At 44.4% G+C, this 288,358-nt stretch overlaps 6 protein-coding genes, 1 non-coding gene and 1 pseudogene across 16 annotated transcripts; 4 read left to right on the plus strand and 4 right to left on the minus strand.

Moving 5' to 3' along the window:
* The first annotated feature begins 555 nt into the window (after nt 1–555).
* Nucleotides 556–159,660, plus strand: PPFIBP2 (PPFIA binding protein 2). 10 transcript variants are annotated; one of them, XM_066250859.1, is made up of 28 exons: nt 556–735; nt 43,686–43,784; nt 58,372–58,586; nt 92,739–92,825; nt 98,506–98,619; nt 111,334–111,465; nt 121,998–122,180; nt 126,281–126,373; nt 132,776–132,887; nt 135,461–135,522; nt 137,060–137,135; nt 138,249–138,352; nt 140,171–140,238; nt 142,138–142,195; nt 143,129–143,170; nt 145,960–146,098; nt 147,264–147,296; nt 147,705–147,846; nt 148,494–148,622; nt 150,455–150,605; nt 150,885–150,996; nt 151,248–151,336; nt 151,862–151,984; nt 153,182–153,307; nt 154,008–154,196; nt 155,302–155,472; nt 158,033–158,098; nt 159,255–159,660. In XM_066250859.1, exons 1-28 carry the CDS (start codon nt 660–662, stop codon nt 159,324–159,326), a joined length of 3,063 nt encoding a protein of 1,020 aa, XP_066106956.1. In that variant the 5' UTR covers nt 556–659; the 3' UTR covers nt 159,327–159,660. The 10 variants fall into 10 exon arrangements, with proteins under 10 accessions (XP_066106956.1, XP_066106959.1, XP_066106957.1 ...); XM_066250861.1 differs by lacking the exon at nt 556–735 and adding an exon at nt 30,330–30,421; XM_066250863.1 differs by lacking the exon at nt 556–735 and adding an exon at nt 30,430–30,566.
* Nucleotides 10,896–10,971, minus strand: TRNAI-GAU (transfer RNA isoleucine (anticodon GAU)). Its single transcript has one exon. It is a non-coding gene; the product is annotated as a tRNA-Ile (tRNA).
* Nucleotides 23,323–24,721, plus strand: LOC136318492 (heterogeneous nuclear ribonucleoprotein H3 pseudogene; annotated as a pseudogene).
* Nucleotides 159,661–162,669: 3,009 nt separating the features above from the next.
* On the minus strand, nt 162,670–171,621 carry CYB5R2 (cytochrome b5 reductase 2). The gene is made up of 9 exons (XM_066253825.1): nt 171,488–171,621; nt 170,167–170,310; nt 169,853–169,925; nt 167,291–167,397; nt 166,895–167,024; nt 166,225–166,308; nt 165,453–165,538; nt 163,824–163,923; nt 162,670–162,958 (listed from the first exon to the last, which is right to left on the minus strand). The coding sequence occupies exons 2-9, from the start codon at nt 170,242–170,244 to the stop codon at nt 162,786–162,788; spliced, it is 831 nt and encodes a 276-aa protein (XP_066109922.1). The 5' UTR covers nt 170,245–170,310; nt 171,488–171,621; the 3' UTR covers nt 162,670–162,785.
* Nucleotides 171,622–179,855: 8,234 nt separating this feature from the next.
* OVCH2 (ovochymase 2) lies at nt 179,856–197,918 on the minus strand. Its single transcript, XM_066253826.1, has 14 exons — nt 197,783–197,918; nt 195,675–195,784; nt 193,045–193,136; nt 190,240–190,412; nt 189,806–189,901; nt 189,120–189,271; nt 188,320–188,517; nt 187,156–187,171; nt 184,643–184,733; nt 184,399–184,523; nt 183,556–183,696; nt 183,079–183,209; nt 180,883–180,976; nt 179,856–180,022 (listed from the first exon to the last, which is right to left on the minus strand). The coding sequence occupies exons 1-14, from the start codon at nt 197,868–197,870 to the stop codon at nt 179,856–179,858; spliced, it is 1,674 nt and encodes a 557-aa protein (XP_066109923.1). The 5' UTR covers nt 197,871–197,918.
* A 36,243-nt stretch (nt 197,919–234,161) lies between these two features.
* Nucleotides 234,162–235,148, plus strand: LOC136320664 (olfactory receptor 5P1-like). Its single transcript, XM_066253827.1, has one exon. The coding sequence runs from the start codon at nt 234,182–234,184 to the stop codon at nt 235,112–235,114; it is 933 nt and encodes a 310-aa protein (XP_066109924.1). The 5' UTR covers nt 234,162–234,181; the 3' UTR covers nt 235,115–235,148.
* Nucleotides 235,149–243,981: 8,833 nt separating this feature from the next.
* On the minus strand, nt 243,982–244,950 carry LOC136320665 (olfactory receptor 10J4-like). The gene has a single exon (XM_066253828.1). The coding sequence runs from the start codon at nt 244,948–244,950 to the stop codon at nt 243,982–243,984; it is 969 nt and encodes a 322-aa protein (XP_066109925.1).
* Nucleotides 244,951–275,286: 30,336 nt separating this feature from the next.
* On the plus strand, nt 275,287–276,234 carry LOC136320666 (olfactory receptor 5P1-like). The gene has a single exon (XM_066253829.1). It carries the CDS (start codon nt 275,302–275,304, stop codon nt 276,232–276,234), a length of 933 nt encoding a protein of 310 aa, XP_066109926.1. The 5' UTR covers nt 275,287–275,301.
* Nucleotides 276,235–288,358: the final 12,124 nt, after the last annotated feature.

Consider the following 288,358-nt stretch of genomic DNA (forward strand, 5'->3'; position numbering starts at 1 on the left):
ATCAGAGGCATGGAATGAGGCTTCCCTCTGGCCAGCTTCAATTTGGACAGAATCGCATCCGTCTGGTAGTTCGGACACCCAAAGTGTTGTTGCGACGGGTGTGCTTCTAATCGATTTTTCCACAGCTTATTTTTGTAGTTCACGATACAAATTCCCTTTCTGCTTCTCGGTTTTCATTCCCTTCCGCTGGGGAATGGTGCTGAAAGGCCAGGGGACCGAGAGCTAGAAACCGCCCGGCGGCTTCCGCGGGGCGGGAAGGGTGCGAGTTGGGGAGGTGACCGGAGCGGGGCGGGGCTGCAGAGAGGGGCGTGGTCCTAGGAAAGGCGGGGCTTGGGAACAGGAGCTGGTGTAGGGGCGGATCCTGGGCGAGGCAGACCAGGGCTAAGGCAGGTTCGAAGGGGCGGAGTTGTCAAGGCCGGTCCCCGAGGAACCGGAACCAGTGGCGGACAGGTCCCTGCAGGTTGCAACGGTGCAAGAGAGGGTGGGGGAGTGGCAAAGGGGCGGTCCCAGGGGAAGGAAGGCGGGGGGAGCGGGCGCTCCGGGACGAGCCTCCGGTGGGTCCCCGCCTCCGTCACGTGGGCTCCTGACCCGACCGCTGCCGGTCCGTTCGCTGGTTGTCGGTCAGTTGGTCGGTGGGTCAGTGGACTGCAACTCGGCTCATGTTCGGAGGTGGGAGGGACACGGGAGCGGCCTTCACACCTGAGCCACCCGGAGAGGAGCCCCATACCCACCCAGGTCAGTGGGCTCTCCCCAAACCCCTAGGCCCGCTGCGCGGTCCAGTCTGAGAGCTCTCCTCAGGGGCATTGCCTGGGACTCGGAGAGCCCCTAGATCCTATAACCACTGGGGAGTACAGGTCAGTGACAGTACAGGTCCCAGACACGAGGACGGGAACCCTTTCCCCTTCCCTGGCTGGAAGACTGGGAGGAGAGTATAACTTATAGATTTGCTCTGTATCTTCACCCAATTTTTCTCGGGATCTACTGACAGTCTGCGCCCCTATAGATGCTAGAATATCCCTGGAAGTACACTGGGCTGTCGATCACTTCAGTTCTGTGTGGTATGTCAGAGCTCTGCTCTGTGAGCTGGAGCAGTAGTGTAATCTAGAGAGACCAAGGTGATTGGGAAGTTTGAGGTCTGTTTGCCCAAGTAAATCTCTGTTCGACAGAGCGTGTGTCCAGACGCAATGCCTTGGCTGAGGCCAACTCTATACTTACTATAGCATAATTGCAAAAACGCAACATGCTTTTGAAACTCTCAGGGAACTGTCTCCAAGCAGACTGCAGAAAGGGGGTGAATCCTTTTTTTATTATTGATTTTTAAGAGAGAGGAAGGGGGGGGGGAGAAAGAAAGAGAAATACCGACCTGCCGCTTCATCCAGGCATGCATTCATTGGTTGCCTCTTGCATGTGCTGTGAACAGGGAATTGAACTGGCAACCTTGGTGCGTGAGGGCAATGCACTTAACCAATTTAGGTACCAGCCAGTGCTGAGGTCGTCTATTTGAAAGTCGGCTCCTCTCCCTCATGACATCCCGACCCCAGATCCCACAGTTTTTTCTCAGATAAAAATAAAATTGTATTTCTAAAGACCAGAACTTTCAAAGTTTGGGTAGGATTGAAATAGTCATTCTAGCTAAGTGTTTAATCCCCTGCCCACACCCACCTCAAAAATCCAGAATATTGTATTTTTGCATTTACAGCAGCTGGGTATTTGGTATAGATCTATCTTCCTTTCTAATTTTGGTCTACTTCTGTCTTTCTCTTCTTTCTCTTTCCTCTCCCACTTCCTTAATTGATTATAATACAAATCTGAAGTGTTTCAAAATGTCATGTTGCATTTTGTGAAGTTAAATGCCCAACTACAAAACGGTGGTTGGCTGAAAACATAATTAATTCATTTTATGTCTTTGATTATTAATTATATATGGAAAACTTGCCTGACTGATGGTGGTACAGTGAATGGAGCATCGACCTGGGATACTGAGGTCCCAGGTTCAAAACCCCAAGGCTGCCAACTTGAGCATGTGCTCATCCGGTTTGAGCATGGGTTCATCTGACTTGAGCATGGGCTCATCTGGTTTGAGCAAGGGCTCATCCAGTTTGAGCATGGGTTGCCAGCTTGAATGTGGGATCATGGACATAATCCCATGGTCTCTGGCTTGAGCCCAAGGTCACTGGCTTGAGCAAGGAGTCACTGGCTGGCCTAAGCCCCCCAGTCAAGGCACATATGAGAAGCTATCAATGAACAACAAAAGTGCCACAACTTCTCACCTCTCTCCTTTCCTGTCTTTGTCTCTGTCTCTCTCTCTCAAAAAATAAAAATAAAAAAATAAAAATCTATCTATCTATGTATGGAAAACATATAATGTTATTTGTGTTATTTGATTTAGAGAGATTGTGTGTTTCTCTTTTGGGCGTAAGAGAGGCAGCCCATTTGTATTCTGCTTAAATTCATGTTTAAATGATTTTGAAATAGGTGATAATTTAACACATTATTATTATTACTTTGAGATTTGATGGTGTGCCGGTTACCTGCTTATTGCTACTGGGGAGACAGACAGTATCATGGTCTCTTCTATAATGGGGCAGCTACAGCAGGTGTTCCAACTTTAAGACTAAGCAGAATGAGATAGATGCCAAGAGATGTGGGAATTCCTGTCTTTCATCTGAGCTGAGAAAATCTGGGTTAATTTAAGAAGAGGGTGACATATATGTAATGGACCTCAAAGAATATCTCTTGAGTTTCTCCAGGCAAGTGGTGGGTATGTGTGCCCTGGGCTGTGAGAGATGTGTAGCAGGCAAGCACCAGCTTGCCCTGACAAATGGCATGTTGTCTGGCTGGACCCCTATGGTGAGTGGTAGATAATAGAATTGACAAGGATGCAAAACATGGTCCCAGCAGGCGATGAAGGCCAGGTGCAGAAGTCTGGGCTTTGTCTGAAAGCATGGAAGCCAAAAATAGGTGTGAAGCAGGGGAAAGATGGATATTTCTGTGGCCTTAAGAAGCCTAAACCCTCCCAACTTTCAAACCCCTAGTCTGATGTGGAGTAAAATCCAGTAAATATTGCAGGATAAATACAGGGGGTCCTCGGGTCACAACATAGTTCCATTCCTACGACAACGATGTAACCCATATTTTAGTGTAAGTCGAAACACACACCCTAGCCCAGGGGTAGTCAATCTATTTATATCTATCTCCCACTTTTGTATCTCTGTTAGTAGTAAAATTTTCTAACCGTCCACTGGTTCCACAGTAATGGTGATTTATAAAGTAGGGAAGTAACTTTACTTTATAAAATTTATAAAGCAGAGTTACAGCAAGTTAAAGCATATAATAATAACTACTTACCAAGTACTTTATGTAGAATTTTTGCTGTTTGGCAGAATAAATCTTTATAAAACAACTTACTATAGTTAAATCTATCTTTTTATTTATACTTTGTTTGCTCCGCTACTGCCCACCGTGAAAGCTGGAACGCCCACTAGTGGGTGTTAGGGACCAGGTTGACTAACTACCACTGCCCTGGCCTGACACAAATGGCATACTTGCACTTTTAACAATCCAAAATGGTATAAGTTAGCATAATGGGAGACGCCAACTCCCTCACTCATATGCCGCATTACTGTGTATTCTGCCACGCACAACCAAACTATTAATATGATAGTTCGCCCACACAGTCTATAAGTAGGACGCTAATGGCATAAGTTGAAACACTCAAGTCTCAATTTTTTAAAGTTTTTAAGGAAGTGTTGTAAACTTGAAACATCCTAACCTGAGGACACCCTGTAGTCAGGTAACACTTTAGATCAGTGCTTCTCAACTTTAACAAACTTAAGAATCATCTGGGGATCTTGTTCAAAGGCAGCTGCTGATCATTAAATGGTCAAGGGTGAGACCAGACATTCTGCATTTCTAACCTGTTCCTGGGTTGTGTGATCCCTTCACTATCTATAAGAAGGAGTTAGAGCAATAATTTGCCAACTTGGCTATGCCTCAGAATCGCCTGCAAAGCTTTTAAATTACTAAATTCAGATTAAGTAGGTTTGGGATGTTTCCCCAAGTCATTCTGGTGAAGGCTGTCATGGACCCTCGGCAGTGTTGTGGGACGCAGTGACCAGAGGGCAAGGACACTGGGGTGGAGAGCCCAACTAGGACCCTGGAATGTCACTCAGGATAGATGTAATGAGGCCTTATATCGGATCTGAGAGGGTTGGACACTGAAGCAGGAAAGACTCTAGAAAGACATAATCTATAGGACAGGGCTAGGGAGTGGACCAGGTTGGTCTTTTGACTGACAGCACAGGTTAAGTAAGGAAGATAGAATGATTCTGAGAGAATCCAGCTTTGGAAGAGAAATGTCTTGAATTTAGGACTAAGGTATAACATTTTGGGCAATGAAGTTATTTCTTACCTGGCCATCAGAAATTTTTTCCTGAAATACAAATTTATTCATGACACCCCTGCTTAAAATCCTTTGCTGGATTCCCTATTGCAAAATACGAGAAGGAAGAGTTAAAATGAACACACTTAACGTGGAATTTAAGTATTTATTAAGCTCCCAGACTGTGCACCTCCATTCAAGAGGTGACACTCAGGAAAAAGAAATAGAAGATGTGACACTGTCACCACTTGGTGGGCACAACTAAGCTGAAACTTTGGCAGCTAGTATGTGTTTCCCTGAGTCACTGTTTTCCCTGCTTCCTCCTTCTTCAGAGCAGTTCCACTTTATGTTTCCCGGCATCATTCTTTGGTTTCAGCACTGATGGCCCCTCTTTGTGTCAGTTTTCATGGGCTCCACAGGTAGTCTCAGAAAGGTGGGTGTGTCCTTCGTAGATTCTGAAAGGCAGGTCTTCTTCGACCTTGTGGATTGTCAGGTGGTCCATTCTTATCTCTCATGCACCAGGTAAAGAATCTTCTGGGAGGTGCTGTCCTAGAGCATCTGTTTAGCCTGAGACTCAGATTGCCCCAAGGACTTTTGAGTTCCTGGCAGCTGCTAACTCTCAGCTTTGTCTTCAGGAAATTTATGATATCTGTTTAGTGCTTCTAGATATTTCTTACTTGGGTGCCCCTTGGTAATTCTTTTATTTATTTATTTATTTATTTATTTATTTATTTACAGGGACAGAGAGAGGTACAGATAGGAACAGACAGACAGGAATGGAGAGAGATGAGAAGCATCAATCATCAGTTTTTCGTTGCGACACCTTAGTTGTTCATTGATTGCTTTCTCATATGTGCCTTGACTGTGGGCCTTCAGCAGACTGAGGAACCCCTTGCTGGAGCCAGCGACCTTGGGTCCAAGCTGGTGAGCTTTGCTCAAACCAGATGAGCCCGCACTCAAGCTAGCGACCTTGGGGTCTCGAATCTGGATCTTCCGCATCTCAGTCCGATGCTCTATCCACTGTGCTACCGCCTGGTCAGGCCTTTGGTAATTCTTACTTTCACTTCTCTCTCTGTCACACAGTTATGCACACTGACAATCAACTGAGCATTTATTGTGCCCGAAGCTTTTTTTTAAATTATTTTATTTTATTTATTCATTTTAGAGAGGAGAGAGAGAGGGAGAGAGAGAGAGAGGAGAGAGAGGAGAGAGAGAAGGGGGGGAGGAGCTGGAAGCATCAACTCCCATATGTGCCTTGACCAGGCAAGCCCAGAGTTTCGAATCGGCAACCTCAGCATTTCCAGGTCAACGCTTTATCCACTGCGCCACCACAGGTCAGGCGTGCCTGAAGCTTTAATCACCATGTTCTCTGTGTTATAGTAATCTTGACCTCTGTAACACATCTGTAGAGAGAAAGTAGACACAGTTGGCATAGGATTGCCTCTGTGAAAGGATCAAGTGCAACGTACTTGTAGGCATTCAAGACTCTGTGGAGGCTGGCAATAATTTAGTTCACCAGCTGCATCTCCACTGCTTCCCAAACTGAGTAGGTCAACAATTCCTATCCTTTGTGACTCTGACTTGGCATACACTATTTCCTCTTTCTGGAAGGCCCTTTGGTCTCTGCGAGATGAATGAACTCTTATTAATCCTTCAGGATGCAGATCAAACTCTGGAAACACCTCTCCATTCCCCACCCCCAAGTCATGTTTACTCTTCTCTCTAATACAGGGGTAGTCAACCTTTTTATACCTACCGCCCACTTTTGTATCTCTAACCGCCCACTGGTTCCACAGTAATGGTGATTTATAAAGTAGGGAAGTAACTTTACTTTATAAAATTTATAAAGCAGAGTTACAGCAAGTTAAAGCATATAATAATAATTACTTACCAAGTACTTTATGTAGGATTTTCACTAAGTTTGGCAGAATAAATCTTTATAAAAGAGAACTTACTATGGTTAAATCTATCTTTTTATTTATACTTTGGTTGCTCTACTACTGCCCACCATGAAAGCTGGAACGTCCACTAGTGGGTGATAGGGACCAGGTTGACTACCACTGCTCTAATATATATGTATAGCATTGAATACAGGTCTCTGTTGTGGTACTCAGGCACTTGATTTGCATATCTCTGTCTACACACCCTCATACTCTGAGCTGCTACCTGGCTGCATCAGCCCTTGTGTGTGGCCTACACGTGGCAGAAGTTCAGGAAGAGTGTGGCAGATAAGAGCCTTGAGCTAGCTGGTTTTGCTTTTTGCCTCAGTAAAAGGAGGAAAGGGACAGGTTATTTTGTGTAGGAGATGAGGAAGGAACAAGAGCAGTACCTGAAAGACTGAGACAAGCCCAACAGGGTTTGGCCCATATGGCTGGAGTCATGAGGTGGGGTGGGGAGGGACACGGGGAGAGGGAGGCTGTAGTCTTAGCCTGCAGAGAAATCACAGAAGGCCTTGAAAGTTGAATTAAAGAATTTAAATTTTATCCCCACGACATGACATCAAAGGTCTTTGAATGTGAGAAAGACATGGTGAACGCTGTGCTTGGAGAATGATTCAGGGTTGGGAAGGGCAGATTAGAGAGAGAGAGGAACTTCTGTGCAAGGCAATGTTGGACCAACCCATTGAAGTAGATGAGGACCTAAATCAAGGCCATGGCAGTGGGGATGGAGACGAGGAAACAGAAATGAGTAAGTTTGCCAAGAAATCCTGCAGGATTTGGTGACTGATTGGATTTGAGGGAGGGAGAAAAGAGTCAGATTGGACACTGACGTTTTGTGCTAGTTTTCTGGGAGAAGAATGAGGCAATTGTTAGCAGCATGAGAGCATGGAGGAGCATGGAAGGGGGAAGGAAAATGTGGGTCAAATAAGTTTGCAAATATGATGTATATGTTTGCTTGCTTATAGTTTGCATTGGGTGTGGGGGACAGGCTGTAAGCAGGCAGGGTCCTTATAGCCTGAGGCTTAGTTTTAAGACTAAGTCTTTCCCACCCTTTTGATACTAAGATCTTCTCAACACTAAGCTTTTCCCACACTCTTGACTGTTGCATGATGTGGGGTGGTGCACTCTTATGAGGAATCCCATTTATGCCTCAGATAAGTGGCTTTTTATCAGAGACTTTCTTATTTGTATACTGGCTTAAAGGCTTTAATTTCTACACTATAAAATAAGGGAGACCGGGGCAATCTCTCTCTCTCTCTCTCTCTCTCTCTCTCTCTCTCTCTCTCTTTCTCTCGGTTCCTGCTATTAGCATTGCATAGGAGACGCAGCCAAGATGGCAGAGTGCTGAAGGAGAAGCCAGTTTGTGCAGAGAGAAGGAGATGGGGAACAGAGGTGAATAAGGCTGGTGAGGTAGAAACCTTTGATTCTAGGAATACTCTGATAAGTCAGTGGCTTTGGGAGCCCTGAATGGAAAGGGAAGTGTTTTTCCACTGTGTATTTCTCGCCCGCTGGGTGCAAGCTAGTATTAAAGGTAATGGCCCACCAGTTCTTGACTCTGTTTTTTCATTATTGTCTGTCTGAATCAAATGCAAACCTGCATGGGCCCGGCAGCTGTGATGGTGGCTGTGGCTACTGGCCATGCAGAAAATGATGGTGGTTGATTCCCTTTGGAATCAGGAAGGAGCCATGGGTATTAGTATTTTTATGCAGAGAATGGTGAAGCCCAAAAGAAGACTCGGCAGCTGGAGGCAGAACCCAGGGCTCCTGGTCCTCTGGCCTGGGGCTCTTTCTTTTGGAGCACAGTGGATTTGGTCAGAGAGGAGTTGCCAGAAGGTCCAGATGGAGATTCCATTAGGCAATGAAAAATGGGAAAAAGATCAGGTTTGGGGTGAATTCAGCCTGCAGGACAGCTAAGGCAGGATTCTTACAGGTCAAGGACTCAGAGGCGAAGTGTCTGCTGGCAGCCAATGCCTACAGGGGTGTGAAGGCTGAGTCCTTTCTGTCCTGTGACCTCGTTGTATGTTGGCTGAGGGTGGGATGTTAATGCATGTGGGTGGGAAGTGGGGAGAGCTTTTATGATATCTGCACTCATTCTTGTTAGTCCTAGTGCAGGTGCCTGTCTGTGTATTAAATGGTTTTTCTGGGACTGCAACCACCAACCTGTCAGTTCTATGGAAAGATGTATTCAGGATCCAAACACCTTTTTTTATTTCTAGACAAACTTTAGGGACACATCCAGACATTCATGGGAAGTTGCCTGTGTTGTGTTGGAGTGGGGGTCATGGCGGGTGGCTGCCAATCTGGGGAAGGCAACCAACCCTGAGAACCTCCTCCAAGCGGGCCCTGTGTCTAGGGCCAATACCAGGGATCCAGATGGCTGAGGAGGGTTAAAGCTGTTGGAAGAGAGAGGACCTTATCTAGAATCTATGCTGCTGCCCAGAGACTGAATGGCCTAAGGCTAGATTTCCTCCTCTCCTTACCCTTCCTTTCCTCGCCTCTCTGCCCAGCCAGGCTCCTTACCCTCCAGCCTCCAAGGACGGGCCCTGCCTTTGCCATGGCACAGTGCTCACCTCGGTTTGATAGGGCAGAGCTGGATTAATGCACGTAAAACAGACACATGGTAATTGCCAAATAAGAAGGAAAACAAAGAATGCTGGGATTTGATGTTGAGGGAAAACTTCTCGAGGCTCTTGGCCCTTTTCACCTATGTAACTGGGTCTGGCAAGTTTCTTCTTCACCTTGTTTTGAGTTTTTATTTTTATTTTGGCTCTTTTTTATTTTTCCGAAGTGAGAAGCTGGGGGAGGCAGACAGACTCCTGCATGTGCTCAACTGGGATCCACCGGCATGCCCACCAGGGGCTGTTGCTCTGCCCATCTGGGGTGTTGCTCCGCTGCAACCAGAACCATTCTAGCACCTGAAGTGGAGGCTTTGCAGCCATCCTCAGCACCTGGGCCAACTGAGCTCCAGTGGAACCTTGGCTGTGGAGGGGAAGAGAGAGAGAGAGGAAGGAGAGGAGGAAGGGTGGAGAAGCAGATGGGTGCTTGTCCTCTGTGCCCTGGCTGGGAATTGAACCTGGGACTTCCACATACTGAGCCGATGCTCTACTGCTGAGCCAACTGGCCAGGGCTCTTTTTTTTTTTTTTTTTTTTTTTAACCGAGACCAGAATGTATGCATGAGCCCGCTCACCCATAGTAAAGTATCGGGAATAGCCATAGAGTGCCGATTTGAGATTGGGGTTGTCCGTGTCCCAGGAAGAACTTATGCAAAGGTGAGTGGTGGAGGGCCTACTAACAAATCTCCAAGAAGAGATTGTTAACACAGATGAAGATGGGGAACTGATCCCACTCTGGCCTCTCTCCCCAGCCTACAGCAGCTGTGATGTTCCTGAGTGGCTCTGATTTGGACACACAGGCACACGTTATTTTATTGAGCTTTGCTTTATTGTGCTTCACAGATGTTGTGTTTTTGAAGCCAGACCATTCACCAGTATTAAGCTTACAACTGGCTTTATTGTGATACTCACTTTATTGCAGTAGCCTGGAAGCAGACCTGCCCACATCTGTTTCTTTCTTGAGGACCGGCATAGAGGAGGAGGGGATCCTGATCTCAGGGCTGCTGTGCCTGCTTAGAGAATGCCAGGGCTTGCTGGCCGCTGGGAGTGTGTTTTGGTAGCATAGTCAGAACTCCTGCCCTGACTCCCGGGTAAAGACATAAATCTACAATGATTTGTGAGCATGGATGGAATGCACCAGTCAGATGGAGCTGGGCCTCTCCGCTGGGCAGGGACCACTCTGGCCTGGAGAACCACTCCTCTGACTGTACTGGAGTATCCCAAGAGGTCTTAGCAAACTTCTCCCACCTACTTCTGGCAGAAAGGCCCAGAGAGCCTGGCAAGGAGGAACTCCTTGGGTTGAGAGAGAGAGAGAGAAAGAGAGAGAGAGGGAAAGTTATGTGGGAGGCAGGAGGTCTATTGTAGGGAGTAAGCCATAGCTCATTCTAGGAAGACTGAAAATGGGTTACCTTTATTCTCTTCATTCGTAGCAACTCTTTCCTCTTCAGGGGCAAATTTCCTCCCCACAACACAGGACCTCATTTTCCCTGAATCAAAGAGGTGTTCACTTGAATAGCTCTCCATGGTGGACTGCTTCGTGGAGACCAGAAGAGGTGTAGACAGGCACCTCAGAGGGAGGGATGGAGTGGAACTTCGGCTTTAAGGGATTCTACAAAGGCCTTGCCTCATAAATAGTGCCATTCCCAGTTTATAGGAGGGAAACAGGTGTCAGAGAAGTAAAATGATTTTTTTATTTTTTTATTTTTCTGAAGTTGGGAATGGGGAGGCAGTCAGACAGACTCCCGCATGCACCTGACCGGGATCCACCCGGCATGCCCACCAGGGGACATCGCTCTGTTGCAACCAGACCCATTCTAGCACCTGAGGCAGAGGCCATGGAGCCATCCTCAGCACCCGGGCCAACTTTGCTTCAATGGAGCCTTGGCTGCAGGAGGGGAAGAGAGAGACAGAGAGGAAGGAGAGGGGGAGGGGTGGAGAAGCAGATGGGTGCTTCTCCTGTGTGCCCTGGCCGGGAATCGAACCTGGGACTCCTGCACATCAGGCTGATGCTCTACCACTGAGCCATCCAGCCAGGGCTGTAAAATGATTTTTTAAGGTCCCAGAATATTAGACTTAATTTATTACCCAATTAGGGACACTTTTGAGAGTGAAAGGACGTGGACATATGCTGAATTGGATGGGATCCTGGGATGACAGGAATGTCCCAGGCACACCGGGATGTGTGTTATCAAACTCCAAATTCAATAAGGCACCAGGATAGGTAAGGGTGGGAGGGATCGTGGAGAATGGATTGCAATAGGGGGAGGGGAGAAGTTAGAATTTGAATTTGGTTGGGAAAGACAGATTCTTCTAATTCACTAATTTATTAAAGCAAAGAAATAGTTCTTGCCTCTGACATCTGACCTTGACTAGATGTCATGAAGCAGTTTTATTGCATAAGCTCTTCCTGCGACCAGCCAAGACATCTGGTTCTTCGATGCAAGGCTGCTCACCTGGTAACAATAACCAGCCTATGCGTCCATCTAGGTTTTTGCTGTGCTGGCTCACTGGAACTGCACACTGCCTCAGGCTGGGGTTATTGTCCTGCTTCTGCAGTTGAGGAAACTGACTCCTCCTTCCCCCTCTCCCTGGTCCCCCATCCAGCATGGCAGGCAGCAGGTGTTCTCTGCCATGAGGACTTGGTTTCCCTAATCTCTCAGGACCCTGGGAGCTCTAGAGTGTGGACTTTGAATCTTACAGGCCTCCTTTTTTTTTTTTTTTGTATTTTTTCTGAAGTGAGAAGTGGAGAGGCAGAGAGACAGACTCCCGTATGCGCCCGACATGCCGACTAGGGGGCGATGCTCTGCCCAGCTGGGGCATTGCTCTGCTGCGGCCAGAGCCATTAGTGCCTGAGGCGGAGGCCATAGAGCTGTCCTCAGGTTCTAAGTGCCCGGGCCAACTTTGCTGCAATGGAGCCTTGGCTGCGGGAGGGGAAGAGAGAGATAAAGAGAAAGAAAAGGGGTGGAGGGTAGAGAAGCAGATGGATGCTTCTCAGTGTGCCATGACTGGGAATCGAACCTGGGACTTCTATACACTGGGCTGACGCTCTACCACTGAGCCAACTGGCCAGGGCCAGGCCTCCATTTAAATCCCAGTTCTACACAGACTTGCTGTTGCTACTTTAAGCAAGTCTTCACCTCTCTGATCTTTAAGTTCCTCATCTGTTCAATGAGAACAGGCCTATTTTATTGTAAAGATTAAGTGAGATGATGCACAGAAAATGTTGGCTTCAGTGCTCAGCATATCGTAAGTGGTCAATAAATGGTATTGTTATTGTTACCATCCTCTTCTCAGGAAGCCTAGGTAACATGCTTTGTCAAGAGGAATGATTTATAGCATCCAGATATGAGATTGCACTGTAATTCAGGGGGATGTAGTATTCTTTGGGCTTCCAGGTGTGACAAGAGGACAGCCATGATGGAGGTGTGCAGCAAGTCTAAGAGGCAGAAGTATGTGCAGGGTGGGGGACAGCCTGGTTCCAGCTGGCTGGTCAGCAAAGTTCAGGACAAGGGCAGCAAACAGAGCTCAGAGCCCCAACCAACCTGATGAGACGTGGCAGGGGTAAGTGCAAAGTCCTGCCTTTAGGCTCTGAAATCATCTGTGTGAGTATCCTACTGACCATACGGAAAACCCACGTGAACTGTTTAAGCCTGGCTGCATTACTAGAAGTCCTGGGTTTAGCCCTTGCTAGGGGATGACCCCTCTTTTCCTGCACTGCCCAAGACTGGCCACTTCTGGACGTAGTATCTGGGACAGCACATTTTGAGAGCAGGTAGAGGAGGGACCTTACATGCTGTAAAACTATAGTCCCTGGTCTGTGAGCTTTGGTAGGACCTGGGGTTGGACAGGAAGACAACAGGCTGTGAATGCAATGTTCAGGAGGGTGGAGGAGCTACCGTGTTCTATGTTGCTCAGAGGGCAGGGCTGAGGGTCCAGGGTGGTGATGGTAAAGGGAATTAAAGAAGAGGTAGCTTTCAGTAAGAAATTCCAAATAACTCAAGCTTATCTCTAGGGTCGGGCAGCTGTCAGAGCATGTATTGGAGTCCACCTGAAGAGGGTGTGTCCAGGCAGTATTGACTAGAGAGGAGTTTGTGAAATAACGGGGGAGGCACCGTTTGCTGAATAGTTACAGGTCTAACTGAAAGTGCTGTGGGCTTTGGGGGGATAATTGGTGGCTTCTAAGCAGTGATGACTTGGCAGCTGCTGTAGGGAGGGGTGAGGTGGGGGCTGAGGAAGGGCAGCCTTAAAGCTGTGCAGAAACTTCTCCGTGTCAACTCACAGGCTGAATGAAGTCCCACGCAGTAATGGGGTCGGGAGAGAGGGAAGGCTCTGAGGAAATGCCTTTGTAGGCTGAAGCTGAAGCTATGATCCCAAAGAAGTGATTGTGTCATGTGTGTTCTCTGCTGATACCCACCTTGTCCCAAGCACCTGACTGGGGCATGAAGTCTCGTATAGACTCATGGGCCACCTCTTGAAGATTGTGAGAACACAGCATCCTGGCACACAAAGAACTAAGGCCCGTATAGTCCAGGGCACCAGACTCACAGCATCCAAGACACTGGGAATTCTGACTGTCCGCAGTCTGGGCCAAAGAGCAAGCTTGCCGCCCCGAGGGGAGGTGGGGACGGGCTGTGGGCAGCAGGGTTTATTCGCAGAGGCTGAGGTTTTGGGTGGGGTGCATGGAGGGAGGATGAAGAGTGCTGTGGTTAAGCAATGTGGATGTCTGATGGGCACGCTAACCTGGCATGGGTGGCAGGAAAGGAGCCTGGTAAGGCAGTGGGAAGGGAAGCCATGGAAGCCCCAAAGTCAGAACTGGCCCACTGGATCTTGGGAAATACCCACCCTTTTAGGAGCAGATGTAGAGCATAATTCTCAAGTACTCCAGGGTCAGTCGATTTGTGACTGCTTTTATTATTTCAGTCACCAAGTGATTTTTGACTATTCTCTCTGCTAAATACTGTGATGGTGGGAACATGAGATGAATGAAACATGTCCTCTGCCTGGAGAAAATTTAAGGAAAGTACCTCTTACTCAAAATAGGCAGTAATAACTGCAGAGAAAATGCAGTGACCATTCTCAGAAAGGAGAGGTCGGGGCACCCGGCTTGCTGAGAGGTGGTATTTGCTACATATATTGAAGGAAAGATAGGGACCAGCGGCATCCTTTCTATGGGGATGAAGGGTGTTTCTAGCAGCGAGAGCAGCAATGCACAAAGAGAGGCCTAGGGATGGTAAATTATGGGGCCTAGAGGAAATAGCCAGTGGTTTGGTTTGGCTGGAACTGAGGAGTAAGTGAGGTTAAATGGGGAGCCAGGGATTGAAGTTATTATCCGTTAAGTACCCACCATGCATCAAGCATTGAGCGCAGAGTCATCTGTGCTCACTTCCTACAGGAGCCTTTCAAGGCTTTACCTGAAAAGGGAACAGACTTAGGATAAGTGACTTCCCCATGGTTCCTTATTTGGAGATTGGCTGAAAGAAGATTTTTGCACAGTGTCCCAGGTTCTTTCCACCCTTCCTTGCCACCACGTGAGAGTTCAGATTATTTAGTTTTCAGTTTTATGTGAAGATCAGCTCTTCATGTTGAGACAGGATGATGGTCTGTGTGCATGTGTCAGATGGTATTAACCTTTGAGAAACATTTGGTGGGCCTGGCCAGACTGTTATGATGCAGACCCAGCCCTGATAAATATATGTATATGCACACATACGCATATTTAGGAAGTGAATCTGGAGCACAGTAGGAAGTTGTATTGGTGTTTATGGCGTCGTAGAAACTGTTCCTCCCTGAGTACTATAGGCAGTTGCTGATTTCCTGGCTGAATTCCTCTATTTTCTCTCCCACTCAAGAAAGTATATTAGAATGGGACAAGATAATCTGGAATCGTCTCTAATTTATACAAAAAGATTCTTGGCTTTAGCTACTTTATCATACATAACAAGTTATAACTGATTTCATCTGTTAGGGACCCCAGGGTGTCAGCTGTGGAGGAATGGTAGGCAAGGTGGTGCTCTGCAGTGGGTGGAAGGGTGGGGTGAGGGATGAAAGTCACAGAAACCTGGGCAGTGACCCAGGTGGGGCGGTGGGGGTGGAGAGGAGCAGTCGGCACTGATTCGTAAGCATTTGCCAGGATCCGGCCCATGCAGGGGTGTGGCGTGGGTGCTGGGACACCTGTGTGAAAGGACAGCCTTGTTTCCACAGTGACATGTCCAGGCTCTGAGCAAGTGGGTGCTGGTGGTGTCTGCCTGCTAAAGTTGGGGTCCTTTCTTATTCTGTGTCCTGAGGGCCAGCCAGTCCTCACTATTGAACAGGGCCCCATCCTCTGTCCAGCCTGGCCTCCCTCCTGCAGCTCAACCCGGATCCATCCCTGGTACCTACATCTTGCTTCTATCCTCAGGGTGGACCTGAGCTCCTTCAGGTTTCCTAATGGGAAAGTTTTTCTCAGTCCAGAGGGAACACTTAAGACTATCTAGGGAAGCTGGGGGCCACATAGGCAGTATTTGGACTGCAGTGACTCAGGATCTCATGTGCACAGGGGACTTCAGGTGGGACGAAACTCTCTCTCCATGGCCTGCCTACTCATCATGAGCACTGTGAAAACTTAAGAGCTATTCCAGAGTCACAAATCCAGTCCTCAAATATCATGATTAATTATATTTGAGAGAGAATTTTAAATGAACCTAGTGACAGTTGAACGAAGAATGGCATTCGTGAGAAGAATCCCATAGACCACAAGATACACATCTCATGGCATCTCTGTTACACACCATGTAGAAATTCATGTAATCCCAGGAGTGCTCACCCGTTTGACTGTGGGGGTTCTGTAGGAATGTCATGTCCAGGAAGAGCAATGGTGGGGCCTCTCTGAGTCACAAGTACAACTTGGCTGTCATCTCTCAAGACCACCTCTGAGTTAAAGGGGCTTCCCCAGTCCAGTGCGGGGGCTGGAATCCCCTGCTTCCAGGCCAAAGCCTTTCCCAAATGTCAGGATCTGGTCCTTCCTCTCCCCAACCCTGGAGCCTGGCTTCAGCTTCACCACATTCCTCTCCCAGCTGCGACTTCTCTGCCCGGTCCCTGCCCTCAGAAGGCCCTTGATCATCATAAACTCTGTTCACTGTCCCTAAGCCAGGTGCTTGGTAAGACCGGAGGAACGACGGAGGAAGGGGCTGTAAGAGCCTGGTGGCCAAGCCTTCCTGTCCGACACTGAGAGACAGAAAGCTCAGAGCAGGTTCACTGTGCTTCTCCCCCCAGATCCACCTAAATGGGGGTTGGCTGCAAGAGATTTGGCAACTTCTCAAAATCATACCTCTCCCCCCCCCAATCTCAATATTTAGGCCTTGATAAGCAGTCTTGGTTTGGGCTAAATCCATCTCCTGGAATAGTGCAGTTAGGGACACGTTCTCCACCAGAGGGGAGGCTGGCTGTTGCGTATTTACTGGCCAGGCGCTGAGCGGGTCATTTCCTCCATCCTCTCTCCTGACCCTCTGACCAGCCCTGTGCAAGGCAGATGTCATATCTCCATTACATAGTAACTTGAGAGGTTAATATGTATCACTCAAGGTCAAACACTAACCCAGCTTCAAGTAGCAGAGCCAGGTTGTAAACCCACGTCGGCCTGACTCCAAAGCTTGGACTCTCTGCTGCCTCCCGCTCAGAGGACTCTCTGCTGCCTCCCGCTCAGAGGACTCTCTACTGCCTCCTGCTCAGAGGAGTGGGAGAGGAGTCGCAGAGGGGTTGCACCAGACTGGGTGTGTGGACTCTGGGACCAGTACTGCCTCCCGCTCAGAGGAGTGGGAGAGGAGTCGCAGAGGGGTTGCACCAGACTGGGTGTGGGGACTCTGGGGTCTCTACTGCCTCCCGCTCAGAGGACTCTCTGCTGCCTCCCGCTCAGAGGACTCTCTGCTGCCTCCCGCTCAGAGGAGTGGGAGAGGAGTCGCAGAGGGGTTGCACCAGACTGGGTGTGGGGACTCTGGGGTCTCTACTGCCTCCCGCTCAGAGGACTCTCTGCTGCCTCCCGCTCAGAGGAGTGGGAGAGGAGTCGCAGAGGGGTTGCACCAGACTGGGTGTGGGGACTCTGGGACCAGTACTGCCTCCCCTCTCTGGCCCTTGGAATCACACAGGCTTCTCTCCCTTTCACTTTGAGTCTGAGGAACTCTTGGGGTTTCTGCTATGGGAAAATCATGGCCCAGCTTTAGGGATGAAAAGGGTGAGAAAAGGGAGAAGGACTCCCGGGAGATTTTGCAGGGGCCTTCCCTCCCCTGGGGTCAGACTGGCAGACTTTGAGGAGCAGACCTCTTGGGACACAGAGAGGGGAAGCCCAGAGCAGTGTGGTCCTCCTTCTCCTTGATGGGTAGGAGTTGTACAAGTGGGGCACTCCTGGGTCACTTTTCCTGGAAAAGTCCCTGAACCACTTTAGACCTAAGTGCTCTCAGGGGAGGGAAGTGATCCCAGAGGCAAGTGTCTTAGGACTGGAGAGCTGAGGTAGGGACCCCGCCCTGCCTCACCCTGCCCCTCCCCCCAGCTACTCTGGAATTGTTGTCTTGGCTTGAAGAAGAGATAGCTGGGCCCAGGGCTCTTGACTCGGGAATGCAGCTTGACAGCTGGTCAGGTTGCGGGGTCTTGGTGTTTCCTCCCTGTAGCATGCCTAAGTCTGGCGTCCCAGGCACAACTGCCTCAGAGCTGACTTACAAAGAAAATGAAGCACTCTTAGGAATTGTCCTTACCTGAGTGTTGTTGCAGTTATGAAGATGTGAAACATCTGAGAGTGAAGGGCACCAGTGGATGAGAACAGAGGGCCATGGCTCTGGAGAGGGGTTCTACCTTTTTCCCATAGTCTCGCCTGCTGTGCATTCAAGATCAGACAGGGCATGTGTTAGTTTTCCTGGGAATGCTGTAACAAAGTTCCACAGTCTGGGTGGATTAAACACAATTCTGGAGGCTAGAAGTCCACAATCAAGGTGTTGACAGAGTTCAGTTTTTTTGTTTGTTGTTTTATTCTTTTCCAAGTGTGAGGAGTGCAGGTAGAGACAGACTCTCTCATACTCCCTGACCAGGGTCCACCTGGCAAGCCCTGTCTGTGGCCGATGCTCTGCCCATCTGGGGCTGTGCTTGCAACTGAGCTATTTTTAGTGCTTGAGGTGGAGGCTCCATGGAGCCATCCTCAGCACCTGGGGCTGATGCACTTGAATTAATGGAGCCATGGCTGTGGAAGGGGAAGAGAAAGAGAGAGAGAGAAGTGGGAGGAGTGGAGAAACAGATAGTCTCTCCTGTGTACCATGACTGGGAATCGAACCCAGGACATCCACATGCCAGGCCGATGCTCTACCACTGAGCCAAGTGGCCAGGGCCAGGTTGGTTCTTTTTCTAAGGTTCCTCTCCTTGTCATCTTTCTACATAGCCATCTATTCCGTGTCTTCACATGGTCTTCCGTCTATATCAGGGGTCGGGAACCTATGGCTCACGAGCCAGATGTGGCTCTTTTGATGGCTGCATCTGGCTCACAGACAAATCTTTAATAAAAAAAATAATAACATTAAAAATATAAAACATTCTGCCTGACCGGGCGGTGGCACAGTGGATAGAGCATTGGACTGGGATGCGGAAGACCCAGGTTTGAGACCCCGAGATCACCAGCTTGACCACGGGCTCATCTGGTTTGAGCTCACCAGGTTGGACCCAAGGTTGCTGGCTTGTGCAAAGGGTTACTCGGTCTGCTGAAGGCCACGGTCAAGGCACGTATGAGAAGGCAATCAATGAACAATTAAGGTGTTGCAACGAGCAACGAAAAACTAATGATTGATGCTTCTCATCTCTCCGTTCCTGTCTGTCTGTCCCTGTCTATCTCTCTCTCTGTAAACAAACAAACAAACAAAAATATATATATAAAACATTCTCACGTATCACAATCCATTCATTTCCTACCGCTCATGTTCATGGTTACGGGTGGCTGGAGCCAATCACAGCTGTCCTCCAGGACAACACCAAATTTTTATTGGATAATGCATAATGTACACGGGTCATTGTATGGCTCTCACAGAATTACATTTTAAAATATGTGGCGTTCATGGCTCTCTTAGCCAAAAAGATTCCCGACCTCTGCTCTGTACCCATCTGTGTCCTTATAAGGATACTAGTCATATTGGATTAGGGCCCACCCTATGACCTCATTTTAACTTGATTACCTCTTTAAATTTCTTCTTTCTAAATACAGTCGTATTTACTGTATGTACTGGGGGTTAAGATTCAATCATACAAACTTGGGGAAAGGGGACATAATTTAGCCCAGAGGTTGGGAACCTATGGCTCACGAGCCAGATGTGGCTCTTTTGATGGCTGCACCTGGCTCGCAGACAAATCTTTAATAAAAAAAATAATAACGTTAAAATATAAAACATTCTCATGTATTACAACCCATTCATTTCCTACCACTCATGTTCATGGTTGCGGGTGGCTGGAGCCAGTCACAGCTGTCTTCCGGGACAACACCAAATTTTTATTGGATAATGCGTAACATACACGGGTCGTTATATGGCTCTCGCAGAATTATATTTTAAAATATGTGGCGTTCATGGCTCTCTCAGCCAAAAAGGTTCCCGACCCCAGATTTAGCCCATAATAGGATATTGTCAAAATCCTCCTTGGTCTGACCAGGTGGTGGTACAGTGGATAGAGCATTGGACTGGGATGCGGAGGACCCAGGTTCAAAACCCTGAGGTTGCTGGCTTGAGCACAGGCTCATCTGGCTTGAGCACGGGATCATAGATGTGACCCTATGGTCACTAGCTTGAACCCAAAGGTCACTGGCTTGAAGCCCAAGGTCACTGGTTTGAGCCCAAGGTTGCTGGCTTGAGCAAGGGACCACTCGCTCTTCTGTAGCCCCCCAGTCAAGACACATATGAGAAAGCAATCAGTGAACAACTAAGGTGCTGCAAAGAAGAATTGATGCTTCTCATCTCCCTCTCCCTTCCTGTCTGTCCCTCTTTCTGACTCTGTCAAAAAAAGAAAAAAAATCCTCCTTGGACAAGGCCCAGTCTTATATGAGGGATGGAGAGGTACTCACTGCTGGTCCTGCTGAGGGACCGGTCGAGGAAAGGGGACCCAGCCCAGCCAGGGGAGGAAGCCTAATTGGCTTGCCCAAAGGCTCAGCACAGGAACGGCCAGCCAGAGCTGTTCCCCTGTTCTGGGATCTCTGGCAGCAGTGGGTTCTGTGTGCATCTTCATCTGGCTCCCATGTGTTCCTCGGCCCTCCAGTGAAGACAGGGCTGCTAATACCCTGCTAACAGCATCCAGCCCAGACCTGCAGAGGAAGCCCCTCCTCCTCTAACCAGGAGGAGCAAGGCTGCTGTTTCCAGTGCAAACGGCCTGTCTTTAAGGAAATTCTTTGGTCTCCTACTGGTTTAAACTTTTCTTTTTAATGCAAAATAAAAAGTATTGCACTGATTCCAAATTAAAATGTTTAACAAATGCTGAAATGGATGTTCAAAATAGAGAACAAATTTTGATTAATTCAATTAGTATTTGCCTAGAGCCTGCCAAGTTCCAGGGCCTGTGCTCCTCCGCAGGCAGCTTGGGAGGCTTGTAGGGGGTAGCTGGCTGCAGGCTAAGGCTGTGCAGGAGACCTCTGCGCAGTCTAGATGGTAGAGAAAACTTGCCAATCCAGATCTTTTTTGTTGTTGTTGTTGCTTAGCATTCTAAAATAATAGAATTAGGAGAAATGCCTGGTTTTATCATCTGTTAAGGGAAGTTACATTCTCTTCTGTTAGTCCTTTGGGAGTATAACTGCTTTCATCTGTTATGTCTCTTGCCAGGCCCAAGCTGGGCCAAGTTCCTCCTATAGTAGAGCCACCTTTACCTCTGAATGTCAGGCTGCAAAGACAGAGGCCTCAGGTATAGAGACGGTGAGACTGGAGAGGCAGCTGTGGACAACTCCCCACCCTGATTTTGGGAAGTGATCATCTCCCTCTCTCTCATGCCTCTTCTCCCTTTTCTCGCCACTCAGATACACACACCTTTAACATTTTGTGTCAGCCATCGTTCACCATGTGCCCACCTGTATTGTTGCTGGGCTCTGAGGATAGAAAGGTGAGCCACACATACTCCTCGCTCTCAAGCTTCTTAATTTAGAAGGGGAGACAGACATTAGGAATCATATAGAGAGTGCTGTAAACAAGATGATAAAGGTGGGGTACCAAGCATAGCAGGAGCAAAGTGGAGGCATCCGGCACCTCCAGGCATGGTGGGTAGGGTGTCAGGAGAGGTTTCTTGGGGTTGGTGCATTTGGAGAAGCCTTAGAAAGGGTGGGAATCGAAGGTATAGAGAAAAGCATCTCAAACAGAGGAAATAGAGAAAACAGGACCATCTTTCTGGATTTGGGGATTAGGAAGTGGCCCATTGTGACTGGACCTGAGCGTAGGGTGAGACATGCAGCCGGGAAGGTGGATTTTATTGGAGAAGTTTGATGGCTAAGCTACAGAATGCAGCTTTGTTCCTGAAACAGTGGGGAGCCATGGAAAGTTTGGGAGCAAAGGAATAATGTCATCAGCTTTATGGAACATATCCTGTCTGCACTGGGAAAGAGATGGGTCAAAAAAGGGTCAGCTAGAAGTAAGAAGCCGAGAAGAGGCAGCTTTGACAATCCAGGTGAGAGAGGATGAGGGCCTAAGGATGGTGAGATGAGAGTTTGGTGAGATGTTAAGACCTTCAGGGAGTCTGAATGGCACTGTTGAAAGGACACCATGTGAGTCATCAGGAATTTATTGATAGGTTCAAATCTCAGTTTTGCTGGTCCCTAGCAAGGAAAGGTGAGATCTTGTGCCTCCCTCAGGAAAATCCCAGCTCCCTAAGTGGTGTGTGTGTTTAATCTAAATTCAAGCATACACAGAAGTAGAAGGAATGTGTAATGAATCCTTACCCGTCACCCAGCTTCAACAAAGACCCCTGGCTGGTTATATTTTGTAGGTAGTAGTTTTTTCAGATGAAACTTTTTGGAAATATTCAAGTTGAGGTCACATTTGCAGCATTTCTCTGAATCTGTCTTCAAGCTGAGGCAGTGAAATGACTCGTCCATTTGTTCCTCTGCATGTGTGTGTGAGTGTGTTCTCTGCTGTGAGAATGAGAATGCCAGTAGCTTTTTTTGAAGGGACTGATGAAACAGGCAGCCAGCAGGTTCCAGTCATCGGGGAAGGTTCTCTCTGCCATGCGGCAGGTGGGTGTGCACAGAGCAAAGGACAGAGGAAAACGCTGCCTCGGAGGGTGGTTTGCAGGATTAGATGCCCTCTTTATCTATTCCTTGAAGGGTGCTTGTGGCCCGGGGGACTGACTCATGCTGACCAAACTGACAAAGTTGATCTGTAACCCAGACACCAGTGATCTAATTCACTTTGGCAGGCATTGTCTAGTGACCACAGCACAAATGCCTGCCTTCCCAGACCACCTTCCTGGCATTACCCTACCTGGGAAAGTGAATTATAGGGTCATGTGTAGGTTGCTGGGGAGCCGGGCTGCCAGACAGGCGCCATGTGGGTGGCACAGCCATCACTCAGGATGCCGTGGGCCATCCTTCCTAGTGATCCGTACCCGACCCCCAGGAGAGTCCTTACTGGTCACCAGCATGCCACACAGAGCAACACTGACCAGTTCGTCTGTGGGCAACGTCACTTCATCTTCTACTGGGAGTGACACAAGTTGGGTGAGGAATTTAGTAATTATTTTTACCACTTAAATATCCTCTGAGTTTGGTACCGATTGAAAAATAAGACTGGGAGTCAGACAGGTAGAGACCATGATATCTTCTCTCGAACTAATAAAGGCGATCAAGACTGTGGCCAGTAGGGTTCCCAACACATCCCTTTGCTGAGTTAGCATACCTACCTATATCAGGGACCTGGATGAGGGCAAGCTTTCTCCTTCAGGAAGCTCTGAAAAAAGAGAGGGAAGGATGGGGCTGGGCTGGCCACACAGGCTCAGCTCCTTCTCTCATTTCCACCAATCAGATACTTAGTGGCTTCCAGGTGAGGAAGTCCTGGGAAGAGAGAATGTCAGTGTCCGCCCATTGGATATCGCAGTGGCACCGCGAAACAAATTAAATGAAGGTGTGAGCACGTGTTGAGGGTCTCAGCAGAGGTTCTTTTGGGCAGTTTGGGATGGGGACACTCTCATAGGGGAAGGAGAATCATCTGGGCCTTGAAGAATTAGTTTGATGGACAGAAACAGAGAAGAGACCTTTAGCTTGAAGGACAACATGATGAGGGAACAGCAATGAGAAGATACTAACCTGTGGATGGAGTGTTAGAAACTCAGAAGCATATGGTTGGAGGTAGCCAGGCTTGGTGAGGAAGGGCTGTGTAGTGGTTAAGAACATAGCCTTGGAGTCAGACAGCCTAGAGTCTCTTTGCTGCGCAGCTCCCTTAGCGGTTGCCTCCGGCCGGAGACGGTTGGAAGGACCGTTGTGGGGGAGCACTGCACGAGGCAAGCGACTTCTTCCTTCGATCCGGACCCAGCGAGCACCGGACTCGCCGCTGCTGACGCTCGACAGGCATTTAAATCAAACAGTATTGAGATGGATTGGGTTATGAAACATAATGGTCCAAATGACGCTAGTGATGGGACAGTACGACTTCGTGGACTACCATTTGGTTGCAGCAAAGAGGAAATAGTTCAGTTCTTTCAAGGGTTGGAAATCGTGCCAAATGGAATAGCATTGACGATGGACTACCAGGGGAGAAGCACAGGGGAGGCCTTCGTGCAGTTTGCTTCAAAGGAGATAGCAGAAAATGCTCTGGGGAAACACAAAGAAAGAATAGGGCACAGGTATATTGAGATCTTCAGAAATAGCAGGAATGAAATCAAAGGATTTTATGATCCACCAAGAAGATTGCTGGGCCAGCGACCAGGACCATATGATAGACCAATAGGAGGAAGAGGGGGTTATTATGGAGCTGGGCGTGGAAGTATGTATGACAGAATGCGACGAGGAGGTGATGGATATGATGGTGGTTATGGAGGTTTTGATGACTATGGTGGCTATAATAATTATGGCTATGGAAATGATGGCTTTGATAACAGAATGAGAGATGGAAGAGGTATGGGAGGACATGGCTATGGCGGAGCTGGTGATGCAAGTTCAGGTTTTCATGGTGGTCATTTTGTACATATGAGAGGATTGCCTTTTTGTGCTACTGAAAATGACATTGCTAATTTCTTCTCACCACTAAATCCAATACGAGTGCACATTGATATTGGAGCTGATGGCAGAGCAACAGGAGAAGCAGATGTAGAGTTTGTGACACATGAAGATGCAGTAGCTGCCATGTCTAAAGATAAAAATAACATGCAACATCGATACATTGAACTCTTCTTGAATTCCACTCCTGGAGGTAGCTCTGGAATGGGAGGCTCTGGAATGGGAGGCTACGGCAGAGATGAAATGGATAATCAGGGCGGTTATGGATCTGTTGGAAGAATGGGAATGGGGAACAATTACAGCGGAGGATATGGGACTCCTGATGGCCTGGGTGGTTATGGTCGTGGTGGTGGAGGCAGTGGAGGTTACTATGGGCAAGGTGGCATGAGTGGAGGTGGATGGCGTGGAATGTATTAAGAGTTTAACCACCAACATAATAGTCCTGACAACAGCATCTGGTCTACTAGACTTTCTTACAGATTTAATTTCTTTTGTATTTTAAGAACTTTATAATGACTGAAGGAATGTGTTTTCAAAATATAATTTGGTAAAGCAACAGATTGTGATGGGAAAAATCTGTTTTCTGTAGGTTTTATTTGTTGCATACTTTGACTTAAAAAATAAATTTTTTATATTCAGACAGCCTAGGTTCAAATCCCGTTTCTACTTCTTCCTGATTGTGTGATTTGACTAAGTTGCTTAACATCCCCAAGCTTCAGTTTCCTTGGCTGTGAAATCTGGATAATAAAAGTTATGAGTATTGACATATGAAATACATATAAACATCTGACTCAAGAAAGAGTGCTTGCCTGACCAGCCGGTGGCACAGTGGGTAGAACGTCAGTCTAGGATGCGGAGGACCCAGGTTCGAAACCCTGAGGTCGCCGGCTTGAGCATGGGGTCGCTGGCTTGAGTGTGGGATCATAGACATGACCCCGTGGTTGCTGCTGACTTGAGCCCAAAGGTCACTGGCTTGAGCCCAAGGTCACTGGCTTGAGCAAGGGGTAACTTGCTCTGCTATAGCCCCTCAGTCAAGGCACATATGAGAAAGCAATCAATGAACAACTAAGATGCCACAGTGAAGAATTGATGCTTCTCATTTCTCTCCCTTTCTTTCTTTCTGTCCCTCTCTCTATTTCTGTCTCAAAAGAGAGAGAGAGAGAGAGAGAGAGAGAGAGAGAGTACTAAATAAATGGCAGCTATTATTATTACCATCATGAGTCCTGGAAAATTTGGGGTCAGCTAAGAAATGCCTTGAATGACAAATCATAAGTTTGGACTGTTATGGGGGAGGCAAGGTATTGCTCAGATAAGATGAGGCCCTTGATGGCTAGGTTCTGAATACCTGACCACGGGCAGGGTCAGCTGGAGTGGAAAGGGTAAGATAGAGAAGAGAATCCTTGCCGGGAGGTGAGGGGAGGGGCCGTGGGATGCAGGGTACAGTTCAAAGAGGCGTAGGAGCTACCAAGTGAGGGCAGGACCGTGCTGGGAGTTTCTGAGAATGTCAATCCTCAGGTGCTGCTAGGAAGTAGTCAGTAAGCCGAGGAGTATTGGGATATTTCAGTCTGGAGCTCACAAAAGCAGTCTGGTTTTATAAGTCATGAACATGGAGATGAAATATGGATTGTCCATGGAGCGACTATAGAAGGTAAAAAGAAGAGACTGAGCACAGCATTCTCCACGGGACAGTGAGGAGAAGCTGACATAGGACATTTTGTGAAGGAGGAGCATCTGGAAGAACCCAGGGAGCACTCTGTCCCAAATGCCAAAGAAGGAGACTGTCTTGGGGCTCTGAGCACTGATGAGATGCCAGGGAGAGCAATCCCAGCTGACACCGACTGATCGCTGGTTTCAGTGCTTTACTTGTAGTAATGCATTTGCCTTCATCACCACCACTGCGCGAGGTACTTTTATTCTGCTCATCTGCTATGAGTGAGGCAGCTGAGGCCCAGAGGGTAAGTGTCTTGCCCTAGGACACATTGAGAGTGATGTCAGAAGTGGGGTTCTAACCCAGGCAGTCTGAGCCTCCGGCTTGAGCTTGAAGCCCACCCTAGACTGCCTGTCAAGGAGTAAGAACCAGAGTAGCTCGGGAGATGAGAGAGCAGCAGTAGTGCACGTGGGTGGGAGTCTCAGCGCACTGAATGGCAGGGAGGATGGAAGGTGCAACGTGAAGTGATAGCTGGGGGTGTAGGGTCGAAGGAAGGGTTTTAGGATACTGAGGCTTTCATATTCGTGGGTTGAGAGGAAGGAGCAGGAGAGAGGAGAGATGCAGATTCAGCTTAGAGAGGGAGAAAATGAGAGGTTAGATCTCAGCGATGAGAGATTAGGGGATCAGAGAGCAGGAGGAAATTTGGGGTGGAGAAAGAGGGAATTGCGGGATTCTGTTTCTCACCAAAGAAAGATACACAGTAGTTTGCCGAGGAGGAGGCTGATAAGAAGGAAACATGAGATTAAAAGTCTAGGTACACGTTGTCAGATGGAGCTCTATGCATTGTTAAGCATCCTGGAGCAGAAGGAAGAGGACACCTGAGCTTGCCTCCCCAGGCAGGGGGGAGTCAGGGCAGTGTGGCCAGAGAGGCAGAGTGAGCTGGGGAGCAGTTCAGTGAGAGCGGGAGGTGGTTGGAGAGAAGTGGGCAGAGTTTCAGGGGCTGATCGTGCACGCTCACTTCTGATGTGCACAGGGCTGACAGGGCCTGCAGTAGAGAGGCCCCATCCTCGCTGTCCAGATGAGGGGGAGATGAAAGAGAAGTGTGGGAGGGTGCGGCAGGGTTCCTCAGGTAGGCAGGGGGAGAGGACAGGCTGCCATTCACCTGCTTAGACTCAGAAGGGGAGTTCTGAGAGGCCTGCATCTCCTCAGAGAAGGATACTTCCCTTGGGGCCTTGTATCCTTCTACATTATTGCTGGAGAAGAATGGCAGCTTCCAGGCAGCTCCTTTCAATGGTTCCCTTTTGCCCAAAGGATAAAAGTCAAGTTTTAAAGAAATATATTTTATTTATTTTTATTTATTTTTTTAATGTATTTTTCCAAAGTTGGAAACGGGGAGGCAGTCAGACAGACTCCCGCATGTGCCTGGCCGGGATCCACCTGGCATGCCCACCAGGGGGCGATGCTCTGCCCATCTTGGGGCATTGTTCTGTTGCGACCAGAGCCATTCTAGCATCTGAGGCAGAGGCCATGGAGCCATCCTCAGCGCCCGGGCCAACTTTGCTCCAATGGAACCTTGGCTGCAGGAGGGGAAGAGAGAGACAGAGAGGAAGGAGAGGGGGAGGGGTGAAGAAGCAGATGGGCGCTTCTCCTGTGTGCCCTGGCCGGGAATCAAACTCAGGACTCCTGCACGCCAGGCTGACACTCCACCACTGAGCCAACCAGCCAGAGCTAAAAGTCAAGTTTGAAGGGTGAGCTGAGGTGAGGGACCCTTCACAAGCTGGTCCCAGCTTCATTTGTTGCCATTCTTTCCCAGGCCTCTGAGCACATAGAGCTGTATGCACAACCCCTCCCCACCAAAACTTTTTCATGCCTTGGGATATGCTCTTTGCTCCTCTTGCAATGCATTTCTGCCTGCTGTCAATCTGGAGAAATTTCACTTGCTCCATGAAGCCTTCCAGGATTGTCCACATTGCACTATCACTTCTTCCACCTGCTGCCCTGCCCTAAGCACACTGAGCTTCATTCTTTTGGGCATGCACATCATGCTGGGGCGTAGCCATGTGTGTGTCTTTCTCCCTTAGGTTCCCCATGGCACTCTGATGCTTGAAACCCATAGTCGTCCCCTAGAACGATGAGGAGGTGAGCCTTATTATCCACCAAATGATCAGCAAATGGTTGATTTTTGAAACTCAACTTGTCTTTGAAACTAGCTTCTATGTGATGTTTTTTGCATGTAACTTGCCCATTGAGCTAGTGACATTGTAGAAATGACATTTGCAGCTAACAGCCATCTAAACTTAATTTTAGAGATGATGAAAATTTCATGAAAATTATGTTTTTCTTCTCACAAAGAAATAAAATAACATGACTGCTTTAAAATCAGATCATTAGTTAATTTATGAATTTCTAGTCTATATTGGAAAAAGCCAAAGTTTGTTGGCTTTGGCTCATGGTTCCCAGATAGAGGTCCAAATTTACATGCAACCTTCATGTTCTAATTGACATAGATGAGAGATGAAAGGTTTTTGGCCCTTGGTAGATAAATAAGTTAGTCTTAACATTCATTTTTCCCCCCTCATAGTATCTACTAGCACAGGTTTTTACAGGTCATAGGGGGCAAATAGTATTTGTTAAATGGATAAACAAATCTAAAAAATAATAATAGATTGATGTTTGTGGGCCCTTCACTTTCATGACATTTCTTTTCTATTCTGTATCTCTTATTTTCAAGTAAAATACTGTCTTGTAACAGAGGCAAAGGGGATTGGTGTGGGCAGAATCCCTAGGAAGGTAAGATACACAGGAAGCATCAGGAAATCCCTGGGCCTCAGGTGTTTTGAGCTCTGTTTGGTTCGAACATGGAAACCAGCTTCCCTGCCACACAGTTCTCAGTGCTCTGGGCAAGTCTGTAGGGTGAGTTAGTGTAGGGGATAGCAAGCAGGGACTTAGGTGACAGACTGGACTCCAACGGAGGACTTTCAGCAGTTTGTGACCTAATCAGTGTCTTAAATCTTTGTCTTGCTGCCTCTGGCATTTCCACTTAAAACCAAGTGCAGCTTTTCCTGGCCAGACAACTTGGTTGGTTAGAGCAGTGGTCCCCAACCCCCGGGCCGCGGACCGGTACCGGTCCGTGGGACATTTGTACCAGTCCGCAGAGAAAGAATAAATAACTTACACTATTTCTGTTTTATTTATATTTAAGTCTGAACGATGTTTTATTTTTAAAAAATGACCAGATTCCTTTTGTTACATCCGCCTAAGACTCACTCTTGACGCTTGTCTCGGTCGGTCACGTGATACATTTATTTATCCCACCCTAAAGGCCGGTCTGTGAAAATATTTTCTGACATTAAACTGGTCCCTGGCCCCAAAAAGGTTGGGGACCACTGGGCTAGAGCATCACCCTGAAGTGCAGAGGTTGCCAGTTCAATCTTCCGTCTAGGCACATATAGGAACAAATAGATGTTTCTCTCTCTCTCTCTCTCCCCCCCCCCCTCTCTCTTTCCCCTTTTCTCTCTTTTGCTAAAATCAATAAATAAGTTTAAAAAAAAGAAAAGAAAACCAAGCCCAGCTTCTGCCACGTGTTACTGCTCCTTCCCCAGCTTCATTTGGGGCTTATTGTTAATGTCCTTGCAGGATCACCAGGAAGAGTCAATGAGATAATGAGGACAGAGTCCTCACAGGGGCTGCTGCTGCTGGAGACAGGAAACCCTCTGTGACCCTCCAGAGCAGGCGCTCTTACCAACAGGTGCAGAGCACACACACACCGACTAACTTGCTGTCATTTGATAGACTGTGGACAGCTGAGGGGCCAGGGCCGGCCACCAGGTCCAAGCTGAATCTTCGAGTGTGTGAGGTGTTTACTGTCTGTTCCTGGTATTTCACATCCCAGCATCAAAGAGGACAATCTCGCTGATGTTTACTAATTTTTCTGAGACCTAATTTTTCTGAGACTCTCAGAAGGAAAGGAAAGAACCTTCCAATCCCAAGTTCTCTAAGTGACCACTGTGAGCCCTACCGCTGTGAGGATGCAGGTGTATCTGTCGTAAACTCAGTGGTAAGGGAAAAATTGTGGGGGGTTTGGTGATGCTCTGGACACTGTCTGGCTCCCTATCTTACTCTTCCAGAAGGCACGGATTCCCATCGTTCAGCCTCGTCTCCCACCCCTCTCCTTGCCAGGGCACCTGCAACTTTTGTCTTTTGAGATTGTCCCAACCATTCCTCAGCAGGCCTGATTTAAGGCCCAGGCCCATGGCCTTGGTCACTGAGATTGTTGTGGCCCCTTAACCACAGTAAACCCCTGAATGAGGGAAAAGGGCCAGGTTGGGGGTAGAATGTCAAGAGCTAGTCAGAGGAAGGAGAAGCAAGTGTTTAGAAATATTAAGCAAAGACACTGAGGGAAACTCCACGCCAGCTCTTCAGTATTCCTCAAGCCCAGGTCCGATGCGCTGTGTGGGTGTAAGCCCTGGCACCGTGTCCTGGCCGGACCCCATGCTCCTCCTTGTGGGTTGGGCTTGGGGTATCTCATGCTCATGGCTTTGGGGTGGCGTTTCTCTCAAGAGGCTTGCCATTTCAAGTAGGAAGCAGGATGTCCCTCCTGCTCCTGAGTCTGAGGGACAGCTAAGCTGGGAGGAGGTCTGGCCTCATGGCGCCCGGAGGTGAGGTGTCTGGGCCTGGTGCTGCTATTCCTTGCATTCTTTAGCTGTAGGCCCAAGTCCCCTCTGTTACTGCATGTCGGTGGAAGAGCTGTTTGGGATCTGCTTAAAGGGCTGTGGTTTGGTGAGAAGGGACTGAACCATTTGGGTAAGTGCCTAAGTGGAAGCGTCTGCATTTGGACATGCCATAGGAAGCTGGTGGAGGAGCAGTGACATGTGACAGGAGCTGGGCTGGGTTTTAAATGGAAGGGCCAGAAAGCAGCCAGTGGGTTTGGGAGAGCTGGGCTCCAGCACAAATGTTCTTAGGGATCTTTGGCTGTCGCCCAACAGGGAGTGGCTGGGAATGCCCAGTGCACACACTCATTAACCTGCTACAGCAGGAAAAAGGTGCTAAGCAAGAAATATTCCATTTGTCCCCTGCCGCCACCCGGTGCTGCCAGACTGCACCTAGGCTCAAGGACTTGCATCAGCTCTGACGAATCTTGGCCCCCATTGGTGTGAGCATAACTGGCTGACAATTCAGGACCATCTGATCTGGGATGTTTGGGTGGGAATGAGAGGCTTGGTGTGTGAAAAACATTTTCAAAGCTGAAAGCTCTAAACAAATGTTTATTATTAGGAGTCACTGATACCGTGATTCGATGGGGACGAGTTAAGCGTGCTTGTCCACCTTTAGCCGCATTCCTTTCTTTTCTCCCATGCAGTTTTTCTTAGGCTACTTAAGCGTCTATTCACAGACAAAAGAAATTAAGGCTCTCCCTCTTCGCTTTTATTAGGCTCGGAGAGTCACTAAAAGCATTCAGCAATTCTGATAGCAGCTTTCTCAGCATCCTGGTCCCTCTGCCCTGCCCTGACCCCCTTTTGTCATGACTGGATGTCTCTGTGTTTGGCTCCTCTGTCCTGGTGGAAAGTTAATACCTGTGGCCTTGTCCTTTGGTTCTGACACAAAGTGTGTGTCTGTAGGCCCTGCCATTGCTCTGAGGCCAGGCATGCCGCTTTTCTTCACTGTCATGCCCTTCCCTGTGAAGACAAAGACCTCAGGACTGGACAGGACCTCAGTTAGCTTCAGGGCTCCAGGTGCAGCCTGTGGCCCTGGGCAGACTTGCCCTTCCACCCCTGAGAGTCTCTCAGCTTCCAATGTAGACCAGTGAGTCTTTCTTTTTTCCCTGTGGAATGGGAGTGTCTATCCTCTATTACCTGTACCACTGTATTTTGGAAGCAGAGGATGTTTGAGGAACTTGTCCAAAGGCGTAGCCCTGATGGAAAGAACATGGGTCCAAATACAGGCCTGATTACCGGGTGCACAGTCTGGACTATCTCAGGGGTCCTTAACCTCCTCTTGGGGTGATAGGAAGCTGGTGAGAAGTTGTGCAAATGCTGGGTACCCTGATGAGATTTGTTAAATAGACCCGTCCTCCTGGCAGTAGTGTGGAAGATGAGAGGTGTGTGGTTTTTTCTTTTTTGGGGGGGGGGGCGGTGAGGCTGCAGACAAGAAAACCAGTCTGGGAGCCATTGCAATCATTCTGATGGGAAATGCTGTGGCCTGAAGCAGGGCAGGTGAAGATGAGGGGACAGCTCTGAGAGGGGGTGATGAAGGAGACTTTTTAGACATGGTGACCAACTGGATGTGGCTGAGAGAAGGGAAGGCCAGAGATGACTTCTAGGTTTCTGGCTTGGTGACTGTGCTGGCATCACTGAGGTGGGATGGGACCACCATCTGCTGGGTAAGACTACCCAGTGGGGCCCACTGAGCATGAGGACGTGGAGGAGGACATGGGGACACCTGCTGCCATTTTTCCTTTCCCAGTCTCCATTGTCTTCCAGGCCTCCTTAGTTTCCCACTGATCATGAATGGTCTGGTTTTACAAATTCAGTAAATCTATAGAAGTTCCTTCAGCGTTCACAGAATGGGGAATGTCCTCAGGGGCCCAGAGGCATGGAAGGCTCACAGGGGAGATGGCTGTGCCCAGTTTCTTCCATCCCTCTCCTGTGAGGTTAAAGAGATGAGGAGGTCACAATTAGGTGGGCGGGATCAAACAGGGTTTCTTGGAAGAACTGGCTTGAGTAGATGGGGATTTAGCCAGGAAAGCTGCTGACCGGGCATAAAGCAGGAAAGCAAGTGGTGCAGTCAATCAGCTAACAATTAGAATCTGTCCCCTGAAGATGAGATGTTTGGAAGGATAGGAGCGGTTCTCCAAGGGGCGTGATGGAAGTTAAACTTTCAACCAAGGAGTTTGCATCCATGTGGTAAAAGGCATGAATTCTGCCGGGAAACTCTCTAAGCAGAAGAGTGAGTAACCAGTTAGGAGCTATTCTTGCATTTGTTCAGCCATTGTTCTGATCATTTAGGTCAGTTTCAGAATCAGGTGGAGACCTAGGTCAGAATATGAAGGTCACACCCTCTGCTACTACAATGAGGCTGGGTGTCTGTGCTTGTCATTCTGATAAACACCGAAGTCTAAGGACCACTGAGTTAGGTGGATCTTGACTGCAGGGAGAATGGAGAGGCTGCTTGGAGGCTAGGATGAAGTAATGCGAGCACAGGTGAGGTGCAGGGCGGATGAGATCACCACCGCGGGAGTGTGGAGAGAGGACGGTCTCTGGTCTGGCTCAGCAGCACCTGGCTCCCTGCTTGCATCCTCCACGCTGCACCCCTCATGGAGTGTCTAGGGCACCCCTTTCTCAGTCCGGCTGCTGTCAAGTCTCCCTGGTTGCTGCTTCTCCTGATGGCTGCACGTCCGAGTGTTCCAGAGAGTTTGGGACCTTTTCCTTTTCTTCTTATTTCTTTCTTTATTTTTTGTCTGCACTACTTACGTTACTTTGTGCAGTTGTTTTAAATACCATCTTTACACAAACAGCTCTCAAATAGTTATCTGCAGCCCAGACCTCTCTCTCTCAATATCAGACTCGGATTTCTAAATGCCTTCTCAGAGTATCTTCCTAAGTGTCCTTAGGCATCTTAAACATTTACAAAACCAGTCTCCTGATTTCATATCACCCACACACACACACACACACACACATGTTGTGGCTTCTGCCATCTTCCCGCTCTCTTAGAGGGTGAAGGTGAAAACCTTGTTGTCATGTTTGACTCCTCTCTTGCCCCTGTCCAGTCTATCAGTATATCTTACAGGATTTGTCCTCAACATACATCAAGGATTAGAATGTTTATCACCGTCATTCTGGTCCAATCTATCTCTTGCCTGGTTTTCCTGTATTCACTGCTACAACACCCCTGATCTCTACCCTCAGTTCATTTTCCAAGCAACAGCCAAAGTGTTCCTTTTATTTTCATTTCTTTAATTGTTTTTTATTGTGTAAAATTGGTATAACATTATTTATATTTCAGATGTACAACATCATAATTCAGTATTTGTATAGATCACATAGTGATCACCACTGTAGATCTAGTTGCCATCCATCACCTGGAATTGACCCCCTTTCCCCCATTTCGCCCTCGCCTAACCCCTTTATACTCTGGCAACCACCAATCCTCCGTATCTTGGAGTTTGTTTTGTCTGTGGGTTTTGTTCATTAAATTCCACCTATATGTAAAAACATATGGAATTTGTCTTTCTGTCTGACTTATTTCACTCAGAATAATACCCTGAAGGTCTATCCATGCTGTTGCAAATGGCAACAGTATGTATGTGTATATATATATTTATATATACATACCACATCTTTTCTTTTGCATTATTTGTGTGTGTGTGTGTGTGTGTGTGTGTGCAAGAGAGTGAGAAGAGGGTGAGAGGGAAGGAGAGAGAAACAGAGACAGTAAGGGAAAGAGATGAGAAACATCAACCAGTAGTTGTGTCGCTTTAGTTGTTTATTGATTGCTTCTCATATGTGCCTTGATGGGGTGGGGTGGGGCTCCAGCAGAGTCAGTGACCCCTTGCTCAAGCCAGTGACCTTAGGCTTCAAGCCAGTGACTTTTAGGCTCAAGCCAGTGACCATGGGATCATTTCAGTGATCCCATGCTCAAGCTGGTGAGCCTGTGCTCAAGCCGGATGAGCTCGTGCTCAAGCCTGTGACCTTGGGACTCTATCCACTGTGCCACTCACTACCAGTCAGCTCTCCACCACACCATCTTTATCCACTCCTCCAGCAATGGGCACATAGGTTGTTTCCACACAAAGTGTTCCTTTTAAAAGGTAAGTTAGATTCTTCTGTACTCAAAACCTTCCACTGGGTTCCTGTCTGAGAGGCAAAGTGGAAGGACAGGAAGAGGAACAGTGTGCATCGTCAGGCAAGTTGCCTAATTTGTTTGCTCATCTGTAAAAGGAGCAGAATGATTCCTGAGTGGGTGTGGGGATTAAGTGAGATAATGTTGGACAAAGTCTTAGCAAGTAACTAGCAGATACCTGCCCAAGAAGAGAAAAGAACACACATTAATTGACTCTCTACTCTGTGTCAGACATATCACACATATCTTTTTTAATCCTCTTTTTATTGCTTTTATTTTTATCACTATATATCTACACATTTTAAAGTCAAGTAATTACATATGATTTGTTGAAACAGCTCTCTTCCCCACATATCCATCCTCATTGCTTTTCCTTATATGTTGCCACTTAAAATTCTCTCTCTTTTTTATCTATATCAGTAAAAAAATACTTGTTCTACGACTTTATAATTTCTTTTCAATTGTCTTTATTTGGTGACTTCAAAGTTCCCACTCTAAATGATGAGGAACGAGCTCTTCTTCCAATCAGACCCTCATTACTCACGAGTTCTTTCTCACCCGGGCCCCTCCCCCCATTCTGCCAGTGTGGTTTCTGTTAGATCAGTGGTGGTGTTTCATTGTACGGAATACAGTTACTTGTACTTTTTGTGTCATGAAGCTATTTTTGGCATTTGCTTGGTTTTCTATTTTCTTATTATTGAACTAAACATATTCTTTACCCGTTAGATAAGTTTTTTAATATATTCGGATGCATTTGGTGTCCTGTGAATTTTATATTACTGATGAAATCTCTCCCAGAGCTTTTGGAAGCACCCTCTAGGCTGGTCATCCTTTTACAATCACTGCAGAGCCGTGGCCCTGGTGTCCCTCTATGTCTCCTATCACATCTGCCATGTCCTTGTGGGCTTATGTCTTTCAAAATAAATTGCCCTACTGTTGTTTCAGTGGGTAGCTAAATTAGATGTTTTGCTTTGATCTGCTATATTTACCTGAGATCTATCTTGTTTATTTTTGGTCATAACAGTGAGGTTGGCTTATACTGGTTTTATAGATAATAAGACAATTGAGGTTCAGAGGATTAACTAACTTGTCTGAAGACCTAAAGCCATCAGCAGCAGAGCCCAGATTTTAACTCAAGCCTGTCTGACTATAAAGTTATTATTGATTGACAAGGGATGTGATTTATTATAGAATTTACTGCCACTGATTTCCTTTGTGTGCCTTCCTCTATGTCTCCTCCTCCTCCTCCTCTTCCTCCCCCCACCTCCTCCTCCTCCTCCTCCTCTTCCTCCCCCTACCTCCTCTTCCTCCTCCTTCTCTTTCTCCCCCCACCTCCTCCTCCTCCTCCTTCTCTTTCTCCCCCCACCTCCTCCTCCTCCTCCTCTTCTTCCCCCCACCTCCTCTTCCTCCTCCTCCTCTTCCTCCCCCACCTTCTCCTCCTCCTCCTCTTCCTCCTTCTCTTCTCTTTTTTATGCTTTAATGGTTTCTTGCTCTGCTATCCCAAAGAGATAAGTTTTCTGTATTGTTTTAGAGGCTGTGTGGGTCAAATAAGTTTGCAAATATGATGTATATGTTTGCTCGCTTATAGTTTGCATTGGGTGTGGGGGACAGGCTGTAAGCAGTCAAGGTCCTTCCTTATAGCCTAAGACTTAAGTTTTAAGACTAGGCTTTTCTCACCCTTTTTAATACTAAGATCTTCTCAACATTAAGCTTTTCCCCACACCCTTGACTGTTGCATGATGTGGGGTGGTGCACTCTTATGAGGAATCCCATTATGCCTCAGATAAGTGACTGTATCAGAGACTTCCTTATTTGTATATTGGATTAAAGGTTTTGATTTCTACACTATAAAATGGGGCAGACTGGGGGCTCATGCTCTCTCTCGGTTCCAAGATGGTGGAGTTGTGAAGGAGAAGCCAGTTTGTGCAGAGTTTGTGCAGGGAGAAGGAGATGGGGAACAGAGGTGAATAAAGCTGGTGAGGTAGAAACCTTTGATTCCAGGAATACTCTGATAAGTCAGTGGCTTTGGGAGCCCTGAATGGAAAGGGAAGTGTTTTCCCCACTGTGTGTATTTCTCGCCCGCCAGTGCAAGCTAGGATTAAATGTAATGGCCAACCAGTTCTTGACTCTGTTGTTTCATTACTGTCTGTCCGAATCAAATGTGAACCTACATGGGCCAGGTGGCTGTGATGGTGGCCGTGTCAACTGGCCTTACAGGCTGTCTCTCAAGTTTAGGGATATAGAGCAAGAGGTATTCTTATTTCTTAAAATAACATTTTAAGAGCAGCTGGGGTTTATAAGTGACCTGTAAATTATAAGGAAAAGACTTCGGTTTATTGTGACATGGTGACACGTTATCATCTGTTGGCCATCCAGGGAAGGGAGAGGCAGGAGATGTTTGGTAGTGGTGGGCTCTTGGCTGAGAGTTCCTTCCCCAGGCCTTGTCTTCTACTTGGGGACCTTGGCCCTCACCTGGATGCAGCTGCCAAGGAGTCAGAACCCAGCTCTGGTACAGGTGGCCCTGGAGGAGTGGGTACCGGGGGCTCTAGGTCTGTTACTGATTCCTTCCTCCATCCAGGAGAGCGTGAGCATCTTGCAACCTAAGTAGTTTATAAAATGAGATAGAAGCCTGCAATTCAGTATGAGTGGTATATGTTGGGGTTTACTTGTGCAAGACTTACCTGAAGCCATGGTTCCTGCACACTTCTGGTTCACCTTGGCTGAACTCAAAAGTAGTTAATTCAGTATCCAAATCGCTGCTTGCCTCAGAGCACACCAGATGATGGGCAGCGAATTGTGGCTCACTCTTTAAATTCCAGAATACATAGAGATCCTGCATCCTAGTCAACTTTAAGGGGTCAAAATGACCTTTGTGTGGAGCAGTTCATGTGGCCTTGACATCTGTCCCCAGGCCCTGTCATTCTAAAACATGGCTGTTCCTTCTTCATTGGCTGGTCCTACAGCTATTTTCTCTCTAGCTGGTAGCAGAGGAGGAAAGTCCCTGTATTAGGGGGAGCCCCAGCTTCAGACACAGGGAGGAAGATGAGAGCATCTGGAGAGGCCTGTGGGTGAAGGGAAGGATGAATGACAAATGAACTACATTTTTTCTTGGGCAATATATTTTTTTCTTTTTTGAAAGACAGAGAGCATCAACTTGTTGTTTCACCTAGTTGATTACTTCTCATGAATGCCCTGGTCAGGGCTTGAACCAGCGACCTCAGAGGTTGAGTCAGCACTCTGAGGGTCAAGGTATTGACCCTGGGATCAATGTGGCAACCTTGGGATCAGTGGCCTTTGGCTCCAGCCCTGTGACCTCAGTGCTCTGGGACAGCATTCTATCCATTGTGCCACCAGTCAGGGTGGCAATATTTTTCTTTGCATAGGAAGCCTGACACCCTGGCCAGATAGCTCGATTGGTTAGAGTATCATCCCTAAGCACAGAGATTGCGGATTTGATCCCTGGTCAGGGCACATAGAGGAACAGTTCTATGTCCCTGTCTCTCTCTTACTCTCTCCCTTCCTCTCTCTAAAACCAATAAAACAAACAAACAAATAATAATAAAAAAATAAGGTCTGCCTGCCAGTTGTGTAGGTAAATTGGTTAGAGCATCTTCCCAATATGCCAAAGTTTCAGTTTTGATCCCTGGTCAGACCACATACAAGAATCGACCAATGGCCTGATGAGGTGGTGGCGCAGTGGATAGAGCGTCGGACTGGGATGCGGAGGACCCAGGTTCGAGACCCTGAGGTTGCCAGCTTGAGCACCGGCTCATCTGGTTTGAGCAAGACTCACCAGCTTGAGCCCAAGGTCGTTGTCTCGAGCAAGGGGTCACTCAGTCAGCTGTAGCTCCCCCGATCAAGGCACGTATGAGAAAGCAATCAATGAACAACTTAGGAGCCACAATGAAGAATTGATACTTCTTATCTCTCTCCCTTCCTGTCTTTCTGTCCCTATCTGACTCTCTCTGTCTCTGTTGCAAAAAAAAGTCAACCAATGAATTCATAAATAAGTGGAACAACAAATCAATGTTTTTCTCCCTCTCTCTTCCTCTCTCCCTTTCCCTCCTCCCTCTCTCTTTAAAGTCAATAAATAAATTTAATGGCCCTGGCTGGCTAGCTCAGCAGTAGAGCGTCTGCCCAGAGTGTGGAAGTCCCAGGTTCGATTCCTGGTCAGGGCACACAAGAGAAGCACCATCTGCTTCTCCACCCTTCCCCCTCTCCTTTCTTTCTATCTCTCTCTTCCCCTCTCACAGTCAAGGCTCCATTGGAGCAAAGTTGGCCCGGGTGCTGAGGATGACTTCATGTCCTTCTCCTGAGGTGCTAGAATGACTCCAGTTGCAATGGAAAATGCCCCAGATAGGCAGAGCAGCACACCCTGGTGGGCATGCCCGGTGGATTCCAGTTGGGCACATGCAGGATTCTGTCTCTCTGCTTCCTCACTTCTCACTTAAGAAAAATACAAATTAATTAATTAATTAATTTTAAAAAATAAAGAAGAAGAAGCAGCCTACTCATCAGGGTCAAATGCAGGGCTCTGATAATAGTCCAAAATAGTCTAGGTGTCCAGGGAGAAGGAAAACACTGTCAGCCAATATAATAACGGTCACTGTACTGAGTATTTTAAGAGCAATGTCCTCTTCTGCCTGCTCCTCTTCTTCTAGGGCTGGTGGGGAGCCTCTCCTTAAGAGTCCACAGGGCAGTGTCTACCTTTCTGTCTTCCACTTCATGTCAGTCCCTGGGCGGCTGCCACAGCTTTCCCTCACTGGTAGAGAACATGATTTCAATTCTACTTGCCACCACCTCCTTGAAGGTTGCCCTGATTGTCTTGTCCCTTTGCAGTGTGCTCTGATCTAGCTCTTTCCCTGCCCCTTTGGGTTATTGCCTCTTCCGAATGCGCTCTCTGGGCTCTTGGCCACGCTTTTCTCCAGGAGCTCGTATGGTTTGGCGCTTCCTGTACTTAAGCCCCAGGTCTGTGGTGAACCTGGGGTCCCAAGAGAGGTGATATATCTCTGTGGGGAAGAACAAACACAAGACATCAGACACGAGATGTTACCAGACGACACATTTGCCTCTGAGACCCCACGTTTCTGGAGGGCAAGGATTGTACCATCGTGCATTACTTATGGGAGCTCAACCCTGGACAGTGTGAGGGAAGGCAGGGGCCATAGTTGCCAGGTGGAAATGGTGGGTGGCTCGTGGCTTCCCTGTTCCAATAAAAGTGTCCGTGTTCACAGATGCATGCTAGAGGCATCACTCCCATTGCATGTTTTTCCCTTCAAATGTCTCTCCTGTACCCGACTGACCTCCTGGGCACCCTGTGACCGAAGCTGGCAGGGCCCGTTCTTACCCGGGTGTCCTGCTGTTACCTCAGACTGAGCTCTTCGGGGTCCCCACTCCTCAGTGCTCCCAGTCTCGCTAGCCCCAGGCTCCTGCAATGTGAATATGATACACCCTGACTCATGTTTCGCTTCATGCCAGCTCCCACGGGTCCACCCAGTCTGCTATTTGTCAGGAACAAAGTCACCACTGGGCGGAGGGCCCAAGGGTAATTTCTTTTGGCCCTTCTGTTGCTGGGGGATGTGGCCTGGGCCCTCTGCGCTTAGTTCCTTCTAACTGCTCCCCACTTTTCATACTGGTAATAAGGCCCCAGATACTAAACTATGAGACCTTTATTTTAAGAAAATGTTATGTTTACACAGTTACTTGATTTGTTGCTCAGTGTATCCAGACCCCTGAAGTAGTGGGTGTGATTCCCAAGCTCCTCTCATTAACTGCCCTTGTCATGCGTATGTGAATCCCCTGGAAGTTTTTGACTCATCTGGAGCAACTGAATGCTCTGTATAATCTTGTCCATCATTCTGACATTTGCCAACTAACATCCTGCCTTTACATGCTTCACCTTTTACGCATGACATCCTCTGCCTGGAATCACATTCTTCCCTTATCTTCTGAGAAAGCTCCTACTCATCCTTCAAGACCCAGGAAAACTGCATACCTGTCTCTTTCAGTGTGCTTCACACTGTGTCACAATCATCTGTTCATAGCTTTTTCCTCTGCTCTAGACCATGTGGCCCATGAGGACAGAGACTCAGTCTGATCTATCAGTATCTCCCTGTGCCCAGCACAGCGGGGTTCAGGGAATGTTGGCTGCATGGATTCATCCATTTATTCACAAGTATTTACCCATAAACTTCCTTGTGCCAGGCATTCTGCTAGGCACGGAACACATAAGAGTGAACAAGGTAGGTAGGTCCCCCTGCCTCCATGGAGAGGGTTAGCAAGGCCAGTTAGCAAGGAAACAAACATCTGGTCAAGAGGCTTTATAATTGTGCTTTCAAGGGGCGTCCTTAGATGGAAGTGTGCAAGGGAAAGCCTCTCGAGTTACTTTGTAGCTAAAACCTGAAGGATGAGAATGAACCACGGCTCAGATGGCCGAGAAAGCGAGGGATGACAGGTGTAGACTTGGACGAGAGACTGAAGCGGGAAGAGCAATCCTGCTGCACCTCTTTGGAAGATCACAGGAAGGAGTTTGGAGTTTTTCCTGGGAGCAGAGGGAAGTCCCAGAGGGAAGAATTTCAGACTTTTACTATCTTAGGTGAACAGGTATGCTTTACTATCTTAGGCCGAACAGGTGTGTTGAACATTGCCCTGCTTCTGCTGCATCCCTTTCCCTGCTGCCTCTCCTTCCATCCTCACCCCCAGATGTGTACACTGTACTTGCTCTGTAGCCATCTGGGCTGCTATACTTACCTTGAACCAGCTCTGGTCCATGCTGTAGCCTTGGCTCCTGCTGCGGCGCTGAGGTGCCAGGGAGGCTCCACTCCCCCTGCAAGCTCCTGTTCTCATTTCCCTGAGCCTTGTACTTCCAGAACTGCCCAGGCGCCGTGTGAGTTTCTGAACCATCCTTGGCCTTTACACGTATGAATCACTGTCCCCCCCTCCACATGCATGGGTGCGTATCTCTCTTTGCCATGCATGTTTTCCCCAAAGGAACTAGACTCATTTTTTTTTTTTTTTTTTTGTATTTTTCTGAAGCTGGAAACGGGGAGAGATAGTCAGACAGACTCCCACATGCGCCCGACCGGAATCCACCCGGCACGCCCAGCAGGGGGCGACGCTCTGCCCAGCAGGGGGCGACGCTCTGCCCCTCCGGGGCGTCGCTCTGTTGTGACCAGAGCCACTCTAGCGCCTGGGGCAGAGGCCAAGGAGCCATCCCCAGCACCCAGGCCATCTTTGCTCCAATGGAGCCTCGGCTGCGGGAGGGGAAGAGAGAGACAGAGAGGAAGGAGAGGGGGAGGGGTGGAGAAGCAGACGGGTGCTTCTCCTGTGTACCCTGGCCGGGAATCGAACCCGGGACTTCAGCACGCCAGGCCGATGCTCTACCGCTGAGCCAACCAGCCAGGGCCTAGACTCTTTTTTTTTACAGAGACAGAGAGAGGTATAGATAGGAACAGATAGACAGGAACTGAGAGAGATGAGAAGCATCAATCATCAGTTTTTCATTGCAACACCTTAGTTGTTCATTGATTGCTTTCTCATATGTGCCTTGACCGTGGGCCTTCAGCAGACTGAGTGACCCCTTGCTCGAGCCAGTGACTGTGGGTCCAAGCTGGTGAGCTTTGCTCAAACCAGATGAGCCCGTGCTCAAGCTGGCGACCTCGGGGTCTCAAACCTGGGTCCTCTGCATCCCAGTCCGACGCTCTATCCACTGCACCGCCACCTGGTCAAGCAGGAACCAGACTCTTGAGGCTTTCTGGGTTCACCCTCCCTGAGTTTAGTTTAAAGTCTTTCATCCACTGAACTATCCTGGCACAAATACATCCTGAGGTTATCTCCTCACTTTAAAACAAAACAAAACCCAGCTAACGTATATTGAGCCCTTACTATGTACAAGGGATTGTACTAAGCATTTCCTGTGAAATGTTAATTCTTCATTTAATTGTGACACCAACCTGTGATTAGGTGATGTTATTACCCCATTTTACAAGTCAGAATACCGAGGCTCAGTGATCACGCAGTAAATGGCAGAGCTGGGTTCAAACTCTGGCTATTTCACTGTGCTGACTGGTATAGCCCAGCATGGTTCTTTGTGCTTTTACCATTCTTATCCAGACAATCTCCAAAGCCACTTTTCTGTGGCTGCTCACTTTCCTCTCTTTACTCCAAAGCTCCAACATCACAGCAGAGACCCTCAGGCCCTTTTGTTTCCTGAACTGCACCCTTCTTGGGTATGGGAGCCATGCCTCTGTTCTCCAAAGCACCTGTGCCCATTGGGCACACACATAGGTTTTGCTGAATGAGCAAGAAACAACTCCTGCCTCCAATTTACAGACATGAGTCTCCTCTTAGGATTACAAATGTGCCACCCAGAAAGTGGGGGGACGCATTAGGAGGGAGACCCAGCATTAGGGGAGTGCCTGGACCACGTATCCTTGGAGAAGTTCTCCAGCCCTGAAAAGATGGGATTCTTCATCTTGAATGGTGCTGGGTAGAGTAGAACCAAAAACTGTAAGAGACAGTGCGCCTGACTCCTGGGCCAGTGCTCTCCCCACAGCAGTGCACCCACAGCCTTCCTAGGCGGGGCACCCTGGGCCATCCAGAAAGGGGAAGGGGCTGTCGAGGCCGCTCAGCCTGGATCACAGGTACCTAAGGAAAGTGTTGCAAGTGTGGGACAAATGCAGATACAAGACAGCTAAATGCCTGCCGAAACCCATTGCTGCAGGACACGTCCTGACAGTCCTCACTGGCTGGCGGGGCGTTCCTTAACGGTGGTTGGAGCTTCTGGAGCCTGGGAAGATAATGATGGTGAACAGTGGCAATCACTGTCTTGTTGCTACAGGTGACTCTGGAAAGCCCTAGTGGTTTTGCATTATAGAAGCAAATTGGGACCATGTACTAAAGATTTGGGGAAAAAGAGCTGTCATGTCAGCAAAAAGGGGCCATAGAGATGGCAGAAACCATGGGTCAGCTAACTGGATTCTCATGAGTGCTCTGTTTGGCCAGAGAATAAGAGGGCTTTGCGATCTGTGTGCGTGTGTGGAATTTTGTAATTATTCCTTTGTTCTATATTTGTATTTTCAGTAAGAGAAGGAGGAGCCCAAGCAGGGAGAGGAGTCATGGCTACTGATGCTAGTCACGCGCTGGAAGCTGCCCTGGAGCAGATGGACGGGATCATTGCAGGTACAGGCAGGAGCCCTAATGGCTGACAGCCCACCCTCCACACCCAAGGAGCTCTGTCCTCTCGTTTCACTTTCCTTTTCGGCACAGAGAGAAGCCCTCACTAGATTTATTTTATTTTATTTTATTTTATTTTATTTTATTTTATTATTCACGCCATCTTTTTGAAGAATATAAACTTCTAGAACTCTGCTATCTGGTATGAGTTTAGATCTCGAGATGGGGCAGATGTGCCTTATGTTAGCATGCATGTAACCATGTCACAGCGTGGGTCCTGGCTGTGAGGTGGTTTGGATGCCACAAGATTGATTTTATTGTACATTCTTCAGGGCACATCATGGCTTCTCACAGTCGAGTTGAAACTCAAAGTCTAGCCACCTAACGCAGGTGTCAGCTCACCTCTCCAGCTGGTCTCCTGTGCCTTGGGGAGTCAGGAGGCACTTTTGTATTGTCTCACCTCATCACCCAGAGAATATTCTTTATGCCATAGTGTTTTTTATCCATCACAACAGTTTGGCCTTGTGTTTGCATTAGCCAGTTAGGAACATTCTCTAAAAAAAGATTCAGCAAAACTGGTTAGGAAAGGGCCATGGTGGGTTGTTCAGGCCGATTAGCTCCTTGATGGTGGCAACTGAGCCAATATTAATTGGAAAAACTTGTTGGAACAAATCTTCCCAAAGAGCCCAGGGCTTCTTTCTGTCCTTACCTGAAGCAGGTCAGTGGCCTTGTCTGCTGTCTGGGTGTGCTTCTCTGGGGCTCTGCTCCTCACTGTGTGGAGCTGTGGCTGGAGGAGGAAGGCTTGGGCTGTGTGGCTGGAGCCCAGGATGCGTACAGGTACCTGACACTGTCCCCTCAGGCGTGTGCTTTTCCTTCTGTTCTGCAGAGACACAGCTGACTCGCTGAGGGTTCTGGGTATTTGCACGTGGGATGGGGGAGGCTGTGTGAAGCTTATTTCTGTTACTGGTGGCATTGTAACATGTGCTAGCTGTCACCTGTCAGGCACTCAATTTCTCAGGGAATACAGGAGCCAGAGAAAGGCCGTGACTAATGTCCTGCTTTCCAGCTCCATAGATTGGGATGTCCTGTTCTAGGTTAGGGCCCCTGAAACCCTATTGAGAGGACACAGTCAAGAGTGTGGATTTCCTAGCAAACTTTCCAGAGTCTTATCTGGAGGTTCATGTGCATTGGGATCAGAGCCGAGGGTCAGACTTTCAGACTGCCTTGGGCTGTCAGCACCGCTGAGCCCTCAGCCAGGGAGCAAGGAGCAGACTCTGAGCGCCCTGACAGAGCACGGGGCTCCTGGTCAGCTGCAAGAGACGAATAAAACACCTTCTGAGGAAGGCAGCCTGTATGGGGCAGTCTCTCCTTCTGCCTCTTAACTCACCACACAGGCATTTCTAAAACCAAGGCTCTGGAAAAATTCCCTCTGTTTCCTAGAGGATTGCATGACTGTACCCTCAGGGCAGTGCTTTGGTCCAGGACCTGTAGGTGGGGACCTGGGCTGGGTATGCAGGGAGTGGCCCTGGGTGAGGTGTGGAGCCTGGGAGACCCCTCCTGCTCTCCCAGCACAGCCTGCTCCCTCCTCCATCCATTTCCTCATTTCTACATCCTGGCAGCTTCTTTCTTGAAGAGCTTCCTGGGCCACTCTGTCAGGCATAGGAGTGAGTTTGGTAGAGCGACAATGTAAGACCGTCTTTGCAGATTAGTCAGGAAGAGCAGCTGTCCTTCAGGTAAGGACAGAAAGAAGCCCTGGGCCCTTTGGGAAGATTTGTTTCAACAAGTTTTTCCAACTAATATTGGCTCAGTTGCCACCATCAAGGAGCTAATCGGCTGAACAACTCACCATGGCCCTTTCCTAACCAGTTTTGCTGAATCTTTTTTTAGAGAATGTTCCTAGTTTTGCCTACTTCAAATCCTAACACTACAAATCCTACAAGTAACTAGTATGATGTGTGCCTCAGTTTCCTCATATTTAAAATAGGAATAATAATAGTACCCACCATAAAGGGTTGCTGTGCTTACAAATGTAAGGTGCTTAGAACAGTGCCCGGCATGTAGTAAGCACTATAAAATCTTAGCTCTTGATAAATTTTTGAGACAAAAAAATATTTGTTCTGTGAAGTCTTCTCCAGAGACACAGTAGAGTTCTTATTTATTCAGATCCTTATTTGACGCATTGGAGTTTTGAGATTTTCATTGTATAGGGCTTGCTTTTGCCTCAGTAGGCTCACCCAGATTAATCTACAAGATTAATGCATAGTCTTCCGAGTGGTCTTTGCTCTGTTCTTGCCTTCTTCTAGACTGTCACCTACAGTGTAATCCTTAAAGCATAGAACTCTTAATGGCTTCTCATTTCAGGGTAAGTCTAAAGTCCATGTCAGAACCAGCAGTGCCCTATGAGATTTGGTCTTAGGTTGCCTTTCCAGCTGCTTCTCCTACCACTCTCCGTCTGGCTTGTCTCACGTTAGCCCCGAGCACTGGCTGCCTCTGCGTCTGCCGTCCTCTCTGTTGGAATGCTATCTCCCAGGTGCACTCAGATCAGATACCTGCTGAAATATCACCATATCAGAGAGGCCTCCCAGCCCTCTCAAATATAGCGCCCTGTGCTCCTGTCCTGTTGATACTTCCTGGTACACTCATCACCACCTGCTCTATTATCTTCACTTTTGTCTCTTTGTGTGTTATCTGCCTCCTGCACCAGAATGTAAGTTCAATCAGGACAGAGGTTTTGCTGCATCTCCAGTGTCTTGATTGGTCTGGAGCACATAAACATTTGTCACATGTATGTTTTATTTATTTTTGTGACTAAGCTCTCCTTTCATTGGTTAGAAGGCAGTTAGTGGTTTCTGTATATATTCTCTGTCTGGCTGCATACGGAACTTCATTTATTATTTTCTCTACTAGTGCCTTTGTTTGGCTGATTCTTTTGGAATAACAAATCACTAATCCTTTTGAAGACTCAGTGTTTGGCACATCCTGTAAACCATCTCTTAAGTAGTAATTGGCTCGTGCAGTGTTTCATGGGCACTGTTTGACAGATAATTCAACACTGAGGTTATTAGTGAGTGTCTGGAGGGCATATTCTATGCCATTTGTGATTGAAAGAATGTTAATTATTGAATGACTCTGCACTGGACACTTTGCCTCAAGATTGTTAATATCACCCTCATTTTCAAGATGGTTGGTCTGAACAGGATCAAAGAGCTTCATAATTTTTATGGTTGTTAATGTAGACTACAGAGTTACATAGTTGGGGATTGAATCCCAGCTCAGCCACTTACTCTGGCTGTGAGATCTTTGGGCAAACTGCTTAGTTTTTCTGAGCTTCAGTTTTCTTATATATAAAAGTGGTGATAATAGTACCTATATTATATTATTGGGACAATTAAATTAATGCAAATAAGGCACTTAGTGCTCAATTGATGTACGTTACTACTTATTTTGTTGATATTCGTATTGATATTGTTTTTACCACCCAAGGTGTATGGCCAGGGGTCACCATCGTGGCCATTCACATGCAGGTTCTCATTGAATTTGGGCAGACAATAAAGAAATGACGGAGTCAGAGGATAGTGGGCCATTCTGTTTATTGGTGTTTCACCAAGACCAGTGTATGGCCAGCAGCCACGGCCTCCGTCACAGCCGCCTGGCCCGTGCAGGTTTAGGTTTGCATTTAATTCAGATCTATCATAAAGAAACAGTGGAGCCAAAAACTGGTGAGCCATTTTCCTTTATTCTAGACTCACACTCAGCAAGTCAGTAAAAACTCACAGCGGGAAAACAATTCCCTTTCCATTCAGGGCTCCCAAAGCCACTGACTCATCTGAGTTTTCCTAGAATCAAAGGCTTCTACCTCACCAGACTTATTCACCTCTGTTCCCCATCTCCTTCTCCTGCACAAACTAGCTTCTCCTTCACCATTCTGCCATTTTGGTTGCCTCCTCCACGCGGCCTCTCTGCCCTGCTACAACATGGTCTTCTCAAAATGACCTACTAGCTCCTCCTTTTAAAACTTTTCCCTGGGACAACTCCTTCCTCCAGCACACATTAGCATAACCAAGAAAGGCAATTAGCTGTATCACGTGAGGGCATCACCATGTGAGAGCACCACCACATGAGAGCAGCAGCCATCTTTAACAGAGTGGGCATAAAATAACTTATCTGCCCAACAACCGGCAAGTCACAAGAAAAGCCAAGAGAAAAGCAGAAAACCTGCTTCTGCTTTTCCCATGGAGGGCAAGGGATCAGGGAGGACAGGAAAAGAAATCCTCCCCCACCTCTCAGTGGTGGGAGCAGAATCTCCCTTCCAGTAAACATTAGCATAACAATGGCCCTTCCCATGCAGGAAAGTAATTAGCCCTTTCACCTGGGCAGCGACCATTTTTAACAATAGAAGTGTGCAAAACCAGAAAATACAGATTTTACAAACTTAGTTGCCAACACAAGGTCACAGTGCTAGGAAGTTGCAGAACTAAGATTGGAATTCAGGCCTATCGGAGTCTCTTCTGGGATACTTTTATTCCTGTGTTAGTTTTATGATGGTGTGCAGTAGGGCCCCAGGGGCTCTGTGGGGCTGTCTATAGGAGAAAAGAGTTAATTTGGAACAAAGTCCAGTTCTGGTTTTGTTCCCAGTCCCTTAGCTAAATACAATGACTTTGCTCTCATCTCTCTCTTACACATTAGACTGTCCAGTATGGGTTGCTTTGCTTAAGGGTGGCACAGTTAAAAGAAAGCTTCATACTGTGGCTTTACATCATGATACCATAGATCCTGAAGAAATGGCATTTTTGTGTAAACATTTGTTTTTTTTAAAGGTCTTATTTTTTATTTTAGAGAGAGGATAGAGAGAGAGAAAGGTGGTGGGAGGAGCAAGAAGGATCAACTTGTAATAGTTGCTTTTCATATGTGCCTTGACCCAGCAAACCCAGGGTTTTGAACCAGTGACCTCAGCATTCCAGCTTGTCGCTTTATCCAGTGTGCCACCACAACTCAGGCTTGTGTGAACATTTAAATCCTCTGTTTCTTAAGAAAATTATTTTTAAGTGAGAAGCAAGGAGGCAGAGAGACAGGCTCCTGCATGTGCCCCAATCAGGAACCTCCCAGCAAGCCCCCTACGGGGCAATGCTCTACACATCTGGGGCCGTTGCTCTGTTGCTCAGCAACTGAGCTATTTTAGCACCTGAGATGAGGCCATAGAGCCATCCTTAGTGCCCAGGGCCAAATTGTCCAACAGAGCCAGGCCTGCAGGAGAGGAAAAAGAGAGATAGAGAGAGAGAAGGGAGAGGGGGAGGGGTGCAGAAGCAGATGGTCGCTTCTCCCATGTGCCCTGACCATGAATTGAACCTGAGACATCCAGATGTTGGGCCAACACTCTACCACTGAGCCAACTGGCCAGGGCTTAAATCCTCCTTTCTTTATTTCAATTCTGATTAATTTGAAGTCAAATGATATCAAGTCGTGCCAACACTACCAAAACACCATTGCTTTTGCATCTGTTAAAGTACTCAGATGAGTAGCCAAAGACTGTGTGCTCTTTATGAAAACACAGTTACCACTTATTTCAATGGAAGAAAATTTTATAGTCTTCATACCAATCCCAAATAGCAAACATTTATGCAAAAACAACATGGATTCCTACTAAAACAGACACAATTTCTTCAATAATGATTATTAATAATATAACATTATATAACAAGGAATTTCCCTTTATAAATTAGTCTATGGTATAATAGGCTACTGTTTACTTTCCAAAACTCTTTCTAGAAAGAGCACTTAAGGCATTTAATACCAAAAATAGTGTTCCCCTCCTCCAATCAATGCAGACAGTGCAGGAGATTATCAGTCCCATAAACAACAAGGCCAGGGATATTCTAGGAGGGCATCCTGATGCTCAAGTGCCACGTATGCCTGTCCTGAGCCATAGTGTGATGACCCTCATTTCAAGGCACTCACAACTTCCAGGGGTGTGTGAAAGAGAAATGCCTTGTATGCAGAGAGAGGACCATTAAGTGAAACAATCTGTAAAGCGGAATTCTTGAAACCTAAATTGGCATCATGGGCGTGACTGCTTGATCAGAACACAGGAATTTTATGACTGAAAATTGGGAAGAGGTATCTGTTAAAGACTCCAGAATTCTTGTCAAAATGATTTGTTTCTAGTACAGAAGAAGACTTGTTGCATCTGTTTTATTTTGCCTTTTGATCTGGTCTTCCTCCCGATTAATTAGTCCCTGTGATTTACCTGCAAATAAGACTGTAATTACAGTACTGACAGTTGAAATTGAACTTTTTATTGCTTAATTATATTCCTTTGGATGGCCCAGAGCAACTGTCACATATGCTAATTTTGCACATGTAAAATTTTGCTAATTTTACTTTGTGGGCTAACAGGTTCAGTGGCTGCTCGGTGAGGCCACTTCTGTAATAGGACCAGAGAACCCCATGGTGAGGACACAGAGGGCCACTATTCCTCTTCACTCTGGCAAAAGGTTACTCATGCGACCATTTGCAAGCTGTACCCATCAATGAGGAATAGTTAAAAGGAGTCTGTTTTATGACAGTTATAAAAGAGTTTATGCTGATTGGGCCTTTCTGCCAATTATGGTTAGTGTCTGGGTTGGAGTTATTTTGTTTGTTTTCTTGTTTGTTTGTTCTCTCGAAGATTTGAAGATTGAGGGTAGGATTAAGACTGAGATTATTTACCTTGGCCCATAAAGATTTTAGTTGTGGTGTTCAAGGCCACGCGGTGAGTCCATGCTCAGAACTGGTAATGGGTCTTGTCTGTGTCCTCTCTGAGGGGGTTCAGCAAACAGCAATCATCAGTAGCAGAGTTGCCTGATTCTTGTTCAGGATTCAGAGTGAGAGTGTTCTGCTTGGACTTTGACCTGAAGAGAGTGAGAGTGGAAATTTGGAGGTGTCTAGTGGGTTCAGAAGTCAAAGACCACCCTTTGTGTAAAGAGGTTGAAACGGCCCACCGTGGCAAGCACTCAACAGCCATCATTCTCTTTTTTCTCATTGATTACTGAGGGTATTTTCCTTTTGCATCCTGGTGTTGTGAAGAGGTTCCCCCATCGAGTTCTCTTCTTTGCTCAAGCCCTCTGCTTTTTCTCCTGTCCCCCTTAAGTGGCCCATTCAAGCCTAGGCATTAGGACATCAGGGAATTGGAGGGTGGCTTACAGGGCAAACACCAGCTCAAGCGCTCTTGTCTCTGATGTTCTGAGCCCTGAAGTTTTCCCTCAGCTTAGTTGCTTTAAAAAGTGTGTGTGTGGGGCGGGGGGAGGGCTCTGGTCAGGTGGCTTAGTAGATAAAAAGTCGACCGGGCACCTCAGAGGTCATGATTTGACCCCCAGTCAGGGCACACACGTGAAGCAATCAATGAGTGCACAACTAAGTGAAACGACGAGTTGATGCTCTTCTCTTCCTCGCTCCCTCCCCATTCTCTTTCCTTCTCTTTCTTTCTTTCTCTCTCTCTCTCTCTCTCTCAAATCAATGGGAAAAAAATATGTGTGTTTCTGCATCTTTGGAGCGTTTTCTCTGTACAACTCTGCAGCATCTGCCTTCTCTATTGCTGCTATAATGCTGTCCCTTTCCTTGGTTTATGGCCCCCTTTCTCCATCTTCAAAGCCAACAAGGCAGGCCTAGTGCTCCCCTCTCATCTCTGACCCAATCTTCTGCCTCCATTTTCTGATTTAAGAGCTCATGTGATTAATAACCCAGGATAATCTCCTTGGCTCATGACTCTTAATCACATCTGTAAAATCCCTTTTGCCATGTAAAGAAACACATGTATAGGTTCCAGGGATGAGGTGATGGACAGCTTTGGGGAGGCCATTATTCTGTCTAGCACAGAATCAGTAAATATTCCCTTTATTCCTCTTTTAATTTTAAACCAATTAAGGAATTGACAGAGAGAAAAGGGAGACCAAAATATCAGCTTTATCGTTAATTTTCCTGGTAGAAAGGAAAGTTAGCTCGACCTAAAGCCACAATTAGGATCCTGAAAACCATCCATCCCACACACAGACACCCCCCCCCCCCCAAACGGAACTTAATCCCAACCTATAGACTTGCATCTTGCTGAGCTGAAGTTGGTCTCAGAAGGCTTCCCTGAAGATAATGCTAGCATCCAGGGACAGGGGACTTTGGAGAAAATTCCTTCTTTCAGCTCTCTCAGAAGAGTCATTCCTCCTTTGAGGAAAGATTGAATGAAGGGAGGCAGAGGAAAAGCCAAAAATGTGGTAGTGAAAACCACCCTCCCTTCCCCCAGAAATGTGGAAACAGGACTAAGGTCTCCTTTATAGCAGTTCCTGATTTTTGTTGAGACTTCCTATATGGCCTTGTCTATGGTCAATTTTGAAAAAATATTTTATATGTGTGTAATGCCGGTAACTGAGGCGAGGCAGGTCCACATTGGATTCGGGCAGAAGGTAGAGAAACTGGAGCCAGGAAGCATTGGGACATTCCCATTTAATAAAGTCTTGCAATAGTGAATGAGCAAACAGGCAGGGGAAACCTCTTCTTAACACAACAGGTGAACAAACAGCAAAACAACCCCTCACAGTGGTGGACAGGCAATATACAATCCGCTATCTGCCTGAGTCAAACCACCTTACATAGGCTATACACACATGGCCCTGCCATGTGCTCACACACTAATCATGCAAAGTACAAGCGAGCAAGCCTAACACAGCTGTTTTCCCAACATTACACCCCTTTAGGGTTGCTCGCTTCACAATCTACATGACAGGTATCTTTTGCAGTGGTCCCTGTGCGAGGAGTGAGCTACATTACACAAACAATCAGAGCCTCCAGCAACAGCACAAGTTATACAATAATTACAAATGTGCCCTTCACAATGCCTCCCTGAGCACTCTGCCCAGAGAGTTAACTGAAGGCCCACCTCCAGCCCCCTACCACATATGGGTGGGAGGGCCTGTATAGTGTAGGGCTATGTCCATTGAAACACTTTATGCCCATAAAGTGTCCTTGGTGTTTCTCTGCAACTGGATGGGAGCAGCTTCCCGGTGCAGAGGGCCTCTGCAGGTGCTGTGCCCCCCCATCAAAGTGTCTTATACTACTGTCCACAAGCTGCATGTCCATCCAGCAAGGGAGCCAGTGCTGCCCTTTGGTCACAGTCCAAGAGTCCAATACACTGCTCAATGATCAGTTCACTATAGACAGCCCAGTTTTCTGTGCAAATCACTAAGGTAAAGGTGCATTACAGGCAGCTAGCCACACAGCTCTTGATTAGCGGATCTCAGTGCCTTTCCACAGTGCTCTGTCCATTGCCACAAGCCCCATCCAGCCCCTCAGAGGTCCAAGCTCACAGGGCCTGGCAGGGTCAAGCATGCTCAAGGCTTGTGCTGCCTTGACTGTTCTCTTTGTTGCTGCTGCTACTGCAACACAGCACCTATTATCTTTAAATCCAACACCTGCTACACTTTAGAAGGGAACCAGTGGATTGCCGGTATCACTTGGGGCCTCCGGCCCCTGCCCACCCCCGTTAGACGGGTCTCTTGGCCTTCCCCCTATTCAAACTGGGACGATGGATCTTGGGGATCCTCCTGTTCCACAGCTGTCTCCAACAAGTAATCTTGCAACTATGCAACCTGATAGCAAGCCATTTTCTTGGCACCTGCTAGGGCCACCCACTGTCTCTGCTTTTTCAGTAGCTAGAGCCTCTGTTGTGGCTTAAGCTGCCGCCAAAGCTCTAAGAGGACTTCATTAGATAGACCTGCCATCTAAATTCTCCCTATCTGCCCTGGCTGCAATCAAATTTACCCACATCTGGGTTCAAGTAACCTTTACAGGCCTGTTTCTCTTGTTAGTTGGGGGTGGTAGGAGGGAGGTGCAGCACAGGCAGCAGCCTGCTCAGCCTTATGGTCCTGTCTGTCTCTAGCTCCCCCAAATCTACTGTCTGTGTAGCTGTGCTGATGGGCTGCCCCACACAGGGGCCCAAGATAGCCACTAGTGACCCAAAAAGGGCTGATGGGGTGCTATAGAGAATAAAGTCCCTCATCCCTGCTGTAAACACTTCCTTATCTGGCCCACGGGAACCTCGAGTTGAAAGGAGCATTCTTCATACCTAGTTCCCAAAGGACCTGAGACAGCTCATTATAGGATTTCTACCAACTCACTGCCCCTGGCAAGTCTCCAGCATCCTGCCAGACTGTATAAATGGCAGTCATCGCCCATTCTAATAGGATATAGTTTCTGGGTTGTCATGGAAGTTCTGAAAACACTGCCTAAGGAAGAAATGTGTGGTAACAGTGGCCATTTTCTCCATTTCTGTTCTGGAGAGCATGATGCCATTCACCCTTATGTCCCACAACCTCAGCAACCAGGCTGCCAGGGGCTTGGTGGGTTTCTGTCTGAATTTTACCCCCAACTCTATCAGCTCTGTCTAGGTGTAGGGCCAGACCACAGAGTGCTCCACTACCTGCAGAGGGGGTTGTGCCTGCTCCTGAGGGACTCTTGGCTGCTGGGTTTTAACCTTCTGGGCAAACACTGGCTGGGCTCTGAGTCTGTGGACGGCAGTTTCATCCTGAATCTCCTCCTCAGAGGAGTTGGAAACAACTACAACCACTGACTCAGAGTCATTCCACTGGTATGGATGCAGCTCCATCTTCAGCACCTGCTTCGGCTCCTGCAGCTGCTGACTTGGCCTGAAGCTGAAGCTCAAGCTCTTGAACCCACAGTTGTTTCTCTAACAACTGTTGCTGCCAACGTTTGGTTTCTAGGGCAAACTGGAGCTCACAAACCTGTAATTCCTTTTCCAGCAACTGTTCCAGTTCCAGGTGCCACTGATGCTCAGCCTGCATTGCACACTGGAGTTCTTGAGCTCAGTTAGTCTCCTTCTGTAGCAACTGTTGCAGTTCATGCCACTGTCAGCCCTCAGTCTGCAGCTCGTCCTGGAGCTTTTGACCTCAGGCAGCCTCTTGCACAGAGCTTTTGGTTTCTTCTCACAAGGCTGTACAAAACATCCAGCCTATGGCCCCCAAAAGGACAGCCATGGGAAACAACTACTCCTCTACCCCACCCTTCAAGGGTGTCAGCAACTCCATACCGATCTGACCCAAACCTGCCCACTATGTCAGATGTAATGCTGGTGGCTGAGGCCATGCAGATCCACATTGGATTCTGGCAGACAGAGAAATTTCAGAGCCAGAAAGCATTGGGCCATTACCATTGAATAAAGTCTCACATCAGTGGATGAGCAACAGACAGGCAAAAACTGCTTCTCAGGCAAACAGAAAAATGGCCCCTCACAGTGGTGGTAGGCAATCTGCAATCTGCCACTCACCCTGAGGGCAAGCACCTGCAGCCTTACATAGACTATACACACATGGTGCTATCATGTGCTCACACACTAATCAGGCAAAGTACAAGTGAGCAAGCCTATTACAGCTGTTTTCCCAACAATGTGCTTGAATGTAATGTACCACCTCTTGATGTTTGGGACATAGCTTGCTATTTGTCCTTTGTTGTTCTGATATATAACTCCTTTATTTTTAATTTTCTTTTTGGGTCTGCTTGATCTGTCATTTTTCAAGGGAGAAATGGTTACAATGTAATGCCAGTGGCCGAGGCCAGGCAGGTCCACATTGGATTTGGGCAGATTGTAGAGAAACTGTGGAGCTGGAAAGACATTTAATAAAGTCTCACAATGGCGATGAGCACACAGGCAGAGGAAATCCTCTTTTCTGGCACACAAACAGCAAGAATGGCCCCTCACAGTGGCAAGCAGGCAGTCTGCCATCCACAATCTCCCATCTCTCTCGAGGACAAGCACCCATAACCTTATATAGGCCATACACATGTGGCGCTGCTACGCACCCACACACCAATCAGGCAAAGCACTTACAGCTGGTAACCCTGCAAGCAAGCCTGACGCAGTTGCCCCACTAATCTGTTATCTTTTTCTACAGACTGTGGAATTCGATTTTGTAAAATTGTGTTTAGGATTTGTATATCTAAGTTCACCAGTGAGAAGGTCTATCTTTTCCCTTTGTGGTACTCAGGGCTGCTAAGTTGCACAGTTCCAGAGGCCTCACTCACGCTCTGGCCTACCAGTTGTACTGGCAGGCGCTCCTTATTGAGTGAACTGGGAGCAATTCTTCCTTTTTAATACTGAACAACATAGTAAGAGTAGGATTATTCACTTCTTGAAGACTTGATAGATAGGTATTTCTTCTATAGAAAAAATTTAAAATTATGGTTCAGTTTTTTTGTAGGACTATTAAGATGATTTTAAATTTTATTTTCATCATTTTATTCAGTGACTGTGTGTGTTTGGCAGAATGCTGCTTTTATTTATTTATTTATGTATGTATTTATTTTTATGTGAGAGGTGGGGAGGCAGAGACAAATTCCCTCATGTACTCTGACTGGGATCCACCCAGCAAGCCCACTAGGGGGTGATGTTCTTCCCATCTGGGGCTGTTGCTCCATTGCTTAGGAACAGAGCCATTTTAGCATCTGAGGATGGCCATGGAGCCATCCTTAGCGCCCGGGGCCATCTTGTTCAAACTGCTTGAGCCATGGCTGCAGAAGGGAGAGAGAGAGAGAGAGAAGAATGAAAGATGGAGAAGCAGATGATCACTTCTCCTGTGTGCCCTGACCAGGAATCAAACCTGAGACTTCCATATACCAGGCCAATGTTCAACTGCTGAGCCAACTGGCCAGGACTGCGGAAGGCGTTTTTAACAGCCTGATCAACATGCCTACTCCATTGTATGGGATAGTTTTATCTTTGAATACATTATATTTCAATCATTCAGTGACATAATTTTTGTATGTCTCTCTTGATAGCATCAAAGAACTGTATTTCTTTTACTCCATTATTCAAAGTTTTTGCATTTAAGTAAGTGATCTTAATGCATTTATAATTATTACAATTACTGGTATAGGGCATGTGTGTGCTCTCTTTTATGTTGTCCAAGACAACATTCATTAACAGACTGATAGAAAGTGAATGAAAATCTCAGTCTTCTCACCTACTTCTGGCCTGAGTCATCTTACATTTATAAAAGGATGCAGTCATGGTGTGTGTGTGTGTGTTTGGTATGTATTGAAGTGTGTCCAGGCTGTAAAGGGATTACTCAGCAATTGTGTGGAGATCTTGCTTGTGGGGGTCTTGCTCTGCTTCTGTCCATTTTCTTGCCTGACGTTTGGCAGGGCCCTCCGAGTCAAGTCTAAATTGAGTTTGAAGGAGCCAGAGAGGGCTGAGCACACACTGGGGTGTGGCTAATCAGGCTGTTTCCTAGCTCCCAGAGCCACAGACTTGTTTATAGGTTGTGATCCATGAGTCCCTCTATCCTGCACTTTCAGAAAGCAAACCGGCAATCAAACGGTAATTGTTTCCTTCTGTGTGCATTTCTCATTCCAGAGCCTGCCGTGGTGAGTAGGAGGTTGGCTCTCAGACGAATAAAGGGACCTGGAATTAGACGTCAGGCCTTCAATGTAACCGTAGATGTGGTGGCCCTACAGCCCATATTTTCCAGTAGAGGCCTGACTTCGGATATTTTATCCTGTTGGCCTTATAAACAATCCAAAATGCCATCATCTAAGCCATCTTTTCTAAAGCATTTCTTACTGCTGCAAGAAGCACAGAAATACTTTATTAGACTGTGTTGCCCCAGTTTTGGTTTGAAAAACATATTACTGTACTTAAGCAAAAAAGACTGTTTTTTGTTTAAATGGTGGGGTATATAGCAAGGCAAAATTAGTCCGATTTGGGGCATATCAAATTAGAAAGAGCTGACCCAATATTTCAGATTTCTGAGGAAGTCTAAGTATTCTCCTCCTTAGCTCTTCATCCAAGCACATGTGTAAGACATTCAGTCTGATTCCCCTTCAACATTTACAGGGAAGGGCACAGTGCTAGGAGCTTGGCTAATTATGACAGGGACTCTGCCCTCAGAGACTTCACTGCCCATAACGAGGAGATGAGATGCGGGTGGACATACAAGGTAATTAATACAGGCTAACGTGTATGTCAGCGGATATAGAGTTCTCCCAATTGGGTAGATCCAGAAAATCGCCCAGTTTACTAAACATTCGCCAGAACTGACACAGCATCAATTCCACTGCGTACTATTGAGCAGAGCAAGTCACAAGGCCAGCCCAGAGCCAGAAACCACCACAGATGAAAGGACTAGAATGGCATACAAGGATGGGAGGAATATTTGGTGGTCATATGTGCAGACAGTCTACCCAACTAAAAGAAACCTAGCTGATTAATCTAAGAGCTGAAGAACGGCCTCTCGCTGTTTTTAGCTAGCATGTGTTTGGTCAGTGGTGAGGGCTGGCTGTGTTTTCCCAGTTGTGTAATGGTGTGAGATTCCATATGCGAGCCCCACTGGGCACAGGCCCCAACCTCCGACAGGTCTCTTCTTATCATGCCCAGCCCAGGATTGAAGACAGTGTTTGCAGAGGTTACTTTTGGAGAAATTCTGCTGAGACAGAACTTATCTTCTAGGCTTCTTATTTGTCCCTTCCACCTCTCCTTTCACTACCTTTGCACTTTACCAGTTCCCTGCCCATGGCGTCCACCCTTCTTACCAAGGTCCCTGCCTCTCTCTTGTTTTAGGCACGAAACCAGGTGTAGATATTAGTGACGGTACCTGTGAACCTGGACTGGCCTCCCCGGCCTCCTACAGGAACCCCTTCCCAGTACTCCATCTTGTTGAAGACCTGAGGCTGGCCCTGGAGACGCTAGTGCATCCTCAGGAGAGAGCAGTGCTCCTGAGCCAGATCCCAGGCCCCACAGCTGCCTACATAAAGGATTGGTTCGAGGAGAGCTTGGTGAGTAGGCCTGTGGCCTGTTTCGGGAACCACTGGGGAACATAACTGTGGAGTCCAGGGAATGCCACCATGGCCTGGGGATGTCAACTTCATCTGTGTCCTTCTGGTTTTTTCTTGCTTGCAGTCCAGCTTTAGTGAACTCCCATAGGGTGGTCCTTCCCAGGAGGAGGGTAGAACCCAGTCAAACAGCAAGCTACACAGTCAGCCTGCCTGTGCACTCCCCTCTCCTAAGAAAGGGAAACCCAGGGCCAAAGAAGAGCTAATGTGGATAATTTCCCCCAGGATTTCGTGGACCACTGTAATGTCAGTGGCCGAGGCCAGGCAGGTTCACATTGGATTTGGGCAGATGGTAGAGGAACTGCAGAGTCAAAGAGTACAGGGTTATTCCTGTTTATCAGAGTCTCACAACAACAGGCGAACACACAGGCAGGAGAAACCCGCTTCTCATAGCAGTGGGTGAGCAAAAATAAAATCACCACTTGTGGCAGCAGACAAGTGAACAGCCGAACGGCCCCTCACAGTGGCAGGCAAGCAATCTGCAAAAACTTCCCTGGGAGAGCACCTGTAGCCTTACATAGGCTATACACATATGGCTCTGCCATGTGTTCACACACTAATTATGCAAAGTGCAAGCGAGCAAGCCAAACACAGCTGTTTTCCCTACATTCCACCCCTCAATCTATGCAACAGGTAATCTTCTGCGATGGTCCCTGTGCGAAGAGTGAGGTACATTACATAAACAAAAACAGTACAGACTACAGCAAGCAAATTACAAAGGCACAAGCTATACCAAAAATGATGAAAAAACTGGTATGCCAGCCTGCTGCAAAAGATGCCCACCATTCTTGGGAGGGTGTCCCTGGTTTGGCATTCCAGTTTAGAGGTCTCCTCTGCCAGAGCATGCAGGACCAGGCTTACAATGTCTAGTAAGCTATGGACAAAAAGAGAGTTGTCAGCAGTACCAAGAGAGGCAAGTCTTTCCCTTCTGGTAGAATCCAGACCAGAGTTGTCTGCAGACAGCACAGTAGCAGGTACCAGAGGCCACTCCAGGTGGGCATACCAAACTTTATTGGCCTGTACACCAGGATCTGCTGGCCTATGTGCAACAAAATGGTAGAACTCATTACAGGCCATAGGGAACTTACAAAGGTGCCCTTCATAATGATGTTTCTCTGAGCACTTAAGGGATAATACACTTCTATCTTAGGCAGCCAGGTACCACCTTGACAGTTTTCTTAGCTGCTCTCGCTGCTTTTTATTGGCAGCTGCCTACAATGTGCAATCTTGCCACCATGCTGCTCAAGCACCAGCCATTTTCTTGGCAGTTGTCAGGGCTGCCCATTTCACCTGATTTTTTAAGGGCTAGAACCTCTGTTCTGGCTTAAGCTGCTGCCAAAGCTCTAGCAGGACTCTATTAGACCTGCCATCTAATTTCTATCTGCTCTGGCAGCAATCAAATCTACCATATCTATGTTTGGGTAACCTTTACAAGCCTGTTTCTCTTGTTAGTCAGTGTGGGAGCAGGGGCAGGGTGGGGGGGAGCAACACAGGCAGCAGCCTGCACAGCCTTATGGTTCTGTGCTGCCTCCACCTCCCCTAAATCTGCCACTGTGTGTAACAGTGTTGATGGGCTCAAGATAGCCACTAGTAACACAAACAGGGCTGATGCTACAGAGAATAAGGTCCCTCATCCCTGCTGTAAATACTTCCTCATCTGGCTCATGGGACCTTGGGTTGAAAGTAGAATTCCTCATACCTAGTTCCTGGAATGAAGAACTAGGAATCTAGAAATTCCTAGTTCCTGCAGCCCAGTATATGACTACCATCAACTTACTGCCCCTGGTAAGTCTCCAGCATTCTGACAGACTGTATGAATGGCAGCCATCACCCATTCTAAGAGGGGATGGTTTCCTGGGTTGTCATGGCAGTTCTGAAGATGCTGCCTCAAGGAGAAGTGTGGTAATGGCAGCCAATTTCTCCATCTCTGTTCTGGAGAGCATGATGCCATCCACCCTTATGTCCCACAACCACAGCAACCAGGCTGCTAGGGACTTGGTAGGTGTCTGCCTGAATTTCACCTCCACTCCATCAGCTTTGCCTGAGTGTGGGTCCAGACCACAGAGTGTTCAACTACTGGTGGAAGGGGTTGTGTCTACTCCTGAGGCACTTTCTGCTGCTGGGTTTTTACCTTCTTGGTGACTACCAGTCGGGCTTTGAGTCTGCCAATGGCAGTTTCAGCCTGAACCTTCTCCTCCTCAAAAGTCAGAAATGACTACCAACTGCTGACTCAGAGTCACTCCACTGGCACAGATGCAGCTCCATTTTCAGTGACCACTTTGGCTCTTGCCACTGCCAGATCTTGGCCTGAAGCTGGAACTCGAGCTCTTGAACTGGTAGTTGTTTCTTTAAAACTGCTGGTGCCAGCGTTATGCTTTAAGCGCAAACTGCAGCTCTTGAAACTGGTTAGTCTCCTTCTCCAGCAACTGTTGTAGTTCCTGCCACTGTCACGGCTCAGTCTGTAGCTCATCCTGGGGCTTTTGACCTCATGCAGTCTCTCATAGAGATTTTGGTCGCTGCTCGCAGGGCTGAAACCATCAGGAGAGCCATAGGGAACCATGTGCTGGAGAACAACAGTCACGCCTCTTTCCCACCCTCCAAAGGTGTCAGTAGCTCCAACTGACCTGATCCAAATCCTGCTGACTACACCAAATGTAATTCCAGTGGCTGAGGCCAGGCAGGTTCACACTGGATTTGGGCAGATGGTAGAGGAACTGTGGAGCTGGAAGGTGTTGGGCCATTCCTATTTATTAAGAATCTTGCAACAGCAGATGAGCAAACAGGCAGGGGAAAACCGCTTTTCATGACAGCAGGCAAAGAAACAGCATAATGGCCCTTCCCAGTGGCAGTCAGGCAATCTACAATCCACCCTGAGGGCAAATACCCATAATCACATGCTCACGCACTAATCATGCAAAGTGCAAGTGAGCAAGCCTAACAGCTCTCTTCCCAACAGTGTGTTATTCAATATTTTCGTTACATAGGCTGTCTGTCTGGTAATCTGTTAGTATCTATGCCAGTGTGGTAGGGAGAAAGATGGCCTCCCAAAGATGTCGATATACTAATTGCCAGAACCTGTGAATATGGTATGTTACATGGCAAAAGGGAAGGCAGAATTGAGGTTGCTAATAAGCTGAGTTTAAAATAGGGCATGTAGCCTGGATTATTCGGTGGGCCCGATGTAGTTAATCACCGCAGTCCTTATAAGTGGAAGAAGGAGGCACAGTCTGAGTGACATGACTCAAGAAGAACTCAACCTCTCTGTTGCTGGCTTTAAAGATGGAAAGAGGGTCAAGAGCCAAAGAATGCAGGCAGCTGCTGGGAGCCGGGAGAGTGGACTCTCCCCCAAAGCCTCCAGAGGGAACACTGCCCTGCCAACACCTTGATTTTAGCCCAGTGAGACCCATTTCAGACTTCTGACTCCCAGAACTATAAGATAATATACATTTGTGTCACTGTACACTACTTAGTTTGTGGTAATTTGTTAATGCAACAATAGGGAACTAACACAACCAGACACTGCTCAGAGAGGAAAGTGGGGAAGGTTGCTGGGTGGGTCTCAGGAGGGCCTGTTACAATTTAGATTTGGAAACCTGCTCCTCGTCTCCTCCCCAGATGAAGACAGTCCTTGGTGGTCCTCTCAGACTTGCGCTAGTAACTGACAGAGACCCCCGTTGCTTGTCCCCTCACTGTTATAACCATGGTTGTGAGTGGCAGGGGAATGACTACCATCGTTCTCTCTCTCCTTTCCCCTAAGAGTGCCGTGAGGAACCCTCCACTGTTACCATAACCCCAGACCCAGGGTGCGGAGCTTGGCTTCTCTCGTCATCTCTGGCTGTCTTTCCCCACCTCTCTGGACAACTGCAGTCTGATGGCCCACTTTACCCCAGGCACGGACACCAACCTCTCTCTCTGTTCCTGCTCGCTCTGCTGACTCAGGCTGCAGTGTTTAAAGATAATTTTATGATGGGCCCATAGAACTATTAAAGTTTAGAAAGGTGGGACAGTGCATATATATTATATAATATATACTGTCTCTAGTAAATACAGGGCAGGAAACACATGAACATTTCTTCAGAAAAACTTGTGAGCATCCACATGAAGTGGGATAAAAAAATACTCTAAATCTCTTCCTACCAGTTCAAGTCAGGCTTTGCTGCCAAATAAGATTGGTGCCAATATTATATATATTAAAAAAAAAAAAAGACTTGGTTTCCAGATTTTTTTTGGTTTCAGAATTGCAGATAAGGGATGGTGAACTTACATGAAGAATTCCAATGCAGAAAGCAAAACTTAAAATCAAGTATTGGATATTAAATGTTACCATTCCCAATTTCCATCAGCCAGAGTCCCTCTTTGAGAGTCGTTTGTTAACTCTCTCTGTTCTTATGCTGTCCTGTCACCACGTGCCTGGGTCCTTGTGGTAACTCCCAGCCTTCTCCACTATCTCCTGTACCTTTCACTAGGCTGTAGAGCAGTTCTTCGCCTTTTTATTTTAAATGTCCCATCTCAGCTCAGCTCAGGACTCACCACACATAACAGAGATTTATTGAAGTGTCTTCCCCAACAGTCCAGAGTACAAAGAGCTGGTATTTTTATTCTTTATTGTACAGTAAGCATGTTCTTCACCTTGTCTTGATGTGCCTGAATTTGTGATGACCATTTCTCAACTATGGACATTTCAATTATTATTATTATTATTATTATTATTATTTTAGAAGAGAGACAAGGGAAAGGGAGAGAGAGATGAGAAGCATCAACTTATATTTGCACCACTTTATTTGTTCATTGATTACTTCTCATAATGCCTTGATGGGGGTGGGGGAGGGGCCTCAAGCTGAGCCAGTTTCTCCTTGGTCAAGCCAGTGACCTTGAGCTCGGGCCAGCAACCTTGGGCTTCAGGCCAGTGATCTTTGGGCTCTAGCCAGAGACCTTGGGATCATGTTGATGATCCTGTGCTCAAGCTGGTGAGCCTGCACTCAAGCCAGCAACCCCACACTCAGCTGGCAGTCCTGCATTCAAACTGATGAAACTGTGTTCTAGCTGGCAACCTTAGGGTTTTGAGCAAAGGCCCTCAGCATCTTGGGCTGATGCTCAATTTACTGTGCCATCATGGGTCAGGCATTTTGACAACTTTTAATCTTTTACTAATATATGGCATTGCTGCAGAGAATGTATTTGTCCAAAAATATTTGTCTTTATCTCTAGATATTTCCTTAACGTAGAGTCCTAAAAGTGGTATTACAGAATTAACGGTTAATAGACAAAAATATAGGATGCTCTGTTAAATTTGAACTTAAGACAAGCAATGAATAATTTTTTGTTTAAGTGAGAGGAGGGGAGATAGAGACAGACTCCTGCATGTGCCCTTACCGGTATCCACCTGGCAACCCCTGTCTGGGGCTGAGGCTCAAATCAGTTGAGTTATCCTCAGTGCCTGGGGCAGACCCTTAAATCAATCAAGCCACTGGTTGCAAGAGCATAAGAAAGAGAGAAGAGGAGAGGGAGAGGAAGAGAAGCAAATGGTCGCTTCTCATGTGTGCCCTGACCCGGGATGTTGCATGCTAGGCTGATGTGCTACCACTAAGCAAACCTACCAGGGCAATATTTTTTAATAACTTTGTCCCATGCAGTTTGCTAAATCTGGCAGCTCTAATACAAAGGTATTAGTATCTTTGACACATTTTTCCAAACCACTTTTTAGAAAGATCTTACTTATTTATATTTTCATTAGTGGGGCTTTTGTACATCCTGATAAACAATACTCACTAAAATTTAAAAAAAAAGCTTTACTAATTTCATAGGGAAAATGTTTTCCTTTTATTATTGTCACATTGCTTTGTTTAGCAGGAAGGTTAAGCATTTTTTTTTTTTTTTTTGGCTAGTATTCTTCTAGGTGGTCTCCAAACTGTTGATCTCATACCCCATCTCAAAAAGAATTTATTCTCCATTATATACATGGTCACCCATGTAGTAATGTCCTAATGTATATAAATTATAAAACATTCCCCAGAGTAGAGACTTTTTCTTTGTTTTATATTTTTATTGATTTTAGAGAAAGAAAGAGTGAAAATTGATTTGTTGTTTCACTCATCCAAGCATTCATTGGTTGATTCTTGTATGTGCCCTGACTGGGGATTGAACTTGCAACCTTGGTGTATCGGGACAATGCTCTAACCAACTGAGCACCCGGCCAGCACCTAAAGTAGAGATTTTTAAAGGACATCTTTAAAAAGTTTCAATATTTTCTTCACACACTCCTCAGAGACCACTTTGGGTCCCTGAGTGTATCAGCCCTACCCTGGTTTTTTCATATTCTATTAGAATTTTGGTACTTTTCTTATGTATTTAAATAACTTTATTATTGGTCCTTTGCTTTATTTGCAACATTTATTTTCCTCAGGTTGTTTTTAAATGTAATTTATGGTACTTTTTGAAACATGGAATTTAAAAGGATTGTGGCAAACTCCATCAGTCTTTTCTTTTTGCCTTTTTATCTCTAGAAAGGCCTTTCCCATTGGTAATACTTGCCCTTGTCTCCTCCAGTGGGTTTGTGGTTTGATTTGTATCTTATGGTTAACTCTAATTCATCTGCAATGTTTTTTACTGTGTCATGTGAAATATGGATTTAACTTTTATAATTTACCCAAATAGATTAAAAAAGATTTTTTTTCAAAGGCAGCCGATGTGGTTATCAGTCTTTGCAGAATTCACTGTAAAAACAGCTTGTGTTCAGATTTGCAGATCTCTTGGAATTATTTACAATGGCTGAGGGAATGCCTTCCTTTGGAAAGATTTTCCTAAAAATTGTTGCATTCATAAATCTTTTAGAGTAAGTATGGCCATCAACAACCTATGAATGGTGGGCTTTTCAGGGGGTCAAAAGTTCATATAAACATTCCATGATACCAGGGCTGAATGTTAATGTTTTGATTTTGATTTTAGACAGAAGACAGCCTGTCTGTATTTTAGGTTTTTTTTGTTTTTTTTTTTTTTTTTTACAGAGACAGAGAGTGAGTCAGAGAGAAGGATAGACAGGGACAGACAGACAGGAACGGAGAGAGATGAGAAGCATCAATCATTAGTTTTTCCTTGCACGTTGTAACACCTTAGTTGTTCATTGATTGCTTTCTCATATGTGCCTTGATCGTGGGCCTTCAGCAGACCGAGTAACCCCTTGCTGGAGCCAGTGACCTTGGGTTCAAGCTGGTGGGCTTTTCCTCAAACCAGATGAGCCCGCACTCAAGCTGGTGACCTCGAGGTCTCGAACCTGGGTCCTCTGCATCCCAGTCCGATGCTCTATCCACTGCGCCACCGCCTGGTCAGGCTATTTTAGGTTTTACAGACCTGAAATCATTTTATAATCAGGCACTCTCACATTCCATGGTCTGCGGTATCTGTATGGAAATAGCATCTAAAACAGTGAACCAGTCTACTGGTACTTTTTAGGTTGACACTTTTAGTTAGAAGTCCTTGGTACTCAAATTGTGGTGTGTGGATCAGCAGCTTTGGCATCCTGGTAACTTGTAAAAAAAAAACATTGCAGAATATGGATGCCCCTAACCTAGGCCCACTGACCCATTGCCAGATGATTCATATGGAGATTAAAGTTTGAGAACCACTGCCTCAAACCACAGAGACTCCCTTGAGTTCTTTGAAAAATAAGTCATATGTGGCTTATAATTGGAAATGGAACTAGAAAGGCAGCCTGAGAGATTGGGTGGCCCATGTGCCTTCTCATTCACCATGTCTGTGCATCTCTTGAATGTTTGCACTGTGCTCTTTAAACAACTGGCTTTGTCATATGAGTTGGTTGCTGCTTTGTCCATTACATTGGCCTGGCATGGTCCAACTCTCCCTTGTGACATCTCTTATCAGTTGGGATTCTTTCTCCAATAGAGTGGCATAAGTGATAAGGAAGTTTATATGTCACTAACAAGATGTCCAGAGAATGGGAGGGCAGTTCCCAGGGTTAGATCAGTGGTTCTGAGATGACCTCAAGGGCTCTGGCTCTTCCCATCTTTCTGCCTCACAATCCTCAAGGGTTGGTTTCCTTCAAATATGTACCTTAGAAGTTGCTGAATGGCTGCAGCTCCAGGGAAAACAGCCTCACATAGACACAACCATTTTCAGAGATAGGACATGTCCTTTTTATTTTTCTTTAATTAAGAAGGAAAGTCTTTCTCGGAAACACTCCTGAAGACTTCTGTATGGTTCCAGTGGTCAGCATTTGTTCACATGTGTAAATCTTAGCTGCAAGGGAAGCTGGAAACAAGTATTGGTACTTTCATTCACCAGAGTAGGAGGTAGCCTCTGTCAAGAAGCAATCAGGATGAAGTGGGGGAAATGAATGGCCCTTAGGAAGACAACTCAGAGAAACTGTCACACACCCTTAAAGTTTGATGTGTGTGTGTGTGTGTGTGTGTGTGTGTGTGAACTCAAATTCCTAAAGGGGAGAATCAGATTGGCTTAGCTCATAATTTCTGAGCTAAGTCCTCCAAGCCTATAAAGAAATGTTAAGTGCAAAATAACTAGAAATTAAAGGCTTTTAATTTACACACAGCTTTGGATTAGCTGTCCTTGGGTCAGATGTCCACCCAAAAGTCAACCAGCTGTGCCCAGATGAGACGGATCAGATGGTAGGAAGTGTGGTTTTCTCTTGTCACTGTTTGTCAGGGGTTGTGGATCTTCAGGCACAGATATAGGCATATGTGGTACCCAAAGAAAACGGGGCTGCTGAAGAGGCAGTGGTAGATATGAGAGAGTGCTTTGTGGTTAGAACAGAGTAAAGAGCAGACAGACTAGTCCTGGACCCCCATCTACCATTTTCGCTCCATAAGACAAACCTGACTGTAAGACACACCTAGCATTTTAAGGATAAAAATAAGAAAAAAAATATTCTGAACCAAATGGTGTGTTAAAATACTTAATAAAATACCATATTTTTTGCTCCATAAGACACACAGGCATTTTCCCCTCCACTTTTTTTGGTGAAAAAAGTGTGTCTTATGGAGCGAAAAATATGGTATATGTTTTCAATGGAGAGGGAGCTCCTGGTCCTAGTGCATCCAAGTAAGAAACACTGTAGGTGGCTGTGCTTCTTTATAAGGGTGGGGGGCTGGTCCCTCCTCTGTGGGGTGTTAGCAGGGCTGGACACAGAGTGGTTGGCAGTGGCAGGTACTCTGGGGGAATAATTATAACTGGACTCATCCTAAAGACCAAGTAGAGCAGACCTGCCCAGGATTCAGTGTTCCTGGGCTGTGAGTGAGTTTCCAGGGCTCTGGGGCCTTTTCCTTGGTGGCCAGTAGAACGAGGAAAGGTAGTTTCCTGGCCTTGAAGGGTATGTGTAAGGCTCTCTGAGCTGAGGACATCCTCTGGGCCTTCAGTGAGGAAAGGAATACAGGGCCTGGATTCCCTTGTTCAAGGAGCAGTATCTCTTTCTGAATTCTGGACCTCTCTCAGCGAGTTTCATGTCAGGCTTATATAGAGAATGTTTCCTGCAGTCTAAGCGAGCTGGGGCCTGGCCTGCAGAGAAGCATCTGTGAGGCTGCCCTGTGCTGTGGTACAGAGGAATAGAGCAACCCTCAAAGGGTGAAAGGTCTTCTTTTGTGTTTGGCAGACAGGGCCAAGCTCGGGGTCATGGAGGAGGAGGCTGAGGCCCAGGCCAGAAGGCTGAGGCATCTCGGTTGTGATGGGAACAGAGCTGAGCTCTAGAAAGGGGCAGCCTCCTTCCACTCCCTGCAGCCACCTCCTAGACCTGTGGTGAATGAAGTTTGAGTGATGCTCTGAGGGAGACCATGACCATTTCTGGTCAAGAGCCACTTAATGCCACCAGATGGTCCTGAAGTTAAGGAAGGTTATCAGTGATGCTGACATGTGCCACAGGCAAGAAGGGGTTGGTGCCACTATGACCACTTCCAGGAATATGGCTGTACCCTGATTCTGAAAGGAGTGTCACTGTTCTTCCATATCTGCTCAACTTGGCTGGGTAGAGGCTCATTAGGTAGCTCACACAGGGGCTAGTCAGCTTCCAGTGGGCGCTGCAGGGCTGGGGACACCTATCTGGTGAGGGGGAGTTGACCTAGCCTGGTGCACAGTGGTGACTGGTGATGCAGGTCCATGGGAGATGCCCAAGAGATACCAGAGCCAGCAGTATCCAGATGAAGCAGATCTGGGTACTTTCTAACAGTCTGGAGCATACACTTCTCATCTCCTCCCAGGTGCCAGTCTGTCCTGCTGTCTAATGGCAGTGGATGTGGATCTAGGGGGTCCTCGATGAAGACCTGAGCTTCAGAGACTCAAGATGGAGTCCGAGGAAGGGCAGGCAAACCCAGCAGCAGCAGAGTGAGGGCACGTCAGGGCGGAGCTCAGGCTCCAGGGGGAGGGAGAGAAGTTGGCAGAGAACCTCCAGAGGGACTGCACTCTGCCCTCCACCCCAACCTTTTTGGAAGCGGGGTACATGGGGCAGGCTCGGCCCCTCAGCAGGAACCCAGGCTTTCCTCTGCAAGTCAGCGGGGGTCCTGGTCAGTGTGCGTGGGCTGGTGGAAGCAAACTGAACCAGGATGAAGCAGGGTAAGGAAGGCACTAAAAGACCAGCCCTCCGCCACTTATGTGGCTTTGGGTGAGCCTCTTTTTCTCTTCTCTGGGCCTCAGAATCCTTACTGGAACCGACAGCTGGTTTGACAGTCTGTCTGCACGAATGGATCAAGCAGTCCAGCCTGTATTTGCTGAGAGGATCTGTTGAGCAGCCTCTGGTAGGCACCAGCATTTTTCTTCCTCAGTTTAGACCTTTGGTTTCCAGAGCGAAGAAGGGTAGGGAGCCTCCCTCAGTGCAGCTGCGCAGTGTCTGTCGGGCTGAGCAGAGGCCAGCGTCAGGAGCAATGGCACAGGGTGTCCTGAGAGGACAGCCTCTGCGGGGCCTGGCTGGGCTGGGGAAGGGAGGCCCCACTGACTAGATGTGCTCACCTCCGACATCCTGCTGGTCAGTTCAGGTCCTTTCAGTGACCTTCTTAACTAGTCCTTCTAGAAACAAAGAAAGAGACCAGCCCCAGTAGGGCACATGGCCACCTCCTCATCAGTTCAACTACCTTGTCACAGATGGTGGCTTCTTTGGCTCCAGCTCCTCAAACAAAGCCCAGGCAATCCTGCCAAATTCCGTGTGCAATCTTTCATTGTGGCCAGAGAAACAAATCTGTTTACCATATTGAAAATCCAGAGGAGTTGCAAACAAGGTGGGGATAAAAAGCTAGTTTTTGGAATCATAAACTGAACCTGGGTTTCTCATTTGTCTCCATGTCTTGTTCTCCACTCAGGGACTGAAACAAAGGACAGGTCAGGATATATGCTCATTGAACATTTTCATTTTGAATGTTTAGACAAAAGTTTCATAGGAAAATGTGTTTCTCTTAAAAGAGAGAAGGGGAAATTTGGTACCTCTTTTTCAAGAATAAAAAAAGCTGACCCTAGCCTGGTGGCTCAATACATAAAGCATCAGCCTGCCACGCCGGAGGTCATGGGTTCAAGACCCAGTCTGGGCACATATGAGAAGCAACCAACAAATGTACAACTAAATGGAACAACTAAGTGGAACAACTAAGTAAAACAACAAGTTGATGCTTGTTTCTCTCTCTTCCTCTCTTTCACCTCCCCTCTCTCCCTCTCTCTTTCTCTCCCTTTATTTCTCTCTCCCTCCCTTTCTCTCCCTCTCTCACCCCCTCAAATCAATGGAAAAAAATTTTTTTTAAAAGAATTAAAAAGCAGAGCCTATGTGAGCCCACATCCAGTCTGTATTTCCTGCCCTCCACCTGTGACAGGTGTAAATATGACAGAACTCAGAAAGTCTCAGGTGTCAGCACTTTCTTCCCAGTGCTTGGCTCTCAAGGAACCCCTGCTCTGGGTGGGGCTGACATGCCTGTGGGGTGGGGTTCCTTGTGCCTGTGCAGTACTGGCAGAAACCACTAGGTGGGAGTCAGGGACAAATTCTGGAAAGTCTAAATGCCAAGGAAGGTATGGATGCACATTACACAAGAAACTTTTTTTTATTAATTAAAAAGATGACATAAGCACCTCATTAGTGAAGCTGCTGGACAGTGTGCCCAGGTCAGCTGTCAGAGAGTTCTTTCCCATTTTCCTTGGAGCCCAGTGGACAAAGGGCAGGCCTGGAAGGCCCCACTGTTTGTGGTTGGGGAGGGGACACGGGAGAGCTGGGGAATGGTCCTGGGAGCATAGACCTGACCTTCCATTGTCAATGGCAACAGGCCTGTTCAGACTTCTCTAATTTCAGTGCCTTTTGCTGGGGATTATTAAGATGGTTTTCTCCTTCCAGGAGACATTTCCTGACCCCACAGCTGCTGGACCCAGTCCTAGAAAAGCCTCCAGTACTGTGGGGGGTTCTGCATATACTTTTCTCAGCACAGCACCCAGATCTGGGGCATTCGGGCACTACAAAGTTAGCAGTTTTATGTTTCCTGAATCCCCCCCCCACACACACACACATACCAGCACCACCACCACCAAAGTAATTTGTACCCTACTAAATTTTAGAGATCTGGCTCCTTTCAGGCCTGACTTGAGGAGACTATTCCAGTCCCAAAGAACCAATGTTTATAAATGACCAAGAATGTGCAAACACTGGTGAAGAGCAAATAAATCCTTCCCCACGCAATTTCCTGCTTTGGACCCCAGGGACATGGTGGGTGATGTTGCCAGGTTAGCATAGCTCGAGGTCTGAGCATGTAGACTCCCAGCCCCCCAGAAGAAGGCCTGCTGGAGCCACACCCCCAGGAGTCTGCTGCCCTCTCAGGCACCGCTCCTGGCAGGCGGGCTGGTAAGGAATTCCTGCCTCCAGCCAAACTTGCCCAGTAACCTGTGATTCGAGGGACTTCCAAAGGGGGTTTCCTACTCAAATATGGTCCTCAGACCAGCAGTGTGCACATCACCTGGGAGCTTGTTAGTGATGCACAATGCCAACCTACTGGGTTAGAATCTGCATATTTAAATGAACTGCCCCCAGCCCAGGTGGTTCATTGTAGGTGAAGAAGCAGTGTCCTGGCCCAGGGGTCTGCAGTCTGCGGCCTGCCTTTGGCCTGCTGAACTAGTTCTTATGACCCATGAGCTAAGAGTATTTACATTTTTTGATGATTGAGAGAAACCCCAAGAAGGATATTATGATGTAAAAAAGATATAAAGTTTTATTTTCAGGGTCCGTGAATAAAATGTTAGTGGGCCACACTATGGGTTGGCTGGGGTTGCTTTTGTCCTTCCTACAAATGCCAGTTGAGTGTGATAGAGACCATATGGCTCACAAAACATAAAACATTTGCTATCTGACCCTTTATAGGAAAACTGTGCGGACACTTGTCTTGACCCGTTTTGGAAAGAGGTTCCTATGCACTGTGGGGACCTTGGGCTGCTGTGGCCAGGATGGATTTTACAAGCAGGGCTTCCTTGTCAGCTTAAAGGAGCGGTGCCCTGAGCTCATCCTTCTCAATCTCCTCGTCCCTTCTCCTCTTCTGCACAACAGGCCCACTGGGCAGCACGCCTGTGGAAAGACCTACCAGGGGCATCCTGGCTCCTGCCACCATGGCCCAGAGGACAAGGCTCAGGGCTGAGCTGGAGCTCAGGGTTCAGGTGATGGGGTAGCCAGAATGGCATGTGACCCACAAACCCCCTCCCCCCGGTCCACAGTTCTGCCCAGTTAGATGCTGCTGACTCCTGGCAGCCGCCAGGAGGGGCAAGCCTTCAGGAACCTCACCCCCACTCAGTCTTGCACATAGCTGGGATGCCAGCCAGGTAGGTGGTGTCCTAGGGTGCCCTTGTGGCCCTGAGGTGAGGAGGAGGGTAAGTTGCATGAGTACCCCTGTTCATACCCACCCACTCTGTCCTCTTAGCTGTACTTTCACTCCCTGAATGTTTGGTCTGCAGTCTCCTGCCTGTTACCCTCGGCTGGGAGCCTCACGTTCCGGACAGTCACGGGTCTGGTTGCCAGTGAGCGAGTGGCCTTTGGGAGGGCCCCGAAGGCTGCCAGGGTCTCTGTAATGACCCCTATTTGTGCACCCTGTGTGGTTCCCGAGGACTTCTCTCTTTGGAAATGGGTCCAGGGACTGAGACTGTACCTTGGAGAGGTAGTGTAATGGAAGCAGAAAGCCCATCCCATTCCACTCCTCCTTCCAAGGGCAGCCTGAACCTTTAGGAATAACCACTAAGCCAAATAAAACCTAGACTTCCAATCTTTTGGGAGTCATGGATATTTTCTGATGGAAACTTTGTTTTCAGAGACATAGTGATTTATACATACAAATACTAATACTTTGTATACATTTTATGAACATATTCAGGGGCCTCACTGATCCCCAAAGCCCCCCTGTGGCCCACGGTGAGGGTCCCCAGCAGGATGGCCTTCTGAGACCGGCCGTGCAGTGGGGCTTGGCCTGCTAGTACGGCGTCTGGACCAGCTGCTACCTGGCGGATTAGTGTCTGCAAAGGGAACTGTTGCTCCTGTGTCCACCGCGTCTCACTCAGCCCACCAGTCACACGCAAACGTCCTGTTCTTAGGCCTATTGGAATGTTATTTTGTGCATTTTTAAGTTGAATTACAGAGAAATAAAATATACTTTGGTGTTTAAAAAGGGGTAGGGGGCTGAGGTAAGAATTGCTACTTGAGGATACCATAAAAAATATGTCAAGAATTTAGCAGCATCTTGTCTGGATTCTTCCCTCTGTACTTCCCTCCCTTTTTCCTCCCCTCCCTCCTCCACTTTCTTTTTCTCCTCCCACAACCAATTCATCCCACACGAATTGTGCTAGTAGATGAAGTCAGCCCTGTCCTTTCCTCTTTGAGTCGAATGAGCATCTTTACTTGGGATAACAGACCTTCAACACTCATTTTCTCCAAGTAGAATTTTAGTTTTATCTTGCAAGTTTTACCATTTGGGCCTCATTCTTTCATTCTAAAATGTGTCAGTTGTTACTGTGTAGCAAGAGTGGTGCCAGGCCTGGAAGGGCTCAGACACATGTCCTCCCGTCTGGTAAAGAGGACAGATATATGAACTGTCAGCTGGGCTCAGTACAGCAGGGCAGGTGGCAACGTGGAGAGGCGTGCAGGTGCTGAGGGCGGAGCAGGAGGAGGGGCTGCTCCCTGAGCCACTCCCCAGGCATAGGTGGGAGTCGTTGCCACAGCTCACCTCTTTCCTCCTCACACTGGAACCTGTGAAGGTCACAAAGCCTCCCTCCAAGGGGAGGCAGGGGCTGGGACTGTGCCCCTCTTCTCCATCTAGTCCCCAAATCAGCTCCCAGGCCTCTTCCTCCCTGGAACCCAGAAACACCTTCACCACACACCATACAGTACTTCATTATTGTCCCAGGGCGGGAAGGCTGTTTCATTTGCCTCGGATGCTGGGCAAATGTGTGAAGATTTCATTTGACTTTCTTAGGCTTTCAGACAGAAAAAAAAAAAAGAAGGCCTCCCTACCCTTGCAACCTTAGAGATGTTCTTTGTTAACACATCCTATCATATAATTCTGGGCAGGGACACTCGCTGGATGGAGCTTGGGCTGGGCTCTGGAACTGGGCCAGATGGGAGAAGGGTGTAGAGTCCAGTGCATGGGCGGAGGAGCCTGCTTTTCCCTTCTGGCCTTGGGATCCGGGTGTGTCTCCAGGAATTTACCCCCCCCCCCTCCATGCCAGCTGCTGGCCAAAGCTCTCCTTCTGCCGCCCCTGTGATCTGTAGGCTGAGCCAGCCTAACCAGAGTCAGGCTGCGGGATATGTTTCTGCTTTGTCTTTGGGGCTCTGCTTTCGGGCCTTGGTGAATGTTGATGACACTAAGTAGAGCCTTCTCTTCAGGCTGGGAGTTCCTGGTGACTGTGGAAGGCACTAGAGGGCCACTGGCAGTCACAAGATGTGGGTCTGCAAGTCATTTATGCAGCAGAGTCAGAGCCCTTTTATGTAACCGCTGTTCCCACTGCACCCACATCAAAGATCACTTTTACAATCAGCCGTAGCCAAAGGTTGCGTGTCAAGGGCTGCGCAAGGGAGAAAGGCTGTTTTAGGGGAGCTCTCAAAGGAGATGGCAGTATGAGGTGGTGGGGGCCGCATCTGGGGAGTGCTGGAGAGGCCCCTGGAAAGCCAGCATGTGACCTGCCAGTAAGAAAACAGACGAAGCTCCCCGTCTGCCAGCGACTGCCTTCCCAGGGCTCCTACCCAGACCGCTCCCTGTCTCATGGACTCACATGTGAATCGGCCTTACCCTTCCTCCCTCCCTGGCTTGTGAAGCAGCAAGTCTGGAGTGGTGGACAACCAGCGAGGTGGGCCTGGGACTTGACAGAAACTGCCCCTCCCCAACCTGGTTCGGAATTTGGTCCCAGGGTGCCCTGTGGTGGTGGCTGGCAGCAGCCCAGAGTCAGACTTCCCCCAAGTGGTAGAGGGTTCTGAGGTGGCAGCAGTTGGTCTCCGGTGGCTAATGCCACCCGTGCCAAGGACAGCAAACACTCGGGAGGGCCAAGAACCCAGTCCAGAGCTGGTTCTGAATCTGTTCTTTTTTGGAAACGATAGGCTTCCCTCAGGGCACAGCCAGGACAAGGGGTGGGTGTGGGCTTCGGGGTGGGGGTCCGGCTGTGTGTGGGAATCAGCAGCTCCTCTAAGAGCAGCACTTATTTTTAGTCTTCTCCCCAGTCCCAAATAACCCCAGAGCAGCTGGGAGCCTGTGGGTAAACGCTGAGTGCAGCGGAGACAGGAAATCAGGGTCTCTCGGTAATGAGTTCCAGCCACTCCAGAAAGGGGAAGCCAGACGAGGAATTTTCTTCAGGACTGTTTTTCCCTCTGGCAGGCTCTGGTATTATCACCAAAAGAATGTTCGTGTGTGTGTGTGTGTGTGTGTGTGTGTGTGTGTGTGTGTGTGTGTTTACAACTCCTGTCCAAGTCTGCCTTTTCCCCTACCTCTGTGCTGGGTTTGCTCGCTCTGCAAGCTCTGCATCTCAGCACTGGTGCCCGCGCGTGTCTGTGGGGGCGGTGGGGGAGGATACTGGAGCAGCACGGTCTGGGCTGAGCCCTGTGTATCTGAAACTGTTCAGGGAAAGGCTGGAGAACACAGGCCAGGAACCTGGGGAAACTTGAACGCAGCTTGGAGTTCCTGAGGGGGAGGGGGCAAAGACGAGAGGAGAGAACTTGGTCTCTGGCCAGAGAAAGGGCTTTTCAACCAAGGACTCTAACTGCTGACATGGGTGCCCAGCATGGATGGGGACATTGATGTTTACAAGCATTTTGCGTGGCTGAAGAGGGTAAGTGAATGGCTGCTTTGTCTGGGTCTCCGTGGAGATGAGTGAGGGGAGCGACCTTTTGAGGGGAGTGTGTTAAGGGGGGATATTTGTCCTGCAAAGCCCTGTATGGCCAAGTTCTTCACGAGAATCTAATTATAGACACGGGGCAAGAAACAGCCAGCTGTCTTTGTTTCTCCTCTGACATTCTGGTGAATGAGCGTCTGTCCGGAAAGGCCAGGATGGAGTAAGGAAGGTTAGTTGCTTTGACTTTGGCACTTAAACAGTTGGAGGCTCCAAACACTGTCCCAGAAAAAGGTGTCCACTTCTTTACTGGCTGGAAGCCACTGCCTTTGAAATGCACCGAATTCGGAAGTTGTTGAGCTTATTCTGGGCTCCATGTCATCCAGTGTGGAGAGGAGGGAGCTGTCAGTCGAAAGAGCTGCGCTTCCGGAGGCAGGCCCTCTGGGGAGTTCTCTTCTGAGCTCTCTCTCAGAAGCTCCAAGGTTCAGGTTGCAAGTTGTTCTTGCCCTTTCTTGAGGATAAGAGTGTGAGTGCGTGGTCTGAGTGAGGAAGGAATGATTGTGGGGCGCGGGAATAGCATCTCTGCTCCCAGAACTCGGCTCTTTCCCCGTTTGTGACCCTCCTGAGACCGGCTAAGAGGGAGAGATGAACATTTATTTTCACACAGGCTGAATGTTTTGCAGAGGCAAGAAGGTCACAAGCATGTGACAGATAAGAGAGCTGACATTGTAACTGGGGAGGGATGAGAAGTATCCAGCTCAGAAGGCCCGACCCCGATGCTCCAATACTGTGCCTGGCTGGCTTTTGTGTGCACCCTCTGCAGCCTGCAGCCCGCAGTCAGCAAGTATTTATTGAGTTCCGGGCACTGGGAGTCCAGTGTAGACAAAACAGAAACAGTCTCTGCTCTTGTGGGTCTTCCTTCAGTGTGGGAGATGGACATTAAGCAGTCCAGTAAATAGACCCCAACTTACTAATTGGTAAGCGCAATGAGGGGAAGCAGAAGGCCCAGGAAAGCCACTGAAAACTGAGCAGGAGCCTTCAGGGAGTCCTCTTTGAGGAAGTAACATTTCATTGAAACCTGAATGAGAAATAGGAGTGAGGCAGGTGAAAAACAGGCCGAAGAACATTCCAGGCAAAGAGGATAATATCTGCAAAAGTCCAAAAGCAAGAGGGAGTTGGGCGGGTGAGTTTCAAGGGAGAGCGCACGCTAGTGTGGCTGAGCTCAGTGAGGTGGGCAGAGGCAGGCGGAAGCCAGGTAGCACCTGACAGCGGGGTTGCACAGGGTGTGGCTGGGTGGTTTGCCTAATGGGGGACTTGCAGCAGAGAAGTGGCATGGGATACACTGCAGGATTTTAAAAATACCCAACTGTATTTTTAAAAAATGACCGTAGCTGTGATGTGGTGATGGTGTTGTGAAAAGTGAGGCCACTGAGCAAAATTAGAGAGCTCGAGGGCTTGTTGGTATTAACCAGTACAAACTCGTCATTTGATCAAGCCCAAGTGAAGTTAAGAACCCCATGGCTATTAGTGTTATAGCCATTAGTGGTGCAGCCTGATCTTGAACCCTGTTCTCTGCCCCCCCCCACCCCCACCCCCCCGGTCTGGTTCTTTTTCCTCATCTCCTCTGCCAAATCTGAGGAAAATGATTGGTTTAGAACCCAGCAGAAGTCCTGTCTGTGCTCAGTCCCTGCTTAGCTTTGGGACTGGGGCTTTGCAGCCTTCGGAGAGCATGCCGAAGAGACCAGACAGGTTGGCAAAGGTTTGCTTGCATCCATCATCTTAAGCATTTAAAAAAACCTCTTTAGGGAGATACAGGGTGGGGTGGGTGGAGAAAAGGGATAGATAAGAAGTATACTTCCCATCATGCTGTCTTTAGTTTCCTGTAACCAGCATGAGGCTTTTTAACCAGGAGATCTTCCAGCTGTGATGTGCCTGGGATGGTTGGTGCTATGTCCCAACCCCTGGGGCAGATGTACCGCTGCGTTTGAGGAGAAGTTCTATCTGTGGAAGAACTAGATCTGAGTGTGATGTAACATAGGAAGGCCCTTGCTCCTGAGACCCAGGCTGTGACTGGCTCCTGTGGACAGGTGGAGGTCTGCTGGGGAAGCTGTGGGTGAGGAGACTTCAGACTCCCCTCCTCCTCCCAACGCCAGGACAACTCATAGCAAAACAGTTCTTTTTCTTGTACATTCAGAATTTTAAGTAGCATTCAAAAAAGCAAAGCACAAAGTATTGGATACATCACAGGCAGTATAATCAGTATCTTTCCTTTTCTTGACCTTAAATCCCATTGCCAGTTTCTTCCTTTTAAAATCCCCCCCCTTTTTTTAATATATATATATATATTTTCTGAAGCTGGAAACGGGGAGAGACAGACAGACTCCCACATGCGCCCTATCGGGATCCACCCGGCTCGCCCACCAGGGGCAACGCTCTGCTCACCAGGGGGCAATGCCGGGGGGGGGGGGGGGCTGCCGCGACCAGAGCCACTCTAGCGCCTGGGGCAGAGGCCAAGGAGCCATCCCCAGCCCCCGGGCCATCTTTGCTCCAGTGGAGCCTTGGCTGCGGGAGGGAAAGAGAGAGACAGAGAGGAAGGAGGGGGTGGGGGTGGAGAAGCAAATGGGCGCTTCTCCTATGTGCCCTGGCCGGGAATCGAACCCGGGTCCCCTGCACGCCAGGCCGCCGCTCTACCGCTGAGCCAACCGGCCAGGGCCATAAAATCACCTTTTTAAAAAATGCTTTTTCATCCTGTGACCCTGATCACAAACCCCTAGCACTCACCCTTCGTCTAGAAAAGAAAGCCCAGGCTCTTCTGCTGGCTTGGCCTTTGAGACCCTTTACTTAGCTTTTTAGGTAAGTAAAGGATCCCAGCCTTCACTTACCTTTTTAGTTTCATCATTTATTTCTACTCTAACAGGCTCCCAAGTGTACTCCCTCCCTTTTCTGAGCTTATCCCCAGTGCCTTCCTTCTGTTTAATTCCTGTCCACTCCATCTGATTCCATCAGGCCCTCCTTTTCTGTGAGTGCCCTGCTGACTTCATCCCCCGCTGTGGACTCCTCCTGTGTGGGCCCGTCTCTGGTACTTCCTGTCGGCCCAGCTCACCGACCTCTCCTACCCCTCCTCAAGCCAAAGTGGCTTGAAAAGCAGGTTTCTCCTAGCCTAGAGTTTTGAAGTTGGGAACACTGGTTCCTTCATTTTCCCATGCAGAGGGGGTGGTTCTTACAGAAGAGGTGCCCGGATGAGGTATGACCTGCTACACAGTCCAGGAGGGCAGTGCCTCAGAGCAAGACAGAGTCTTTGAATTTGGGGGCAATGAGTGAGATGCTGTGGTCAGGGGGCATGGAGCCTAGAGGAGAGGCATTTGCTCAGAATAGAAAAATGGTTCAGTGGCCTTGGAGTGGGGCGTGGATACTATGCCCTATCAGAGTTAAGGTGTGTTTTTAAGTAAGGCCTGGGTGGGAGCTTGGTTTTGCTATGCTTATCAGCTGTGTGATATTACACAGATTACCTCAAAAGCCTGGATTTCTTCATCTATGAAATAAGGAAGATAAGAGCCTGCCACATACAAGTTTTGCAAGGTTCAAGTAAGACAATGTATGTTTAGCATAGTGCCATGAACATAGAAACATTCAGTAAAAGTTAACTGCTACTGTCCATTACCAGGCAGGGGGAAACTGAAAGAGGAACAGATGAGACCAGTTTGCTTCCTTCCAGCCATGGTCTTAGGCCATTCATTCCTTCAGTTCTCAGCCCCTTTTCACCTTCCAGGTCAAGGTCTCAAACCAAAGCATTTTAAGGACCTAGAAGAGGCAGTTGTGACCTGGCCCCTGTGAGTAACCAGAGGCCCCAGTGGCTGTTTTTCCCTGGCCAGCCTGGCGGTGGCTGCTGAGTGGAAGCTGCCCAGAGCTAGTCCTCCAGCTCTTTATCCAAGAGACAGAGCCCATGAACAATGCAATTTCCTGCCACAAGTATCCAGAGAGTCCTGTGCCCCTCAGCTGTTTGATTCCTGACTGACTCACAAACAGCTCACCTCTGCCCTGCTTTGAGAAGAGTGGCTCCTACCTGCATAGTCATGAAAGAGCCTCTAAAAGTAGCTCCAAGCAGGGATGAAGTCAGCAGGGGACTCATGGAAATCCAAGCACTGTCAGCATCTTCACACTATTGCTGGCTTCTAGCACTCTTGGTATTTAAGCCAAATTTCAACACAAAGTCACAAAGGAAGTGGACTCACCATGGATTTCCCATGCAGTTGGTTGGGTTCTGCAACAGAATGTGGAATGAACTCAAGCTGCTGCTGTGAGACTTTATTTTGTATCATCTGGTGCTCAAATGGTTGATCCAATAGCCTGGCCACTTGGGCCAGAATTGCGGCAAAGACAAATAGACACCCAGGCATCTTAAACACTGCTTTGCCCTGTACTCAATCCATACTGCCGGGAAAGTTGCAGAAGCAGATGGCAGCCTCCATGAACGCTGCTCCACTAGCTAAGAGCATGGATCCTGGATTGAAGTCCTTGAATTCATGTCTCAGCTCTATGACTTTGAACAATTGATTTAACCTTCCTGGGATTTAATTTTCTTGATTTTGAAATATAGATAATTAAGTATATATAAAGTACTTAGAGCGTCCTTCGTGTGTTAGTTAAGGTGATGATGACCTTGACCACAGCTGACAGCCTCTGGTTACTCCAGAGCCAACATCTAACCGTGATTCTGTGCAGGGAAGTTTTTCAAGACCATGAGGAGGATGACAGTGGGTATGGTTCTTCAAGGGTTCTAGATGTCTGCAATGTACCTCCCATGTTTAGCTAATGTACCCAACATGCCCACCCCTCATATTTCCTGGTCTAATTTAGATTTGCCATCTCTGATCCCTAGCACCTGTGACTCCTGTCTGCCAGCCCCTCGGAGAGGCCCCAGGGCTCTTTCCCAGCAGGATTTAACAAAGTGGCATCTTACCAGAGTCACTTACTGAGTGGCTTGTAGATACTCTAGAGCCATGCAACTGTGGGTAGCTCTGTGGGCTGGTAACAACGCTTGGGGACCTTGACTCATTCTTCCCTTCCCCGTCCTTTTGACAACTATTTCTACTTTTCCATTTGTCCCTATTACTCCCCTATCAACTGATTTCAACACCTGCTTCATTGGGGGGGGGTGGGGGGACGACAAAAAACAGGCACTTCGATGACTCTCTCCCATCTTCCCTTTTCATCACCTCAAAGTGTAACTATGTTCACAGCCATTCTTTTCTAACTGTCTTCTCTCCTGTTTCATGGGCCAAGAGTCCCTTCTTTTGGCCAAGGTTATCCCAGTATCCTGTCCTCCTGCCCTAGTCCTGTTCCACCCCCTCTTGTTCCTCTGGTTTTTTCTTCTCTCAGCTCCTCCCTACCTACTTATTCCTTCCCTTGGCAGAAAATGCTTCTTTGCAATTCTCAGGGAAAAACAAATCAAAACTATATTTGACCGTATGTGTGTCTTTCCATGCTGACTTATGACTTACCTTCCTTTCACCATCAGGAATCTGGAAAGAACAGGATAAAAATTCACCATCTCCTGGTCATTCCCAGACCCACAGCACACTGGTTTTGTCCCTAGAGATATCTTTCAAATACCTTCTAGAGTGTTGTTCTTACTGCCCCTAGTTCCAAAGCAACCTTTTCCATCCATTTCCTCCTGAATTTATTTCCATTTGGGAATCTTGTAAGGTTAATGTCATTCTTATGACCAAAGGACCAGCTTCTCACTGTGGCCCTCACCTAATACCATTTTTCCTACCTGTGGATCTTCTCTCATGCCTATTTGATTGTTGGCTCTTTATATAGAAAGTCCAAGCAGTCCAAGAGGCACTGGGAAATTTACTTCTAATGCCTCAGGTGAGCTAAAACAGTAATAGCACCCCTTCCACACTTGCCCTAGTACCTGATACTACCCCTCTGTCTCTGGACATGTTGTTAATAATAATGAATCAGTTAGAGTTGGCAAGATGAGAAAGAGTCTCCTGTTGTTACTCTCCACCTGGCTTTAATATCATCCCTTCACAAGATACCAGAAAATACACTTACAAATACCATTACTCCTATAGCCCATTGCTGTAGGGTCCCTTCTGCATCCAGCCTCCTGATCAAGAGACTTCAGCAGGAAGTAAGCTTATCCAAGGCTCTACTTTTGGAAAAAGATGTTCGTAAATCAAATGCATTTTCCTTACTGGAGATCCCTCTAGGATGATCAATTAGGAGACTTCATGTACATCATACTGACTCCTTGTTTGTAGAACTTATAGACAGACTGTCCTGAAGGTATCCTTTATTTTTTGTATTAGTTCTGGAAACAAGAATTTCTGAAGGCTGGAGCTTCATGGATAGTCTATCTGTATTGGAATGACTCTTTCTAAAGATACTGTTCTCCCATTCTCCTGGGGAAGTTACTTCATAGCTTTTAAGACTCAATCATTCAAGTGGTGACTCCATAGTAAAGCCTCTTCTGTCCTTTGAAGGTATAATTGATTCATCTCTCCCTTATGCCACTGCTACTGGCTTACCTACAATTCTATGGCAGTACTTACCACATTTCCCCGTAAGACTACAAAGCTTTTTTTAAAATAAATTTTTATTAATTTTAATGGGGTGACATTAATAAATCAGGGTACATATGTTCAAAGAAAACATCTCCGGGTTATCTTGTCATTCAATTATGTTGCATACCCATCACCCAAAGTCAAATTGTCCTCTGTCACTTTTTTTGTGCCCCTCCCCTCCCCCCTCTTCCTCCCTCTCCTCCCCCCCACAACCACCACACTCTTGTCCATGTCTCTTAGTCTCGTTTTTATGTCCCAGCTATGTATGGAATCATGTAATTCTTAGCTTTTTGATAATAGGAATGGAAACATTTGTTTAGCACCAAGTGTTGTGCCTTGTAGGTGTTCAGGAATGTTTGAGTCATTGAATAGGTAACTGAACAAAACATAATTATATAAACATTTAGTCAACCAAGATATTTAATTAGCTTTATGAACTTTGCTTTTTTCTTCCATGAAGATGGGCATTTAGATCATTTGATACTGACAGCCTCACTAGCAACACTTAGTCTCCACTTATACATAATTGAAACCAAGAGTTGGAGGGCATAAGAAGGTCAAGGTCAGGATAAGATGTCTCTTGTTAGACTCTTGGTAGCTAAAGATCTGATGCATATCACTCATACTACATTTGGAAGCAACTTTTTAAACTATTTCTCACCTAGAAAAAGTGGAAATGGTTCTGGGAACTGTTGGTGTTATAACAACTGCTAGATTGCCCTTAAGTCCTTAACCAGAGGATCTAGGGGAGGTTTTCCTAGGTTTTCCTATTTACAAGCACCTGCCTACACTTATGCTGGTTGGTTCCCTTGGTGATGGGTAACCTGGGTCATGTAATGTGAATTGACTGTAGCTGCTATGACCCACTTATTTTCACTCTTCACTTTTTTGGTACCCTTATTTTTAAGGTGTACATTTTTTCAAGTTTCCAAAAAAAACATGGCATGTGAGTGGTGCTTCTGACCCTGAAGTATAGCCGTGGTGACTTTGACAAGCCCCTGTGCCCAGCAGTCAGGGTTCACTTGCAAATGGTTTTCGGGATATGATAAGATTCCTTTGAGCCTGAAATACTACACATTTTTGTTGTTGTTTTCTTATTCAGCTAAAAACACATGTCATTTATATATTTAGTGGCCAAAGAGGGGAGAAACATCTCAAGACTTATCCAGGACCAAGTTTTACCCAGTGTGTTATGTTCAAAATCTCAGGGTATTTTCAGAGAAAACCATCATATAATTTAAGATGATATGACTGGTTGGGACAGTGTATATACTGTGGCCAGGATCCTGAGGGAACTGAAATCTATAGCTTACTAGAAGTGCTAAAAGAAGTGGCTCTCCAACTGGTGAAGACTGTAGGCTCTGATGTCAGAGAAAGGAGGGTAGATACGTCTTTGAGACCCAAGGCAGGAGCACTAAGAAGCAACTGTGGCTCTGAATAATGACACACAGGATGGTTAGAGCTGTCACACTGGGGCGCTGACTGCCTTAGGATTTTCCCACACTCCAGGCTTGTATGCCAAATGACACCCTCATGTGACCCGTTGTCAGCTCCACTTGACTGGTCTTGAACCAGCTCTTTCCCCATGTTCAGTGAAGCACAGTGCTGATGGCAGGCCTCCCGGGCCATGCCAGTCAGGGAGTGCTGCAGGACTGCCCTCTGCTAGCATTCCTGAGGGTGTGCCAGAGCGTGGGTAGAGGGCGAGCTCTCCCGGTAGTGGCCAGCCAGGCTGCGGAGGAGTTGTGCTCTGGGGATGCTGCGTGGCCCCCAGCCATGGCATCAAGCACACACCCCATCCAGAACTCTGCAGAGACCTAACCCGGCTCTCCCTTGGCCAAGCGATAGCGGAGCAGCCGGGCCAGGAGTGAGCAGCAGCATGGGATCTGACCAGCCATGTGAGGCAGAGGGTGAGGGCTCTGTGGTGGCTGCCGGAGGTCATTCAGCTAGAAAGCTCACATTTAACCTAAATTTGACCTGACTTCTGGATTGTAACAAATACCAATTCAAGTTTTATGATTGTTCATTACTAGCTGTTGATATTCTCAATGTGCTCATTATTAACATATATGTAGCACATTGTACTTATAATATGTAGTAAAATGCTTGTAAAGAGGAAAAAATTGTGGCCATGTAGATATGACTCAAAATGCAGGCATCTTTTCAGGGACAGTGAAAAAGTGAATAGTCCTCAGCTGTTTGTGCCATAGGCGTTCGAATGGATTCCGGTGGTCTTAGCTGATAGTGGGGTCTTGTGTCGTCGCTTAGGCTGCATTTTGTTTTTTCCAGTATTTTGGTTGTTGTTCCTTTGGGTTGTTTGGGTCTTTACAGATATTTCATAGGCATCCTAATTAGAAACATTGCCTCTTTTTGTTCCCTTGCACGAAAAGAGTTAATTAAAACCGTCAGCACAAGAGATGAATGGCTTCTAACTTGACTTTGGTCTTTTGGCTTAAACAAAGCTATTTAAATGATTTCCATATTTCCATAATCATTCAGAAACTGTTTATATTACACTGAGGAAATATTATAGCATATATATAAAGCTATAAAGAGCATTTGGCACTTTTATTCCCACATGTTTTTGTGTATAATGACCTAATAGACCCTCTATGTCGCTCTGTGAGGTATAATTTTCTTTATTTAAAGGATGGAACAAGCCCTGGCTGGTTCACTCATTTGGTTAGGATGTCATCCTGATATACCAAGGTTATGGGTTCAATCCCTGGTCAGGGCACATAGAAGAATCAACCAATGAATGCATAAATAAGTAGAACAACAAATCAATGTCTCTCTCTCCCCTTTCTTCTCTCTCTAAAAATCAGTCAATAAATAAAAAATACTAAATTATAAATAAATATAGGATGGAAGATCTGAGTTATGGTGACCTACCTGAGATTACACATAGTTAGAGCCATTTCTGGCTGCCCTTGATCTGCAGAGAAGGCTAAATCCCCACCGCTGCCCCCACTTGCTGTCCATGGGCCTGTTGCATCCGTGTCATTCCCTGTCTTTCCCAGTCTTGCTCTACATGGGAAATAAGAATAGAGGCAACAGGTGGTGGATAGGAAGCCATCCATTCCACACACAAAGGAGACTGGGTGCCTTTTTTATCCCAGGGCATCCCACACAGACATACCCTGTGCCACAAAGTAGATCCCCATGGACCCTGATGAGAACCCTGGTTTTACCTATACTTGGCTCAGAACTGACAATGCCATCTTCAAAATTGCCAGTTCCAGCAAATCAAGCAACAGTAGACAGAATTCCTTTGTAATTTAGTATTATATCCCAATAACAGGAATTCTTTCTTGTAAGGCTGTTTCCAAAGAAGTAATTTCAGTCAGTTGATTGATCAATTACCCTTTAAGATGAATGCATTAGCCTGGATTTTTGGTTGCAAGAAACAGACACTTGGTTTGAACCAGTCGGGGTAAGAGGGGACTAACAGGAAGGGCAGGAATACATCTTTGCCTTTAGACGGTATAAACCAGGGATGAGAATGCCACCATCCTCTATCTTTTCTTGGTTTCATTTGTTTCTATGCTTGCTGGGTTCAAGCTGAATCCTTCTGCAAACCAGTTTCCTCCACATGGAAGAGGACATGGTCGCTGACAACCTTATAAACTTCTAGCATTACCACGACCATTTTCTGTTCCCATGTTTAAAAGTTCAGAGGAAAGATTCCAACAAGTTAGGCTTGGATCAGGTGACTGGGAAGTGAGGGTTATCTTTAAAAAGATGATAGCCCTCACTTCTGCTGTATGGTCTCAGTCAAGGTGGTGATCCCAGCCTATTCTGGGCAAACAATAGCTTTCATTAAAGAAAGGTTCAGAAGAATTCTGTCTGGTATTGGTTTTCTCCTTTCCTTTTCTTTAGCAAAGGAGAAATTGATTAGTCTGAGCTTCTCAGCAACTAATCATAAGGTTTCTTTTGGAGGCCTAAGACATCCTCTAAATAATCTCAGCTCTAATTTAAATTCAGTGTTTTCCAAGATATGAAAACATACTTTATTTCTTGAGTCTGCTAGCATCCAGCTCATAGTACATAAGGAACTTATTAACATAAACTCCTTTTGCACTCACCTATGGGAGACAAGGGGGAAGGACTCGGTTTAGATTAGGCTACTGTCCTATGTAGCCCCAACTGCCCTTATGTAGAGACTCTGCCCATGCTTCGATCATGTTGGTCAGTCCTGTCTTTCCTGGGAACAACATAGTCTACTCTCCGTCCTCTCATTGCTCTCCTAGTCACCGAGGCCGATTAACTATCATGGTCAACTTCCTGCTGCCCAAACATAGAATAATACCCTGTGCAGCTGCTACAACAACTTGAAGCCCTCCCTTCCACTTAGAGATGGATTAGAAAATAGCCCCACCTTCTGCTGTTGACTGCGAGGCTGTACATTAGTCCTGAGCAGCCGGAGCAGTGATAGCATTCAGGGTCTTCTAGAAACAGATGCATAATCTGAAAGTGTCAAGACACTGTCTTGTCCCTGTTCCTGAGGATTCTCAGCAACATTACTCTTAAGGCCCGGGGAAGACCTTGATCTGACACTTCTAGGCTATATTTTATACTTTCCTCCAAAAGAGCTGGGTTTTAGAGGCTGGATTCCCAGCATTCAAACTTTTACCCAGCTTCTTGAGAACAAAGCTTTTGATAGAACCAGGGTGGTTTAGCTTCAACAATGTTGACTAAAGTTTTCAAGTTTTTTACAATATACAAATAAGAGAAGAACTCCCTCGCCTGATTCAGTTCTGTGATACAAGAGAGGAAGTATGTTTCACTGTGACATTCTTCTAATGAGATGCAAGAGGACATAGAACTGTCATTCTGTATTGCCATTTCACCTCCATAGAGTACACAGATCTCTTGGTCCCTCACAGTATCTATATGTCACTGGGTTATAGAATCAGAAGCTCTGACCATGAAATGTTTTGATGAGAAGATGCATTTTCCCTCTGTCATATTTGTAGAAATAACCATCAAAACAAAAGAGAAAATTTGATCAAATAGTTGTGTAACACAGTTTAGTACATTAGTTGTCCATTGGGCAGGTCTAGTCTAGGGGCTGCCTTCATTGGTTAAGTAAATATGAACTTTTTGTTATTTATCAACAGAGTGAGCATCCTCAATAGGCTAGAACAGGATTGAAACTGCCCTTTTAATACACTTGCCATCTCAGAGTGGGAGGAGTGAAAAGTTAGCACTTAGCATCGTTCAGGATTTGATTTGACTTTCTCTCCTCTGTGGATAGCCAGAATGGATTTCTCTATCTGACTTCATGCAGGGAGAGCTGGGCCGCTCTCTCACTGATTTGCCTCATACAGAATATGGACAAGACTGCAGAGACTCCCAAACTTGGAATCACTCAAGGACCCAGATAAATGATCTCAGTATTGATCCAAGCATTCTACTGCAGTTTCACTGTTAGAATTAAGGAAGCAGGTATACTCTCTGACAAAGCAAGTTCTTCTTTTTTTTTTTTTTTTTTTTTTTTTTTTATTCATTTTTAGAGAGGAGAGAGACAGAGAGGGAGAGAGAGGAGAGAGAGACAGAGAGAAAGGGGGAAGAGCTGGAAGCATCAACTCCCATATGTGCCTTGACCAGGCAAGCCCAGGGTTTCGAACTGGCGACCTCAGCATTTCCAGGTCAACGCTTTATCCACTGCGCCACCACAGGTCAGGCCAAAGCAAGTTCTTCTTAAAGTAGGACAAAACAGAGCTGTGTCCCCACTCTGTCTTTCTAAACACATTTCTGAATAATTGAAATGGCATTTTCAGAACCATGTGGTCTTTTATGCCCTGATGATACATCTACTGTGCAATCCAAGGAATGACAACAGGAAGTCATTGAACCTGTTGCCCAATTCCTGGTACAGGGAGTAGACATTTGTGCACCTCAACTCAAATCCTCACTTTTGGCTGATGGATGTTAGCTTTCAACAAGATGATTCTAAAATAATCTTCTTGACCCTGTTCTCAGATGCTTTTCAGGTTCTTCTTCAAGTGTAGGTGGCATTTTATTCTGGTCTTTGCTCTGCTAAGGATGGCAATATGGCAGACTTCTATCTGGGACATAATTTCCATTTCACTGCTGTTTAATGCCTTTCCAAAGCTTGCTAAAGAACAGCAACGATTTTGGCTGACTGTATGAGAGGAAGATGCCATGTCACTCTATAACAGAGATTTGGGGTGAGGGAGGGACCTTTCTGCCACGAACTTCACTGTCATCTGGACCGCGGTGGCTGGCTAAGAGAAGATGTGATCTTTAAGATCATTATGGGAGAAATAATGTTCCAGAAACCACTATTCTAGATACTCAAACAGTGCTTCTGGATTTTAAAATATATTTTAATTACTCAATAAAATAAACATATTTTAGTAAGTAGCTCAAATATTGTGGTCAAGGGAAAAGCCCATCTTGACCAAATCTCTCATCCCCAGCTTTTTGTTGCCCAGATGCTTCCTCAGGAGAGAGCACTGTTAAGGGTTGTTATACCTTCCAGACACTTGATCTATTTATTTTCATGTAGATATTAATACCTATGGAGTTGTGTAGTGTTGTATTCTAGTTCCACACTGTGTGAGTCTATGCATCATGCTATTTTCACTAATAAATATGTCTTACATTTTTATAATGGTCCATATATGTTCTATGTCTACCTTATATTTTAAAATGCTGCAAATTGTCTATACTATGGATGAACTCCAGTCAACTTAGCCACTCTGCCATTAATAAACATTTAGGGTCACACAGAATTTTCAAACCTTATTCTAAGTCCATTCTCTTTTCACCTTTTTTTTTGTGTGTGTGTTTTTCTTAAGTGAGAAGCAGGGAGGCAGAGAGAAAGATTACCACATGTGCTCAACCAGGATCCACCCGGTAAGCCCACTAGGGGGCAAGGCTTCATTGCAACTGGAGCTATTTTAGCACCTGAGGTGAGGCCATGGTACCATCCACAACACCTAGGCCAACTTGCTCCAGTGGAGCCTTGGCTGCAGGAGGGGAAGAGAAAGACAGAGAGAAGGGAGAGGGGGGAGGGTGAGGAAGCAGATGGTTGCTTCTCCTATGGGCCCTAACTGGGAATCAAACTCAGGACATCCATATGGTGGGCCAATGCTCTACCACTGAGACAACCAGCCAGGGCTCATTCTCTTTTAATCTTAATATATAAAGCAAAATTTGTACTTGACCCACTTCCCAATTAATTTATAACATAGAATCCTTACCAATTTATTACATAGGAACTCAGGAAAATTATCCATTTGTGCCTTGTTCATACACTTTGGCCTCTGTTTCTTTATCTACAAAATGGGAATAAAAAAGTTACCCATCTCATGGGTGGTGGAAAGGAATAAATGAGTTCATGTATGTCAGGTGCTCTTAATAGTGCCAGGTGCATGTGAACGCCACCTAAATTCTTGCTGTGTAGTTTACAGCATTGTGCTTGGACCACACTGTATTGGTCTCCATTGAACTACTTTGGCCTTTGGCCCTTATTATCCATTAACCTACTTAGAGGTCATCACAGGAAAGAGGTGAGTTCAGCTGGGCTCAGTTCGCTGTGAAGATATTACTGTGGATGTCTTTTTCTCCCATTCCACATAATTTCTCTGAAAACGGGAAGTTTCTCCCTTCCTCAGGAACAGTTGTACTTCTGCTAGGCAGTCACTCGGCCTTTACTTCACTAATCTGTGTTTTTATTCATCATGCTTCCCCTTGCCATTGACTGCTGGGGTGGATCCAGGTTTTTTGACCTACTAGTATGTGTCATAAATTCTGTGGCAAGTATTTTATATATTAACTTAACTTATGACATCAACTTTCTCACTCTTCTATTTTTTTTCAACCCGTAAACATAACTGCCTCTGTGGGTGATTGTATGGGTTGTGAAGAATCTATTGCACCCTTTGACCTGAAGCACAGTTGGTGCCGTGGCTTGCTGCAGACTTGTGGAAGGGTTTTCCCTTTAGTCTTCTCTCCTTCACCTCCTGCTGGAGAAGTAGCTGCTGCCTGTGCAGGGTGGTCCCACATACATGCTGACTTTGGCACTGGGGTTGGATATGCAGAGCTTACTTAGGTGCCTGGGTCCTTTCCATCCCCTGAAAATCATCATCACTCAAGTTCTTTGACAGAGAAGCATTTGACCTGCTGTTAAATTTAAGTTTAAAAAAAAATTAGCCCTGGCCGGTTGGCTCAGTGGTAGAGCATCGGCCTGGCGTGCAGAAGTCCTGGGTTCGATTCCCGGCCAGGGCACACAGGAGAAGCGCCCATCTGCTTCTCCACCCCTCCCCCTCTCCTTCCTCTCTGTCTCTCTCTTCCCCTCCCGCAGTGAGGCTCCATTGGAGCAAAGATGGCCCGGGCACTGGGGATGGCTCCTTGGCCTCTGCCCCAGGCACTAGAGTGGCTCTGGTTGCGACAGAGTGACGCCCTGGAGGGGCAGAGCATCGCCCCCTGGTGGGCAGAGCATCGCCCCTGGTGGGCGTGCCAGGTGGATCCGGTCAGGCGCATGCGGGAGTCTGTCTGACTGTCTCTCCCGGTTTCCAGCTTCAGAAAAATACACACACACACAAAAAAATTATTTCCCTCTCTTGTGAGATTCTGAGAAAATGTAGATTACAATTATTATGTCCTTAAATACTAGTCAAAGAGATTGACCATGTGAGGACTGGATTATTAACTAATGTAACAACAATAAACTGCCATCAACACAAAGAAGCCATTTGTGATTGTGAAGGCTCTTTGATTATGATGTGAAAGAGCTTCCATCACAATGAACAAGATGCAGACCGCAGAGAGGCCGGTGTAAAAGGCAGTGGTGTGGCACTGGGCCCTTGTCCTGCCTGGCCTGTGCCTGGCACAGCCGCCCTGGGAAAAGGCCCTGCGGCGCACCCTCCCACTGAACCTTCAACAAACAACCAGTCCTCTTTCCCAAAGGAGTCTCCCAGCTTAATGCGGGACACTGGGTCCCTGTTTTCGTTCTAGTGCTGGGCCTGGCTCTGCCACCTGCCCTCAGCTAGACAGTGCATTGGGGGAGGGGTGGGACAAGGAGAGGAAAGACTGCTCCTTCTCAGTGGAGGAGGATTGGAAAGCCTGTTCTGAAGGTTGGCATGTGGGGAAATGGCATCAGGAGAAGGAAACTAGCTTTGGTCCCCTGTGCCGGGTTCCTCGCTAACCCCTTCTTTTGCACAATCATGACTTTCCTTTGGGGTCAAGAGAGTACCTGCCTCATGAACACTGGAGCATTGATTCCTCTGGAGTAGCCCAGGTTAGTATGATGGTCACTTCCCCACTTAGCAGTAAAATCCACTTTTTCAGACTGTCAAGCCCCTGGCTGGCATATAGTGGGCTTCTGGTTTGGGCTTCCCGCTCAGCTCAGAGGAAGGCAGTGTGTGCTGGCATCAGGTCAGCTCTGTTCCATTAGCAGCTCTCTCCCGCCTCCCAGCCTACAACCAGGTTAGAAACACCCAGAAAGTGAGGGCAGCTCCTATCTCCAGCTCAGGGCATTTCTGATTCTGCCTCTCCTCTGTTCCATGATTTCTAGCTACTTTCCATTGACTGTGTGTTCTCTCTGCCTAGCTCTTTGAGATTATTTGGGTTCTTCTCAAGAAGTTTCATCCTAGCTAGCTTCTCTCAGTTCTAGCTCTAATGTGCCTGCCTGGCAGCCAGAGCCCTTACCAAGGGCTGGCGTTGGCCACTCCTGAAAGGGATGTGTGAATAATGAAGAGCCTTGCCGTTGGTACCCCCATTCCCTGTGCTCACTGCAGTGTTCAGGATGGACCCCCATGCTGTGAGGATGCCTTGGCTCTGGAGGACCCTGGTGTGAGAGTTAAGAGATATCAACATCTGTATAGTTGTTGCTCCCACATAGCTCCCTGGTCTCTGCAAAGAGTAGAACTATATTGCTGTTAGTGCCTCTGGCAGGCTGTGCCTCCAGCTAAACCAGACCCAACACATCCAGTCAAGTCAAGAGCTACTAGGTCTGGAGCTCCGCTGAGGCCTTCCTGGCCAAGGGTGAGGTCATCCAAGGGTGTGGTTTTGCCAACTTTCAAAGCACGCCTTTCAACAGCATCTGGTCAGGTTCTTGTAGTAGTTTTGAAATCCTGTGGTTTCCTGTTTAGGTGGGTGGTTTTGCACATATAATCAGTGAAACTGTCCACACTAATTGCATGCTTCATTTGAAAGTCAGTAAGATGTTTTCCCAACCTTTTAAATAAGTTTTTTTTCCCCTTCTCTTTGGTCCCAGGTAAATCACCACAGTGCTGCTAGTAATGAAACATACCAGGAACGCTTGGCACGTCTAGAAGGAGATAAGGAGTCCCTCATATTACAGGTGGGTCCTTTCTTGTGGGAATCAGCACATTCTATTACCTCCACCTCTGTAGCTTCCCCAAGTGGGAGAGAAGTATAAGGATTTTCTCTGTTGGATTTACCTTGCTCCCAAAGTGTATGCTTTTAGAACAACTTTGCCTGAAACAAAGCAGAAAGTAACTGGGGGCACAATTTAACTCTGGATTTGGCTTTCAGGGGTTGTGAGTATATTCATTTATTTATCATGAACTACCAAGTGCCCACCATATACACAGGAAGCTCTGTGCCCAGGCTGATGAATGGGGCCTTGTCCTCTAGGGAACCCAGGAGTCATGCAAGGATGATAAGCTGTGTCCTAATGTCACTAATAAATCAGATCCACTAGTGATCCGGGCCTAAGGGTCCATGTTAATGTGATCTGGCCCAGATAATCCAGAGATAGAGCTACACTTACACTTTGAGGCCAAATCCCCTAGAGCTGATAACATGGGGTAATAAGCCTTTGATGGCTCTTGTTTCAGAGGGAGGAACTCCAAAACTTTTCATAGAGAAAGATAGGCAGAGGAGCACTTTTAATTCTGAAAACATGCATTCCTTGGTAGGACATAAAGTTGAGCATTCCTGTGGGAGGCCTATTGCTGTGGCAAGGGCTCTTCCCTCTGTCAGCTTACAACTGAATGAATCAAGCATCGAGGTCAGGTATGCTTTAATGATTTGGGGAATAATAAGATTAACATCCCAGCTAATTTTGTAAAAGGCCTGAAGGGTGGTGGACGGGACTAGTGGAATGGAGGGGCACGTAGGGTGCAGGAAGCCTCCCCAGACTGGGCTTTAGCCTAGAGCCCTGAAGTTAGCTTAGAATTAAGAGTCTATATGCCTGACCAGTGGTGATGCAATGTATAGACCGTCAACCTGGGATGCTGAGATCCCAGGTTCGAAACCCTAAGGTCACTAGTTTGAGCATGGGCTCATCAGCTTGAACAGAGAACCATCAAAATGATGCCACCCATGGTCACTAGCTTGAGCCCAAGGTTGCTGGCTTGAAGCTCAAGGTCACTGGTTTGGCTAGAGCTCCCCCCTCTCCCCACAAGGCACATATGAGAAAGCAATCAATAAACAACTAAAGTGTTGCAACTATGAGTTGATGCTTCTCATCTCTCTCCCTTCCTGTCTCTCTTTCTCCCCCCCCCCAACAAAAAGAGGCTATACTATAATTTTTTTCTTTTATTTTACCTTATTCTTTTTTTCCTTTTACTTCATTTTATGAATGTGAGAGTAATAAATGATTATTCTAGAAAGTTCAAAAATCAAAGAGTTTAACATTTTGGCCTTTTTTTCCCCAGACATTTTAATCCTGTCCTGCCCCTATCTTGAATAATTAAACTCAAAGCAATTATATGGTTATACGATGTTGTATCCTAGTTATGTTTTTTTTTCCCCTTCATTTCATTGATTTGTTCATTTAAAAAAAAATTTAAGTGCTTACAACTTGGTGGATACTGGTTTTAGGTGCTAGGGATGTAGCAGTGAAGCAGACAGACTAAGTCAGTCCTCGTTCTTGAGCTTCTGTTCGTGTGTGTGTGTGTGTGTGTGTGTGTGGATCATAAACCAATACACAAAATGTTTCAGGCGGTGATAAATACTGTGGAGAAAAATAGAGCAGGATATGGATTATGTAGTTAGGGAAGACCTCCTCTGAGAGGGAAACTTCCCTCTGAGAGGGAAGAAGTTAGGGAGGGGGTAATTGGGTGCCTGGAGAAGCACATACCAAACCAAGGAAGTGGTGGGTGCAGCCCACACCCAGCGGCAGGGGTGTGCTTGGTGTGTGGCACGAATAGGAAGGGGCCCTATGCAGGAGTTGATGACCTGCAAGGAAGCCTGGTGGGCACTCCCTTCAGAGAGGTAGCATGGGCCAGATCATATAGCCCATTAAAGCACAGATGTTTTGAGGAGTGGGTAATTTGAAATGCTGTCTTAATGAGATGAGTAATGAAAGAATGTCCATTTAGAATTTTACAGCGAACACTACGAAATTACAAACTTTTGAACCAGAAACCTTCATGACTGGCACTCCTATTTAGAGGCTTACAACTTAATGAAGAAATCCTGTTAGATAATCTCCCTGATGTTTATAGTTAAAAACAAACAAACAAACAAAAAAACCCTTCCAAATTCTTGAATAGTCCTTATTTAAATAATTCTAACACAATTGGGAATCTACTTATCAGAAAATTCAGAAGTGGATCCTAGTGATTTCTGTTCTGCTTGGAGGTCGTGGACAGATTTTCGGAGTTGCTCTTATGTGATCCCTGCCGTGTGGTGGCGGCTCCACGGAGGTGGTTAGACAGTAAGGCCTCTTGCTTCATTCACATTGCAGCTCAGCCAGACTGAATTAATTGAAGCCCTTGGCCCAGAATGTTTTCCTGGGTTTACTTGTAGAAGAACAAGGGAAATAACACAGAACAAAATACTTCGTTTCCAGGACTGCTTAAGAAAAAATAAAATGTTTTCTATCTTCATTAGACTATAAATTCATAAGACAAGGCTTTTTTCTGTTTTTCACTTCTGTATCTCCCTCAGTGTTTAAAATTATGCTTAGCATGTAGTATGAGCTCAAAAAGTATTTGTTTTATTATATAAAGGTCACGTTCTAGGATCCTTATTCTTCTTTCTTTTCTTTTGTTTTTTTGACAGAGATAGAGAGAGACAGATAGGGACAGACAGACAAGAAGGGAGAGAGATGAGAAGCATCAGTTCTTTGTTGCAGCTCCTTAGTTGTTCACTGATTGCATTCTCATATGTGCCTTGACTGGGGGCTACAGTAGAGAGAGTGATCCCTTGCTCAAGCCAGCGACTTTGGGCTTCAGGCCGATGAGCTCGGGGTTTCAAACCTGGGTCCTCCGGGTCCCAGTCTGATGCTCTATCTACTGCGCCACCACCTGGTCAGGCTAGGATCCTTATACATCTTGTCCCATTCTACACTTCTCCATTCATAATGTTTAGAGTGAGTATTGAGGTTCCTAGAACCCCTGCAGCCCTGTGTAGCTTGAGCCATACAAGCAGCTGAGATATAAGCTATAGAAAGCTATAGACTATATATTATTTCTTTGGGTACCAAGGCGTGGTACAGACTATATGTGTTAATCGCCATAATAAAAGATTAACCATAACACATCCTTCCCAGACAGGAACTCTGGAACCCAGGGATCAAAGGCCACCTCCTGGAATCCTACCCTTTTTTTTTTTAATGCTTTTTTATTTATTTATTTTTATTTTTGTTTTTTTATTTTTTTAATTCATTTTAGAGAGGCGAGGGGGAGAGAGAGAGAGAGAGAGAAGAGAGACAGAGAGAGAGAAGGGGAGGGAGGAGCAGGAAGCATCAACTCCCATATGTGCCTTGACTAGGCAAGCCCAGGGTTTCGAACTGGCGACCTCAGCATTTCCAGGTCGACGCTTTATCCACTGCACCACCACAAGTCAGGCAATCCTACCCTTTTGAAATTAGAGTTAGTAGTTGAAAAGGTGAGACTGCTGGTAGTGTTCAGCAATAAGGATTAGAAAACAAACAGAAAAACCTCACAAAGATTTGTGTTTAAGATGGGCCTAGTCGACAGAAGGTACCCGTTTTAGATTATAACTGAAATGTTAGCACACGATACCTCAACTCCAGGAATATGTTTTAATAATTCATTTAAATCATTTGGGCATTTGGGAACTTAAAAATGGGAAGCTTCAAGTAGCCATATTAATTTAGATTGGTTCCTCTGTAAGGGGAGCTTTATAATTCATGAAGTTTATTTCAGCTCTCATAAATGAATTCACATTAACTCCTGCCCCAGCTGCTGTTCCTTACAAGACTGAGAAATCATTTAGGACAATCTAAATGTAGATGGCAGTGATGCACCACTGGTAACAAACCCGAAGGGTCTCGAAAGGATCTCAATGTGCCAGGCACTGATTTCTTTATTTGGGGGCAGGTACCCACTTGATTACTTCACCATCCTGCTCTGAGGCACCTTTTTTTATTTGTTTCTTGTTTTTGGTTTTTAAATTTTATTTATAAAATTAAATTTAATGGGGTGGCATTGATCAATAAGAGTACATAGGTTTCAGGCAGTGATAAGTTCAAATAATTTAACAAATGGATCTCTTCCCTAATGACCATTTTAAGTATGAAAAACAATATACCGAAAGGTAGTTTATCATTTCATGCATTACTTAAATAAGAACAATAAAAGAGATACACAAAACTGGATTATGTTATAAGAAAGAGTTTTAAAATATTAACAAAAAAATATTAAACAATACCTGACAAAAAACAATAAAACTGTTATTTAAGATATTGCCAATGACAGCTTGTCCCATCCTGGTCGTTTGGCACTTTTTCTCTTTATGTTATATGTTTGTTTACTGAAGTAACAAATGTGAGGGAATTAAAATGTAGTATTTCATCAGAGCTATAATGAATTTTATGAAATGAATAAATAAATATTACATGCATAGTTTCGTCAAATTTTTTTCACCTGTGGACGGAATGAACTTTACTATGGGCTATGGGCACTTAGAATACACTGTTATACAGATGAACATTAAAAAGGAGTAAGGAATGTAAATTTGTGGTTTCCACACTGGGCAGCTGCCCAGGTGCCCACCTTAGAGAGAACTCTGATTACAAGTGCCATTTTAACAACTGTTTCGCTGAACTCGACAAAAAAGTAGGTGATTCTGCTGAACCGGTGAGAACCAGCTGAATCCCACCAGTGGTTTCAAGTAAACATTGCTCCAGTATTTGTACTGTGGAATGTGTTGTGTGCCCATCACCCAAAGTCAAATCATTTCCATCACCGTATATCTGTCCCTCTTCACTCCCCTTCCCCACCCCTCCGCAGTAACCACTTCACTTTTAGATAGGTTGAGACATCTTTTAATTAAGAAAAAGAAAAAGGGAAGGGATCCTGAAGCACTTTGCTAGTAGAGCAGGCTATGAAAAACCTTTCAGTATATATTTAGGGTATAATTTAAATAATTTATTGAAAACATATTTTTATAAATTAATTCCAATAAATAATCTCAGTGTTCTTCAGAAAGATGGCTCTTTCCCTGCCACTGTACACGCACTGTGGCTTGTGTATATGACTTAGAGTCGTGTTTTGGCCTGCAAAGCACTAAAAGTGTTCTGGAGCCAAACTTTGCCAGTGCTAATACATGCCCTTTACGTCCCACATTCCTTAATTGCTTCAGAACCCTTGCCTGATAGGTGAGCAGTCCTCACACCCTTATGAGAGAGGTGAGGTCATTGGTTAGTCTCCACACTGCTTGGATTGCTCTTCCACATGAGGTAGCAGAAGCCCTGGCAAGCAGGCTGAGCTATGCCTCGAGGTCGGGGCTGCCCGGGTGAGCGCTAGGAGAGGCATAGATCACGCGTGCAGCCCGGAGGCAGCTCTCGTGGCTGCTGGGTGTTTTTCTCTGGAGTCTGTCAAGAGCAGGAAACGCGACCAACCGTTATTGAGACAGTGGCTGAGACTCCCTGGTGAGGTAAGAAAACAACTGTAGTTTCCTCCACCCGGGACACTTCCCCCACCTGCCACCCATCAAACAGAAAAGCCATTCTCCCCATGTAAGGATCCGTGGTGTGGCTTCACAGTCACCCTCCGTGGGGGCTCATTCCTGCTCCTCCACCATTGCTTTATTTCCCTGGTCAGGTGAGTGTCCTCACAGATCAAGTGGAAGCCCAAGGAGAGAAGATTCGGGACCTGGAAGTATGTCTGGAAGGACACCAGGTGAAACTCAATGCTGCTGAAGAGATGCTCCAACAGGTAAGGGCGGATGGATGGGGCTGAAGGCCCTTGGGCTCTGCTGAACTTCATGTGTTAAAGCCCTTTGTGTCAGGGTTGCAGCTCTTACTGCCCCATCCTTCCCGGGCCTGGGATTGGCTGCTCAGTGTGTGGTGTTGATTCAGCAGGTGAAACCAGCCTGAACACTGAGAGTTGGTGGGGGTGGGGGGCTGGCCTGGGGAGGAATAACCTGTTGGGCTGGTTAGACAGATTCCCAGGTAGCACTTTCTCCGGGTCTAGTTCAGGGAAGGAGCTCTCTGCTGGCAATGTCACCCTCATAGTCTCACATGAGCTGCAGCTTGACTGCAGGTGACATCTGGGGTTGTAGAAAGTCAATTAGGTTTGAAACCATGTTAACATAATAAATTAAAAATTAAGAAAAAAGGAAAGTCAATTAGCTTATTTTTTGCCCCTTTTATACTGATTCTTCCCCCCACACACACACACTCTGTGTAGTCTTCTTTGATAAAATATGTTACATAAACAATACTTTAATATAATTTAATACACATCAAAATGAAAAAAATAATTAGCTGTTCTCCTACCAGTCAAATAAATCTCTTAAATTGTCTTTTGGTCCTTCTTGTTATGTGTACATATAATTTGCAAAGATCTATTCACACCAGAGATCCAATTTAGTCCTCAGGTTTTTTGTATGCTTCACATCATAGAGTTCTTTTCCATTCTTAAATTTTGCTTTATAGTTGTTTTTGCTGTCACTTATAGATAAGTTTTTGAATGAAAGTATCATAATTCATCGACTCTTCTACTCTTGAACAGTTTTTACCTCTTGTAAAAGATGAGCTATGGTATTTTTTAGGAAGGATATTGAATTTTTTTTTTTTTATTTATTCATTTTAGAGAGGAGAGAGAGAGGGGGAGAGAGAGACAGACAGAGAGAGAGAGAGAGAGAGAGGAGAGAGAGACAGGGGGGAGGAGCAGGAAGCATCAACTTCCATATGTGCCTTGACCAGGCAAGCCCAGGGTTTCGAACCAGCGACCTCAGCATTTCCAGGTCGACGCTTTATCCACTGCGCCACCACAGGTCAGGCGGAAGGATATTGAATTTTTATCAAAAGTCTTTTCTGAATCTGTTCAGAAGCTAATTAGAAATTTAATGAAATTTATTACTATGTCTAATTCATAGGTTTCCTTAACTTACATCCTTCTTGTATTTTTAGTTATTTTGAAAAATAAATTCTGACTGAAGTTTATGTGTGTATGCTTTTTAGCTTCTGGCATACTACTGGCACATAAAAGGTGCTTACTAATTATATAAAGACTGAAAGTCAGTCTCTTCAAATGAGTGAGTTTGATTAGATGACCACTTGTAATCTTTCCCCAAAGCTCTAATGTTTTTTATTGCTGGGATCAGCATAAAATTTTATAACAGCACAGGCTTTGAATCTGACCTTTGGTCTTAAAATAAACTTTAGTTCCCAGGTGTCTCTTAGCTTTATCTGAGTGTGTTTGAAAACATTTTTAAAAAGTGTTTTTATGCAAATAGCTTTATAAAAACTAGTTCCAACACCTCTGAGGCTGTTATTAGTCGGTTATCTTTTCATTGCTGATTAATAAATCACCACATTCCCAGCTCTATTTGATTTTCTACTTAATTGTGTGCCATTTTTCATCCTACTCCCTGAAAATCTCAACAGCAATAAAAGTTGAGTCTTTCTATTTTTTTTCCATGTACTTTTAACATTTTGAATCTTTCTTTTGAAAATGCAGGAAGGAATATAGGCTGATAGAAAAATCTCAAATGGCAGAAAAACATTTTCACAAAGAATACATAGGACAGCCCACTAGACTATATTTTCAAGACTGCGCAAGGTGTGGTTTGGGGTGGTGATTAAGGGGGAAAATGATGGAATGTTATTTAAAAAAAAAAAAAAACCCAGACAGAGAAAGAAAATTTGGATGTAGAAGAGAACCTGTCATAAATTGCCAGAAGGTAGATGTTTCAGGAAGGCATTGCCTGGCAAGTACCAACCACTCCATTGGTACTTGGAGAATGGCTGCATTGTTGTCCCCGAGTTCTCTGACCTCCATTCCTAGCTGCTCTCAAGGCTGCCCTGCCCCCTCTCTATGGCAGGGCTTCCGCTCCCTTGTCAGAGTCTCTGTGCCAAGCAGTCACAGTGGTTCCCAGCACCACCTGGAGGAGTCTGTCTTGTCCTTTTATGGACTGGATTTTAGACTTTTGAAAAAGTCTTAAGTTTCCCTTCATGTCCTTCGTATTCCAAATCTTCTTTCTTGTGTGCTGTGGGTTTGGTAGCAGGCGTGTCATTTGCATGTACCATAGAGGAGAATGTCTTGGTTTGGTATCTTTTCGAGTATGGTAACTCTTATTAGCCACCTCTAGGATTTAAAGATCTTCCTGACTTAGTCATAACATTTTGCTAATAACTTTCATTGCCTTCTCTCAGTCCTTCAAGGGTAAACTGAAAGGAGTGTGGAATACTACTTTCTTGGCAAGTTCTGAGTTCACATTATAGGATGCATATGAACCTCAACTCCCATTTGTGTGTTCGCTAGACACGGTGGTGTCTGAGCTTGAGATCTTTGAGTTCCCAGCTCTAAATCCCACACTGAATGTTCTGCTGCACAAGTTAATGCTTTCCTGAAATCTGCTTGATGCTGTCTGAAAAGACACCTAATTCTTGCACCACGGCATTGATGTGAGGCCATCTGTAGCTTGAAGTGTGTACGTGTGTCTTCTGAACTTGGGGCTGGCAGAGACTTGCCTCGTTTGACTGTTATCCTGGACCCAGGGCTCTTGGCTTCTGGTGATAGGAGCAAGAGTGACTCATGGCCTTGAGGCAAAGAATGGAGACAAACAATTGCCTCTTTCTGCCAGCCAGCCCTCAGAAACCATTTCTGCCCTCAAGGAGCCTGATCTGCTGCTCCAAGGCCTGGGGAGCTCTGAACAGTTTCTTTCACTGTCACAGTGCGGGGCCTTCTGACTGCCTGTTGACACTGCTTCCCTTGGGTATGCTGTCTGCACACCGAATGGGTCTTGTCTGAAGGAGGCAGCTGCTGCTCCACTCTAGCCGACTGCCCATGCAGGCCCAGTGTTGCCAGATAGTCCCATTTTTCACAAGAAGCTGGAAATCCAGATTTAAAGATAAGCTTTTGTTTTAAAAACATGAGTGACTAATTTAAATGGAAAAAAAATACTGTTTGAACCACATGATACATACCTTCAGGCCAAGCGTGGCCCACAGACCTCTAATCTGCAACCTTTGCTCTAGACTTTTCCCCTTCATTGGCTGGAACAGCACTTAGGGGACTTAAGGAAATTAAAACCCAACTAGCATAGCCCAAATTCTGTGCTTACATGGGCCCCAAAACCCCACTGAGCTCTCTCTCCCCACAGCTGTTCTCCTGACCAAAGTCAGACTCTTTCCAGGAGCCCAAGAGGAAGGGAGGGAGTTCCCCACCCAACTCATGAGCTCCACACCTCTCAGCCTGGCCTGGCCCCTCCGAAGTCCTGAGGCCTCAGTTCCCATCTGTTTCCTTCCACGCATCAATTCTTCCAGTCTCCGGAAATCAGAAAGAAAACATGGAGACCTTGGGGTTATGTGGGCAAACCAGGACCAGACAGAATCAGTGCAGGGGTGGCTCATGTGGGCAATACATAGATGATGGACACAGTTAGAGCAAAACATTACTTGTCTGCAGCCCGGTGCAGGTAGGGAAGGGGGCAGCTACAGCATCGCTTGCGGCTGCCTGGGAAGCACCTCAGATTATATAGTCTTAGACTCAATGAGCTTGTGTGGATTTTCCAGGGAACCTTCTTCATTAAAAAGAGCCATTTTCCAGGATATGTACAGTCAGGTCTTCAAGGGGCCACAGCCTGGATCAGTTTTCACAGGTCGAGGATGGTTTAGATACCCTCTGTTCCTTAAGCAGGTCAAAGACTTGTCCAGCTGCATCTTTGAGGGCTTCACACTGGGCTGAGCAAGCCCAGGGCCAGATAGTACTCTGGGAATACAGGCGTGAGCCAGTGCCCTCCTCCCTGTGACTGGCTCAGCTGACAACAAAGTCTCTGTGTCACAAGGAGGGTTCCCCATGGCCTGTTGATGTATTTGAGGTCCCTGGTGGCTTTTTCTGAGTGGCTCCCATGGGTTCTCTGGAGTCTAGAAGGTTTCTCCACAGCAAGCTCCTCTACCTCCCCTCACGGACCCTTCTTACTCGCTGGGTAAGAGGTTTTATATGGAGCCAGCAGTCAAGTGCAGCATTTTGCCATAAAGAAGATAGAATAGGGAAGCCAAGTGGAGATGAAAGGATGTAAACCTCTTGTGAGGACATGACCCAGTTTTTAGGACACCTTGAAGGCCACCAGCCTCTATTTCAGTCCTTCTACCTGACCCGAGCTCCAGGCATCAGGCAACCTCATTGTTCTCGCTGCCTTATAGGTGAAGTGTGGAGAGTGACAAATTTAGGGGACTTGGAGTCCGTGAACACGACACTCTGTAGATTCACCAGTTGCTATTAATCTGGGGAAGTCAGCGAGCCTGTGTTCTTATCTATAGAGAATGGGGATGACAGCATGGACTCGACATTGCCCACCTCTTATGGCTATAGTAGAGTTACTCCAGTTTTGTCAAAACTGAACACGTGGTCAGTGTGAGTCAGACAATGAGCAGGGGATACAGGGCCTAAGGCACAGGCACGGTTCCTGCCCTTGAGGTACTGAGGAAACACTGTGCCTAGATATGTGAACTCAACAAAGTCCCATTGGTCCTGACTGATAAATCTCCCAAAAGTACCTTTAGGGGGTTATTTCTGTCTCAAAAAGAATACTGTACAGAGCTATGGACCTGGTCCTGTGGGAGCACAGGTCTGTCTGAGGAGGCGAGATGCTTGGGTCATGAGTGAAGAAAACAGAGTTCTGCCCTCATTCCCTAAAATCCTCTGGGGGATTTATGAGGCAGAGATGATCACTTTCTTCAAGTTTCTCATTTGATGCTTGCTCTCCAGACCACAATGTGAAGTAGGTGCTTTGCCTCCTTTTACAGATAAGGGAACCGAGGTTCAGAGAGATGACTTCATTAGCAGGGACTGAGTGGGAACTCAAACTCAGGCCGGCTACGTGCGTCTCTCTGCACAGTGTTATTCGTGAAAGAGGCTTCCTGGCAAGGCTTGGGCCTCTGCCTCTTCCTTCAAAGAGCAAAGGACACATTCTTCCTTTCATGTCTTTCCACGGCCTGCTCTTTTACTCTGGTCTCAGATTGCCAGTCTGGCTTCGTCCTCTGTCATTGGTCAGTAACTCCCTGGGTCATGTTCCACACTCAAAGATGGAAGTAATTGCTTCAAGATGTAGCTCTTTAAGGAGAGGGTAAGTTGAAAGGCAATTTCTTTTTATCAGCTCTAGTCAGAAACTGAGCTTTGGAAACAGGAAATGACGATATGAGATGTAAGCTTTTTTCAAGCTCCCAGAAAGGAGCTGGATTTGTCCTTCTGGAAGAAATTACTGGTAGTGGTGAAGTGAGAGGGGTGAGTGATAATTTTTGTTCACCGGTTTTTCCTAAAGTTTCATTACCCAGTTTCCTGGTCCTTCATAGCTAGAAAGAGGAAATACCTGCCTCCCATGCTACCCCCTCCTCATCCCTTCCCCTCACTCACTGACACAGGTTGGAACAATTGAAACAGTGGGGAGAGGGGAAGCCAGCGCTGCACAGAAGCCGGGACTCCGTGTCTCCAGCCCCTGCCCTCCCTCACCCCGCCTCCCCACACGTGACGGTGGCTGTACGATTCCAAGACATTCCCACAGGCCCTTACCCGGCAGGTCTGAGCAGGGCCCAGGCCTTGCCCTGGTTCTCCTGACAAGCAGGCTGGATCCAGAGATGGTTAACTCCATATTGAGGCTGAGAGCTAGGGCCCTAAGGCCATTTTTCTTAAGAGGCACACCTAATAAAAGAATCCAGCAAAGGAGATGGAAAAGAAAAAAATAAAGGTTAAAAAAAAAGGAAGGAGGCCCTGGCCGTTTGGCTCAGTGGTAGAGCGTCAGCCTGGCGTGCAGAAGTCCGGGGTTCGATTCTGGCCAGGGCACACAGGAGAAGCGCCCATCTGCTTCTCCACCCCTCCCCCTCTCCTTCCTCTCTGTCTCTCTCTTCCCCTCCCGCAGCCAAGGCTCCATTGGAGCAAAGATGGCCCGGGCGCTGGGGATGGCTCCTTGGCCTCTGCCCCAGGCGCTAGAGTGGCTCTGGTCGGGACAGAGCGATGCCCCGGAGGGGCAGAGCATCGCCCCCTGGTGGGCAGAGCGTCGCCCCCTGGTGGGTGTGCCGGGTGGATCCCGGTCAGGCGCATGCGGGAGTCTGTCTGACTGTCTCTCCCCGTTTCCAGCTTCAGAAAAATACAAAAAAAAAAAAAAAAAGGGAAGGACACAGTGACAAGGAGTAGCTTACACTAATAAGTGGATGAAGGGAGAGTTGGTGGGGAGCTGAGAAACACGTAAGTTCCATCTGAAACTTTGGATACTGGTCCCCAGAAGCAGTTGTTTCTGTACTCTACCTGGTGAAGGCAGAGGCTGGTTGCAGGTATGCAGACATCTTATTGAGAGGTGACAGGAAGATGAAGAAGAAGAGGCAACAGGGGCAGAGTATTCTTTCTAGAGTTTGGGGAAGGGAGGAGACAGAGGGAGACGGCATTCATACAGGCAACGCACACCCAGCGTGCTGTTGCCCACAGAGAGCTTGCAGGAGTTGGTGGTCGTTGCTCAAGGGGAAAGCCAGGTAGAGAGGGAAGGTTCTTTCAAATGTCAGAAATTTGATCATGTTTATAGCCTGCAGAATAGAAGCTGATGGTGAGGGAGAGATTAAATGCCTGTCAGAGTGGATGATTAATGATCTTACCCTAGAGTAGCACAGACTTGCTGGGAACTTCCTCAAAGGCAGCACAGAGGTGAAGGAAAGCCTAAGACCATGTGAGTAAGCGTCACTCTGTTATCAGCTAAACAGGACCAGAACTCAGAGAACAAAGCCAGTTGCTACTGGTTACCCAGGGAAGTAATTTGAAGTTTCATGGAGCTGTGTGAAGATGGCGTGAAGAGTCTAGAGACTGAGAAGTGGTCAGCAACAGGAAGGTGGGTCAGATGGGGCAATTCTGGAGCTAACTCTGCTGTGTTAACATGCTTTTTATGTGCAACCTGGAAACTTCCTGGGCTAGGGAACAGTTCTTCAATGTGAAGGAGCTGACTGAGAAGTTGGCTATGTGCAGTTCTTTCGGACTAACCTTGGGAAGGAGGTGTGGGCTGGTTTTCTCTAAGACGTGAAGTTAAGATGCATGAATGAGAGATGCTTCTGAGAAACTTTGAAAGAGAAAGGATGTAAGATCAGTGAATGATCAGATGATTGTTCAAAAATTTTTTTCAGTAAATATGAGGAAAGGTTATTTGAGGAGAAAAGGGGGGAAGGGTGGGGTTTAGAGATTGAATAGAATGGAAAAGATTCAGAATGATCTCTGAAAGGAACAAGCCAGAGATGAATAAAAGTTTTGCCAGGCAGTATTGGAACATCAGCTGTAATTAGATAATGTAAGTTTGTATGGATACCAACTGGCATCTTTAAGTGACTTTTGCTGGCAGTTCTGAGGCCGTGGGGAGTAGAAACACAGACAAAAGACTTTGAGGTCTGGCATGGCTTGGGCTCTGATCAAGCAAATGCACTCAGGTCTAGGGGCTTCGAGGACAAGCTGGATGAGGCGTTTTCTGCTGCTGATATGATACAATTGACATGAGTAACCTCAAAGGTGTGGAGAGGATAAGGAGACAAATATTGCTTAAAGGAAGTTGATAATCTAGGAAAATAGAGAGTTATTAAGTAACTACCAGCCGCCGAGGAAGAAATTAAAGATTATTTGAGTGAGTAAATGGGACAGTTGAAATGTCAGAGCATCAAGGCCAGAAGAGAGAATTTCTGAGTTGAACATTTTAGAAGCAGAGCAAATATATTCTGGACAAAGATGAGGGCCAGGCTGTGGCCATTCTGCTGAGAAGCTGAAACTAAGTGGACGCAGAGACTGCTGGTATTGAAGTCAAGAATTGTGACGCCAGAGTGGATATTGAAAAGAAGACAAACAAGAATGTTGAAGCTATTGAGGAGACAGAATGTGCCCAAAGCAGGTAGAGAGACTGTTGATCAAACAAAAGCCTCCAGAAAAATGGGCGACTGTATTGGGTTCTAGATATTTGGGGAGGATGCGATATTACTGAACGCGCTGCCTTAGAAGAGGAGGGCAGATATAGACCATCGGTAGGGACAAAGAGTGGTCTGGAAGCACTCTTGAGACAGAGAGAAAGGTGTTCTGTAAATTGGGTTGTTGGAGCAGAGTGGTCTTTACTTGAAATGACTAGGGCAGGTGTGTCATCTCATGCCAAAGTCAGGATCAGTTTATGAAGGAGCAGCTGAGAATGTAGGGTAGCTAAATCCTCTGAAGACACGTATGATAGAGGTGACAGTTCATGATAGTGGCTGGAGGCAGTGCCAGGCCTGGATTTGCGGGAGCAGAGCTGGACTGGGTTAAGCCTTTTGAAGACTGATTTTGATTCCAGGGCATAAGACAGTATTTATTAATGACAAAGATGATGAGTAATGAATGATATGAAAGGTAGAGGTCATGATAACAGTTATAAGCTGGGAGAGAGTGAATGAAAGTTTCGTTATCCACAGAGTGTATGGAATTAGGCAGCCCCGGGGTTCTAATTAAACCTTCGGTGTTTCCAGCTGGAACATCCACTTGGAATGTTAATGTGACCAGTTGGAGTACTGGCATGACCAATTGGAATGGCTATTGGAACTTTAGTGCAACCAATTAGAATACTCTCCTTGTCAGCTGGAACATTGGTGTGACCAGTTACAGCCTGGCAGTCAGCATAGCTAGATGAATGTTAGCAATGATAGAAGTAGATTCAAATCTTAGTTAGCTTTCAAGAAAGATATATTCTGAGGCTTTTTTGCATCCCACCAGGACAGTAGCTTGAGTGCTGGTTAGTAGATAAATGGCATGAATATCATCTTAAGATATTCAAGCATTCAACAGAGGCTGTGTTTTTAACTGTCATATCCCCAGGCCTTAGCATCTGGTAGATATTTAAAACATATTTGTTGAATAAATGATTGAAGTCTCATGGAAGAAGGATATTTTCTGTTTTCAGCACTCCAAGCAATGTTATTACTTCATGGACCTTGCTTTGTAGAATTGCTCCTTTTCATCTTTGCTTTGGTGGCTGGGAAGCTCACTTACGCAATATAGTCCATCTCTAGCTGTGTACAGAACTTGAATGTATGACTTTAATACCAACTATAACTCTGACTTCAACTTCTTTTCCTACCTGCTTTAGTTTTTATGATTTATTTTTTTAACTTGAATTTTCTATTGTCCAAACTGCTTCAAAAAAATTTTGGAATAAGCATGTTGATGAAAGGATGGAGAGATAAACATAGAATTATGAAATGGTAGCCCTGGCCATTTGGCTCAGCGGTAGAGTGTTGGCCTGGCGTGTGGAAGTCCCAGGTTCAATTCCTGGCCAGGGCACACAGGAGAAGTGCCCATCTGCTTTTCCACCCTTCCCTCTCTCTCCTTCCTCTCTATCTCTTTCTTCCCCTCCCACAGCCAAGGCTCCATGGGAGCAAAGTTGGCCCGGGCACTGAGGATGGCTCCATGACCTCAGCCTCAGGCGCTGGAATGGTTCCAGCCGTGGTGGAGCAATGGCCCAGATGGGCAGAGCATCGTCCCTTAGTGGGCATGCTGGGTGGATCTCAGTTGGGCACATGCAGAAGTTTATCTGACTGCCTCCCTGCTTCTAACTTTGAAAGAATACAAAAAAAAAAAAGAAAAAAAAAAAGAATTATGAGGTGGTAGAAGCGGAGAGGGGAGGAGGTAGGAATGAGTAGGTGGTGTGGAGAGGATTATGGTATTTACCCTTGTATACGACATATCTTTTTCCTTGAAAAATTAGGGGTTTAAAAACTAGGTGCATCTTATACAGTGGTTGTGGCATTTCAAATGCCATAGATGGAACTGAGGACAAGGCAATATATGAAGACAGTGATTCATCATCAGACACAGAGGAGGACAAGCTAATGGATGGGAATTTTGACAGTGATGAGAAGTTGTATGAATTTTATGATGAATAAAACTTGAGTTCAATAACTTTATGTAATATGTTTTTTTCAATTTTCGGGCCCCAGAATTAAGGTGTGTGGGAGTGTCTTATACATGGGGGAATACGGTACGGCTTAGTTACTTGACCCAGAGAAGCCATCATCTCCACCCAGAGAAGAACCCTTCAGGGCCTTTTATGTTCAGCATAGTCTTAATGCCACGCCCTAGTAAATATATGTACGGTACTCAACAGAATCTTGTCAGTTTGAGTGGATATTTCCTGGGCTTAGTGAATATTTGTCGATTGCCTTTTCTCAGCATGTATTTTTTATTTCCCTGAAAATTCTTGGACTTCCTCCATTTGGGAAACTATGCGTTACATTACACTAACTCTGCTGCTGATTGTCATGTGTCCTTGGCCAAGATAGGTCAGTCTCTGGGACTGTTTTCTCATCTGTAAAGTTGAGATAATAATCTTTACTGCCAAATCCCTGGGAGGGTTTATGGAGGGAATGTATGTAAAGTGCCCAACAGTGTCTGGCACAGAGGAGACACTCAGTAAGTCTGCGCCCCACCCCCAATTCCGTTGGACATACTGATTTGGCTGACTCTCAAGACAAGTAGCCCATAGTTCTGGAGTGGCTGTGCTGCTGCCTCTACCCGTAAGCCAGCTTTCAGTCTGGCCAGCCCAGGAAGAGCCAGCCTTCTAGACCCAGGGCTCAGTGAACTTAATTTGCTGGTTTGACTTCTAAACACTCATCTCCTCAGATTAGCAGGTGGCTGGGTTGTAGCCTGGCTCTTCAAGGTACTGAGGGCCTTTTAGCCTGAGTTAGCAATTTGCAACTTTTTTCATCTTGTGGCACACATGAACTAATTAAATTCTGCAGCACACTAAAAAATATATTTTCTTGCCTGACCAGGGGGTTGCGCAGTGGATAGAGAGTCGGACTGGGATGCGGAGGACAGAGGTCCGAGACCCCGAGGTCTCATCTGGTTTGAGCAAAAGCTCACCGGCTTGGACCCGAGGTCGCTGGTTTGAGCAAGGGGTTACTCGGTCTACTGTAGCCCCAAGGTCAGGGCATATATGAGAAAGCAATCAATGAACAACTAAGGTGTCCAACGAAAGACTAATGATTGATGCTTCTCATCTCTCTCTCTGTTTCTGTCTGTCTGTCCCTGTCTATCCCTCTCTCTGACTCTCTCTCTGCCTCTGTAAAAAAAAAAAAAAAAATTTTCTTGCTGATCTGACAAAAAAAAATAGATATAATTTTGATTCATTTACACCAGACGGCTATTGTTGTGTTGGCTGCTGTCATTTTTAAAATTTTTTTAATTTTTATTTTTGACAGTCTAAGGGAAAAGAGATCAGTGCCCCTGAATAGTATTCAGGTATTGCACGTTTCAAAAATTCTGGCAACACACCAGTTGAAAATCACTGACCTAGGGAAACATGTATTTCATGTTAAAATCTGACATGTGTGGTTTGGTTTATGATCTGGAGGCAGTTCAGAATATGTGAAATCACAGCTATTGGGTCAGAATGGTGTTGAGATCACCATTCTTGTACTAGGGTTGGGCTGTCCAAAGTGTCACCGAATGCTCAGACCACGGCAGGACTGTCTGTTCATTTGGCCTGTTGCTCACCTAGTTGCCATATTACGTTCTACTTGTATTCAGTGTCTACCATATGCTTGGATTTTGGACCACATGGAACATTGCTTTTTGCCAATAGAGAAATGTGTTTGTCCCTGTATTTTGGGAAATACTCCTATTTTTTCAAGTTCTTCTTAATTTCTAGTAGTTCTGAGCAGGTATTTTGCCTATCACATTTGGGTTTGTTTGTTTGTTTTGTACCTTATTTTTGCTTATTAAATGTATGTATTAAAGGCAGGTTGTCTACTATTCTATTAGTGGCAGGACTAGTAATAACCTCCCAGTGGGAGTCCTCACAATAAGGAAAGGAGTCTTCTCACATCCCACAGTGGCCACATTCTAATTTTGGTGCAGCCCAGGAAAGATCATCTCACATAATAAGATTCTAATGAAATCACGCTACAAATACTCATTGGACATGTACTTTATGCTCTAGGTCCCTTCTCGGTTCTTTGCAGTGAGGTCTTACAATGAGATGTGTTACAGACTGTGCTGAAGATTGATTTCGAGTTCAGGAGGTGACGGGAATTCTGGTTTTGAAAAATATATTACCATAGCTTGTTTTTGGTTTGTTTCAGTGGAGAAGGACCTGCTGCTTTGCCTTAAAAGTTGAAATGAAAAAATTTAGTAATTAAAGTAGATGCATTCATTTTATTTTCTACTTGGAAATAATGAATAATGGTTTCTATGGGCAAATGTGGTGGTTTTTGAAAAAAATGTAGTTCACATGTCTCTCATAGCACAGTGGGTAGTGGCAGGGGCTGTGCTATCCCCAAATGACTCATTATCATCCCGGGACTGTCCCTAATAGGCTTATGGCTTTGGGGCATAATCTTGACTCTGTGTTGTCCAGCACACAATTAGACTGTCTTATGTCCTTATGGGGCTAAAGTTGTCCTTGTTATGATTTTGAGACCGACCCATTTTTGTTTGCAGGAGCTGCTAAGTCGCACATCTCTTGAGACACAGAAGCTTGATCTGATGACTGAAGTGTCTGAGCTGAAGCTCAAACTGGTTGGCATGGAGAAGGAGCAGAGAGAGCAGGAGGAGAAGCAGAGAAAAGCAGAGGTGAGTGTGATACACTGAGTTCTGGGGGCAACCAAACTGCCCTAGGCTCAGACAAGGGGAAGTTGTCCTGATGTGGACTCAGACGATCTGCTCAGTCCCAAGTCTGGCAGCCACTGGGCGCCAGAAACATTTAGGCACTGGAGATGCAGTGATCTGTTAATACCAAGTTATCAGGTTTTGCTATGGCTGCAAATTTCAGCAAGGCCCAAACCACCCAATTTTGGCTCTAAGGCTTTGTCCTTCCTCAAGCTGCTGACAGGGATGAAAAGGGATGCAGTGGTTGGGGGGTATCAGACAAAATGTTAAGGGACATAAGATGTCTTCTGTGAAAGCCACAGTAATGACCATGTACAGGGCGAAGTCAGCTGCCTAACAAGCCACAGTCACTATATCCAAGGAACCTGACACGCATTTGACTAACCCAGATGGAACCCTGAGATTATGTTTGTTTTCTCTTGGTGGGTCACGCACAGGCTTTCTCTTAGAGAATGTTTTCCAGTTTTGTTTTGTCTTCTAAGCCCCATGTGCCATTGGCTAGAATATGCTAGACTGCTTTTTTGGATAAACATTTAAAGAACTTTTGGCTCAGAGCTAGTTTATTTGAGAGAGAATTGCCTGTTTTAACAATAGATAACCATCTCCAGCTGCCCCTACCTACAGCTCCCTGTGTTCTCACCTGACAGTGGGAGATGTGGAAGAAAGACAGGCTCAGGTTCAGCAGCACCTTGGCCTCACAGTGAGGCCCTACTGGCCTGACTGCTTACCAGCTTTGTGAACATCAACAAGTTAGCTACTTAATCTCTCTAAACTTCAATTTTTTAATCTATAAAATAGATAACTATGTGAAGTTCACATAAAATCATTAAAGTATCTGGCATTTTGTAAATAGGATTTTGGGGGTTTTTTTTATCCCCTTCCTCCATTTAGGCATTCTCCAAAATCTAAAGATGGATGTTATTTCTTTCTGTGAAGTGGCAATGTCATTGTGCACTGAAACCTGTTCTATTTCTATGTTTACTGGGTAAACACTTATAATTGAGACAGTTCTAACATGTGGGGCATATTCCTTGTATTATTTTTGAGAACATGCTCATTAGTAAGAAGGACAGTTGTCTAAAGAAGATCTATCCATTGAGCTGAGGACAGTATTGTCTAGCAGTTAAGAGTGCATGCCTGACCAGGTGGTGGCACAGTGGATAGAGCATCAACCTGGGATGCGTAGGACCCAGGTTCTAAACCCCGAGGTCACCTACTTGAGTGTGGGCTCATTCGGCATGAGCATGGCATCATAGACATGACCCCATAGTCACTGGCTTGAACCCGAAAGTCACTGGCTTGAGCAAGGGGTCACTTGCTCTACTGTAGCCTCGTAGTCAAGGCACATATGAGAACGCAATCAATGAACAACTAAGGTGTCACAACAACAAATTGATGCTCTCCTCTCTCTCCCTTCCTCTCTGTCTCTCTCTCTGTCTCTCTCTGTCTCTCTCTCTCTCTCTCTCTCTCTCTCTGGTTCTGGGTAAGGAGTGAGATAATGTATGTTGCAGTCGTCCTTAGGTAGTGCTAGACACACGGTAACAGCCAGGTTTTTAGCCATCTGTTAGTCATCATATTGTTAAGCATGCTGGAAATGGAAATGGGAACTTAAATATGTTATTTGTATATGGCAAGGGACACACAGACTTAAAGTTTATCTGTGTGAAGAGTTAGTTGGATAGCCTTTGCTTCTTAAAGCAGAGAAACAAATTTTCTCTGGGTTTAGTGTTAATTTACCAATGTTTCAAAGGTCTGTAATTACATGTGAACATACATGAAGGCTTGAAGAGTCCAGGGTTTAAAAATCCAACAGCATTTCACAATATCAGTAGAAACAGGTCTTGGTATGTCAGTTGGTTCTGTTTTAGCCTTGTTCTGAGGAAGGATCTCCCCATGTGGTGACAGAGGTGGCCATTCACAACTCTAGATCCTATGAGCCTGGCAGACAGAGATTCTTTTTCAAAGGTTCCAGCAAAAGCGCCAAGATGGGTCAGTTTGGGTTACATGCCCGGTTCTGAACCAGCCTCTGCAGGGAGCGGGTACCCGCACACGGGCGCACACGTGCATGGCGGCACCGAGTCCCGCTGTGGATGCACAGAGGGTCAGGACCATGCCGGCGGCTCAGTTCCTTCCTAGGGAGGACTGGAAAGAGGAGGACTCTTCACTTCCAGGCCAAGTAATATTGCTGCAGCCATTTTTACCATTTGCTTTATTTTTTTCTTTTCTGCAGGATTGTTTTTCCATCTGAGTTTTTGTCTTTGTTTTCCATTAGGCTCTTCATTTCTGAGGCAACGTAGACACAGAGCTGCTGGCCTCGGTCTGGTCCGATAACAGCCCTTCCCAGTCGCTAGTACCAACATTAGGTTTCTACCTAATGGCCGTTCAAACCCATGATAATCAATGAGCAGCCGCATGATCTGAAACACATTTTTTATTCTTGTAATTGAACGTAATCTTGGCTGGTATGCTAAAACCTCTACACTGTCTGTAACTAGCTGACCAGAGGCTGAGAACCGTGAAACATGTGGCTTAAGCAGCACCATGAGTGGAGTGTTTATTTTGAGCGAGGCATTTAGCAAGCTGAGGTTACCAGAGGTTGTAGTATCCTGTAGGAGGAATGCTGCTTTCCATTCTGGGCACGGCTGTTTTTTCCAGCGGTTAGCCTAAGGCCAGATTGCATGTGGTTTGGAGACAGCAGAATTTTTTTTTTTTAATTTAGGTAACCAGACCTGTAATAAACTTCCTCAGGCTTGATCCTCAAATCCCATTTTATGTTTCAATGAAAAAAAAAAGATGCTGTTAGTGGGAGCATTGTGGACTACTCTTCCTGTCTGGCTCTCGTCTCGGCCCATGCCAATATTCTGTAGCCGTGGAAGGGATTAGGGATGGTTGCCTATAAAGCCCTGGGACTGTGAGGGGCAGGTTTCTGCTTAAACAGAGAGAATTCTGACAACCAGCCTTGCTCAGGAGTCATCAGTGGCCTAAACGAGGTGTGGGTGATTACTGACTCTCCTGTGTTTGCTTTTATCTTATCACCCTTTTGCAATGGTTCTGGGTCATTTCAGGGAACCTAAGTTGGATCAATTAGATTTACTTCTGAAAATCAGGACTGCAGAAGAATGACTGACATGGAAAGTGAACCTCAGAACTAGGAGAGTGAAGCAGGACAGAAAGAGATGCGGAGGCCGAGGAAACCCCCTGGCTGCACCATGTCAGAGCCAGGCCCTTGGGAGGGATCTGCCTCAGAGAGGGAGGCTGGCTTCCCTCTGCATGGGGTGCAGGGATGCCTGCCCCTGGATCCTGTGGGACCCAAAGGGTTTTGTGAGGAGTACCAGAGCAGCCTGTAGAGAGGGAGCAGGAGTCCTGCCTGTGCTGGGATGTGAATCAGCCCAAGTGATCAGAGATCTGCAGAAACATGAACAGAAGCAGAAAGAACCTGTAGAGTTTCCTAGCCGAGAATGGAATGCCTTTCAGCCCAGGTGGCAGGGCCGTTCCTTCTCTCTCCCTACGGTTAGGTCCTTGGAAGGGAGGGATTCTGGTTTCTGAACGGGGCAACCAGAACGATGGACTTGGAGTACAGAGAAAGGCTGGGGAGATGTGTTTTCTCAGAGAAGAGCTGATCTGCCTGGAGAGCTTTATTCTTGTTTTTATCCTTTTTTTTTTTTTTTTTTGAGAGAGAGAGAGAGAGAGGTGCAGGGAGAGAGAAAGAGACAGATAAGAATGGAGAGAGATGAGAAACATCAACTCATAGCTGTGTCACTTTGGTTGCTCATTGATTGCTTCTCATATGTGCCTTGACCAGAGGGTTCAAGCCAAGCCAGTGATCCCTTGCTCAAGCCAGCGACCTTGGGCTCAAGCCAGCAACCATGGGGTCATTTTGATGATCCCATGGTCAAGCTGGGAGCTTGCGTTCAAGCCGGAGTGACCTTGTGGTTTTGAACCTGGAACCTCAGCATTCCAGGTCAATGCTCTATTTGCTGTGCAACCACCAGTCAGGCAATCCTATTTTGTTTATTTAGTTATAGAAAATATCCTCCAACAATTCAAAAATCAAAAGTTCAAAAGGGTATACATAGCAAAAGTCTCCTTCCATGCCTGTTCCTCAGTCAGCAGCCAGGAGCCAATGTTCTCAGCGTGTCTAACCTTCCAGATCTATTTTATGCATGGACTAGCAAAAGTGTTAGGATACCTGTCTGTATCTGTCTGTAAATATATACACACAGAGACATTTCCCCCTCACTGGAAAACTTTCCTCACTCATATTTATGTCTCAATATTATTCTACTATCTGCCTATGCCCTAATATATTTAACTCGTTCTTTCTTGATGGACATTTAAGTTGTTGCTGAGTATTTGTTATTATAAATAATGCTTGCACTTGTGGGAGGATATTAATGTGGAACTGATGGGTTAAAGGGTAAATGCACTTGAAAATTTTTTTCTTCTTCTTTTCTAAGTGAGAGGAGGGGAGATAGAGAGACAAACTCCTGCATGTGCCCCAACTTGATACACTTGGCAACCCCTGTCTAGGGCTGATACTCTACCTATCTGTGGCCATACTCTCAATCGAGCTATTTTTAGTGCCTGAGGTAGAGACTCCATGGAGCCATCCTCAGCGTCTGGGCCTATGCAGTCAAACCAATCAAGCCATGGCTTCTAGGGGAGGGGCAGGGAGAGGGAAAGGGGGAGGGAGGGTGGAGAAGCAGATGGTTGCTTCTCCTGTGTGCCCTGACTGGGAATCAAACCCAGGACAACCACATGCTGGGCTGATGCTCTATCACTGAGCAAACTGGCCAGGGACACAATTGAAATTTTGACAGGTATTTTTAAATTGCCCTGTAGGGTCTAGAGGCTACATTTTTCTCTGTGATATAGAAGAGAGCCAGGACAGTATTAAGCAGAGCATGAAGGAAGAAAAAGAAAAACTAAGTAAAACTCCGAACAAGTTTAGCAGGAAACATAGGGTGGGAAAGACTGATTATGGGAGGTGCCCAGTAGTTTCACATAGAAAAGAACCCTAAGAGAAACTTTCATGGTTGGCAAAGCAGGAGTAAGTGAGCAGTCATTACAACACAGAACAGCAATTAGAATCTCAACAATGCCACCTGGACTTAATGATGCAGGACCCAGGAATGGAAGAAACAGACCTGTTCAGAGAGGGGATGAGCTAACCCTGTAGATAAGGAATTATAAAAGTAAGTTGAAATGCCAAGCCCAAGGATAGACATACTGCAAAACAACAAGGCCACATGAATGGGGAGAATTAAAGGAGTATGCCCAGCAATGTTGGGCAATGCCACATGGTCACTCTGAGAAGAGGAGAGAAATGCACCCCTGTTACAGATCTCAGACTGACTGAGACAGACCAGGCACAGTAATGGAAGGCAGCTGCAATTTGGATAGCTACTAAAAATCTCTTCCAGCTAAACACTTAAATATGTGAATTGGCTCTTGGTCCCTACTCTCCCTTTTTATATATTCTGCCCAGAGGGCAGAGAAAGAGACTGGGAAAACTGCCACTCTACTATTGAAGCAAAGGGAGAAACTACTTACGAAGTAGAAGTGATGGTTACCTTGAGAGAGAGTGGTCACTGTCCTTTGCGAGTTTATGACGGTGAGGGAGGGAAAAACCACGCATAGACAGACAGGCACGTTGCAAATCATAACTTTGAAAGTTCAGAAATAAAATAGAAGATGACTCAAGAACATTGAACTACTTCAATATAGTTCTGATTGCACAATCTCATGAATAATAGCAATAAAAAGAAGGCACTTTAAGAGACACCTTAAGAGAAACTCTTTTTCAAAGGGGCTTGTACAGAAGGTAGAGAGGACGAATAAAAGGGCCCCTGCATGAACAGCACCAGGAAGGGTGAACCCCAGACAAAAGGGCGGTGCTGAGGACAGCAGAGACTTTCTGTGAAAAGTCACATTCTCACTAAAGTCAAAGAAGGAATGGGCTCGAGTCCATGGGTGTCTCTGATAGGTGCAAAGCACCCAGGACAGCAGTCACCAAACTTCTTGCTCTAAGCAAACTTTAAGGAATGAAGGGATTTATTTAAAAACTAAAAGTAAACCTCCTTGTTCTCCTCCCCTCCCTTCCTCTTCCTTCTTCTTCTAAATGACAAAGAAAGTTAGATGAGTTTTATGAAATTTTAGCCTATTGAGTTTGGAGTCAACCCTATGAGGGTTTCTGAGGAGCTAGTAGACACAGTAGGCATCGTGTCCGCTGAGACTGAGACGTCAGACTGACCTCATTGAGTTGGCTGAGAATGCATCTTGAGCTGGTAGACCTGGTCAGTCCTCACTTCAGTGAGGCATTGCAGAAACGTTGCTTGGAACAGTCTTGTGGATAAGGTAGAGGGATATAGGATGAAGCTAAAAATAGGTATATTAGTACTCAAGTGACATTAGTTATGTACAAGGTGGGGCAAAAGTAGGTTTACAGCTATTTATATGGAAAATACTACAATAATTAATAAATAATAATTACAAAAGTAAACTGTATTTTGCATAATTACAACTCTAAACTTACTTTTGCCCTACCCTGTATGCTACATTAGTGCCTAAAGACTCTTGAGAGATGTTTTCTCGTAGAGGGTAACAGCAATCTGTCCTCAGCCCTTCTGCCTGTTTAGCATGTGTAGTCCATAATATGGATGTTTATATAGAAGGCCTTGAAGTTGTGATGACAGGAAGCCAAAGAAAAACTAAATGGATCTGTTGACATTGGAATTCATAAAAATCACTTGATTTTTCTCTGATTTCTTAAAATTCACTTACAGCCATTTAGAGGCTCTGTCCTAAGTTTTCTGCACCTATCAGAGACATCCGTGCACTCAAGCCTGTTCTTTTCTTTGACCTTCATGCAGGTGCACTTTTATTTGTCCTTTCTGTCTTTTATATAAGCCCCTTTGATGAGGCAATTTCTCTCAAGGTAACTCTAAGGTAGCTGCAGCCATAGATAGGTTGACAGAAAAGGAGTAAAAGGTCAGAAGAACCGATAGTGCAGAATCCCAGAAGGGGAGCAGGGAGCAGTTGAGGAGGGAGCCAGGCAGTTTGTGGACAGAGAACACGCTTGTGCATTTGGTCAGGAGGAAGGTGCTAAGGAAGAGCAGTGTCCTTAGGATGGTGGGGACAGAGCTTGTCTACCTGGAGAGTGGGGGCAGGGAATGAGGTGATGAAAATCAGGGGCAGCAGTGTCCTCATTTGAGAGGTTTCCACAGAGGGAGCAAAACAAAGGAGGAGGCAGTGAAGTTCTTGAAACTTCTATGCGAGAAAAGAGCAGGTCTGAGGACAGGTGGGGCCAGGGGACCAGGCGGCACAGCTGGTGAAGGGTGCCCAGTAGGGCACACGTGCCGGGGCATGCGGGGCCGCTGGGCTTTTGTTGCCAGCAGTCAGCGTCACGTGGGCTGTAACTGTCCCGTGACCGCTCGGTGTTTTCCACCCTTCTCCCAGTTTCTCTTGTTCGTGTCTTGTGAATCAGTTGATGATACAAGGAGAAGCAGTGGGGAAAGTGAACTCACATTTATCACTGCCCCCTGTGCCTGGCACTGTGCCAGGCACTTCACCTGAGTCTTACTTGATCTAATGCTCCCAACAACCCTATGACATAGTGAGAACCTCATTCTACACATTTGGAAACTAAGTTTGGAAAGGTTTCATAGCTCGCCAAGTCACAGAGAAAATGTGACAGACTGGCATGAAACGTAGGTCTGTGCAAATCCAAAGCCTGTGCACTGCATTATTCTGTCACTTGGCACAGTCTAACCTGCCACAACGGGCTGAGTTTCCCTCTTTGGGAGTTGATTTTACTCCATCTTTTTTTTTTTTTTTTTTAAGTGAGAGACAGGAAGGGAGAGAGATGAGAAGCATCAATTCTTCATTACAGTACCTTAGTTATTCATTGACTGCTTTCTCATATGTGCCTTGACCAGGGGGCTACAGCACAGTAAGTGACCCCTTGTTCAAGCCAGCAACGTTGGGCGTAAGCCAGTAACCTTTGAGCTCAAGCCAGTGACCATGGGGTCATGTCTATGATCCCATGCTCAAGCTGGCACCCCAGCGCTCAAGCTGGTGAGCCCATGCTAAGCTGACAACTTTGGAGTTTTGAACCTGTGTCCTCAGCATCCCAGGCCGACGCTCTAGCCAGTGTGCCCCCGTCTGGTCAGGCTTTACTCCACTTTGATTAACCTCCACCCTTCCTCCTACCTCCAGGCTTTTGGTTGCTTATTGATTTCCAGCCCCAGCTGCATTGCCCCCTCTTTGGTATTGCTCTTCTTCACTCCTAACTTTCCTCATGCCTCACAACGACTGTCCTAAATATGTACCCCCTTTTGCTTCACTGTGTCCTTTTAGTAGGCAACCTTGCCACCCATTCTACAGAGCAAATCAAGGCAGAATCTCCCTTAACGTCCTGGTTTTCACTGAGAAACCTACCTGAACCCCCAACTTGCCTTCTCTTTGTGCTTAATCCGACCCTCTGCCTGGGGCTGCTGGGTCCAGCCCCTCTCCTCCCTCTGTAAGTCCTCCTCCTTTAACTTCCTGGTCCTCACAGGTAGTCCTAGGACCCACCAGCTAACCCGTAAAAGCTCCAAAAGGCTTTGAGACTTTTCAGAAGAAAAAGTTTGAATAAACTGACTGTAGATGGCCTTTTTCCTATTTAGTACCTTCCAGTGATGGCCAAGTGCATGGGCAGCAGAGCCAGAGCCAGACGGGGACTTGTAGCAGCTAAAGTCGGTCGGGGAGAAAGCCTCTACCTTTGCCAGGCATCTGAGCTATGGCAGCAGGGGGTTCAGAACTCAGGCACATGGAACAAAGGCCGTGTCAGAGCCCAGGGTCTGCACCGAGACATAGGTGAGAACTCAGAGGACAAGTATAGTCTAGCCCAATAGTTAGTGTCCCATCACGGTTCAGGGACCAGCAACAGTGGAGCTGGATAAAGGTCTGGGGTCCGGGCACTTACTCGGGCCCACAGGGCCACCTTGAGTTTTTCACCCAAACAGCTGGTCTCCACAGGGAAACACCTTGTTAGACAGATGACCCTGGGGGAAGACAACCCGGGGCTGTCTGTGGGTTAAATCAGGTGAGCTTGCTTAAGGGGAGAGTGACTGGGAGGCCAGGGGCTACCTATGACAATATCATAGCTCTCCCAATCCGATGGCATCAGCAGAGAGGAGCACAGGCTGGCGTAGTGGCCTTAGCCAGCGCCCTCTCAGCCCCAAGCTGCTGCCCGCCCAGACCCTCAGTTTTCCTTTCACTGCCCTACCTTAGCCGCTACAAGTCCCCATTTGACAAGAGGATTCATACAACAAGGTATAGGGTAGGAGCTTTTCTGCTTTTAGACAATACTGTCACTACTGGGGATGTACAACCTCTTCTCGCACATCTGGGTAGTTCCCATGGTACCAGTGGGCAGACTTCTTAATACCAGATGCCAGTGTATAGAATAGGCATCTGGCATCAGTAAAAGTAGACACAGAGGGTGCTAAACAGTTGAATTGGCTTCTCCTCCCCTCATTTTACCCTATTGCTGTCTTCTTAAATCCCTACCCCTGATAGTAGGCTGCTCATAGTCCTCCCCAGACCCTGGGTCCCTTACCATACAAGTAGCACCATCATCTGCAGCCCAGGCAATGGCTCTTCGTCTCCTTGATGCCCTTACCCGGGCAGGGGGTCTAGAATGTGATGGCTCCTCGACATCACTGAGATTTGGCCCATCCCTTCCTCTTGGCCCAGGCAGCATCCGTCACTCACACTCCCTGAAAGTCCTGTGGTCTTCTCGCTGCAGCACTGACAGCCTGTTGTGATTGTTATTGTGTGTCTTCATTGGTCTCTGTAGAGTGACACTGAATGTCCATGTGGTAGACAAAGGAAGGCTCAGGAAAGCTGTGAGTGCAGGATTCAGACCTGCGTGGGTATGAATTCCAAGGATTGCAGTTATTTCTCAAAGTTGCCATAAAAGGCCAAAATGTTCTTGAAGCTACAAGGAGTCGGGTGTGGCGTGGGAAGTGGAGTAAGGTTTGGTATGCAGTGTGAGGGACAGTGTACGGCTGGGGGCGTTTGAGTATGCATGAGCGTGGTATGTGCCACATGTCACCTGCACACCGGGGTTGGCGTGTTTTGGGAGGCACTAGTGTGTGAATTGCAGGTGTGTGTATAGAGGGCATGTGTCTGTATGTGCCCCCGCCTCTGCTGTTGCTAGACTCTGTGCCTCAGATGTTGATGTGCAAGGGTGGCCCCCTGGTACGGCACAGGGAGCTGCCAGGTGTGTGTTCAAACTGCAAGACAGGCCAGGGATGGGGCAGGCCTCAGGAAAAGTGCTTTCTTTTGGTTCCTGGGAAGAAAGCGGGTGATCACAGATAGTGCCCCCTGGGTGCCACCTGCTGCTCACCCTCTCTACCCTTCTTTCCATCTGGGCTGCTCCCTTTAGGAGTTTGGTGTCTGCGAGCTAACTGACCCTGAGTACTTTTTCCCCTCTCTCTTCCTACCTACAGTCGGTTCTGAATGTGATCAGTGAGCTGCAGGAGCAGATGTGTAGGCTGCAGCTGGACATCCACAGGCAGATTCAAGAGCGCCTCTTACTCAGTAGGGACCACGCTGAGGAGGTGGCGGCCAGCGACGGTGTGGCCGAGCCCCAGGCCTGCAGCCAGGACTGTGCCCATTGGGAGGGGTCACCTGTAGGAACCACACTTAAGTATATCAGAGCATGCGTGTGTGGGGTGTTTCACTGGTGGAGGGGCTGGGGCTGTTCCTAACCAGAACTGAGCGTGGTGGCTTAACAGGGATCTGTTGTTACCTCTGGACAGAGCTTGGGACTCACACACTCCCTCGGGACATGAGCTGAGCTCTGTGACCCTCACTGAGCAGGGTCTGAGCAGGTGAGGCCAACCCTTGGACAGGTGGGACACTTGCCTCTCTGGGGGCTGGGAATGAGTACTGGGGCATCTGTGCAAAAGGCAGCCTCAGGTTGCCTATCCCAGGTACACTTCAGACACTAATTTCTGGTTCTGGGCTGGGAGGTTTTTATTTTAAGTGAGATGAGGGAGAATAGTAAGACGCCTGCAAGCACCCCAATGGGTATCCACCCAGCTCAAATCAACTGAGCTATTTTTAACACACAAGGCTAATGCTTTGGACTAACCAAGCTATCCTTAGCACCTGGGGCCGATGCTCAAACCAGACAAGCCACTGGCTGCCGGAAAGGAAGAAGGAGAGAAGGGGAAGAGGGGAGAGAAGCAGATGGTCACTTCTCTTGTGTGCCCTGACCAGGGATCAAACTTGGGACGTCTATATGCTGGGCTGATGCTCTATCCACTGAGCCAACTGGCCAGGGCCTCCCATGATTTTTTTTTTACAGTGACAGAGAGAGAGTCAGAGAGAGGGATAGATAGGGACAGACAGACAGGAACGGAGAGAGATGAGAAGCATCAATCATTAGTTTTTTTATTGCAACACCTTGGTTGTTCATTGATTGCTTTCTCATATGTGCCTTGACCGTGGGGCTGTAGCAGACTGAGTAACCCAGGGTTCCCCAAACTACGGCCCGCGGGCAGCATGCGTTCCCCTGAGGCCATTTATCCGGCCCCCGCTGCACTTCTGGAAGGGGCACCTCTTTCATTGGTGGTCAGTGAGAGGAGCACATTGACCATCTCATTAGCCAAAAGCAGGCCCATAGTTCCCCTTGAAATACTGGTCATTTGTTGATTTAAATTTACTTGTTTTTTATTTTAAATAATTGTATTTGTTCCTGTTTTGTTTTTTTTACTTTAAAATAAGATATGTGCAGTGTGCATAGGGATTTGTTCATCATTTTTTTAACAGTCCGGCCCTCCAACAGTCTGAGGGACAGTGAACTGGCCCCCTGTGTAAAAAGTTTGGGGATCCCTGGAGTAACCCCTTGCTCGAGCCAGTGACCTTAGGTCCAAGCTGGAGCTTTGCTCAAACCAGGTGAGCCCGCGCTCAAGCTGGTGACCTCGGGGTCTCGAACCTGGGTCCTCCACATCCCAGTCTGATGCTCTATGCACTGCGCCACCGCCTGGTCAGGCTCACATTTATTTTTAAAGATGTTTCCCCCTAATGAGAAAATAGAATACAAATTTCTGTTTGCTATGATAATTAAGTCATCATCTGAATTTTGAGAAAAATTTCCCCACATTATCACATTAGAGGAATTTTACAACCTCAGGGCCTGTGGAGTGTATCTGATTGGGGTTCTGGACTTGGCCCCTCACCATGATGTGACCTGGCTGAGGCCTGGTGATGGCAGCTGCACTCCCCAGGTGCACTGTCAGGACTCAGAAGCCCAAGGGAAAGTTAAGTCACAGTAGCCGTGAGCACTGCGGAGGGTCTACCCCAGCTCTGTAGGAAGTTACCATGATCTATACTCAACTACGGAATACTATGTTGAAAATCTCTACCCAGACTTTGGCATTCGGGGAGGTGCTCAGTGGAGAAGATTTTCTCCTACATTAAAGGATACAGGGGAAATAAAGAGAGTCAAGATATAAGGTTGATTTGGACAGGGAAGACCTGAGAGGATTTGGGTCATTCCCCGTGTTGAGTGGGTACCCCAGAAAGACTTCTAAAGGAAGATAAAATTTGCGCCAGTGTTTATAGCCTATGATGGGCAACAAATAGCTTAGGAGGAGAATGTGTTTACAAGAGCCTGGATTTCATCATGCTCTGTGTCCCCGTAGTGGCAGCCCTGCAGGCAGTGAACTGCACACTTCTGGTTCTGCTATCAGTAGGCCTGGTGCCCATGTAGGCAGGGCCAGAAATGTTTCCAGAAAATGATCCTGATTGGCAGCAAGTCATAACAGGCCTAGACATCTAACGCTGCAGATCATGGATGCAATAACCTTAGCATGGGAGACATTTTTTTTAAAGAGCATCAACAAATGCTCACCTCAACTATAAGAAAATCTTAATAAATTACCCTACAAAATTCAAATGTAAGCAATGAAACTTTCCGTTGCATTGTTTCAGAATGCAAAGAGAGCACCGGGCCTGTTAAATGATGAATTTAATTTCATGTGTTCATTCATCAAGAATCAATGCTTACCTGCTATGTGCCAGAGCTTAGCAGAACTTCTCATGGAGTGCAGTAGAGGAGGACTAGCCATTAGCAATCACACCAGTAAATGTTTAATTGAAAATGATGTGGGATACTATGAGATAGTATAGCAGGGCAACCTGATGAAAGGTGGATGTCAGGATAGTTTTGCTCAGGGAGGCCTGATGAGTGGGCAGCAGTTAATAGGCCAATAGTTCTAGACAAAGGGAACAGCATGTGGGAAGGCCCAAGTCAGAAAGAGGAACTAAGAAGTTTTTGATGTGCTAGAGCATAACCAGGGAGACAGGATAACATAAGGGGCAGCCAGAGCGCCGGGTCAGGCCAGGCTGCGCTGGTCCTGGGTCCAAATTTATGAACTTTGAGGAACAGGGTTGTGCTAGAACCAGATCTGTGTGTTAATAGTATTGCTCCCCCAGATGCTATGGGGGTCAGCAGATTCAAGAAGGGCAAGATGACAAAGGAGCAAGCAAAGAAGAGTCTGGGCAGGCTGTCAACACGAAGAGCCAGACCAGAGCAGTGGTGCAGAGTTGGAGGGCATGAGGGATTCGAGTTATTTCCTGGAAGTAGAGTTAAGAAGGCTAGGGGATGAATTGCATTTGGAGGAGGAAGAGAAGAGGAGATGCCGAGGATGGATCTCAGCTTTTGCACAGGCAGTTTGGTGACTGGAGCTGCCATTTAGTGAGATAGGGATGTCTAAGAGGGGGGACTAAGAGTTCCACTTAGGTCAAGACAGTCATGAGGTGCCTATGTGCCATCTGTGTGGAGAGATTAAGTAGGAAATTTGTTAGAGGAGTCTGGAGTTCAGAAAGTCTATGGAAGTGATCATTTTTATGCTCATTTTTCAGATAGGAACCAGTCAGCAGGACCCACTATCTGGGAACCTTAGTCTGGGACAAAGGTGCTTAGTGGCGTCATCTTTGCTGAAGGGATGGTTTAGAATGGAGGGGCCCTGGAGTCAGAAGACGAGGGCCTGGATTTCAGCTTCACCATGGGCAAATTGTTTAAATATCACTTCCTCAGCCAGTAACGTTCAGTGGCATCAGAACTCCTTATATTCTCACCCAAAGCCTGTAAATTTAAAGCAGGGCCCAATCTTATCTTCCCAACCTCATCTCCCATCCTCTCAGGAGGCCCTCTCCTTCCCTCCTTTCTCCTCCACGAACTGGAACACCCAGACTGGCCTCTACATTTGGCACTTAGTATTTTATGTCTATCTTGCTCATTGTCACTTCCTCCGTAAAGACTTTCAGGATCGCTAACCGCTCCTCTGGGTTCCTCGAGCCTCACTCAGCTCCCAATTAACCTGCTTCCTGCCAATTTGTCTGTAAGAAGCTTCCTCATTTCTACATCTCTGTTCCTCTTGCTCCCAAGCCCTACCTGTCCTGCTTCCTATACATATGTTCTTGATACTGGCACACCCCGCATAGGATGTGGATGCCAGAAAAGGGCAAGCAGAACAGGTTCTAAAAATAAACAGAAAGCTTTCTTTTTCTTTTTTCAAGAACTCCCTGGCCTTTGTTTTTAAATGGCCACATGGCTTTTCCTGAGACCGCACCATGTTAAGGATTCCGCAGCGTGGAGCGTGATGCGATGCTCCTGCCCCAGGCATCCTCTGTGCACGTGCCTAACCAGGGTTGTAGATCCAGGGAACGGTGCCCTGTGTGGTAACTGTCAGAACTTGATCTTTCTCCCTCACCTTCCTAGGAGTTACTGCAAGAGCTCAGGCACCTCAAAATCAAGGTGGAAGAGTTGGAAAATGAACGGAATCAATATGAGTGGAAGCTGAAGGCCACCAAGGTAAAAGGCAGTTCTGATGCTTATGGGGAGGCACTGAGACCTGGTGGGGAGGGTCTCTGCTCAAACTTGGGGTTTGCAGGAGTCCATGCTAGCAAAATGCAAACTGACTACTGTGTGCATGTGCAGCAGTGGCCAGATTGTGTAGCAGACAGATTTGATCCAGGAAGGCTCTTACGGGGGAAATCTTGCGAGATTATAAGTGCTGAAGTAACTGAGTCTCCTTTCTCTTACTGTGTCCTATAGAACCATCAGCTAACATTGGGCCAAGACGGGGTGAGTGATTGAGTGAGTGAATGCTGAGTCCTAAGGCAGATGAACACCAATGTTACGTTGGCTGCATCATTTTAAATTTAGCCAGTCCTTCTAATAATCACTTTTTAAAAACAGCATGCTATGTTTTCAGCAATGAATGTATTCCTTAAAAAAATGATGTGTACTTTGAATATTTTTTAAAAATTAAATCAGGCTTCTATTGAACCAGGAAGCTTGCTATTTAAAGGACCCCAAGGATAACTTCTTTTGTGAAATAAGTTCCTTCTCCCATTCTTTCTTTCTTTATTTCCTCTAATAGTTAAAATGCAGAGATTAAATTAGTGGGTTGTATTCAGCCTGCAATGCTTTTTTTTGGCCTGAGCATTGTATTTAAAGATGTCGAGTTCTTTGTCACTTAAATATTAGGAAATTGAAACAGAGGTAGGCTGCCCTGAGGGTGGTGGAGTATGGGGAAAGAAGCTCTCACACCCTGAAACAGCATTCCTGCTTGAAGGGCTGTCTCTGGATGAGGTGCGCACCTGCCATTTCCCTAAGGTCTCCACAGCGCCACCTATGGGTGTTGACACAGGGCACCATAAGCATTTTCATATTTACAACTCATTAGCATTTTCTTTTTCTTATCATTTTTTTATTAATAAGGTGTCCAACTTTTTACAATAAAAGCAGGACAAAAATAAATTGAAGAAAACAATATCATAAATAAAAGAAACATTTTATTCATTGCAACAGTAATATACTATAATTTGATAAATGCATAATAAAAACATTTGTAATATTTTATATTGTAATTTTGCTTACATGCCTATTAATTTTTTATAGTAATTTTACGAAAAAAGTTCTCATTTTGACACAAATACGTCACATCGCATGCAATGGATTAACTCTGCATAGATTGAATATGAACATTTACATATTAGTCTTCCAGTATCAAAAAGGAGGACATGTAGAAGGGCACTTTTTGAGAGAGGATGGAACTTACAAAAGAAGGACTGTCCTCCCTAAAGGAGGATGATTGGTCACCTTATTATTAAGTGAGAGGTGGAGAGGCAGGGAGGCAGAGAGACAAACTCCCACATGCACCCCAACGAGGATCCACCCAGCAAACCCCCTACAGGGCAATGCTCTGCTCTGTTGCTTGGCAACCAAGCTATTTCAGTGCCTGAAGCAAGGCCATGGAGCCATCCTCAGCATCTGGGGCCAACCTGCTCTAACTGTTCAAGCCATTGCTGCAAGAGGAGAAGAGAGAGAGAAGGGGGAGAGGTGGAGGTGGAGAAGCAGATGTTTGCATCTCCTGTGTGCCCCGACCAGGAATCGAACCCAGAACTTCCACACACCAGGGCCTCATTAGCATTTCCTTAATGTCTAGTTTGTTCTTTTGTTTAATTTTTTCTGTAAGTTAACTTCTTTTTAAGTGAGAGGAAGGAGGATAGAGTTCCATATGTGCCCTGACCAGGATCCACCCAGTAACCCCTGTTTGGGGCTAACCAGTTGAGCTCAACCAAGTGGCTCGAACCAATTGAGCCACTGGCTGTGAGAGGGGAAGAGAGAAAGAAGGAAGAGAGAGAGGGGAAGAGAAGCAAACAGTTGTTTCTCATGTGTATCCTGACTGAGATTGACCCCAGGACATCCACATACTGGGCTGATGCTCTATCTACTGAGCCAACTGTCCAGGACCAATAAGTTAACTTTTAATGATTATAAAAACAATAATATTAATTATAGAGAATTTCTAAGCCATAAAAATGAAGGGAATAAAAAATTCACTTATATACCACTGAGGAGCTACCACTATTAATATTTCCTTCCAGGCATTTCTCTTATTGGGTCTCTCTCTCTCTCTCTCTCTCTCTCTTTCTTTCTCCTCTCTCCTCCTTTCAATCTCTCAATTTCTGATGTTGATAATTTATGTACAATTTTATGTCATGGTATTAAAAGAAAACTGAAGCCCTGGCTGTTTGGCTCAGTGGTAGAGTGTCGGCCCAGTGTGTATAAATCCCAGGTTTGATTTCCAGCCAGGGCACACAGGAGAAGTGTGCATCTGCTTCTCCACCCTTCCCCCTCTCCTTTCTCTCTGTCTCTCTCTTCCCCTCCCACAGCCAAGGCTCCATTGGAGTGAAGTTGGCCTGGGTGCTGAAGATGGCTCCATGGCCTAGAATGGCTCCAGCTGCAATGGAGCAATGCCCCAGATGGGCAGAGCACTGCCCCCTAGTGTGCCGGGTGGATCCCGGTCGGGCACATACGGAGTCTGTCTCTGCCTCCCCGCTTCTCACTTCAGACAAAAAAAAAAAAAAGAAAGAAAACTGAACACAGTGTTCATGTCAATAGTCTATATTCTGTTATATGAATATAAAATAATTCTTTAATCATTTTACAAATGAGAAAACTGAGGCACAGAGTGGTTAATTAACTTTTCCAAGATCTCACAGATAGTCAGCACCAATCCATGGCAACCCAGATCCATTGAGTTACTGCTTTGTTTTATCTAATTGTATGCTTGTACTCACTATGCTTCACAGTCACTGGTTGTGGGAGCACTGTTTGCTCAAACAGCTCAGGGTCTTCCATCTCAGTGCCCCAATCAAGGGAGCCCTGTTGTGGTGAAACCTGTGAAGTTATACCTATCACCTTCTCTTATGAAACCAAACAACTCTTTCCTTTTTAAATTACTTAAGCCCTTGTGTCAGCATGTAGACTTCAAGATACCAAGAGTTATTTAATAACTACTAGATATGGAGCACCTCCTATGTGCTAGAATGTATCAAGCCCTGCGCACACTTTTTCTTATTTGATCCATAAACTATCCTGGTGAGGTCTATTAATTTATTATCCTCATTTTACTGGTAAGGACACTGAGGCTCAGAGTAGCCAAGGTGAGGTCTGTATTATTCCATAACTTATGCTCTCTTCTCTATACCATCCTGATCCCCTGCAGTAAAAGCCTTCACTGGATTTGAAAGTTCTTTGATTTTCTATGTAAAGCTTCTCGGTACCTAAAGGTGGTTTATTGTCCAGTGCAGCAACAATAGGGTGCGGTCCTCGTGTTTAATGAGGCCCAGCACTGGCTGGGAATCAGAGCGCCGTGTCTGCCTGACGCCAGCTGTAGCCTTGGTGGCTATGGCACCATGTCCTCATGGTCAAGTGGAGGGCTTCAGGGCTATTATTCAATTCCCAGCTATGGAGACAGGTACCATTCAAAGGATATCAGAGCACCTGTCATTTCGGGCCTATTGTGTGAAAATTGGCACATGAGAGCAGTGGCGGGATTCAAATAATTTAACAACTGGTTCTCTGCCCTAATGACTGTCTTAAGTATAAAAAAATAATATACCAAAAGGTACTTTATCATTTCATGGATTTAATACTTAAATAAGAGCAATAAAAGAGGTACACAAAACTAGATTATGTTATAAGAAAGAGTTTTAAAATATTAATGAAAAAATATTAAATAATACCTGACAAAATACTGTTATTTAACATACTGCCAATGACAGCTTGTCACCCCCTGGTTGTTTGACACTTTTTCTGTTTACGTTATATGTTTGTTTAAAGAAGTTACAAACGTGAGGGAATTAAATGTAGTATTTCATCAAAGGTATAATGAGTTTTATGAAATGAATAAATAAATATTTCAAGCATAGTTTCATCAAATTTTTTTCACCTGTGGATGCAACAAACATTACTATAAGCACTTAGAATACGCTGTTGCGCAGATGAACGTTAAGAAGGAGTAAGGAATGTAAATTTTTTATTTCCACATTGGGCGGCTGCCCAGGTAAAGAACCCTGATTACAAGTGCCATTTTAACAACCAGTTCACCGAACTCAACAAAAAAGTAGGCGTTGGTTCTGCCAAACCGGTGCAAACTGGCTGAATCCCATCACTACATGGGAAGTTGGGCCTGGCCACTTGCTTTGTAGGGTTTTAAATAGATGACCTCACCCAGAGGCAGGGATCAGAGAGAGGAGACTTCATCATGCCCGGGCTCTGCCTCAACAGGCCCACACCATTGCATCTGCTCTGGGGCCCACAGACAGGCGTCAGGTGTCCGGATGCCTAATGGAGACCAGCTCTCACGCTGTCTGCCAAGAAAAGGAGCAAGGGGCATGGAGAAGCATAAGAACGGTTTAGAGAGTATTTTCCAGGGGTAGTCTGGCTCTTGTAGAAATGAGAGGCATTTGGGTTGAAAATCTCAAGGGTAAGCTTTTCAGAAGCCACTGTCACCATTCATCATAAACCCACAGACACCGTGGCCTGGATGAGCGCTGAAAAGCTGCTGCACGGCTGCGTCTCTGCAAGTAGTCTGGCACGGCTGCGCTCGGCTCTGGCCTCTGTGGGCAGGAACCAGAGCATGGGTAGTGCTCCATAGGACACTTGGGAGTAAGAAAACCCCACCCTGTGCCCCCTCTTTTTTACTTTATGTGGTCATCTCTGTCCCATTTGGGAGATGTTAGGAAACATTTATTCAGAACCTGTCGAGGTGGTGTTAGGGAGCCCAAGCCATGCGAGAGTGGCTCTCCTGTGTCCTATTATCTTAGAAGCAGACCAGCTGCAGTGGGTGTGGGACCCTGGCTTTGGAGCAGGAGGAGATTTCATCCTGGCCTGGCCACTGAATGGTTCTGGGACTTGACCATTGAATCCTGTAAGATGTCTATTTTCTCCCTAGTGACTTGCAGGGACACTGTTTCCTCCCATGGTTTCCTGTGGTGACTGAGGGAGGTGTGATGTGACGAAGTGGCTAGCACAGGGGTCCACACAAAGTGGCTGTTCAACCACGTGTCCTGAAGTTGAGCACAAGACCTATTTGGCGGAGGAGCCACCAATGAGACCAGCACTCACTTGGTTGTTTGGAATTATTTGGAGATTAACTCGGGCCTCTGTGGGAAAGGACAGTTCATTCCATAACCTTGAGGAATGAAGGCAGGGTGTGACTGGCTCCCACATGGGGAGGGGTGCAGCCAGCCTAGAAATCTTTGCTATGTGCTTGATTGCCTGGCTCAGGGGTCAGGTCTCAGTCCCTTACTTGGTCTGCTTTGGTGCTCAGCGAGTCAGTTAGTTATCCATGAGAGAAGAACTAGGGTGAGACCAGCAATAATAGCATTTATTGAGCACTTACTATCTCCCAAGCATTAGGGTAAGCTGTTCCTAACCATTATCTTATTTAATCTTCTTTATAGCCCAATGAGGTAAATGCCATTTCTCCCATTTTATAGCTGAGTTAAGACAGAAAGTTTCACTTACTTGCACAAGGACACCCATTAGGAAGTGAGAGCATCCAAGTTTGTTTGGCTCCAAAGCAACTGTGCCTTTTGGGGAGGGATCTACACAGTTCTGATTTCCTAATAAGTATGAGAAAGCATGACACAACCACAGCTACCATTAAGTGTGGAATTTAACCTGCTGTATGTAGTGGGGGCATGGGAACCATCCAGTGCAGCTGCCCATGTGTGTACATATACAAATCTGTGTATGCACTGGTGTGGCTGTACTTGCCTGCTTTATTTGCAAAAGCATACCTGTTCACACCTGAATGCTTGGATGTGTATACGCGTGGGTGAGTGTGCACAGGTGCCTGAGGGTTGGGCAGAATCAGTGGCTGTGTACAAAGGGCAGGAGAGTGCTTGAGGGAGGCAACTCTCAGCTCACTCTTTGTCTACAGTAGTGATTTGATTTCCACCGTGTTTCCTGGATGGGGTGGAAAAGTGAAAAATGCTTGTACTTGTTACAATGGTGTACATACATCTGTTACATGAATATCTTGGGAGAAGGAAGAACACATCCAGGAAGAGAATATCCATTTCTGGACCAAGGACAGCTCTCCCATTGCACAAAATCCCAGCTCCTCCATCCTCAGCGATGTTTGGGCCACAGAGGGCAGGGGAGGGAAAGAGTCTGGTCATTGAGAGGGTGCAGGAGAAGAGCAGATGGACAGCCAAAGGCAGGCAAGGCCAAAATGGCCAGAAAGAATGAGTTTATTTAGCAGAGCTCCACCTGGTGGAGAGGGCAGTGAGCAGCTCTGTTCCTAATTTCCTGGCATGTCCTGGGACCCATGACTCTGGACTCTGACTTGAGGCACTTCCTTACAGTTTGGTAGTCTCTCTGAACTGCTAGGGATCCTGTGTTCTCTTCCAGGCTGAGGTGGCCCAACTGCAAGAGCAGGTGGCCCTGAAGGATGCAGAAATTGAGCGTCTGCACAGCCAACTCTCCCGGACTGCAGCTCTCCACGGTGATCATGCAGAGAAAGGTACCTGGTTTGACTATGACAGAATGCAGATGCCCCTGGGTCCTGTACCCTCCCTTGTAAGTGGGCACGCATGTCTGTGGGTGGGTACGTGAATGCCTTTGTGTATAGGTGTGCTAATGTGCATGTGAGAGCATGTATGCATGCAGAACATGTCTCAGTGAGTGGATGTGTGTGTATGCGTGCGCGCGCGTGTGCATGACTGGGCCTAGAAAGCACAGTTCTATCCTGGGATCACTGCCATGAACCCCTCCCCCATCCAGAAGACTCAGCTGCGAAGGCTTTTCTCAGATGCAATCTGACCATTAAAGCTCTGTGTAGCCACCACTGGAGCTTTAGAAGTTCACTTGACTGAAAAAGGAATCATTTTTATGTCATCACCAAAGGGGAAGTCTTAGAAGTTCATTCAGTCATTTATGGATACCTGTCTGTGATACATAAGGCCCTGAGTTTATGGAAACAAATTCATTATTGTTCATTCTTTAGATCTCAACTCAAATGTTACCTGTCAGGAAGACCTTTCCTGGTTACCTTACCTCATGTAGATGCCCCAGTCCTATTTTTCTCTAATTCACTGTTCTTCTTTTTAATTCTTAGCATTTATTATAACTTATCAGTGTTGCATTTTGAGGGTTCTCTTTGTATGGACTGTCATCCTCACTGTAGGGCAGGAACTGTGTCCATCTTTTCTTTAAGATCATATCCACAGAGCCTAGATTGGCCCTATTACTTAGTCTCATTACAGCCTCAGCACTGCTTAGCTTACCTGCCTGGCTGGGGTGGGGAAGCCATGTAACCATTAAACAGTGGCTTAGGCTAGAGAAAGAAATTAGCCACCAGTATGCTAATTCCTTCCCCAGTCTTTCCCTTCCCAAGCCATTGAGTGTGTCACCTACTTGGCAAGCCTAATGTGGAGGCTGGATCTCCTTAAAATACCCGAGATTATCTGTGATGCTAAACCAGGCCAGAGCTCCCTGATCCATGACTTTTAGACCAGGCAGACTTCCCCTTATACTTCATACTACCCCATAGTCCAAACCTTCCAGTGCCTACCCCATTCCATTACCGGGTACCTCCTGCAGCTGGTCCTCTGGCCATTTGCTGCCCAAAGCATCAGGGTGTGACAGTCTTCACATGGAGCTCACTGCTGTCCCCACATACTGGGTTGCAGAGCTGATCTTTAGCTGCCAAGAGCCTAGGATAATGAGCAAGCATTCTGCATTTTCCTCTGAAAAATGAATCCCTCCAGCTATTTAGACAAAGTCCATAAATCCACCCTTTCTCGTCTTCTCAGATATAGCAGCCATCCTAAGCACAAATGGCATGCCTCTACTTTTATTCCCTTGTCCCCTGTACTTTTCTTAAATAGACACCCTTCTTCTCTTTGAAGTACCTAGTTTGAATACTGTACTTATGTATTTGTTTAGAAAATTTAACTATGTGCCAGTTCTTAGATCTCTCCAAATATTTGACAGAATGACCTCCAGCTCCTTTAGGAATTGGCCTTTGACCTGGCTCTTTAGATCAATTTGAGAAGTCAAGAAAGTCCCTGTTGGATTCAAAGTGACAGAAGGCCATGAATTGTCCACCACAGACTGGAACAGATTCCTCGGCCCATAGAGAAATTCTGTAAATGTCTGGTGAAACAGGATTATTTTCCTTAACATTAGAGTTTGTTTTAATATTTGCAAAGATGTGTCTAAACATTTGTTAGTTCTGACTATACCATTTTAAATTAAGCTAAGTAATCAATTCTCTAACATAATCTTTTGTGTGTGTGTGTGTGTGTGTGTGTGGGAGAGACAGAGAGAGAGAGAAGGACAGATAGGGACAGACAGGAAGGGAGAGAGATGAGAAAACATCAATTATTTTTTTGCAGCTTCTTAGTTGTTCATTGATTGATTTCTTATATGTGCCTTGACCGTGGGCCTTCAGCAGAACAAGTGACCACTTGCTCAAGCCAGCGACCTCGGGCTTAAGCTGGTGAGCCTTGCTCAAACCAGATGAGCTCACGCTCAAGCTGGTGACCTCGGGGTCTCGAACCTGGGTCCTCCACATCCCAGTCTGACATTCTATCCACTGCGCCACCGCCTGGTCAGGCTCTTACATAATCATTCTTTTAAAACCTCCATTCAGCTATAGACTTTTCTCCTCTTCTTTTAAATTCTCTGCTACAATCCATGAGCACACATAATTTTCTTTAAAAGTAGTTGCAGCCCCGGTACATATCTACTTGAGTTATAGAGAATAAATGTCTATATTAGTGTGAGACGTTGGTTGTAAAAGATTTTTCTCTGTGTCACTTTTCAGTAAGTGGCATTTTGTTTTCTCTACACAAATGTCTGTAAAGAGAAGACAAAATGATAGATAAATTCATTTATTAGTCCAACAAATATTTAATGAAACTGAACTCTATGCCAGACACCATTATGGACTCTTTGAAGAAGTAAAGAAGCACATGTATGATTTAGTCACGTGGAGAGTCCTTATATTTGTCACTTGAGGAGCATCTTAGCATGTGCGGATAGCTGTCTGCATCTATATAAATAATTCTTTCCATACCTAAATTGTTTTAGACCAAGAAATTCAACGTCTGAAAATTGGGATGGAAACTTTGCTTGTCGCCAATGAAGATAAGGTAAGGTGGTCATTGAAGAGCCCTGTCTTTTCCCTGCTGACATCCCTGGCTCTCTTTGGTCCCTGCTGCCCTCGGTCTTTTGGACACAGCCATGTCCGTCAGCCCATTGACTCATGGATGTGTCGGGAGACTGACCTCTGCTTCCTAAAGACTAGACCTCAGCCACCTATTTTTGGTTTTGATGTCTGGGAACTTTGCCTACATGGACTCTCCCAAATACAGATTAAAGCCATGCCTGTTTATGCTGGTGTGTGTAAAAAACACCACTATGGCCAATGTCGTAGCTATTGCTCAGCCTCCGAGCAAAACTCGAGAACAATCCACCTATCTGCCACATGCATGATCCAGTGAGAGACCCATCATGGAAACACTAGGCAGCATGCAATGTTGTTTGCCATGCTGTCTTATATTTTTCACATAATCATAAAATAAACACTTCTATAAATACAGAATACCCACCTGGCACAAACATCAGCTTGAAGGATCACATCTCTGCATTTACAGATGAGGAAACAGACTCAAAGAACTTTAGTAGTTTTGCCCAAAGTCAGGTAATAGTAGATGGCAGAGCTAGAGTTCATGCCTAAATTTATCTTACTCTAAAATATGTGTGGCCTCCCAGGTTCCTAGGCCTTTGCTGAAAGAAATAATACCTCTGGGAATGTCCTCTGTTGTGAAAGGAACCTCAGGCTTATAAAAAACCGGCAAGGCCCTGGCCGGTTGGCTCAGCGGTAGAGCGTCGGCCTAGCGTGCGGAGGACCCGGGTTTGATTCCCGGCCAGGGCACACAGGAGAAGCGCCCATCTGCTTCTCCACCCCTCCCCCTCTCCTTTCTCTCTGTCTCTCTCTTCCCCTCCCGCAGCCAAGGCTCCATTGGAGCAAAGATGGCCCAGGCGCTGGGGATGGCTCTGTGGCCTCTGCCTCAGGCGCTCGAGTGGCTCTGGTCGCAACATGGCGACGCCCAGGATGGGCAGAGCATCGCCCCCTGGTGGGCAGAGCGTGGCCCCCTGGTGGGCTTGCCGGGTGGATCCCGGTGGGGCGCATGCGGGAGTCTGTCTGACTGTCTCTCCCCGTTTCCAGCTTCAGAAAAATGGAAAGAAAAAAAAAAAACAAAAAAAACCAGGCAAGGATATTGTGATAGACTGTTTTTATTTTAGTCTTTTTTTTTTCATGAGGACAACATTTGGACCCGGAGGCAAATTTTAATGGTTAGCTCAGAAGGGTAGCGAGATGGTGAGTTTCCTGCTCCTGGAACGGGTTCAGCTCCTCAAAGGCTATGTCAGGCAGCGATTATTTTATGGCCGGAGGTTGGACTCAGCCTTCGGGGAGGCACGATTGCCTGCAGCTGCCTGGGAGGCACACTGCTGAGAACCCAGGCTCTGGGAGGGGTCTGGAGCCTGTTTCCCCTCGGAAAGCTCCCCAGTTCCACACGGCACCTCCTCTCAGTGGGCGCAGCGCACGGCCCGGGCCCCCAGATGAGCTCACCTGGGGTGCCAGCGGCGGTGCTCACGTGTCGGTCTGCTCTCGCACTGTGACAGGACCGTCGGATCGAGGAGCTCGCAGGGCTGCTCAGCCAGTACCGGAGGGTGAAGGAGATCGTGCTGGCCGCTCAAGGTACGAGCAGCATCTGCTCTCTGCGGTGGTCCAGCGGTCGCGCTAAACCCAGGGGCAGTCCTGCAAGAGGGTCATCTTGATTTGGGGAAAGCCTTCTGCTTGAGAACAGAATTGATTAGATTATACCAAATTGTAAGAAATTGGCACCGTGGAGATTTCCATAAATTTTGTCAAATGGCACTCAGTTCAGAACTTTCAAAGTCTGTCCAGATCACCAAGAAAATAAAGCCTTCAAATTGAGCCCTTGGGAATGCCCACCCTTGGAGGACCTCCTAGGCATCTTCCCAGGTTATCCTCAGAGAGTCAGTGAGTGCAGTCAAATCTGGAGCAAGCATCATTTTAGTGCCCTCATCGGGGATTAGAGCTTGTCCACCTCCTGGAGAATGTGACACTCACCCAGCAGATTCCCAGGGACTTAGGAAGGTTGCTCTGAGTCTCTGGGCACCTAGGTTTCCACAGGAAGTCACAGGGCCGGAGAGCTGTTGGCCTTCATATTTGCTGCCCAGACTGAATGCGATATGCAAGTAGCATTCATGTTTTTATGGACACAGTGGTGCAAGTGCCTGGCTGCCTGTCTTGTCATCCATACCAGTGACCTGGGCTCCTATCCCAATCTGGAGAAAGCAGCGGTTCCGTAGGCAAAGGCTGCTTCAAGGGTACTCAGGAACCTCTAATTCTGGCTGACATGCTGTCTCGTCTGAAGAGACCAAGCCCCAAAATATTGGTTGTGGCTGACTGGTCACTACCAGGGGTTACTTAAGCCACCCCACCTCGCACACATGTTGCCGCCCCATTTTCCCTACTCCTTTGAGATCTTGCGTCAACTCACTGTCAGGACTGACTGCCTGTGGCCAAGGAGGGAGCAGGTTAGGGAGGGTACCATGGGGTACCTTCTCTCTGTTCTATGCAGGAGCTTTGACCTTGAGGTGACCCTTTGGCAGCCCTTGCACAGATGTCCTGAAGAATCTTCCAAATCACACCCTTAATGCTCCTGTGTATATTTCTTACTCTTTATTCATGAAGGAAGAACAATGTTAGTATTTTGTGTTATAATTATAGGTCTCTGGGTAAAGGACACTATAGTGATCACCTTTTCTGCGTTAATGCTTCCAGGGTCTTCAGACAGAAGTTTCTCAATCAATGAGGAAGAGCTGGAGGGAAGTTTCAGAAAGTGGAACATTCCAAATAAAGGCCCCGAAGAGTTATTTAAACCAGAGGTGCTGTTCTTCCATCCATGATGTGGGGTTTCGGCAGGCCCCCTAAGAGCTTACCCTGAGCACAGGGGAGGATCTAGTCAGGCACCTGTCAGGTACAAATCTTGACAGGTAAAAGTTTAAATGAGTGGAGTGGCCCTGGAGGCCTTGGGGAGAGCCCGGAGGACAGCAAAGGGCCCGGGCACAGGCCTGTGTTCCCCTTGGGAGAGGCAGCACAGTAGATACTCGACTTCCGTGGGTAGGAATTTTCCTTTTTAATCCATTTCCTTATTTCTTTTTGTCTTTCCTTTCTGGAATGTAATCATAGACTAAAGATGTTGTTTCTTTTACTTACCAATATTTCTCCAGCGTCTACAATAATGCCTGGTAGTACCCAGTAGAGTTCAACAAACATTTGTTGAATGAATAGGTGCGTCTTACTCATTTAGGGGGATGACTGCCAAAGTTGAAGTGATACATTCCTACTCCGCAGACATTCCCCATAGACCCTGTAACCAGCATTCATATTTTTGTTTTCAATACAAATCGCTCTGGACTTATGATAGACACAAATAAGAAAACTTGTAGATACAGATCTCAGATAGAGAACGTTCTTCACCCTACGATCTAAAAGTTTAAGAAACTCCAGAACAGCCAAACTGAAGAAGATCTTCGTGGTCTAGCGCAACCCTTTTAATTAAGGAAAGAATAAAAGCGTCACCCAGTGACCCCGTTACCTAATCAAAGCAAGCATTCCAGAATGCTGGAAATAATAAAATAGCAGTAACTAATATGTACTCAGTACCTGCATGTCTTCCTGTGATGAGCCCTATATATGTCTCTCACCTCACTTGCTCTTCATGACACCCTAGTGGTATCCTTATTTTATTGTGAGGAAGCTGAGGCTCAGAGAACTAAGTAATCTACCCTAGGTCACACAGCATGTAGGTGGCAGAACCTGGACTTGAAGCTGGGATTATTTGAGCAAAAAGCCTAGGCAGCTGTACTATAATGCCAGGACTCTCCTTGTAGTAGACTGAAAAGACCCTGCACTCTAGAGAAAAGAGGTGGTCTTTGCAGTCAGTCTAATACTAAAGACGTAGGACTTTGTTCTTACACACCCCCATTAGCTCGTGTCCTGTGATGCTCTTTTCTTTTTTGCCTCCCTGGTGAGCCCATTCTCAGTTCTTAAGATTCAGCTTAAGTTGTCTTCCCTCTGAAGCCTTCTAACCTTCCCACCAGCGAGAGAGTGCCTCCCTCTCCTCCGTCCCCATGTTAGGTATAGATATTGGTCCCATAAGGACATGTTATATTGATTTTTATTATAATGAACTTGTCTGCCTCCCTGACGTGGGGAGTGCTGGCCCCACAACTAGCACAGGGCCTGGCAGGTAGTCGATGCTGCTCACATTTTTGAGTGACTATATCAATTGCAGTGTTGTTCGTTGCAAGCAATAGAAATCTACCTGGCTATCCTATCAGAGAAGAATGCTTTTGAAGGGGTATGCGGCAGCGCACTGAATGAGGAAAAGCTGAAGGACCAAGCTCAGCAAGTGCAGGAGCTGCAAGAGCCCTGGGATTCAAGTCTCTTGTTGGGACTCTGCTGCTAGGATGTGAAGTTCAGCCCAGGTTGGAGAGGCACATGGGCCCAGCTTGTTTATGTATGCCTGCCTTCTTTGCATCTTGAAAGAGCAAAGCACCAGAATTGATGTAGTCACCATGGCTATACTCAGGGACAGAAATGGACTCCCAAAGAGAAACCATCCAGAGAAGGGGAAAGGATGGCGGGTGGTCTGCAAACAGTGACGGTCCTCTGTGGTGACTCTTTTCTTTCTGGTGCAGATGCCACCACGATGTAGCTCTCCCAATGTGGGGCCACCTCCACTTCCACAGAAATCACTGGAAACCAGGTAGGAGGCCCAAGCGCTACCCCAGAGCTGCTGAGCCCTCAGGCCCTTCTCCGGCTCCTGACCTGGTGGGGCTGGCCGTGCACGGTGAACCTGGCCACCAGGTCCTGTGTACACTTGCCATTTTTCTGACTTGGCAGCAATCCAGGCCCCAGCAGTGGCCAAAATGGGACCAAAACCTTGGAGCAGTAACAAACCATACCTATCACCCCTGGCCCCAGAGGGGCTTCTGTTCCCACAGGCTGAGGGCATTGCCACTGAGAAAAGACCTGGCCAGGGGATAGGTCCTCTGTTCCCTCCAGCGGGTCATCAGAGCTGAAAGCATCCCATGATATGTGCCTGTCACTTTTGTCAGCCCTCTGGGATATCCTCCCTGCTCTCAGGTGAATCTAACCGTGTGACAAACCATGCTTTCTAGGAAGGGCCGTTTCTCCTGCAGGAAATTGGTCAATTGCTTTGGATAAGCTTCACGTAGCAATGAGCCTATAATGGGCTGGCCTATGGGTCACTTGGCTATCATCTGTCTAATTTCCTCTAAAATGAACCTATTTCTAGTTCCCTGTGTCAGTTCTTTAGAACACATTTTCAAATAATGGAGATACAGAGCTTCACTGCCCAGAACAGGCTGTCTGTCAGCCAAGATATCTGGGGAAGACAGCCACAAGCATAATGGAAATTCCCCAGAGTGGCACAGAGTCTCCAGTACCTACACTCAGAATCTCACCTTCCAGCCTGACCAGGCGGTGGCACAGTGGATAGAGCATCAGACTGGGATGCCGAGGACCCAGGTTCGAGACCCCGAAGTCACCAGCTTGAGCACGGGCTTATCTGGTTTGAGCAAAAGCTCACCAGGTTAGACCCAAGGTCGCTGGCTTGAGCAAGGGGTTACTCAGTCTGCTGAAGGCCCGCGGTCAAGGCACATATGAGAAAGCAATCAATGAACAACTAAGGTGTCGCAATGCACAACGAAAAACTAATGATTGATGCTTCTCATCTCTCCATTCCTGTCTGTCTGTCCCTTTCTATCCCTCTCTCTGACTCTCTCTCTGTCTCTGTTAAAAAAAAAAAAAAAAAAAAAAGGATCCCGCCTTCCAGAGAGCCATTTCTCCCTGAGCCTGTAGCCCCAGAGCAAGTGGTGGTGTCAAAGAGGCCATTAGCAGAGTGAGAGATTTGGTTTATGAGTTTATTCAGGAGAAACTCAACACAGAGTAACTCACACTGCCCAGACTCACAAGAGACTAATGTAAACAGATGCTGATTTACCGTATTCATGTGAATTGAGAAATATCACTGCCAAGGAGACTTATCAGAAGGTAAACCTTGTGACAAGTGGCATTGCCTCTTCTCTATCCAACCGGTGCCCTACTTTGCAAAATAGCCCCCAAGAAAGCAAATTTCTCTAGCAGACTAGTCAGGATGTGCAGAGCCAGAGCAGAGCAGAGTGTTGGAAAATTCTAGCAGGCAATGCCTCAGAGCTAGGCCTGGCTGTTGTGCTTGTCTCCACCCTAACGTAATTCCTCTTCCCTAGATTACTCTAAGACTCACAGACAGGGCAGTGTGGCCACCTTTCCTCTCTTTGAGTCTGGAGACATTGGTCTTTTATGACCACAAAACAGTCAGTTCACATTGATCCAACAGAACTGAGTGTCTTCTAGCATTTTGAGTCATGTTTCAGAAATTTGATTTGGATTTAAGTGATGCTTTCTCTTATGCCTTCACCAACATGACAGGTTATCCCTGAGACAAGCCTGTCTCATATGTAATGGTTATGAGGATAACCTTGTCTCCTGACCTTGACCATAAGTCTAAGAAAAAGTACTGGTTGAACATTTAGAATGGCCTCTATATGAATAATACTGTGAGCCTCCTTTTCCAGTAACTCTTTCTTGTGTGTTTTTCCAGGGCTCAGAAAAAACTCTCCTGTAGTCTAGAAGACTTGAGAAGTGAACCTGTGGATAAGGTCAGCCCACCAGTCTCTCCCTACGACTCCTGAGTTACTTCTTTGCGCCCAGCACAAGGCTGGGACACACAGGCGAGATCTGGGTCCCCACCTTGTAGAGGCTTTTATAAAATCAGTGGGGAGTCAGGAATTACATGGGCATTTTGAGAAAACCAGTCAATGTGTGGCCCAAGGCGTCCTAGAGGCGGAGTAAGTCAGGACATGCTGCCTGGAGTTGATGAGCAACACCGAGGCGGGCACAGGCAGGTTGGGGGAATGGGGAGCAGGAGGAGGTAAGGTCGGGACCACGAGGCGTATCAAGCTTAAGAAGACCTTGTATTCCCAGGGTACCGAGAGTATCGCAGAGATTCTGAATGAGGAAGTAATGTGGATAAAAGAGATGATCTCAAAAGTGAGCTGAAGGACGATTTAGAAGATTGGAGAGAAAGCTTTTCTAAGAATCTTGAAAGATGAAGAGGGCTTTGTGGCCCCTTATGAGGGTAGCCCTTGATCATGTGGGTGACCCCTGTGCTGGAGGGGAGGGCCACAGGCTCTTGAGTGAGGACATTGGAGGCTAAGAGGTCCTGCCCTGACAGACACCTTCACTGAGCCCGCTGCACAGGACCCCTGGGCTCCAGCAGTGCACCAGCCTCCCTGGTGATACAGAGCAAAACCAGAAAGGCGGGGGCCACAGGCACCGGGGCCCATCCGGGAGCTTTGCTCCCATGGTGGTGTGCCTTTGGCTGCTCCTGCTCCAATTGCTGGCAGCTGCCCGGGACATCTATCTATGGGGTTGGTCAGTGATCTGTGTTTCCTGCCATGGAAGGTGATTACCTGACGTAAAGATGTGGGGAGGGGATGAGCCTTGCAGATTCAAGCTGGTCCTGAGTTGTTTGTGACTAACACAGGTCTCTGTTTCTCTATATTATTGAAACCCTCCTTGTCATTCCACAGTGTGTTGACGGGAACAAACCCTCCCTGGTTGGAGAACCCAAGGTACGTTACGTGCATGTCCCTGTCACCTATGTGGTTGTATTGCTTGCTAGAGTGTTTTCATTTCATTACAGCTTTTGTAACCATAAAATGTTAACTCTAAGGGGTAAGAAGACGAAAGAAAAAACAAAATTTCCCATTTTCTTGTGCACCCAGCTGTATCGTGTGCTTTCACTCCCACCATCTGTGGGAGAGGGTGGCTTACGACCTTCTCCATATTATAGTCTCAGAGAAATTCATCTTTAACAACCAGGCAGTGTAGATATGATTGCTGGGAAGGGGGATATGATCTCAACACAGTGAGAGGAGTGTGACAGCGCTCACTGTTTCTGTGCTGATATGTCACAGGAGTTACACGCAGCCTCAGCTGCAAGGATCTTTCTAGAGCATCCCTCAGCATTGGTGACTGAGAGCTCATTGTAAGACACCCCCTGTATTCTTTTCTACCTCTGTCTCTGATACATCTTCTGAGCTTCCCTAAATGCGCATCCCTGACCCCAGCTCTCCCTCTGGAGCCCATGGAATATATCATTCTCCACTGCTCCTCACAGCTCTAGAGTTTAAGTCCCCAGACCCTCTCTGAGTTAAATGTCCTCTTCTCATGTGCAGAGATCATAAGCCTGTGGCATTCCTACTCAGTGTCCTTGGCTCAGCACCGGGTTCTCAGTGTATCTTCTGACTGTGCCCGGGCCACACTGCAGTGTGGAATGGAATAGCATCTGGCCTGTGTCTTCTTCCCTAGAGGGACTGCTCTTGTAGTAGTGCGGTCAGTCCAGGCCCCCAGCACATTATTCTTTCTGCGTCTCTGTTTATGTGCTAGGCTGGAAGCAGGAATTGTTATTCTACTTTTAGAAACAATAAAAGATTCTGAGGGACTGAAGAGAAAGGGCTTTGCTGAGTTGGTCTGACTCAAGGCCGGGGCTCTTCGCACTCAGGGGTGCGGCCTCTGTGCCAGGCAGTCGGTTACATGCTGCTCCCTGGCTGGGGGTTCCAGCGCCCCATCACCAGGCTTACTTCTGGAGACCAGAAAAGCAAACCTGATTCGAGCATTCTGTTTCTCCTGTATCCCATCCTGACCTTGTAAGACCTTCTGCTTCCCAGCTTTTCTTCTTGGCTGAATGGAGCTAAGAGCCCTTTCCATTGCCTTGGGGTCCCTTTGTTGTCTTTCTCACTGGTCTGGGCCACCTTTGAAGCCCATCCTTGGGTTAGGTCCATATGCTCTTGACATCTCAACTCCTCAGCAAGCTCCCAGGGCCACTTGTGTCATGGCCTTGGTTGTCTCTACCCTGTCTTGGCAGGGCACGTGTGATGACACATTGGAAGCCTGTTTGAGAGCCCGTATTGCCTGTGTGGGAACTTGGAGTCATAAGCTTCAGTTGTCTAAACTTTTGAATGCTGCCTTCCCCAAAGACAGTGGTTCACAGGTCTGGCTATGCATCGGAGTAATTAAGATCCTTGTTCAAAAAACAGATTTCTGGGATCCACTCCCAGAGGAGCTAATTCATGAGGTCAGTTTGCAACTTGGGAATTTATATTATTTTTATAAGTGCTCCAAGTGATTAGGAAGCACCCAGTCCCTGGACTAGCATTTGGAAACTGCTGGTCTTGAGCACATGTCTGATCAGGTCCAGTCTCCACCTGTGGGTCATGTTGAACTCAAAAGTCACATGGTCTTCATCTCTCAAGGCTCTAATTATTCACCAGTCGTTCTTTCAGAATTCTTTGAGAATTTAGCTTACTTTTCCCATATCCCTCCTTTCTGAGCTTATTTGTAGGGCATTATTATTCAGTGTCCAACAAATGAATTGGATTTCAAACAATTTCTAGGAAATTTATTGGACACATGGCTGTTAATTAAAGAACTTCAAAAGATGTTTCAGTCATAGAAGTCTCCCGTTACTTGTCTGACTTGTCAGTTTTGAAATCAGCTTTGTCTTTCATATTATCTTTTCTTTTGAGTCCAACCAATGGATCCACAGCAGAGTCCCTTAGAAATGTTGCTTCAATTTTTCTTTTTCTTTTATTCTCACTCAAATGCATTCCACTGTATTTCCCTCATATTTGTGAATTTAGGGGCCATTATATCTTTCTTGATGAAATACGTTCAATTCTTCTTTCCCTTTTAATCATCTTGTTTCTTTGGGACACTTTCTGTGGCCAGGGCCCATGTCGCTAGGGCTAAACCTCATGCAGACGATGACCCCCAGTTCCCAGGGGACTCTGTGTTGGCCTGTAGCCCTCTCGCTTATTTTGTTGTCATCTACCCTGAATGTATATACACCTTCTCACTTTGCCTTAATGTGATATTTTTCCAGATTACTATTATTATAAAACATAATAATTACCATATAATATATATTAGCTATGTTTTAGCTATGTTATAATATGTTATATTAATTATTATATAATAAAGCAATAGCTTTTATATAGTTCTGGTTTATATATTCAAAAAGCTCAAAGGATAATTCGCAGCTATTAATCTGAAACTAGACCACATGCAAAGGCATCTTTGCAAGATGCCTCTGCTTTCTGCTTAGTCAGTTGCATTTAGCCCTGAATGTGGGCTTTACTCCATCCCTGTCACACTTTGTGACCTTGGACAAGTTTCTTCCTTTCTTAGAACTCTGGTATCCTTTCCCAGCCTGGACTAAATGATCTTTGAGGGGGTCTTTGAGTCAGCCTGAGTGAAAAATGACTCTTGGAGAATAGGGAGTTTTTCCTGTAGCCAGAAATTTCCTAACTGGGTTTGAGTCTGAGACTGACAGCTAATTTAACATCTCTCCTTCCAATAGGACAGCCCTTTCGTGGCAGATCACAAATACCCCACATTACCTGGGAAGCTTTCAGGAGCCATGCCCAATGGAGACGCTGCCAAATCTACTCCCACCGCCTCACAGCCTGACCCTGCAGAAAACAGCCTATTGAGGCTGAGTGAGTGTCCAGGCCCCTGAGCTGGTGACCCCTGGAACAGTGGCCCTGGCATATGCAATTATTGCACAAGATTCTGTGCCCACCACTGCAGCCCATAATTGGAAAATGATGGGGGTGGGTGAATGGGACCAGTCATACCACTTCCAGAGACTATGGCTCCCTATCTGGGTACAATGCTTCCTTCAGTAAACACTTTAGAGCCCAGAAAACCAGGGTGTTTCTTTCCAAATGCAAGAACTCCACCCCTACCTCTCCTCTTCTATTCCTCCTCTCTTGAACCCCTTCCTGTTCTTCCCATCATTCCTTTTTTCCCTCCTTCTGAGACTCCCCACACCACCCTTGCTGTTCTCTATTCTTCCTCCTGTCATCCTGATCTTCTCTTTCCTATCTCTGCCGTCCTCTCAGCAGCCTGTCTATTTCCAGTAAGATGATATTATGGGCTCTTCCCAGGGAGAGCATTCCCTTAGAGAAATGGAATCAGTGACCAGTGGGCCAGGATGTCAGTCCACAGGTATCCTTTTGGAGCTTAGGATCCGAAACCATGGCGGTGTTTGCTGCTTTTCATGCTTAAGAGGCCATCTTTCCCCAACAGCAGCAGCAAATCAGTGGGGTCCAGGAGGAAATGTTCTGGTCCTGGAAGAGTTCTCCCTGTCCCTAGCTCCTCAGTCTTGGCTGTTCCCTGTGCCTGCCCATGTGTTGGCTTCTGACCTCGGCCAATTCTGCCTTTGGCTGCAGGAACTCCAGATAAGCTCTTAAATGAGTATGACCTGGTGACACTCAGACTTGGTCTTGCAGCAGCTCCGAACATTCTAGTCTGACAAAATGAGCCCTGGCACCAGCACGAGCATGTGGGCCCAGCGTACTGGGCCCCTGCCGTTCTCCCTCCCGCTCCCTGTATGTGGGTACCCCACCTGCTGGGGGTGGCTCCAGAAGCATCCGATCCCCTCACATGAAACGTTCTCTCACTGCACTGACCCTGTGGGTCCACTTTAGTTACCATTCACCCCTTCCTTCCTCATGGGATTATTTTTCTTTTTGTTTGAGTTTTTCTCTCTTGCTCGATGACTCTCTTGTTTATTTCTTTGCTTCCTTGTAACTCTGGTGGGCTGGACTTGGGCCTCTCTTGCTTCTTCATGTGGCTTCTCTGCTTCTTGGTTGGCTGGAGATCGTGGCCGGAGTGTCAGTGCCCCTGTATTAGGTACGGTACCCTTCCAGGTGAGGTGGAGAGTGAGATGCCTGTTCCCTACCCTAACACCTGCTCCCAAGGGCTCAGCCAGGTCCCCCTCCTGCCTGCACTCTCCAATCTCCTTTGCGAAAAAGAAAGCAAGCTCCCTGCTGGAGTTACCTGCAAGCACTAGGACCCCAAACCTGTAGAATGTGAAGACATTGCCTACCCAGGCTAGAAACCTTAAGCTTACTAATTCCTCAGAGGGAAACCTGGAGTGTGTTGAGCCCCCTCCTGAGAGCTTGGTGTAAAGTTCTTCCCTGAAGGCAGACCCGGGCAGACTCTTCCCAATTCCCACTGCAGGATTGGGAGTGGGGAGAAGTTTCCAAAGGCCATGCCCCATCCTCTCATTCATACACCATCATGTTCTTTCGATCTCAGGAGACACCGAAAGTGGTTGGGACGACACTACAATGGCCAATGACTTCTCATCCACGTCATCTGGTACTGAGTCGGGTCCCCAGTCTCCCCTGACACCAGATGGTAAACGGAGCCCCAAAGGCATCAAAAAGTTCTGGGGAAAGTAAGTTGGTGGTGATGGTCACAATTATGTTGCCTAGAGTTAATATTATTCTTGACTGGGCAAAGAGTGCCCTGTCAATTCAATTAGATGTTGGAGCAGCATAAAAATAGAGTGGTGATATTTGGTAACAAGAATTTGAATGACATTTTTAGAGCCCAAGAAAAAGAAGCTATGAAAGGCACCCACTACCTACAGCCAGTTACCTTACACGTCATTCATTCTAGGCACCCATCATAGCACACATCCTGAACACATTCTCTGCAGTTCGAGCACACGTGCCTTGGGAGAGGCACACATACGAAACCCATTTCTGCCATTTTAGGGGTCAGTCTGTGTCTTAAGAAATCTTTGAAATAGAAAGCTGACTACTTGCTGACCCAAGTCTGTGAAATGAGGCAGAAACCAGAGCCTCCTACTGACACCAACCTTCACTTTCACTCCCATAGGGAGTGGCCCAAATCCCAGAAGCAGGGTTAGAACTGAGGCTTGGGTCTGGCCAAGGAGCTGTCATAGATCATGATCTTTGTCCTCTGGGGAGGCACTGGGAAGTGCTGAGTCTGGTTTCTGTGGCCCTGTGTAGGAGGGGGAACGCTGTGTCCATGATTTTAGACTGTCCTTGACAGTCTCCACGGTGCCTCTCCACACAGAATCAGGAGAACTCAGTCAGGGAATTTCAACACCGATGTACCAGGGATGGCGGAATTTCGACGTGGTGGGCTCCGGGCGACTGCAGGGCCAAGACTCTCTAGGACTAAAGACACCAAGGGCCAGAAAAGGTAAGGCTCCCTCTAATCCATCTACAAAGAACTGTGTGAAATCCTGTCTAGGGTGAAGTGGGGACAGGCGTTCTGGATGTCCCAGAGAGTCCAGAGGTACAAGGCAGGAGCTTCCATTGTAAAGCTTCCCAGCCTTTCCCATTTGACGCCAATAGACATCAATCATGCTTATAGGTACACCAAGGAAGAGGTGAGAGGCTTTTCTTATTCTGGGCCTTTAAGAAATTCCCTCACTTTAAGGACAATACCACTAGGCATTCAAAATATATATATATTTTTTTGTATTTTTCTGAAGCTTGAAACTGAGAAGCAGTCAGACAGACTCCCGCATGCGCCCGACCGGGATCCACCCAGCACGCCCACCAGGGGGCGATGCTCTGCCCATCCAGGGTGTTGCTTTGTTGCGACCAGAGCCATTCTAGCGCCTGAGCCAGAGGCCATGGAGCCATCCCCAGTGCCCGGGCCATCTTTGCTCCAATGGAGCCTCCGCTGCGGGAGGGGAAGAGAGAGACAGAGAGGAAGGAGAGGGGGAGGGGTGGAGAAGTGGAGAAGCAGATGGGCGCTTCTCCTGTGTGCCCTGGCCGGGAATCAAACCCGGGACTTCCGTACGCCAGGTCGACACTCTACCACTGCAAAATATATATATATATTTAAACCAGCATGTTAGGGGTACTTTCCTAGAAGGAACCTTATGAAATATATAGACTTCTAATATTTCATAAATCCCCATTGATTTTTAAAAATAAATATAAAGTTGCTTTGTCAATTTCTTCTCTCTCACCCCCCCAAAAAAGACTGTAGGGATTTTAAGTGTGCCATTAATATTCACACCTTACATGAAAAATTTATGTCCCTAAGAATTGATGGCTTTGTAATACCCAGGTATCCTGTCTAGAAACACGATCTTGCTCTTCATTTATTCACATCTTTTTATGTTGCTCAGCTGAATGTTACAGGTACCCCCCCACACTCTGCGTCCCCACTCACAGTTACACGGGAACCACATTCCTTGTCGTGGCAACTCCTAACCATTTCATGATTTTGGTTGCTATGAGTGGGATTTTAAAAATTATTTTAACATAAATGTCAATGTCTATGCACTGATGGTATGTAGAGAATTGTTGATTTGTGGATGTCATAACTGTTACTTATGTGTGTGTTTTATAACTAACCACCCTACTGAATTCTCTTGGGTTTTCTAGGTGGACAGTCATATCATCTGAAAGGAATAGCTTTCTTTTATTTTTACCTTTCTTATTTTTATTTTATCTCTTCTTATACTGGCTGCAACTCTCAGACCAGTGTCATTAGCACTGATTAAAAGTATTGGCTTGAATGTGAACGCTCCTAGTGTTTCATTAATAAATAAGGCATTAGCTGTTGATTGAAGTTTGTTTTTGTTTTTAATGTTAGAAACTGAATCTCTTTTCCTCATTTTCTAAGTGTTTTCCTAAAAATGGTGTTGAACCCTATTGAAGACATAGTTCAGTTGTGGCTCTTAATCCTAATGGGGCAGGACCCTGGGCACGTGGCATGTGTGCACATGTGTGTGGACAACAGCATGCGTGGATGGCTGCACATGTGAACAGCCTCTCAAGGATTGTGTAACTGCCCCCCCGCTCTCAGTAGCTACAGGTTACAATTCAGACCAGGTGTTATCACAGGAAACTAGAGACTACCTCAAATGAGCGTGTTGTAGTGGAATTTTTTTCAACTAGATTTCATGTTGGAGATTGTTAAAATGTAGTTCCCCTTTTTGTGGGCTCAGTTAACTTCTGATGGAGCCTCAGGCCCTCATATGAAGAGGCCTATGCTGTTGTTCTGCTTCCCAGTGACTCCAATGCCCCCTTTGCCCAGTGGAACACAGAGCGCGTGTGTGCGTGGCTGGAGGACTTTGGCCTGGCTCAGTACGTGATCTTTGCCAGGCAGTGGGTGACTTCTGGCCACACTTTACTGACAGCGACCCCTCAGGACATGGAGAAGGTAAGGGCTGAGCCCTGGGCAAGGAGATTCCCATTCTTCCCCAAACCAACCCCTGGGGATATGAGGCCCCTGCTCCTCCTCCACCCCCCCACCCCCCACTCCACCCACAGGAGAGTACACAGAGGAGGCTGAGACTCCCTCTGTCACTGCAAATTCACCCCCTGGCGCTGGGCAGGGTTCCGCTGACACCCAGGTGGAATGTCTCCACACAGACTTGGCATCCTCTGAGGGCCAAGCTGCCCCCTGAAATTTCACATCTGTCTTGTCTTTCAATTTCAGGAGCTAGGAATTAAGCACCCTCTTCACAGAAAGAAGCTGGTTTTGGCAGTAAAAGCCATCAACACCAAGCAGGAGGAAAAGTCTGCACTTCTAGATCACATTTGGGTGACACGTAAGGCACAAATATATCATGTTTCCGGTACCTCCTCAGGGTAGACAGTTTCCCTCTGAATGTGTGCCTCCAAGTCGGCTGTCTCCTTGGGAAAGGCACATGGATTGCTAAGCCTTATGGGAACACAGCTGGAACTCCGCGATGGTCATTCGCACCTCCCCCCGCCCCCCACCCCCCGCCAATTTTTATTGGCATCCACATTCTCCCATTCTCATAAATCCTAATGTGCCCGTTTCTTCCTGTGTCTGTAGGCTGGCTGGATGATATCGGCTTACCCCAATACAAAGACCAGTTTCACGAATCCAGAGTGGATGGACGCATGCTGCAATACCTAACTGTGGTAAGGACTTTTCCTTGCAATATTTCAGTTGTTCCTGTGAGCACTCAGCTCAGGTGTCCCTATAGGTGGCTGTTTTAAACTTGATCCCACCACCTCCCTCATATCTTTAAAGGTCTAAAAATTATGTTGTTTGTCACATAAGAGGTTCAAAGTAGCCAATTACAAACCATTGTGCTGAAAGCCGTTGGTGTATGCACATGCACCTGCTGAGATGTGGTTGACTTGTCTATGTTTGGTCTGGGAAGGAGCCTCAGGGATCTTTCATCACTTTAGAAACTCTGGTTCAGCCTGACCTGTGCTGGTGCAGTGGATAAAGCGTCAACCTGGAAATGCTGAGGTCGCCGGTTCAAAACCCTGGGCTTGCCTGGTCAAGGCACATATGGGAGTTGATGCTTCCAGCTCCTCCCCCTTCTTTCTCTCTGTCTCTCTCTCCTCTCTCTCTCTCTCCTCTCTAAAAAAAAAAATGAATAAATAAAAAAAGAAAAAAGAAACTCTGGTTCATCAACCAAAACTCTCCTCTTCCAGAATGACCTACTCTTCCTAAAAGTCACCAGCCAACTACATCATCTCAGCATCAAATGTGCCATTCATGTGCTACACGTCAACAAGTTCAACCCTCACTGCCTGCACCGGCGGCCGGCTGATGAGGTGAGGGCAGGGCAGTGCCTAACTAGGCAGCCTTGAGCCAGGACACCTGTAAGGCTGGGCATAAGAAAACGGGAGTAACATCACGAATGGCTGCATTTTGGACCACAGTGCTTGGGATTCTTGCCTTTGCCAGTGTTTTGTGGGGTCCCAAATACTCCATTGCCTATACTTTGTGTCCCAAGGGGCCACTGGACCTCTAAGGTCCCTTGGGGAGACACATGCTATGAGCCAGAGGGTAATAGCAGCAAGTCTTTCAAAGCCATCATAATAATTAAAGTAGACGAGAAAATGGGGCAAAGGAGAGGGAGGGGAAAGACGAAATGGAAAGATGGTGTCAAAGGCATTGGAGAGGAGAGGAGCCCATAAGGAGCCAGACGTCTGGGAAGAGACCTCCCTATTGGTAAATGTGAAGTTAACTGGCCTCTAGTCCCATGTGCACAGGGGACCCATGATCAGGTTTTGCTAGAGAAGAAAGAGTGTGGGTAAACACAGCAACCCAAATACTGGAGAAGGCCCTGCTAATAATGTTCCATGAACCTTAGAGCTCTCGGTGGGCCCTGAAGCTGCAGGTTGTTACTATACCCCATCTCCTATGTTCCTGGGCACTAAGTCTGGCTGCTATAAGAGTAACTCAGCTTCCTGAGGGACTAAAGACTCCTCCCTCTACCTTCCATCACCTATTGTTTTTCCTATGAACAAATATGTTTTGAATGCCTTCTATATGTCAGGTACATGCTGGGTATTTCGAAGACCCATTGCCACTGGAGGGCACGTAGGCACAAGTATCTTAATGTGTGCTCTCCTAAAATATTTGGCCACACCAGGGAGATTTTCTGTCCATAAAACACTCAGCTTATAATTGACAATCCTTTTTAAAGTTGTGTTGAATCACTGAATGAATGACTATATACCTTTTGGAACTATTGGTTTCAAAGTTAACCAGAGGATTAGGGAATACCAGGATTCTAGAATCAGATATCTCAGTGTAGAATATTCTGCAAGACTCCATAAAAGCTTTACTTCCTGGAACCTGCAAAGGCTCTCAGGCTGCTGGTCTTGCTGCCTGAGTCACTTGGGCACAAGAGCTGTCTTCCAGTGAGGCATGCAGGGCAGGCCCGTTCGCTGAGGCTGCTCCACAGAGCACCATGGTGGGGCCCAGCAGACCTAATCTCTTCATTCTTCTTCTCCCCCTCACAGAGCAACCTTTCTCCTTCAGAAGTTGTGCAGTGGTCCAATCACAGGGTGATGGAGTGGCTGCGATCCGTGGACCTGGCGGAGTATGCGCCCAACCTCCGTGGGAGTGGTGTCCATGGAGGTCTCATTGTGAGTGGCCCTTTGGACTTGCCCACCTGCCTGCATGAAAACCGGGCTATTCAGAAACTGCTTTCTCAAGGGCTAGACATCAGTCCTAGTAAAAATAATTTATATTTCCTCTGAAATCCTTGTATTAGTTGAAGTCTCAAGAGTGTGTTGAGCATTTGTGGTTGAGAATTAATATATCTCATAGAAAAGAGAGGGCTTCGGGAAGGTCTTCCCTAGCCACAGACCCAGAGGATTCCAGGACAAAGGGGTTGTGTGAGAATCAGCCCTCAACTCCACCTCCTCCTAGAGGAAGATGGCACTGGGGAAGTGAATGAGAGGCCACCAAAATGTCACTTCAGGCTTGCCATGATGCAACCCTTATCATCACTCAGATCTGTCAAGTGGCAAAACCTGTGGGAAAATGAGGAAGCGGTGGCTTAGATGTCACCCAGAGTGGTCCCTGGGAGACTACTGCCTTATCTAAGAAGTCACACAGTTCTTTGCTGGTCTGTGAGAATGAGATGATCAGTCAACAATTATGCTAATGTCTGTTCAAAGCCAAGCCCTGTGCCAGGTAGAGAGAGGAGGGGGACACAGGTCAAGGGGGTAAGCTTCAGCCCCTGCCCTGGATGCCCTCCCAGGCCTCTGGGGGCCCATTTCTTAGTGTCATCCCTGGAGCCACCATCGTCACCACTGAGTAGTTTGTCTCATTTCTTTTTAGATCCTGGAGCCACGATTCACTGGGGACACCCTGGCTATGCTTCTCAATATCCCGCCACAAAAGACGCTCCTCAGACGCCACTTGACTACCAAATTCAATGCTCTGATTGGTCCTGAGGCTGAACAGGAAAAGCGAGAGAAGATGACCTCACCAGCTTACACCCCACTGACCACCACAGCCAAAGTCCGGGTGAGTCGCCAGACCGTTTCTGTGGAGTCACAGAGACCTTCCTTCTGGCCGTTGTATTGTATAGCTGCTGACCCAGCACCTGGTGCCAAACCAGTACGTGCCACCTGGATGAGGAGGCACTCTTGACTTCTGCTTTGGCCTCATTGTTAGTTGTTGTTAGGACAGTTCCTTGCACTCTTGTATCTGAGGAACAAAGTACAAACAGGTTTCTTTTTTTTTTCAAAAAGGTTTCTTTACATAGACATCCCATGCAGGGAGTATTTATTCTCAGGAGACCGGGAGCTTGTCCTTTCCCCCAGGTCTGTCTTGACTAATTTTCCCAAGTCTGGGCTCCCTGCAGTCATGCCCAATTTTGTGTCACAGTGCTATAGCAGGGGTCTCCAAACTTTTTACACAGGGGGCCAGTTCACTGTCCCTCAGACCATTGGAGGGCTGCCAAATACAGTGGTCCTCTCACTGACCACCAATGAAAGAGGTGCCCCAATACAGGGAGGGTTCCTCTTGGCAGCGGCACTGGTTGCCCCACGGAGTAGCCAGCACATAGATATGCAGAGATCCTGAGGTTGTCCAAGTACCAGCACTGCACTGGGACTCCGAATGCCAAAAGCCCATCTGACCTGCCTGAGCCACACTGTCCTCAGCCCATGTCCTTCCCGGACCGCCTTCCCCAGAGGAGCAGGACAGGAAATGTGTCTGGGGAGACAGGCAGACACACTGCTGGGGGAGCTGGAGAAGGGAGGGAGGGCCCCCAGGGCTGTCCCATCTGGCTCACAGGGCAAGTGGAAGAAAGGGGGAGCTCCCCTGTGTGGCACCAGCAGCTGTGGTGAGACAGAGCCTCTAGGCATCCTAGGCTCCCCTGGAAATGCCCACGTCACTTCTGGGACAACAGGGCAGGAGTTTCAGGAACAGAGTCTCAGAGAAGCAGCTCTCCATGTTCAAGATTATTTATCTGTTGGTCTTCCCCCAGCATAGAATTGCTTACGGGAGCTCTATTTTATTTGAGTTTGCCTTATTTCTTTGATCAGAGGCCTGGCATGCAATGTATGTCAGTCACTCCTGCACACCAGCTTGCTAATCTCACAACCTTGCATTTGCTGTGTTTTAGCCAAGGAAACTGGGATTTTCACATTTTGGAAATATAAGAAAAAAGAAGTTTGATGAATCGACGGACTACATTTGCCCAATGGAGCCCAGTGACAGCATTGGTGACAGAGTATACAGTGGCTACCGGGGCCTCAGTCCCCTCGATGCCCCTGAAGTGGATGGGCTGGACCAGGTGGGACAGATTAGCTGATGCCCCTGTCACCTGTCCTCTCTGTGTACTGAGAACTCACAGTAACAACCGTGTGTATCACCACGTAACTGCATCTCACCCCCCGCACGTGTGCATGACTTGCAGCGAATAATCCAGCACGTGTGTACCCCGGGGCCAGCCTCTCTTCAAACCCTGAAGGTAGCCGGAGCACGGGGCTGCACCTTGGCTGAGGGGCCAGACGTTGGGAACTACTGCCAAAGGTAGACTCTGGGGGAAAGACGCTTAAAGAGGCTCGTACATTTTCAGTAATTCCTAATGCCCATCTTCGGCACCGGTGGAAGTATATACTTGGACACAGGTCCAGAGGCCATGGACAATCTCCAGAAGCTCAGCTCTCGGCCCCTGCACTGTGCTTCGGTTGAGGGGCAATCTCAAGTGCCTTAGGCCTGTGGCCACAGAGTCTTGGCTGAGATCAAAGGGGCGGCGGCAGCAGGGCTTTCTGCTGCAGTGACAATGGAACTGTGTTGTGATTTTCTACAGAGGTGGTTGCATCTTTCTGGTAATAAAAACAATATTTATGTAGAAAGGAAACAGTACAGTCTGTCTTTAATCTTGTTGGGGGAAGAGAGCTGAGCACATCTGGAGATGGAGTCCTGCCCCTGCCCAGCCTGAGAGCCGGCGGCACTGAGCCGGGCCCTCCGCGGCTTGCACTCAGGATATGCCACACATCGAGGACAAGGGGGATGGGGCCAGGAGGGACTCACTGCCCCATAGCCTTCAGAAGAGGTCTGTGGCCCTGTGGCTTCAGGCACAACCTCCCTGTGTCTCACGTGCCTCCTGACTGTAGGTCACATCTGTCGTGCAGACCCCAAAGTTGGTTTCCGTGTCAGTGGCATGAGCCACCTAGTTAGAGAAGGGGGTGGTGGGAGACAAGAAGGCGGCCTTGCTGGGAGGACTTTCTGTCCTTTTCTGTGTTTGGCCAGCTTCTCTGTTATTGACCCAGCTGGGCCCATAACCACTGTGGGGCTTGCTCTGTCTGTGTTGGCAGCGCTGCCGCAGACCTGTCCTCCTGATTTACAGGCTAACTGATAATGGGTCTTCCAGACGGGCTTTGTCTGGCCAAGGTCTGTGTGAGGGACACGCCTGGCTAGTCTGGGCTCCTGCTCATGAGCCTCCAGTTTGTCCCGGGGCAGCTTTTGGCTCCTCTGCTTCCCTCCGGGCCTCATCTGCAGAAGCATAGTAGCCTCACTGGGACTGGGACTGTCTGGCAGCCGGGCCTCACGTCCCACTGAGGGCACTCTGATCCGGCCCCGGATGGGCCTCACGTCCCACTGAGGGCACTCTGATCCGGCCCCGGACGGGCCTCACGTCCCACTGAGGGCACTCTGATCCGGCCCCGGACGGGCCTCACGTCCCACTGAGGGCACTCTGATCCGGCCCCGGACGGGCCTCACGTCCCACTGAGGGCACTCTGATCCGGGCCCGGACGGGCCTCACGTCCCACTGAGGGCACTCTGATCCGGCCCCGGACGGGCCTCACGTCCCACTGAGGGCACTCTGATCCGGGCCCGGACGGGCCTCACGTCCCACTGAGGGCACTCTGATTCGGGCCCGGATGGGCCTCATGTCCCACTGAGGGCACTCTGATCCGGCCCTGGACGGGCCTCACGTCCCACTGAGGGCACTCTGATCCGGCCCTGGACGGAGCTGACGCCCAGGTTTGCTTCTTCAACTACCTGTAACATCAGGCCATGGCCTCTGGTCATCGTCAGTGAGACAGGGACAAGCTTGCCAGCTGGCATGGCTGCTGTTCGATGCCGGTGCCTGGGCCCACGGCCTGACAGGTGCTCCTCGCGGCTGGTACCTGGGCATTGCAGTTGTAGATAGAGCCACGGTCAGCGCAGGCCCTGTCCCTTATTTCTCAGCATATCCTGGTGACGGTATCTCTGCCTGTGCCTGTTTTCAAACTCTGCATGGAATTATGTCACTAATTCTCTGTGCAGCCTCAAGCAAGGCCTCTATCCCTTTGTGAGCCCCAATTTTCCCACCTGTAAAATGAGGGGTTATAGGTGATGCCCTTAGAGGATGCTTCCAAATTTACAATGTCCAGATAGGTCTAAGGGAGAAGGAGCGGGCCAGCATTACCTGAGGAGGAGGGAAGGGAGGGAAAGGGTGTCCTGGCAATGAGGTTGTTTACCTACACCTATTCTGGGCATCAGTGCCCAGGGTCCTGTTGGTGCCAGAAATTGTCAGCGAACTCAGCATCCCGAAGGCCTTCACTTCTGCTTGTGGAAATGGAGCACTGAACATATACTAAAGGCTGTTTCTGACAGGTTCTGTCTGTGCCCTGCTCTGGTGTACCCTTAGAGCTGGCACCGAGGTGGGGACCCAGCGTGTGCATGGCATTATGGGCTACTGGGAGCTCTGCTTTTCTCCGGGGACAGAGGCAGCATGTGCTCTGCCCATCTGTGGCTCCCAGGGCCTAGGGGAGCATGCCTGAGCAGGACAGGACTTGCATGCCATCTCTGTGAATTGCGAGTGGAGTCCACATGTGCTGACCAGGCTGCTGCCCATTTTACAGATGGCACCTTCAGAAGGCACTGTGATGCAGATAGGGCTCCTCTCCCAAGACATTCACCGCCTCACGGTAGGCCCCTGACCCCCTCTCCATAGTGGCACAGGTGCTGGGAGGCCCCGTGAGTTTGGTGAGGTGCTGTACAAAGCCTGACAGCCCTGTCCCTGCTCCGGAGCCTGTGTCATACACACCTCTGCTGGGGCACAACAAAGGATGGTGCTGGGCACTGGGGCCAGGACCTGAGCCAGCCCCAAGGCAGCAAGCGGTGCGGGGCCTTCTCCACTGGCCTGAGGCTGGGCCTTGAGCTCTTCAGTCCATTGGGAAAAGGGTTATGGATCTTGAGCCAAAACCAGCTAAAGTGCGTTAGGTCTCAGGTCCTCTTTCTGGGGCTCAGAGCTGGTGACAAAACCAAAATGCTCAGCAGCTCTGGGTCACCTGCCTAGTCGGCCCAATGCCCAGGCCGCCCCTCTGGTCTGGTGAACACTATTCTACCCTCTTTGCCCATGAGGCACATCATAGATATTAAGTCATGTGAGCACATCCTAGCGTGCCCAGTGTAGACAAACTGTACCATGGGGAGGCAGCATAGACTCTGGGACCTTGGGCAAGTCAGCCTTCCTTGAGCCCTGGCCTAGTGATCTGCAAAGCAGGGCTAAAGATACCTTCTTTGCAAGGCTTACAGACAGACTAGGACTGGCAGGAAAAGGCCTGCCACAGGGGAAGGTCACACTCCTGATGCCCCATACATTCTAGGGCCTGTTAGTTCCCAAACTGCTGCGTCATTGAGCCCACTGGCGGTAGCTGCTGTTCTGTTGAAGCTACTGTCGCTGTCTTTGCTCGCCTACCTACAGATACACACTCAGAAGGCTGTGTCCAGGGCGGGGAGGAGGGCAAGGGCATCTCCCTGAATCCAAGTGAGATCGTTTTTATTCAACTTCTTTATTTTTGGTTTACACACTTAAATGAATCCACCCAGCTCTGCCCTTATCACCTCTGATAGGTTTCTGGTGGCCTTGAAAAAGCACCTTTATGTCTAAGGGATGAGCAATTTATCTTGAGAGTGCTGTCTATTCTGACCCAATACACAGGGTCCCTGGGACACCATGGACTTACAGGGTGCTAGTGTCAGATGGGACCACACCCAGTGCCCGCTGCTTCCCATGTAGCTGCTGCATGGTGGCCTTGACCCAAACCCTGTTCAACTGCACCTTCGGCTGTGTCCTTTCAGACCATGCTGAGCCAGGACCAGATGCTGAACAACTCTCGCCTGGCTGCTCCCAACGCTGAGGACTGGAGATGACTTCTTCATGGCTGAGAGCCGGGAGAGGCACGTGTGGGGACCCGAGGCTGGGCGTCAGTGGGGAGCTGGCACACAGCCACGGCAGAGCCCAGACTGCGGCAGGCAGGGCGCTCAGATGTGGGGCTGACGGGAGGGAAGTGGGCTGTGGACAGATGTCCAGGCGGTGCCCCAGCGCCCCGAGTTCAACCGTGCCGTGCTCTCCACCACAGCTTGTATATAACTTTTCTACTTTTCTACGTGACTGCAGCCCACTTCTGTGTGGAGGGCAGTGAGATAGATGTCAGTGCAGTCGCAATGGCTCATGCTGTTCCTGGTGACAGCTGGGAGGCTCTTACACCAAAGGGGAAGGGCTGTGAGTTCATAAAAGCTCTGCTAGAAAAAAAGTTCTAAAAAAAACGTTCTAAATGTTCTGTGGTGACTGAGCTGGATGAATGATCATAGGAGCCCCCTTCCCTGGGCTGCTTCCAGACAGAAGCATATGTTCCCACTCACAGGAATCTGGCCCGAGTGGGAGTATTTGGGGTGAGAACAGGAAAGGAGCAACGAGACTCCCTCCCAGCCTATCTTCATCTGCAAAGCAGGCATGTCTCAGGTTCGCGCTGCTGCTGGGCCTCCCAGGGCGAGCAAAGCCCTCTCCAACGCCCACACCCACACCCACGCCCACGCTCTCGCCCCAACTGACAGTACAGTCTCCAGCCTTCTCTCATCAGGCTAAGATACAATTCTGATCAAACAGCTCCCCTCTGTGGAAAGCTCTTGGAAATCTCAAATCAACCTTTCCACAGCACCTATCTTCCACAGAAGCCTGTAAACCTCGGGAGTCTCCTACCTCAGGAAAGAGGCCCATGCCCCTGCCTTACAGTCCCCGCCCAGCCCGCCCCCTCGTGACCAGCCCCCTCCTTCACACTGTGATGGCTCCAGCGAGGCCCCATCTCTCATCTGATTTCCCCTGCTGGTCTCCTACTTGGTCCTTCACCTTTCCGGTTGGTCCCCTCCAGACTTTCTCTACCCCATCCCCAGAGTGACCTTCCCAAAGCATTGTCTTAGCCTACTTTTCTGGCTAAGGACTCCATTCTAGAATTACCACAAATTAGAGTTCAAAAGCTTTCCTCAGCACCTCAGGCCCTTTAGAATCTTCAGCCTTCAGGAACCCAAGCACAAGCCTATGCCTCCATCTATTGCTCACTGTGGGGATGTATTTTACTTCTAGACCTTGTCACAAGGCCAAATCCTGCCTGCTGAGACCCAGAAGACACGTCCTCTTTCAGGAAGCCCTCACTGGTGTTTTGGTTGGAGGACCCTGTGTCCCTTGAGCCTAAGCACTTTCTAGCTCACCTTGAAGTAACGTGTCTTCCTCCCTGACATACATACCCAAGCTCAACACAAACTCACCGAGCATGAATGCCGAGGTCCTTGCCTAACGGCACTGATGGCCTGGTGAGAGAATACAGATCTGTGCCAAACACAAGTACTGATGGTACAGATGGCCCAGAAGAGGTTTCTATGGCCTCAACGAGTGTGTTGTCACTTTTAATGGAGGACTGGACTGGTGACTGGGACCTAGAGGGCTCCATGGAAGAGGGGCTACTTGCATTTTGAAAGATGAAGTAGTATCCCAAACTATGCCAGAGGGGAAAGGCACACCAGACAGGTGGACTTGAAACATCTTAGCACCTCCTAGGAAGCTAGTATAACAAGCAGTTTCTCAACCTTTGCACTGTCATTGGGCTGGATAATTGAGTGTGATGAGGACGGTTCTGTGCTGAGCATTTTTAGCGGCACCTTGGCCTCTCCCGCTAGATGCCAGTAGCACTTCCTCTCTAGTTGTGATAGCCAAAAATATCTCCAGACTTGGCCAGATACTCCCTGGGGTTGAGGGTGGGGCAGGATGCCCTCAGGCTGAGAACTGCTAAGCCAGAGAATGGGGTCAGAGTGGGAGACCCAGGGAAGGAAGTCTGGTGAGGCCAGCTGAAGCCAGGCCCCTGGAATTTATCCTGGAGGCTCGGGGGGGGGGGGGGGGGGGGGCAAGTGAAAGCAGCGGTTTAGAGCAGGAGATGAGCATCTGTGTTTAAGAGAAACATCTGAAGACAGGACCTTACCCATCATGCCGCGCCTGGAAAAGCACGGACGGGATTCACTGAGGATGTGCTGAACACAAGGCGGACAGAGGCTAGCTGCAGCCAGCACCCCACCACCAGCCCTCTGTGAGCCCACCTGGTGGGCACCGCCCAGCACAGCTTCAGAGTTCTCCTGTAGCTCACCCCTCTTTCCCCCTCCCTTACCCACAGATATGTTACTTAAGAAACCCAGCAACACTGAGGTTTAGCAATGCTGCTACTATGCCAATTTTTTGTGGAAAGGGAAGGAGTGACTTGGAATTAAAACAGAGCCAGATTTGAAGCCCAGCTCTGCCCCCTACTGGCTGAATGACTGGGGCCAACAGCTTTGTCTCTGAGGCTCAGTTTTTTCTTCACCTGTAACTTCAAGAACAAAATCCCCACAGGATCTGTGGCTTGTTATGGGAATTACACAAAATCAAGCGCCGAAGGGGTCCCACCCACTCACAGGTAACAGAGCAGGGGCACGTTGTCCTGGCCACAAGCAGCAGGAGGAAAGACTGGTCACCTGTAGCCTTTTGGCTTAGTCATACAAAGGATTTAAATAGCTTCTAGAACTTTGTTTGCAAGTTCAGATGCTTCTCTCTGTAACCACCCCTATCCACCTCACCAGAACGGCCTGAGATATAGAAGATGCTAGCAAAAATGCATCCTTTCTCTCCATCTGTTATGCAAACGCAGGGAGTCTAGAATTTCTGGAGCCTACCTACCCTGTGGATTCACTTATTGCCCTGACGTGTGTGTGTGTGTGTGTGTGTGTGTGTGTGTGTATAACAGCGTTCCTATTTCAAGGGTCTCCCCACAAAAGAAGAGTGCACATGGAGGGTCCCTGAGCCTTCTAGTCTGACTTTAAAAATAAAACACTGTGTGTGGGGGGGGAGGGAGGGGTGGTCAACAGAGATTACTGGGAGTTAACATGACCCCACTTGGATTCTTCTGAAATTCTGCCCTGGCACTTCGGACAGTTCTGAGCTCCCACGGACACACACAGGCCAGTCCACATGTAGGGCAGGCCAAGGCCTTCTAAGCGCTTACCAGGTCTCCCACGGAGCCACACCTCATGGGCTATCTGCTTTGTACTGAAGTTTATTCCACTAAATCAAAGGAAAAGAGACTACGGAGGGGTCCCTGCAAGTGTCCTCAAGCAAAGAGACTCCAGGAGCCTCTTTGTCCCCAGCCCTGCAAGCCCTTCTCAGGCCCACCCGAAAGAGAGGAGCTCCATCCAGCATGCCTGAGCGCGCATTCGGAGGCACTTTGGAACACTTCCCAGTTTAATATGGTGATGCTGAACTCTGAATCAGATGTAGGGGACAAGGACAGTTTTCCCAGAGCAGGGGAGGAGCTAGTAGGTGAAAATCATGTCCTTGGTATAACCCAGTTTCTCCAGGTTAGGGTAAGCAGCTGTCTGGATCAGGGGTTGCGGGCCGCAGACCAGGATGAACGTGGACATCCCAGGAGCAGGGAGGTGCTCCTTGATCATGTCGGCGGTAATGAAGCCGGAGCTGTACTTCCAGCCTGAGATGGAGCAGAACAAAGCTGTGGAGGGGCCAGGTGGAGTCTCTGAGCCCAGGCCTCTTCTTGTCCCTTCCCAAGGCCAGGGAGAGGCAGGTGAGGCTGCTCTCCGAGACTCAGAAGTTTGTACTGTCTTCTGCAGAAAGCTGAAAAGTCGAGGACGGGGGCACGAGGCAGTCCTCGTCAGTCCCGACCCCAGGTCCCAGGTTCTGAGGCTCCTGGCTGGATTTGCCTGCTGCCGGCGCTTGCAAGGACGGAGGGCAGGACAGTGAGGTGGGACATGCGGAGGAGGGGGTGGGTCAGAGCAGTCAGCGGGAGCTGTGCGGGCAGTGTGCTGTGGGTCTGTGGACCGGCTCAGCGGGGCGGCTCCCTCCGCAGGCAGGGAGTGTCTGACAAGGCGGCCATGGCTCTGCACAGTGTAGGAGAGGCGGCCTGTGGGTGCTATGTGCACAGTGGCGGCTGTGCTGTCTGGGGCTCAGCACGTGAGGACTGCTGTCCAGGGGGGGTGAATGGTGAGGGGTGAAGGGTTCAGTGGCCGTGTCAGATGCAGTGTATGTGATGCCTCTGTGGGATGCCAGCAGGGGTGGGTGTCCGGGGTGGCCCAGTGCCTCAGGGGCCCTCCTGATGGTCAGTGCTGTGTGTGGAGTGCTTTTGAGATATGGGACACCTGTCCTTGACTGCTTTTACAAGCAAGTCATCCCAAATCCCTTCTCCTTCAAATTCCTGTATTTCCCATGGGGAGATAGAGCCCAAGGCCTCAACCCCTGAGCCCAGTCCTAACAAACCAACCAACCAACCCCCAGGGACTACTCCCTGAGGTGGGCCAAGGGCTGGAGCTGACCCATGGTGGGAACAGTGGGGTCCATACCAACAGGAGGCCTGTCCAGGGTATACCACAGGTTGAACTGCCCTGGGTGAGTTCTGGCAACTTCTTCAAGCTCCTTTCTCATCAAGATGTCCTCCTCTGTCTAGAAAAGCAGCAGCATGAGGAAAGCCCCTCCAGGGACTTCCTGCTCACTCCCCGGACTGAGCACATGGGTCCCCACACTCTTGCCCCAGCTGCCACTCTCCTCGCTCGGGTGCTACCGCAGACTCCCGGGTGAATGCGAGTTCTCTGCCACCCCTGCACAGCAACCCTCTGTCGTGGGTGGAGCGGCTGGGTGACAGCCTCCAGCTGGAAGGCGTGGCTCCACAGAGTGGGGTGGCTTCCCTGCCCCCTCTCCTACGTCCACACTGGCACTAGGCACAGCAAACCCAACCAAAACAACCTTCGTGTGGGCCCAGCGTCTTCTACAGGGGATGGAAGGGGCTGAGACAGTCATATATTTATATAATATGATATATAACCACGCTGCAGAGCTAAAGAAGGGATGACCAAGGCTGGAGCCTCACTGGGGAAAAAGGGAGCCAAAGCCAAAAGAAATCTGTTGCAGGCTCAGAGATGCTGCACAGAAAACCTGGATCTAAAACTCGTTATAATTTTTGTCCTAATAATTCCACCTCTGGGATCCTGTGTCAGAAAATAATCTAAAAGTGATCAAGTCTAGGCACAATTATTCATCACTACCATTTATAACTGAAAACAACCCGAATATAGGAGATTTAGTAAATTGTGGTGCAACTTGATATAGACTATGATGAAACTATTTATAAAGAGTTTTAATGAGAAGAAAATGTCTGTATGGTAATGTTGACTAAAAAAAACAAAACTAGCCCTGGCTGGCTGGCTCAGTGGTAAAGCGTCGGCCTGGCGTGCCAGAGTCCCGGGTTTGATTCCCAGCCAGGGCACACAGGAGAAGCACCCATCTGCTTCTTCACCCCTCCCCCTCTCCTTCATTTCTGTCTCTCTCTTCCCCTCCCGCAGCTGAGGCTCCATTGGAGCAAAGTTGGCCCCGGGCACTGAGGATGGCTCCATGGCCTCTGCCTCAGGCGCTAGAATGGCTCTGATTGTGGCAGAGCGATGCCCCAAGATGGGCAGAGCATCGCCCCCTGGTGGGCGTGCCAGGTGGATCCCAGTCAGGCGCATGCGGGAGTCTGTCTGACTGCCTCCCCGTTTCCAACTTCAGAAAAGGGGGGGGGGAAACTATACATATGTTATTGTAAAACAGAGCATGTAGAGAAAAAAGACCAAAATAAGTCAAATGTGTATATGATTCTGTATTTCCCAAAATTTGTGTTGAGGGCTGCTTTGATTTAATCTCAGAAAAAAACAGAACTATGTATTAAGGAAGGAAGGACAGCACGACGCTTAGGGTTGGTCGGGGAGACAGAAGAGTAACAAACCAAAAAAAAAAAAAAAAAGCAAAATCATAGAAAAACAGGTCTAGACTCAGCTTCTCAGCTGCCAGCAGCCCCGTAGCGCCCACGAGCCCCCCACAGCCAGATACCCAGACAGCAGGAGCCCGGTGGGCCAGGGGAGGAGTGACTGCAGAGCCCTGCTCCACAGACATTCCATCCGTCCTATCCCGCAAGCTCAGGCTGACCCGGCAGAACTGACCTGGTTGGCAAAGATGAGGGAGATGCTGGTCCTGTCAGCGGGGTTCTTGGTGATGCGGCGGATGAGCTGCAGCATGGGCGTGATCCCTGGAACAGAGTTTACGGGCAGGCGGGCAGGCCAGCTTTCCCTCTCGGATGCCCACAGTCCTGGTCTGCAGTCCCCAAAACTCAGACTGGGGACCGCCCATCATTTTGGTTTTTCCTTTGAATGCAGCGATAAATCAAAATCCCTTTCTCATTTTCATATGGTAAGATGGAAGGAGCAATGGCTTTGGTTTCAGAACTGGGGTTTGTGCCCAGCTGCCTCACTATCTGACCAGGGTGATTCAAGTACCTGTCTGAGCTTTTCAGGGTCCTCATTTGTAAAACAGAATTAATGTGGAGTAAGTGTGAGCTTTAAAAGTGTCTATTATTATGGTGCCTGGAAAGTTATAGGTCTCTACATATTTCTTCTTTCAGGCATTCATTTTCAAAAGATGGGGAGTCAGGCATGAACTGGATCCAGGAGGCCTTGGAGGACCATGTGTGTGCCTGCCCAGCCTGGCCCCCAGCCTCTTCCCTGTTCCCAGCCTGACTTCCTAGGCTCCCTGGGGCTCCTGGGCTGCAGGTCAGCGAAAGGGCGGGGCACACAGGGTCAGTTTCAAGGCCTCTTGTTGACCCTGCATTCCCATCTAAGACAGCAGGGAAGGAACCTCTGACATCACCCCTTGTAGGATCAAATGACTCCAAATTCAGAAAGATCTCAGGGCTCCCCTTGGGATGAAGCCTCTTACCTGTGCCCCCAGCAATCATTCCCAGTTGATGGGCCAGTTTTTCTTTAGGCTTACTTGTATGGTAAGCTTTAACTGAAAAGTTCCCTGAAAACACAGAAGATACTTCTGATTTCTGGAGTTCTTGCCCAAAAGCCTGCATAAGATCACTGACTCTCCTTGGGACTTCCAGGAGGCCAGTGCGCCTAAGGAAGTGGCCGCACCATTTTAAGCCAAGGAGGGAGCCAGGATGACCTCCTCGGCCAGCCCCGCTGCACCAGTGCACAAAGTGGGAATAGAGGGTGGGCCTCCTTGGGGAATCACTGGATCTCTTCTTCTGAGGAAGGAGGGAAGTGACGCTGAAGTTAATAGGGGTCCTCACAAAGCACTCTCACCCACAGCAGTGAGTAAATGATGAGTATGTGAGTAAATGAATGGGTGTGGACTCCATCCATCCATTTTTTCAGCATTAGCAGGCTACCTTTCATGTATCAGGTGTTGTGCTGGAGACAGAGTGATGAGAAAACACCAAATCACTCCTGTACCTTCACGGCACTTACAATCTTGTGAAATGGGTATGATGACTTTAAGGTCAAGTCCATGTGGCTCAGATATGAGGAGTTTTCTAGAACAAGGGAACCACTGAAAGAATCTTCTTCCTCCCAGTGGAAGGCCCAGTGCAAATGCCCAGTACCTGGCCCATTATAGAACAGGCGCCCAGTTGGCCCTCGAAAAAGAATGGTGTCCCCAATTTTCATGTTCTCCAAGTACTGAGTCATCTTCCCTCCATCTGGATAATCAGGGTGTACATTTTTGAAGTAGATCTGAAAATAAAGGCAGGATGGTGTTCACAGCCTCAGAATGGAGGCCACAACCACACACAACTCCAAAATGCATTTGCTGTTGGAACCATGCAGAGAAAACCCTCTGCACTCACGGCTGCTCTAAGCAGCCCCTCAAGATTTCACCAGGTCAACAGCTTCTCTGGTCAAGAACACTGTCCAGGGCAGGTGTCCCTTCTCCACCCCACCACTCTTCATAGGTTTGTGAGGGTAAGGCAGGTGGATGGGGGGAGGAGGGCATCAGTTACCTTTATAATTAAGTCCACAAAGCCTTGATCGTCATCACTGGACACTGGTGTGTATGCCCTGACTACCAGAAGGCCATCAATTTTGGCCAAGAGATGGACATAGTTCCCTACAGAAAAGGTGTCAAACTTCAAGTCAGCACAACCAGCCTAAACTGGACTCAGGACTCCACTGAAAGACTGAGCTTCAGGGAGGTGGGTGCATAGTGTGGCAGTGTGCATGGGAGGAGGGCCAAGCAAGCAAGGAATCCAAATTCAGAGGTCTAAATCCTAGGCCTGTCCTTGTCACTTGTGTGTGACCCTGGGCAAGTCACCTCTTTGGATGAACGGTGATGGTATACTTGCCCCACCTCCATCATAGTGTAGTTGTGAGCTTTACATACAGGAAGCCCACTGTGAGTGCTCACTGTGTCAAAGTACTTTGTGGAGCAGGGAGAGCTCATTGTTGGAGGCTGAGTATTAAAAATTACAGAAAGGAGCATTTCCCTCTCAGAGAAAGTTATGTTGCCTTCACAAAGTTCTTTTTTTTTCCTAACCTGGATGCATCACTGGAGTCCATGAATGAGTCACAGAGGACTCCCTCCTCACCTGTAACCTGTTGCCTGGTGCAGAGAACACAGAGGCTCACAGATATGCAGGGCCCCAGGATTTGGACACCAACTGACCAACAGCAATGTTTCTAGAAACAGCAATGTGTCTTCCTAGGCGATGGGTCTGCTGAGGAGCAGCAGTGAAGTTTTGAACCACGTAATTCTGCCCCTCCAGGGTAGAACTAAATGGACCAGCTGTGGCCAGAGACCTGTGGATCATAATAAGTACATCCCAGTGCCACCTGATGGGCTGGGCTGTTCAGATTTCTCTGCTGGATCTCATGCGGGAGACTTCAGTGACTGAAGCAATCAGTGGTGAGGGCAGAAGCTGCAATTAAGAGATGCTAAGAGACAGGCAAGAAGCAGCTCTGTGCCAGAGTACAGAGGGAGTAGGGGCTGCACACACAGGAAAGATGGGGCGGACCTGGGGACACAGTGGAGAGCTGGAGCAGGCGGAGAGAGGGGAGGAGGAGGAGGAGGAGGAAGAGGAGGGAAGGGACGCTGGAGGGGCCAGTCCTTCCGGCAGCTTCAGGAAAATAAACCGGAGAACCAGGGCTACCCAGGAATAAAAGCCTGAGCACTTTTATTCTCAGTGGTTCTCCTTCTGAGAACTACTCTGAAACTGGAAACCTTAAAAAGGTTCTTTCAGATGTGGCCAACCTGGGTCTGGCTTGGCAGCATCCGCAGAGAAAATGGGGCTGCCGAGGCTGATCCGGCAGGTCCCGCCTCTAACGAGTTTGTTTCGGCTGAGCTGGGAAACATCATTATCTCTGTGTGCTTATAGCACTCTTCCAGAAGCCTCTAAATCACCTGCACTGCCCACACCAGGGGAGAGGAGAGAGCGTCATGACAGACTCTAAGATATTCTATTTCTCGAAGTTTTTCATTCTTTTAGCCTTCTTGTCAACAGGACTGGCCGCACAGGGCAGGCAGGGGGCTAGAAGGCAGCCAACAGTGAGCTCTCGTGGCTGAAGACAGAGACAGGAAGCAGCAAGGAGGCTGAGGGGCCAGGCTGGCTGCCTAATTGGTAATTTAACACCTGCTGGAGGAGAGAGGTCAAGGGGTTGTCCCATGTACACAGGACAAGTAAGACACGGATGAGGGTCTCCACCAGGCAGGCAAGCAGCACTAGCAGTTTGTACAAAGTTCAGGATTACTAGGCTGTGGACCTAGCGAAGGTTTTCCACCTCACTAAGACTGGCTGACTCAGCCATCTGGTTGTGTTTCAGACTAACATTGGGATAACTCAGAACTCTAGGATTGACTGCTAGGGCTGGTATCACAATGGGTGCCTCCTTGTATGGGTCAGAGGCCTCTGCAGAGTATCCATGTGGGCAAGGGGTGGGACCCCTGACTCTCTCGTGCCTGTCCACATATCCTGGGCTTTTCTTCTATTAGAGAATATCAATTCCTCGTTTTGACATCTATCAATCACTTTATCTTCGCAACAAACCAAGAGGCAGGCAGACCTGGGAAATCCCGTTTTATAGTCTGAGGCTCAGAGAGATTGAGGGTCTTGCCTAATATTGCCCAAGAAGGAGCCTGTGATAAGATCTTAGGGCTTCTGACTCTAGATTCACTCTCTTTCTAAAACATTTTTTTATTGATTGATTTGCAAGAGAGAAAATTGAAGAGAACCATTGATTTGTTGTTCCACTTATTTATGCATTCATTGGTTGATTCATGTATGTGCCCTGACCAGGGATCGAACTGGCAACCTTGGCATATAGAGATGGCACTCTAACCAACTGAACTACCTGGCCAGGGCTAGACTCACTTCTTTTTAAAGGTCGTTGAGAGATCACATCTGTGTCAATTGAAATCGAATGGTGAGAAAGGGAATGAACGAATTTGCCCCAAGCTCATCTTCCAACCACTCTGAGCTCATGTGTCTCAGGAAAGGTAGCAGGGCAACTCCTACCCCCCAAGCTGAGTTCCTGAGTTTCGTCACCCAGTGAAACCAAGGCCCGCTCACCTACAGGAAGCCCTAAAACATGGTCTGGCGAGGGCAGTCCAAAGCGGAACCTCCTGGTGTTGTGGCTGATTTGCTAACAAAACAGAAAACAAAGGCAAGACTGTCAGCTTTCTAGAAGCCTTACTGGGTAGCTCCGATGCCTGGGAAGGCAGCTCCATCTGGTGCTTTCCCAGCGTACATATACACACAGAGGCCATGGGGAGTGAACTGGAGGCCATGAGTGCCTGTCCCACCACGTTCCTTCCCAGTGAGCACCTTCCCCACCGCTCTTGTCCCCCCATCTTTTATCTGTTGACAGTGGGCTGACCCATTACCTGTTTCTCAATCAAGCGCAGCGGGTACTTGGTGTCAGGGTTCTGCAAGGTGATAAGAGGTCTCTTCCTTGAGTTCATATTTTTCAAAGCCAAGAGAAGTACTGTGACCCCAATGACGCTGATGGCAAGGAGCAGGGACGGGTCCTAGCCAGACACAATGGGAGCAGGGCACCTCAGGTCCTGCCTGCCCTGGGCGGGACAGTTCTCAGGCACAGAGGTACATTCTCCACACCCAAGGCACAAACGCTGGGCTGTGCCTGGAAACTGGGCTGAGGGAAAAGCACTAAAAGAGAGTCTGTGAGCAGTAGGATGGGGTCAGTGCAGGTCAGATAGGGAGGGATGTCCCAGGCTTCCCGAACCAGGCAAATCAGATGACCCCGGAGGGCTAATGTCACCAGGCCCTTCCTGCTCATCTGCCTCCATCCTGGCTACAGCCGAGGGCGCAGGCCCTGGGAGTCCCCTCCTTGAGGTGGAGTGGGCATTACCTCTAACACAATTTGGAATGAAGTCTCCAGCCCCCAAACACAGAAGAACTAGAGAGGGGCACTGGGTATAACATCTTCCCGAGGTGACTGGCTGAGAGTGAGGCAGGGGAGAGCTTATGTCCCCCACTGCTCCCAGCAGCCAGTGTAAGCTAGGGTTTGGGGTGGGGCGAGGAGCATTACCTCGGCGCTTGGGGGTGCTCCATTACCTTAGCGCTTCGGGGCACACCAACACGCACCGGGGCAGGAGGAGCAGGCTGAGCACTCACCTGCCCGCGGCGGGCCGCCCTCTGCAGCTGCCTCCAGCTCCGCCCCGCGCCCGTGCCCGCCAGGCCCGCCTGCTCCCTTCCCGACCCCAGCGGGCCCGGCGGAATCGGGAAAGTCCGCCTTCCCTCTTCACGCCCAGGCCGGATGCCCAGCCCCGCACGCACCCCGCCCCCTCCAGTCCCGCACCCAGTCCGCCGGGTGTGCCCCTCCGCCCACCCCACCCGCGTCCCCTGCGCTCCCGGCCCTCCCCCCGTTCCCCTTTCCGACTGTCGGGGCCCCTTCGGAGGCTGCCCGGCCCCCGCCCGCCTCCGTGCCTGCGGCCTCTTCCCGGCGGGCCGTCCCGTCCTGGGAGCCCACCCGGATTGAGACGCTGAACATGTTGCCGAGCGGCCGGCTGGAAGGCCGGTGCGCGGCTCCCCGTCCAGCCGGCCTGCTGACTCGGGGCCGCCGACCTGCAGCTCCGCCCGACCGACGGCCGCGCCTCGCCCACAGGTAGGGGCCGACGCCGGGGAGGGGGCTGGGTCGGAAAACGCGCACCCAGACCGGCGGCGGCGCGTGACCCCCAGCCCTACCCCGTCCCGAGGGACCGGCGTTGGAGGGTTGTTTCTCGCGGGACTGCGGTTCTGCGTCTGCTCTGCCCCAGGGTCGCGCGGAATCCGAGGCTTCCGCTGCTGGGAGGCACCCTGCCGAGGGAGAGCCGGGGGCGTCCTCGTTCCTGATGATCATCCCTTGTTTGTTATGCGGTCCCCCCTCCATTCTGCTCCTCTCCCCGCACCCCCTGAGCTGCTCTGATGAAGAGCTCCCTGTCCTCAGCTGGTTTAAACTGTGTGGCAAGGCTGGAGGGCTGTGACGTCTGAGTGGAGGGAAGGGATGATGTAACAGGAAATGGGAATTTAAACCAATTCTAAGAGCATATATCTATATCATCTATATATCTATATATCTCTAGGGTGAGGTGTTTGCAGAGGTGGGATGGGTAAGTGATGGAATCAAAAAAGACATTCGCTGTAAGCGTTCATTCATTCATTTATTATTGGGAGAGAGAAATGACAGGTACCCAACACTAGACCAGTGGCAGGCCTGGCGTTTATAGGGGTTCTTCACGGTACATTGGAGAATCTTGCTGACCTTCCTTCCCTATCAGTTCTCCCACTGCCAGTGGCAAAGGTAAATCCATGCCTCCTGGACCCGAATGAAACAGAAGCCAAACAATAGATTTCCATCCTAAATTCCCACCCCCATTCCCCAAACACACCACCACAGGCCCATGTGTAGTGGACACCACCCCTGACACCTGCAGGTGACAAAATATTATTATTTTCAGATAACTTAATCTTTGAGGAGGTTGAATATCTTTCATATGCTTATTTCCCATGGAGTTGCTTTTTCCTGGGGGGGGGGGGATGTCTGCTCCTGATTTTTGCCCGTTTTTCTACTGAGTTGTATTTTCCTACCGATTTTTAGAAGTCATGTATATTTTAGAGACCACTTCTTTGCTAGTTATGTGAGTTACAATGTTTTCTCTCAGTTTGCACCTTATCTTACCTTTCCTTTTTTCTTCTCTTTTCCCTCTTCTCTTTCTCCCTGGATATATTTTGATGAACAGAAGTTTGTAATTGCAGTGTAGTCAAATGATTTAATCTTTCATCTTTGCCTTCATGTCCCCTGCTTTTTGTGACTTGTCTATTTATAACCCAACGTTGTAAAGATTTCATATTTTCTTTGATAAGATTTAAAGTTTTTCCTTTCTCATTTAAGTTCCTCAACCACCTGCAACTGATTGCTGTGTATGATGTGAAGCAGGGATCCAATTTAATTCTTTCCATGTGGATAATATGTTGTCTTGGTAACATTTATTAAATTGCTCATTACTGTCTACTAACCTGCAATGCCATCCCTGTCATATATCAGTTTTCATGTATGTATGAGTCTGGTTCTGGCCTCTCTGATCGCTCACATTGATCTAGTTGCTCAACTCCTGTGGCAATACCATGCTGTTCTAATTATAATAGTTTATATCTTCCACTCTTTCACATTCATTGGTTCTCAGCCCAAATATCACTTCCTCAGAAACACCTGCTCCTGTCCCCCAATTTAAGTCGATGTACACCTTTCAAGTTATAGCTTTTCCTTCCTTTTGCAATTATACATCTTGAATCGTCAATTGTTAAGTTCTCACACTTGTCTGGAAGTTCTGTTATGGAGCAGAGCCCTTGATTCCCCAAGGCTCAGCACAGTGACTGTCATGATTGAATGAATTCACCTCTGCCCTGCAGCATTCAGCACACTGCCTGGCGCATGGTAGATGCTCCATCAATACTAAAGAGAGGAACAATCCAGCAGTACTCAATGCTGCTTCCCTGTTCACTTTGGCTGCATAAGACATACGTATTACCGGATGACATGCATAGCTTACCGACTTGCTTACTGTCTTTCTCTCTCCACTACAATGTAAGTTACATGAGGACAGGACTTGTTTTGTCTGTTTTAACTCCTGCTGTATTCCAGATAGATTAGAGCCTGGCAGTTGGTAGATGCTCAATAAATATTTATTACATGAATGAATTTATTATGAAAATGAATGGACTTCATTTTCTTTGATTCCATCAAAGTCTTGATTTTTGCTTTTGGAATCCAAAGTCGTATCTTCTTTCCTGGTGGCTTTCTTAGTAGTTTGCCTCTCCCCTCCATTCTTCCTTCTCATTTTCCCTTCTCTCTGTGTTACAGAGAGACAGATGGCATGTCCCCCTTTATTAATCTTAGAGCAGGATAAAAGGCAAACATTTACCTGGGCTCCCAGTAATTTTGACAGGGCAAAGAGTCCCCTCCCTCCTCAGCACTCCTGCTGTCCCAGTAGAGCCCGAGCTCTACACTGATCAGGTGTCCTGATTTGACTTCCCCGCCCAGTGGGACACTCCTGCTTAACAGCAGGACTGGCAGCCTCTTCGAGACTATTTTTGAGGCAGCTGTGAGGATTCTATTTATCAGTGTCGAGGCCAGCTGCCACCGGAGGAAAGACATGACAAACATACAAGTTAATTGCAAGAATCACACCGGCAGTTTATTACTCACAAATAATTTTGGCGTGCCTAGGTACAGCTTAGTGGGGCCCCATTGGCGTGCTTCTCTTGGTTGTCCTTTATCAGGGCAGTGTGGGGACAGTCCACGTTCAATGTTGGAGTCTGGTGACTACAGCAGGGGGCCCCTGAGCTTTAGTACCTTTTCTGGCCAAAGCCTTCTAACAGGTGTCAATCTATGGGATTATTACCTCAACCCACCTTCTAACAGGTGTCAATCTACAGGATTATCACTTTAACCCACCTTTTTGGGAGTTCCTTGCAGGCAGCCATTTTTATGTTAATCTATTGAAATATCACATCAAGCCACTTTTAAGGTGTTCCTAGGGAAGCTTCTTGTTTATGTTAACCTATAGAGTTATGACATCAAGCCACTTCTTAACTATATATAACTTCACACACACACTAACTGAGCCCCGCGCGAAAGGCAGAGTCTGTTAATCATATCTGTACACACTATATTCCTATCCAAATAGCATAACTTTATTTCCTTAATTGCTTTTAATATTATATCCTAATTATTTCTATATATCTTCCATATTTTCCTATATTTGTATATATTATTTAATTACTATAACATTATATTATTGCAACACCTACTCACTTCATATGTGTCTCTCACATGCTCATGTGCTGCCTGGATTTTGCTGCTGCTTCTACTAATCCCCTGAAATTTACCGTGAGTACCCCTCATTCTCTAAATGTCTAGCTTGGTAATAGGGCCTGGCAAAGGATGGGCCCTCGGCAAGGGTTTGCTGGAAAAAAGGAAGAATGAACATCAGTTGTCCCTGTTTAAACATGTATGAGACTTGGCCCCCAGAGAACAGCTTCTCCAGTGCAGTGCCCAGCCTCCCTCACTGTCGGGAATCCTCTGGGGGAATCAGTGCCCTGACCATGTTGATGCTTTATGAGTACGTGCTCTCTAAACAATTTCTAGGCTGTTGTGGACTTTTTTAAAATTAGCTTTTTGACCTTGAAAGTGGTTTATTTCCATTTTACCCCCTTCAAAAAATGACCACCTTAGGTGCTAGCTGTTAAGGCTAAATTGTGGTACAATGCCCCCCCAAATATACCCGCACCCCTATCCCCAGAACCTATGAATGCTGCCTTAGGTGGTGTTGGTCAAATAAGTTTGTAAAATATGATTTTTATGTTTGCTCGCTTATAGTTCATTGAGGGCTGGGGAGCGCCAGGTATATGTAGTCTGTGAAATTGCAAATTACTTTTCTGCTTGAGCAGGACCATTGTTTTGCTAATGTTTGCTGGAGGAGAGGTTTTCCTGCCAGAAAGTTTTGAAAAAAGAGAGGCAAAGAGGGAGAAAGAGGCCACGTTTGCAGAGTGATAGAGGAGAGAATGCAGAGTGCTGGAGAGAAGCCATGTTGGCAGGGAAAGAGACGGTGTGCAGATGGGGAACCAGAGGTGAGGAGGGGCTTTGGGAGCCCTACTGAGACTGGTGGGGCCTTTGATTCTAGGAGAAACCAGAGACAATTCTCCTGGTTGTAGAACCAGAGAATGTGTCAGGACTTTGGGAGCTCTGAATGAGTGAAAAGGACGTGTTTTCCCTGTGTGTGTTTGCTCATTGGCCAGTGCGAGACTTTGATAAATGGAATGGCCCACCATCCTCCAGCTCCACTGTTTCTTTACCATCTGCCTGAATCTAATGTGAACCTGCATGTGCATGGCCACAACGGCTGTGACTACTGGCCATACATGTGACAAAAAGGACTTTGTAGCTGTGATTAAGATAAAGAGTTTGAGATGGGTAGACTGTCCTGGATTGTCTGGTGGGCCCAACATCAGTGTTCTCTATAAGAGGGATTCAAGAGGAGACAGAGAAGAAAAGCAGTGATGGCCAGAACAGCAATTGGAATAATGAACTTTGAAGATGGAGGAAGGGGCTACAAGCCAAAAAATGCCTGCAGCCACCAGGAGCTGAAAAGGGCAAGGAAAAGGATTTCCCCTCAGAGCATTTGGAAGGCACCAGCCCTGTGCTTACCCAGTGAAACTCATTTCATACTTCTGGCTTCCTGAACTGTAAAAGAATAACTTTATGCTTTTTAAGGCTAGTATATCTGTGGCAATTTGTTATAGCAGCAATGGGAAACTATTACACTAAGTGAATGATTATTTTTGTTGTTGTTGTTTTTGTCTCTTAAGGCTTGTTTGTTTTTACTTGGATTTATTCCAACACATTTCCTGTGATTGGGATCAGAGGGGCCGGAGGTGCCCCTGCTCTCTGGTTCAGCCGCTCTGGTTGCTGTAACCATGGGTCTCTTTTCTCATGCGAACAGCCTCCCAAGGCAGCCTCCTGTGCCTGGCCCGGGTTCAGCCTATTGCCCCTGCCAGGCCACATGAGTGCCCACCTACTCCGTCTCTTCCTCTTCACCCTGGCTCTGGCTTGTCCTTTGTGCATTGTGCAAAAATGTCATCCTGAAAAAAAAAGATGTCAGCAGACAAATCTAGCTGACTGGAGTGAGCTTTGTGAGAGAACACTGATGGAGCGTCTCACCCACTCCAGACCCGGTACCGTAACCAGTGCAGAGTATTTCTTGCATTGGAGGTTCCTTGGCTTTTCCTTTTCAACGATTTTCAGCTAACATAGACATTGATGCCCCCTGGTCAGAATTTCCCCGCTGAGTTCTGCCGATGGCCGTAAAGCAAAGGTAATGCTTTGCTTTCTGCAGTGTCTTCAGCCTCAGCTTGTACAACAGAAATGAGGCATGGAAAACCTTGCACACTGCTGGCAAGGTGACGCGGTCCTGGGTCTGATGGAGTAAGACTGTATAAAGGCAAGAGGCTCAAGACACTGGGAATGACCAGAATTTGCCAGAAACTGTGTTTGGGAAAAGTTAAAAGAACAGCTTGCAGAGTCCTATTCCGTCATCCCTCCCACAGCCGGGGAATCCTTCCTGAGCAGCTCTGTGTGCAGAGCTGCACCGATGATGTCAGTTAAGTTCCCCACCAATATTTATGGCAGTTGCTTCCACTCTTCCCGAACAGCATCTGTTGTGGCAGGGGCTGGGTGACAGCCTCCAGAAGGTACTAATTGTGAGTTCACAGCTTGGGCGGTGAGATAACACAAAGCAAATGGGGCAGCAAATGCAGTTTCCAGGGGGAAGCTCCACCTGTGCAGACCTGCAGGAGGAGAAGGGCTGGCCTCCGGGAGGGGGAGAACGGGAAAGCATCGAGTAAAAAAAGAAGAAATGGGGTGTTCCCACCTCCTCCCTGAACACAGCCAGGACTTTGGTTGTTCACTCACTTGCCCCAGACTCTGCTTCCTGGGCTCTTATCTAGACAAAAGCAGGTTTTCAAAGACTTTTCTTTGTGAGGACAATTTATGTTTTGTTTGTTTGTTTTTGTTTTTAGGTATGAACAAGTTAAGATAGAGCAAACTGGGCTAAAGCATCCATTGAGAGTGAAACATTTTGGCCGTGCTGCCATTCCTGATTTCTAATTTAAAGAAGCACTCCATTTTTCAGCTGACAAAGCTGAGACCCAGAGATGTCAAATGATGCTTTCGGAGGAAGGTCTGTAAGTGGGTCATTTGTGTTGCTTTGGGCAAAAGGGGCAATGACCAAAGCCCACAGAGTTCTGTGTGATGGATTATTATTATTATTATTTTTAATGTGTCAGTTTGGCTAGGCTGCAGCCACCAGTTATTCAATCAGACATTAATCGAGAGCCTGGCCTGTGGTGGCGCAGTGGATGAAGTGTCGACCTGGAACGCTGAGGTTGCCTGTTCGAAACCCCAGGCTTGCCTGGTGAAGGCACATATGGAAGTTGACACTTTCTGCTCCTCCCCACTTCTATCTCTCTCTTCTCTCTGAAATGAATAAATAAAATCTTTATTAATTGAGGTGTTGCTGTGAAGGGATTTTGTAGATGTGATGAAAGTCCCTAATCAGCTGACTTTAGGTAAGGAAGGTCACCCTGGATAATCCAGGTGGACCTGAGTTAATTAATTGGAAAGGCTTTAAAGCAGAGCTGAGGCTCCCCAAGGGAGAGGAGAAGTTCTCCTGTGGATATAGCTTCAGTCCGTGTGTGGAGTTTCAGTGTCCTGTGACCTTCCCTTTCGACTGCTCTCTGCATTTACTTGCAAAGTCAACCCCCACAATCATGTGAGCCCATTCCCGGTGTATTGGCTAGCTAGAACTACCTTAACAAAATATCACAAACTGAATATCTTAAAGGACCAGAGATTTATTGTGTCACTGTTTTGGAGACGAGAAGTCCAAAATAAAGGTGTTGAGAGGGTTGATTCCTTCTGAGGGCTGTGATGGAGAATCTGTTTCATGCCTCTCCTCTAGCTCCTGCTGGTTTGCTGGCAAACTTTGGCATTCATTGGCTTGAAGATATTGCATCACCCCTGTCTCTGCCTCCATGTTCATATGATGTTCTCCCTCAGTGCCTGTGTCTCTCTCTGCATCCAAGTTTCCCCTTTTATGAAGATATCAGTTACTTTGGATTGGGCCCCACACTGATGACCTCATTTTAACTTGATTACCTTTCTAAAGACTCTATCTCCAAATAAGGTCTCATTCTAGGGTGCTGGAAGTAAGGACTCTGACATATCTTTTTTGGGGTTCTCTGATTGAACCCTGGATGATACATTCATTCTGTTTGAATCTCTTGCTCACATTCCCCCAAACAACTGACCGAAAGCATTGGACTCTTCGGGTAGGACATTCCATGTCTCCAGAAGCATTGAGTTATCCTCTGATCTGGAAATGTTCAAATCTGGGGATAAGCACAATATATTTGCTCACATCACACGAGAAAGGCTAGTGCTTGGAACCTACCTGAAAATTATCATTGTTAGAATTCTGAGGCATCTTGGTCAGGTGAACTCTGTGGATATTTTAACTAAAAAGTGGAGTATTTTAACTATAACCCGGCTTTGCCATACATAACTGCTCGTTCCCAAACAAGAATGAACAACTGGAGAAGTTTCGTGGGGTTTGGACAAAGTGCTCATGGGGTGGGGGCTTGGCAAGAAACTGTAATTCAGGTGTCTAGAGACTGGGGGTTGGGGAAAATATTTCACATTCTGGAGCCCCTGTTAGGTGTCACACACTTGCTCGTGGCCACGTATGCCTTATCTGATTCAGTCCTCCCTACATTCTTACTAGGCATGTGTTATTTTCCCACCGTAAGGTTGAAGAGAATGAGTTTTAGGTGAATCTTAGAGCACGTATCTAGTAAGCATAGGCCAAGACTTAGATACACAGTTGATCCTTATCCTTCATGGATTCTGTCTACAAATTCACTTACTCACTAACATATACTTATAACTCAAAACCAGTACTCATGGTGCTTTCATGGTCATTCATGAACATTCGTGAAAACTTGAGTCACCTGATCCATGTGTCCTTAGCTGAGGTCTTGTATCAGCTCTTATACTGTATTTGTTCTTTCCATGGGCTGTTGAATGCCATGTTTTCTGTAGGGAATTTTTTTTTTTTGCATGTTTGTATTTTTTTATGGTGACTTTGCTGTTTTAAATGGCCCTAAACATAGTGCTGAAGTGCCATTTAGTGTTGCTGAGTGCGAGGAGGCTGTGATGTTTTATGTGTGATAGATAAGCTCTGTTCAGATTTGAGTTATGGTGGTATTGGTCATGAGTGCAGTGTTAATGAATCAATAATACATAGTAAATAAGGTGATGTTCAACAGAAATAGACATAAAACAGAGGCTTTTAGGAACCTAACCATGTATCTCTCTTAGGAACGCTGGTTCAATATTTACTAATTTCAGTGTTCGTGGTGACTTCATAGAACAGAACTGCTGCAAATAATGAGATTCAATTGGATCCTGTTGGGCTCTAATGGCTGTCCTTGATTAATACATTATGAGGATGAGAATTCAGACCCAAGGAGTTGGTGCCTCTTCCTTCTTACCTGTTTCAGGAATGAAGGCGACTGTAGCCTGAAAGCCTCTGAAGGTCACATTTTCATCCGACTGGAAGCTGATGAACATTACACTGGAGGAGCTCAGCACAGGGGCGGGGGCATCAAAGCCACACAACCGAACTGGTGCCAGCCCCGCCAGGCAAGGCATGGTCAAGGGCCCAGCAAATAGATGTGACATTGCATTAAAGAAAAAAAAATTGTCCTTTAGGTAACTGTTAGGAAATAAACTTTTCTGGTGGATGTCACTATTAATTTTCAATATAGACAGCAGTTGGCTTCTTTTTTATATGTTTTTAACCCCATCAACATTTTGATTCTGTTGATCTCCCAAACACTCCTACTGGGAATGCCATTAAGGGTATTGGTTCTAGCCAGAGAACATGTGTGTGTGACAGAGAGAAAGAGACAGAGAGAGGACAGATAGGGACGGACAGACAAGAATGGGAAGACAGATAGTGACAGACAGACAGGAAGGGAGAGAGATGAGAAGCATCAATACTTTGTTGTGGCACCTTAGTTGTTCATTGATTGCTTTCTCATATGTGCCTTACGGGGGGGGGGGGGAGGCTACAGTAGAGCTAGTGACCCCTTGCTCAAGCCAGCGACCTTGGGCTCAAACTGGTGAACTGTGCTCAAACCAGATAAGCCCACACTCGCGACCTCGGGGTTTTGAACCTGGGTCCTTTGTGTCCCAGTCTGATACTCTATCCACTGCACCGCCACCAGTTCAGGCCAGAGGACTTATTTCAATGCCCTTTCCCCCTTCTGAGCCCTAGTTTGTGTGAGTTTTTCATATTTTTTGTTCAAAAGGTCCTTAGATTCTCTCGCTCTTCCTGGCCCTGATGTCAGAGAAGGGGTGGTGGTCAGAGTGTAGGGAGGGCTGGAGGTGGTGCAGGGACCATTGAGCCAGATACTGTTCATTACTCAAAAGGACTGGGTCCAAATGCAAACCAAGGAATCTGAGCTCCAGGAACACAGACCTATTTCCTTCTTCCTCTCTACATCCCTGTGCACTGTCACATAGTCGGAAGTACAGTCTCCACTCTCTTCTACTTCCAGATTCTGAAAGGAAAGCTGAGAAGATCCAACATTACACCTGGAGTGAATAATGGGAATGCATTACCTGATGTTGATTAAGCAGAGAAATTTGGGTTGCTTCGCTTGCTCTGGATTGTGGCCTTAGATGAGAAAGTAGTGGGATGTCCAGTGGGTTAGTTAAGTTACTCAGGAAAAGGTGCCATCCTACAGACTCCCAACTCCCAAACATGCTGAAACATCTAAGCTGCTGAAAACAGTCCGATGTAAGGGTGGGGAAAACAGGTAAATAGTTGAGCCCCCTAGCTCCTTCCTAGGAGGAGCAAAGAATCAGCAAAGCACAGTATTTGAGTAGTTTGGTAGCACTGGCCGACTGAGTGTGGAGAGAAGAGCAGTGGGAATAGGGCTGATGAAGCAGGAGCTTAGATTTTAAACGTTGAGGTGGTAGGGATACCGTGAGGCCTGAGCCCTCAGCCAAAGACACAGGACCGCATGGGTAGGACAAAAGTGGAGGCAAAGGACCGTGAGTGGTGAACGTGGGCATCGGGAAGAAGGAGCTATGTCAGAAACAGGATTCATTCAAACATGGCTTAAACCCTTAGTGGGATGCTTTCTGGAAATAAACCCTTTCCTCTCTGAGTCATGATATGCACCTAGTCGTGACTTGTGATGCTAATTTCCAAATCACTCTCCTGGGGAGGCTGGTAGGAGGATGCTGTCCCTGGTGGGGTGTGAGAGCCTCACTTCCCTGATGCACACCGCTCAGTGTACATTTAGTGAGCATATGTTTTTGGTTTGGTTTTGTTTTTGTTTGTTTTTTTTTCATTACTTTTAGCTCTGTCATGTTCAGATTTTCACCTAAATTTGTCTTCATCCTCCTTCCAGGAAATGCTCATACTTAAACTTTTATCCTGCGTCACTAGTAGCAAACCTTCCTTTAATTCTACTCCCTCCTGAACTTTCTGCCCTGGCTGTGTTTGGGCCTCGGAAACTTTTAGGAAAAGAACAATGCCTCCTTCCTCTGCGTCTTCCCCTCCCACTCATCGGTACAGCCCGTGGGATCTTGTTTCTGCTCCTAACATCTACCTGACTTGATATTTCAGACATGACCACTCCTGCCTCCTCTCTGTTGTTCAGTTGCCAACCCAATTATTCTACCTTGATATTGGGGGCTGAGCTGGGGGCTGGACAAAGAATGCTCAGTCCTCCTTCTCTTTAAATTCTAACTTTGGTGGTAAATCCAAACTATTGGCTAAACCATTTTGTTTGTTTGTTTTGTTTTGTTTTTCAAATGAAAGGCTCTTTTCTCTGGACTGTCGGAACACCCCACCAGGTTGGTTCTCCTGTGTTTCAAATCTATTTTTTTTTTTTTTGCCTCTTGAACCTACGAGAACATAAGGACGTCTTGTTCACCTTACTCTTCCCCCTTTATTTTTACCTCTACTTTCTCAACTTCATACTCTCTTGCTTTCAGTTACTAGTTGGAGAAAAGAACTTCTAAATAAACGCCTAGTTCCCACCTCACCCAGACTGTGGTCTCACCTTCACCTATCTGGAGTCCCCTCTCTGCAGGTGGCTCCCTAGTGTTTAATGAACAAACCAATGGCCACAAGCACCACTAATCGAATGCTGGACAAACTCCGGGTCCTGGCATTTAAGGCTCTGCATGCTGTGACCTGAGCCTCGCCTTCCACAGCCCATTACAGTATATTTTATGACTTGCACACCAGAGGTCTGTGAACCTATTCAATGCTGGTTCCTCTGTGCTGGCTCTGTCCTTCTGCACAAGAACGTGATGATTTGGGTCTTATTGCCATCAACATTTGTTAGCCATTACTTATGAAATGTTTCTAGAAGGTTCTAGAGACAGAGGAAAGTATTTACCAGGTACAAAGATTAAAGCAGCTTTTCAACAAAAAGTAAACTGCACTATTGCCATCTGGTGCTGAGTGTTGGTAGTTACAGGGGGAGACAGGCTGGATTCTTATGTAAGTATTTGTCCAAAGCCTTGTATACCCGGCACTCAAGTACTGGGGATACAGCAATAAATAAATCAGATAAAAACCCTATGCCTTAATGGTATTTATGTTAGCTTTTTTGTGGAGTCACCATAGCAAAGTAAGGGTAACCAGAGTCAGTACCTTAATTAGGTAATGCTTGGGGGCTTGAAAAACCCAATTACAGTTGGCCATGTCACTGTAGTCTTCAGGATAATGAAGACTCTTTATGAGGCCTTCTTCAAAAAGGACAGTTAAGGATTTACAGCCTGAATCTGAAACAGAAGGACAAACATCTGAACAGTGGCATCAGTCTAGCAAAGAGGAATCCCTTTTCTTTCTGCCTGTCTTCCACAAACAGTACAGAAACTGAATCTTCCAGCGGAGCCAACAGGACGAGGTTCGTGCACTGACTCCACCTCACTAGGCCCTCTCGCCTCACTGTGGGTGCAGGAGCGGGACCACAGGAGTGTGGTACCTGGCATCTCCCTGGCCTGTGCTCCACTCCGCTGCGGATCCACATGAGCTTTGGGAGGGAGTTCCCTGTCCCTCACCTAATTCCTGTGAGCCCTCAACTTCTGCAAAAGGCCTGGATAGTGTGATAAAAGGAAATGGTTTTACCAGGACGGTAGTTTGGTTTAAGAGCTTTGTAGGTGAGATTAAACCCAGCAGCAAAATCCGTGGCATCAGAGATGAACTTCAGCCTTAAAGAGTTGGAGGCAACAAGAACTGATGAAGCGGGGCTTTTTCCACAGAATTTCCCTGCAGCATAAGAAGAGTCTTTGTTCAGAGTCTAGAAAACAGCACCCATTCAAAGACTTCAGGAGAACTGAACTCGCTATGATTGTGCAGGATTGTCGAAACCCAGGTTTCTCAACCTTGGCACTACTGACATTTGGAACCAGACCATTCGTTGTGTTCAGGCTGTCCTGTACATTGTAGGATGTTTTGCTGCATTCCTGGCCTCTGACCTCTAGATGCCAGCAACACTCCCTCCAGCTCTGACAACGGAAAAACCTCCTAAGACATTGCCTTGTGTCTCCCGGGAGGCAGACACCTGCAGTTAAGAACCACAGAAACTCTCCTTCATCTATATATAAAGTAACTTTTCTCTCCTACTCATGAGCATCTATTTTTAGCTGGATGAGGCTAGTAAAGGTCCTCTTCATGCCGAGAGAGACAGCATGCTGCCAGCAGCCCTGCAGTGTGTCTATATTGGAGTCCTGATGGGCTCCAGGGCTGGCAGGTGAGCGTGGGAAGCAGCTGCAGCAGAGGAAATGCACTGTGGCCTCGCAGCCATCACACAGGCTCAGATGGAGTTCTTTCCCACTGTAACTCGAGTCTCAAAAATCAGAGACAGGAAACGTGGTGTTTACAGATGTCTCAGTTCCAGACATACTGTTACCAGGCCCCATACACCCTTCTACCACAAGGGTCTATTTGACAATGTGAAAATCCACTCACCAATAAGTCTGTCTTCTAAAGAATATAGTGACAGGTAATTGTGGAGACAAGACTCTGCATCCAAGTGGGAAAACATGAGTAATACGTGCATTGCCTCTGGTGCCAACAGGGTCCAGACGCACAGTCTGCAAGCAGAGACATCGAGAGGGTGTGAGTTCTAGCCAGAAAGTGGCTGTCGCAGCGAATGGGCGCAGTCAGGCTGGAGGTGGGCGCTGAGGGAGGAGTGGCAGTGTGGGCTACTCACTGCGTGCTGTCGGAATAGAGGTCGGGGCTTTCTGGGAAGTGCAGCTCCGCCTCAGCCTCGCTGACCACTAGATGCTTCTCACTGCATGAGGCTGGGCGGGAAACCCATAGAGTCAGGCTGACAGTGAGGGCTAGTCACAACAGCCCTCGCTTTCCAGAACCTGTACAGACTCAGGAAGCTCCTGGTTCTTCGTTATGCATGCTTCCTGTTTTCACAAAATCTTTGCCCACCTTGGCTTCGAGATGCCTTATTCCTTTTTGTTCCTTTTAGGTCCCACTTAACCTTGAGATTCTATGATTTCTTCTTCACTCTTCCTTCTCAGACCCCATACTCCATTCTATAAATGCAGATGTTTTCCAGGTTCTGTCGTTAGTCTTTACCTCCATGCCTGAGCCCACTGACCAGTCTCATTCATCCTTCTGGTTTTGACTATCATCTCTACATTTCTGAATTCAGACCCGATCTTTCAATCATCTCCTCGTTACCTCCCCTATAACTTAATATGCTACAAATGACATTTCTCTGGGTATGCCAAAGTGCTTCCCTTCTGGTTTGATTACTTTTATCTACCCCTTTCTTAGTCTTCCATGCTCAAAGCTTCGGTAGCACACTTGATTCCTTCTCCCTCTCTACCCTTCATCGAAGTGACCAACAGGTCCTAGTTCTTCTTGTTTCTGTTTCCTCCTTTCCTTCTCTGGCCCTAGCCCTAGGTCACACCTTCATTTCTTAACCTTTGAATTAATGCCTAATCTCATAAATCCACCTTGAATTCTTCCCCCCTCTAATCTGTTTCCTATCTGCTGCTTTAGACCACTCAAGTATACTCTAATCTGTTTAATTAATTATCAGTAAAGCACATATTTCTTTGACTAGCATTCTAAATTTTCATAATTGGTCTCAAGTTATCTAATTTCCCTCATAAAACTCTACCCCATATCCTATGCTTCAGCTGCTCTGACATATTTACTGGTCTCTGTTACAACCTACATTTTCCCATCTCCACCCTGTAGTACATCCAGAATGATGGCTGGAATATTTTTTCTCCTGTATCCCATTTATGCCTCACAAATTCTACTCATTCTTTGCTTTTTAAGGTTCAACTTAGAAGATGTCTGTGTTTCAAGGCCACCCCCATTTTCTTTCTTTCTTTCTTTTTTTTTTTTTTTTTGTATATTTCCTAAGTTAGAAGCAGGGAAGCAGTCAGACTCCCACATGTACCCGACCAGGTCCACCCAGCATGCCCACCAGGGGGTGATGCTCTGCCCATCTGGGGCGTTGCTCCGTTGTGGCTGGAGCCATTCTAGCACCTGAGGCAGAGCCCATGGACCAACTTTGCTCCACTGGAGCCTTGGCTGCAAGAGGGGAAGAAAGAGATAGAGAAAAAGGAGAGGAGAAAGGGTAGAGAAGCAGATGGGCGCTTCTCCTGTGTGCCCTGACCTGGATTCAAACCTGGGACTTCCACACACCGGCCGATGTTCTACTGCTGAGCCAATCAGTCAGGGCTTTTTTTTTTTTTTTTCACCCTGCTAGAAACAGCCACTCACTCCTCCTGTGCTCTCAGGGTGCTCTTACTCAGATTGCTTTTTGTAGGGAGTTCCACAGACTCACAGAACCACCAAAGATTTGAGCTAAAGATGCCTTAGAAACCATCTGGTCCAAACTCTTTTCTTTTTCTTTCTTTCTTCTTTCATGAAAGGAGATAGACAGACTTCTACATGCACCCCATCTGGGATCATCCACTTGGCATCTCCTGTTTGGGGTTGACACTGAAATCAACTGAGCTATCCTCAGTGCCTGAGGCTGACACTTGGACCAATTGAACGACTGTCTACGAGAGGGGGAGAGAGAGAGAAGGGAGAGAGGGAAGGGAAGAGAAGCAGATGGTCATTTCTTATGTGTTCCCTGAGTGGGGATCAAACCTGAGACTTCCACATGCTGACTGATACTATCCACTGAGCCAACTGTCCAGGGCCCCGAACTCTTTTCTTTATAAACGAGGAAACTGAGGTCAGAGGTAGGAAGGAACTTCCCAGAGTCACACAGTGAATTCATTGCATTCATGCCAGGTAACTTTTGGAGAAGGTGTGTATTACCACATCTGTACCACCTTTCCCTCCTCCTTCAAGTCTCTGCACTAAGGCAAGGATCTGGCAAATGTTTGCTGAATGGATATGGAGCTCTGGATTGACAAGATGTGAAATGGGAAGTAATCCAGGGCTCCAGCTAGGTGAGGGGCCACAGTGACTGGCAGGGAATGGCTGTGGATTTTACATGTTGTAGCTTTATGCCTAGAGAGTGGGGACAGCTCTTAGAGAGGAAGACTTTTGATTATAAAGGGAACTGATACTCAGAAACACTAAATATTAAGTCGTACTTCTGGGGGAGCAGGCTGGACAAATACCTACCTCTGGAGTGCTTTCTCTGCTTCCCTGGGAAAGAAAAGGAAAAATGCAATTCAAGGTTTCTAAATATTAAGTCGTACTTCTGGGGGAGCAGGCTGGACAAATACCTACCTCTGGAGTGCTTTCTCTGCTTCCCTGGGAAAGAAAAGGAAAAATGCAATTCAAGGTTTCTGGTATCCTGAACAATATTTCAAGAAGTTAGCATTTCCTTGGCTTAAAAGTACAGAGATTTTCAAGTCAATATGCAACAAATGAAAGGCTAATCTGTGGAAAGAACAGAAGGGATAAATTGACAAAGCAGAAAATGGCCTTTTTATTTTAAGAAAATGATTTCACTCTTTTTATTAAATGGGAAAAATTAGACAGGCCATGATTAGCTTGGAGATTACACAGAGCAAGAAGTGGTCATCTGGTCTACCCCTCTCATTTTACATGACAAGGGAAGCTGGAAGTGGAAGTAACTTACCCACAATCACAAAAGAATTGCTGGGATAGCTACAGCTTGAACTGAGAGTTCAGACACCTCCATTGGTAGGTACAAGTTCTTACTGAACTAATTTGAATTACCCCCTTTGGAGAGAAGTAGATGCCCTACTAGGGCTGGAAGCCACCAGTTAAGAAAATAATTAAGTTTGATTTGGAGGCAGAAATGAAGTCTCAGTTAACTCACTGGTTAGTCCAGTAGAAGGGTATATGTATTATAGATAGACCCAGGACTTTTCAGATTTATAGTACCTGGATTTGTACCAGGCCTTTCAACTGTGGCATTGCTGATATTTTGGATTGCATCATTCTTTATAGTGGCGGCTGTCCTGTGCATTGTAGGAGGCTTAGTAGCATCCATGGCCTCTACCCACTATGCTAGTGTTGGCCTATCCCCCAGTGTGACAACCAAAAATATCTCTAGACATTGTCCTCTTGTGAGGGGTTCTGTGGTTAATAACAACCAATCTGTACTATTGCTAACAGAATTTTGCTAGCACAGTTGAGAAGTGGTGAATACGTATCCCCAGGTGAGATAGTTTCAATTAAAGGCAAATTTGACAAAGTCTAGCGTGGATGCATTCATGTTTCATTGAGTATTTGTGTGCTATACCACACACCATGTTTTACTCTTGTTTTAGCCTTAGGAAATACCACAGTTTTGATGTGCTACCCTAAGAATAGAAGCAAGCCATCTGGTTCAGTGCTCTCGACTTGCTTAGACTCTGCTGATGTTCTCTCTGGCCCTGGCTTTTTTTTTTTTTTTTTTTTTTTTTTACTTCATTTGCTAGCTTTATTACCAATTTGGATGTGTTTGTGGATCCAGGGAAGCACTTTACTAAGATCCGTGAAGATCCCAGGGGATCCTTGATCATCTTTCTGCACGTTGTTTCTCCAGCCTCGACCACAGCCCAAACCCCAGGAAGTCACACCGGCGAGAGTCCAACCCCCTTTCTCATTCCGGCACATGAGGGAACCTCCTGAATCTCCCTGCAGGGAAAAAGTCTCTGTTACCATCATGATCAGTGTCTTTCCCCCCTTAAAGATGCTAGGTGAAGATCAATGACATTTCTTCACTTCTAGTAATGTGGACTTGGGCCTGGGAGAACAGGCGAGCACAATTTACACGAGATCCTCAGCTCTCAATGGAGCCTATCAGGTCTACCTCCTTCTTCCCCATCCGAGACTTACATCAAGCATCAGGCTTCCTTTTCCTGTCTCACCTTACAGGCTCAGAGAAGTCTCTCCCAGTAGTAAAACTGACCTCAGTTTTCAGTCAGCAGGAGGAACAGAGGGAAAGTAAAGTTTCTATTACACGTGACCTGGAAACCTCTACATAGCAAAGAGCCAGCCGTTCTTCAGAGGTGGGCAACGCAAGCTCATTACTGGCATCATCTGCTATTTAGCCTTTTGGAAAAAGTGGAAGATATCCTCGGAATTCACACTCCCTGACATAAACAGGCCGTTTAAACTGTCCCTTTATTTTCACTCAACCTCTCCTGTTCACTCTTGACCCTTCTTTCCAGAGTCCAGTCTTATAAAGCTGAGGGACGCCCGTCCTGGGACCCGGCCGCCCAGCCACTCCCACCTACCTGACATGCATCTCTCCCTCCATCTGGGAAGCCTGTGCAGAGAAAGGTCTGCCCACTGATGGGTTTCTTTAAGGTTAACAGAGCTGCCACACACTCCTCCTGGGTCAAAATGGGCACGTTCACTTCCTGCAACACTTGTGGGAGGATGCCATCTAGAAAACACAGAGATGAGAGCCCAGCAAGGCTCTCGCCACCCTTGTTGAGCTTGAGGTGCCTGTTCCATTCAGGCCTGTATCTTTTGGAAAGACCTAAATTTCTTTTTTTTTAAATTTATTTATTGATATTACAGAAGAGAGAGAGAAACAGATGGACAGAGCATCGGCCCCAGATGGGGTTGCCAGGTGGATCCCGGTCAGGGAACATGTGGGAGTCTATCTCCCCTCCTCTCACTTGGAAAAGAAAAAAAAGAGAGAGAGAGAAAGGTGGGAGGAGTGGGAAGCATCAATCCCATAGTAGTTGATTCTCATATGTGCTTTGATCAGGCAAGCCTGAGGTTTCAAACTGGTGACTTCAGTATTCCAGGTCGATGCTTTATCCACTGCACCACCACAGGTAAGGTGAGATTCTCTACTTTTAAAAATGTTTACACAATTGGTTTTTCAAAAAACAGATTAAAATTTCTATTTTCTGATTACCCAGCAGAAAGTTCTGACATCGATGAAGGGGAGAGGCATAGGAGTTCTTACCTTCCGTCAGGCGGCCCCAGCCCGCAGTTGTGCAAATCAATCCAGCCTTAAATTGTTCTCCTGGCTCCGGCAGACACACGGGTCCCATGAACTGACCTGAGAAATAAAAACACCAGTGCATGGTGTGGAGAAGAGGACACCAGAAGCCACTCACCAGTTGACATCTATGTGGTTCTCCCAAGGTCTCATAAGTGCCTGACACTTCCATGTGTCATGTGTCAGACAGAGAAAGACCCTCTCCCTACTCTATATAATTCTCTATCTGAAGCCACAAGTAAAAGTATTTCAGGTGGGGACTCTTCCACCTTACATCCCTGTCCCTAATCCATAACCCAGAATTGTTGGCCATGATATATAGTCTAAGGACTGTGCTATAGAACAGAATTTATGGAGAACATGGGGTAGATAATTCAGAGTGAGCCTGAAATGTTTACCAAAATGGAAGGTGCCAGCCATCTTCAAAAGAGCAATGTCATAGTTCATTGGTTTCTTGATGGAGAAATTTGGGTGTATGATGATGCTTTCAATGGTGAGGTTTTGCTCTCCTGGTTCCGTCTGGCTCAGGTCATGTTTTCCAGCAATCACGTTCAAAGTTGATGCAGTATTTCTATAAAGAGGAAGCAGTAACATGAATTGATTTCATGGAGCCTCTAAGTCTAGTTGCAGTGGTTGGCAAACTGGCCTCTTCAGAATGGCATGAATGGATAATGTGGGGTATGAGGCTGCTAAACAGAGAAAGTGAGGAGGATTCCAGCACTCAGTAAAAATGCACACATTCTTGGCCCTGGTCGGTTAGCTCAGTGGCAGAGCGTCGGCCTGGCGGGCAGGAGTCCCAAGTTCAATTCCCGGCCAGGGCACATAGGAGAAGCGCCCATCTGCTTCTCCACCCCTCCCCCTCTCCTTCCTCTCTGTCTCTCTCTTCCCCTCCCGCAGCCAAGGCTCCATTGGAGCAAAGTTTGCCTGGGTGTGGAGGATGGCTCTATGGCTCTGCCTCAGGCACTGGAGTGGTTCTGGTTGCAACAGAGCGACAGCCCAGATGGGCAGAGCATCGCCCCCTGGTGGGCGTGCCGGGTGGATCCTGGTCGGGCGCATGCGGGAGTCCGTCTGCCTGCCTCCCCGTTTCCAACTTCAAAAAAATGCAAAAAAAAAAAAAAATGCAGACATTCTCAATTTGGGTGGGCAGCATAACAAAGAATGGCTTTATGGAATCAATGATGTAATAAATCAAACACGTTGCAATGTTATTTGTAAGATATCTGAAGATTTATATACATTGTAATTTAGGGGTCTAACGCTATAGTGGACTTTATTTAGCTACCCTCAGTGGTTGGCCTGGACTCAACATTAGCAGATGGTTTGTGATCCCCCCAAGTATGTTGCTTTCCTGTCAGAGATCTAATCATATTGTATATTGTGAAAAACAAAATAGCAGTGTCACTTTGACCTCCCAGGGAACATGCACTCTCAGAACTTTGGGATTGATTACAACAATCAAGAATATTCTTTCTACCTCCTTTATGTTTGTAATTTAGAGACCAGGCTTCCTGAAGCACAATTCTCTGAAAAAAAAAAAAAAAAACTTGATGAGATAAATTGAGATGGATTAAAAGCTTTAGACCGGCCATTTTAGGGACCCTTCATTTTCAGAAGTGATGATTTTACATAAAAAATAAAATTGAGAAGGGTGTAATTTTCTCTTTGTAGACTTTCCTGGCTCTTGGCTATATTAAAGTTCCTAACCAAATACATAGTAACTCTCTAGCCTAACCACCTGCCATATTGCAGTGAAACAATCAGTTGACTCTTCTTTAGACTGTCAATCTCTGGGGGCAGGAATTATGTCTTACTCATTTTGTATCTTTGGTACCCCTCAGTACCTGGCACCAAGTAAATATCCAGCAGATTTGAAATTGGGCAAATACGGGGAAATGAACTTGACTGCAACCTAATGAGCACCAAGAACACTGACAACAGAGCATTTGAAACATACTGGGAAAGCCTGACCAGGCGGTGGCACGGTGGATAGAGCATCAGAATGGGACCCAGGTTCGTAACCCCAAGGTCGCCAGCTTGAGTGTGGCCTCATCTGATTTGAGCAAGGCTCACTAGCCTGAGCCCAAAGTCACTGGCTTGAGCAAGGGGATCACTTGGTTTGCTGTAGCCCCCTGGTCAAGGCACATATGAGAAAGCAATCAATGAGAAACTAAGGTTCCACAACCAAGAATTGATGCTTCTCATCTCTCTCCCTGTCTGTCTGTCCCTATCTGTCCCTCTTTCTCTCTATCTCTGTTACAAAAAAGAAAAAGAAAGAAAAATTGATACTTCTCATTACTCTCCCAACCTGTCTGTCCCCTCTCTGTCTCTGTAAAAAAAAAAGGAAAAAAGAAAAGAAAAGAAAAGTAAAAAAGTGGATGTCATTGGATCAAAGTTCATAGAGGCAGGATCAATATGGAAGGAGATATGGGAGCCTTCTTAGTTTTCCTGGCCTCCTTTTGTTCTCTTTTATCCAATTCTTACAATGCAGAATGAACTGCATGGTTTTTTTTTTCACTGACATTTAGGAAAACTAGGCGAGAACTTTCACAGATATATCTTTGTGATACTTTGTTTCTCACTTGGATATTATTCTTTTTTTGTATTTTTCTGAAGTTAGAAGCAGGGAGGCAGTCAGACTCCCGCGTGTGCCCCACTAGGATCCAACCTGCATGCCCCCCAGGGGGCGATGCTCTGCCCATCTGGGGCGGGGCGTTGCTCTGTTGCAACCGGAGCCGTTCTAGCGCCTGGGGAGGCCGTGGAGCCATCCTCAGCACCTAGGCCCACTTTGCTCCAATGGAGCCTTGGCTGCAGAAGGGGAAGAGAGAGACAGAGAGGAAGGAGAGGGGGAGGGGTGGAGAAGCAGATGGACACTTCTCCTGTGTGCCCTGACTGGGAATTGAACCTGGGACTTCCTCATGCTGGGCCGATGCTCTACCACTGAGCCAACTGGCCAGGGCAGATATTATTCTTTATTAACTTCCATTCATATTTAACTATTCTACTTCTCTGCAAGGGATATATGTTTCCCACAAAGTTAAGTGCCCTCTGACAATGTCATTGAGCCCTGTTTGTTTGATGCAGTTAAGATGTTCTCTCACTAGAGCATGCATCACACAGTTTCTGTTATAAAGAGCTACTGCTACTGATTCCAAGGGAAAGGCAGGGTCATCTGACCTCTGTCCATGTGCTAGACCTTCCCTTACCTGTTTGCAACGCAGTGAGCCGCCGTGATAACCCACTGTGGCGAGATGATGGTTCCTCCACAGATGTGCTTCTCCCTTCGTTTCAGAGACACCTGAATTGCAAAGATCTTACGTGGGAGCGGGTTAATGCCCTGGGATCCCCCATACCTGGAGACTGAGCATATTCTGATCAGTAGACCAGATATTGTCTTCATGAATATTAGAAATCATGGAACAATAAAGGTACAAAACCCATTTCATGACAGCTCAGAAATAAAGAGCAGTGCTGGACCCAGAACATTCCCAATCCTGGTGCACAGGAGAGGTTGTTAGTTTCAGATCATTTTGTTTAAATTGTTGGTATTTATAATATTGAGTCATACTGTTGCTCTGACAATATAAACACTATCTGTGAATGAAAAGGAAGAAAAGGAGTCATAAGATACAATAGAATCCAGACGTACAGGGCTGAGAGAAAGGCAGGCGAGAGGGCTGCAGGGGTTTTCAGCACACACTCCAGCTCCTCCAAGCCACCTCAGGCAGTCTGCTAGTGCTCTGAACTACTGGACCCCTACAGTTTCTGCAAGCCTATCTTTTATTCTGCCTCTATCTTTGTTTTTTTCTGATTATAATATTTGAATTGACTCTCAAATGGTTTACAGGGTATAAGTAATACTTTTAATTCTGTTGTTGGAATAAGAAAGTAAATAATTTATTAGAATTGCCCCCTTTTTGACCAAAAATTATTCAATGAGTAATTGAGTCATTTTTAATACAGAAAAAAAGCTAATAATAGAATAAAGAGGAAGTAAGTAAAAGTCAGTGTTTCGTCCCTGAGTATAATTTGAATGTGAACTTCTGAACTGATTAGCCAGCCAATTGACCAAGGAAGCAATTGATCGCTCAACTATTCATCCAAGTAATTAATTCATCAACCCAGTGAACACAAACTCAGTCAGCCAACCATTACAAACTATCCATTGACCTAAAAGTTAATGTGACTTGCTCAAGAGAAATAAAAATGAAGACTTATCATTCTACTTGCAAAATTAAATGGCAAAAATGCAATATGGTTACCAGGGTAAAGAAAGTTCGGGGGATTTCAAAGAGTATAAATGTAAACCCCACTGGCTAGGGCCAGAAGCACAAAGACATTGGGAGGACCAGGAAATTAGAGTGAAAGAGAATTCTTAGGACATTTGCTGCTACAAAGGCAACGACCTTGATTATTCCCTGAAACCGCCTATGGTATAGGCACAAATCTTATACCTCAGATATAAAGTAGACCTATGAATATAACACCTTTGACTTCCTTGATCATCTTTAATTATAATGAGGTAAATGCAGTGTGTCCGTAAAGTCATGATGCACTTTTGACCGGTCACAGGAAAGCAACAAAAGATGATAGAAATGTGAAATCTGCACCAAATAAAAGGAAAACACTTCCAGTTTCTGTAGGATGATGTGGCAGCATGTGCGCATGTGCAGATGATGACATAACACCAGGTATACAGCGGAGCAGGTCACGGCCATGCCAGTTGAGATGTGGATGGTACAGAGGAAAGTTCAGTGTGTTCTGTGGCTCACTAAATTTGAATCCATAACCAAAGTGCAATGTGAATATCGGCGCGTTTATAACGAAGCGCCACCACATAGGAATAGCATTACTTGGTGGGATAAGCAGTTGAAGGAAACCGGCAGTTTGGTGGACAAACCCCTTTCTGGTAGGCCATCAGTCAGTGACGAGTCTGTAAAGGCTATACGGGATAGCTACCTAAGGAGCCCTAAAAAGTCTGTGTGTGAGCCCACATCGAACTGCACTGAATAGGTATGAAACTGGGAGAGTTTTCCTTTTATTTGGTGCAGATTTCACATTTCTATCATCTTTTGTTGCTTTTCTGTGACCGGTCAAAAGTGCACCATGACTTTATGGACACACTGTATATTTTAAATATATTTATTGAACCAGACAATTATTATTATTATTTTTTCTCTGTACTTTTCCGAAGCTGGAAACGGGGAGAGACAGTCAGACTCCCGCATGCGCCCGACCAGGATCCACCCGGCACGCCCACCAGGGGGCGATGCTCTGCCCCTCCGGGGCGTTGCTCCGCCACGACCAGAGCCACTCCAGCACCTGGGGCAGAGGCCATGGAACCATCCCCAGCGCCCAGGCCATCCCCGCTCCAATGGGAAGAGAGAGACGGAGAGGGGGGAGGGGTGGAGAAGCAAATGGGCGCCTCTCCTGTGTGCCCCGGCCGGAAATCGAACCTGGGACCTCTGCACACCAGGCCGATGCTCCATCACCAAGCCAACCGGCCAGGGCCACCAGACAATTATTTTTTAAATTGTAAATTTAAAAGGTTTTCATCTGCTTGAAATGGGATTTTTGTTTTAGGGGTTGAAAGTTTAGGGTGGCATTTTCAATTTTTAGAAAAAGCCAATAGTGCATATAACTTTTGTGGATACACCTTTTCTGGAACTTAACTGGTATACATCATGAAGGATGTGAATCCCTGCACCCACTCATGAGCTCTCTGGGGACAAGCTAGGCTCAATGGAGAGCACTGATGCGCAGCATGTCATTCTGAGGGAGCCAATCCCAAGACTGCTCATGGTTCCCCCACCAGCGAATGTGTTCCGTGACTCACCTGCCATGGGTAAGAGCCCTTTACCACTTGGTTTCCCCCAACAATACGACTAAAAATGTTCAAGTAATTCCAAGGCTGTGCCTTCACCAGGCTCTGTCCACAAGGGGGAGCTGGAGAAAAGAAAAGATAAAAAATATTAGTGATTAAATAGCTTCTAAGACTGAGGGATACTGGAAACACTTCTGAGCAAGAAAATGAGATTACAAAATGGCTTTAAGTTAGTATATAGTGAGATTTGCCGTGATTTGTAGTACAAAGGATTATTCAGCTTTTGTCACACTGGATTGGCAGAAATTCAGCCCCCTTTTGCCTCTGAGCAATCTGGACCCTTGGAGGCTCCTCACAACACTCTGTATTTCTGTGACATTAATTACATGCATTATGGTCATTTCTATGTCTTTCAACCTAACTAGACAAAGATATGAACTTAATCTTAGATATTCCTATATCCACAGTGTCCAACACAGCTTCTGATGCATAGAAGTTGTTGAATTCATTGAATGGGTGATGCAAAAGTCTGCCTTAGATTGTCGTTGTGTGTACATCTATCTATCTTCTGCTCTGCCCCACCCAGGGGACCGAGTCTGAGACCATGGTCTTTGGTACCTGGCACACAGTCAGGCAATTGGATTTAATTCTCTCGAAAGGTAGAAAGCAGATTTTTCAAGGAGAGTGGAATGGAGAGAAGACTATAGCCTGGTTCACACACCAGACTGGTGTTAGGATAGAAAGGTTGCCAGTTAAGGGTAGAAAGAAGTCTTGTCTTTGTGAAAAAGATGTTGTCCCTAAAAAAGTTGCATTTGTTTATCTTCAATTTTTTGAGAGGGGAGGGGAGGTTTTGACTCCTCAGCTAAGAGATGGATTAGATTAAAGATCTTTGCAACTAGCCAGTGATTCGGGGATGGCACATCTTCTGTCTCTACCACAGATCATTCTCTTCTACCTGTTTCTTAGGAAGGCCTAGAAAGCCCTGCCTCCAAATCACCCCACTTCTTCGACTAGTTAATCCTCTAATCCTTATTCATCACCTCAACTGAGGAGTCTTCCTTGAGTTACCCAAGGTGTGTTTTAAGTGTCTCTCTTCTTTACTGTGCAGTACAGTACTCTTTTCTCTCCCCTTTTACAGTTTTTCCATGCAGTATTGTGATAGTGAATAGTTTGTCTCCCTCATTGGGCTATGAACTACTCGAGGGAATAAAAGCTGTTTTTATTCATCTGTGTATTTCCATGGTTTAGCACAATTCCTAGCATAGAGGAGACACTTAGAAAGTCGGGCTGATGAACAAATGGTTTTCCTTGGGAACGTATCCTTCAGAGCACAGCTATTTAGCTTAATATGTTACAGTATACAAAGCTCTCCCAAATAACTCCTCATTTAACCTCCCCACACACACTCTATGCCTGTGAATCAAGCACTATTAGCCCCACTTCACAGCTGAGAAAACAAAGAATCAAAGAGATGCATAGCTAATTAATGGCAAAGCATGCATGGAACACTAAGCCTTCTGATTCTGAACCCACTGCAGCCATGGCATTGGATCAAAAGCTTATTTTCTGGCTGTCTCACCTGAATGAATCATAAATACTTTGGACATAAAGTTTACTGTTTTCTGAACTCATTGAAGTAAAAACAGAAAACATGGTGATTCTTAGGGCTGGCACAAACCTGTGGAGAAGTCTGCCAAGAACTGTTCTCAGTTTACTTGGGGGGAAAAGACAATTTATCATACACCACAGTGAACATGCTTCACATTTCCCAGCAAGACAGTTTTCTGAAAAAACAGAAATGCTTCCAAATTTGTGCTGATTTCCAAAATTTGTTCCATGAGTAAGGATAGGATTGTGTAATCTGTCCAAATAATTGAACAATCCCAGTTCTTTCCAGATCAATGCAACTTGTCCAAGTTGTGTTCCATAAATGTTTTTTCCCCAGTTTCATACACTGGTTTCAGAAGAGTCCAAAATAATTACATGAAAAACAATTCGGTCTCCAAAATATATTTGCTCCTCCTGTTTCCCCAAAGGAATATGGAGTGGAATTATGATGCCCATTGCCAGCAAAGGTTATTCCTTCAGACAAAGATAATTATAGTTTGTTTGGCACTTACCTTTGGAAAGAGAGAGAGTTGCCGACTTACTTAGTTTCAAACATATCATTCCGAGGAGTAAAACCAGCTTATTCTTACTCATAAGCATTTTGAGATTCAGAAGTTTTCCCTGAAATTTTAAAGAGACTACAGAGAACCAAAGTAGGAAGCTTTGTGAGACCAGCAATAAGCCAATTTAAAAGGAGGTTATGCATTACCCAAGACTGAAGGCATTCAACCATGTATATATGATGTTTCTGAAGGTGGTTTCTTGCCAACATCTTTGCAAGATGTGGGAGTCAACCACAGAAGCATAGTCTTGATTGAGCAATATTACATGACTCATTACATTCACATCAGTTTGTTGCTTAGCAGAATGTATCTGGCTAGGTAAGTGGCTGATGTCTAATGGCAAACATTGCTGGCTTCTTAGTACAAGTTAACTGCTTTCTACAAGAGGATTTGATGTCAAAGTTGTCCTTTTTTGCAAGGAGACTTTACTACATGCCTGCAAACAAACCACAAGAATATGCTAAAACATTTTTCTTCCTCATATTGTCCAAGTGTAAACGAATGGTTGTAGCCTTGTGTTAGAGAAGGAAAGGGCGGAAAGATAATTTGGTAGCACAGTCAGGAAGTCAGGCTACTTGAAGGACATTTAGGTTATGGTCCATTGGGGCATTTGTGAATCTGCATCCTCTCATTATTGTTTTGTATTTCTAGAGGGCACTCAGCCCCCTTTACTGCTACACCTTGTAAATGATGTGGCATGAGGAGGCGGCTCTGATTCTGTGCAAGTCTTCTTTCCTGGCTGAGTTTGTGATGCACAGTGAATGTGTGAGAAATAGCTGTGGATTGGCCAGTGCTGTCAATGACCACATAGGAATATGAGATTTTTCTGGTAACTTTTACATATTACCTACCCCAAACAGCAAATGTCAAACCAGAAGCCTCTAAATTCCTTGTTGCAGTTTTTGCCCTTGTACAAAATAAATATTTTTTAAAATCAAAACACATATAAATAACATAAATGCAAAAGCATAACATAAAATTTAAAATTTGTGAGAATTGCAGATTTAAGAAACAGTCAAGTCTGCATCCTTCCAGAAAGGATACTCAAAGCCCTAGTTGCTTATTTCTTTGTTCAAAGGAGATGCTTCCTTTAAGTTCTGTATCAACACACTCAACTCATACCACAACACAGTCATCAGTTATCAACACACTCATTAACCACATGAAGCTGGTCAGCAAAGGTTTGATACTCTCCTCTCTTGAGAGTGTAATGGATAACAATCCATTACTGTTAAAATCTTTCATCTTTAGGGAAAGTGAACCAGGTTCTGGGATACTAAGTTTCCGTAAGGCCAGCTGTCTAAGCCTCCTAGAGTTCTAGAGATTACAGTAAATTGTATCTTGTAGTAACTTGCAGAAAGGGACATAGTGATTTTTTAATGTATTGCAGGATCAGGTTTGCTAATATTTTGTGGAGAATTTTAGCATCTATGCGCATCAGGGATATTGTCCTATAGTTTTCTTTCTTTGTAGTGTCTTTACCTGGTTTTAGAATGAGAATAATGGTTGCCACATAAAATGAGCTTGGAAGTCTTTCCTCCTCTTGAACTTTTTGGAATAGCTTGAGAAAGATAGGTGTTAGTTCTTCTTTGAGTGTTTGGTAAAATTCGCCTGTGAAGCTATTGGCCCAGGACTTTTGCTTGCTGGGAGTTTTTTGATAACTGTTTCAATTTCATTTGTTGTAATGGTCTGTTTAGGTTCTCTGATTCTTCCAGATTGAGTTTTGGAAGATTGTATGTTTCTAGGAATTTATCCATTTCACCTAGGTTGTCCAATTTTTTGTCATATTGCTCTTTATGGTATTTTCTTACAATCTTTTGTTTTTCTGCAGTGTCAGTTGTTACTTCTTCACTTTCATTTCTAATTTTATTTATTTGGGTCCTCTTTTTTTTCTTGATGAATCTGGTTAAAGGTTTGTCAATCTTGTTTACCTTTTCAAAAAAACAGCTCTTAGTTTCATTGATCTTTTGTTTAGCCTCTATGTCATTTATTTCCCCTCTAATATTTATTAATTCCTTCCTTTTACTTCCTCTGGGATTATTTGTTGTTCTTTTAATAGTTCTTTTAGGTGCAGAGTTGGGTTGTTTATTTGAGCTTTTTCTTGCTTCTTAAGATATGCCTGTAATGCTATGAACTTTCTTCTCAGGACTGCTTTTGCTGTGTCCCATAGATTTTGGGTTGTTGTATATTTGTTTTCATTTGTTTCAAGGAAATTTTTTATTTCTTCCTTGATCTCATTGTTAACCCATTTGTTATTTATTAACATGCTATTCAGCCTCCAAGAGCATGGACATTTTCAGTTTTTCTATTGTAGTTGATTTCTAGTTTCATGCCATTGTGATCAGAGAAGATGCTTGATATGATTTCAGTCTTTTTAAATTTATTGAGACTTGTTTTGTGCCCTGACTTGTGGTCTATCCTAGAAAATGTACTATGAACACTGGAAAAGAATGTATATTCTGCTGTTTGGGGGGGGGGGGAAGGTTCTGAAGTTATTGATTAAATCCAGTTGCTCTAGTGTGTCATTTAAGGCTGCTGTTTCTTTGTTAATTTTCTACTGGAGAATCTGTTAAATGTTAGTGGGGTATTAAAATCCCCTGCTATTATAGTATTGCTGTCAATCTCACCCTTATGTCTATCAAAATCTGCTCTATATATTTAGGTGCTCCTATATTTGGTGCATAAATATTTACAATGGTTATATCCTCCTGTTGGATTGCTCCCTTTATCATTATGTAGTGACCTTCTTTACCCCTTACTTTGTTTTAAAGGTTATTTTGTCAGATATAAATATTGCTACCCCAGCTTTTTTTTCATTTCCATTTATATGAAATACATTTTTCTATCCCTTCAGTTTCAGTCTCTGTGTATCTTTTGTTCTAAGGTGTGTCTCTTGTAGACAGCATATGTGTGGGTCCTATTTTCTTATCCATGCAGCTACCCTATGTCTTTTGATTAAAGAATTTAAATCTATTTACATTTAAGGTTGTTATTGATATGTACTTATTTATGGCCATTTTATTCTTTAAATCTACAATTCTCTTTCTCTTGATTTCTTTTTTCCTTTGCTGTTTTTATAGCAGGTCCCTTAACATTTTTTGCAGTAATGGTTTTGTTGTAATGAATTCCTTGAGTTTTTTTTTTTTTTTTTTTGGTCTGGGAAGCTTTTTATTTCTCCTTCAATTTTAAATGATAGCCTTGCTGGATAAAGAAGTCTTGGTTGTAGGTTCTTGTTTTGCAGTACTTTGAATATTTCTTGCCATTCCCTTCTGGCCTCAAGTGTTTCTGTTGAGAAGTCAGATGTCATCCTTATGGGGGCTCCTTTGTAGGTAATTAACTGCTTTTCTCTTGCAGCTTTTAGTATTCTTTCTTTGTCTTTTAACATTGGCAATTTAATTATGATGTCTCTTAGGTTTCCTTGGGTTCCTCTTTAATGGAACCATCTGTGCTTCTTGAACTTGTGTGACTTTTTTCTTCATCAGTTTAGGGAAATTTTCAGCTATGATTTCTTCAATCAGTTTATCTGTCCCTTGTTTGTTCTCATCTCCTTCAGGAACCCCTATGATGCGGATGTTGTTCCTCTTCATGTTGTCGCTGAGGTCTCTTAGAGTTTCTTTAGTCTTTTTAAGCCTCTTAGCCTCTTTTTTTTTTTTTTTTTGCTGCTCTACTTCTGTGCTTTCGTTTATCTTGTCCTCTAAATCGCTGATTCATTCCTCCGCTTCATTCAGATTGCTGTTGATTTCTTCTAGTGCAGTCTTCATTTCTGATATTGTTTTTGTCCTTTCTGACTTGTCCTTTTTTATGATTTCAGTATCCTTTTTAATGCTTGCTATCTCTTTGTTTAATTTTTCATTTTGATCATCCATTGTTGCTCTAAGATCCTTGAGCATCCTAAAAATCATTATTTTAAACTCTGCATCTGGTAGTTTGGTTACTCCTATTTCATTTAGTTCTTTTCTGGAGATTTCTTTTATTGATACATTTGGATCTCATTTCTCTGTCTGCCCGTTTTGTCTGTGTATTAGGTAGCACTGTCTGACTTTGAAATTAGTTGTGATGTATTTATGAGGAAGATGGGTTTGGTGGTACTGACCTCTAGGCCACCTGATTTTTTTGCTCTAGGTATGCTTCTTTTTTTCTTTTTTTAAAATTTCAACCTGAAGTGAGAAGCAGGGAGGCAGGGAGACAGACTCCTGCATGTGCCCGAGCAGGACCCACCCAGCAAGCCCACTAGGGGGTGATGCTATGCCTAGCTGGGCTGTTGCTCAGTTCCAGCTGGAGCCATTCTAGAGCCTGAGGTGGAGGCCATGGAGCCATTCTCAGCACCCGGGCCAACTTTGCCAATGGAGACTTGGCTGCAGGAGGGGAAGAAAGAGATAGAGAGAAAGGAGAGAGAAAAGGGTGGAGAAACAGATGGGTACTTCTCCTGTGTGCCCTGGCCAGAAATCGAAACCAGGACTTCCACATGCTGGGCTGATGCTCTACCACTGAGCCAACCAGTCAGGGTTAGGTATGCTTCTTGAGGGTAGTATTTACCCTCTTGTTATCTGTGAATATTGAATGCAATTAGTCTTTTTGTGGGTGCAGTTATCCTTTCAGGCTGGCTGGCTCTCTGGTCAACCATGAATGTGTGTTTAGACACTGTGCAGTGTTTGTCCTGTTGTATTTATTCTTCACAGTGTCTGGTGCATGCTGGACTCCTCTTTTAGGCATGCTGCTTACGTAGCTAGCTGGGTCTAGCATTGGTACTGTCTGCCACCACTACTACTGGTTGTGTTGGTTCTAGGTCTTCTTGGGTTGGAGACAGCCATTGTTTGTAACCTACCACAGGCTACCTGTCTAGAGCTACTGCTCTGTTCACTGTTTTTGTCTGTGTTTTCTTTGCCTGGATAATGTGGGAGGGGCCAACCTGTGTCTAAGGATCAGCTTCCTCCTGCTTAGAAATGACAGTAGCTCCATAGAAGCCCCAAGCTCTGTAAGATTTGCCTCCATTTTTCAGATGCTCCAACTCCTCTTGCAGCTGCCTGGTCTTTCTACAGAGTCTTCCATAGAAAGACTGTAGTGTGGGCTCAACTGGCCTCATGCAGCCAACCTCTCTACAGGTTGCAAGCTTGATGGGTTAGAACAGCTGAGGTTGGGAATACAACATTAGTGGGACCCCCTACTTCAAGGATCTGTCGGTCAGGAGCTCAGTATAGGGAAAGTGGCCCCTCTACTTCAGAGCCGAATCCCTCAACCACTGTTGGATACTCAAATTTAATTTTTCCCTAGCAAGGTGAGCAGCAGTTTCAGATTGAGTGTGGCTGACAGTCCCCTCTGCAGAAACTCTTCCAGCTGGTGAGACCCAGGTCTCAGGGAGGAAGACTGAGAGAGTCTTCCCCTGGGGCTGACTGTGCCCCCCCCCCAAAAGTGACTATGCTCCTTGACCAGACCCAAGAATAAGCTCATGGGACCTACACTTAAAATGTCTGTGCTCCAAACCTCTCTCCTTACCCCTGTAGAACCTAGCCCAGCATGACAGGATGTCCAGCACCTGGGCAAGCTGACTGTGAAGCTCCACCCTGTCCAATGCACATGAGCCACTATGCTGGTGTTGACCACAGAGTGGAACTCACCTCAGCTGGGCGAGGTATGAGGAGCCCTCGCTTTGAATACCACTCTAGCAAGGGTAGTTAGGTCTTGAATTGATGCTCTCTGCAGCTGGCCACTGGATGTGCCAGCCCTGGGCCTTCCTGGCAGGAATCTGGTGCAGACCAGTGGAAGACACTGACTGTGACTGGCCCTCAACAACCTTCTTGGAACTACAAGCAATCCACAGTTTGTGGCTGCCTCTGCTGGGCCCAGGTACACGTGGAAATCCCAAGCTGCATATCTAGGCTGGTTTTGACCCACACTGGGCCTGGGGGAAGGTCCACAAAAGGACAAGGTTCACTGAGTCCTGACTCCTGCAGCCTGTCTTCTGGCTGCTTGTTGAGCTCAGCCACTGAGAAAACCTTTGGTAGAGTCTAGATCCTGCAGCAGTTCAGGGATTAGGAAGGGTGGTAGGTTTGGCTCTGCCTCTTGGCCCCAGGTGTCAGTCTGTCCAGACTTTTTTCACAGACCTCAGTAGGGTGTGGGGTTCAGGAGTCTGGTGGGTGTGACCTCTGAGACTCAGAGATGTGGTCTGCATGTAGTCCAGACAGTTTCTTCTGAATATCCCATGAGGTGGAAGCACCAGTCATAGTCTCAGGAGTGTGCGGGGGAAATCTCTGGCCTCAACATCAGGAAACTGAATTACTGCTGTGCCCCCTGCTTTCTGACTGACTTCTCAGAGCCTAGTCTTTTTAAGGTGGAGTAAGAGAGACTCCCAAGGGTGGGCCAATTGCTTTTCCCCAGGCTTATGCTGCTCAGAGGGGACTGCTTAGTCCAAGAAAGATGGCTATTACAGTATTGCAGAAGGCCTCAGCAGAGGCGTTCTGGTGGTCATCCCCCACTCTGTCCCTCCCTGAGCCTCCAACGTCACACTCTCCTCATGCAACTCTGTTCCTCTCAGCCCTCCCCTCTGCCAAGCCCCAGATAAGTGGCTATGAATGAAACTTTCTGCACTGGCTCTTTAAGACAGAGCCTGAGTCTCCAAGAGTTCCTCTCTCTTTCTTGTAGACAGAAACCTCGGCTCTTTTCACCACCAAATGCTGTGTGGGAGCCTCTTCAAGACTGGGGCTCTAGGCTGGGGCACCAGGGCCTGGGACTTAGGACCCTCCTCTCTCAAGGCAAAACCTCCCCACAGTGAGAGTCCCTCCGGACTCTTAGCTGCTCTTTCCTGAGAGCGGGGCAGCACTTTCTGCATCTCTGCCCTTTCTACCAGTCTCGGTGTGACTTATTCTGTGATCCTTGGTTGTAGACTCCTCTTCATTTAGTCCAAAGTTGGTTTTTCAAGATGATTGTTCTTAAGATGTAATCCAAGTTGGTCCTGGGAGGTGGCAGTTGGAATATCCATTGCTATCTTGGAATCCAATTTCTAGTTTTAAACTTGATTCTTTTTTATTTCTTTTTGTGTTCAGTTTTCTGGTGTAATTCTTCATTTTATTTCTCTATTTTCTTAGACATATTTTTAATATTTATTTTGAAGTGCTTGGTTTTTATTCATTTGTCCTGTTTATTGGCATATCTTGTCACTTTTTTATTTAATTATGGTCAGAATGAATAAAAAATTGTAGAGACTATAGATGAGATTATCTTCTAAAAATGTATTCCAGCAAGAAGATAGGTCACTTGATTTATCCCTTTGAAGAAATGAAAATATAGTGCTCACAGTGTCATTCACATAAAAAAAATAATGTGATGTCTTTGGGTACTGTAAACTTACATCCTAATAGAATGATGGTAATATATCCTGTATAGATTGTGTGTTGTTGGCAATGATTTATTTCTGGTTTGACCTTATCTGTAGAATGCAGCGATTACTCCTGAGATGTAGTCCTTCAGCACTCTCAAATAAAAGCATAAGTTATTATGGGCCCCCTTTTCCTTAAGTGGCCTCTAACAAATTCAATCAAACCTACACTGCAAAACACCAAAACCTCTGCTAAGATCTTCAGCTCCTACCAGCTGATTTCCACTTGGTATTTTGATATCTCACCAGCCCGTGTGCAGGTTGGGAGTAGTCAAATTCTTTAATGAGAAATTACACTTAGAATTTCAGGCTCACTTCTCTGTAGTTTTTGTCTTTTTCAGGATCTTGACCTCACAAGTCTCAGCTGCCTTGGCATCTCTGACCTCAAACTTCTAGGTACCAACCTTCCACACTGCCAAAAGCCCCAGGCTGTAGCCTTTGCTCAGTCTCTATTCCTCAGGATATAATTTAGAAAATGCATTTATTTTTGAGGCATAAGGAAGATTTACTGTGGAAATGACATTTGAATGGAGACATAAGGGAAAATAGAAGTAAAGTGATCACTGAGACTTGGAAATGCAGTTGCAGAAACTTGGGTGGGTGGTGGATGTGGGAGGTTGAACCAATGATCCTTAGCTCAGAATACAGTGTCTGGTACAGAGCAAGCATTTAACAAATATCTTTTGGATAAACATTAACTCTAACCCAGTGAATATTTATTTAGAGTCTCTTCTATTCCTAGCACTAGGTTATTCACTGAGGAAACAAAGTTGAATGTGTCATGTGCTTTTCTTTCAAGAAGTTAACATTAATCAAAGGAATATTTCTTGGTTTCCAGTCAAGGGATTTAAATAATGTTCTAGTTGCCATATTTTTTTTTAATCTTTAAAAAAATTTAGTGTTTTATTTTTTAACAAAAGTTGTATATATTTAAGGCATCCAACATGATATTTTGACATGTACATAGCAAAATGATTAATATAGTCAAGCTAATTAATATATCCATCTTGCCTTATAGTTATTTATTTGGGGGAGGTCATTTTGAAAACACCCAAAATTTATTTTCTTAGCAAATTTCCAGTATAAAATGTAATATTATTAACTATAGATTTCTAAAATTAGAGATAGAGAATAGAATTTCTATATAGAGATAAAGAGGTTAGAGATATAGAATAGATATGCATAGAATCTCTGTACATTAGATCTCTAGAACTTAATCATTCTACATAATAACTTTGTACCCTTTGATGAAACTGCCCCATTTCCCCCATAAAACCCTGGTTAACTACTATTCTCTTCTCTGCTTCTGTGAATTTGACTTTCTTAGATTCCACATATAGGTGAGATCATGCAATATCTTTCTTTCTATGTCTGGCTTATTTCACTTAGTATAATGTCTCCAGGGAACATCCATATTTTCACAAATGCCAAAGTTTTCATCTTTTTTATGGCCGAATAATATTCCATTGTATATATGTACCACATCTGTTGACATGACCATATGTTTTTTATCTTTCATTCTGTTAATGTGGTGTGTCACATAGACTGATTTGCATGTGTGAAATTAAGCATGCATCCCAGGAATAAATCCCGTTCGATCACAATTGAGACTTAATTAATGAAATGAAAAGGCTTGTGATAATTATATGAGGAGGTAGAGAATTTCACAGTAAGCAGGGGATGTTTGTGAAAATGGAATGGTGAAGATTGTGAAATGGCTGGTCTGAGAACTTCTAGTCAAATATTAATTCAGTGTTGAACACAGAAAGAATGGACCTGGAGACTCAATAGGCTCTGACTATCTTTTATCAATGAAGCTATGGTAAGAAGCCCAGTAACAGCCCTTTGGCAGCTCTCCTCTCCTGCATTCACTCCAGCACAACACTATGCTTCTCTTTGGAATCTTTATTGGGGTTTCTCCGAATATGTTTATTTTCATTTTGGAATCTTCTCTCTTCTATTCATGAGCTTTCCACAGAGTATATTCTTTACTCTTAATCTTATTTTGTGTGTGTGTGACAGAGACAGAGAGAGGGACAGAGAGAGAGAAAGATAAGGACAGACATATAGGAAGGAGAGATATGAGAAGCATCCATTCTTTGTTGCGGCTCCTTAGTCTCCTTAGTTGTTCATTGACTGCTTTCTCATATGTGCCTGGACTGCGGGGATGCAGCAGAGTGAATGACCCCTTGCTCAAGCCAGCAACCTTGGGCTCAAGCCAGCGACCTTTGGGCTCAAGCAAGCAACCATGGGGTCATGTCTATGATCCCACGCTCAAGTCGGTGACCTCTGTGTTTCAAACCTGGGTCCTCCACATCCCAGTCCGACACTCTATCCACTGTGCCACTGCCTGGTCAGGCTCTACCCCTTCATCTTAGGTAAACCTAATTTCCTGAGAAGGATCCATCTTCTTCTCAGCTCTGTTGAAAATCAGTTGCCTACTCTTCTGAGGCAGCATTAAACAACATTGAAATTCTTCTGACTACTTACCATATTTCTAAATTGTTTATTTGCAATCTTCATGACAAAACAATTTACTCAGCAACACTAATATTATCCAGCTATGAAACAATAGGCGGTTGATCCCAGATCCTTTACTGACCACCCAGTTTTGACTCCTCATTTTTTAAAGACTTTGCCACTAGCCTCTTGATCCTTTAACCATCTCATCCCCTCAGTCCCACCTCCCTTCATTGGTAACCACACCATGTGGATGTAACATTAGACAATGTGACCTTAAAATGCCTATTCCTCCTGAAGCATCCAGTATCTTCCACAGTCCATGCGAGAACTCTACTACAGTCGCCTCGATTAGATTCAGTTACGTACGGCACCTTCCACCTCCGTGGTTCTCATAAACTCGAAGCTATTTGTCTTTATGTTCTAACTTAAATAACGTTTGAATTATTGTTTTTTGAGGACTTGAAGAAGTTAATTATGAAACCATCTATCTGACTCCTTTGTTGGGGGATGGGAAGAATAGCTCTTTCAAAGATTTTTAAAAATATTATTCCTGGAATTTGGTGTTAAAAATGCCTATATCTTTTGAGGTACGTTTCATCATTTTATTTTTCCAGATGTTCATTCCCATCTAGTTTTTAATGTTCTTTGAATACTGTTGAAAAGGGTAATTTTAAAAAATTATTTGAAATGCCTCTGTATTCTTGTCTTTCACTCATTGCAACTCTAAATCTGTGTTTCTGCTTTTTCTTTTTCCAAATTAGTGATCTTTATTTTTTCTTTTCTACTTTCTCTCTGTTTACCTCTTTCTTTTTCTTTTTAGAATAATTTTCCGCCTCCTCCAAAGGCAACCAAGTTATGAAAACGTGGTGTTCCAGAGCGTTTTTGATATGTTTGCTACATACATATGTGCCTGTGTATATGTGCATATATATATACACACATACATATATATATGCAATAATGTTTGAAAATATTTTAAAACTACATCTAGTTTGTAATAAGAAAAGAATGAGACTACCCCATCTTGATGAACCCCAAGATCTGCTTTCAGCTCATGATGGCTTCTTTTGCCACTGGGATGGTGGTGTCGCTGAGCATTGTCCTCATAATATTCAAACTGTCTTTTTGTGACTTCAGCACCATCCAGATTTTTTTTTTTTTGTGGCACCTTATGAGAGCAATAGTAATATTGTGCCCATGTTTGGAATCAGGGAACAATGACTTAAAAACTTAATTTGTGAAGGTGATAAAATTTATTAAAGGAGGAACTGGTATTTATACCCAGGCACAGTGACTCCGAAAACACCTTAACCAGTAGATTAAAATGTCTCTGCAAGTGTTTAGCATGACCTTCAAGGTCTACCTATCACCCCATCTTCTGCCACCAACCTCCCCTATGTGGGAAGCATTCCCATAGTCCCCAAGCATAGCCTGTCCTTTTATGACTCTTTAACTGTGTACATATCATTTCTCCAGTTACAGGGTTCTTTCTGCCCTTTTATTCTTTTTAAACCATAGTCTTTGTTACAAACCCAGCTCAGATGTCACCTCCCTAGAAAGTCATCCCGGTCACTCAGAAATAATAAATTCTATGTTCCCATTTGATGGCAATATGTCTGACTTCTTTACTAGTCAGAGCAGAGGGCTGTTTTACCATTTTGTCTATGTACTTGCAGGATAACCTGATAAATATAAGCATTTGTGTCATGAGATTTCAACAAAGAAATGAGGTGCCAATTTCTCCAGGGAGCCTTACTTGGTTTTTTCATAGGTGCACTAATTCTTCCAAACCATATTTTCTGTCTTGAGCTAAATTTACTTAATTTGGATGTGCGCTAAAGGTTGTTGGGCTGTCTCCTTCAATACATTTCAATACTCATTAAGATATAAATAGCCTCCCTGAGTGCTTGGCTCAGTGGTAAAGCATTAGCCTAGCGTGTAGAAGTCCCAGTTAGAGCACACAGGAGAAGTGACCATTTTCTTCTCCATCTCTGCCTGCCTCCTCCTTCTCTCTCTTTCTTCTCTTTCTTTCTATCTCTCTTTTTCCTCCTGCAGCTATGCCTCTAATGGTTCGAGCAAGGTAGCCCCGAGCACTGATGAATACGCCTGGCCTCGTCTCAAGGTGCTAAAATAGCTTGGTTGCTGAGCAATGAAGCAGTGGCCGTAGATGGGCAGAGCATCACCTGGTAGGGGGATCACTTGCCAGGTGGATCCTGGTTGGGCACATGTGAGATTCTGTCTCTCTGCCTGCCTGCCTCTCACTTAATTAAAAAAAAAAAAACACCAAAAAAGATAGATATAGTCGTATCACCTAGCAATGTGATAACTGCATATTGATATTCAATACATATTTGTTTAATAAATAAAGAGTATCCTCAATACACACACACACACACACACACACACACAAGAAAAACTGTAACCTCTTCGAGTGGCTTCCTTAGTACAAAGCAAAAGAGGACAATTATTTTCTGGCCTAAACAATATACTTACATTTACTGTAGCATCAACTAAACATGATTACCATAACTACTCCTATGATAAGGAGCATATTGGGATCAGCAGGGTAGTCTTCTCAAGAGTAATATATTCTCAGGAGAAGATTCTGGCTGATCTTTCCAAGAGGAGAAAAGAAAAACTTCAGGAGAAAATGGCATAGTTAGGTTTTGAAACTCTCACTGTGATTCTGTTACTTCCTTTTCGCATTTGTATTGAAATTTAAAACCTACTTCTAATGCTCAAGGGAGCTAGTGATTGAGACTATGTCAATATCACATCATTCATCATCATTCCCATTACTTCTAGTCATTCTCTGAGAGACACAGTTTGGGGGAGATGTTTTCTGGCCCCATTTTTCATGACAAAGTTCACCCTTCTTGGCATAGACACTTCTATAGACTCATATACATGATTTCTTTCCCTGCAAAACCTGTTTCCCAATTTATCTGTGCCCCACCCTTGTGAAGAGATCTAGGGACTTAGTGTGTCTGATTTCTTTGAGACATCGGGGAGACTACAGGAATTTCAGCCTCCTTCTTGATACTAAGCCACCTTGCAGACTCTCTTGTCCAGTCACCATATGAAAACCCTGAGCAGTGGACACTGTGAACCAATTTACTTTCTAAGAGGTACCGTACAATGATGACCAGCCTGGGGACCCTATTTTGTCACTCTTCCTTCCCTAAGACACTGAGCTGCAGGATATTTTGGGTGGCTACACTTAATTTCAGCTCATGGGGCAGTGTTCAAAGGTGGGAAAATGAAGAATATTTACCCTCAAGTCTTTGGAAAGGTACATTCAATTTTCTATCAACCCAATCAGAATAAGTCAGTTTTGAGTCAGCTTTTCTACAATTTTCAGAAAAAATAAAGTATTCCCCCTTTATCCAGGGGGGTTCATGCCTGGATCCTCCCAGTGCATGCCTGAAACTGTGAAAAGTACTGAACCCTATATATATATTCTGGTTTTTTTCCTTTACATGCATACCTTTTCATATAAAGGAAGCACTTTATGACTTCTCTTTGGCACATTCGTATTGCTAACATCACTGTTCTGTGCTTTGGGACCATTATTAAGTAATATGTGGGATACTTGAACAAAACACTGACACCATGACAGTCGATTTGATAACCAGGACAGCGACAAAGGGATTAACTGGGGTGGATGGTAGTACATGTTCAGCGTGTACATGCTGGACAAAGAAATGTCCCCATCCTGGTCTGGGCAGAGCTGGATGGTGCAAGACTTCATCACGCTGCTCAGGATGGCCCATGATTTATTATGAACTTTTCTTTTTGTATTTTTCCAAAGCTGGAAACGGGGAGGCAGTCAGACAGACTCCCGCATGCGCCCGACTGGGACCCACCTGGCATGCCCACCAGGGGGCGATGCTCTGCCAATCTTGGGGCGTCGCTCTGCGGCAATCAGAGCCATTCTAGTGCCTGAGGCAGAGGCCACAGAGCCATCCTCAGCGCCCAGGCAAACGTTGCTCCAGTGGAGCCTTGGCTGCGGGAGGGGAAGAGAGAGACAGAGAGGAAGGAGAGGGGGAGGGGTGGAGAAGCAGATGGGCGCATCTCCTGTGTGCCCTGGCCAGGAATCAAACCCGGGACTCCTGCATGTCAGGCCGACACTCTACCACTGAGCCAGCTGGCCAGGGCCTTATTATGAACTTTTTTTTTTTTTGAATTTTCCTTAATATTTTCAGATCAGGGTTGACCACAAGGTAGTAAAATAAAGGAGTATGTTTTATTGAGTTATAGGTCTGAATGCTGATAGAACAATCAGCAAAATTTATGTAAATTAGAGGTCATGAGTCTCATGGGGTTTTTTCTGGTTGTATATGGCTTTCTGAGTTCATATATATTTATGTATGTGTGTGTGTGTGTGTGTGTGTGTGTAAATATAAACTTATTTTCTTAATTTTTTCAGTGAGGGTATCTTAGATCTAACAAAGGAATACTTGATGTTTTATAAATCACAGGTGCAGAATTTTGAAATCATAGTGAGTGGTCAAAGGGAAAATGAGGATGGGATGTGAGGAAAGACACAAAGAATTAAATTACAATTAAACAGTGAGTGAAATATGGAAAGTGGAGATGAGTTTTAAACCTTTTTTCTTACTCTTTTTTCTTTACTCTTTCCTGCTTAATTCTTGTGATACAATGAAATCACCTAATTAGCTTTGAGATTAGACCGGAAATTATTTTGTAATGGGATAAGGAATTGAGGGGAGTTAGAGGGGCCTGTGTTCAAATCCAACTATGCTTCTATTGCATACAAAATACATATAGTAATTTAATCTGTAATTATTTTTCTCCTATGCAGCAGGGCCCTACATACACCTCCTTGCAGGATTATAGTGCTGTGCATATAGACCTATCAGATAATCAGTGCTTAATCCTGCTAGTTCTGTTCCCATTTGCTAAAACTTCACATAATTTATAGACATCTTTTCCTACAGGAGCTCAGAAGTACTTACCTGCTCACCATTGCCTGTCACACTGTACAAGTTCTTCTGCTTAGTCCACTGAAGTCCATCCCTCTTGGCACACTTTGCTTTGGTCTAGAGCTGCGGTCCCAGCCTCATCTTGCAGATTTCTAACCTCCTCTTGTTGCTGTTGTTTGTGGGCTAATTATGTCAGGAATGGGAAAACAATTCATCATATCTCCAGCCCAACTGTACTCTTGGTATTTTCAATACCATTTAACTGTTGATTAACACCCTCAGTGACTTGGTTATTAGTGGACAGAACACAATCTTCATGATAAAATAGAAATATAAAATAAAATTCCCACCTTATCACAAAGAGAAGTCACTTTTAAGCTCTTTAAAAGAAGAAAAACATTAAGCTATATGAGGAATTCATTGCTCATGCACTGTTTTCTATAGTTCTTTCTGTAATATTATTGAGGGGCAAGTTTTTAAGCCACTTTGCCTTTTCAGTCCTTGTGAGGTGTTCACTCTGTGTCTGAAATTAAAATCTTTTTATAATAATAAGGTAAATCTTTTTTATTATTTATGTCTGGAGCTGAGTTTCCTGTAAATTCCAATGAGAATTTTTTGGTCACTCTTGACACCACTTGGAGTTTCTTCCTTTCCATTACGTAGTAAGAGAAGATTGTCCTCTGTGGACTTAGAACTCATGGTAATGGTTACAGAATATTGTTCTTATTGATGTAGCATCATGACTAGTCAGTGAAGTCTGATCTTATTTATCTGAAAAAAACAAACCAAGTAAATGAAACTCAACTTGTTTAAGTACACTTCTAAATGAGGATGATTCCCTCTGACATATTCTACTTCCCAATCAATACTATACTTAGCAATACTATTTTTTTTCTTAGTTCTGACAATAGCCAAGTTCCACAGGTCTTCTATCCTATATCCAGGGATAGGTGGAGGGCCTGTCATACTGGATGTTATTCAGGGAATCTGTCAAAAGAAAAGTGAGAAGATTATACTAAGTGAGATAAGTAAATCAGAAAAAGCTAAGAACTATAGATTTTACACATAAGTGGGATATAAAACAGACTCAAGGACATAGATAAAAGTGAAATGGTTACCAGGGGGAGTGGTGCGGAAAAAGAGGGGAGCAAAGAGGGACAAATACATGGTTACAGAAAATGATTTGACTTCGAGTGATGGGGCCCACCAGGGGGCGATGCTCTGCCCATCTGGGGCGTTGCTCTGTTGCAACCAGAGCCATTCTAGCACCTGAGGCAGAGGCCATAGAGCCATCCTCAGCGCCCAGGCCAACTTTGCTCCAGTGGAGCCTTTGCTGTGGGAGGGGAAGAGAGAGACAGAGAGGAAGGAGAGGGGGAGGGGTGGAGAAATAGATGGGCGCTTCTCCTGTGTGCCCTGGCCGGGAATCGAACTGGACTCCTGCACGCCAGGCTGACGCTCTACCACTGAGCCAACTGACCAGGGCCTGTTGGGAGGTTTTAATTGCTGATTTGATTTTCTTAGTAGATATGTGTCTGTTCAGATTTTATTTTCTTACCTGATTCAGCCTTGGGCGATTGTATGTGTTTAGAATATCATCCATTTCTTTCAGATTGTCCAATTTGGTGGGATATAATTGTTCATAGTATATTTGTAATAATCTTTGTGTTTCTGCGGTATTGGTTTTCACTATCCCTCTTTCATTTATGATTTATTTGAGACCTTTCTCTTATTTTATTGATGTCTGACTAAAGGTTTATCAATTATGTTTATTTTTAAAAAATAGCTCTTGGTTTCATTGATTTTTTTCTATTGTTATTTTAGACTCAGTTCTTTTAGTTTCACTCTGATCTTCATTATTTCCTTCCTTCTACTCAATTTGGGCTTTGTTTGTTGTTACTTCTCTAGTTCCTTTAAATATAAGTTTAGATTGTTTAAAAAATTTTTTTCTTTCTTGAGATAGACCTGTATTGCTATGAATTTCCCTCTTAAAATTGCTTTGGCTGTGTCCCATAAATTTTGGGGGTCATTGTCATTTCATTTTAATTTGCCTCTAGGTATTTATCTAATGATTTTTTTCAGAGAGAGGAGGGGAGGCAGAGACAGACTTCCACTTGTGCCCTGACTGGGATCTACCTGGCAAGCTGAATCAAGGTGCATGCTACATCCATAATAGGAGATTGAATTTGTCTCTACCAGGAAGTTTTCAAGCATATTGGGTGTTACAAAAGTTGAAAAACCTATGTCTGAAGAAATTAAGTGGCTCAAAAAAAAATACATTGGGTGATGTAGCTGAGAAAAGATTCTGATAAGAGTGATTGTGCTGAGATTGCCAGATACAGTCATCACACAGATACACAGGATGGTCACAAAGAGGACAGCATGAAGGATGGGGTCATCAGTAAAACTCAGTAAAGTGAACCCTGTCACTACTGTGTGGTTCCCATGCCCCAGGAAATACATGAGATAAGTAGCTGATACCAAAGGAACCTGTGATGAAACATTACATTAAAGAGATTGTGAATTCAGTGGTATAATTTCATTAATATACATAGAAGTTTTTATAAACAAAATAATTAGTCAAGCTAAGTGTGGATTTTTTTTAGAGCCCAGAGCTATTGGTAATGAATCTTGTATATATTTTTAAATTGTTTTTAGCAGAAACATTAGAGAACCTGCTTTAAATAATGTAGATCTTTTTATATCATCAATTTATAAAATGTACTTAAAGGGGCTTTAAATCTAAACATTAAGAACATAAGACTTATGAGAATAGAAAATAGGAATGGTCAATAAAAAAATAATAAAGGTACAAATATAAGATTATATAAAGGAGACATGAGTAATAGCTAACATTTATTGAAAGCTTACTAAATGGGAAGCACAGTCTGAAAATTTTATACATGTAGCTCTATATTAATTACCATGAAATAATATTGAAGACATATTTATAGATGAAGAAACTGAGTTGACATTGTTAAATAGCTTACCAAGTTTACATAGCAAGTCATGGAATCAAGTTGTGAATCTCAGGCAGTTTGAATCCAGTTCATTTCTTTTGTAACTATACTGTAAATTAAATTAAATAATGCTCATGATGAACTTGAGTCTCTCAGAAATGTGTGGGTAACAAATCACCCTTTTTACAGCTAATGTATAAAAAGATACATAATCAGAAGGTTTACATTGTCTATCAGTAACACAAGATTATTTTTTAAAAGGGGAAATACCATTTTTTAATAGGACAAAGAAGAAATAGAATGGAATTTCAAAATAAGATTACAAAAGAGGGTATCTATTGTAAATTTATTATGTATGTTTAACATTTATAATTAAAATATTGTTATGTCAAATAGTTTGAAATATCAACCTAACAGCTGTAAAAATTTAAACAAATCAAATTATTTCCTAACATAACAAGGCTTTATAATTCGAGTATAATATAATGAAATAAATTTAGTTTTCACATAATATGTAGCTGAATAAAGTTACAACCTAAAAAATTCAGAAGTTTACTCTGGTTCACCAGCTGGTGACTAGGTTGAACTGTTGCAGGAAGCAACACCTGATGGAGGAAACGCTCAGACAACTTAATTAATAGAGGAAGGAGAATTTATTAGTAGCTGGCAGAGCACGTGAGGCTAGTAGCACCAAAGCACTAGTTCCCGAATTAGCTTTTCTTACAGGTTATATACCTTTACAGTATCCAAACAATGGGTGCGTGATTCCTTTGTTTGAGGTTTCCCAGCACTCAAGGAGGGGGAGTGGGAGTTTTGGTGGGGTCAGCAAGGTGGAAGGGGTTTCTGGATCACTGGTGATAGCTACATACAGATCCTGCTTTTATTGCTTTGTGTTGCAAGTGGCTCCAAGCAACCATTTAGAGAACTATGGGATGTAGTTAATTTATAACTGGCTGACTCAGTTATCCCTGCTGGCTCCTTTCCCTTGTATTCTTCTGGTTTCTTTTCTCTCAGGGAGAAGGGAGGCTTGCTCCCTCCTCATAACCTCATCTCCAAGTCTTCTGGCTGTATATTCTCGACTTTGTCAAAAGTATCTGGTTGCCTGTAAACTAAACCGTTCAGAACAATAAAGAAAGTCTGGATATTTACAAATAGTAAATCCCCAAAGTATATCAAAGCTAGTGAATTTATTAGCATTATGGTTAGGTGACAAATTTAGATAGTGCAAAATATCATGTGACTTTCTGGTCTTTTGGGTGGATAAATGAGGGATTCTGGTACCCTGGTTTATATTTGTTCATACCTACCAAATAGACTGTAGGAATTTAGGTTAATTTAGCTAAGGTTACTGCTAGATTACATCTGCCTTCTTTCTCTACTATGTTTTTTGAGTGCAATTTCAGATAATAAATGGAAATAATAGATTATTCACAAAAACCAAAATATTACCTCTTAATATAAAAATTCATTCACCTTACCAAATTAAATTAAAGTCAGTGTTGTTATATAGTAGCCATGCTTACTTTAATTATTGTTTGCATTTGGGGATAAATCTCTGAAGATTCTAGAGATTCCAATGTGAATTCCAAAGCACCAGGGATCATTATCACAATCTCAAGTGAGTATTGGGCTCTTCATTTCACACAAACACAACTAATCTTTAAGGGGTCTGTCAAGTTTGAACTAATCAATTTATTTTAATATATAGATTTTGGTACACTTTCAGTTGATAGTTATTGGGAATATAAATGATAAACTACTTCATAGATAAATGTTGATTTTAAGTGTAATTTTATTTTTAGGTTAATTAATATTAAACTTTAACTATAAAATGGTAACTTAAACTTTAGTCACTCAACATGTGAGTATTTTATAAGTGTTTAATCATGATATGTGTAAGACATTTATTAGGTACCTTGAAAATATTGGGGTGGAATGCATGTAAAGTTGAATTTTTAATAACACAAGTATTTTAAACATGTATATATATTTTCTAGCAAGTTGTATAACACATATATATATTTTATATTTTATTTAGAAAATGAACTTTAACGGGGTAACATTGATCAATAAGAGTGCATGGGTTTCAGGTAAACATGTCTATAGCCTTTGAACTGTTGATTATGTTGTGTGCTCATCACCCAAAGTCAAATCATTTTTCATCACCATATATTTTCCTCCTCCCCCTGGTAACCACTTCAATTTTATTTATGTCTATGAGTTTCAGTTTTATATCACAATATGTGTGAAATCATATAGTTCTTAGCTTTTTCAGATTTACTTATTTTGCTTAGTGTAATATTTTCAAGGTCCATCCATGTTGTCTCAAATGGCAATATGTCATCACTAGAAAGCCCGGCGGTCATACGAAATGACCGCTGTTCTAGATATTATAAATTGTAATTAAAATGATTTGTGCAAAGGTGTTTGCTAATTCAAACTGAATTACCCAGGGCAGGCGGTGAGGACACCCCTTTGCTTACTGCCCCACGGGGTTTCCCCCTTCTACTTGCTTAAATTGCTTAAAGTAGAGTGCAATGAAGGAACCACTGGCGGCACATTTCTTAAGAGCCACCGCTAGCTCAATAAATAAAGGTGATTTAAATAATAAAATGTTAATTCACATGTCAAAGATCTCTTTGTACACAACATTTCTTGTGTAGATCTTTCCATCATTTTAAAGCTCGCCTTGCAGAAGACCATCAATTATTTTTCATTTTACGTCTGTTCTTTCACGAACTCTTGAACAGGCAACATAAAGTTGACCATGTCCAAATGCAGGCTCAGGTAAAAAAATGCCAACATGCTTAAGTGTTTAGCCCTGAGACTTATTGCTGGTCATAGCAAAGGCAAGTTTTACAGGAAATTGTCTACGTCTCAATTGAAACGGCAACCCTGTTTGAGATGGAGCCAAATCAATTCTTGGAATGACATGTATTTCACCTTTAGAGGAGCCAGTCAAAGACTTAGCTATTATGACATTATTTTTCAATTGGAGAACCTCTAGTCTTGTACCATTGCAAAGACCCCTTCTGGTGTTAAGATTTCTTAACAGCATAATAATTGCTCCAATCTTTAACCTCAATTTGTGAGGTGGCATGCTAGAAGGCGGGACTATTTGAATGCTGTGGCAACTTCACCCCATTGGCTAGTACAGTTATGCAAGCAACCAATAAGCTATCGGCGACAAACAGACACTTAAGCCGCATATAGTAAAGATTTCTTATGGCTGAGTAGTATTCCACTGTATATATGTATCATATCTTCTTTATCTAGTCCTCTATAGAGGGACACTTTGGTTATTTCTATGTCTTGGTCACTGTTAATAATGCTGCAGTCACCTGATTAGGCAGTGGGGCAGTGGGTAGAGCGTCAGACTGGGATGTGGAAGACCCAGGTTCGAGACCCCGAGGTCACCAGCTTGAGCGCGGGCTCATCTGGCTTGAGCAAAAAAAAAAGTTCACCAGCTTGGACCCAAGGTCGCTGGCTCAAGCAAGGGGTTACATGGTCTGCTGAAGGACCCTGGTCAAGGCACATATAAGAAAGCAATCAATGAACAACTAAGGTGTCACAACGAAAAACTAGTGATTGATGCTTCTCATCTCTCTACGTTCCTGTCTGTCTGTCCCTATCTATCCCTCTCTCTGACTCTCTCTCTGTGCCTGTACAATAATAATAATAATAATAATAATAATAATATTGCTGCAGTGAACATGGGGGTGCATGTGTCTTACATATAGATATTTTCAAGTTTTTCAGGTAGATACCGGTAGAGGATTGCTAGGTTATATGGTAGTTCTATTCTTAATTTTTTTGAGGAACCACCATACTTTCTTCCATAATGGTTGTACAAGTTTATATTCCCACCAGCAGTGAATGACAGTTCGTTTCTCTCCACAGCCTCTCCAACATTTGCTATTACCTGTCTTGTTTTTAATAACTAACCTAATAGGTATGAGGTGGTATCTCATGGTAGTTTTGATTTGCATTTCTTGAATAGCCAGTAAAAATGAGCATCTTTTCATATATCTGTTGGCCATTTGTATGTCCTCTTGGGAGAAGTGTCTGTTAGGTCTTCTCCCCATTTTTAAATTTGATTGTTTGCTTCTTTGTTGCTGAGTTTTGTAAGTTCCTGATATATTTTGGATATTAACCCCTCATGGAGCTGTTGTTTATGAATATTACCTTCCATTTGGTTGGCTGCTTTTTTTTATTGTCAGCATCTTTTGCTGTGCTGAAGCTTTTTAGTTTGATATAGTTCTATTCATTTATTTTTTCCTTTATTTCCCTTGCCTTTGGGATCAAATTCACAAATTGTTCTCTACAGCCAAGTTCTGTGAGTTTAGTAGCTTTGTTTCTTCTATGTATTTTATTATTTCATATCTTTTATTTAGATATTTGATCCATTTTGAATTAATTTTTGTGCAGGCAGATGAACTGTAGTCAAGTTTCATTCTTTTGCATGTGGCTTTCCAATTTTCCAGCAGCATTTATTGAAGAGGCTTTCTTTTCTCCATTTTGTGTTTTTGGCCCTTTCTCAAAGATTATTTGTCCATATATATGTGGGCTTTTTTCTGGACTCTCAATTCTGTTCCATTGGCCTGTATATTTGTTTTTCTGCCAATACCATGTTGTTTGATTATCATGGCTCTATAGTATAATTTGAAGTCAGATAGTGTGATACCTCTGGCTTCATTCTTTTTTCTCAGGATTGCATTGGCTATTTTTATGGTCCCATAAAAACCTGGTGATTTTTTGTTCTATTTCTTTAAAAAATGACATTGGGATTTTGATGGTGATTGCATTAAATTTGTATATTTCTTTAGGTAATATGGCCATAACTATGTTCATTCTTCCAATCCATGAACATGGAATATTTTTTCATTTCATTGTGTCTTTTTCAGTTTTTTTCAATAATGCTTTGTAGTTTTCAGTATATAGGTCCTTCATGTCTGTATCAAGTTTATTCCTAAATCTTTATTTTATTTGTTGTTGTTGCAATTGTAAAAGAAATTAGTTTTTTGAGTTCATTTTTTGAAGTTTTATTGTTGGCAAATAGGAAAGAAATATACTTATAAAACAATACACGTAAAGTTGCCATTGTATTTTATTTAATAGAAATTATGTTCAATCTATAAATTGTTTTGTGAATTAGGGACATTTTAATGATGTTAATTCTTTCTATCCAGGAACACAGTGTGTGCTTCCATTATTTGTATCTTCCTCAATTTCTTTATTCAGTACTTTATAATTTTTCAAGTTCAGGTCTTTTACTTCCTTGGTTAAATGTATATCCAGGTACCTTCTTAAAAATTGCCGTAATTGTAAATGGTATTGTTTTCTTAGTTTCTCTTCCTGATATTTCATTACACTGGGGAACAATTTTTTTTTTCATTTTCTGTTGCATGGGGTTTTAGAACTGTTTCTATATATTTCTGCATTGCTGATTCCAAATCTGAAATTCGTTTTTTGGTGCATGCTCTCATTTTTATGCAATTTTAATTTATTTTTGTTACAGTTAATGACATGCATTGGTTTTTAAATTGGATTTAAGGGCAATGACTCTTGGATTGAACATAACCACAAGGCAATTAATGTTTTACAAACATCACTTTTACATAATCATAGTTGTTTTTAAATGTAAAAAATTATTATCTGATAAAAAACATTCTCTTATTTTGTTTTAAGATTGAATCATGGCTTCTTCAAGTAGGTGTAAATATAAGAATAGTCCTGACACCTTCTGTTATTTATGTGGCTGTTACACACTTCAACGTCAAAGGCGCAGTATTTCATCATTTGTGACACGTGCATATATTGCCTATTTTCAAGTTCCTCTTGGCGATCAAGACAAAAATTGGGCTCCTCATATTGTGTGTCATGATTGTGAGGAAATGCTTCATGACTGGACAAAAGGAAAACGCAAAGGAATGCCTTTTGGTATTCCCATGGTTTGGCGTGAACCTAAGGACCACAGCAGTGACTGTTATTTCTCTCTGATCCATACAAAGGGCATCGGCAAGAAAAAACGGCATATGATCGCATACCCTAATATTTCTTCAGCAATACGACCTATCCTGCACTCTGAGACACTCCCAATTCCAGTTTTCAATGGTTTTATTTCTTCTAAGGATGAAGAAAGTGAAGATGGTGATCAAGTGTATTTTGATAAGATGAATGAGGAAATGGTTGTAGAATCTGAAGGGTCTTCTTCTGATACCAAGCAGTCATTAACCCCTCAGCAGTTTAGCCAACCCAAATTGCATGACTTATAAGAGATTTGGGCCTATCAAAGAAAGCAGCTGAGTTATTAGCCTCCAGGCTTCAAGGAAAGAATGTACTTCACCGGTCAGCTCTGCTAAAGTATCCCATTTCAGGAAGCGTGAACAAATTTTTGTGGACTTTATTCTAAAGACAAACAAGCTGTTTACTGTCATGATCTCAGTAGTCTCTCAGCCAGCTAGGTGTTACCACTTACAGTCCAACAGAATGGCGGCTATTTCATGACAGCTCTAAATGGAGTCTGAAATGTGTTCTCCTACACAACGGTAATGCTTATGCAGCGGTTCCAACTAGTTATTCAACTCATCTGTGAGAAGATTATAATGACATAAAAATTGTCCTCAAATTTCTGAAGTATGAGGAGCATAACTGGATCATTTGTGTGGATCTTAAAATGGTAAATTTCCTCCTAGGACAACAGAGAGGTTTCATGAAATATCCTTGCTTTCTGGGTTTGTGGGACAGCTGAGCTCGGGTGAAACACTGGACACAGAAGAAGTGGCCGAAACATGAAGCTCTGGAAGTAGGGATGCAAAATATTGTGAATGAACCTGTAGTTAATCGAGGCAGGATCATTTTTCCCCTACTTAACATCAAACTTGGCTTAATGAAGCAGTTTGTTCAGGCTTTGAATAGAGAAAGTGAATGCTTTCAACATATTATTTTTGCTTTTCCTGCCTTGTCTTTCGAGAAGTTAAAAGCAGGTGTATTTGATGGACCTCAAATTCGAACCTCATACGTGATGAAGAATTTGCCAGGAAGATGAATAAGGAGGAGAGAGCAGCATGGTAGTCTTTTGTGGCAGTTACAAAGAACTTCTTTGGCAACAAAAAAGCAGAAAACTATAAACTTCTGGTTCAAAGGATGCTGTTGGCTTTCCGCAACATTGGATGTAACATGAGCCTTAAGATTCACTTCCTGAACAGTCACCTTGATAAGTTTCCCAAAAATCTTGGAGCTGTTAGTGATGAGCAGGGAGAATGCTTTCATCAAGATCTGAAGATGATGGAAGAGCGTTATCAGGGGAGATGGGACAGAAATACAATGGCAGACTATTGCTGGAGTTTATGATTAAAATAAGTGTTTTAATATGTTCTATTTTGAAATTATAGACAAATTCTGATGCAATCATATCTTTTAGTGTATTAGTGTATTTACTGCGTTATATAATTATATTTTCACAAAGATGATGCCCAAAAAGACATTCTACTTCATTATGTTAAACTAAACTTTGAAAATTTAACAATAAGATGAAAACCTAAAATCTTGAATTGCAAAAAAACTGTAGCTTACAAAGAAAAATTAATGTCTGATTTGAGATCAGCATACTCGAATTAGGTAAGAACGAGTATTTTTGTGGATGCAACAAAAATTTTGTTCCCCAGTGTTATTGGTGTATAAAAATGCAACTGATTCTTGGATATTCTGTATACTGCTACATTACTGAATTCATTGATCAGTTCTAGTAATTTTTTGGTGGAGTCTTTAGTTTTTCTGCATACCTTATCATGTCATCTGCAGATAATGACAGTTTTACTTCTTCCTTTCCAATATGTCTGCTTTTTATTTTTCATTCTAGCCTGCTATGGCTAGGACTTCCAGTACTATGTTGAATAAGATTGGCGAAAGCAGACATCCTGTATTGTTCCTTATGTTAAGGGAAATGCTTTTAGTTTTTTGGCAATGAATATGATGTTGGCTGTGAGTTTGTCATATATGGCCTTGATTACATTGCAGTATATTCCTTTTCTTCTTACTTTGCTGAAATTTTTAATCATAAATTGGCACTGGATTTATCAAGTGTTTTTCCTGCATCTATTGATATAATCATGTAATTTTTATCCTTTATTTTATGCTGTGTGTCATGTTTATTGCTTTGCAAATATTTTACCAATATTTTATCCCCAGAATAAATTCCACTTGATTATAGTGCATGATTTTTTTAGTATATTGCTGGATCCGGTTTGCTAATATTTGTTGAAAATTTCTTCCTTTATTTCTTAAATTTTTTATTTATGCATTTTTTTATAGAGGAGACAGATAGAGAAAGAGAGAGAGACAGTATGAAAGAGGAGCAGGAACTATCAACTCCCATATATGCCTTGACCACGCAAGCCTAGGGCTTTGAACTGGTGACCTCAGCATTCCAGGTTGATGCTTTATACACTGGGCCACCACAGGTCAGGTTTGTTAAGGATTTCAGTGTCTGTATTCATTAGGGATATTGACTTATATATATATATAATTTTTCTTTGTAGTGCCTTTAGATTTTGGTATTAAGATAGTGCTGGCCTTGTAAAATGAGCTTGGTAGTCTTCCCTCCTCTTGAATATTTTGGAATAGTTTGAGAATGATAGTTATTATTTTTTGAATGTTTAGTAACGGTTGCCTGTGAAGCAATCCAGTCCAGGACTTTTGTTTGCTGAGATTTGTTTGATTACTGTTTCCATGTCATTAGTTATAATTGGTCTATTCAGATTTTCAGATTCTTTCTAATTCAGTTTTGGAAGATTGTATATTTCTAGGAATTCATCCATTTCATCCAAGTTGTCTAATATTTTGGCATGTAATTGTTCATATTATTTTCTTATAATCCTTTGTATTTCTTTGGTGTCAGTTGTTACTTCTCTCCCTTTTTTTTATAGGGTTTTTTTTGTTTGTTTTGGGGGTTTTTGATTGTTTGTTTGTTTTTGACAGAGAGAGTCAAGCAGAGAGAGAGAGAGAGAGAGACAGAGAGTCCTGTGCCCTGGCCAGGAATTGAATCAGCAACCTTTGCTCCCCGAAACCAAGCTATCCAGCCAGGGTATAATTTATTATTGATTGATTGATTGAGACAGAGAGAGGAAGGGAGATAGAGGAGATTGGTGAAGAGAAGCATTTGTTTGTTGTTTCACTTAGTTGTGCATTCATGGTTGCTTCCTATTGTGCCCTGACTAGGGATCAAACCCCAACCTTGTTGTTTCAAGATGATGCTCTTACTGAGCTAAGAGGCCAGGGTCTACTTTTCCTCTTTGATTTCTGATCATATTTCTTTGGGCCCTCTCTCTCTCATTCTTGATAAATCTGGGTAAAGGTTTGTCAATCTTGTTTATCTTTTCAACCAGCTAGCTTTTGGTTTCACTGATCTTTTATATTTATTTCGACTGTATATCATATATTTTCTCTCTAATCTTTATTATTTTTTCCTCCCTACTTATTCTGAGCTATATTTGTTGTTCTTCTTCTAGTTCTTTTAAGTATAAAGTTAAAATTGTCGGCCCTGGCCGGTTGGCTCAGCGGTAGAGCGTCGGCCTAGCGTGCGGAGGACCCGGGTTCGATTCCGGCCAGGGCACACAGGAGAAGCGCCCATTTGCTTCTCCACCCCTCCGCCGCGCTTTCCTCTCTGTCTCTCTCCTCCCCTCCCGCAGCCGAGGCTCCATTGGAGCAAAGATGGCCCGGGCGCTGGGGATGGCTCTGTGGCCTCTGCCTCAGGCGCTAGAGTGGCTCTGGTCGCAACATGGCGACGCCCAGGATGGGCAGAGCATCGCCCCCTGGTGGGCAGAGCGTCGCCCCTGGTGGGCGTGCCAGGTGGATCCCGGTCGGGCGCATGCGGGAGTCTGTCTGACTGTCTCTCCCTGTTTCCAGCTTCAGAAAAATGAAAAAAAAAAAAAAAAAAAAAAAAGTTAAAATTGTCTATTTGAATTTTTTTCTTTCTTTTTTCTTTTTGATACAGGCCTGTAATGCTATGAATTATCCTTTAAGGACTGCTTTTGTGTGTCCTATAGATTTGGGATTGTTGTGTGTTCATTTTAATTTGTCTGAAGGTAAATTTTGATTTCTTCCCTGTTCCCACTGTTGACTCTGTATGGCCAGTAGCCACGGCCACCATCACAGCCAACTGGCCCATGCAGGTTCGAATTTGTTTCGGACAGATGGTAATGAAACAACGGAGCCAAGAACTGGTGGGCCATTAGCTTTAATCCTAGTTTGTACCCGGTGGACAAGAAATACACACAGTGGGAAAACACTTCCCTTTCCATTCAGGGTTCCTAAAGCCACTGACTTATCTGAGTTTCCTAGACTGAAGTATCTACCTCACCAGAATTATTCACCTCTGTTCCCCATCTCCTTCTCCCTGCACAAACTCTGCACAAACTGGCTTCTCCTTCAGCACTCCGCCATCTTGGCTGCTTCTCCTCTCCTCCACTGGCCTTTCTCTGCTCTCCTCCTGCATTAGCTCCTCGGCCCCATTTTATAGTGTAGAAATCAAAACTTTTAATCCAATATACAAACAAGGAAGTCTCTGATACAAAGTCACTTATCTGAGGCATAATGGGATTCCTCATGAGAGTGCACCACCTCACATCATGCAACAGTCAAGGGTGTGGGAAAAAGCTTAGTCTTAAAACTAAGCCTTAGGCTATAATGACCCTGCCTGCTTACAGCCTGTCTGCCACACCTAATGCAAACTATAAGTGAGCAAACATATATATCATATTTACAAACTTATTTGACTAACATTCCACCCCTTTTGCTCACTTACAATCTAAAGCACAGGTATTCCTGCACAAGGAAATTAGGCACATTACACAAATTACAATGACATGACAAACTATACAATTTCAACAAGAACAAAGATACACTTCACTAGTCTCTGAGTGCTTTGCCAAAAGTGCAAAATATCCTCAGACTTCTTTCTAGCCATATGAAAAGCTTCCTGGCACAGAGGGAGGGCCTCCAGCAAAGCCACCTCCACCCCCATCAGGGTATTTCACATTGTCCAAAATCCATAAGTCTGTCCAACAAAGGAGCCAATGCCCACACTGGTCATAGTCCAGGAATCAGTCTACACACATGGAGCTTCAGCTACCCTCCTCATCCCTGCCATCCTGGCAGGTCTTACACTGTCCCAAGGAGGAGCATGTGGCAATGGCAGTCAGCATTTCCATCTTTGCTCTGGAGAGCATGATGGCATTCACTCCTATGTCCCAAAATCGCAGTGGTGTAGTAGGTACTCCTTGCTGCTGGGCTCTCACCTTCTGGAGACTGTGGATTGCAACTCCAGCCTGATTCTCCTCATCCTCCAGAGGAACTGAAAACATCAGCTCTCGCTGCCAAACTTGAGCCCTGGGCTGCCCACCACCTTCTGCTCTACAGGCCTTGCAGCCCTGGCCCCAGCCTCAGCCCTGGCCTTCCATAGTTGCTGGCTGTGCACAATGTCCAGGGCTATTTGCAACTCACGAACCTGTGATTCCTTCTCCAGTGGTTGATCCATTTCCAAGCAAATCTCATGAACCTGGTCGGCCTCCTCCAGTGCTTGCTCCAGTACCAGGGTTGGCATCTCTTCCTCCCACGTTTGCTCCAGCTCCTTCCACTGCTCGGTTTGCAGGTCCCAGGTAGCCTCTTCCACAGAGCTCTTCGTTTCCTCATGCATGGCTGTAAAAGTCAGCCTGCCTACGGCCCCCAAAAGGACAGCCATGGGGAACCATAACAGCAGCCAGTTTTCTACTCCACCATTCAAAAGTGGTAGTGGCTCCATACCAATCTGTATGGAATCCTGCCACAGACTACGCCAAATGTATGGCCAGTAGCCATGGCCACCATCACAGCTGCATGGCCCATGCAGGTTCAAATTTGATTCAGACAGATGGTAATGAAACAACAGAGCTAAGAACTGGTGGGCCATTAGCCTTAATCCTAGCTTGCACTAGGTGGGCAAGAAATACACACAGTAGGAAAACACTTCCCTTTCTATTTAGGGCTCCTAAAGCCACTGATTTATCTGAGTTTCCTAGACTGAAGTATCTACCTCACCAGCCTTATTCACCTCTGTTCCCCATCTCCTTCTCTCTGCACAAACTCTGCACAAACTGGCTTCTCCTTCAGCACTCTGCCGTCTTGGCTGCTTCTCCTCTCTTCTATGTGCCCTTTCTCTGCTCTCCTCCTGCATGGGCTCCTCAGCCCCATATTATAGTGTAGAAATCAAAACCTTTAATCCAATATACAAACAAGGAAGTCTCTGATACAAAGTCACTTAGGGTGGGAAAGGCTTAGTCTTAAAACTAAGCCTTAGGCTATATCCACCCTGCTTACTTACAGCCTGTCCCCCACACCCAATGCAAACTATTATATAAGCGAGCAAACATATACATCATATTTGCAAACTTATTTGACCCACAGACCCACTCATTGTTTAGTAACAGATTATTTAGCCTTTATGTGTTTATTTTTCAGGAATTTTTTAATTGAAATTGATTTCTAGTTTTATATCATTGTGTTTTAAGTAGATGCTTGATATGATTTAGGTCTTCTTTAATTTATTAAGACTTGTTTTGTGTCCTAACATGTGGTCTATCATAGGGAATGTTCCATGTGCATTTGAAATAAAATGCTATTCTGCTGCTTTGGTGTGAAATGCTCTGAAAAGAACAATTAAATTTATCAGATCTGTTGTGTCATTTAAAGTTGCTCTAGCCTTGTTGATTTTTTGTCTGGAAGATCTATCAATTGATTCAGTGTAATGTTAAAATCCCTTACAATGACTGTAATATTGTTGATCACTTGCTTTTTGTCTGCCAAGATGTTTTTTACATATTTAGGTGCTTCTATGTGGTGTGCATATATGTTTACAAAGGTTCTATTCTCTTGTTAGAGTGATCCTTTTAGTATTGTGTCATGTCCTCTATCTCTTGTATGGCTTTTGTTTTTAAGTTGATTTTGTCTGATATAAGTATTGCTACCCCACCTTTTTTATTTTGGTTACTGTTTGTATGGAATATCGTTTTCTATACCTTTATTTTAGTCTCTTTGTAGTTTGTATTCTGATATGGGCCTCTTCTAAACAGCATATATATGTTTTATTTTATTTTTTATCTATTCAACTATCCCATGTCATGGTTGGAGGTTCGATTCCCAGTCGTGGCACATAATAGAATCAGCCAATGTATGCATAAATAAGTGGGAAAAATTTTTTTAAAAGGTTACACCTAGCCTGGCCTGTGGTGGTTAGTGGACAAAGCATCAACCTGTGATGCTGAGGTTGCTGATTCGAAACTTTGGGCTTGCCCAGACAGAGCACATAGGATAAGCAATCAATGAACAGCTAAAGTGAAGCAACTATGAGTTGACACTTCTCGAGCACCTCACCTTCTCTCTCTGTAAAATCAATAAATAAAATCTTTAAAAAGAAAGAAACCCTGGACAGTTAGCTCTGTGGAGAGAGTGTAGACCAGGCATGTCGGCATCCTGTGTTCTATACCCGCTAAGGACACATATAAGAAGCAACCATCTGCATCTTTTCTATTTCTTTCCCTCTTCTCTCTTCTACTCTCGCAGCCAGTAGCTCAGTTGGTTCCAATGTCAGCCCCAGGTGCTGAGGATAGCATGGTTGGCCCAAGCATTGGCCTCAGATGGTCATTACAGGTGGATCCCAGTTGAGGTGCACGCAGGAGTTTGTCTCACTGTCTTCCCTCCTCTCACTTAAAGACAAGAAAAGGTTACTTTTAGATTTTTCAAACTTTTTAGATGAGGGACAGTTTTTACCTCAGCTCCATGGGTTAATAATGTTTAGAAAATAATAAAACTTGAGCAATTAAACAATTTAATAAGAAAAAATATAAATGGACCTAAAATTATTACTCTCTAAATTTCAATAAAAGTATATAAGTGGCTAGCCTCAACTTCTGACCCTTATTTTTTCATGCAGTGAAAAGAAACAATTTGTTAATGACTATTCATCCATGGACTGCATGTTGAGTAACAGCAGACTAGGCTGTGTTTCTGCGTACATACTCATATTCATTCATGGCTTTCTCCCCACCACTTGAAGTCCACAGCCAAAGGGTCTCTTTTGTCTACAAAGATGGAATTAGGGCCCTGGTGTGACTGACTTTTCTCCATCTCTCCAAATTTTTATTCCAGTAGTTTTTCATCCAAGTCTGTAGACAATGTTTCCATCAGGATCCTTGAAAATACACCTTTTGCCTGACCAGGTGGTGGCGCAGTGGATACAGCATCGGACTGGGATGCAGGGGACCCGGGTTCGAGACCCCAAGGTCACCAGCTTGAATGCGGGCTCATCTGGTTTGAGGAGAAGCCCACCAGCTTGAACCCAAGGTCGCTGGCTCCAGCAAGGGGTTACTCGGTCTGCTGAAGGCCCGCGGTCAAGGCACATATAAGAAAGCAATCAATGAACAACTAAGGTGTTGCAACGAAAAACTGATGATTGATGCTTCTTATCTCTCTTTGTTCCTGTCTGTCCCTGTCTATCCTTCTCTCTGACTCACTCTCTGTCTCTGTAAAAAATAAATAAATAAATAAATAAATAGAAAATATACCTTTGTTAGTACCTAAGCTTCTATTTATGCCACCTTTCCTGACTAGATTCTTAGGTTCAAAGTAAATTATTTCTTCTCCTATATTTCTGAAGCACTTCTACGTGCCTTCATTACACTACTGATAATGCTCTATGATAAATTCCATCTGAGTGGAAATTTGTCGATGTTTTGTTTTGTATAGCAGGCCCTCAATTTAGGTTAAGCAATGGATTGATTGACTAAATTAGTAATAAAATGAATGATGGGTTTGTTCTCACTTCTGAGGGCTAATGGAGTACTGGCCACATCCACTGTCCAAAACGATGAATAATTCTGTTTAAAGCAGAAGAAAGACTGAGCAAGATGCTGATCTACTGGTAACCAACATTATTTAGAATTGGAACCTGCTTCTTTATTCTGGTGTTGCAGTCCACTCGGTTTCTTGAAAATATGTGAGTACTTTTAAATAGAACTGGTGAAGTAAGGGAGGCTTATATAAATATATCACAGTGAAATATCTTGACGCTTTTAGGTTGTAAGACTTTTTTTTTTCACAGAGGGTAATCCCAGAATGGGCATGGGACAAATGACTTCTACAGGAAGTAACAGGGTCCAGCCCTGACTACAACTGGAGGATGGTGAATGATGGTTGTAAATAGCAAAATACCTCCACTGGAGATGTCTCGTCTATCAGAATGTGTGAAAAAAGCTGTAGAAATAATAAATGTCCATGGTAACCTTTAGAGACAAATAAAGGAAGGTGGAGTAGCTAATGTACTTGCTATTGCCTGCGGACTCAGTGGATGCGGGTGTTTAGCTGCCCCAGAAGAGTTCTTTGAATTATTCTGTTTGGGGGCGAGAAGGAAACAGTTTCAAGACACTTAAATAGTGGACAATCCTGTGTATACTGAATTCCTGAGAGAATCGTCTTAATTTTTTCTGCAGCTAAATAGTCACTAAGTCAAAGTAATGTTTTCTTCCTTACTATTCCCTACTTCAATTCTAATGATCTTTTTCATATTGACTTAAAGGTTTCTTTAATTGGCAAGTACACTGTTGTCAGCCTACTAACCCTAATAAAGTAGGAAGCTAATTATTCTGAATGTTTTCTATGCTATGGGAGACCAAGCACATCTTCACTTTCATTATAACTAAAGGAGAAGAAATTCAAAAGGACACCAGGCATATAGATGCTCCTTTGGGAAGGGCAGCCTGACTTTAATGAGTCACCAGGCTCTACAAGGTTTTCTGAACAGGGGACCCTTTTCTCAATGGGGCAAGAAAAACAGCCCTAGGGGGGTTTTATGTTCTATTAGAGTCTTCCTTTTCCTCTGGCCATACACATAGATAACCATCTTCATCCTCAGAGCATGTATATAACTGTGGTGCTTGATCCAGGGGAGCAGTCAGTGGTTTATATTGTATGTATGTAACTGTGGTCCTTGATCCAGGGGAGCAGTCAGTGGTTTACATTGTTGAGTATTCAGTCCACTACTTATAAAACTAAGTGGCAAACTTCTGCTTTATATAATTCTCTTAAGGGTGACACCTCAACAGTTCTGACTCTGAAGGTGAGTGCAATATTTATGGATTATGTTTAAATACTTTTAATTTTTATTTATTCAATGTAAAATTAAAACTAAAAGAAGGTGTCTGATATACTTTGCTCTTGACCTCTGTGGAAACTGGCCTCAGCAAGGGGCGCACTGCAGAATGGCTACTCTGGGCACCCACACCAGGCTTCCAGGGTGGCCCAAGGCATATGAATGGTCTGAAGTAGCCAAAGCAGCTGCTATGCTTCTGTAGCTCAAACTATGAAAGGAAATGATGAAGACACACTAGATATTCAGATGGGATGAGGCTCAGAGTCGTATGTCTTGTTGTCACCATGCATTGAGAGTCAGGTCCCTGCCCTAGGTAGGCGAACATGAATGGGATGGCAAAGTGAAGAGCTGGAGAAAGAACCCTCTGTGGCCAGTACAAAGGAAGGGAACAGCAAGAATCAGTTATCACATTATGCTTCTCAATGGCATAGTCCTGAAGTATGCAGACATCAGATATTGGACTTGCTGTCTTATTTGGATTTGTGGTAAAACACAACACTCCTGCCATGTGTTGAAAGAAAAATTATATATACTTCTCATCAAAAATTAAACAACAGAAAATCTTCAAAAACTTCATTTTTACCTAATTAAAAGTAGTTATTTAGCCCTGATGTATGACCAAACACCTTTAGGTTCCTTATACATATCATTTATTATATATACTCTGGCAACAAAGCTGCATTACAGGAACTCTTATTCTCATTTTACAAATGAAAAAGCAGTCACAGAGACTGTCATGTGCAAATTAGAACAGGTTCTCAGCGGGAGGCCTGTGGTCTGTCCTCTCTCTTCATCTCCATGACTCTTCTCTCAGCCCCAGTGGAGGCTCGCACGGCGTGCACAGAGATGCAGAGGTGGCTGCCCCCTTGCCTGGACCAGCGTGTGTTCAGAGGCTGACAAGAGCACTGGGAGGATCTGAACAGTGTGCCCCAGGTGGAATGGCCAAAGGAACTATAGACGCTTAATTTTAGGAAAGGAAGGTCTGTGGGGGTGGGCTAGCTGTATTCAAATCTGTCAGAGTTTTTCTACAGAAAGGAGGTGGTTAGTCCAGCGATCACTGAAAAGGTGAAAACAGATTTTTAATGATAGAGCTAACAACAATGGCAGCAAGCTACCTGTCACTAGAGTAATTTAAATGCACTTAATGAAATTAAGAAAGAGATAGAACTTATTTTTTAATGTACTGCAGATTCTCAACTGTTGATTTTTATATCTTACCATTCATTCAGTCAAAGAACAAAGTCCCATTATTGGGAGTACTGAATGATTTCTCTTTTTCTAATTGAATCTTATTGGGGTGGCACTGGTTCACGTTATTATAGAGGTGTACAGCTCTGTACACCGCACTGTATATTCACCTACCCACCCAGGTCAAATGTTCACCCATCACCATGTATCACCCTATACCCTCCTCAACCTCCTGCTAACAGTCACACACTATTGTTCGTGTCCATGAGTTGTTTTGTTGTTTATTTTTGTCCTTTTTTGTTCTGTCTTTCTTATTCAAAAATAAGACATTTTTATGGTATTTGGTATTTACCATTTACGAGATTTACCATTTTTGGTGTTTAGAACTTTAAGAACTGAAATGATGGTGTTAGCAGAAAATTGTGTTTCTCTGAAAATTAGAACCAATAACACTGAGTATAAAACATCTATTTTTGTCAACATGTCTCTTAAAAGCACAAAAATTACAAAAAAGCATGTATAGGAAGATGCATTTAGAAACTAATTAGAGACAGATTATGAAACCTCATAGATACCATGCTAAGAATTTTTACAAATTATCATCTAGCATTTCAGATATGGGTATTTTTTTGGATACTGGAATTTATTTTATTGATAATATTGACTGAAACTGCAAGTTACTAAAATGGAATATATCGTATGATTACAAGTAAGTAAATGTTACTTACTTATGCCCCCAAAGTACACTAAATCAAAATGGATCATGAGGCATTGTCAATGATTTGTACGTGAGTCTTTCTTTAGTTGTTAATTATATGTATAAAGTATTAAAGAAAATGTATGCAAAAAAGATTTATTGAAATGTTGAATATATTTGCATGGATATTTATTCAGCTGATGTTTATGAAAACAAATGATATACATAAGTGAAATTTTCAGGTAAATAACACAGTCCCAATTATATTATTTTATAATACAAAATATTTTAAAATTATTTTCACACTTTTATTTTCTTATTCTGAAAAGCATAACTTTCTAATTTTCACTGGTTATTTAGTATACACTGAAATTATATTGTACTGTAATTTCTCTGTCTTCTCTTGTTATTCATCATTAATACTTCTTTCACAGGATGCCTCAAAACAGAGGAACATTGACTTGGTCACAACACAATGGCAAAACACAAAGAAGCGTAAAAATGAATAGTCACATTTGCCTCAACAGGAATAATTCACAGAAAACATGGAGATTGGAAACCACACCAGTGTGACCAAGTTTATCATTCTGGGGTTAACAGAGGAATCTACACTTAAGGTCATCTTCTTTGTGATATTTCTAGGAGTCTACGTTGTCACCTTAATGGGCAATGTCAGCATTATTATGTTAATTAGTAGCAGCCCTCAGCTTCATACCCCAATGTACTTTTTCCTCTGCCACTTGGCCTTTGTAGACATATGGTTATCCTCCTCAGTCACACCTGTCATGCTCATGGGCTTCCTGAGGAAAGACATCTCTCTGCCTGTTGCTGGCTGTGTGGCTCAACTCTGTTCTATGGTGAAGTTTGGGACCACTGAGTGCTTCCTGCTGGCTGCCATGGCCTATGATCGCTACGTGGCCATCTGCTCACCACTGCTCTACACCACCCGCATGGCCCCCAGAATCTGCATTCTCTTAGTGGGGTTGTCCTACTTGGGTGGATTTGTGAATGCTTGGACATTTACTGGCTGTTTATTGAGTGTGTCTTTCTGTGGACCCAATCAGGTAGATCACTTTTTCTGTGACTTCTCCCCTTTGTTAAAAATTTCCTGCTCAGATGTCTCCATTGTTGAAATCATCCCTTCCCTCTCTTCTGGGTCTATTATTGTGGTCACAGTGTTTGTGATATCTCTCTCTTATATGTACATCCTCATCACCATCCTAAAGATGCGTTCTGCTGAGGGCCGACACAAGGCCTTCTCCACCTGCACCTCCCACCTCACTGCTGTTACCCTCTACTATGGAACTATTACCTTCATTTATGTGCTTCCCAAATCCAGCTACTCAACAGACCAGAACAAAGTGGTGTCTCTGTTCTACACAGTGGTGATCCCCATGCTGAACCCTCTCATCTACAGTCTGAGGAACAGAGATGTGAAGGATGCCCTTAGAAAGGCAACTATCAGATTTTATTCTTAGGATCCATTCTTACCATGTCAGGTGAACTATAAAATTTGTGTTCACCTATAGCTCTTTTAGGACCTAGCAAATGCTGTGTACCTGATTGCTTATTTAAATTCATACTTCGTTTTTGTTTCTTTTCCAAGTGAGAGGAGATAAGACAGAGACAGATTCCCACATTCCTACATGCACTGTGACCGGGATCCATCCGGAAAGTACTCTGCCAATCTGGATTCATTGCTTGGCAACCAAACTGTTTTTAGCATCTGAGGCTTAAGCTCCATGGAGCCATCTTCAGTGCTGGGGCCAACTTGCTCAACCAATCGAGCCATGGCTTCAAGAAGGAAAGAGAGACAGAGATAAGGGGCGGGGTAGAGAAGCAGATGGTTGCTTCACTTGTCTGCCCTGACGGGGTTCAAACCTAGGATATCAACATGCTGGGCCAATGCTCTACCACTGAGCCAATCATCCAGGGCCTCATACTTCTTCTAACACTTATTTTTATACACTTGTAAACCAATTATTATTACTATAATTATCACTATTATTAATAGCTGTAGGTGCCAACTGTTTCTTTTCTTATTTAATTTACCTAGCAAGAAATAATTTGCACTTACTGTATGCAAATCCTATTCTAAGCACATTATATATATTAACTGGTTTATTTCTCTAAACAACTGTATGAAGTAGTACAATTATTTCTATTTTACAAATAAATAATTTTGGGCACAGAGTTATTAAGTAGACTGCCCAAAATCATGCAGCTAGGAGGTTGTGCATTCAGTGTTTGAATCCAGAAAGTCTGGGTCCAAAACCACCATTCTCCATTTAATTTTTTTTTAATTTTTTTTATTATTATTCATTTTTAGAGAGGAGAGGGAGAGACAGAGAGGAGAGACAGAGAGAGAGAAAGGGGGAGGAGCTGGAAGCATCAACTCCCATATGTGCCTTGACCAGGCAAGCCCAGGGTTTCGAACCGGCGACCTCAGCATTTCCAGGTCGACGCTTTATCCACTGCGCCACCACAGGTCAGGCTCTCCATTTAATTTTCATAGCAGTTTCATAATCCTGGTATTATAAGGTTTCCTCAATTTACAGATAGAATACTGAATCCTAGGGCGACATAATAGTTTGTCAATAGTTTGAGATGTGGACTCAAATCCTCTGGCTCCATGCACTTAATCTTTACTGGGACACCACAATCAATCTAATGATTTCAGCTGTGTCTGTCCTAGAGGATTTGATCGGAGTAAACAAGCCCAAGCTGTTTCTTTGTATCAGGCTCTTGAACAAACTCTACACCTAAGAAGGTCTAGGTTGTGCAGAGTCCAAAACAAAGATAAGGATCATTTGGGGCTCATTCATAAGATTTGACTGGAAGCTTAACCATGTTTAAACACATGTTAAAAACAAATAGTTTCATTTGGCATAATGTAGTATTATTCTTTAATGGTAAGAATTAAAAAGTATATCTTTAATTCTAATATTGAAATTGATTGACTCATACAATCATATTTCCATAGTCTGGATTTATAAAGAAATTAGAATGCATTAAAAACTAGAATGGTTTCATCGATTGCATTAATTGTATTTCTTGAGTAGTGATTTACTGTCATTTTTATTATAACCATGAGACTAGAAAGGGGAGGAGATTTTTCTGGACTAGGAAAGTCCCAAGTCTAAGCAGTTGATGACTGTAGAGCATGTGAAAGCAAGACTCCGAGCACGAAAGCCCATGTCTCAGTGTAATGGGACGGGAGAAGTGAAGATGGGGAGGGAGAAAGAGGAGATGGAATAAAACGCAAAGTATTTAAAGGAAACTGTTAATAAATATGTAGGATACAGTCAGTATCGCAATCTGGTGGTGGAAAATACATAAAAAAGACCAAAATTTAACATAGATATATTAAAAACACAAAATGATTAAACAATGGGTAAAGCAAAACTGTTTTCTCTCCTCACAACCAAATATGTGGTAATTTCCCCCAATACCAACCAAGTGAAAAACCAATATTGTCTAAATATCTAGATAACAATTTGATAACCTATTTTTAAAACTCAATTGTGACCCTAAGGCGGTTGTGTCAGACTTCACAGGTTTAAGGATGCAGTCCCACAAGACTGCCCTCACTTCAGACACTAAGTGCAAGTAATGGATCCCCCAGTACCCACACTACTGCCCAAGTGGCTATAGTCAGGGGTCCCCATATCCCTCTCCCAGGCTTGGCAATTTGTTGGAATGGCACAAAAATTTCATACAAACATTTACTTACATTTCCCAGTTTATTGTAAATGATAGAAAGGATACAAATTAGCAGACATATGCAGAGATGCATAGCTCAAGGTCTGGAAGGATCGCCAAGGCAGCAGATTCTGTCACCATGATGTTGGAGTGCACTGACCACCTGGGATGTGGATGTGTTCATCAGTGTGGAAGTTCTCCACACCATTGTTTAAAGATTTTTATGGCAGCTCCCTGACCAACATTAAATTAGTATGTATCCTCTATCTCTTTCCCAAAGTACAGGGTGGGGGGTATGGACAGAACATTCCAAGCTTGTAATTATGGTTTGGTATTTCTGGGGACCAGCCCCTATCTATCATCAATCCGGCCAGGAGCCCACCAAGAGCCTCCTCAGTAGAACAAAAAATGCTCTTTTCATCCAGGAAATTCCAGGGAATTCAGGAGCTGTGTCAGGAACAGGGGTCAGTCTAAATACTATACAACAAAAGATGCTCCCAGCACCCTTATTACTCAGGAAATGGTAAGAATTATGGGAGCTCCTATGAGGATCTGGGAGCAGGAACCAAACTTACATTTCTATTGTGTAATAGTCCAGCTGGGACACCTTACAGCAAAATAATAATAAAAGTTCAAAGACACTGGCACACTGCTACAATCTCATTCAGTCAATAATTATTGACTCCATCATCATATATAATGTTCCCCAGGGTGAGACTATTCAAGCTTGCAGGCTTTCATTTAATACTAAAAACAGGAATGCTATCAGCCATATATGATTTCACCCTTTCATTATCTGTTATAATTGAGCTAAGAGACAATATCACCTTTTCTCTAAACCTATTTGGAGGTATTATTATACTATTGGATTGTTAGTAGACAGCATTTTCAATTGTTCTGTGAAAATTTCAGGTACATCCTGACTCCTGTGACATCCAGAGCTTTAGCTATGTGAACTCTAAACTTTGTAATAGGAAGACTAACATCCTTCCAGACTCTAGGTTCATATCTGAGAGCTGTAGGAGTGTTCTGTATTTTACCTGAGGTATCATTTGATCTTTGCTCATTGGAAAATAATTCAAGTCAAAGACCAATAACAAACATTAATATCCATATCTGTTTATATAGATATATCTCTTGGTTTGTTTAGATAATTCAGGGAGAAGGTCAGACAGGGGGCCTCAAACATTGTTAATTTTTTCCCATGTTACCTCTTAGTCTATGAGGACTATTTGACCTTGGCTTTGAACCTGGTAAACTCAGATAGTATTCATTTCAAAAAGTATTTACTGAGCCTTGATTATATCCTACCAACTGAATAAACACTAAAGATATGCTGATGAATAGAACAGAGTTCTCATACAGTTTGATATTAATGGAGTGACACTAGAAAATAAGTAAACATTACGAATACAAAACATGATAAATGGTGTCAAAGAGATAGTTGGGTTGATATGAATTGATAAAGGGTAAGTAAGTGTGAGATGTGGATGGTGTTACCTTAGAGTAGCAAAGAAGGCCACTTGGGAGAAGTGGTAATTGAGTGAAAGTTGGAAGTACCTATTGGTATGGAGAGTGAGGGGAAATCGGCAAGTGCAAAGATCCTGATAATCTCAAGAAATACGGAGGCCATAGTAAACAGGAGGACAGAGATGCTCAAAGTAGATCAAGGGGAGTTTCAGAGGCCATGGAAAGTGTTTGAATTCTATTCTAAAAGGAATGGGGAGCCATTAGATGGTGACTTAAATAGGTCTAATATACTGTGAGTTGTTTTTTTAAAGATCACTCTAATTGTTGCATAGAAAATTAATTATAAAAGTGCGGAGTGGAAGCTGTGTACCAGTGAAGTTAATAGTCAAAATCTGGAATAATAGTACATTGGGCTAGTCAGTTGCAGTGTAGTTAGAGAGAATTTAACCTATTCATAATATACTTTAGGTAAAAGATCAAAAAAGGAGTAGCAGATGAATTAGTATGGACTGTTAAAAATTTTTAAATTAGCCTAGGAAACCCTAGAAATATTTGGCTTTGAGAATTCGGTGGATATGAATGGGATACCATTAATTAGTTGAGGGAAAGTGATTTTCAGTTATCGCTGCATAACAAATTACTCAAGACTTAGTGGCTTAAAACAAAACTATTCTTTTGCATTCTATTATTCTGTGAGTCAGAAATTCAGCTTGATCTTGACTCAGCATTTCTTCTCCACATGTAATTAACAGGAGTCACTTAGTGTTACTCAGGTGGCATCTGGGCAATTTAGAGAATCCAGGATGGCTTCCTCAGAAGCTTGGCACCTTGGCAGAGGTGGCTTGAATGCCTCTCCTTCTCCATGTACTCTTTGAATCTTTCCATATTGTCTTACCAGCAAAGTAGTTGAATTTCTCCCGTGGTAGTTCAGACTCCAATAGCAAGTATCCTAAGAGAATTTTTAGAATCCTCAGTGTTTCCTATGACCAGGCTTAGGTCATTTCCTCTCTTCTGTTGGGAAAAAAATCACTAAACCAGTCCATATTTAAGGGAAGGGAAATAAGATCACATCTTTCAATAATAGATAGCAAAGACCTTGGAACCATCTCTAATCTACTGTAATTCATCTGACCACTACTATTTATGTGTTTCCCACCTACCAAAATACATTTATACCCTTGTACGTTTCTGAAAACATCATTACTTTACAGTACCGGCACTGATTCTGTCATCATGAGATCCATATCAGACATGGGTGAGGTTCCATGAGCGTAATTCCTCAATTACAGTCTCTCTTGATTGAAGATCTAGGAACTAAAGAGACAAAGCATGTAAGTATGACCCCTACACATCTATCAGGTACTATTGATGCAGAGGTAGAAACACTGTAGTAAATACTACTTTTCATAAAGGGGGATACAACAGTCACCTAGCAACACTGACCAATGGAAATGACAAGATCCAAGCGGACACATGTTGCCATTTTTTGGAACAGGATCCAGTCCTGCTTCCTGCCAATTACTTTTTGTGACTCCTTTACTCTGCCTTCTGAGTGTATAGTTCAATCCTCCAAATCATCATTTTTACAAGAAAAAGAATCGCCCATGTTATACCTGAATGGTTTTTGTGGTCAATTTCCTGCCCATTCTAAGTTGAGAGTCAAGACCTCCTCACTTTGCACTGTCCTTTGCAGTCCAAGTTCTCAACAACTTTGTGAGCTATTATACCACTATACCCTGTTTATTTTATAACGGGCAGGCTGTAGCTCAGGGTCCCCTTCACCCATTATGTTGGCCCCCCAACCCGCCTCACTTCTGGAAATCACCAATCTGTTCTAAGTTTCTGAGTTTGGGGAGGGTTGTTTGTCACTTGTTTTGCTTTCAGATTCCACATATAAGTGAAACCATAGGATATTTGTCATTCTCTGACTTCTTTGACTTAATACCTTCAAGGTTCATCCACATTGTTGCATAATGGCAACATTTTATTTTTATATGGCTGAGTAATATTCTGTTGTATATATGCACCACATCTTCCTTATCCATCATTAGTCTACTGATGAAAACTTAGGTTGCTTCCACATCTTGCCTATTGTGACTAATGCTGCAGTGAACCTAAGAGTTCATCTATCATTTCAAAACAGTGTTTTTGTTTTCTTAAGATAAACACTCAGTAGAATTGCTGAATTACATGGTAGTTCTATACTTTTATTTTTAAGTGAGAGGAGGGGAGATAGACAGACTCCTACATGCACCCTGACCAGGATCCACCCAGCAATTCCTGTCTGGAGCTGATGCATGAATCAACAGAGCTATTTTTAGCACCTGAGGTTGATGCTGGGACCAACCAAACTATCCTCAGAGCCCAGGGTAATGCAGGAACTACTGGAGTAAACCAAGGGAGCCACTGTCTGTGGGAGGGGGGAGGGGAAAAGAAGCAGATGGTCTGTTCTCTTGTGTGCCTTGACTGGGAATTAAACCCAGGATGTCCATATGCCAGATCAACACTCTATCCACTGAGCCATCTGGCCAGGGCCTCTATTATTATTTTTCTGAGAAATCTCCATAGTGTTTTCCATAAAGGCTGCCCTAATTTACAGTCCCACCAACAGTTCATGAGGGTTCCCTTATCTCCACATCCTCGTCAACACTTGTTATTTCCTAACTTTTTGAAACAGCCCTTCTAACTGGTGTATGGTGATATCTCATAGTTTTAATTTACATTTCTCACTAAATGGTCACTAATCATCAATTAGTGATATTGAGCATCTTTTCATGTGCATACTGGTCATCTGTATATCTTCTTTGTGGAAATGTATATTTAGATGCTCTGCTTATTTTTTAATTGGATTGTTTGGTTTTTGTTATTGAGTTCTGTGAATTCTCTGTCTCTTTACTTTTGGATATTAACACTTTATCGAATATATCCTTTAAATATATTTCTTCCATTCAGTAGGTTTCCTTTTCTTTTTTTATATAATCTCTATGTATCTGTTTTTATGGTGTTACCACACTATTTACTATAGCTTGGTAATATAGTCTAGAATCAGAAATGGTGGTATTTTCTACTTTTTTCTTCTTTCCCAAGATTGTTTTGGCTATTTGTGGTCTTTTGTGGTTTCATACAGTCTTAGAATAGTTTGTTCTATTTCTTAGATTTTATTAAATTTATAGATTACTTTATATGTATGTACATTTTAACAATATTCTTCCAGTTCATGTGCATGGAATATCTTTCCATTGATTTGTGTCTTCTTCAATATTTTCATCAGTGTCATAGTTTTAAGTGTAGCAATCTTTCACCACCTTCATTAAATTTATTTCCAGGCATTTAATTTTTTTGATGCTATTGTAATTGAATTATCTTTTAAGTTTCTGTCTGCTACTTCATTATTAGAGTATACAAATGCAATTGATTTTTTATATTGATTTTGTATACTGTAACTTCACTGAATTTGTTTATTAGTACTAAAAGTTTTGGGTAGAGTCTTTGGGGTTTTTTTAATATAGTATCATGTCACCTGCAGATAGAGACAATTCTATTTCTTCTGTTTTGATTTGGATGCCTTTTATTTCTATGGTAAGAGTCCCAGTATTTCTACTGCATTCACGCCAGCACAACGCTATGCTTCTTCTCTTTGGAATCTTCTTTCTTTGCTGGGGTTTCTCTGAATATGTTTATTTTCATTTTGGAATCTTCTTTCTTCCACTCATCAGCTTTACACAGAGTATAGTCTCTCTTTTCATCTTAAGTAAACCTAATTTCCTTCTCAGCTCTATTGAAAAGAAGTTGCCTACTTCTCTATTCTAAAGGCAGCATTAAACAATGTTGACATTCTCCTAACTCCTTATCATATTTCTAAAGTGTTTATTTGCAATCTTCATGATGAGACAACTTACTCAGCGACAGCAGTATTATCCAGCTGTGAAACAATAGGCTGTTAATCCCAGAATTCTTTACTGACCACCCAGTTTCTACTCCTCATTTTTTAAAGCCTTTGCCACTAGCCTCTTGATCCTTTAACCATCTCATCCCCTGAGTCCTGCTTCCCTGCACTGGTAACCACACCATGTGGATGTACCATTAGACAATGTGACCTTAAAATGCCTATTCCTCCTGAAGCATCTAGTATCTTCCACAGTCCATGTGAGAGCTCTACTACAGCCGCCTCGATTAGATTCAGTTACGTACGGCACCTTCCACCTCCGTGGTTCTCATAAACTCGAAGCTACTTATCTTTATGTTCTATCTTAAATAGCATTTGAATTATTGTTTTTTGAGGACTTGAGAAGTTAATTATGAAACCTTCTATGTGACTCTTGTTGGAGGGTGGGAAAAATAGTTCTTTCATTGATTTTTTTCCCTCTATTATTCCCAGAATTTGATATGTTAAAAATTCCTAATTCATTTGTAGTAAGTTTTATGTTTATTTTTCCAGATATTCATCCATTCTCATCCTCTTTGAATACTGTTGAAAAGGTAATTTTAAAAAATAATTTGAAATGCCTCTGTATTGTGGTCTTTCACTCATTGCAACTCTAAATTTGTGTTTCTCCTTTCTCCTTTTCCAACTAAATCAGTAATCTTTCTTTTTCCTTTTCTTCTTTCTCTGTCCCTACCTCTTTATTTCATTCTTTCTTCTTTTTCTTTTTAGAATAATATATCTTCTCCTCCAAAGGAAACCATAGTTTTGAAAATGTGGTGTTTCAGAGCATTTTTTATGTTTACTACATACATATGTGTCTGTGTATATGCATATGTATACACATATGTCCAATATCGTTTGAACATATTTTAAAACTACATCTAGGCCTGACCTGTGGTGGTGCAGTGGATAAAGCATCGACCTGGAAATGCTGAGGTCGCCGGTTCGAAACCCTGGGCTTGCCTGGTCAAGGCACATATGGGAGTTGATGCTTCCTGCTCCTCCCCCCTTCTCTCTCTCTCTCTCTCCTCTCTCTCTCTCTCCTTTCTAAAATGAATAAAAAATAAAATAAAATAAAATAAAAAACAAACAAACAAAAAACTACATCTAGTTTGTAGTAGGAAAAGAATGAGACCAAGGCATATCAGGCAATTAGAACACACTTTAATTGCTTTGTGCATAAGGTGGTGATTTTTATTAGAAATACTCCACTTTCTCCACTTTAGTTATCAATGCTCTGTAAATGTTTTAAGAAGTGTTCAGGGCTCTTTTACTTATCACCTGAGAGAAAAACCTACACACAGTGTCTACTACTTTCCCTAGGGCTCTCTGCATGTCTTTGTTTCTTAGGCTGTAAACCATGGGATTAAGCAGGGGAGTCAGCACGGTATATGTCACAGACATCAGCATATCTTCACAGAAAGAGTCGCTGTCCTTGGGCCTCAAGTAGATAAATCCAGCAAATCCATAGTGGATGCACACCACAATGAGGTGAGAGGAGCAAGTAGAAAAGGCCTTATACCTCCCCCTTGCAGAGCGCATCTTCACAGCTATGGCCACAATGAAGACATAGGAAATCATAATTAAAATGAAGCTGCCCACTAACACAAAAGCACTGAATGCAAGAAGGATCATTTTCTGAAAAAAGGTGTAATCACAGGCAAGGGAGACTACAGGTGTCATGTCGCAAAAAAAGTGCTGGATGGTGCTGGAGTCACAAAAAGACAGGTTGAATATTGTGAGGACAATGCACAGCGATACCACCATCCCAGTGACAAAAGAAGCCATCATGAGCTGAAAGCAGATCTTGGGGGTCATCAAGATGGGGTAGTGCAGCGGGTTGTGAATGGCAGTGTAACGGTCGTAGGACATGGCAGCCATGATGAAGCAGTTATTGCCTCCCAAGCCAAAGAAGAAGAACATCTGTGCGGCACACCCAGGAAGAGAAATGGTCTTGTTGTCTGACAGCAAGTCCACTAGCATTCTGGGGATGATTACCACAGTGGCACAGGTTTCTGAAAAGGACAGGCCAGAGAGGAGAAAGTACATGGGGATGTGAAGGCTGTGATTGAGCTTGATGGCCACCATTATGGCCATGTTTGAAGCTAAGATAGTCACATGAGAAAAGAAGACGATCACAAAGAGGAGACCCTGCAGGTCTGGGAAACTGGAAAATCCCCACAGAAGGAATGAGCTCACTGTGGTATGGTTGCCCATCTTCTAGTAGGCTCAGTCACTTCCTCCCACAGATGCAGATATTCTGGAAGTCAAGACTCTGATAGGATTATAAAAGCTCTGGGCTTTAATCAAAGGTCCCTGGGCAATGGCAAGACAACTCTCAATAAGGGAACCTGAGAAATGGGAGTTAAATACAACTGGGTGAATTCAAGGTCAGGACTCAGGGTATAACAAAGATTCTCGTAGGAGAATCTGTATAAATATTATAAAGTATGCCTTAATATATCCTATGAACCCCCTCATTTATCACCCCTTTATCTCTTCTCTAGTCAGAGTCTGCATGAAAAAGGGAAACATGAAAAATGCTTATTTTCTCACGTACAAGAGTCTGAGGTATAGGAGTTGTAAAATGTTTATGTGTGATTTAATCACAGTCTTGCATACTGAAGTGCCTAATGGTGACTGAATCGATGTGGATTTAAGAGGAAAATTTTTTCTGAATGGCTTCCAAGCATTCTTGGAAAGTTACGCTATTTTCATAGGTATACTCCCCAGAAAGCCGTGGCTGATTGGCTAACAATTATGCCATTGAACAGACCTAGTAAATGAATTTACTGTTTTGAAATTTGTACTGGTTTTCTATCCATGATGATAAGCTAAGGCTGGAGGTGTTCAATAGCTGTCTTTCAGTCCTGCAGACCTTGAAGGCAAAACACTGATGAAGAGGCCGTCCCCATCCTATGGCTTGTTTGGGTTCATGGTATCCGGATTAATTTTTTAACTTGCAGGAAAATTTCCAGGATATTTTCTAACTGATATACTGTTAGTCAGGGCTGCTTTGCAGCACAGCTCTTATGAGAGCCTTACTGTCCTCTGGTCATTTTCATGAGTTTTTAAAACATCCACTCTGCTGCGTGTGAGATGACAACATGGCAAGGACTTCCCATTCCACATGTGGTTTGGTTTCAGGCACTGTCGTCAGGGAAGGAAGGAAAGCAGTGAGAGGACATGGGCACGCTGTTGATGATTAGGGAAAGAATGGTTAGAGACACGCTGAAAAATCGTTTGTAAAATCTACAGAGTGAAGGAAACATACCTTTAGCTGAAAAGTTTGTGTGTTCTTTATGCACTGAATTAGTGGGCAAGAAATATAGAAGGAGGTATGTCAGTGTGTCATCCAGGATTTACTGAAAGTTTGAAATGTGCTGGACAATAAATATACTGTGTGTTTGATAGAATTTCCTCACTAAATTTCTCCCAAGAACTCTTTCTAGGAAGTATTTCAACACTGATATTACAAAAATTTAAACTAAGTTCAGGTTGTAAAACCAATGTATTAATTCCACAAATATTTATTTACTGTCTGTGACTGTTAGTCCTGTGAATGGGAAATGTAACATGGAATAAGACATTTGATCTCTCCCATCTCAGATAGAGAAAAATGCCATCAAGACAATTAAATGTAAGTGATATATAAAAGTGAAGGACTTAGTGGCTTCTTTGAACTTTAGAATCAGGACAGCCCTTTCTATGGAACTTATACTTGCATTGTGGTCGAAATGCAGTAAGCAGCCCACCATTTAAAGTTCTGCGGGGGGGGGGGTTGACCTACAGGGACAACTGTTGCAAAGATTTCATGGTGGGAATGAACTGGACGTGTTCAAAGAATATGAAGACAGCCAGGGTATCCAGAACACCCCTCTCAGGTATCATCTTAAATACCTTATGAGAGAAATAGTAATATTGTGCCCATGTTTGGAATCAGGGAACAATGGCTTAGAAACTTAATTTCTGAAGGTGATAAAATTTGTTAAAGGAAGAACTGGTATTTATACTCAGGCACAGTGACTCTGAAAAACACCTGAACTAGTAGATTGAAATGTTCCTGCAAGTGCCTAGCATGACATTCAAGGTCTGTCACCCCATCTTCTGCCACCAACCTCCCCTATGTGGGAAGCATTCCCACAGTCCCCAAGCATATCCTGTCTTTTTGTGACTCTCTCAGTGTGGACACATTGTTTCTCCAGTTACGGTGTTCTTCCTGCCTTCTTCTGCTTTTTAAACCATAGTCTTTGTTGCAAATCCAACTGAAATGTCACCTCCCTAGAAAGTCATCCCTGACCACTCTGAGTTTATAAATTCTATGTTCCCATTTGATGGCAATATGTCTGACTTTGTTACTAGTCAGAGCAGAGGGCTGTTTTACCATTTTGTCCATGTACTTGCAGGATAACCTGAAAATATTTGTGTAATGAGATTTCAACAAAGAAATGAGGTGCCAATTTCCCCAGGGAGCCTCACTTAGTTTTTTCATAGGTGCACTGACTAATTCTTCCAATCACATTTTTTTTTTTAGCATTTACTTAATTTGGTCATGTGCTAAAGGTTGTTGGGCTGTCTCCTTCAATAGATTTCAGTACTGATTAATATAGAAATAGTCACCCTGGCTGTTTCACTCAGCTGTAGAGCATCAGCCCAGTGTGTGGATGTTCCAGGTTTGATTCCCAATCACGGCACACAGGAGAAGTGACCATCTGCTTCTCCACCTCTGCCCTTCTTCCTCTTCTCTCTTTCTCTCTCTCTCTCTCTCTCTCTTCTCTTCCTGCAGCCATGACTCAAATGGTTTGAGCAAGTTGACCAAGGGCGCTGAGGATGGCACCATGGCCTTGCCTCAGGTACTAAGATAACTCGATTGCTGAGCAACGGAGCAGCAGCCCTTGATGGGCAGAGCATCACCCGGTAGGGGGCTTCCAGGTGGATCCCGGTTGGGGCGAATGTGGGAGTCTGCCTCCCTGCCTCTCAATTAATTTTAAAAAATAGATATAGCTGTATCATCTAGCAATGTGATAAATACATATTGATATTTAATACATATTTGTTTAATGAATAAAGTGTATACCCCCTCCCCACACACATACACAAGAGAAACCCTGTAAACTTTTTGAGTGATTTTCTTGGTAAAAAAAAAAAAAAAAAGGACTATTATTTTCTGGCCTAAACAATATACTTACATTTACTGTAGCATCAACTAACACATGATTGCTATAACTGCTCCTATGATAAGGAGCATATTGGATTCAGCAGGGTAGTCTTCTCGAGAGTTATATATTCTCAGGACAAGATTCTGGCAAATCTTTCCAAGAAGAGAAAAGAAAAACTTCAGGAGAAAATGGCATAGTTAGGTTTGAAATTCTCACTGTGAATCTGTTACTTCATTTTCGCATTTGTATTGATAACCTACTTTCCTTCTAATGCTCAAGGGAGCTAGTGATTGAGACTATGTCAATATCACATCATTCCCATTACTTCTAGTCATTCTCTGAGGGACACAGTTTGGGGAAGATGTTTTCTGGCCCCTTTTTTTGTGACAAATTTCACCCTTCTTGGCATAGACACTTCTGTAGACTCAAAGGGACATAATTGATTTCTTTCTCTAGAAAATTTGTTTCCCAGTTTATCTGTGCCCCACCCTTGCAAAAAGATCTAGGGACTTAGTGTGTCTGATTTCTTTGAGACATCGAGGAGACTACAGGAATTTCAGCCTCCTGCTTGATACTAAACCACCTTGCAGACTCTCTTGTCCAGTCACCATATGAAAACCCTGAGCAGTGGACACTGTGAACCAGTCTACCTTCTGAGAGGTACCGTAGAAGGATGACCAGCCTGGGGACTCTTATTTTGTCACTCTTCCTTCCCTACCAGACGGAACCGCAGGGTTTATGGGGTGGTTACACTTCGTTTCAGCCCATGGGGCAGTGTTCAAAGGTGGAGAAACGGGGAATATGTATCATCAAGTCTCTGAAAAGGTGCATTCAACTTTCTATCAACCCAATCAGAATAAGTCAGTTTTGAGTAAGCTATAATTTTCATAAAAAATACAGTATTTTCCCTTTATCCAGGGGGTTCATGCCCGGATTCTCTCAGTGCATGCCTGAACCCTATATATATTCTGGGGTTTTTTTCCTATACATGCCTATCTTTTCATATAAAGGAAGCACTTTATGACTTCTCTTTGGCACATTCGTATTGCTAACATCACAGTTCTGTGCTTTGGGACCATTATTAAGTAATATGTGGGATACTTGAACAAAGACTATGACACCATGACAGTCAATTTGATAACCAGGACAGCTACAAAGGGACTAACTGGGGTGGGGGCAGTGCATGTACAGCATGGACATGCTGAACAAAGAGATGTCCCCATCCTCATCTGGATGGAGTAGGATGGTGTGAGACTTCATCTTGCTTCTCAGGATGGCCCACAATTTATTATGAACATTTTTTTGTTGTTTTGTTTTTGTATTTTTCTGAAGTTAGAAACAGGGAGGCAGTCAGACAGACTCCCACATGCACCTGCCCAGGATCTACCCGGCATGCCCACTAGGGGGTGTTGCTTCGTTGCGGCTGGAGCCATTCTAGTGCCTGAGTCGGAGGTCCTGGAGCCATCCTCAGTGCCTGGGCCAACTTTGCTCCAATGGAGCACTGGCTGCAGGAGAGGAAGAGAGAAAGAGAGAGAAAGAAGAGAGGGGAGGGTGGAGAAGCGGGTGGGCGCTTCTCCTGTGTACCCTGGCCGGGAATTGAACTCAGGACTTCCACAGGCCAATGCTCTACTGCTGAGCCAACCGGCCAGGGCTGAACGTTTTTATTTTGGAATTTTCCTTAATAGTTTCAGGTCAGGGATGACCACAGGGTGGTAAAATAAAAGAGTATGTTTTATTGAGTTATAGGTCTGAATGTTGATAGAAAATCAGCAAAATGTATGTAAATTAGAGGTCATAAGGCTCATGGTTTTTTTCTGGTTTTATATGGCTTTCTAAGTTCATATTTATGTATGCATGCATAAACATAAACTTATTTTCTTAATTTTTTCAGTGAGGGTATCTTAGACCTAACAAAGGAATACTTGATGTTTTATAAATCACAAGTGCATAATTTTGAAATCATAGTGAGTGGTCAAAGGGAAAATGAAGGTGGGATGTGAGGAAGGACACAAAGAATTAAATTACAATTAAACAGTGAAACATGGAAAGTGGAGAAGAATTTTATACATTTTTTCTTACTCTTTCTTTACTCTTTCCTGCTTAATTCTTGTCATACAATGAAATCACCTAATTAGCTTTGATATTAGACTGGAAATTATTATGTAATGGGATAAGGAGTTGAGGGGAGTTAGAGGGGCCTGTGTTCATATCCAACCCTGCTTCTATTGTATACAAAATACATACAGTAATTTAATCTGTAATCACTTTTCTCCTATGCAGCATGGCCCTACATACACCTCCTTGCAGGATTACAATGCTGTGCATATAGTGCTGTGCATATAGACCTATCAGATAATCAGTACTTAGTCCAGCTAGTTCTGTTCCCATTTGCTAAAACTTCACATAATTTATAGACATCTTTTCCTACAGGAGCTCAGAAGTACTTACCTGCTCACCATTGCCTGTCACACTGTAAAAGTCCTTCTGCTTAGTCCGCTGAAGTCCATCCCTCTTGGCACACTTTGCTTTGGTCTAGAGCTGCGGTCCCAGCCTCATCTTGCAGATTTCTAACCTCCTCTCGTTGCTGTTGTTTGTGGGCTAATTATGTCAGGAATGGAAAAACAATGTCATCATATCTCCAGCCCAACTGTACTCTTGATATTTTCAATACCTTTTAACTGTTGATTAACACCCTCAGTGACTTGGTTATTAGTGAACAGAACACAATCTTCATGATAAAATAGAAATATAAAATAAAATTTCCACCTTATGACAAAGAGAAGTCACTTTTAGGCTCTTAAAAAGAAAAAAACATTAAGCTATATGAGGAACTCATTGCTCATGCACTGAGTTTCTATAGTCTTTTTATAATATTATTTAGGGGCAATTTTTTAAGCCCATTTTCCCTTTGAATCCTTGTGAGGTGTTCACTCTGTGTCTGAAATTAAAAACTTTTTAAATAATAATAGGGTAAAATCTTCTCCATTCTTTATGTCTGGAGCTGAGTTTCCTGTAAATTCCAATGAGAATTTTGTGGTCACCTGAGACTATTACTCTTGACACCACTTGGAGTTTCTTCCTCTCCATTAGATAGTAAAAGAAGATTGTCCTCTGTGGACTTAGAACTCATGGTAATGGCCACAAAATATTGTTCTTATAGATGTAGCACCATGATTAATCAGTGAAATTTGGTCTTATTTATCTGAAAAAATGAACAAAGTAATTGAAACTCAACTTGTTCAAGTGCACTTTGAAATGTGGGTGATTCCCTCAGGTATAGTCTACTTCCCAATCAATACTATACTAATCAGTACTATTTTTTTTATAGTTCTGAAAATTTGCCAAGTTCCATAGGTCTTCTATCCTATATCCAAGGCTAAGTGGAGGGCCTGTCATACTGGATGTTGTTTAGGGAATCTGTCAAAAGAAAAGTGAGATAAGTGAAATAAGTAAATCAGAAAAGGCTAAGAACTATAGATTTCACACATAAGTGGGATAAAATTGACTCATAGACATAGATAAAAGTGAAATGGTTACCAGGGGGAGTGGTTGGGAGAGAGGGGAGTAAAGAAAGACAAATATACAGTGATGGGAAATGATTTGACTTCGGGTGATTGGCACACAACGCAATCAACAGTTCAAATGGTATAAAGATGTTCACTTGAAACCTATGTATTCTTATTGATCAATGTCAACCCATTAAATTTGATTTTTTAAAGAAGTATACATAGAATAATTGTTGTAACTACTTTCTCATGAAGTAATTCTTCTTTAGAAGACCTGGCCAGGTATCTTGGTAGATTGGAGTGCTGTCCCGATATGCCAAGGTTGTGGGTTCAATCCCAGTTAAGGGCACATAGAGCAGTTAACCAGTGAATGCATAAATAAGTGGAACAACAAATCGATGTTTCTCTCTCTCTCTCTCTCTCTCTCTTTTTCTCTGTCTGCCTCTTCCTGGCTCTCTAAAATCAATAAGAAAGAAAACCAAATTATAAAAAAGAAAGATGGCCTTGCTGAACAGGAATGTCTGCTGTAATTGAAATCTCCATTCACTGCATGCAGTACTACTTAAAATTTTTTTCTAACCTGATCAGGAAGTGGCACAGTGGATAGAGTGTTGGACTGGGACACAGAGGATGCAGGTTCAGAATCCTGAGGTCACAAGCTTCAGCGCAGGCTCATCTGGCTTGAGTGTGGGCTCACCAGCTTAAATGCAGGGTTGTTGGCTTGCTCGTGGGATAAACAACATGACCCTTATGGTCACTGACTTGAAGCCCAAGGTCACTGGCTTGAACCCAAGGACACAGGCTTGAGCAAGGGGTCACTCACTCTGCTGTAGCCCTTCTGTTGAGGCACTTATTAGAAAGCAATCAATAAACAAGTAAGGTGCCACAACAAATAATTGATGCTTCTCATCTTTCTTCCTTCCTGTCTATCTGCCTCTATCTCTCTCTCTGTCTCTGTCACACACACAAAAAAATGTTTCTAGTATTTCATGGAATGTTTTAAAACATAAATCCATGCTGCAACAATTAGACCATTAGCAACTATATATCCACTACCTGGATTGTTCTGAATATCCAGTCTCATATAATAAACTACCCCAAAACTTAGTGGACTCAAACAGTTAAATTCATATAGGCAGGGTTTAATAAGGGTAACAGAGACATTGAATGTCTTGTTCAAGCTTGTCCGGTTTTTTAATGCCGGCTATTGTGTAAGACCTTTAATGGGGATTCAACCTTCTGCTTGTGCATGGTGACTGTGTTTTGTGGGTGAACATCCATAAGAGCCAAGTAGATACCATGTCAGCATTTATGATCTACCTCACTTGTACTGCATTCTTTTCATTCAGACAGCCTTAAAGTCCCATCCAGGTTCTAGGGGATGGAAATATAGTGCTTACAAAAATTAAGGGATATTTTATAGCTTCATGTTCATTTTGAAATTATATCCCCTAACTTTTGTGAGCAGTATAGATTACGACTCTTGGTGAGACAGTGACAAAGTTCTGGAAGTGTGTGTGGGACTGGAATTATTACTGTCATCATTTTTGAAAACTACATGGTGTCACCCATTCAGAATTCACTATATTTGCTTTATTGCATATCTCTATACTTTATCCATTTGTTGATCCATCTTATTTTATAATAAACAGTAAAGGAAATTGCAGTCATCTGTATACTTCCTCATAAACACTATTGTATACAAATCAATAACTAGAGTTCAGTACTTTTACTTTTTATTTTATAAAATTTAATAGAAATTTAAATAAAGAAAATATACAAATCTTAAGTATACGAGCACTGTGTATTGGCAAATGCATCAACCTGTGTAGTCAAGCACCTCTCATCATATAGAATATTAACTTCAGCCCAGGAACGTCCCCCATAACCACCCCCATTACTCCTGGCTCCCCCATACAGAGGTACACATTGTAGTTTTGCAGTTCCTAGAATTTCATGCAAATGGAATTACACTAGTCTGCCCTATTTTTTGAAAGGTTTTATAGTTATTTTAGTACATACAAATACAACTGATTTTTGTATGTTGACTTTGTATCCTGCAAGTTTACTGAATTCATTTATTTTTCTAACAGTTCTTTTTTTTTTTTTTTTTTTTTGTATTTTTCTGAAGCTGGAAACGGAGAGAGACAGGCTGACAGACTCCCGTATGCGCCCGACCGGGATCCACCTGGCACGCCCACTAGGGGGCGACGCTCTGCCCACCAGGGGGCGATGCTCTGCCCCTCTGGGGCGTCGCTCTGTTGCTACCAGAGCCACTCTAGCGCCTGGGGCAGAGGCCAAGGAGCCATCCCCAGTGCCTGGGCCATCTTTGCTCCAATGGAGCCTTGGCTGCAGGAGGGGAAGAGAGAGACAGAGAGGAAGGAGAGGGGGAGGGGTGGAGAAGCAGATGGGCGCTTCTCCAGTATGCCCTGGCCAGGAATTGAACCCGGGACTTCTGTACGCCAGGCTGACGCTCTACCACTGAGCCAACCGGCCAGGGCCTCTAACAGTTCTTTTTAATGGAGTATTTAGGACTTTCTATATATGGAGCATGTCATCTTAAAACAGAGACAATTTTACATTTTCATTTTCAATTTAGAGCTTTTATTTCTTTACTTGGCATAATTTTTCTGGCTAGGACTTGCCGTACTGTGTTAAATAGAAGTGGCCAGAGTGAGATCCTTAGCTTGTTTCTGATCTTCGGAAAAACGCTTTCAGATTTTCACCATTGTTTATACAGCAATTGATAGAACTCACACATTTATCATTTAAATTCACTGTCTTATATAGATAGGCATGGTACATGGTGCTCCAAAACAATTATGGTAATAATATTAAAAAATCACAAAGTACTGATTACCACATCATATCTAATAATAATGAAAAAGTTTGAAATGTGAGAATTACCAAAATGTCACAGTGAGATAAGAAATAAGCAAATGCTATGGGGAAAATGGTGCCAATACATACAGTCAACACAGGGTTGCCACAGATACTCAATTTGTAAGAATTGTAGTCTGCAAATAACAATAAAATAAGGTGTGCCTATATATAAATAATTGTGGTCAGAGGCATTATGGTATATTGGAAATGGTTGCCGTCTTTGCTATGTCTTTCTCTCTCTGAAAGGTGTGATCTGTGTTCCTTCCCCTTGCCTTGAATCTGGGCTTTAGTGATTTGTTTTGCTAAAAGAAGACAGTGGAAATGATGTTCTAGGTCTCTTGAGGCCAGATCATAGGAAATACTGCAACTTCCTTTTTTATTCTTTTAATTTTTTTTTTTTTTGTATTTTTCTGAAGCTGGAAACGGGGAGAGATAGACAGACTCCCGCATGCTCCCGACCGGGATCCACCCGGCACGCCCACCAGGGGCGACGCTCTGCCCACCAGGGGGCGATGCTCTGCCCCTCTGGGGGGTCGCTCTGCCGAGACCAGAGCCACTCTAGCACCTGGGGCAGAGGCCAAGGAGCCATCCCCAGCACCCGGGCCATCTTTGCTCCAATGGAGCCTTGGCTGCGGGAGGGGAAGAGAGAGACAGAGAGGAAGGAGGGGATGGGGGTGGAGAAGCAAATGGGCACTTCTCCTATGTGCCCTGGCCGGGAATCGAACCCGGGTCCCCGGCACGCCAGGGCGATGCTCTACCGCTGAGCCAACCGGCCAGGGCTCTTTTAATTTTTTTTAGATTTTATTTATTCATTTTTATTGGGGGGGGAGGAAAGAGATAGAGAGAATAGGAGGAGGAGCAGGAAGTATCAACTCCCATATGTGCCTTGACCAGGCAAGCCCGGGGTTTTGAACCGGTGACCTCAGCATTACAGGTGGGCGCTTTATCCACTGTGCCACCACAGGTCAGGCTGCAACTTCCTTTTTAGCTCTCTTGGGACACTTGCTATTGCAGTCTGAACCACCTTGTGAAACATTCAACTACTCTCCTGGTAAGACCATAATGAAAGAGTCTAAGATTACATAGAGAAGGAAAAGCTTTCAAACCATTTCTACCAAGGTGTGGGGCTTCTAAGTGAAGCCATCTTGGATTCTCTAACATGCCTAGAAAGCACCGAAATGTCTCTAAGTGACTCCTTTCAATGCCATGTGGAACAGAAGAAATGCTGAACCAAACCCAACCTGAATTTCTGACTACAAAATAATGTTATATGAAAGAATTATTCTGTTTTAAGATACTATGTTTTGAGTGACTCATTATGCAGACACGGATAACATGAACATCACTTTTCCTCGGCTAATAAATGACATTCCACTTACATTTACCAAATAATCAATGCAAAAAATTTCTGAGGCTTCCTCAACTATTTTTTTAACATATCTCTTAAGTATTTTATTTATTTTCCAATTAGAGTTGATGTACTAGATTATATTAGTTTCAGGTATACAACATAGTTACTAGACATTTATATAATTTACAAGTGATCGCTCCTATAACATCTAGTACCCATTTGTCATCACACAGTTATTAAAATATTATTGATAATTTTCTCTATGTTGTACTTTACATGCTATCCGAGCCCATCGGCTCTGCAAGGGATGAATTGGGTCAATGGGATCCCCAAGCTGGAGAAAGCACAAGGAGCCAGAGGAATATGAGACATGCTGTGATGCTTTCTTACATGCTGTCAAGCAGTCCTGCAGTCCTGTAGTCCTGCAATCCTGGAGGGTCCTTTCCTCATTCCATGTTGTCCTCCAAGCTGTCCTGCAGCCTTAGAACCCCTCAGTCTCCTCAGACTCAAGTCTCAAGTCTCTCAGCCTCTCCTAGTCTCCCACCTCGAGCAGTGTCAGAGCTTATAGATTCAGTGCTTAGGGACAACTGCAGCATGGGGCCACCATCTCATCAGTGAGTTGATGTTAGCTGCTGAGGCCGACAGCCCAAAGGGAGCATGGCTGCCCAAAAAGGTGTGGCTATCCTAGGAACACCTGGGAACCGGAAGCCTATCAGGCATCTGATAATAAGTTCCTCCTGGCTGCTGCCGGGAAATGCGTGGGAGGTGCTGCCTTTGCAGTTTATGTTGCCAGCCAGAACTCACGTCCTGGATATAACCATTATGGTCCTCACACATGTCTATGAAGATTTGTATAACTAACAATTTTTGCTTCTTAATGTCTTCACCTTTCTCATCCTTCCCTTCAACCCCACTCACACCTAGCAATCATTAATTTGTTCTTAGCATATATGAGTTTGTTTCTGTTTTGTTTGTCTGTTTTTTTTATTTCACATGTAAATGAATCATGGTATTTGTCTTTCTCTGGTTTACTTATTTCACTTAGTACAATACCCTCTAGGTCCAGCCATGTTGCTACAAATGGCAAGATTTCATTTTTTATGGCTAAGTAATAATCCATTGTATGTATGTACCACATATTCAGACATTGGTCTGTTGACGAACACTTAGTTTGCTTTCATATCTCAGCTATTGTAAATAATGCTGTAATGAACATACGTATGCAGCTATTATTTCAAATTAGTGTTATACATTTCTTAAATTGAACCTAGAAGTAGAATTGCTGGATAATGCAGTAGTTCTACTTTAATTATTTGAGGAACCTCCATACCATTTTCCATAGTGACTGTACCAATTTAGAATCATACAAATGGTGCACAAGGGATCCCTTTTCTCCACATCCTCATAAACACTTGTTGTTTGCTGATTTTTTTCTTTATTATAGCCATTGTGACATGTATGAAGCGCTATCTCATTATGGTTTTAATTTGCATTTCTCTGATGATTAGTAATGTTGAGCATCTTTTCATATGTCTGTTGCCCATCTGTATGTCATATTTTTTTTTAATAAATTTTTATTAATGGTAATGGGATGACATTAATAAATCAGGGTACATATATTCAAAGAAAACATGTCTAGGTTATTTTGTCATCAAATTATGTTGCAAACCCCTCGCCCAAAGTCAGATTGTCCTCCGCCACCCTCTATCTAGTTCTCTGTGCCCCTCCCCCTCCCCCTAACTCTCTCCCTCCCTCCCTCCCATGTCCTCCCTCCCCCCCACCCTTGGTAACCACCACACTCTTGTCCATGTCTCTTAGTCTTATTTTTATGTTCCACCAATGTATGGAATCATGTAGTTCTTGTTTTTTTCTGATTTGCTTATTTCACTCCTTATAATGTTATCAAGATCCCACCATTTTGCTGTAAATGATCTGATGTCATCATTTCTTATGGCTGAGTAGAATTCCATAGTGTATATGTGCCACATCTTCTTTATCCAATCTTCTATTGAAGGGCTTTTTGGTTGTTTCCATGTCTTGGCCACTGTGAACAGTGCTGCAATGAACATGGGGCTACATGTGTCTTCACGTATCAATGTTTCTGAGGTTTTGGGGTATATACCCAGTAGAGGGATTGCTGGGTCATAAGGTAGTTCTATTTGCAGTTTTTTGAGGAACCACCATACTTTCCTCCATAATGGTTGTACTACTTTACAGTCCCACCAACAGTGAATGAGGGTTCCTTTTTCTCCACGTATGTCATATTTTGAGAAATGTCCGTTTAGGTCCTCTACTCATTTTTTTTCTCAGATTGGGGTGTGTGTGTGTGTTAAATCAGTGGTTTTCAATCCGTCTGTGGACTGTTGCTGGTCCACCAGAAATTTCCATCAGGTCCACAAAAGAATTAACCACTGATGTTGTATGAAGATTATAGTACAACATCAGGGTGGGTAACTCTTTTGTGAGTCAGCACTGGTCTGTGGACTGGCAGTTGAAAACCACTGTGTTGAGTTATATGAGTCCCTTAAATATTTTGAATATCAACCCCTTATTGGGTGTATTATTGGCAAATGTCTTATTTCATTCAGTTGGTTGTCTTTATGTTTTGTTGACGGCTTTCTTTGTTGTGCAAAAACCTTTTTATTTTGAGGTAGCCCCAATTTGTTTTTCTTTAGTTTCCCTTGCCCAAGAAGACATATTCAAAAAAGTATTACTAAGAATGATGTCAAAGATTTTATACCTACTTTTTCTTCTAGGAATTTTTTTGTTTTTTCTTTTTTTGGTTTCAGGTCTTGCATTTAAGTCTGTAATAAATTTTGAGTTTATTTTATATATGGTGCAAGACAGTGATCCAGGTTTTTTGTTTTTCCTTTTATGTATGTATCTGTTCTGTTTTCTCCACATTAGGTATTAAAAAGACTGTCTTTACCCCATTGTGCATTTCTGCCACCTTTGTCATAGATTAGTTGACCATATTTATGCGGGTTTATTTGTTGGTTCTTTATTCTGTTTTATTGATCTATGTGTCTGTTCTCATGCCAGTACTGTGTTGGTTTAATTAATATAATGATGGTAGTATATTAAGAAGTATATAACTTTGTTTTTCTTTCTCAAGATTGCTATGACTATTCAGGTTTTTTCTGTGGTTATATATAAATTTTAAGATTATTTGTAATAGTTCTGTGAAAAAAAATGCCATTGTTGTTTTGATAAGGATTGTATTGCATCTATAGAGTTCTTTGGTAATATGAACATTGTAACTATGTTAATTCTTCCTACCTATGAGCACAGAATGTCCTCCCATTTATTTGTATCTTCAATTTCTTTTATCAATGTCATATAGGCTTTCAATTATAGCATTTTTATCTTCTTAGTTAAATTTATTACTATTTTTTTTCTTTGAAGTAATTGTAAATGGGATTGTTTTCTCAATTTACTTTTCTGACAATTTGTTATTGGTATATAAAAATGCAACCAACTTGGGCCCTGGTCTGATTGCTCAGTGGTAAAGCATTGGCCTGGTGTGTGGAAATCCTGGGTTCAATTCCCATTCAGGGCACACGGGAGACATGCCCATCTACTTCTCCACCCTTCCCCTGTCTCCTTCTCTATCTCTCTGTTCCCCTCCCGCAGCCAAGTCTCCATTGGAGCAAAGTTGGCTGAGGACGGCTCCATGGCCTCCATCTCAGGTGCTAGAATGGCTCCTGCTGCAATGGAGCAAAGCCCCAGATGGGCCAATCATCGCCCCCTAGTTGGGCATGCCAGGTGGTTCCCAGTCGGGCACATGCGGGAGTCTGTCTGACTGCCTCCCTGCTTCTCACTTTGGAAAAAATATCAAAAAAAAAAAAGCAACCAACTTGTTAATATTAACTTTGTGTCCTACTACTTTACTGAATTCATTTATTAATTTTAATAGTTTATCAGTAGATTCTTTAGAGTAATGTTTTTCAACCACCAGAAATATTATGTCAGTCTGTGAAAGAATTAACCACCATAGTGTTGTATGAAGATTATGGACCCAGCGATCTTACTTGAATTCGTTTATGCTTAGGGTGATTTCTGCCTTAGTGATCCCCAAAATAATTTTTCCTTTTTCTACCAGTCCTCAAATCTGAAAAGGTTGAGAACCACTGCTTTAGGGTATTTTATACCTAGTTTCATGTTGCTTGCAAATAAGGACTATTCTTCCATTCTAGTTCCAATGCCATTTATTTCTATTTCTTGTCTGATTGCTGTGACTAGGACTTCCAGTACTGTGTTGAGTAATGGTAGTAAATGTGGAAATCTTTGTCTTTTTTTTTTATCTTAAATAAAAAACTTTCAGTTTTTCACTGTTGATTATACTGTTAGCTGTGGGTTTGTCATACATGGTCTTGATTATGTTGAGTTATATTCTCTCTATCCTCACTTTGTGGAGTGTACTTACCATGAATGTTGGATTTTGTCAAATTCTTTATCTGCACCTATTGATATGATCATATGATTTTATCTTTTGTTTATGTGGTATATCATATCAGTTGATTTCTGGATATTGAATCAATTTTGTATCCTAGGAATAAATCCTACTTGATAATGGTATATGATCTTTTTTATTATATTACTGAATTTGATTTGCAAATATTTTGTTGTGAGTTTTTGTATCTATGTTTATCGATAATATTGGCCTATAATTTTCTCCTTTTGTAATGTATTTGTCTGGTTTTGGTAACAGGGCAATACTGGTCTCATAAAATGAATTTGGGAGCCATACACCTACTCCAATATTGGAAGAGTTGAAAAGGATAGGCATTAATTCTTCTTTGAATAGTTGTTAAAATTTACTTGTGAAGCCACTCAATTCAGGATGTTTGTCTATTGGGAATGTTTAATTATTGATTTGATTTTGTTAGTAGATATTTGTCTTTTTAGATTTTTTTTCTTACCTGATTCATGTTAGATTCATGGAGTACTGGGGCTGCCAAAGAGTGTAATAACTATTGAAGGAACAGGGAGTGCTGCAAAGAGTGTAACTATTGAAGGAACAGTAAGTGCTGATATGGCTCCTGTGAGGCTGGGAACAAAGAAGGTCAGAGACCCTTATCAGAAGTTTAGGTTTGAAATTCGCCACTAAGCTAAAACCGGCCCCTGTTGCTATGCCGGCCCCTGTTGCTATACTGCGTGTGACTTCCCTAGCCAATAGCTAAACTGCCACATCTGCTTCTGTACTATGCTTGCTCACTTAGGATATATAAGGGCCTGGCTGTAAGCTCCAGGTGCGGCTTCCGTTTGCAGCTCCTTGTGGGCACAGTGTCTCCGGACATCTTGGGAGTTCGCCCCTGCGCAGGTTAAACTGGGCAATAAAGTAACATCTTAACTCCTGAAAGTCTCCGACGTTTGTTCTCATACCCTGTGGATGCTACAATTCAGCCTTGCACAATCGTATATGTTTAGAACTTCATCCATTTTTTCCAGGTAGTCCAATTTGTTGGGATATAATTGTTCATAGTATTTTTGTAATAATTTTTGTGTTTCTGTGGTATTGGTTCGCATTGTTCCTCTTTCATTTATGATTTATTTGAGACTTTTCTCTTTTTTATTGACAAGTTTAGCTAAAAGTTTATCAATTATGTTTATTTTTAAAAAGTAGCTCTTGGTTAAATTGATTTTTTCTATTATTATTTTAGACTCAATTCTCTTATTTTCTCTCTGATCTTCATTGTTTCCTTTCTTCTACTCAATTTGGACTTTGTTGTTCCTTTCCTAGTTCCTTTAAATGTAAGTTTAGGGTGATTGTTGCTTTGAGATTTTTTTTCTTTCTTGAGGTAGATATATATTGTTATGAATTCCCCTCTTAAAATTGCTTTGGCTATGTTCCATAAATTTTTGGTGTCTTTGTGGTTTTGTTTTAATTTGTCTCAAGTTTTTTTTTTATTCAGTGATAGGAGGGAAAGCAGAGACACACCCCTTCATGCACCCCGACTGGGATCTACCCAGCAAGCCCACAATTATTTTAAACATGGATTTATTATTTCTAGCAAAAAGTATAACATATCTATTTGTTATATTTTATTTAGAAAATTAAATTTAACCTGACGACATTGATCAATAAAAGTACATAGGTTTCAGGTAAATATTTCTATAACATTTGAACTGTTGATTATGTTATATACCCATCTCCCAAAGTCAAATCATTTTCTGTCACCTTGTATTTACTGATTTTCTACCACCACCTCCCCCTCATCTCCCTCCCCTGGTAACAACTTCATTTTATCTATGTCCAAGAGTCTCAGTTTTATATCTCACCTATGTGTGAAATCATATAATTCTTAGCTTTTACTGATTTTCTTAATTCACTTAGCATAATATTCTCAAGGTTCATCCATGTTGTTGTAAATGCTAATATATTATTACACTGGGGAACAATTTTTTTTTCATTTTCATGAGGTTTTAGAACTATTTCTATATATTTCTGCATCACTGATTCCAAATCTGAAATTAGTATTTTGGTGCATGCTCTAGTTTTTATGCAATTTTAATTTATTTTTGTTACAGTTAATGGCATGCATTGGTTTTTAAATTGGAGTTCAAGGGGAATTACTCTTGGATTGAACATAACCACAAAGCAATTAATGTTTTACAAACATCACTTTTACATAATCATAGTTGTTTTTAAATGTAAAAAATTACTATCTAGTAAAAGCACCCTCTTATTTTGTTTTAAGATTGAATCATGGCTTCTTCAAGTGTAGGCGTAAATGTAAAAATAGTCCTGACACCGTCTGTTATATATGTGGCTGTTACAGACTTCAACGTCAAAAGGGCAATATTTCATCATTTGTGACACGTGCATATATTACCTATTTTCAAGTTCCCCTTGGCGATCAAGACAAGAATTGGGCTCCTCATATTGTGTGTCATAATTGTGAGGAAATGCTTCGTGACTGGACAAAAGGAAAATACAAAGGGATGCCTTTTGGTATTCCCATGGTTTGGCGTGAACCTAAGGACCACAGCCGTGGCTGTTATTTCTGTTTGATCCATACAAAGGGCATCAGCAAGAAAAGACAGCATATGATTACATATCCTAATATTCCTTCAGCAATACGACCTATCCCGCACTCTGAGACACTCCCAGTTCCAGTTTTCAATGGTTTTATTTCTTCTAAGGATGAAGAGAGTGAACATGGTGATCAAGTGTATTTTGATAAGATGCATGAGGAAATGGTTGTAGAATCTGAAGGGTCTTCTTCTGATACCAAGCAGTCATTAACCCCTCAGCAGTTTAGCCAACCCAAATTGCATGACTTAGTAAGAGATTTGGGCCTATCAAAGAAAGCAGCTGAGTTATTAACCCCCAGGCTTCAAGGAAAGAATATACTTCACCAGTCAGCTAAAGTATCCCATTTCAGGAAGCATGAACAAATTTTTGTGGACTTTTTTTCGAACACAAACACTTTGTTTACTGTCATGATATCAGTAGTCTTCTCAGCCAGCTAGGTGTTACCACTTACAGTCCAACAGAATGGCAGCTATTTATTGACAACTCTAAATGGAGTCTGAAATATGTTCTCTTACACAATGGTTATGTTTACGCAGTGGTTCCAATTGGTTATTCAACTCATCTGCGAGAAGATTATAATGACATAAAAATTGTCCCCAACTTTCTGAAGTATGAGGAGCATAACTGGATCATTTGTGTGGTTCTTAAAATGGTAAATTTCCTGCTAGAACAGCAGAGAGGTTTCATGAAGTATCCTTAAAGAGAAAGTGACTGCTTTCAACATATTATTTCTGCTTTTCCTGCCTTGTCTTTCAAGAAGATAAAAGCAGGTATATTTGATGGACCTCAAATTCGAACTCTCGTACGTGACGAAGAACTTGCCAGGAAGATGAATAGGAGGAGAAAGCAGCATGGCAGTCTTTTGCGGCACTTACAAAGAACTTTCTTGGCAACAAAAAAGCAGAAAACTTTGAACTGCTGGTTCAAAGGATGCTGTTGGCTTTCCGTGACATTGGATGTAACATGAGCGTTAAGATTCACTTCCTGAACAGTCAATTTGATAAGTTTCCGGAAAATCTTGGAGCTGTCATGATGAGCAAGGAGAACGCTTTCATCAAGATCTAAAGACAATGGAAGAGCATTCTCAGGGGCAATAGGACAGAAATTGATGGCAGACTACTGCTGGAGCATCAAAGGAGATTGTCCTCAACAAGTACACAAACACAAGAGCTACAAACACAAATTTTTGCCTGAATAGAATTTAAAGAAGTTTTGTGCAAATTTTATGATTAAAATAAATGTTTTATTAATAATATGTTCTATTTAGAAATTGTAGACAAATTCTGATGCAATCAAATCTTTTAGTGTATTAGTGTATTTACTGCATTATATAAATTATTATATTTTCACAAAGATGATGCTCAAAAGACATTCTATTTCATTATGTTAAACTAAATGTTGAAAATTTTACAATAAGATGAAAACCTAAAATCTTGAATTGCAAAAAAAAAAAAGCTGTAGCTTACAGAGAAAAACCAATATCAGATTTGAGATCAGCACACTCAAATTAGGTAAGAACAAGTGTTTTTGTGGATGCAACAAAAATTTTGTTCCCTGGTGTTACCATTTCTTATGGCTGAGTAGTATTCCACTGTATATGTACTACATCTTCTTTATCCAATCCTCTATTGAGGGACACTTTGGTTGTTTCTATGTCTTTGTCACCATGAATAATGCTGCGATGAACTTGCAGGTGCATTTGTCTTTGCATACTGATATTTTCAAATTTTTCAAGTAGATACCCAGTAAAGAATTGCTGGATCATATGATAGTTCTATTGGTTCTGTTCTTAATTTTTTGAGGAACCACCATACTTTCTTCCATAATGGTTGTACTAGTTTATATTCCCACCAGCATTAGATAAGGGTTCCTTTTTCTCCACAGCCTCTCCAACACTTGCTATTACCTGTCTTGTTGATAACAGCCATCCTAACAGATGTGAGATGGTATATCATTGTAGTTTTGATTTGCATTTCTCTAATAGCTAGTGAAGATGAGCATCTTTTTATATATTTCTTGCCCATTTGTATGTCCTCTTGGGAGAAATGTCAGTTCAGGTCCTCTCCCCATTTTTAAATTGGATTGTTTGCTTGTTTGTTGCTGAGCTTTATGAGTTCTTTATATATTTTGGATATTAACCCCTTATTGGAGGTGTTGTTTACAAATATCATCTCTTGTTTAGTTGGCTGCCTATTTGTTTAGTTGTCATTTTCTTTTGCTGTGCAGAGCCTTTTAGTTTGATATAGTTCCATTCATTTATTTTTTCCTTTACTTCCCTTGCCTTTGGGGTCAAATTCACAAATTGTTTTCTATGACCAAGGTCCATGAACTTTGCACCTATGTTTTCTTCTATGTATTTTATTATTTCATATGTTACATTTAGGTCTTTGACCCATTTTGAATTAATTTTTGCAGGGGAACAAACTGTAGTCAAGTTTCATTCTTTTGCATGTAGCTTTCCAATTTTCCTAGCAGCATTTATTGAAGAAGCTTTCTTTTCTCCATTGTGTGTTTTTGGTTTCTTTGTCAAAGATTATTTGTTCATATATATGTGGTTTTATTTCTTTAAAAAACGACATTGGGATTTTTATGGTGATTGCATTAAATTTGTATATTTCTTTAGGTAATATGACCATTTTAACTATGTTGATTCTTCCAATTGATAAACATGAAATATTTTTCCATTTCATTTTGTCTTTTTTAACTTCTTTTAATAGTGCTTTGTAATTTTCAGTATATATGACCTTCACATCCTTTGTTAAGTTTATTCCTAGATATTTTACTTTTCTGTTGTTGCAATCATAAAAGGAATTGGCTTTTTGAGTTTGTTTTTTGAAGTTTTATTGTTGGTGAATAGGAAAGAAATAGACTTATAAACCAATACAGTAAAGTTGCAATTGTATTTTATTTAATAAAAATTATGTTAAATCTATAAATTGTTTTGTGTAGTAGGAACACAGTGAATGCTTCCATTATTTGTATCTTCCTCAATTTCTTTATTCAGTATCTTATAATTTTTCAAGTTCACATCTTTTATTTCCTTGGTTAAATGTATTTCCAGGTACATTCTTAAAAATTGCTGTAATTGTAAATGGTATTGTTTTCTTAGTTTCTCTTCCTGATATTTTATTATTGGTGTATAAAAATGGAACTGATTCTTGGATATTCTGTATAGTGCTACATTACTGAATTCATTGATCAGTTCTAGTAATTTTTTCGTGGAGTCTTCAGGTTTTTCTGCATATCTGATCATGTCATCTGCAGATAATGACAGTTTTACTTCTTCCTTTCCAATATGTCTGCTTTTTATTTTTCATTCTAGTCTGCTATGGCTAGGACTTCCAGTACTATGTTGAATAAGATTGGCGAAAGCAGACATCCTGTATTGTTCCTTATGTTAAGGGAAATGCTTTTAGTTTTCTGGCAATGAATATGATGTTGGCTGTGGATTTTTCATATATGGCTTTTATTACATTGAGGTATGTTTCTTTTATTCCCACTTTGCTGAGATTTTTTTAAATCATAAATTGGTGCTACATCGATTGATATAATCATGTAATTTTTATCCTTTATTTTATGTAGTGTGTCATGTTTGTTGCTTTGTAAATATTGTACCAACCTTTTATCCCCAGAATAAATTTCTCTTGATTATAGTTCATAATTTTATTTTATTATTTTTGGCCAAGACAGGGAAAGAGTCAGGAAGAGGGACAGGTAGGGACAGACAGGAAGGGAGAGAGATGAGAAGCATCAATACTTCGTTGCAGCTCTTTGTTGTGGCTCCTTAGTTGTTTATTGATTGCTTTCTCACATGTGCCTTGACTGGGGGGGGGGAGGTAGCTACAGAAGAGCAAGTGACCCCTTGCTCAAGCTAGTGACCTTGGGTTCAAGCTAGTGATGTTGGGCTTCAAGTCAGCGACCTTTGGGCTCAAGCCAGTGACCATAGGGTGGGTCATGCCTATGATCCCATGCTCAAGCCAGTGACCCCACACTCAAACTGGTGAGCCCACGCTCAAGCTGGATGAGCCTGCGCTCAAGCCCGTGACCTTGGGGTTTTGAACCTAGGTCCTCCGCTTCACAGTCTGCTGCTTTATCCACTGCTCCACTGCCTGGTCAGGTCATGATTTTTTTCATGTATTGCTGTATCAGATTTGGTAATATTTTGTTGAGGATTTATTTCTCTTTTTTTTTTAATTTTATTTATTTATTTATTTATTTGAGAGGAGAGAGAGAGAATGAAATAGGAGCAGGAAGTATCAACACCCATATATACCTTGTCCTGGAAAGCCCAGAGTTTCGAACCTGCCACCTCAGCACTGCAGGTTGACGCTTTATCCACTGGGCCACCACAGGTCAGGCTTGTTAAGGATTTCATTGTCTGTATTCATCAGGGATATTGGCCTATAACTTTTTTTTATATATAAATTTTTATTAATGTTAATGGGATGACATTAATAATTCAGGGTACATATATTCAAAGAAAACATGTCTAGGTTATCTTGTCATTAAATTATGTTGCATATACAAATGGCCAACAGATATATGAAAAGATGCTCAGCTTCATTAGTTATTAGAGAAATGCAAATCAAAACTACAATGAGATACCACCTCACCCCTGTTAGATTAGCTATTATCAACAAGACGGGTAATAACAAATGTTGGAGAGGCTGTGGAGAAAAAGGAACCCTCATTCACTGTTGGTGGGAATGTAAAGTAGTACAACCATTATGGAGGAAAGTATGGTGGTTCTTCAAAAAACTGCAAATAGAACTACTTTATGACCCAGCAATCCCTCTACTGGGTATATACCCCAAAACCTCAGAATCATTGATACGTAAAGACACATGTAGCCCCATGTTCATAGCAGCACTGTTCACAGTGGCCAAGACATGGAAACAACCAAAAAGCCCTTCAATAGAAGATTGGATAAAGAAGATGTGGCACATATACACTATGGAATACTACTCGGCCTATAACTTTTTTTCTTTGTAATGTCTTTAGATTTTGGTATTAGGATAGTGCTGGCCTTGTAAAATGAGCTTGGTGGTCTTTCCTCCTCTTTAATGTTTTGGAATAGTTTGAGAATGATAGTTATTTTTTGAATGTTCAATAAAATTTGCCTGTGATGCAATCTAGTCCAGGACTTTTGCTTGCTGAGATTTATTTTATTACTCTTTGCATGTTATTAGTTGTAATTGGTCTATTCAGATTATTTCTGATTCAGTTTTGGAAGATTGTATATTTCTAGGAATTATCCATTTCATCCAAGTTGTCCAATTTGTTGGCATATAATCATTCATATTATTTTCTTATAATCCTTTGTATTTTTTTGGTGTCAGTTGTTATTTCCCCATTTTTATTTTCTTTTTTCGAGAGAGTCAGGCAAGGAGAGAGTGACAGAGAAACAGGAACATCAATCCATTCTTGTATGTGCCCTGACCAGGGATTTAATCAGCAACCTTCGCTCCCTGGAAACGACACTCCAACCAACCAAGCTATCCAGCAGGGCTTATTATTGATTGGTTGATTTTTAGGGAGACAGAGAGAGGAAGGGAGAGAGAGGAGACAGGGAAGGGAGGCATTTATTTGTTGTTTCACTTAATTGTGTATTCATTGGTTGCTTCCCATGTGTGCCCTGGTCAGGATTCAAACCCACAACCTTGTTTCACAATGATGCTCTAACAGGCTGAGCTAACAGGGTAGGGTTTACTTCTCCTCTTTGAATTCTGATTTTATTTCCTTGGGCCCTCTCTCTCTTTTTGTAGATGAGTCTGGGTAAAGGTTTGTCAATCTTGTTTATCTTTTCAACCAGCTAGCTTTTGGTTTCACTGATCTTTTGTATTTATTTAGACTGTATGTCATATATTTATTCCCTAATCTTTATTATTTTTTCCTCTCTACTTTTTCTGAGGTTATTTGTTGTTCTTTTTCTAGTTCTTTTAGATGTAAGGTTAAAATTGTTTATTTGAATTTTTTTCTTTTTTTTTTTCTTTTTGAGATAGGCCTATAATGCTATGAAATATCCTTTAAGGACTTTTTTTTTATGTTCTATAGATTTGGGGTTGTTGTGTGTTCAATTTCATTCATCTGAAGGTAAATTTTGATTTCTTCCCTGATCCCATTGTTGACTTATTTATTGTTTAGTAACAGATTACTTAGCCTTTATGTGTTTGTTTATTTTTCAGGGATTTTTTTTATTGAAATTGATTTCTAGTTTTATATCATTGTGTTTTGAGAAGATGCTTAATATGATTTAGGTCTTCTTTAATTTATTGAGACTTGTTTTGTGGCCTAATATGTGGTCTATCCTAGAGAATGTTCCGTGTGCATTTGAAAAAAAATGATATTCTGCAGCTTTGGGGTGAAATGCTCTGTAAAGAACAATTAAATTTATTGGTCTATTGCATCATTTAAGGTTGGTTTTGCCTTGTTAATTTTTTGTTTGGAAGATCTATCTCTCTGACTAAATGTGGTGTTAAAATCCCTTACAATGACTCTAATTTTGTTGATCATTTGCTTTTTGTCTTCCAAGATTTTCTTTACATATTTAGGTGCTTCTATGTGATGTGTATATATGTTTACAAAGGGTCTATTCTCCTATTAGAGTGATCCCTTTAGTATTCGGTCATGTCCTCTATCTCTTGTATGGCCTTTGTTTTAAAGTCTATTTTATCTAATATAAGTATTGCTACCTCACCTTTTTTTTGTTTCTGTTTGCATGGAATATCTTTTTCTATCCTTTCATTTTTAGTATGTTTGTATTTTATATTCTGATATGGGTCTTTTCTAAACAGCATATATATAGATTTTATTTTCTTATCCACTCAGCTACTCTATGTCATGGTTGGAGGTTTGATTCCCAGTTAGGGCACATTCAACAATCAGCCAATGTATGTATAAATAAGTGGGGGGGGGGAATATTTTTTAAAGCTTACACCTAGCCTGGCTTGTGGTGGCGTAATGGCTAATACATCAATCTGGAATGCTGAGGTTGCCATTTCAAAACTCTGGGCTTGCCTGGACAAGGCACATAAGACAAGCAATCAATGAACAACTAAAGTGAAACAACTATGAGTTGATAGTTCTCTCTTCTCTCTGTAAAATCAATAAATAAAATTTTTAAAATAAAAGGAGGCCTTGGACAGTTGTCTTAGTGTAGAGAGCATCAACCTGGCATGCAGATGTCCCAGGTTCAATCCCCAGTCAGGGAAAACATAAGAAATGACCATCTGCTTCTCTTCCATACCTTTCCCCCTTTTCTTCTCTTCTCCTCTCATAGCCAGTGGCTTGATTGGTTAAAACATTGGTTCCAGGCGCTGATGATAGCATGGTTGGTCCAAGCATTGCCCCAGATGGTCGTTCGAGGTGGATCCCAGTTGAGGTGCATGTGGCAGTGTGTCTCACTATCTTCCCTCCTCTCAATTAAAGAAAAAGTCACATTTAGGTTTTTCAAACATATTAAATGAAGGAGAGTATTTACCCTAGCATCCATGGGTTAATAATATTTAGAAAATAATTAAACTAGAACTATTAAATTTAATAAGAAAAAATATAAATTCATTTTCCTTATTAGACTCAATGGACTTAGTCTAACCAGGCAGTGACACAGTGGATAGATCATTGGACTGTATGCGGAGGACCCAGGTTCAAATCCCCAGGATCACTGGCTTGAGCCCAGAGGCCACTGGCTTGAAGCCCAAGGTCGCTGGCTTGAGCCAGGGGTCACTCGCTCTACTGTAGCCCCCCAGTTAGGGCACATATGAGAAAGCAAGCAATGAACAACTAAGGTGCCGCAAAGAAGAATTGATGCTTCTCATCTCTCTCCCTTCCTGTCTGTTTGTCCCTGTCAGTCCTTCTCTCTGGATCTCTCTCTGTCTCTGTCAAAAAAAAAAAAAAATGAATCAATAGACAAGTTATTATGCTCTCAAATTGCAATAAAAACATGTAAGTGGTTAGCCTCAACTTCTGGCCCTTATTTTTTCATGCAGTGATAATAAACAGTTTGCCAATGACTACCCATTCATGGGTAGTCGTAGTATTGATAAATTGTGCTGTGTTTCTGCGTAATTACTCATATTAACCCATGGCTTTCTCCCCACCACTTGGAGTCCTCAGCCAAAGGGTCTGTTTTGTCTACAGAGATAGAATTAGGGCCCTGCTGTGACTGACTTTTCTTCATCTCTCCGGCCAAATTTCTATTCCAGTAATTTTTCATCCACGTCTGTAAACAAGCTTTCATCAGGATCCTTGAAAATATACCTTTGTTAGTACCTAACTTTCTGTTTATGCCGCCTTCCCTAACTGCTCCTTAGGTTCAAAGTAAATGGTTTCTTCTCCTATATTTCTGAAGCACTTCTACGTGCCTTCATTATACTACTGATAACGCTCTGTGATAAATTCAACTTGGGTTGAAATTTGTTTGATGTTTTGTTTTGGCTAGCAGGCCCTCAATTTAGTTTAGGCAATGGGTTGACTAAATTAGTGATTAAATGAATGATGGGTTTGCTTTCACTTCTCAAGGCTAATGGAGTACTGGCCACATCCACTGTCCAAAATGATGAATAATTCAGTTTAATGCAGAAGAAAGACTGAGCAAGATACTGATCTACTGGTAACCAACATTGTTTAGATTTGGAACCTGCTTCTTTATTCTGGTGTTGCAGTCTATTCTGCTTCTTGAAAATAAGTGAGTACTCTTAAATAGAACTGGTGAAGTAAGGAGGCTTATATATCACTGTGAAATATCTTGACGCTTTCAGGTTGCAAGAGATTTTTTCACAGAGGGTAATCCCAGAATGGGCATGGGACAAATGACTTCTACAGGAAGTAACAGAGTCCAGCCCTGACTACAACTGGAGGATGGTGAATGATGGTTGTGAATAGCAAAATACCTCCACTGGAGATGTCTCGTCTATCAGAATGTGTGAAAAAAGCTGTAGAAATAATAAATGTCCATGGTAACCTTTAGAGACAAATAAAGGAAGGTGGAGTAGCTAATGTACTTGCTATTGCCTGCGGGCTCAGTGGATGCGGGTGTTTAGCTGCCTCAGAAGAGTTCTTTGAATTATTCTGTTTGGGGGCGAGAAGGAAAGAGTTCTAAGACACCTAAATAGTGGACAATCCTGTGTATACTGAATTCCAGAAAGAATCGTCTTAATTTTTTTTTTGCAGGTAAGTTGTCACTAAGTCAAAGTAATGTTTTCTTCCTTACTATTCCCTACTTCAATTCTAATACTCCTTTTCATATTGACTTAAAGGTTACTTTAATTGGAAAGTATACTTTTGTCAGCCTACTAACCCTAATAAAGTAGGAAGCTAATTATTCTGAATGTTTTCTATGCTATGGGAGACCAAGCACATCTTTACTTTCATTATAACTAAAGGAGAAGAAATTCAAAAGGACACCAGTCATATAGATGCTCCTTTGGGAAGGGCAACCTGACCTTAATGAGTCACCAGGCTCTACAAGGTTTTCTGAACAAGAAAATTATTTACTCAATGGGGCAAGAAAAACAGCCCTAGGGAATTTTTTTGTTCTATTAGAGTCTTCCTTTTCCTCTGGCCATACACATAGATAACCATCTTCATCCTCAGAGCATGTATGTAACTGTGGTCCTTGATCCAGGGGAGCAGTCAGTGGTTTACATTGTTGAGTATTCAGTCCACTACTTATAAAACTAAGTGGCAAACTTCTGCTTTATACAATTCTCTTAGGGATGCAGCCTCAACAATTCTGGCTCTGAAGGTGAGTGCAATATTTATGGATTATGTTTAAATACTTTTAATTTTTATTTATTCAATGTAAAATTAAAACTAAAAGAAGGTGTCTGATATACTTTGCTCTTGACCTCTGTGGAAACTGGCCTCAGCAAGGGGCGCACTGCAGAATGGCTACTCTGGGCACCCACACCAGGCTTCCAGGGTGGCCCAAGGCATATGGATGGTCTGAAGTAGCCAAAGCAGCTGCTATGCTTCTGTAGCTCAAACTATGAAAGGAAATGAAGAAGACACACTAGATACTCAGGTGGGATGAGGCTCAGGGTCCTATGTCTTGTTGTCACCATGCATTGAGAGTCAGGTCCATGCCCTAGGTAGGCAAACATGAATGGGATGGCAAAGTGAAGAGCTGGAGAGAGAACCCGCTGTGGCCAGTACAAAGGAAGGGAACAGCAAGAATCAGTTATCACATTATGCTTCTCAATGGCATAGTCCTGAAGTATGCAGACATCAGATATTGGACTTTCTGTCTTATTTGCTTTGTGGTGAAAATATCCTGCCATGTGTTGAAAGAAAAATTATATATAAATCTCATCAAAAAATTAAACAGCAGAAAATCTACAAACAGTTCATTTTTATCTAATTAAAAGTAGTTATGCCTGACCAGGCGGTGACGCAGTGGATAGAGCATTGGACTAGGATGCCGAGGACCCAGGTTCGAGACCCCGAGGTCTCCAGCTTGAGCGTGGGCTCATCTGCCTTGAGCAAAATAAAAAATGCTCACCAGCTTAGACCCAAGGTCGCTGGCTCAAGCAAGGGGTTACTCGGTCTGCTGAAGGCCCGCGGTCAAGGCACATATGAGAAAGCAATCAATGAACAACTAAGGTGTTGCAACGAAAAACTGATGATTGATGCTTCTTATCTCTCTCTGTTTCTGTCTGTCTGTCCTGATCTATCCCTCTCTCTGACTCTCTCTCTCTCTGTTCCTGTAACAAAAATAAATAAATAAATAAATAAAATAAAATTTTATATTTATATATATATGGTAGTTACTTAGCCCTGATGTATGACCAAACACCTTTGGGTTCTTTATGCATATTATTTATTTTATTCTAACAACAAAGCTGCATTACAGGAACTATTATTCTCATTTTACAAATGAAAAAACAGTCACAGAGATTGTCATGTGCAAGTTAGAATAGGTTCTCAGCAGGAGGCCTGTGGTCTGTCCTCTCTCTTCATCTCCATGACTATTCTCTCAGCACCAGTGGAGGCTCACATGGCGTGCACAGAGATGCAGAGGTAGCCTCACACATGCTGCTCAGGGCTGCCCCTTTGCCCGGACCAGTGTGTGTTCAGAGGCTGAAAAGAGCACTGGGGGGGTCTGAACAGTGTGCCCCAGGTGGCCAAAGGAACTATAGGCGCTTAATTTTAGGAAAGGAAAGTCTGTGGGGTGGGCTAGCTGTATTCAAATCTGTCAGAGTTTTTCTACAGAGAGGAGGAGGTGGTTAGTACCAGCGATCACTGAAAAGGTGAGAACAGATTTTTAATGATAGAGCTAACAACAATGGCAGCAAGCTCCCTGTCACTAGAGTAATTTAAATGCACTTAATGAAATTAAGAAAAGAACTCATTTTTTAATGAACTGCAGATTCTCAACTGTTGATTTTTATATCTTACCATTCATTCAGTCAAAGAATGAAGTCCCATTATTGGGAGTACTGAATGATTTCTCTTTTGTAATTGAATTTTATCAGGGTGGCACTGGTTCACGTTATTATAGAGGTTTCCGGTGCCCATTTCTACAGCACAGCTCTGTACACCGCACTGTATATTCACCCACCCACCCAGGTCTAGTGTTCACCCATCACCATGTATCCCCTGTGCCCTCCTCCACCTCCCGCTGACAGTCACACACTATTGTTGCTGTCCATGAGTTATGTGGGGTTTTTTTGTCCTTTTTTGTTCTGTCTTTCTTATTCAAAAATAAGACATTTTTATGGTACTCAGTACCTATATTTACTATTTTTGGTGCTTAGAACTTTAAGAACTGAAATAATATTGTAAGCAGAAAATTGTGTTTCTCTGAATATTAAAACCTAAAACAGTGAGTAGATAATATACATTTCATGTTAACATGTCTCTTAAAAGCACAAGAATTGCAGAGAAGCATGTATAGGAAGATACATTTAGAAACTAATCAGAGACAGATTATGAAGCTTCATGAATACAATGCTAAGAATTTTTACAAATTATCATCTAGCATGTCAGATATGAAAAATTTTGTGGAAACTGGGATAGTATTTTATTGATAATATTGACTGAAACTGCAAGTTATAAAAGTGGATAATAATGTGTGATTACAAGTAAGTAAATGTTACTTACTTATGCCCCCAAAGTACACTAAATCAAAATGGATCATGAGGCATTGTCAATGATTTGTACATGAGTCTTTCTTTAGTTGTTCATTATATGTATAAAGTAATAAAAGAAAATGCATGCAAAAAGGAGTTATAAAAATATAGAGTGTACTGATAGATTTTTATTTAGCTGAAATTTATGGAAACAAAGGATGTATATATATGTGAAATTTTCAGGTAAATAGCATAGTCCCAATTATATTATTTTATAATATTTTACAAAATATTATAAAATTATTTTCACACTTCTATTTTCTCATTCTGATGAGCACAACTTCTTTTCTAATTTTCACTGACTCTTTAGTATACCCTGAAATTATCACATTGTACTATAATTTCTCTGTCTTCTCTTATTATCTATCATTAATTATTCTTTCACAGGATGCCTCAAAAATAGAGGAACTTTGCCTTGGCCAAAACACAATGGCAAAAAACAAAGAAGCATAAAAATGAATGTTCACATTTGCCTCAATAGGAATAATTCACAGAAAACATGGAAGTTGGAAACAACACCCGAGTGACTGAATTCATCATTCTGGGGTTAACGGAGGATGCTACAATGTGTGTCATTTTATTTATTGTGTTTCTAGGAATCTATGTTGTCACCTTAATGGGCAATGTCAGCATTATCATGCTAATCAGAAGCAGCCCTCAGCTTCATACCCCAATGTATTTTTTCCTCTGCCATTTGGCCTTTGTAGACATTGGTTGCTCCTCTTCAGTCACACCTGTCATGCTCATGGGCTTCCTGAGGAAAGGCATCTCTCTGCCTGTTGCTGGCTGTGTAGCTCAACTCTGTTCTGTAGCAGTGTTTGGGAGCACTGAGTTCTTCCTGCTGGCCACCATGGCCTATGATCGCTACGTGGCCATCTGCTCACCACTGCTCTACACCACCCGCATGGCCCCCAGAATCTGCATTCTCTTAGTGGGGTTGTCCTACTTGGGTGGATTTGTGAATGCTTGGACATTTACTGGCTGTTTATTGAGTGTGTCTTTCTGTGGACCCAATCAGGTAGATCACTTTTTCTGTGACTTCTCCCCTTTGTTAAAAATTTCCTGCTCAGATGTCTCCATTGTTGAAATCATCCCTTCCCTCTCTTCTGGGTCCATTATTGTGGTCACAGTGTTTGTGATATCTCTCTCTTATATGTACATCCTCATCACCATCCTAAAGATGCGTTCTGCTGAGGGCCGACGCAAGGCCTTCTCCACCTGCATTTCCCACCTCACTGCTGTTACCCTCTACTATGGAACTATTACCTTCATTTATGTGCTTCCCAGACCCAGCTACTCAACTGACCAGAACAAAGTGGTGTCTCTGTTCTACACGGTGGTGATCCCCATGCTGAACCCTCTCATCTACAGTCTGAGGAACAGAGATGTGAAGGAGGCCCTGAGAAAGGCAACTGTCAGATTTTATTCTTAGGATTCATTCTTACCATGTCAAGTGAACTGTAAAGTTTGTGTTCACCTATAGCTCTCTTGGAACCTACCAAATGGTACATAACTGATTGCTTAAATTAAATACATATTTCTTTTCTTTTTTTTCTTTTCCAAGTGAGAGGAGGTGAGACAGAGAGACACACTCCTGCATTCCCACATGGGCTGTGACCAGGATCTATCTTGACTGCCCCCTGCAGGGGGTGCTCTGCCCATCTGGGGCTGTTGCTTGGCAACCAAACATTTTTTTAGCACCTGAGGCAGAGGTTCCATGGAGCCATCTTCAGTGCTGGGGCCAACTCACTCAACCTATTCAGCCATGGCTACAGGATAAAAAGAGAGAGAGAAAAAGAGGGAGGAGTGGAGAAGCAGATGGTCATTTCTTTGTGCTCTGATGGGGCTCGAACCTGGGACATCTATATCGTGGGCCAACAATCTACCACTGAACCAACCAGACAGGGCCTCATACGTCTCCTAACTCTCATTTTTATACACTTGTATACATTTTTATACACTTATTACTATAATTATCACTATTAACAGCTGTAGCTGTCAACTGTTTTTTTATTATTTAATTTACCTAGCAAGCAATAATTTGCACTTACTATATGCGAACCCACATTACATATATTAACTGGTTTATTTCTCTAAACAACCATATGAAGTAGTACAATTATTTCTCTTCTACAAATAAGTAATTTAGGGCATGGAGTCATTAAGTAGACTGCCCAAAGTCATGCAGCTAGGAGGTTGTGCGTTCATCGTTTCAGTCTAGGAAGTCTGAGTCCAAAACCATTGTTCTCCATTTAATTTTCACAGAAGTTTTATGATTCTGGTATTATAAAGTTTCTTCAATTTACATAAAGAATACCGAATCCTAGAAAGATATAATAGTTTTCCCAGAGAGATGTGAACTCCAATCCTCTTGTTCCATGACTTAATCTATACTGACACACCACATTCAATCTAATGATTCCAGCTGTGTCTGTCCTAGAGGATTTGATCGGAGTAAACAAGCCCAAACTGTTTCTCTGTATCAGGCTCTTGAACAAACTCTACACCTGAGAAGGTCCAGGTTGTGAAGAATACAAAACAAAGATGAGGATCAATTTGGTCCATTTCCATCTTTTAGGAATCAGGCCCGGACACCATAATATTAAGATTTGACTGGAAGTTCAAACAGATGTTAAAAACAAATAATTTTATTTGGCATAATGTAGTCTTCTTTAATGGTAAGAATTAAAAAGGGTATCTTTAATTCTAATATTGAAATTGGTTCAAAAACAATCATATTTCTATAGTCTGAATTTATAAGAAAATTAAAACCTGTGACTTTTAGAAAATGATCACCATGGGACTAGAAAGGGAAAGATATTTTTCTGGACTAGGAAAGTCTCAACTCTAAGCAGTTGATGACTGTAGAGCATGTGAATGCAAGACTCTGAGCATGAAAGCCCATGTCTCAGTGTAATGGGACGGGAGAAGTGAAGATGGGGAGGGAGAAAGAAAAATAGAATAAAATACAAAGTATTTAAAATAAACTGTTAAAAAAATGTAGAATACAATATTGCAATTTGGCGGTATAAAATACAGAAAAAAAGACCAAAAGTTAATATAAGTAAGTTAAGAACATGAAATGATTAAACAATTGGTAAAGCAAAACTGTTTTCTATACTCACAACCAAATATGTGGTATTTTCTCCCAATATCAACCAAGTGAAAAACCAATATTGTCTAAATATCCAGTTAACAATTTGATGACCTATTTTTAAAATTCTATTATGACACTAAGGCAGTTGTGTCAGACTTCACAGGTTTAAGGATGCAGTCCCACAAGACTGCCCTCACTTCAGACACTAAGTGCAAGTAAGGGATCCTATGGTACCCACATTACTGCCCAAGTGGCTACAGTCAGGGGTCCTCATATCCCCCTCCCAGGTTTGGTAATTTGTTGGAATGGCGCACAAATTTTGTACAAACATTTACCTACACTTACTGGTTTATTGTAAATGATAGAAAGGATACAAATTAGCAGACATAGGCAGAGATGCATAGCTCAAGGTCTGGAAGGATCCCCAAGGCAGCAGATTCTGTCACCATGATGTTAGAGTGCACTGACCACCTGGGATGTGGATGTGTTCACTGGTCAGGAATATCTCTACATCATTGTTTAAAAATTTTTATGGCAGCTCCCTGACCATCATTAGTTCAATCTGTATCCTCTGTCTCTTTCCTGAAATACATGCGGTGTGCATAATATTCCAAAATAGTAATTGTAGCTTGTTATTTATGGGGATCAGCCACCATCGTGAATCTGTCCAGGATGCCACCAAAAGCCTCCTCATTAGAACAAAAGATGCTCCGCTCATCCAGGAAATTCCAGGGGATTCAGGAGCTGTGTCGGGAACAGGGATCAGTCTAAATACTATACAACAAAAGATACTCCCTTGGCGTATATTCCTAAAAATGGGGTAGCTGGGTCAAAAGGCAGTTCGATTTTCAGTTTTTTGAGGAATCTCCATACTGTTTTCCACAGTGGCTGCACCAGTCTGCATTCCCACCAACAGTGCAGGAGGGTTCCCTTTTCTCCACATCCTCGCCAGCACTTATTCTGTATTGTTTTTAGGAATATACCCCAAGGACACCATAGAATGGCTCCAAAAGGAGAAATGCAGCCCCATGTTTGTGGCAGCATTGTTCACAATAGCAAAGATCTGGAAACAGCCTTGATAACATTGTACGGAGTGAAATAAGTAAATCAGAAAAAAACTAAGAACTATATGAATCCATACATAGAAGGGACATAAAAATGAGACTCAGAGACATGAACAAGAATGTGATGGCAACAGGGGTAGGGGGTGGGGGGAGGGGGGAGGGGGCAAAGAAGGAGAGAGGGGTTGGGGGAGGGAAGGAGCACAAGAAAACCAGATAGAAAGTGACAGAAGACAATTTAACTTTGGGGGAGGGGTACACAGCACAATAAAATGTCAAAATAATCTAGAGATGTTTTCTTTCAACATATGTACCCTGATTTATCAATGTCACTGCATTAAATTTAATAAATAAATTTTAAAAAAAGATACTCCCAGCACCCTTATTACTCAGGAAATAGTAAGAATTATGGGAGCTCATATGAGGATCTGGGAGCAGGAACCAAAATTACATTTCTATTATGTAACAGTCCAGCTGGGATACCATACAGCAAAATGATAATAAAAGTACAAAGACACTGGCACACTGCTGCAATCCCATTCAGTCAATAATTATTGACTCCATCATCATATATAATAAAATGTTGCCCAGGGTGAGACTATTCAGGCTTGCAGACTTTCATTTGATACTAAAAACAGGAGTGATATCAGCCATATATGTCTTCACCCTTTCATTATCTGGTATAATTAAGCTAAGAGACGATATCATCTTTTGCTCTGAACCTATTTGAAGGTGTTATTTTACTATTGGATTGTTGATAAACAACATTTTCAATTGTTCTGTGAAAATTCTAGGTACACCCTGACTCCTGTGACATCCAGAGCTTTAGCTATGTGAACTCTAAAGTTTGTAATAGAAAGACTAACATCCCTCTGGACTCTGGATTCATATCTGAGAGCTGTAGGAGTGTTCTGTATTTTACCTCAGGTATTGTTTGATCTTTGCTCATTGGAAAATAATTCAAGTCAAAGAACAATAACAAACATTAATTTCCATATCTGTTTATATATATATATATATACACACACACACACACACACACATATTACTTGGTGTGTTTAGATAACTTAGGATGAAGGTTGGACAGGGGGCGTCAAACATTGTTAATTTTTTTCCATGTTACCTCTGAGTCTATAAGGACTATTTGATCTTGGCCTTGAACCCAGTAAATATGGGATAGTCATTCATTTCAAAATATATTTAGTGAACCTTGATTATACTCTAGCAACTGAGTGCAGACTGAGATATGCTGATGAATAGAACAGAGTTCTCATAATTTGATTTTAATGGGGAGATACTAGAAAATAAGTAGACATTATGAATATAAAACATGAGAAGGATGTGGAAGAGACAGTTGGGTTGACATGACTTTATAAAGGGTAAATGTGAGATGTGCATGGTGTTACCTTAGAGTAGCAATGAAGGCCACTTGGGAGAGGAGGTAATTGAGTAGAAAGTTGAAATTACCCATTGGTATGGAGAGTGAGGGGAAATCAGCAGGTGCAAAGATCCTGATAAACTCAAGAAATAAAGAGGCCATAGTAAACAGGAGGACAGAGGTACTCAAAACAGATCATGGGGTGGTTCAGAGGCCATGGAATAGTGGCCTTTATTCTAGAACGAATGGAAAGCCATTAAATGATGATTTAAATAGGTCTAATATACTGTGAGTTGTTTTTTTTAAAGATCACTCTGATTGTTGCATAGAAAATTAATTATAAAAGGGTAGGGTGGGAGCTGTGGACCAGTGAGGTTAATAGTCAAGATCCGGGATGATGGTACATTGGGATAGTCATTTGCAGTGTAGTTAGAGAGACATTAACCTATTCAAGATATAGTTTAGATAAAAGACCAAAAAAGGAGTTGCAGATGACTTAGTATGGGAGGTTAAAAATCTTAAAATTAGCCTAGGAATCCCTAGAAATTTTTGGCTTTGATTTTTTGGTGGATGTGAGGAATTAGTTGAGGAAAAGTGATTTTCAGTTATCTACTGTTGCATAACAGATTTCTCAAGACTTAGCAGCTTAAAACAAAACCATTCTTTTTCATTCTATTATTCTGTGAGTCAGAAATTCAGGTTGGTCTTGACTCAGCATTTCTTCTTCACATGTAATTAACAGGAGTCACTTAGTGTTACTCAGGTGGCATCTGGGCAATTTAGTGAATCCAAGATGGCTTCCTCAGAAACCTGGCACCTTGGCAGGAATGGCTTCAAAGCCTCTCATTCTCTATGTAATCTTAGAATTTTTCCATATGCTCTTACCAACAGTGTACATAGTTGAATTTCTCCTGTGGTAGCTCATATTCCAATAGCAAGTATCTAAGAGACCAAAAAGAATCCACAGTGTTTCCTACGACCTAGGTTTAGGAGACACAGAACATCGTTTCCACTCTCTTCTATTGGGAAAAAAAAAAATCACTAAAGCCAGTCCAGATTTAAGGTAGAGAAATTAAAGTACATCTATCAATCATAAAATAGCAAAGACCTTGGAACCATCTCTGACCTACTATAATTTATCTCACCACAACTATTTATGTTTTTCCCACGTACCAAAATACATTTATACCCTCCTACATTTCCCAATACATTATGACATTACTGTACTGGCACTGATCCTGTCATCATGAGATCCATATCAGACATGGGTGAGATTCCGTGGGCATAATTCGTCAATTACAATGTCTCTTGATTGAAGATCTAGGAACTAAAGAGACAAACATGTGAGTATGACCCCTACACATCTATCAGGTACTATTGATGCAGAGGTAGAAACACTGCAGTAAATACTCCTTTTCATACAGGAGGATACAACAGTCACCTAGTAACACTGAACAATGGAAATCGCAAAGTCCAAGTAGACACATGTTGCCATTTTTTGGAACAGGATCTAGTCCTGCTTCCTGCCACTAAGTTTTTGTGGCTCATTTACTCTGCCTTCTGAGCATCTAGTTCAATCCTTTGAATCATCCTTCTTTTTACAAGAAAAAGAATAGCCCATGTTATAGCTGAATGGTTTTTGTGGTCTATTTCCTGCCCATTCTAAGTTGAGAGTTCAAGACCTCCTCACTTTGCACTATCCCTTGAGTCCAAACTGGTATAATTTCTCAACAACTTTGCGAGTTATTATACCATTATGCCCTGTTTATTTTATAACTGGCAGTTTGTAGCTCAGGGCCCCCTTCACCCATTATGTTGGCCCCCAATTCTCCTCACTTCTGGAAATCACCAATTTGTTCTACGTTTCTGAATTTGGGGAAGTTGTTTGTTCATTTGTTTTGCTTTTCAGATTCCACATGTAGTGAATTCATCAGATATTTGTCATTCTCTGACTTCTTTGACTTATTACCTTCAAGGTTCATCCACATTGTTGCATAATGGCAAGATTTCATTTCTATATGTCTGAGTAATATTCTGTTGTATATATGCACCACATCTTCCTTATCCATCATTAGTCTACTGATGAAAACTTAGGTTGCTTCCACATCTTGCCTATTGTGACTAATGCTGCAATAAACCTAGGAGTTCATCTGTCATTTCAAAATAATAAACATTTCATTTCAAAAGATAAACACTCAGAAGTGGAATTGCTGAATTACATGGTAGTTCTATTTTTATTTTTAAGTGAGAGGAGGGGAGATAGACACACTCCCACATGCGCCCCAACCAGGATCCCCCCTCCCCCACAACCACTGTCCTGAACCAATGCACAAATCGACAGAGCTATTTTTAGCACCTGAGGCTGACACTCAGACCACCCAAGCTATTCTCATGGCCTGCTGGAACCAATGGAGCCATGGGCTGTGGGAGGGAACAGGGAGGGAGAGAGAAACAGATGATCGCTTCTCTTGTGTGCCCTGACTGGGAATTGAACCCAGGATGTCCATATGCCAGATCAACACTCTATTCACTGAGCCATATAGCCCAGGGCCTCTATTTTTATTTTTCTGAGGTATTTTCATAGTGTCCTCCATAATAGCTATACCAATTTATAGTCCTACCAGCAGATCACAAGGGTTCCCTTTTCTCCACATCCTTGCCAACATTTGTTATTTCCTGACTTTTTAAAACAGCCCTTTAACTAATGTAAGGTGATATCTCTTAGTTTTAATTTACAATTCCCTGATGATTAGTGATGTTGAGCATCTTTTCATGTGCATGTTGGTTATCTGTATGTCTTCTTTATGGAAATGTGTATTTAGATTCTCTGCCAATATTTTACTTGGATTGTTTAGTTTTTGTTATTGAGTTCTATGAGTTCTCTCTCTCTCTCTCTCTTTCTTTTGGATATTAACCCTTTATCGAATTTATCTTTTTCAAATATTCACTCCCATTTATTAGATTATCTTTTCATTTTGTTGATAATCTCCTTTGCTGTGCTGAAGCCTTTTAGTTTGATATAGTCACTTGTTTATTTATTTATATTTTTGTCACCTTTACTTTTGGAGTCAGACCTCTTAAAAATCATTGCCAAATGGCCCTGGCCGGTTGGCTCAGCGGTAGAGTGTCGGCCTGGCATGCAGGAGTCCCAGGTTCAATTCCCGGCCAGGGCACACAGGAGAGGCACCCATCTGCTTCTCCACCCCTCCCCCTCTCCTTCCTCTCTGTCTCTCTCTTCCCCTCCCGCAGCCAAGGCTCCATTGGAGCAAAGATGACCCGGGCGCTGAGCATGGCTCTGTGGCCTCTGTCTCAGGAGCTAGAATGGCTCTGGGTGCAACAGAGCGACGCCCCAGAGGGGCAGAGCGACGCCCCAGAGGGGCAGAGCATCGCCCCTGGTGGGCATGCCAGGTGGATCCCGGTCGGGCGCATGCGAGAGTCTGTCTGACTGCCTCCCCATTTCCAGCTTCAGAAAAATGAAAAAAAAAAAAAATCATTGCCAAGATCAATGTCAAGTAGCTAACTGCCTCTATTTTCTTAAAGGGGTTTTATGGTTTTACATTTTGAGCCTTTAATTTTTTCTAGTTAATTTTGTGTGTGGTGTAATGTAGTGGTCTCTTTTAATTCTTTTGCCTGTCACTGTTCAACTTTTCTAATACCATTTATTGAAGAAACTGTCCTTCCACATTATGTTTTCTTGCCTCCTTTTTCATAAATTTATTGACCATAAATGCATGGGTTTATTTTTTGGCTCTCTACTCTGTCCTGTTTATCTATGTGTCTGTTTTTATGGCAATACCATACTATTTACTATGGTAGTATAGTCTAGAATCAGAAATTGTGATATTTTCAACTTTTTCTTTTTTTCAAGATTGCTTTGGCTATTTGTGGTCTTTTGTGGTTTCATACAGTTTTAGGATAATTTGTTTTATTTCTTAGATTTCATTCTTTGTTGATTACTTTGCATGTATGTACATTTTAACAATATTCTTCCAGTCCATGTGTATGGAATATCTTTCCATTGATTTGTGTCTTCTTCAATTTTTTTATTAGTCATAGTTTTTAGTGTAGAGATCTTTCACAATTTTCATTAAATGTATTCCACGTATTTTATTCTTTTTGATGCAATTGTAAATGAATTGTTTTTTAAATTTCTGTCTGTTACTTCATTATTAGAGTATAAAAATGCAATTGATATTTTATATTGGTTTTGTATACTATAACTTCACTGAATTTATTAGTACTAACAGTTTTTTTAGTAGAGTCTTTTGGATTTTTATATATATATTGTATCATGTCATCTGCAAATAGAAAATTTTATTTCTTCCTTTTTGATTTGGATGCCTTTTATTTCTTTCTCTTGCCTAATTGCTTTGGGATTTATAATTACTCTTTCTTTTTTTTTTTCCGAAGCTGGAAACGGGGAGGCAGTCAGACAGACTCCCGCATGCGCCTGACCGGGATCCACCCGGCATGCCCACCAGGGGGCGATGCTCTGCCCCTCTGGGACATCACTCTGTTGCATCCAGAGCCATTCTAGTGCCTGAGGCAGAGGCACTAGCCATGCTCAGCACCGGGGCCATCTTTGCTCCAATGGAGCTTCAGCTGTGGGAGGGGAAGAGAGAGACAGAGAGGAAGGCGAGGGGGAGGGGTGGAGAAGCATTTAGGCGCATCTCCTGTGTGCCCTGGCCGGGAATTGAACCCAGGACTCCTGTACGCCAGGCCGACGCTCTACCGCTGAGCCAACCAGCCAGGGCTGATTTATAACTACTCTTATAGTTGCATCTATATCCACAATTCTGTGTTTCAGCTACCTTTACCTTTCTTATACTAGTTATTGGGACTTTCTTTTCTTTTTTATTTTTTTTAAGTGAGAAGAGGGAAGATAGAAAAACAGACTCCTGCATGCACCCCAACTGAGATCCACCTGGCAACCCCCATCTGGGGCCAATGCTCGAATCAACTGAGCTAGTCTCAGCACCTGAGTCTGAGGCTCAGAACAACTAAGCCACTGGCTGCAAGAAGGAGAGAGAAAGAAGGAAAAGAGGGATGGAAGAGAAACGGGTGGTTGCTTCTCATGTGTTCCCTGACCGGAGATCGAACCTTGGACATCCACATGCCAGGCTGACACTTTATCCACTGAACCAACTGGCCAGGGCCTGAACTTTTCTTTTTTAAAACATTTTTCATGATAAATCTAGGAAAAATCACCAAAAGAAACAAATATTTGGCATCGTTGATCCTCTTTATTGTGCTTCACATTTCTATTGAATTAATTTCTGATGTTAATTTTATAATTCTTTTTCTTCTTCAACTTTGAATTTTATATTACTATAATTTTGCATCTATTAAATTACTGTAAATGTTATTAATTTTAGGTATTTTTCTTTTCTAGTATTTCTAGTATAATTTACCTTCCAAGAATTGATATAGCCTTAACGTAAGTTTTTGTATGTATCATTTAGTTGTTTTTAAATTTCTATTTAGTTTTTATTCTTTGATCCATGGGTTACTTAATGAGTTGCTTAATTTATTTTCATATATATAGGTATTTTCAAGTTACTTTTTGTTACTGATTTTTACATTATATTTGTTACATTATATTGAGGGAAGATATTTTATGCAATTGAAAACTATTAAAATAGATTGAGCTTTATTCCTCAATATCTGCTCAGTTTTTTTTTAATATTCTGTGTTGAAAAACAATGTATCTGCAGTTGGTTGTTGTGTTCATCTATGTTCTATGTATGTGCAGTGATGTCAATCTTCTGGTTCAGATTTTATATATCATATTATGTAAGAAAGTGTTAAAAAATACATTATGAAAAATTAAACTACCTTTTCCATTGGTTTAGCTAAGAGCTGAGCTGCATAAATTTTCCAGCTATTATTTTTTCTTAACTAATGGTTAATGTGTCAATAACATTATGTAGAATTGACAAATATTTGGTATAAAACCCGTCAAAACCAACCAAGAAAACATATTTTTGTTAAACTCACAAAATCAGCATAGGCTCACTAGTAAAGAGATATGTAGTTTTGGCAAAGGACTTAACAACTTTTCCTGATCACACCCAGAAGATTGCCAAGGATTTCATGTAGGATTACTTCTTTTATAACATGCAAGGTACTCCACAATATCTTTGAGAACCCTGTATGTACACTTAGAGTAGATGGCTCATTCTCAAATACTACCAATGAGGATCCTTCTGTCTCATGATCCAATACAGAATCCTAAACATTTGTTCAGGATCCATGTAGAGACTGCATGACATTTTAGATCCCAGATGGCATGTATCATTCCATTTATGGTAAAGACTTTTTAAAATAACTTTGACTTTTTAAATAACAAATTCAACTTTGTGAACTTTCCCTTTATCCAAATCCTGACATAAATGGAATGCAAGCCATGTATGTGCAACATGGGTTATAACAAAAATGACTCTTTAGTTGTAAAATACTTTTAGACATATAGGAAATGTATTGTTTTTTTATTCTTTCTGATTGCAATAATTTTTGTAACTGGAGACAATGCTTGTAGGGACCCTGAGATTATACTTGACAGCATTATTAGATATGTTGTTCCCAATTATATTCATGAGACTTCTAAGCTAGGACGGCTCTTCTGCCTGTGCTTTCTCTTAGGATCCAATGTGACAACCCACAAGGATCATTGTTGTTCGCCAAAGAGAAATGACTGGTATAACTGCTAGCATGGTGAATATTTCAGTTATGAAGTTCTATATGGGTGTTCTGCATACTATTTAGTCATTTTTTACACTGCATGCTGGTCATTGTATTTGAATAATTATTGGTAGGAATAATTGAGGCTTGAGTTGTTTGCTTATTTAGCTCCTCTTGAGGTACCACCTGTCCTTGACCTTCTTATATCTAAATGCAAGGCTTAAGAAGACTCTCTAGATCTCCTGGGCTGCAAATCTGTGTAAAACTTGGTCCTATCAGGTTTCCCCTTATCCATAGGATATATATGGGGTATATCAATCAGCATTCTCACCTGGACATGTCCTAGGCTTTGACTTATGCCCTTGTCATCCCAAAAGAACACTAAATCCATGCCTCGCTAGTATGACTTGTCAAATTCTTTCATGATGAAAGCATTTTGGAATATTAGGTCTACTTCTCTAGGTTCTCACAGTTTCTTATTATTTTTTCATGTGATATTTATTTTTTATTATTATTATTATTATTTTGTATTTTTCTGAAGCTGGAAACGGGGAGAGACAGTCAGACAGACTCCCGCATGCGCCCGACCAGGATCCACCCGGCAAGCCCACCAAGGGCGATGCTCTGCCCCTCCGGGGCCTCGCTCTGCCGAGACCAGAGCCACTCTAGTGCCTGGGGCAGAGGCCAAGGAGCCATCCCCAGTACCCGGGCCATCTTTGCTCCAATGGAGCCTTGGCTGTGGGAAGGGAAGAGAGAGACAGAGAGGAAGGAGGGGGGGGGGGTGAAGAAGCAAATGGGCGCTTCTCCTGTGTTCCCTGGCCGGGAATCAAACCTGGGTCCCCCGCATGCCAGACCGACGCTCTACCACTGAACCAACTGGCCAGGGCCTTTTTCATGTGATATTTAAGATGCATTTAACATTTTGTTACTTGTTTTAGTTGTGTTCACTATGGGATTAAGTAAAATTATCAAGTCTGACATTGCCTCAGTGGTAAATTATATGCTTGTGAGTTGAAGATTAGACTTCTACAACTGTACACATGTCATCATATGGTTGACAGGAAGAGTCCTCACCTCCTGCATCTTGGCTCAAATGTTATGTTCCCACTCCCTGACCCTGCCACATTAATTATCCTTACTATGCTCTGCTTTTTCTTTCTCCATAGCACCATCTCCTTGGAATAGTAATTCATTAGTTTTATTGTCTCTCTTGCCATCAGGCAGGGACCTTTGAATGCTTACCACTTATATTGCAAAAAGCCTAGGACAATCCCTGGAATATAAACATTACTTAATATAATTTTTGAATATAAGAAGGAACAAATAAATGAGTCCATCA

Source organism: Saccopteryx bilineata, chromosome 1 (assembly GCF_036850765.1).
Source record: "Saccopteryx bilineata isolate mSacBil1 chromosome 1, mSacBil1_pri_phased_curated, whole genome shotgun sequence".
Taxonomy (NCBI): Eukaryota; Metazoa; Chordata; class Mammalia; order Chiroptera; family Emballonuridae; genus Saccopteryx; species Saccopteryx bilineata.

Bases quoted from the DNA above. Each gene is read 5' to 3' on its own strand.
- LOC136320665 (XM_066253828.1), bottom strand. From the start codon at position 244,950: ATGGGCAACCATACCACAGTGAGCTCATTCCTTCTGTGGGGATTTTCC.
- CYB5R2 (XM_066253825.1), bottom strand. From the start codon at position 170,244: ATGAACTCAAGGAAGAGACCTCTTATCACCTTGCAGAACCCTGACACC. The intron at 167,398-169,852 runs GTGAGCGGGCCT...CCTTTTCTGTAG, and splicing joins TGTTTTAGGGCTTCCTGTAG to GGAACTATGTCCATCTCTTG. The intron at 166,309-166,894 runs GTACTGGGCATT...CTGTGTTTTCAG, and splicing joins CCTGTTCTATAATGGGCCAG to GGAACTTTTCAGTTAAAGCT.
- OVCH2 (XM_066253826.1), bottom strand. From the start codon at position 197,870: ATGCTTATGAGTAAGAATAAGCTGGTTTTACTCCTCGGAATGATATGT. The intron at 184,524-184,642 runs GTGAGTAGCCCA...CTCTGCTTGCAG, and splicing joins CTCTATTCCGACAGCACGCA to ACTGTGCGTCTGGACCCTGT. The intron at 180,023-180,882 runs GTCTGTGTTCCT...GGCTGGCACCAG, and splicing joins AGAGAGGAAGAAGGAAATAG to TTCGGTTGTGTGGCTTTGAT.
- LOC136320664 (XM_066253827.1), top strand. From the start codon at position 234,182: ATGGAGATTGGAAACCACACCAGTGTGACCAAGTTTATCATTCTGGGG.
- PPFIBP2 (XM_066250859.1), top strand. From the start codon at position 660: ATGTTCGGAGGTGGGAGGGACACGGGAGCGGCCTTCACACCTGAGCCA. The intron at 126,374-132,775 runs GTAAAAGGCAGT...GTTCTCTTCCAG, and splicing joins GGAAGCTGAAGGCCACCAAG to GCTGAGGTGGCCCAACTGCA. The intron at 135,523-137,059 runs GTAAGGTGGTCA...GCACTGTGACAG, and splicing joins TTGTCGCCAATGAAGATAAG to GACCGTCGGATCGAGGAGCT.
- LOC136320666 (XM_066253829.1), top strand. From the start codon at position 275,302: ATGGAAGTTGGAAACAACACCCGAGTGACTGAATTCATCATTCTGGGG.